We start from the raw sequence: 263,498 nt of genomic DNA on the forward strand, positions 1-263,498 counted from the left end.
CATAGATAATTGGAGCACTTTTGAGGGCAAGGCTGGCCTGTTAAAATATGAAAGCGTCCATAAAACTTGGGAAAGTGCTGTTCTTATTTCTTGCAGAATTGCACATAGTTTAATAACAGTAGATAATATTTCTGTTTTTGATCAGTATTTAGATCATTTTAAACCCCTTCAAGAGACTGAATTATTTTCACTTATCTCTTCTCCAAAATTATCAACCTGCATACCGGATCCTGTACCCACATATTAAACAGATATTACCCGTAGCTATCCAACCCATTTTAAAGAATATAAATTCTTCCCTTAGCACTGTCTATGTCTTCATGCTTTTGTTACCTCTAGGTTGGATTATTGTAATGCTTTACTTTCTGGATGTTCCAGTAGGAGCATAAACATGCTCCATTTAGTCCAGAACACAGCAGCTAGAGTCCTAACAAGAACCAAAAGATATGAACATATATTTACCACCCTCGTAAGTCACTCAGATTTTCAGACTGTGGGGTAGTGGGATGCTTTACATCCCAGGAAGCCCTCATGTCTGTCACAGCTTCTAGCTCTTTTATTCATGCTGTCATAGCTAGTCTTGCCGGAGTCACCTTCTGCACTTTTCACATAATTTACATTGTTTATCACCTGATTAAAATCATACCTAACAATTTTTCTCTCACTTTTTCAAGCTATACTGTATATACCACTCCAGAGCTCCTGGTATTCCGAGTTCCTAGCCTGATCGTTTCTTCTTTCTGAGCTACTTCGTCAATCCTGATGTTCTACCCCTGGTTAGAGTCTCGTCGCTCGGTGGTCACCCTGCTAGGGATTGATCTGCATGGTTAGCCAGTGTCTTATGGTATTGTTGTGGATGGAGCCACCCAGAGACTGTCATGCCTTCTTTGAACCAATGCTGTGTCAGCCAGCTGTATGGTCTGGTCTTAATCAGCAATCAGGTCGGCGCTGAACTCAGAGTTTACAATGACCTATTAGTTCCTCAGGAGCTCTGGGTTGCAATATTATAAACTGTTGTAGAAAGGACATTATTTACATTTACGTTATTTACTGTAGATTGTCACCCAAATGAGGATGGGTCCCTTCTGAGCCTGGTTCCTCTCAAGGTTTCTTCCTCATATCATCTCAGGGAGTCTTTCCTTGCCACTGTCGCCTCTGGCTTGCTCATTAGGGATAGGGATAGATGTATAGCATTTTAAAATTTTAAATAAGTTAATATTCCTTAAATTCATTTTAAACTTTGTGTATATTCATTTATTTATTTTCTTACTATTATTATTACTATTATTATTATTATTATTATTATTATTTATTCTCTCTCTTCTGTTTCAATATTTCTGGAAAGCTGCTTTGAGACTATGGGAATTGTTAAAAGCGCTATACAAATAAATGTGTGTGTGTGTGTGTGTGTGTGTGTGTGTGTGTGTGTGTGTGTGTGTGTGTGTGTGTGTGTGTGTGTGTGTGTGTGTGTGTGTGTGTGTGTGTGTTGAGGTGATACCCCAAGTCTTCTCTCTTCAGCCATCTCTGGCCATCTTCATTATACAATAGCAAACTCCTATGTACCTCCGATATAGACAGGTCAACCAAGTTTGTAGTGTCTGTTAAAATATGTTAAATTGGAGCAAATAAAGTGAGCAATTTATCTCATCTTTATATGAAGAAACTCCACTTTTGGTTTGCACGCTTTTGAAGTACCCTTAATGCCACAATAGTGCGCTTCTAATTGGGATTGGAACGTAGCCTGTGACAGTGCACTTGGATGCGCATGCGCATGACTGAAAACAATGCGGAAACGATTTCGCTACAAATTGCATGTTGTTTCTAATCGTACTCGAGCGAAGATGTTAGTTTAATATAGTCGTAGCAGTCTATGTTGTCTTTAATTTCGTACGTGGTGATTTTGTTAAATTTTATAATTTGAGGTGCATTTTAACAGAACACAGCTAAAGAATTAGCCTGAATGCTAGCTGTTACTCTGTGGGTCTAACTTTAAGATTATTATTTGTATTTAATGTTTTGTAAACGTGTAATAAACTGTAGATATTACTGACAATTACGGGCAGAATGTGAATGTAAATTCTGTTAAAGATTCTGTAGCTTTTAGTCATTATTTTGTTTGTTTTTCTACCTTTGGTGGCATGTTTTTGTCACAGTGAAATTAGTTCATTAAGCTGTCACAAAAAATATATATCTACAACTGCAAGTTAATAAGGTTAATAAGAGATAAAATGCCAGCTCGGAGCAGTGTAACTGGTGGACTGAACAACAGCAATGTGAGATACTCCAAACTACCCAGTGATGATGATGGATACATTGACCTTCAGGTGAGAAATGAGTTTTATTTACTCTTGGTGACATAACACTTGATAAAAACCACAAAAAATCACAGAAAAAAATACTTAAACACAGAAAATCTAAACACATTGCATATGATTATAATATGCATTACATCAGTATTATGAAAATGTTGTCTGTGATTTAACACAATGTGGTACAGAAAAATATTTGTTATGATATGCTCTTCCTTTTTATTTATTTTTTTTAAGTTCAAGAAAAGTCCACCAAAGGTCCCGTACAAGGCAATTGGCCTTGCTGCTGTCCTTTTTCTCATTGGCTCAGTTTTAATCACCATTGGAGCTCTGCTCTTAGCAGGGTACTTCGAAGTTAAAGATGTAAGTATGCAGTTTTTTACAGATTCTACGTCTTTCCAAATGAAAAGCCATATTTCATTAACAATATGCAGATTCACTAGCATTAGTTGTTGTTAGAGGAGGCATTGACTAAGAAAAGTCTTTCTCCTGCATTTATTTTTGTCCTTTAAAGCTATAAAATTGAAATAAGGTCCTAGTGCTGTGGCATAGTGAAGTCCATTGTGACCAGCACCGTGCAAAAGAGTGCATTGAGTGTAGAATTAAAAGAGTGCAGATTGCATGAACCATTCATCGAGTTTTGGCACTGTCAACTAGAATACTAGCTTTTTCAGGTCATACTGAGGTCAGAGCTGAACATGACAGTTAAACTACTAGGTCATTATCAGCTTGGTAGAAAGGAATTCCAAGTCACTGTAGACATCCAAGACACTCTTGATTGATATAAGCTTCCACATTGCACATTTGTGACTCTGGTCTCATTTACAGAATCGGCAATTTTAACTTCCTTATCTGCTTTGTCATCCAAGTGTTGTTTAGGGATTAATTTAGTCATGGGAAATAGAATGTACAATTCTATGTTTTTGTTTATCAGGTTATGAATAATAATTCTCTGGTTCTCACCAACTACTAGAAACAAATCATCTCAGTTGACGACAAAAGAGTAATTAACAACAAGGTGTTACTACTGCCCAACAGCTCAGAGAAGGAGATGTTAAAGAAGAGCTCCATCATATGATCTACAGTCCTCTGTTAGCTTACAACATTTCTATATATACCTAACAGTAAAAAAAAAAAAATAGAACAAGTATAGCTGAACTTAGAAGTCTGGTTAGGAAAAAGCCCCTTCTCTGCAAACAGAATGTGGGCACAGCTTAGGCTTATAAACAAAAATCACTGCCCATTCTTTTATTATATTACGGTCACCTTAAAACATTTGAGCATGCATTTCACATTTTGAAGAGGAGCTTAAAGCGAGAACTCCAACACCCCCAGTATCATGGATGGCTTAGACTATGTCATGTCTGAACACCAGGGGGACATTCTGGCATGCTTTGTTTATGTCTTATTCGTTGTGTCTGTGCCTTTGTTTTGTGCTCACGTTTGTTCCCCCTATTTATACCGCTTGTCTAAACATGCAATGTGCCATGTTGAGAGTTGGTTAACACTTAATCTAAACATAAACATCAGGAAATGAATGATGAAATTTGGTTCTGTTGTGTCATATTCATATTTAGATCTCAAACCAAAATATATTTAGTGTATAGCAAATAATTAATAGATAATATCATTAGTCTAATGCACCTATACTATTTTTTGCTGGAAGAAATGGATGAAGATATTTGTTGATGAATGGAACGCTGTAAACATTTTTCAAGAGAGTGACATTACGTTATAAACTACACAAAAAGCACAAACTAAATTACTAGGTTAGTTAATTTCAAATAGTTTATATAGACAAATCAGGTGTCGTGGAACAGGAAACCCATTTGCAGTTCATTTGTTTGTACTCGTTTGCTGGTGGCACAGAACTCTAACAAGTACTGTACAGATGGTTTAAATAACAAAACATTTTAGATTGTTGTTGCTTTATTGTGCCTCAGAAAGACATACACTTCAAGTATTTAAAATAAAATGTTATATTATTCTGTGAGGGTTTTAGGACGGCACTGTGATGATAGAGCTAGATTATCACATTAACGCTATTAATATTGTATACTGCTTATACAGTATACTTACAATAAAAGCAATAATGGATGTAAAAAAATTTCCAGTTTTAGTTTTCAAGAAAATGCGTATGAAGAAGTGTCTTGTTGAACAGGAGGTAATTAATACATTTTGCCATATACATCAGAATGTCAGCCAAGTGTCTATTAAATGGCAAGTTAAAATTATTTACAGTACTGAATATCTGAATAAAAGCACAGACTTCAAATCTTGAAAAAAATAAAACTTTCATTTTAAATCATTGGATTATAGTTAGAGAAGCTGCATAATAAAAGATTGAGCATCACATCTTTCTAAAAATACACAATTCACATTGAATTTACTGTTCAGAACCTAGTTCTATAATGATCCTTTTGAGGTGCCACTCCTACTAGAATTAATCTGTCATCAATAAGGGTCAAGGGAATAAAACTGAAAATCAGACATTAACTAGTCAGAGCAGACAATTTCAACTGGATATAGTCCTTTAGAAGGTGATCAATAATCATTAATCCCTCTTCCCTTCCAGTGCAGTAGTCAGATATTCAGCTGATTGTCCATCTCATTTGTTATTGTTTCAGGTTGTTTACTGCACTATGAGATGAGATGTGTCCAGAATAAAGTGTTTTCTGAATGTTTTCTATAAATTACAATATGACTTATTTCACTTACAGCACCTCGAGCGCACTACACCAGTCCTCATCATTGGAATTCTGGTCTTCCTTCCAGGATTCTACCACTTAAGGATTGCCTATTATGCCTATAAGGGTTATCGTGGCTACTCTTATGATGATATACCAGATTTTGATGACTAAGTAAGATAGAACAAAGATTTATCAATGTGATCTCTACTCCTGTATCTGTAGATATAGCTTCAGTCTATAGTCTTCAGTCATACTACACCTGGAAAAACATCAGGTAACTCTAAATCCAATTTATGGATTTATACTCCATATTTCAGATATGGGAAAAAATGTTTGTAGCAGTTGGGATGCTATGCTGACGTAGTTATCTTTTGTGCAGATTAAAATTGAGATGAGATGAAGCAAGCTATTTCAAATATTTGTCTGTTTATTTTTTACTATTGTATTTGTGTTTCCACAGTTGAATAGGTTCTTATGGGGAGCAAAATTCTGTCATTATCCATGCCACTATTATGTCTAGACCTTCCTGTGACTGGTTTCCTTCTGAATAATAATACTAATAATAGTACTGCATTCCATGATTTGTATTTATTACCATGTAATAAATATCAGTTTTGATCTATATAAATGTGGATGACTGTTTTATTTATTTAGCATATAAATGTTAGATAAATGTGAACTCTTTAGTTCATTTGTTTCCTCTTAATTGTAAGCATTTAATATCTTTGTTTAATCTTTAGTTGTTTTATAAAACAAATACCTCCCTCTGGAGCACAATTTCCAAGCTTTGATATTTAATTGAATAAAAAGGCATTGACATTAAAATAACAACACTAAATATTGTATAATGCCGGTTCTAAAAAGATATTTCTTATAAACATATATAATGTAAACATGCTAGAGCTCATATAAAATTTTTAATTAACTTGGGAAGTCCAATTTGGAAGCACGTGCTGATAAGAAGCATTTTATGTGGCGCTTGACGCCCTCTAGTGATGTGAAAGAAAATAGGTAGGACATAACAAAAGAAAATGTTTTTCAAGCCTAATCTTATTTGTTTGTTTGTTTTTTATTTATTTATTTGTTTGTTTGTTTATTGTCAATTTTTAAGAAACATTTTAAGAAACAATTTTTACACCCAGAAACGGTGTATATGAGGTAATATTTACTATAAATATAAATGAAACATTTGGCTGCACACTTATGCTGTAACTGCACCACACTTACAGTGTAGATCACTTAAGGCAGCATGAGGTTTGAGCCTTATACATGAATTATAGACGTTATTAGGAATTAATCCTAACATAGTGGGAGACCTAAATTAAGTAGAAACCGAGATAATGGACTTTTCCAACCCTTTTACTGTTTATTTTTGTATGAATTGAACTAAGGTATAAGACATGGACAGTTCCGATTTATATAAGAAGAGCAATTAGGTAACGAGGATAATTGTTGAACAAATGTGTGAGACTGTTAATATGGGGTTTACATCAATGTAACAAATGTGATTGTGATTTTTCACTCTTAGGAGAATAGAAGTCGTGGTGGGGTGAGAGAGGGGGTGAGAGAGGGGGTGAGAGGGAGTGTACGAGTGAAGAATGGAAAGGAGGGAGAGAGGTGAGGAGGAGCAGCACAAAGTAGACGCTGTTCATTTCATTTCACATGGCTTTACATATCAACTCTACTAACTTTTAGGAGTCGATTTTTCCGCTCGTAGACCAGAGGATTTTTCAGTGGTGTTTAAGTGATTTTAGTTACTGTAAACTGACAAGAAAAGAAACAAGGGCAAGTTTGCGCCAGAGTACGCGCTTTTGTAGCCTGCAGCCAAGCTGCGTTTAGCATTGCGCATTTTGGATAACCTGTGGCAACAGGTAATGTCCTGTAAAGGAAGCTCTAACCTGCTCCGGTAAATGGGAGAGGAAAAGCTTTGATTCTGGTTTTTCATATGAAGAAAGCTTGATTTCTTCTAGAAGAAATTCTCAGCGTGCTCTACCTACAGCAGAACATTTTGCATCTCGGCACCTGATATTGGAGAACACAAGCGATAATGTAACATGTTTCAGCTTCAGTTTACACGAGGAGGCTAAAGAAAACACCTCTTTCTACTTTCTGACCAATATTTTTATTGTATAGAAAACTAGACTTACAGGGATAAAGGACCAGGACATATTCGGAAGAAACTTCACTTGAGTATAAGCAAAAGGAAAGCTTTCCAGGAGTGATGTCTCACAGAAGGTACAGAGCTTCAGGTAAAGATGTACATACAAGTTACACACGAGCTATAATGCTACAGTATATGTTGACTATTTGTAATATGTCTGTTAAGTGTCCATTGTTAGCTATATATTAAAATAAGAAATCATCTTCCAGTGCTGCTAACAAAATAATTCATTTCCACACAGTCCCATGTAGTTAGCTAGACCCTGGTTATGTTCTGCCATGTGTGCTGTAGTCATCTAACATATTGGTCCACATTAACACTTATAACAATGTTAATTGCTGGTTTTTCAAATCCCAAGGATTGCAACTGCTGGGCAATAAATATAAATTGCTTTGGATACATGTGCTTAAAATGTAGATCAAATGAAATGCATGTAAATCTTTTCTATTTACAAGTAATGTGTGGAAACAAACGTGTATTTTTTGAGTCTGAGATAACACATTGTATGATCTGGCTCATCTTGTGTTGTGTGACATTTTGCCTTGGTCAAGATTCTGTGACATAACTTAAACAGCTATGCACATATTTTAAAAAGTAGCTCTTTTATAGATCTGCGTTCCTATTCTGTAAGTCTGGTCAATTTGCTGTTTTTATAATAAGATCTTGCTTATTTGCCTGTAGTACACTTTTCTTCAGCACAGTAATTTTCATCACTGTATTATGATCACACTGACCTTGCAATGTTCTCTCTTGAGCTGCATCTTTTTAGTTGTACAAATGTATGTACTATATTCAGAGTTTTGTGTAATCAACAATGCAAGCATACAGTAAATGAAAGTACTGGTTTTGCACAGATTCTGATAGTTCTGTTGAATTCTGAAATTTGAACTGTTTATGCTGTATGAGGATTGCCATTGTAGCCACAGTCAAGACTCAAGACTATTCACCTGTGATACAGGATTTCAGTGGGTGCACCAACTGCACATTTTTCTGTTACTACTCTGTGCCAGGATCTATATAGCTTTTGAGAGGTACTCTAGTAAGTATGACAGTTGCATTACCATAATTCTAAACAATGTCCTGTTTCCTTATTACAGCCAAATATAAACAGGTAATAGGCATGGTTATAGTAGTGTTGAATTCATATAAATGCATATTATATTAATAATAATTATCATCATAATAGCAAATGCTATTTTACTAAAACTTTAGTCTTTGTCATAAGGAAGGACGACAGGTAAATCGTTGACATTGTCACAAGCACTTAAGGCTCATTGATGCATGTGGGGAGCAAAGTCTAGACCAGCTGGTTAAATTCTACAGAAGCGGTTTTGTGGCATAAATACAGCAGTCAAAACACAGTGCGTCACATCTTGCTTAGTATGGGGCTGCATAAGCACAAAACAGTCGGAGTGCACCCAGGCCCTCTGTCCACTGCCAAAAGCACATACAATAAGCACATTAGCATCAGAAATGGACCATGGAGCAATAGAAGAAGATGTCCTTGGCTGATGATTGACATATTCTATTACATTATAAGGGCGGCCAGGTACATGTTTGTTGGGAAAGAGATGGCATCAGGACACAGTGCCCAGCATAAATAAGTAAACCCTGACAGCTTTCTCAAATAAAACCCACCGTAATATTTTCTATGAGATCCTGTAGAATATATATAGAAGATATTTGTGCAAATCTGTTGTTTTTTTTGGTGCAAATCCGGTTGAAAATGAGATTAGTCAGTACCAAGGCAAAATTGGAACTATTCTAATAAAATAATTTATGATCTTGGTGCAAAAATTAGCACACTCCAATGAATGTGTAAGAAGAAATCTTAAAATACATTTATAATTAACAAGAATTCAGTCTAATCAATCAGCACACAGGTGGCCACAGGATAAATGACAATTAAGAGTGGTATTTAAGATAGAGAATCCACTCTCATATAACACTGACAAAATGGCACCACATAGAAAAGAAATGTCACAAGACATGAGAAAGAAAATTATTTATTTTCACTAAAAAAGCTCAAAGTTATAAGAACATTTGTAAAGCATTGCTAATAAGTTTGAATACTGTCATGGACTTCGATATGTTCAGGCCGTCCTCGCAAGTTAAGACCTCGTCAAGAGTATTTTATGTTGAGAGAAGTTGAAGGAAATCGACATCCAAGTTCGGCATGGCTAAAAAATTATAAAGTCAAAAGGGTGAGTGTTTTCCATGACACCATACACTGCCCATACCATACACTATACACTGTTGAAGCCCATGCACAAAAAAGCTTGTCTAGATTTTGCCAGGGCTCATGTTTACAAAGGCAAAGAATATTGGCACCCCATACTTTGGAGCGATGAGACAAAGGTTAATATTTTTAACTCTGATGGGTTCCAAACTGTGTGGTGACTCAAATGTGAGGAGAACAAAGAAAAATGCACGGTACCAACAGTAAAGCATGGTGGTGACAAAGGCAAAATGACAGCGGTCTGGGAAAACTTTGGTTCTGCCATTCATGTGGATGTTGCTTTGACCCCTACCCCTACCTTACAGACTACATAATCCCATTATGGCAGTAGTAATCCTTCATGGCAGTATTTTTTTTGGCAGGATAATGTACCCTGTTACACTGCAAAATGTTTTCATGCACACATTTTTATATTTAGGGCATTTTGCAGACACCCTTTTCCAGAGCAACTTATATTTTATCTCATTGTATGCAACTATGGGTAAGGTCCATGTTCAAGAGCCCAGCAGTAGCAGAGCTGGGATTCAAATCCACAGCCTTCTATTAAGTGGTCCAACACGTTAACCACTGAGCTTCCACAAGTAAGTTATTATAGCTGCTTTCATTCATTCTTTCATTTAGTCATTCATTCACTCATTTAGTGTTGTACATTTTTATGCTACTTAAAAGTATTGCTAAAAAGCTGTAAATAGGGACAAAAGTATTAGGTGGCTTTATTTTATTTTTGTATTTATTGTATTTGATTTTTATAAATTTTTGAGAATTGATTTAATTTACATACATTACATATTGAACATCCTGTTAAAAAGTTGGATGCATGTATGGCATGAGGTTGAGATTACTACCACAGAACTGTTTCTTAGTTAATAAACTGTGAGCCAGTATCAGCCAGTGTTCTTCTAGGTCCTTGTGTAACTTAAGACTTAAGACTTCAACATAAGTGTTATGTAATCAGAAGAAGTCTATACAAGTTACTGTTTGTTCTATATCATTTGAATAGTTCTTTAAAGTAGAGTGTGATTTATTTGACCGATGGAAGTATAAATATCATCGTAGGCACAATATAATCTGTATTAGGTGCAAATATAGTGAACATGTGCAAAAGAAGCACAGTAGCAAATACATATTTCATATTTAGAGCTTCTCTTGTCTTCCTACTCTGTGCCTATCACAAGGCATCCTTGTTCTACAACCAGCCTGCTGAGGGGACACACAAAGCCCTACTGCTCCATTTACTTAGAAATGTGAGAATGCAGTAATCTGCACATCAATGATCATCAGTTAACTGTCAAACCATCAAACTATTTTATTAACTGAAATTAAGAGCTTCTCAGTGTTTCTGTGGACTACAATCAGATCACATCCCTCTGTGGCGTCTATGTGGAGTTTCAAATGCTCTGTCTATCTATGTGGGTTTTCTGCATGATCTCTTGCTAGCTACTCAAAATTGTCACAGAGCATCTATGAATGTGCAGATATCTGTGTGCATAGTGCCCTGAAATGGATTGTTGTACCTTCAAGGGTGTAAATGATGGGATATGCATCCTTTGTTCCTGGAATGGGCTCTGGCAGTGTAGTGTTAAGGTCTGTATCATACCTGTGGTTGTTCAGGATTATATTGCTCAGCCAAGGAATCTGCCTTACCTCCAAGCTGACTACATGCTTTTTCATAGCTGTAAAAGAAGGCTATAGAGATTTGAGTGTGTCCTTTGTTGGTTTGAAAGTTTGGTATTGAGTTATACGTATGAATATACACTTAATATCCAATTTAATAGTTACACAAAAAACGCTGTGGATGGAAAAGCCTTGTTGTTAAGAGAGGTCAAAGGAAAATGGCCAGCTGTCAGGAAGGATAAAGTAACTCAAATAATCACTGTTTACAACCATATTGAGCAAAAAAGCATCTCAGCATTGAATTTTGAGGTGGATGTGTTACAGCAGCAGAAGACTCATGTCAAAGAATCGGAGTCTGAGGCTTTTGTGAGCACATTCTCAACCAAACTGGATAGTTGCAGAATAAAAATCGCCTTGTCTTTTTCCTCAGTCCTAAAATATTGCTCAGTCTTATTTACTGTGGTTCCAACTATATAGTCTGTTTCACTGTTTGAAGGGGGTTTTCCTCTCTGGTGCACCACTATATGGATACTTGCCAAGATATTATTAAATTTACCGTATTTTTATTTTACAGCTGCCGAGAAAACAATTTCTTTTCAGGACTGAGCAGCACACAATTGATTTCTGTAAAGCTCTTTAAGTTCAGACTAAAGTTGCTCAGCTTACCTAGAGAAGCACATGAAATCCATAATTGGATCGATGTGTACACATGGAGTGTACATAAATTGACAATGTTTATTTAACTCACTTGTTCAATTCTTTTTTATCAAACCAACAGCCACTCAGATCACTCTGACTATTGTGTGGTTGTGTGACAGTCTGATGTATTTTTACCTGTGTTAGTTTCACATGATTGCTGTGCAACATTGTGACACCTTGTGAATTTAAGAGTAAAATTATACTAAGGTATCATGTTCTTTAAAGGAATAATTCATCATTGCTCTGTTCCTAACCGCAACTCAGACAGTTCACTGTAATGTTACCATGAAGGCTTAAGAAACACATTCATGAACTTAATATGAATTCAGTGCACTTAAGGTTTTCAGATTGACTCCCAAAGTCTGGTTATGAATGATAATTGACTGCCACTATGTGTTCTTGTGGTTTTAGAATGCTTGTATTTGACCAATATCAGTATTATCTTTTACGTTACAGTTTGAATTACACAATCCACTCACTCAAATAAATGTTTCTTTGTGGTTCCATAAACCTATAGACTATAAATGATATATTTTAATATAGTCATATGTTTCTGTACGATCACTGTTGTAGTGCCAAATAAAGCAGTAATCCATTATTTGTGTGTTTTTCTTTTTTACAGAATTATGTGATGGTGTGTGAGTGTTTGCCATGGGACAGAAGAATCTCTGGCTTCTGTGTGTCACACTTGCTTCCTTCTTGTATCTTATAAGTAAGTACTGTGAAAGTCTAATTTAATATATTCCTCTTTATTGTTCTCTGTGCTATTGTACTGTACTCTTTTTTCTTACTTTGCTATAATCTGCTGTATGTTTTAATCTATATTTACTAAATATTTACTTTATTTTGCTATGCAGTTTTTTTTACTCACATACTTTCTACTGCTCTACTATACTTCTCTATGACATGCAATACTTTTCTCTCCTCACCAATATTTTATTTCACAGTGAATTTATTTCGCACTCATCTTGTTTTCCATTCCCTATATTATATGTGAACTGCTTTGTACAAAAGGTCAGATTTTCCTCATACCTAATCTCTTCTGTAAAATCTTGTTCAGACAACACCCCATGCATTTGATCTAAAATGGTTCATAAGGCATTGCACAAACTTGTAGAATCTGCAGCAGCTATTAAAGCAAAAAAGTGCACACTGCTATTAAATAAGGGGCATAACTACTAAGAAACTCCAAAATTCATCTAAATATTTAAACAATTCAACAAAAGTTGTCGTCAATAATGAAAATTGTTGTATGTGTAATTCGAAAAGAATGCAAAATAGAACCATTTTCATTATTGTTCTCAGTCTTTGGGCTCCATTGTAGTTTCTCCCACTGTCTCGTTCCTCGCCTCATTATTTATTCATGTGTCCCCTTTGTCTAGATGCTGTTTCTATTTTTCTCTTTGTTCTCCTTGATTTCCTCGTTCTCCTAATTTTCAGTTTCAATCATATTTGAATATCAGCATCCACCACAGATGTTTGAATTCAAAGTGCCTGTAATCACAATAAACCAGGGGGGCTGTGGATTAAGCAGAACCTATTAAACATTCTGCCAGAATCATCCCAAACTATAAGAGCATGAATGTATTTGGGGGCAGATCTTGCCTGCAGATGTTCTGCAAATCCAGATTTTGATCAGTCTGGGATTTTCGCTCTCCCACTTTGGTTAAGGCATGGTCTCATTGTCTGTGTCAAGGGGAGGGGGATGCTGTTAGGTCACAGGCCATGTGTTTACAGCAGTCTGAGGAGGGGCAGGTGGTGGGCCATGCTGCTTTCTTGCTTTATCAAAGAGTATCATCTTTGAGAGATTAAACCTAATCTCTGGTCTAGACAAAGTGAAGGATCAGCACTAGCAACAGGGGAAAGATGTCCAGGTTAACAGCTGGCTAAAATGAGATTGCAATTTTTCAACATGAAACATGGCAATCCACAAACCTCCCCTGTGATGGCCTGGTTGTTAAACAAGGCTTTCAACATGTAACACATCTTGCAGTGGATCTAAGGGGAAAATTGTGTATCTTGTTCTCAGGTTTGTATGGATGTTTGAACATGCAAGCTGAGGTCAAATGTATTAAAATAGATTAGCTGACAGCTCTCATGGGCCTTCAATATTTGTCTTTCTGCCTAACTTGTGTATGCATGTGTGTGAATCCACAGAAGTCTTGGAAAAATTCCTAATATCCATAAGGAAATTTAAACAGTTTAAACATTTGACTTTAAAAGTCTCTATTGATCTAATGAGTATCTACTGATCTTATGAGAACTGCAAACGCTTTTCATCTGTGTGCCCATGAAGGTTTAGTAATTCAGATTACTTCTATTAGAAATAAGCCAAGATTATAGGACCTGTGTTGTAATATTAAATAATTTTATATTTATCCCAGAAGTTGTGAAAAGACAAAAGGACAATTAGGATTTCATGGAATGAGGACATGTGGCTGCTTATTTTACCAAAAAAAAAAAACAGCCCCAAATTTTATTTTAGTTACTGATGTTTATGTTCAGTTTCGAGTGTAGGCATATCATTAATGAAATATATAATTATCAGAATCAGCTTTATTGCCAGGCATGTTTACACATGCGAGGAATTTGTTTTAGTGACATAATCTCCACAGTGTAACAGGATGTCATATGCAGTATAGAAGAAATTGTATGTACACATTTACAGGTGTGAAAATGTGCAGTTTAAATAAACATATGAAATATACATATGCAAATAAGTATACAATATATACAATTTGTATGTACACATGCAATTGTAAAGTGTGCAGTTGAAGTAAACAGTACAGACAAATGCAGGAACTCACCTTTATATCTTATCTTATCTTATCTGTCTTATTGTATGAATATGTATGTGTGTGTCTGTGTGTGCTTGTCTTGTCCTAGATCCCTTACTGAGTGCTGAAACGGTGGTGAAAGGAAGAGTAGGGGGTACTGTAGAACTGGGCTGCACCCTCACCTCTACATCGAATGGGGTCATGTCTCCGAATATATTCCCTCTGTACGTGGTTGAGTGGGTGCGGCTGGGCTACAATGTCCCTATTCTTATTAAATTTGGAGACTACACACCACGTGTGCACCCAAATTATAAAGGTGAGTTCCTGCATTTGTTCCAAGTATACCCATTTAGATTATCATCTCTGAAGATGTCTTTAAAGTGTTTGGTTTATTTATATTATGAGCTGAATTTTGATATTCTTGAAATAAACTTAATAAGAGTGCAGATAAGAGATTCACTTCTCTCTATTGTAGACAATGTAAAGATTCTGAGGTAAATTGGGTGAAGGGCACCTTTTGCATCAGCATTAAAGGCCCTTTGGATGCTTCCATTTATTGTTTTGTTTCTTAAGAGAACCGCTTAAATGAAAAGGCAAATATTTTTCTTGATGATAGTGTGTGCATGGGTGTGTGTGTTGGTGAGTTTGAGGGTGTATGTGTAAAAGCATTTAGTCATGGAAAGAATATCATCAAATAGGTGATCTAGCCCAAATAACATGGGCCCTGTAATTACTGTGTGTGTGGTAGAGATGACGCTAGGAGGGAAGGAGGAAGGAGGGAAAAGCTTTTAGGGATGCAGTGCAGGAGGGGTAGGCCATGAGCAGCCTGTGGGGGAGGTGGGTATTCAAAGAGGTCTGGATTAAGGATCCTGGGGTAAGAAGGTTGGGGGATATATATTTAATGACATATGATATTATGACATTTTTTTAAATATCTGCCATCTGATTGAGTATTCTGATCTAATATGTCCTACCCATTAAGTAAAAGATGTGCAACGGGAGAAAATGTAATTAGATAATTTAGATAATTTAGAAATGATCAGACATTATCTCATGAAGAACAAACTTCTATAGATTTTTCTCCCTTATATTAACCCATTTCACTGCTTCTACCTCAGCAAAATCCTGTCCTGAGCCTTGGTTCATCCTGGTTAACGCTGTTTACTTTGATAGGCTCACATTTAATGTAACCAGCTTTTGATCAGTGAGAAAATGATAATTTCCTTGTTTTCCCAATGGGTAAAGGCACAGATGGGGCTCTGCCTGTCCTGCACCCGTGCTCTCTGCTATCACTCACACAAACCCTTCAGGGAGAGCAGCTGATGCAACATCAATTCAGATCTGTCAGCAACACTTAAATAATGAGCAAGGAAATAAGGCACAATGTGGTTATTGTGCAAGTGTTTAAATATCAATACTACATTTGAATTTAGTGAGGAAGGCACATGGTGGGCACTACTGTAGGCAGAATAAAGGCATTAATGTTCTAAAATTCCTCATTTTGGACACATTTGAGCAGTGTCACAAATTCTCATCTGCAAGAAAGTATTGCCATATTTTTTTTTACCATATAAAGATTTTGTGCAAGAAAACATTACAGTATTACCATAATAATACAGAGGTCATTGTGATATGCTCCCATCTACTGTAATCGATTATTTTTAATACAGACAGTTTTAATAAGAAACCTAGTTCAGATTTTGGGGCAAAAAGTTGTTTTAATGTTATATTATCTGCCATAACCCTTTTCTGTAAAACAAAACATAAACATTGAGAACATGCATTTAATTTAGGTTCCTGTTATCCAGGTAAAGAGTGATTTTGATGTCTTTCCTGTGATAGTCAGGAAGCATGTGCCTTGGCTACTGTGATCATGTCATGGTGCTGATGTGATGACTACAGAGACCACAATGAGATGTAGCACAGGGTCCAAAATGTTTAGTATTAGAGAAGCCATGTTTAAAACATTTCTGTGTTAATAAAGCTATATAGAATTGGACTTCTTATGTCTAGTAGTTAAACAGTACCATTCTAGTTCTGATAATAATGCAACTTTGCCTTAATACACCAATTCAGTCATAAGTAGGAATCATAAGATTTTGACGGATGAAAGCATGTGAGTTTCTTCTGTTTGCAATGCTTCCCTGGATGCTTAGTCTGTGCTCCACTGTCAGGGCCTGTTATCCTAAGCAGAGGTAGATCAAATGTCCCCCAGCACAAAGGAAATGAAGGCCAGGCCCCCCGTAAGGGGAGGGGAAAGTGTAATTCTCTCAGGCCAGGCTTGCCAGGTCTCTATCACTTTGTGGTTTTCCGCAGGACCTGGTTTTAACCTTTTTGCACCATTTTCTCATTTTACCTTTCAAAAGGCATGTGTTACTAGGTGTGTAGAGATTTTCACTTCTTTGTTTTAACCCGAGGCAATTGGATCCATTCAAGTCTTGTGTGGCTGACATACCACAGAACATGAAAGACTGTTGTATAAGAAAGACTACTCTTTTATAGAAGGTTTATAGGTTATAAATCATAGAAAGAGTAGCCCTCTCTGTTCCACCCATGCTGCATTTCATTCATGACTAATTTTTCAATTCCGTTTTTCTTTTTTTACTTAAAAAAGTTTGCACATTTCATGACCTCTTTCATTGTCACATACCATTCTTGAACCTTACCTGCTTACAAAACTTTCACAGATTACTTACCATGTGTTTAACCAACACATCATAGACGTGACTGGGACAGTTTGTTTAGACCTGTTACACTGTTAAAACTTCACCACATGGATTGTTTGCCAGAAACCAGTCCAGCCTGCTGTTGTGTTTAAATTCTATTGTGTAGAATCACTGTTTGGTTTTACCTCCATGGGGAGGATCTGTACCTAGGAACACAATCTGAGAGGGCATGGAAGGGTTTCTGTGTGTGAAACTACTCATGGGTGACCAGGAGTCTCACTAAGGTGTTGACTGGGTCACAGGCTTGACTTTCTAAAATTCTTGGCCTCTGTTTAAGCACATACTTGCTTAAGAGCAATGTAAATCTGATTACTAATGTGGTCCAAGTGTAATAGAAAATAGTGAAAAAAATATATGCATAAGGAACTGACTTTTTCTGAATGTAAGTGCAATCTAAGTTGAAACTCATTCTTGGGCACTAAACTTGGCAATCATTTACTACCTTGTAAATGTTCAAGACATTCCAATATTCTGGAGTCACAAAGTCATATCAGATTACTGTTGTACTTTTATTTAAAGCCATTTAAATTGTTTTTAAACTACTAATACAGACAATACCCATTTCATTAATTTTAGTGCAGAAATGTAAAGGATGAAAGTGACAAAGAACAGCATAAAGAAGGATCATTAAGGGCAACACTGATTGACTATACAGTTTTAACCAGGTTTTCTAGACAGTGATACTATTGTTTTGGGACCACATAGCAAAACTCGTGATTTTTTTCAACACTCATTTGTATTTTTCAAGTACAAGACTAACATTATAAGAAACAACTGGAATTAATGATTTTGGTGTGCAAGTAGATTGTGTATGAAGTGTGTTTTTGTTGTTGTTGTTTTTACCATATTTTCATATTCTATTGCTTGTCTTTTTTGGACATGGAAAGCATATGAAAGAAAGCATATGTCTCTGTGTTGTTATGGAAGAGAATCTGACCTCACATCATATTTATATATGGGGGAAAAGCTTCAGTAGTACTTTGCAACTGTCTGATAAAAAATTACAGATTACAGCTAAATGTCTTATTTAATCAAAAGATGGAGAAATAGATAGAAGAATGTAGTATTTCAGTTTGCAGTGGACTTGCCCTGTTTTGCATATTTGTGTGTGTTAATTGTTTTGAAAAATATTGTACAGCTGCTCTTAGTCATGTACTTTCTAGCATAGCCTTTTCACAGGCACAGTGAAACAGCAAGAGAGTTCACTGTAATCTATCTCATGACAAAGAGCCATTCATTGGAGGCTTTAACTGATTAGGAGAGAGCAGTGGAGGATTGGGATTGAGGAACATTTTGAAGCAAACCAGAAAGATGGGGGAATTCTGGGGGGGACCAGTGTGTGTGTGTCTAGATGTGTTATTTTATTCAAATCCAAACCTATCCCAAAATGCAACTGGGCCACGACTCCCGTTAACTCACACAGGGTTGAACAAAGAAAATCTAGGCTGAGGGCCCCCTTTACACAATGATCCATCGTCTTCCATAGATTGCTGCATCCCCCCTAGCACCCCACCTCATGGGTGCCTTAATTTATGAGACAGAAAAAAACACAGATAAAAACACTGAACCACATTTACAGTCCTCTGCCTGCAGAGAAAAATGTGCTAGAAAAGAAAATGATAACAGAACAAAAGGAAGACTTGTTCGATTGATACCATGTCTATTTGAGCAGAGATTCATACATACTGTGTACATATCTACTTCCTTCTGAAATAAATAATTGACAGTTTTCTATGGAAACAGCTTTTGGTACTTTAGATTCAATTTAGATTAGAAAAAGTGCATGTATGCTGTAGCATTTTCGGACAAGAGTTATGCCAGCCCCTAGATTTATGCTGCTATACAAGTATCACTAAGGATCACTACATCCTCTAATCTACATCCTTAACTACATATTATACTGACATTTCATAATAGCTTTGTAGGAGATATGTGGAAAGAACAGAAAATAAGTGAGTGAAAATGAAATAACAGGGAAAGGAAAGAGAAAATACAGAGAAGGATGCAGAAATAAACATGCAAGTGTATACATGCAAAATGTATGAAGATTGCATAAAGAAAAAGGCAGAAAATAACAGAATGGTAAAATGAAGATATTACATAGTATTAGAGCTTGTGAGTAAAAGAAAAAATAAATAAATTTAGGGGAAGATGGGAAATAGGGAAAAGGTAATAAAAAACACCGAATGAAAGAAGATGGAAGAATTGCAATGGAGCAGATATTTGCTGAGAAGGAAGGTAGAACAACATCTCATTGTCTTTGTCTGGGATTCATGTGCTGTGATTGGTCAAGGCTGGATGACCTGGCCATCATGCCAATAAAACAATGCACAGTGTGATGGACGTGTCTGGAGGAAAATTTCGCTAGCAAAGAGGTCAAAGCTCACTGAATACATTGATCTCGGAGGATTTATTGATCCTGAGGTTTCCACTTAAACATCTTAAGGAATTTCATCAGTGCTATTGTAGTTAAATATTGTAATTTTATTTTTATGCACTAATATTTACTTTTTTTAAATTCAAGCATATAATAAAGGTTTTATGATAAAATTCAACTTGGAAATATTAATACATACAAATATTCATTTGTTTTTAATTAGCAGTAGAGCAGTATTACCATAGATTATCCAAATTTTGATCATCTGCTGATTTGAAATTCTTAGCAGATAAATGTGCCCAAAGCAAAAAATACCCAAAACAAACAATGCACTTTCCCTTGTGCACCCTCTTTGCTTTCAGCCTTATTGGCTTGATCCTATGGGCAGTTTAAATCAAAACACACCATTTTCTGCCCTATACGTCATACAAAAGAATACACAAACACTCCCTGCCTTGTGAGTCTTCCTTCGTCAGCCAATAAATTCAAATCCAAAGTCCCACCCCTGGCCCATCACTATGGCAACCTGAGAATTAAGCAGGCTGGTGAGGAGCCTCATTCTCGCTCATTGACAAACAGACACACCACAGCAGGAAAGGGTTAAGTGTCCATAGTAGGCTTATATTCCCACTGCAGCAGTTGGCACATATGCAGCTAGGATTTAGGAATTGCACATTCAGTTAGTTTGCATGTATGTGATTATGTATGCAGATTAATACTCATTTTTGTGTTTAGTGAACCTGAATTAAATTGTTAAATGCAGTAAGAAGCCCTCCTTTCTGTATTATGGAAAAAACTGCATTCATTGCATTTTTGTGTTTATATCTGTATTCAGATTTATACCCATGACTGTTTTCATTTTATTTAATTTTGATTTGTGGGATGTTTTGTGTAAAGTTTTTTTTAGAGATTTTTTACTGTTTTTTAGAGATCAGTTTGGAATACACCTGTAACACATTTTGGTTTCTAATTACAGTCTCATCACAATAACCTTTACTACTGTTTGGAAATTAAACAGAGAGGAAATAGGATGATCCAGGAGGAACTTATAAGAGAGATAAGAGCAAATTCCGCCCATGCTTCAGCACACCTGCTGTCACATCTGTAAATGTTTGCCCCTCTCCCTGCTCTTTTAATAACCACCTTCCCCTTCCTGGTGACCCGTATTTATTAGAACATAAACAGACACTCCTTTTAAGAGATGCCTCTTTTAAACTGCTTTAGGGGGATGGGACTAGGGCTTTCATCAAGCGGCAGCTAACCCCAGTGAGAGCATAAACATTTACATTGAGAAATGGGCCTGGGGCTAATGGTAATTTATAGTTTATGTATATGTATAAAGCCTCAGGTTATAAGATTGCTTGATTGTAAGCCTTTTCTACCTGGGGCAGTCTGTGGAGGATAGTATCACATAGGTCTGTGTATGTTGTGCTTTTATGTTTTTTGAGTGAAAAGAAAGATTGAAACAAATAAATGTATTAGGAAGAATGAATAGTGTAAAGTGTAAACCACTACCTACTTCTGCATAAATAAACTCACAGCTGCCTAGTATTGGTTAATGTCACTCTGATTGACGGTAGAGTAATGTCAAGTCTCCGACCCAGGGTACATTGTCAGTGATATGGCTGTAGCATTGTCTGGAATCAATTTTCCAACAACAGGGTAAATGCTTTTCTGCTGTAATATTTTATTGCAATATTCTTGGTTCATTTTAGTGACTCATGGCTATGAGGGAAACATTTTTACTTTAAGTTCATGTAAAAGTGTACAGTTCAACAAGTGGTTACAAAACGCTTTTGAGTCATCCTTTGAAATCATTTTGAATACAGCTGCTGAATCTACCCAACTAACTCCTGCACTTGTACTGTTCCCGATATGGACTTAATTATTTTCCTGTAGGATGTCAAGAAAGTATTAAGGGGTTTGTGGCATCGCTATGGGCTTTGGGTTGCACTGAAATTTAAACAGGATAAGAGTAAATGTCTCCTGCCAGTGCACAAGCATCAGCTCTAGTGTTGTTCTTTAAAGCCTCAAACAGTTTGAAAAAAGCTGTCAGTGGAGATGGTGAGGAAAAGTGTGTAGATGTGGGGGGGCTGTGAGAGGAAAAGGGACAGTTAGGAACTGAAAAAAGCAGGTTTCAGTAACTAGGCAACTGACAGATCAAGTTTCAGAGAGCCAGGAGATGTCAGAAGCTGAATGACAATAACAGGGGTGGCCAGAATCGGGGAGTTAGCCTTGAGGCTTTGTGTGTGTGTGTGTGTGTGTGTGTGTGTGTGTGTGTGTGTGTGTGTGTGTGTGTGTGTGTGTGTGTGTGTGTGTGTGTGTGTGTGTGTGTGTGTGTGTGTGTGTGTGTGTGTGTGTGTGAACATTAGTTGTTCACTTATTGAACCAAAAACTGCGTTGCCTTCAATAAAATAGTTATATCATGTCCATTAGTTCAAATTACACAGTGGCATGTGAAACTACAGCAGTGTGTTATTCTGTGTTCAGAACAGTAACGGCAATCTACTGCAATTTACTGTCCTTTTTTGTTTGAGTTATTGATTGAAAACTAAAGCACAGTATTCAGTATTCAGATATTTGCTACATGCCTGTCATAGTGGATTAGCTTTTTTGAGAGAGCACAGTTACTTTCAGCTAAAAGTAATAATGTGATAATAGACTTATTATTATTATTATTATTTTAATTAAGTTTGTGGACACCTAACCATCAAACCAACATGTTATACCAGTATGTGTATTTCCCTTCACTAAAACTAAGGGGCCCAAAAAGCTCCAGTATGATAAAGACCCTGTTCATAAAGTGTACCATAAAGGTATGGATGTGTGGGAGAAAAAGAATGACCTGCACTTCTAACTCCCTGAACAACTTTGGGATGCATTGGAAAGGGACTACACCCCAAGCCTTCTCACCCAACACCAGCTTGACTTCACTAATGCTCTTGTGGCTGAATGGGCAAATCCTCACAGCCACACTCCAAATCTCATAAAAAGCCTTCAAGTGAGAGTTGAGGTTATTATAACAGCAAAGGGGAACTAAATCTTTAATCAGATGTTTAAGAACAAAACAACTATAAATGGTCAGGTGTCCCCAAACTATTAGTTATATACTGTATAAAGGAGCACATAATTAAAGGAGAATCAATTACCTCAGTGACTTAATTGTTTTTTAATTCCAATGTATTATGTAGCTATATGCTAACGTATTTATGTACATGGATTGTGTATCTTATAGTTGTTAAAAATATGTTCTTGTGTATTTTGGACATTTTTTAAATATGGGTTATATCATTATTTTCTTTTTTCATTTTGCTGTATCTCTGGCACACTCTCTCCTCAGGCCGTGTGTCTCTGACACGAGGAGCTTCTCTTGTGGTTGATGGCTTGACTCTAGAAGATGAAGGCTGGTTTGAGTGTCGCATACTTTTGTTGGACAGAACTGCTGATGAGTTCAGAAATGGCACATGGACTTTTCTATCAATCACAGGTATGATTCCTCTCAGCTTGAGAAATTGGCTAAACTGATTTAGCCTAGGTTGATTCTGATGCAAACTTTCTGTGTAACAAGACTAAGTAGACTAAGTAACATGACCAAGTGCTTGCTGTAGTCATTCATTCATTTATTCATTCATTCATCTTCAGCAAGTACTTTATCCTGGTCAGTGATTATGTGAATTCAGAGCACATGGGATTAAGCAACACTCAACATGAGGATGCCATTCACATATTCATGCAGGGGCCAATTAAAAGTCAGGAATTCATGTAACAACATGATTTTTTGGGAAATAGGAGGAAAAGCAAATGCAATGCAGAAAACTTCACATAGACAGTAACCTAAGCTCAGGATTATACAAGGTAGCTTACAGCCTACTCATTGTATCTCTGTTCTACCTTGTTCTCCTTGTTCATTTATCAGTGATTGGAGCAAGAAAGATATTTTGAATGTTCCACCTTAGAAGCATTGTGTAAGATTAGAATGAATTAAATTCCAATTTATTTTAAATGATTGAAATATACACACTTTTATGTGCATAAAAAATATGCTGAAAGTATTAAACTGTATATTATTGTTAACACATGTAAAGCTTTTCAGGGGTAGATGATCTATGTGATTGCCTTAATACTACTTTTTCAAACAGGTATTTATAACAGCAAAAGGCTGAACACACAGTACTGCAGTGTACTGAGGGTTTTGCACATTGCTGTGTACTCTAGCACTATGCTAACTAGCTATGTGTTTGAGTTTGCTGCATCATCTGACCTCTTTTGCCCATTTTATGTGTGTTGGTTGAGTGTGAGTTTGTGACTTCACATTTTTTAATCTTTCACATTCGTTCATTTCACATTTGTCTGTTTCTTTCATTGCATTTTACTTAGTCTGTGTGTTTAACAAGTTTTTCACACTTATGACATAAGAATGTCTTTTTCTGGCATTTGGGAAATCTTTGTTTTGTTGTTTTGTGCTTAAAGGTTTGATGGTTGTGATTACGTAATCATTGGGCAAAAGCCAAAAACAATGCTGTTAAATGTTTTTAATACATTTATGTGTTTAGATAAATATTGCAGGTGTGTTTGACTATAAATAGTACCTTTTTCCTGTTTTGTCTCCACTGTAGCTCCTCCAGTGTTTGTAAAGATACCCCCTTCCTTTGTGGAGGTCCTTTTGGGGGAGTCACTCACGCTTAGTTGTAGTGCACTTGGCAACCCAAAGCCAACAGTCACCTGGAGAAAAGAGGACAATACAGTGGAGGAAGAAGATAAGATTCAGGTAGTAAATAAGAAAATGTTTTCATCAGTGTAAACCCAGCAAACTCAAAGAATCATTTGTTCATTAAATATGAAATTTTCAGGTAAAACAAAGCCAACACTCTCGTTGCATAGCTCTCACTATAAGCAAAAATTTAAAAACAGTTTCCTCAATCAGTGTTTTACAGATTTAGAAATATATATTTAGGATATCCTTTTGGGAGTTTCCTATAGATCTGAACAGGCTATTGGCTTCACATGTTGTTTACATTGTTCCAATAATATTTCGTTCCCTTTGAACTATTTTCACATTTTTGTACATTATCCACAACACACACGCCAATCAGCGTATCAGATTGCATACACAAATGCACTCATTGAAGACTAGACTAGATTATTAAATTATTAAATGAAATTATGCTTACAAAAATGTAACATTACAGTAAATGCAGTGAAAGATAAACAAAACTATATGAAACATAAGAGACTAGTCAGTTAAATAAAAATTTACACAAAACTAGTGTAAATAAACAAAATCTACCAAATGTTGCTACTGAAATATATATATATTATATTTTTTGACATTCTTGCTCCCATTAGGTAATCAATGGAACATTATATATGGTTAAAGTTACCAGGGAAACGGCAGGAATGTACAAGTGTCACGTCTCCAACTCTGAGGGAAACTTGACACACATTACCCAGCTCCAGGTTAAAGGTCAGTGACCCTGACTCATTCATGTGAGAGAACAAAGCCAGAGGTACTATTGGGTACAGTGGGGCTTAACCAGGATAGTTTGGTTGTTAGAGGCATTACATATTAACTTTGAGAAACAAGTGTCCTGGACCAGGCATTATGAAACAATTTATGCCATACTTGCCTGGGTAAAATTCAACAAACATAAAAATAAACAAACAATAATTAATTAAACATACAAAGTATAAACCGATCCTTTCTACACCAAATGAAGTCATTTCTACACCAAAAATAATATTCTTTTTAGTCAAAAGATATTGAAATTACAAAATCTTTGGTATCATAAATCATGGTTGATGACATGGTTAACTAGTGTAGCCTCAATTTAATTTGAAAATGTTTGGCTACTCTCATTCTCATTTGCCTTTATTCATCCCTATAAAACAATATATACAGGTGCATCTCAATAAATTAGAATGTCATGGAAAAGTTCATTTATTTCAGTAATTCAACTCATGTGTATAAATTTAGTACACACAAACTGAAGTAGTTTAAGTCTTTGGTCATTTTAATTGTGATGATTTTGGCTCACATTTAACAAAAAAACCACCATTCTGAAAAAAATTTGAATATGGTGACATGCCAATCAGCTAATCAACTCAAAATCCATGCCTTTATGGATGACCTCACAGTGACAGTGGAGTTAGTGCCTGGAGCCAGATGCATCCTTAAGGGGCTGGAGAGGCTGATTGAATGGGCCAGGATGTCATTCAAGCCTGCTAAATCCAGATGCTGAAGTAGGGCAGGGTGGTGGAGAAGTTTCGTTTTACAATATCAGGAACTCAAATCCCAACCCTGTCTGAAAAACCAGTTAAAAGCCTGGGAAAGACTTTTGACAGAAGCCTCAGGGATACAACATCCATCTGAAACACCAGTGAGGAGTTGGAGAGTTGAAGATTGTCGACAAAACTGGGCTCCCTGGAAAGTTTAAGGCATGGGTATACCAACATGGGATTCTACCAAGGATACTGTGGCCTCTGCTCCTGTATGAGTTTCCGATTACCACCATCTCAGAACTGGAAAGGAGAGTCAGCCGCTTCCTAAGGAGATGGCCGGGACTCCCGAGGAGCTTGAGTAGCATCGCCCTTTATGGAAACACCGGCAAGCTGCAGCTCCCTTTAAAATCCATCGAAGAGGAGTTCAAGGTCTTGCGCGTAAGAGAGGTGCTGCAGTACCGTGAGTCTAGGGACACTAAAGTCTCCGGGGCAGGGGTAGTGGTCAAGACTGGCAGGAAATGGAGGGCAGAGGCAGCAGCAGACCAGGCAGAGTCACGGCTGTGCCATGGTGTTCTGGTGGGAGCAGTGGCCAGAGGAAGGGCTGGGCTAGGAACCTTTCATGGGCCCCGGTTCGACAAAGCTCGGGGGAAGGAGCGGAGGCAGCTAGTTCAAGGTGAGGTGAGGGCTGCGGTGGAGGAGGAAAGGTCCAGCAAAGCAGTGGGAATGGAACGTCAGGGTGCCTGGACTAAATGGGAACAAGCTGTGGAGAGGAAGATCACCTGGGCTGACCTTTGGCGGACAGAGCCACATTGCATCAAGTTCCTGGTGCAGGCAGTCTATGACGTCCTCCCCAGCCCATCCAGCCTGTACACCTGGGGTCTGGTCGATACACCAGGATGTGTCTCGTGCCAGAGAAAGGGAACTCTTGAGCATATCTTGAGCTGCTGCCCAAGAGCTTTGGGGGAAAGCCGGGATCGCTGGAGGCATGACCAGGTGCTCAAAACAATTGCAGAGAGCATCCAGACTGCTATAAACAGCTGCTGGAAGTCAAAGCACCTCAAGCAAACCATCAGCTTCATCAGGGATGGAGAGAAACCAGAAAGATCTGCCAGGGCAACATCAGGGCTTCTAAACACCACACAGGATTGGCAGCTGAAAGTGGACTTGTGTAGACAACTTAAGTTCCCCAGCATGTCGTCAATACCACCTTGAGACCTGACATTGTCTTGGTATCTGAGGCAACAAAGAACCTGGTCATGTTGGAGCTCACTGTGCCATTGGAGGATCGAGTGGAGGAAGCTTTTGAGTGAAAGAGGTGAAATATGAAGGCCTAGTTAACGACTGCCATAACCAAGGCTGGAAGGCAAGGTGCTTACCTGTGGAGGTGGAGTGCAGAGGCTTTGCAGGGCAGTCCCTCTACAGGGCCTACACTGCACTCGGCATCACGGGTGAGAGAAGGGCTATCTGCAATAGCACAGAGGCTGCAGAGAAGGCTTCGAGGTGGCTCTGGATCAGGAACATCACTGATGATGTGCTCTAACTTAGCATCAGTGGATGTATCATTACAAAAACACCCGCAAAGCTGAGCCAACAAATTGGTCTCTCAATTTGGTTCACTAGGCTACACAATCATGATCTGACAGTTGTCCAAAAGAGAATCATTGACAGCCATCACAAAGAGAATAAGCCACAAACATTCATTGCCAAAGAAGCTGGCTGTTCAGAGTGCTGTATCCAAGCATGTTAACAGAAAGTTGAGTGAAAGGAAAAAGTGTGGAAGAAAAAGATGCACAACCAACCAAGAGAACTGCAGCATTGAGAGGCTTGTCAAGTAAAATTGATTCAAGAATTTGGGTGAACTTCACAAGGAATAGACTTAGGCTGGGGTCAAGGCATCAAGAGCCACCACACACAGACATGTCAAGGAATTTGGCTACAGTTGTCGTATTCCTTTGTTAAGCCAATCCTGAACCACAGACAATGTCAGAGGAATCTTAGCTGGGCGTCCAATGTCCTCTTTTCAGATGAGAGCAAGTTTTGTATTTTATTTGGAAATCAAGGTCCTAGAGTCTGAATGAAGGGTTGAGAAGCTCATTCTTGCTTGTAGTCCAGTGTTACATTTCCACAATCTGTGATGATTTGGGGTGCAATGTTATCTGCTGGTGTTGGTCCACTGTGGTTTTTGAAAACCAAAGTCACTGCACCCGTTTACCAAGAATTTTTAAAGCCGTCCTTCTGCTGACCAACTTAAAGATTCTGATTTCATTTTCCAGCAGGATTTGGGACCTGCCCACACTGCCAAAAGAACCAAATGTTGGTTAAATGACCATGTTGGTGTGCTTGACTGGCCAGCAAACTCACCAGACATGAACTCTATAGAGAATCTATGCTGTAAAATGCAGATGAGCTGAAGGCCACTGTCAAAGAAACCTGGGCTTCCACCACCTCAGCAGTGCCACAGACCGATCACCTAAATGCCATGCCTAATTGAGGCAGTAATTAAAGCCCCTACCAAGTATTGAGTACATATAATGTAAATAAACATACTTTCCAGAAAGCCAACAATTCACTAAAAATGTTTTTTTATTTAGTCTTATAATGTATTCTAATTTTATGAGATAGTGAATTGGTGGGTTTTTGTTAAATGTCAAAATCGAACCAAAGACTTCAGTCTGTGTATACTGAATTTATATAATACACAAGTTTCACTATTTGAGTTAAATCACTGAAATAAATGAACTTTTTCATGACATTCTAATTTATTGAGATGCACCTATATATAATCTGGATACATGGCAATCCTGATCAGGATAAATGCCTACTGAAGAGGAATGAATAAATGAATGAATATAAAAAAGCATTTAAATGTAATAGAAAGCTATTTAATGTTTGTTTAATTTTTCTTTAAAAGGCCAATGCTTGTGAAAAAAAAATGTTTACAATGATAGTAAAATGTTTACAGGTTTGGGGTAATGCCGCAAGCATTAGACAAGTGAATTTTGGTTATTTAGGAACTGTACATCCTTTATCTTAGAGGAAAGAATATTCAATTCAGTTCAATTAAATTTATATGTGTAGAGCTTTTAACAATTCACAATGTTTCAAAGCAGCTTTACAGAAGTATACATTATAAACAGTGCCACCTGTTGTTTATTTCTAGGCTGGGCAACTTCTAACTGCTATAATTACAAAGGATTAAAGCTGGATTTCTAGCATTTTTCTTAATTTTGTGCAATATTTCTGTTTTTATATAGGTCCTCCAGTTATTGTTATTCCCCCTAAGGACACCACCATGAACATGTCCCAGGATGTAGTTCTGCAGTGCCATGCTGATGCATACCCTTCTAACCTCACGTATGAGTGGCAGAAAGAAGGACAAAATGTCTATAATGTTGAGTGAGTACTAAACACATCTGTATCTCGATGATAGGTTAACATCTCTTTTGATGTAGATCAAGTGTAATTATGTAACTAACCTTTAAACCACATCCTATTATTATGTTATGTATCGTACAGCATATAAAATAGTCCTACACCCTTAAAAAGACTTGATGAAAGATGAAACCCCTATTTCTTTAGGAATCAAAGAGCCCCTGTCATTTAGTAAATATTTTAATGATATAACTGATATGTAATTATAGTTGTAATAAATATGGTAAGATAGATAGATAGATAGATAGATAGATAGATAGATAGATAGATAGATAGATAGATAGATAGATAGATAGATAGATAGATAGATAGATAGATAGATAGATAGATAGATAGATAGATTGATTTAATCCTTTGTTAACACATATGCTGTGTGTATATATTCACAGATCGTTGAGGTCTCGGGTAAAAATCCTGGTTGATGGTACTCTACTCATTCCTGAGCTAATCCCTGAAGACTCAGGAAATTATACCTGTATTCCCTCCAATGAATTACTGACTCCACCATCTGCTTCTGCCTACCTCAAAGTGAACTGTTAGTATTATGCTTATGTTCTAAGTATTACGTATTATACAAGGTCAGCAGCATAATAGTCAAAGAAATTTAACATATGTCAAAATGGATATGCATTGTTTAATGTGTAATATTCAACTAGTTTGTTACTGAAGGATACAATTTGTTATGCTAGTTTGTACCTGCTATCTTCTCATGATGTCTTAGATCCTGCACGAGTGCTGCATATGCCCAGGGAGACTTACCTCCCTGCTGGCATGGGTGGAACAATTGTGTGCCCAGTTCAGTCTGAGCCTCCAATGCTGTTTGTCAGCTGGACCAAAGATGGCGCCTCACTGGACCTAAGCCAGGTATTGACCAAAGTCATAAAAATCGCTCTAGTTAACATAAATACATAAATAAATTCATTTTTAACAATAAAGTTTGTTTTCTGTTTGTTGGTTAGTACCCAGGTTGGACGATAAACTCAGAAGGCTCCCTGTTCATAGCCACAGTCAATGATAATGCGGTGGGCATGTATACCTGCACTGCCTACAACAGTTATGGGACTATGGGTCAGTCTAAACCCACCAAAGTCATTCTGAAGGTACTGGAGTCCACAATTAATTTACAGCTAATTAATAAACCAGTGATTTGTAACTGGCTCTGACTAATATGATATCTGATTATTTTTGGTGCGTGCTTTGTTTGATTAGTTTGAGGTGGGTTTCTTTTTTTGGTACATGCATGCACTCATGTAAAACATTTTACAAATGAAGCCCCAGATTTGGACATTCCTGTATTGGCCATTAACATTCTTTCTCCTACACAGGACCCCCCATCATTTCAGGTGTCCCCCAGGGCTGAGTACCTGCAGGAAGTTGGTAGAGAGCTGATCATTCCCTGCCAAGCATATGGTGATCCAACACCTAATATTACATGGACAAAGGTAAGCATTTGATTTCCCAAGTTAATGATAAGGAAATGGCAACAAATTATATTAAGCCTATATTTTCGAGATGTTTCTGGTCTTATATTCTAGGTTGGAGGTGCGCCTTACTCTCCATTTTCTGTTTTGTCTAATGGTTCTCTGGTTCTACATCCACTCACCAAAAGCCATCAAGGGGCATGGGAGTGTTATGCTACCAACTCTGTGGCAAAAGTCAGTAAAGGCACTGCAGTTCTAGTGTTAGGTGAGATTTAGAGAGAAAATAATTCAACAGTTCAGACCTAGTTTTTATGTATTGTCCATTGTCTTTATCAATACACTAATTGTTCATTTATTTTCAGGCACAAGCCCCCATGCTGTGACTGCTGTATCTATAGATCCAGGCATCAACAATGCCAGTGTATCCTGGGAACCTGGCTTTGATGGAGGATACACCCAGAAGTTCAGCATCTGGTGAGTGGCCTCATTTTAGTCTATATTATCAAGTGTATCATGAAGCTTCTAGGCAGTACTTTTAGGTTCTTGTTTGTTATTTTATTGTTTGTTCCCCTCAGGGTGAAGCCCACTAATAGAGGGAAATATGAGTGGACCACAATCTCTGTTCCTTCATCTGAATCCAGCCTCCTTGTGACAGGTCTCCAGCCTTCGACCAGTTACCAGTTCAGCATCTTACCACAAAACAAGCTTGGCTCTGGTCCATTCAGTGAGATTTTCACCATCATTACACTGGGTCAGTATAGCATTGGCTGTCAGTGAATTTTCTGACCCAGTGCTTTCTACATTCTCATTAATTTAAATTTGTCATATTGTTGCTGCTCTCATTTTCTGATATTTATTTCGTTATATATTTTAAAATGATGATCAATGTATTTTATTTAATCCAATTTTATTTTCTGATATTGCTCTTAATATGTTTGTGATGTTGATCTTCCTATTTTGTTTCCCATATTCAGCTCCTCCAACAGATCCTCCCACTGAAATAACTGATTTAGGAGCACGACTTGCTCCCACCTCACTGTCAGTAAATTACACAGCAGTGGGTGTATTGCTGCAATGGCTGCCACCCCCTGCTCAGTCCCAACTGATCACAGCCTTCATGCTCCAGGCAAGACAGGAGAAGGGTGAATGGGTTACGCTTGATAGTGAAATCAATGTCAACACCACAGAAATACTTGTCCAAGGACTGACAAGGGTATGTTTCCAAATGTTTTGTAAAATTTGCAAAATGTAACTGATACTGTGGCATATAAATTAGTTGTTGCTTTATTTCCCAACCATAGGATTCCTTCTATGAGCTACGGCTGCTTTCACATGGAGCTAGAGTGGTCAGTGGTCCAAGTGAATCAGTCAATATTACTACTAAAGGTACGTAATAAAAAACTGACAATATCTGTGTCTCCAGTACTTCCACTGCAACATCAGATAAGCATTGCCTGGCAACACTATTTTTACAGGTATTAGTGAAGCCATTTTTTGATGCGCAATGCACTTTTGAGAATTTTTTTCATTTGAAAACGCATACTTTTCTATTCGCTTTGACCTTCTGTCCACACTAAGATGGTCAACGAAACCGGAGCTTTTTAAAAATGCTCTCCCAAGTGGATAAATTTGAAATGGCATTTTCGCATTGTAATGTGACCTGAGAAAATGAGAGTTTTTCAGAAACTGCAATTGAAGACGTAGATATGTAACCATTTCAGACAAGATGGCAGGTGACACTGTACAGCATTTGTTTTGTTTACTCTCCATATTGACAGCCTTGTTAAAGATTAATGTCAGTTTGCAAATACTAATAAAAATAATAACAGATTGTTAAAGAAGCAATAAGTAATTATGATTAAATAAACGTTGAAGATTTACGTTTTACACATGCACAGTACAGGGATGTAAGGGTTTTCATACCTTTCAATGTGGATGACAAACTTTTTGAAAACGTAAATCCAATTCCAATTTTACAGTATCTATAGTTATTATTCACTGGCAAAATTAATAATGCTAATGCTACATAATATTTGCATAATTATTGTAAACATTAAGCTTATACTCAAATAAAACAAAAAATACTTGAATACTTTTAACAAATTTATCTTTCAAGTGTTGTTTTGTTTTTGTCCTTTTTACACTAGTGTACTTGCTTCTGATTTGGCAAAAAGAAAGGATGAAACCTAAAAGAACTACTAGTTGTTGGTAACCATAACAAGGAAAGCAGTTTAGTAGTTTATAGACTTTAAATTGGCAATTATTATTTTATTCACGTTCCAATTGATAATTTTTCTTGCAACATGGTCTTGCAGGTATGGAGATATACCCAGCCCCACCCAGCTTGTTGGCTTTTTTTGCTCAGCCCCTGATGGCCGGAGTGATTGCAGGCGGGTGCTTCTTATTCGTGGCTATCGTTTTTTCAGTGGCGACAGCATGTATTATGAATCACAAAAGGGAACATCGCCTTAGAAAGAGACGAGATGGTAAGGGGAAAACAAGAGCAAGGCACAGTAATTTAGATAGAGCAGGGGTGTGTAATCATACTTGCCCAAAAGCTTTGGTGTATTTGAATGGGTTTGTTTCAGCCAAGCAATTGACACACGTGATAGTGAATTGAAGGTAATTAAAGAGTCATTAAAGAGTCAGGTGTGGCTCCTGCTGATTGGTATAAACACCTACAGACACACAGACCCTTTGCAGATATGATTGGATGTGTTCAAAATTATATACAGTAGACAAACCCCATATCTAGAGTTCTAGATAGTTCATTGCTTTTGATTTTTTTATTCTATATGCACACCTGTCTTTTGTTAGATAGCCACAAAAGGTGGGGAAAAAAAGAAATGATTTATCATATCTCACACTTCTCTTATACAAGTGATACATCGAAACATTTCAATGAATTAACAAACTTAATTTTTGTCTAATTTTTTTATTTTATTCATTGATTATTTATTTTGTCTTCTGTGTTGATATATATACGGTTTTCTACTTTCCTATTTTCTTATTTTTTAGTTCTCTCTACTACCTTACAAAAGACTCGATCTCCACAGTAAGTCTCCCTCAGTACTATGCATGTCATCATCATTTGAAAATAACCTCACAAATTTGCAGGAAACAGAAAAATGTAATATTACTTTATTATTACATTTTATTACAATTACAATATTACAGCTAAATTTGTGTGGAGATGTAGATGAGTTTTACACAATGCTTTTTGAAAACACAATACATTATTGCATATGTTGAATTACTACTTTTTAATTTTTTGTCTCGCTTTTTTCTCCACTCAGAGCTAGCTTGCCTGATGCCAGTCCCAACAGCATACTGAAGATGAAGTTGTGTCCCCCACTTAGCTTTTTTTCCAATTCCTCTTTTTCTGACCATTCAGATCAATCATCCTCTGACAAGGGAAGCGAGTGTCATTATCAAAAAAAGCAACTAATCCCCTCATCATCCCCGCCACCATGTTACACTCTATTTGAGAGCCACCTCGGCAGTTCCCCAGCCTCAGTGTCTGCCATTGAGTCTATATCTAGAGGACCAGATGGCCGTTTCATAGCCCAGCCTTATTTAAAGAATTCTATGGAAATTCATGTTAAAGTAAAAAAACAATTCTCTCAGTCCCCTGTACAAGATTATGGTGAAGGGAGCAAGAGTAGCTCTTTTCGAGACTCTAACAAATCCTGTTCCATCAGGTCAGAGAAGAGAGTGATACAAGATGCACCATCAACAGCTCAGGACAGTCATAGAAAATGTCTAACGCTGATAAAAGAGCAAGAGGAGCTGAAAAGCTTCATGACTATCAACAGAGCACAAAAATGTGAGAAGGAGCAGAGACAGACTAAGTCAGCAAGTCCGGTTAGAAGATGGGCAGGGGTTAAGATGGAGGAACCCATTTCAAAACCTCAGGACATTCCTCTCAGGCAAAAAGCCCAGAGAACCAACAGCCTGACCCGCAGAGTTTCAGAAAATCGCAGGGGTTGTTATTTTGGCAGTACCAGCAGTCCCTTGGACAGGCTACTCACCTCCACCTCCCAATGCATTCAATGGGACATTAGCCCTGTGACCTCTTCTAGCAGTCAAGTCCCTGTTCTGAGCCTATCAGAGGGAAATACATCTCACTGCATGCTCACAGACAGACCACATAGAGGTTTGCACGTTGTAGAAGACTCAGCAGCAGAAGTCTTCTCACATTCACCGGATACAGAGTATACCTCCCTCTCAGTCCTTTCCCACAAAAGGGACAGTCCTTGCTGTGAGTCAGATATAAGTAAGACACAGGCTAAATGCCCAGAGAGACCAACAGAAAAGGGGAAAGAATATAACTGGATGCAGGAAAGAAAAATAAAGACCCAAGTAATTGTCCCAATGTCCACAAGCCGGGTTCCTTTTTCAGCTGAGGCATTTGAGAGAGCCAAGTACCCTGCTGCTGAAAGTGGAGATGGATCCAGCCCAGATGGACACTTCCCCAAGCTCACTACTATTTGTTCTACCATTAACTATGATAATCACAAGAGTGATAGTGAAAACATAACTGGAGATAATCCCAGCTCCTTATCTTTGCAGCCTGAAGAAGAGAAGGAGGGTATCAGGGCACGTTCTCGCAAGAGTGACAAGTGTGTCTTTAGTATTAGCCCCAATCACGTTTCTCCTCTGCCCCTTTTTGAAAATGAAGATGAAAGTGATCAGTCTAATTCCTCGATTAGATTATCTGAATTACTGAAAGCCCCAACTGTGCCCCAACCTGAAAGGATGTCTCCTCTGCAACCAAGCACTATTCTGGAGTATTTGAGCCTTCCAGGCTTTGTAGAGATGAGCGTAGATGAACCTATTGAGGAGTGTCAAATGTCAGAATCTACTTCTCTCACCACTAAGCAAGCAGATGGGACTCTCTTAAGAACTAATCCTGATGTGGTTCCTAAAAACTGGGAGAATCAAGATGATTACCACTTAGAAGAGAGTAATGATCATCAAAGCAGACTTTTGGTGGATCTCAAAACACCCATCATTCCTGTAGGTTCTATTCCTGAAAATGTAACTAGTACTATACCCTGCCTAGAACTGGCTAAAGAAAATACAAGTATAAACCCAGGGTCTTCAAAGATCAAATGTCTTTCAACACAGTACACAGCTTATGATGGAAGATGTCCCCAGCCATTTGTCTCTCACAAAAGCCTTGGTTCTGATAAACCCACACAGTTGAGCCAAGCACAGCCTCCAGTGAGTGCCAAAGCAATCTATAATATACGTTATCAAGGTGAAAGTAGGGAAGAATCTTTATCAGAGCACACTCAGTGGTGTCAACATCAGAATAAGCGGACTAACCAAGTAAGTGCACGGATCTCTCAGGCTCCTGTGCCTTTTATGAAGAAATCAGTCAGCATTGGTCCATGTAGGAATTTCTCAGATGTAGGGAAGCCTTGTACATACCTTAGGAAATCTGTTAGTTTAGGGTCTCAGAAGTGGGACCATCGTCAAAGCTCCAGGACATATGTCTCTGATAACTGTTACAGAGGTGAGCTATCCCATCTTAGTGCTAAAGATAAGTCTTACAATTTGGGTTGCACGCCTGCAAATTCTTATTTGAGGTCTGGTCCCTCATGGCAGGTGACAGAGCATGGCAAAACTTACAGCAGCTATGGCCTGGAGAGACCTTGCTACAGCGAGAAGCCATACATGACCCCTAAATCGCTCATGCATGCACATGGCCCATCAGTCCTAGATCCAGCAAAACTTGTAGAACCTTATAGACCAGAGTCAGATCCACGTCGACAAGCCACAGTCTTTCCAGAATCTTTAATGTGCCCAAAGACATATCAAGAGACCCTCAGGTTAGTCCAGCATAGGTATGTCCCCCATTGTCCCCCTAGACCCCTTAGTGCACCTAGATTATTTGCAAGGTGGGACCATCCTTGTCTTGTGGACTCCAGAAAGAGTTTTCAGAGGTCATTCTTGCCCAGGGGTTACAGCTGGCCTTCACCCCACCAAGCAGCTTTTCCTGCATATAAGATGCAGAGAGAACTGTATGGGGTGGTGAATATGGGTGAGGGCAAGGACAGTGCAGGAGATGGTGGTCGAGCCAGTTATGCCAGCCAGAGTAGTGGTAGGGGGAGTGTAGGACCATCTGGGCACCTTCGCCAGTCCCTTTCCATCACCCCTACATTATTGAGCTCGCCTGATACTACAGAGGAGTGTGAGAGGCACAAGAGAGAATCAGACCTGCGAGAAACAAGGGCAAAAAGGTGAATTACCTCTGTAACAACTTTTTCAAAGACCTATATTATTTGGAAGCCTTACTGCATGTTTTATATCTGCCTGTAGTAGGAATACATCAGTAGATGAGTGTTATGAGTTTGATGCTACTGAATGCCGGATAGGCCTTGACCTCTTGGAGGCCATGAAGATGAAGCAGGAAGGCATGAGGCAGGGGAGGGAGCTGAGATGTGATAGGCCAATTACCAGCACTGGCCTCCGGGTCCTGGAGGAGAAAGGTGAGGAGTGTCCCATAAGATATCTACCCACACAAGTACAAATATATGTTCTGCCCACTTGCCCATGCCTTTCTTCCCTCGTTTTCCCAACTACAGGATCAAACTCCTTCGTTAGTTTTCCTTCAGCCTCCCAGCCTCAGCAACATTACAGTCGTTCACTTAGTGAGGCACGTTTCAATGCCCTGATGCAAGAGTTCCAAGAATACCGCAGTGCCAAGGAATCCACCTCCCAAGACCCCTCCCCCATCCCTGACCTCAACCATGATACAGAGTTTGCCCTGCTTTAAGAGACCTACCTTTTAAATCTGAACACCAGTCTGTGATTATACATGTGCCTATTATGAAGCTAATACTTTAGAGATGAGAAATGAGTTTCTAATGATGCTAATGAATGCCAAAACGTCCAATGCCAATGTCAGTATTTATGTTTTAAATGTAATGCGATTTGGCTTATCTGTGAATAGTTCTGTTGACCATGATTTTAGGAATAACCATTACCCAAAAATGAACATAACTTAAACATTTATCCTATACCACCCCAGGGATTTTTTAATGAGAGGCACTATATGTACATCAGTGTTTTCCAAAAGACCTATCTAATAAGATTCATAAGAATTTAAAAAAGTTGTAAAGTGTTCTGCTCAGGTGTTTTATTCTTTTTGTAATATCAGGTGCTTGATATTCAGAAGCCTATTTTGAATTAACTTTGTTTTTGAAATATACCAAGTTTGGAATTCTTAGTGACTGTACAGATTAAGAACCAAAACCATTTATATAATTTTTTCATGCATTTCTTACTGTGAAAATCACTACAGAGACTTGTGTGTATAGACCTTGTTTGTAAGGAGGTATGTGATAAAACTTTCATCATACCCATAAAAACTGTATCACTGTATATGCTTGGACAATCTGTTTCCCCTGCCTAAAAATGGAATTTCCTCCATTGCTCTGAATGTCAGGAATTGTATGTAGAATTACTCTCAATTTTACTATTTTGCATCAACTATGTTTTTGTTCAATTCTCTTTATTCTGTACAAAGCTATATTTGAATTTGCTTGAAATTAATATATGCAACTTTTTGGTACATTATTACATCAGTAAATATGTTACCTAATAAGCATGAGTCATCGTTGACCATACGCCTTTACAACTGAAACCTTTGAAAGGCTTTTTGGAGTAAAGGCTCTTGTATGTTGTGTAATATCTGCACCAGTTCATGAATACTATATATATCTTTGCTTAAATTGTTTATGAAACCAACAGAATATTGAATCATATTACCAAAAGTAATATTTTTAATATTACAAAACTGAAGCTGTAAAATTTATTTAGCATTTCCTGTCTTTACATGCTTTCTAATAACACAATGGTTTCTGTTATGTGCAGCTCCTGATTGGGTATTTAATCCTGCATATTGTAACAGAATATGTGCAGTGCTATAGAATTAAAGCATATATATATATATATATATATATATATATATATATATATATATATATATATATAATGTTTGCGTGTGTTTCACATTAAGACTTTAATTAAAGTTGTGTTTAAATGTGACTGAAGAAGACCCATGCAGCTGTGTTTACATTCAAAGCCTTCATGTCTATGTGTACAAGCTGTTGTAAATGTTTCATGTGTATATATAGTATCTCATTAAGAATTTTTCTGTTTATATATAATAACCATATTTTGCCAATACATGTTTTAAGTAGTTTTTAAATAAATCTATTTTATATTTATGTTTCAAATTTTTTTAGCATTTTGAAAATGATTTTCAAGCTTTGTAAATATATGCATGTGTTTTTTACATATTGTTTTTCATGAACAATTGTTAACAATTTTATTTAAAAAAATAGAGAATCAAAAAGTTGTTCAGTGGTGGATCTGTAAATTGTGTAATAATACACAGCACCCAACAATAGAAATTAAAAAAAATTGTTATATACATAATGTAGAGTCAAGCATGAATTAGTGAGTCATCTTATTTCTGTTTATTTGCAGCAGATACCTGTCAGTCTCAAGTCTCACTGTCTTTTAGGATTTTTTTTGAAAAATGTTGAACAAACCTGCATGATGTGCATATTTCCAATACCTCCAAGAATGCTGTGGAAGTGGTAGTCTGTCTGCCATATGAAGGTCGTTGTTAAGGAATACCAAATATTCAAGGCAGAGAAAAGAAATATCATGTAGCAAACAAATCAACCTTTAGTCATTGTATAACTCAAGGTGTGTGGTTATAAAAATACTGTATCATTCATTTAATATTAGTTTTAAAAAAATACATTCAACATCTCCAAATAATCTTTATTAGGATATTTGCTTATCCTTTTCTTATACCTCCATACCACACCCTGGACGTTGCCAAAGACACACCCCACTTCCTAGAACTGTGGGGGACACCACTCCACCTCCTCCTTCCACAGAGGACGCCGCTCCTCTTTGGTCACTTTTGGGATGCCATTCTGTCCCATGCCCTATTCAGTTTGTTCATCAAGACCTATACCTATCAGCCTTAACATTAAAAACACCAACAGATCTTATACTCTTTGTCATTTTCCTAAAACCATTCCTGAGCAATTTTTGCAGTGTGGCAGGCTGCAATATCCTGCTGAAATTCTGTTGCTATCAAGTAACATGTATTTGGTCTACAATAATGTTTAGGCAGGGGGATAAAAGTCAAAGAATAAATACTAAAGACCCAAGGCTTCCCAGCAGAACATAGGGCCAGTGTATCCCACTGCCTCTGCAAACTTGCCTTCTACCCCTTCTTCCCCAAGCTACACATATTCACATATTCACGCAGCCATCAACATGATAATAAATAAAACATGAATCATCAGACCTGGACACTTACTTCCATTGCTCGATGGTCCAGTTCTGATGCTCATGTCTCTGTTTTAGACACTGAACAGAACACTGCACATTGGTGCAAGAAAATACAAGTCTACGGCTACTCAGCAAGCTCTGATGCAAATTTGTGCTTCAGTAGCTGTTCTGTGGAATCGGACTAGCATTCGCTCCCAACCTGTGTCAATGAGCCTTGGTGGAGGTGTTCTGAATAGCTAAAGAAGAAAAGTAAATCAAGGTGCTGTAGTGACCAAATCAAAGTACATATCTCAACACATGAGATGCTGTGATGACATTTTCATGGAGATGTAAACTGAAGAAATGTTGTAAAAAAGAGTGGGGCAAGAATTCTTCAAAATGAATGATAAACATCTAATATTATTTACTTCTACATGTTACTGAATTATAGGGTTTACATATTTTGAATGTTGGTTTACTTTTCTATCAAAGTACATATTGAAATCTCTTGTGTATTTTTTGTTGTTGCTGTCATCTGAGGTTATTTGTTTGTTCATAGAAATTGTTATTTATACTCTGATAAATAAAATAATTAAATGAGGGGTATTTTTTCTTTTTCCTGACTGTAATTGTCAATTTTTAATTAACTTTCTCTTTCTCCATGTCAGATAGGATATATAAAGCTCGGGGCCAAAGTGATGAGCCACATGCTATTGATGAACTGGATTATGTTGGTTTTGAACTGTAAACAGGCAATCCTCTCAAAAACCATGATGACCTACAAGCTAAGCTGCACCCTACAAGCCATTACAGGAATTATTTTCTTATTTACTCATTTTATACTTTTATTTTTATATTACAATAAATATTGCAGACTTTTCCATTTTTCCAAAGCTGTACCTACTCAAGCAAATAAATAAATAAATAAATACCAAGTAATAAATTCCATCCATAGCTGATGACACATGATTACTCACAAGACTGAAAATCTGAATAAAATGGAATAACACATAAGTTTTAAGCTGATAAAACTACTACAGAAATTACTACCATGTCTATACTGAATACCCTAAACTATAAAAGAATTTTGCTGTTAGGGTTTATCTTTCTTTCTTCTATCAACAAAATCCTAAACCTTTGATCTGTTCATAAGTATCAACTAGATACTAGTTTATGAACAAGACTAAATGTTTTCATTCATTTTTTTTTCCTGTGAGAAATGAGTATGGATCTCATCTGTTACACACCAGAGGAGACAGAAGAAAATTATTTGTTTCATTTAACTCCCACTTCCAGCTACTATTTTAATGAAAACTCTAGTCACACTTTAACATTCACATTCAATTATGAGGTTTACTCAAGTCAAGTTTCAAATCTCAGCTCCACTGACTGGTGGAATTTCCAAGATGGTCAGCTGTGATCAGATGCTAATACTTCTTAGGAAGCCTTTTTTTGTTGTTGTTGTTGTTGTTGAAAATATAAGTGTATTAAATGCAAATAAAAGTCTAACTAGAATAAATGTTTTAAAGACGTCAAAAGGAGTTGTTACTCATGTCATTTAAAAAAAATGTTTGTTTGTTTTGCTTGGGTTTTATTTTTGGTGAAATATACAGTCCAAGACATGTTTTGCATGAGTAACTCTGCAGCAGGCTCACAGGTATAAACACAGGTGATAGTGGTGATATATGCAGAACAGAATCAGTTCACACAATAATACACTGGTATACACGAAAAGTCTTGACCCTCAACACCATTGAACATTTTTTGAATGGATTGAAACACCAAAAGCCAAGCTATCTCACCTGTCTAACCTCTTACACTCTTATGGCTGAATGGGCAAGAAAATGGGGACCAACCCCATATTAATGGCAATGGTTTTGGAATGGGATGTTTAACACTCAGGTATCCACATACTTTTGGTTAAATTGATTAAATTGTAAAAGTGATACTGTTTTAGTGCCTGAATTAATTCCTTTATGACTAGTTGCAATTTATATCATTGAATTCTTCAATTTGACTGGTCAGAAGTTCTGATTCTTGAAATTATGCTGGCTATAATTCCAATTCCAGGCTGATTTAATTCCTCCTTCTAATGTTTTTTACGTCCCTTGTATAGTGGACGTGCCACATATTGTAAGGCTAATAATCAACAGTCTTAGTATTAAACAAAAAGAAATAAAAACATTGATAGGGGATATTTTATGTACGGAGACATTTATTCAACATTAATGTTTTGAGTCCTTGGTGTCACCACATTTAAATGGTCAGAAAGTTTCTGGGTTGCTTCAAAAGATTTTTTTCATGTTAGTAATAAGAAAGAGGTTTAAAAAAGAAAGACTGGTGGGGAATTAACACCGGCATAGGTGCTATAGTATATGTAAGTAATAACAGAACTTCCACAACCTAAATATAACTTCAGTATAAACAACACAACATGCTGTGTTTTCTGTTTTTTAATATTTAAAAATATTGCTGCCAAATTTCTGTTCTGTAAGAACAGAAAATAATCCTGGAAAATAAAAAACCCATTATGGTTTATACCTTACATATCAGTCTTTCCTTATTTAATGATAATAATTGATATTATTTTTACATGTTATAAACTTGTTATTTATAACTCCCTACTGTGTTTTGAACCATAATTAATTGTTTTTTGCAAGAAATATATCAAAGGAACTTAAATCTAATTTACATTGCAAAATAAAACCAAACAGATGTAAACAAGATACCATCAATATCAACATCTCCCAGCTAATATTTCATAGCAGATTATAGCATTTAGGGCACTGACATTCTGATCTAGTCTGTTATTTTCCACAATCTGAGAAGATGCACGTTAGATAAGAAAACCTCTGTAAGATGATACAGAGCCAAGTGGGAGATAAAACATAACAATTCATAAACAATAAAAGCTATTTTTATTTATTAATTGTACTGTTGCATGTAGCTATTATATAGCTAGGGGAAGATTGCTCTCCTTAGGCGCATTTTGTGAACATCCTGAGCACGTTTCTGCCTCTCTGTCAGGTTGCTGCTTAGGGTCTGTCTGATGTCAGGCAGAATAAGCCTTTCTCTCACACTCACCTGGGTCTGATGTCTGCAGAAAAAGAAGTACATTATATATATTCACATACATGAACCTCAGCTTTTATTTCCTTGCATTCCTTTTGCATCTAAATGTAACATGTGACTGACAAGTGTTCCTTGTTCCCAGGCATATGCTGTTGTTTGTTCAAAACAGTTAATAGCTCTAAATGTCAACTACTGGTTTGAGCACTGGGTTTCATAAGTAATTGCATTTGTTGTTACATAGGATAAATCAATCAGAAGACCAAATAGTTGACTATGGGAGAAAAAAGCTGTGACTCATCATCAAGAATCATAGGGCCAGACTGGAACTCACAAAGAAATACAAAGATGAGCCACAAAGGTTCAGGAACAGATATTAACCTCTACCTAAGTGATAAAAAGTGTGGAATAAGAAAATATCTGTTCATGATCCAAAACATATAGCCTCAATGGTCAGTCACACTAAAGGTAGAGGAAATGGCATGGACTTGCATGCCTGCTTCTGGAACAGAATCACTAATATTTATTGATGATGGAATTCATGAAGAATTCAGAGCAGAATGAATTCAGCAGTATACAGAAACAGTCTGTCTGCCAATTTCCACAGAAATGCATTCACTATAATAGTGAGGAAACTTCATCATACAACAAGACCTTGACCCAAAACACACTGCCAACACAACAAAGCACTTCATTAGGGAAAACTGGAGGGCTTTAGACTGGTTTTAACCTAACTAAGCATTTCCCCTACTGAAAAGAAGATTAAAGGAAGAAACCCACCATATGCAAGCAAATGTTATGTATTGACCAAAAAATAATACTAAAATTAAATAAAATATTGTTTTACACACATCCTTCTTAAAGTATGCTAACATTCTATGGAGCACCAGTAAATCTGTTATTAAAATATTGAAAGTATCACAATCAAGACTAGATCAGGCCATCCGCCAAAGTCCAAGAGTAACTATAGACATGGACACTCCACAAAACTAGACTTTCTGTGAGGAAATGGTGTGAAAAAAGCCATTATTGAAAAAAGCCACTGCATACTGTGACACTGTATAATTCTATATCATTTATATCGGATACAGACAAGTCAACCTACGATATTTTTGGCAAGGTCTTAGGAGATAATTTTGGAATGTGTGTCAACTCTTCATTTCTGGAAGCAAGAGATAAAAAACAATATTAGTAAAATATATGTTTTTAGCACAAGAGAGCACTGCTTTGACATAGAGACATAATGACTATAGTACCTCGTATTGTCAGAGAAAATTGTCTTCTTTAGTTTGTAGATCTCTGGTGAAAGTTTCTTTTTGTTTAACAAGTCTCTGAGAACAGCCTTTACCTGCATCAGCTGAGATGTAAGAAAAATATGACCTTGATGTGTTTTGTCTTTTGTGTATTGATGTATTGATGTGTATTGTTATTATGAACCATATAGTCAGTATGCTTGGTATCAGATGCCTAGATATAAGCAGTGTAGCAGGTTCTTTAATTGGATCTTATTGTGTCTAATCCAGACTCACATCTACCATTCTCTCTAGAGTCTAGGGTAACACCATTAAAATTTGTTCACTATCTAAAAGTTCTATTAAAAAAGTTAACAGAACTGACTGTTCAGCTCATTATGTTGACAACTGTAACTTCTGCTGTGCATGGAGGACATTTACAGTTAAGCATTGCATATGTTTTAATATATATATTACATCCAAATGATGCTAATGCTATAGGCAATAATAGTGACATGATAAATTAAAATCAGCATAAGTCTATAGGTCTACCTCCTGAGACTGCAAGGTGTTGGCATTATAGAGCTGTCGAATCATGTCCTCACACTCCTGCAGGGTTGGAGAGCGTGGAGGATGGGATGAATCGTCTAGGATCCTCAAAGGAAGTAGAGACATGATGATGGATGCATTTTGTTCTACACCATAATGTCTTGTCTTTGGCCTCTCTTTAGAGCTTAAGCAGATCAGTGCAAGTAAAGATTAATCCACTGGTACTATTTATTATGTGAATGTTTTCTATGTACAGTAGTGGACTAGGTGCAGTAAATTACCTGATGACTTCAGTCTGGCAATGCTTTTCCTGTGTGCCCCATGGACTAGGCTCTTAAAAAAATTGAGAGGAAATTATCTAACAGATCTTTCACAATTAACAGAAATGTTGCACACAACGTTTTTATGCTACCTCTTGGAGGAAGATATGGTCCCATAATCTGCTGATACTGCAACTCTGAAAAATAATGATACACTACTTGAGCAAGTTTAGACATTTGTGCAGCTGCTTATTTACAACCTGAACAACACTGAATACACAAAATGATTCTTTATACCTTTGTTAGCACGCTTCAGATGTTCAATCTCCTCGTGCAGCTTCTCCAGTGTGGTTTTATGCGTCTGCTGAAGAAACAGGATGTCTTTCTCCAGTGAGGCTACTTTTGCCCCGGTCGTGTCCATCTCTACACTGGTTTGAGTTGTCTTGTGGACGTGTTTATCTGATGGTGCTGCTTTATGCTCACGTTCAAAAGAACATTTAGGAGGGTAACGAGCTCGATCGAGAGTCCCAACCCGGCTCCAGCTGGGCAAATATCGTAGAGGGGGTAAGTTGCTGGTGGACATAACGGTATGCGCCAATTAGCCTATTTTAACCTTTATTCATAATCTTACACTGTCGGCTATTTCAAAAATCTGTTAGGCCGACACGCACGAAGCCGTATTGAGACCAGACCTACTACATCTACTACTACACTGGAGTGCATTTTATACATAAAGAGAACAAAACATTTCATCTAAACCCTGTGTGATCATAGTTTGAGTCAAATAGCTCGTCTGTTGTTTTGACATGGCTAATACTACCTGGATAAACTTATCCTCGAAGCCTTGAGAAGCACATCTCCACAATCGAAAAACCTGAAAACATAAAACAGCTTATTAAATGCATAATGAAAAATCGGACGAAAAAGACTTCCTGTAGTCTTCGGCGAGAATCAAATGTTGTCATGACAACGGCAAACACCGGAAGTGAAATGTACACAGCTTTTTAAATGCTATTATTATTAGTAGTAGTAGTGTTGACAATAACAATGGAATATTTATATCTTGGAAGGTATATTTATCACTTTAACCTTACATAAATGACCGCCACAATTTATAAATCTACAAGTGATAAACAACAATGTGGCAGTCATTTATTTAAGGTTAAAGTAATAAATATTCCTCAGGGATACTGACATCATAAATATAATACAAGTTTAATAAACAGTATTTATAGTATACAGGTTTATATGTTGTAGTGCCTACATGGACTACCTGGTCTTTACCAGACACCTTTGGGTCTTTTGTTTCCACCAACTTAACCCCAGGAACCAAACTGACATACAGCATATTAGGGTGAGCTAATGACCAGGGGTTCATCCTGTCATTAATAACATTGTGTCACTTCCATTTGGTACTCCAGACAATTCAAAGAAGCACAGGAGTATAAAAAAGTATGGATTGTAGATCACAGGAGATGCTTTTATCATCCAGAATCATTTAATGACTTGCATCTAATGCCCATGATTCTGTCCATTTATTCTGTCAATAGTATAGAGCCGCTGCTACTTAATACTCTATATCTACTACTACCGTTAACTTCTTTGGATACTCAGTAGCCCTGTATGAAAGATGGTGCATTACAATGAATAAGCAGCTTCTAACATTTCGAAAATAATCTACAAGTGGCTAATACTTGCAAGGTTAAATTAAACCTCTGACAAGAATAAAAAAAATTATGATGAAAGCATGTGTTGTAGCTGTTTTAGTGTAAATATAATTGGAATACTGATATATTACACTTCTAGTATTAGCTAAAAAATTATTATTATTATTATTATTATTATTATTATTATTTTTATGCATTCAGATAATTCATTATTCCGGAGTCAAATAGTTACATCAAAGTTAAAAAATATTAACCTACATTTATCCTTAGCTATAGGAAAAGAGCAGACTAGATAAAGTTGTTCTATAGTCCTACATATTATTATTATTATTATTATTATTATTATTATTATTATTGCCATCAAACAGGACAATATAAATTCGTAATAAAAAGAAATGCAATTGGTTGTTGTAATTTCCTCTTCTTTTAACAGATTTTTTTAAATCAACACACCTCTGTTATTACTTTAAAGAAAAAAAAATGTTTTGAACAAAGTCACCCAGACAAGCCACAATACCACAAAAATCATCCATGATCCTTTATTTTCCAAGATAAAGCACATAAATGTATACAGAAAGAGGAACATTGTCACAGGAGAATTGTCCCAAATATCTACCCCAATATAAAAGCGAAAACAATGGGTGTGAAATTCAATAGTACATGTTTCCAGTCAGATCTCTAGTGATCACTGAGTAAACACACACACGTTACATTGTCTGGGCATGCTGTGAACCATCAAACAATTACAGAACTATAACAATTTAGATGAACTGTGATCATATATGAATGCACACAAGACTTGTGATTTTCTTAGATGAATTTTGGAGTAGCACTCTGAGCTGGGACATGATCAATTATATAACCTGGGCAAAGCATACAGCAAAAAACACAGATGTTGAAATATTATATAACTATAATCTAACGGTGTACATACTAACACAAGCTGGCAAAATGGACCACTTCAAAATCACAGCCAATTAAACCTGCTAAAATGGCAGTGCCATACATATGCAAGTAGATGTTAACAATATACAAGATCAAATAAATAGTCCATTTGCTGTGGCGAATATGTTCATTTCCTTTTAAAAGCCACAAATCACTAAATAACTATCTAAGGGAAATCATTTCATTAAAAACTTTCACAAGACTTCTGAGAAAATTAAGTTTGACATAATTTTGCAAAAGCTAAATTTAAAATGTATCTACAGAAAGTCAAACTCCGGCATCAAGCTCAATTGTTTTGATCAGCAAAATCATCATTTTACAATACACGAAGTACATAAATATAAAACATATTGGGCATCATCGAAGTGCAGAGTTCAATTAAGTTTCAGTGTTTAGAAAAAGAAACCAACCACCCCCTCAGAAAATATGTGAATGGTGTATATGCATGGAAGTGTGTGTATGTGAGTGCACATACCCAGCTGAACAATCTTACATCCAAACATAATGAAAAGCATTAATCATAGTGGCATTTTAAGATAACTACAATGGGAAGGTTCTTTTTGTTTGTTTTACACATGGAATGTTACAAGAGAACGACAATGTTCATTTAACAAAAGAAGAAAAATTTCTCAAACCCAATTCAATGAGCCCAACAAGCATCTGGATTACTGTGCACCTAATCTCAGTCCATATTTCACATTTGTAAGTAATAAAGCATGCCACTTTTTACCAAATCTAGAAGGAGCTTTGTTTGGGTCTCAAGCCTCTAGAGGCATCTACATGCAAATTATGCTAACAAAAGATGAACATTTCCCAGTCATTTATCAGCCATTCCAGAAGCGTGGTCATAATGAAATACCACAACTGACAGTTTTAAACATGTGGAAGAAGGGGAGACAAGGGGAAACTGGGAATACAGTATTGTAAAGTATGAGGCCTACATGGAGAGGATTTATTATATGGCAAATAGACTTTGCATGTTGCTCTGTCCTTGATTTGTTTGGAAGGCTTAAAAAGTTACCTTAAGTAGGGAGGGGTGGGAGGGCTTTAGGATGCTTTTTCATCAGGGAGTGTATGCAGGTGGTGGTTGGAACTGGTTGGCAATATCATAGTCAACTGGATAAGTCTCACTGCTCTCTTCCATCTCAGAGAGTAGCTCAAGGGCCTGCTCCTCTTCCTCAGTGGGGTAATGGCGGAGTAAATTAGCAGCTGTGGCTAAAATGGAAGCTCCTCCAGCTCCAGCCACCAGGTAAAAACTGATGGCAAATGTGACATAGATGAGCGAGCCATGATACTTCTTGTGTTGCTGCTGCAGTGTGAGGATGAGCTCTGATGCCCAATAGCAGAAGCCAATCACAGTGGCACACTGGAGCACTAGACAGTAAGGGAAAACGGCAGAAACTTTCATATCAGTATTTCTCTTCAGGAGTCCATTCCCCTGTTTTAGTGCATGGTTTCATTAGAAAATAAAATATTATAATGCAACCTGATATGCTGAATTACCTGTAAAAATGTGAGCAAAGGCATATCGACGTGTAATTTTGAGAGCCGGGTGTTTAGGCCCAAAGACGTCCAGGAGAAAAGCTGTCAGACTACACAAGATGCCCAAGAAACAGAAGGCAGCAATGACTCGCAACAGTAGGACTGTCTGGGAATTAATACAGTAGTCTGTTGGGAAAACAGAACAAACATGGATTGCTTATATACATTTTTGAATTTTTTTTAAAAAATGACTATTAAAAACTATAATTTTTGCCTATTTTGTTGCATTGAACACAAGAAGAGCCAGGACTTTACAGTGATAACTGTTAATAGTATGGCTAATGTAGTGTTGAGAATTAGCTACAATGTGGACAGACATGACGGTGCATTAAAGAATACTGTTTATATAAATTGGCTATCAATAAGCATCTTGTCACATGCATTATGCTGCTAGATGGCTATTTGAGTTGATGTGCCTGAACTTGTAGCATATTCTAAAAGACACTTCACAGTTCATGTGAAGGTGTTCGTTAAGTATTTAAGATTGTAACACAAGCTCAACAGTCTTCTCTAATGAGCTCTAGAGTGTTTAGTGCCTGATTAGTGACAGTAAGCTGTGGAATAATTGCCTTCAATGAGTTTCTCGTCAATGTATCCCAACACATCAGCCACCCCGAGCTCCTGTCTAGGGCAGGTTCCTCCGTGCACTCGCAGCCATGCTGGCTCAGCTAGGGCCGTGCACAGGGCTGTGATGGAGAGCGCCCCAGGGAACGCAGACGCCAGACTGCGTTCAGGCTGCTTGGGAATTGCAGGTCCACCTCGTCTCCTGCGAGCTCCAGGAAGAGTGTTTCCAGCGGGGGCATACATCATCCACCAGTCAAATCTCACAACTGCACAGTAAAATATGGCAGGGCCTAACAGGCAGATGACTGTCCTAGAATACTAAAACAGACAAAAGTATACATTAGCATACGAGTACATTTTCAGCAGTACTCAGCAATTTGTATTATGTTTGCAGTCTGAAATACTATAACAGCATCCGCTTGACAAATGACCTAATCCTAATAATTATAGAACAGAAACCATTTTACACTACAATAGATGTGGAATATGCAGATTTGTGTGGTAAATAAACAACTTTATCCTGATGATTAATTATTAGAAACACACCACTACAGTTTTAAAAGCCACAAATCACTAAATAACTAAGGAAAATCATTTCATTAAAAACTTTCACAAGACTTAAGTTTCTGACATAATTTTGCAAAAGCTGAATTTAAAATGTATCTACAGAAAGTCAAACTCCGTCATTAAGGTCAATTGTTTTGAACAGCAAAATCACCATTTTACAATACACAAAGTACATAAATATAAAACATATTGAGCATCATCAAAGTGCAGAGTTCAATTAAGTTTCAGTATTTAGAAAAAGAAACCAACCACCCCCTCAGAAAATACACGAACAGTGTACAGTATATGCATGGAAAATTGAAAGTACACTCTGGACCAAAGTGTGTGTGTGTGTGTGTGTGTGTGTGTGTGTGTGTGTGTGTGTGTGTGTGTGTGTGTGTGTGTGTGTGTGGGTTCACACACCCAGCTGAACAATAGATGTGGAATATGCAGATTTGTGTGGTAAATAAACAACTTTATCCTGATAACTAATTATTAGAAATATACCACTACAGAACACACTTCACAGTAAAACTTTTTCAAACAAAAAGCATATAGGGTAAATATAATAGATATTATAAAGTATAAATACAATAGAATGTATAGAAAATATAAAAAAACATGTTACATCTCCAGTCCCAAAAGTATTTTTTTTTCCAAGTCTATTTCTATGTTTTGCCTTTTGTTACAGGATCCATATACAGTAGCTGATGCATCAGTGCCATCTCTACTTATTATGGACACAAATTGTCAACATGTTTCTCATGAATAATATATTCTAGAATATATGCTTGTGTCTCATTATTTCTCAAATAAGTAAATAACGTCATACACAAATCATCACATGTCACAGGAGTTCAGTTTTAAAAAAAGACTTTAGTTCTATAAAGTATAACAGCAACAACGTAAACACTAATATGATGTTTACTGGTCACTTTAATCATATACATTTTCTTTCCTGGGTTTTTATCATTCAACACCACTAATTCGCCCTTGTCAATAAAATCCCGTTTATGTATTTTTTTTTAATACAACAACAAAATTATTTACACCTGTTATATTTGTGTCAAATTAAAATCTTTGGTTTCTTGTCCTTTATTATTTAACCTTATTGTGAAAATTAAAGACAAAGATCACCGTCAAATGGCAGCTTAGTTATGTGTTTATTATTAAAGACTAATAAAACTTTTTTCTTTTCTTTTTTTTTTTAAAAGGTGGGTTTAAAAATCGGTCACATTATTTTACTTACCCGAATAGAGCAAAGAGTGTTTTTACTCAGAGACAGATCCAGTCATAGCGGAAGATTTACAGTTTTCAGTAAACGCAGAGGCCCAGAACTCAACAGCTACACAAACATATAAATAACTAAGATTCTCACACAAACTAACACATGACGAACTACAAAATATATTATGTCCTCTCTCAAACACAAAACCTTACACGTTTTGTAACTAAAACAGCGCCATAGTCGCGTTTTACATCTAATCACAAAACAAAAACACAAAGGCTGTATATTAAGCAGCAGACTATCCGCTTCCGCGTTTTCGCCCCGTTCTTTTCATTTCCGGTTCCTGTTTTACGGCGTTACCGTAAAAAAAAGGCTGCAGTGTACTGTGAAGTGATCATGTCTGTGCCCTAATCCTTACCGAGGCTCCATCTTTTATTAGTACAACTCTAAAAGGTTTACACCCAATTAAAAACTGCCACGTCAATGTTTTATAGAGTTTTTAAATATTATATACGCTTTTTAAATATTAAACAAGCAAATAAACAAACAAGAAAAAGTTCTCCATGCTGTCTTCAGTTTCGTAGAGTAACAAAAGGTCACAAAGTAGTAACAGAATAAATATCCTCTTATGTCCTAAATAGCATAATATATCATACTATATCTTTAAGAGCGGTTTATCACACCGAGTAGAGAAACTGGTGTCATGAAATCAATCAAATTACAGTGATAGTGAAGCCCAGATCATCTGTTCACACAGACACTAAGGGGCAAATGCTGCCTTAATTAATCTCTGTCTGGACAGACAGACAGACAGACAGATAAACATTTTTTAATTTAGCACACCCTGGACACAACCTTTTTCAGCTCCTCCCTTCTGGGAGACGCTACAGAACTTTGTTTACCAAAACTGCCAGACACAGGAACAGTTTCTTTCCCCAGGGCCTTATCACACTGCTTAACAACTCACCATAATTATATTCCCTGCTTCATATCTATAAGTACTGCATTATCAGTACATTCAATCACCACATAATCCGTATATGTTACACACACTGTTGCTGCTGCATATTGTACAAAAAGCATAATATTGCACAATACTGTTATTTGCACTACCATGCACTCTCACACTTTATGTACATAACTGATTAGTCATATATTCTGTATTCATATTTAACTATCATACTGTATATTGTCTCACATCTGCATTGTCTTGTATAGTCTGTATTGTCTTGCCTTGTATAGTATAGTGTTATTTATGTCTGTATTAGATTTTCTTGTATAGTATAGTGTTATTTATTTCTGTATTGTCTTGTCTTGTATAATATAGTGTTATTTATGTCTGTATTGTCTTGTTTTGTATAGTCTGTATTGTCTTGTCTTGTATATTATAGTGTTATTTATGTCTGTATTATATTATCTTGTATAGTATAGTGTTATTTATGTCTGCATTATTATCTTGTATAGTATAGTGTTATTTATGTCTGTATTGTCTTGTCTTATATAGTGTTACTTTTGTCTGTATTGTCTTGTATAGTATAGTGTTATTATGTATATGTATAAGTATACGTATATGTATATGTATATGTCTGTATTATATTTTCTTGTATAGTATAGTGTTATTTATCTCTGTATTGTCTTGTCATGTATAGTATAGTTTATTTATGTCTGTATTATATTTTCTTGTATAGTATAGTGTTATTTATGTCTGTATTGTCCTGTCTTGTATAGTCTGTATTGTCTTGTCTTGTATATTATAGTGTTATTTATGTCTGTATTATATTATCTTGTATAGTATAGTGTTATTTATGTCTTTATTATTATCTTGTATAGTATAGTGTTATTTATGTCTGTATTATATTGTCTTGTCTTATATAGTGTTACTAGTGTTGTCTGTATTGTCTTGTATAGTCTGTACTGTCTTGTCTTGTATAGTATAGTGTTATTTATGTCTGTACTTTTGAGTCACAAACAGCTGGAACCAAGTTCTACTGTATGTGCGTATCAAACACTTGGCCAATAAACCTGACTCTGATTCTGAGTGTAGGGGGCGCTATAGTTTATGTAGTAGAATTGGACAGGAAGCACCGAAGGCGGAACGAGACGAAGTCGGAAGTATCTGATAAACCATCGTTATAAGTAGCAAGCAGTGTTCTGTTAACGTTAACAGGTGACTTAAGTGTATATCATTAAGGTTCCCGTGTTAGAACAGCATCAAATGAAGGACACTCTGCAGCTGCTGCACAGACTGAGCGCTCACCCAGACTCACGGTGCTGGTATGTGGCGTGGGACCCGACAGGCGCGCTGCTGGCGTCCTGTGGAGGAGACCGAGCTATACGTGTGTGGGGCAAAGAGGGTAGATCTTATTCACACGTCCACACTGGTCACTGGCTCATACTCATGCCTGAAGTGTAAGGCACACTTTATGTAATGGACGTTCTATGGTTTGTGTCCTCACAGGAGACAGTTGGCAGTGTAAAAGTGTGCTGTCAGATGGACACCAGAGGACCGTCAGGAAGATCTCCTGGTCTCCTTGTGGGAATTATCTCGCATCCGCCAGCTTTGATGCCACCACGTGTATCTGGAAAAAAAAGGATAACGATTTTCAGGTGAAACTATATGCTTGTGTATGTCCACAGCATGTATCTGCTCAGTGTTCACACCTATGGTTCTGATGGAGAGTTGCTAATTATACCTCATACTACTTAAAACACAGTGTGTTCATTATACCCCTTAGTTTACAAATGAACTGCTGTTCAGTGGATAATTTGGTTTGTCAGAGGTTTTTTGTTACAGAAGCAGGAATACAGAGTTGAACAATTCTCCTGACCTGCCTTGTACAAGCACAACACATTAAGTTTCAGTTACGTCTTGTTAACAGTGCTGTGCTGAACATTAATACATAGCCAGCGCTGACCTTTTAGTTGACCCGTTCCACCGATGGCAAAGATGAAGAATAGTTAGAAACTGTAATGGGCTACAGCAACATATATTTGTAAAAATAAACACACAACTTGGCACTCAGAGTCTTCGATCTGTTTTTTTCCTCAGTGCCTTACAGTCCTGGAGGGACATGAAAATGAGGTGAAGTGTGTCGCATGGGCCCCATCGGGTAACTTATTGGCCACCTGCAGCAGAGACAAGAGTGTTTGGATATGGGAAGGTGTGTATTTTCTGATTGAATTTACATCAAAAACGACCCTTTTGGTCTTCAGTCAAATGAGTAAAAGTACCAACAATATGACTATCAGTTTATCACAGGTTTTATTCTAGAGATTTTATACACCACCTGACAGCATGAAATCCCTCTCTATTAAGAGGAAGTTTTACTTATTATTATTATTATTATTATTATTATTATTATTATTGTAATTACTTGTAAATTGGCAGCTCAGTTTTTGGAAGTATTCCCTACTAAAGTGGCAGACTTGTCAACGTTAGACAATGTTATGTTTGTTTTTTACTATTTAATCACCATTAATTATAAATTTGATTTTAAACCTAACTAATAATATTAAAAGATGGTTGCACTTTTTTTGGTTCATCATCTTGAACGTGTTCCTTTTCCATTTTAAGGCATCAGTGCAGTTTGGAAAATATTATTGAATCTTAGTTTGCATGCAACTTCAAATTCTTGAGCAGTAATAGCTGTTTCTATCTTACCAGACACAATGATATAATGTGAAGCTTTATATTAGCTGCTTTTTTTTCTTCTCTTCAGTGGATGAAGAGGATGAGTATGAGTGTGTGAGTGTGGTCAATTCTCACACACAGGATGTGAAACATGTTGTTTGGCACCCGACACAAGAGGTATGTATTTTTTTGTTTAAGTTCACTTCTGCCTGTATGACTAATAAAACAGTATTCTGTTACTGAGCATGTCAATGTAATAGTGTTTCTTTATTACAGCTTCTAGCTTCAGCCAGTTATGACAATAAAGTGTGCATTTATAAAGAAGAGGATGATGACTGGGAATGCCGGGCAACCTTAGAAGGACATACATCAACAGTGTGGAGTCTTTCCTTTGACCCTGAGGGACAGCGACTGGCCTCGTGTAGTGATGACCGCACTCTAAAAATATGGAAGGAGTGTGGAGCAGGTGAAAAAGAATTGAAAGACATGAAAATGTATTGAAAGAATGAATTGCAAAGGCTTTGATGTTGAGGATTTTCCAATTTAAAAGGAATTTTAAAATGTGACCTCCCTACAGGTGATGAATCTGTCGATGGTTCATGGAAGTGTGTCTGCACCTTGTCTGGCTTTCACAGCCGTACAGTATATGATGTGGCATGGTAAGTACAAGAATTTGCGTTGACCATTGTCTTTGACTCTGTAATGTTCCTATTACAATGTCTCATTGCCATTTTAAACACACTACATGTTTTGGCTTAACATTTTCACGGTATGTGTATTTGGAATATATAGCGGGTGATTTAAATAAAACCTCCAGTCATTATTATATCTATAAACGTATTCAGGAGAGCTTCACCAAATATTACTGCACTTTCTATTGCGTTTTCATGACATTTTGCACCAAGAAAAAACATTTGCTTTAAATCTAAGATGTGATGTTATACAGATATATCTCAGATACAGATGAAGCTCTCGGCTTTAACACTAAGGAGAGGTAAATAAATCATGTGTGCGTTAGCTAGTCCCAACAGCTAGGTGGAAGCTCCATTGTGCTGTGTTTTAGGTGAGGACGTTCTTGTTAACGTTAATTATAATCTCCCGAGGATATCACTGTATTACTGTACTTCGTAACACTTTGAATTGCTTTATGATTAAACATGCGTACATACAGAATGAAAATGTTTGAGAGAGGACTGGCCATTTTCCTTTAGATGAAAGTGAAAGTGACGTGACATACGGCTAAGTATGGTGACCCATACTCAGAATTTGTTCTCTCTGCGTTTAACCCAACCAAAGTCCGCACACACAGCAGTGAACACACACACACCATGAACACACACCCGGAGCAGTAGTATGGTAGTTTTAGATGGTAGTTGAACAAGCTTTTTCGATGGGCAACTACAAAAGCTTGACAAGAAATCTGCTTGTCTTTTGCCTCAGATGAATAAAAGTAATTGAATACGTTTGATACAATATTTTGCTGAATGTGTTCATTTTTATTTTTGAACCTTTTTAAGGTGTCGTCTGACCGGTGCACTGGCTACAGCTTGTGGAGATGATGGAGTTCGTGTTTTTAAAGAGGAAACAGCCTCTGATCCTGAGCAGCCCATGTTTTATTTATCAGCTCATATGCCCAAAGCCCATAACCAAGATGTTAACTGTGTGGCCTGGAATCCAAAGGAAGCAGGTTTGCTGGCCACATGCAGTGACGATGGTGAAATCGCTATCTGGAACTACCAATCAGATGCTTAATATGGAGAGGGAATGTTCTCTGTGAGGTCTGCACTGAATTCATAAAGCATTCAGGTTTAGCGTGAAGCAACAGAGCTTATTGTTGTTTGTTAGAATTTGTCTCCATTAGTGTCTGCTATTTTTAGGCTTATTTTACAGTGATGCTGATACAGAAACAGCACTGTGACATTCTTCTTCTCAGCTCTGCTGGTTAATGAGACTACTACCATTTTTTGTAAAGGCATCACGGGAACTCGTTTCTCAAAATCGAGAGACAGGTTTTATAAGAAAACATTGTAAAGATAAAGATTATCCCTATATACGAAGTAAATCACCTACATGATTTTTTGTATAAATACCTTCAAAAATGGAAACCCTTCAAAATTGAGCTATGTCATTTGAAATGATCACATAGTATTAAAGAATACACACACATTAATTCAATGTATTTGTATGTTGTTATATATCACGATAAAAAGCTTCAGCTGTGAAAACCTTCTTTTGTGCTGACTTTTGACCAGAAATGTAGCAGGTACAAATGTATTTTATTCAGAGCTCTGTACAAATTTAGTACTTGCATTATATATGCTTAACTGTAAAACATTTCTGCTGGTAAATGTTGTTCAAAGGGACACAGCTTCAACTTTATATGTCAATAAATAGCTGTATAGCAAAATAATTTAAATAATGCAAAGGGATAAGTATCAATTTTCTGGTGAGAGTTTATGATCAATTTTGACAAATTAATATATAACTACTCGGCATAAACATATACAAAATACCACAACACCAAATTTTGCTTTATCATACAAGTTATATTCTGATTATTATGTAACCTTTTCATGAATTAGTATTAAAATCAGTTATTTTCAAGGTGTACACGCCTCATGTTACACATTGTTATTAGAAAATATTTATGAGGGAAGGCACTCCTGTGTTTTGAGCATTTGGATATAGATACAACAATTTTTTTTTAATGTGGTTTGATATAGCATTATTAATATAATTAATACAAGGGGGGGGGACAGAATTCATCCAGCAATAATGGCTCAAAAGTAGCCTCATGGACACTTTATTCAAACGATAACCCTGCATATATAAATTAATTAAAATCATGTATAGTCATTTGGTGTAATGATGTCATATCCTGTGGCAAAAACATGGATTATCGGTAAATTCCTTTCCTTAATGTCCTTATATCTGCCATTTGAACTTTACTTCTAAAAACAGAATAGAACACAAGTAGTTTGTAGATGCTTTTATTGTTTTTTTCTGGTCTACTTGTGGTTTAATCATGGTTTCCTCCCCTTCTTGCGCAATGACTGGCCTTCACCTGAGAATGCAATGAAGCTATTGGGTGTGTCATCCTGCACAAAAAAAAAAAAAGAACAGAATCAGTAAAATCAGTCTCCCTTTTTTTGATGGAAGTGTGTCTGACACTATATTTTTACAGATTTCTTGAACTATTCATTATTTCAGGTTTAGAAATGTTTGTTGTGTTGATAGATGATTAGAGAGATGATTTGACTAGTTATTTGCAGTACCTCTTCTGTTCTCCGAGGCTGTGGTCTGGAGTTTCTGATGAAAGTGATCTTCCCAACTTTGAAGTCGTAGTTCGGAATACCCCTGTAAAAATATCACAAACGTTTTATGTAAAGTCCTAATATACTAGTTAGAGTGGCCGTAGGTAAAAGGTTCCTCCTTACCGTTTGATGTCACCTGGTACCATGGGAGAAGGACTTGGCTCAATGCCTTTCTTCTTTCCATCAAGGCGATTCCCAGAGCCTGTGAAAGCCTAGGTAGGTAGAGAAAAGGAATTCAGTGCTGTTTTAATCGTGATTTCTAATACAACATAATGACTGCTGACTAAATACACTCATCAAGCACTTTATTAGGGACGCCTATTCATTTATGCAATTCTACACCGACTCATTTATGCAATTCTATAATCAGTCAATCATATGGCATCCATGAGTCCATCGACGTAGCCAGGAGGTGGTATAATGGTGTAGAAAATGTTTTCATAATTCTTTATTTAATTCCTATCAATCAACTCTTATAAGTCACAGACAGGTTAAGTATTATTGCTGAACATGTGCTTCCTTTCATGGCCACAATTTACTCATCTTCCAGTGGCTACTTAACGATAATGCACCATGACAGAAAAAATAATCTTAAACTGGCTTCATGAACAACATAAGTTCAATGTTCTTCAGTTAGCTTTCGAGTCACCTGATCTAAAGTCAATAGAACATATTGAGATGTAGTCGAACAGGAGATTCACTGAATGAAGCGCACCTGAAAAACCTGCAATCCTGTTAATATTTGCCATGGATTTCACAAAATGATCTATTCTTGCCAAAGGAATTGAGGCTGCTTTGAGAACAAAGAGAGGCCCTACCCAGTATTAGTGTAGTGTTCCTAATAAAGTGCTCAGTGTGTGTAAATTGTCTTGTAAGGATGTATTGACAGTGTTTTGTTTTACTCACTCTGAATCCAAGATCCATCTCGTAATTACTCGGGTCTGTCTCTTCATCCTAACAAGCAAACAGATTTGATTTAGATTTTTTCGGGATTGTCAATGTTCTTTTCATTAAAGTAATTATGAAAACATACTGCTGGTTCCTCATGATGCTGTGTAGGTCTCTCTGGCTCTTTATATCCAAGTGGAGCATCAAAGTCAACCTAAAGAAGAATGAATGAATACATATATTTGTATAATATTGTGTGTGTCTGCAATTTTCTAATCAGACAACCAAAAATAAAACTGAGTTACTTGAAAGGGAACACTGTTGAAAAAAGTCTACTAAAAATGGCCATATTTGTCTGAGCTAACATGAAGTGTATAGTAACTCTCTTTACAACCATGCTGAGCAGAAAAACACACATAAATTAAATAAATTACTAAATTAGCATATATTCTCTGTAGTAGTATTGTATTCTTCACCTATAAACTACACACAGCAATTCAGAAGCCTTACATTCATATCACATTCAATAATGGACACTGCTTTGTCTGGTTTGGTCTCCATGACACGTAGCTCATAGATCTAAAAGAGATATGAAAAATCACCTTTTCATATTTTGCATCTTATAAAAACAAAAATGTGCATAATGGTCTCAAGCATGCACCCACCTTTTCATTATAGTTGATGGCAATGACATCACCAGTTGTCAAGCAGGCAAAGTTTCTCAAAGCATTTTCTAGTCTACAGAAAAAAGCATAAAATTTCATTATATTTTGCTGGATCAGCAGGGTTTTCTTGACCACAGGGCTGACATTAAATTGTAACAGTGCCAATGCATGCAGCTTACACAGCTTTGGGGTTTGTGATGTCCAAGAAGTCTGGACTCTGAGGCTGAAATTTAGAGTATGTTGCCACCATGAGATTAACACTTTCAACCTGGACCAAACCTCCTTCTTCCAATAAGAGGTTCTGCATCATCTGTGAGAAAACCATACAAAGATCAATGAAATATGAATTTGTTTATTCAAAATCTCATTAGTCTTCACAATAAATATTATATTATTTCAGTTCACTGATACCAATTAATTATTTACATTTCAGACTCTTACCCAGTGGGGCAGGTAACAGATCCCTTCATCAGCAACAAACTCCAAAACACCACAGTGTGTCATTCTGTCTGAGTTTTTATTGGTCAATTTAAACAGCATGGGGTATGTGATATTAAGTCTGCCTGTATTAAGAAAGACCAAAAACAGCTTCTATCAATGATGAATGACATATGATTAACAAGTTAGATGTATCATGACAAACTACATAATATGTTATTTTATCAAGGTCTATGAGCAAAATGTGCGACCAATGAGCATGTCTGTCCTCACTTAGGTTAAACCTAGAAACAAAATCCCATTAATATTAAAAGCAATACTGGATAGCACAAAATGCTCAAGCACCAGAACAATATTTGTGTATGTGTGGTTAACTGTTGAATGATTTGTGGCAGAAATACCACATTTGTATTTCTCCCCTAATAAATAAAACACTACACACCAGCCCTGAATATACATCAGTAACACTTAAGAAAAGCATTTAATATATGTACTCACTTAGCTGGTCTAATGCAGATGGGGGCATGATAACTGAAAAGAGACAGAAGGGAAAACATATGTAGAAACCTGTTCACTACAGTAAACAAAAAACAATCACGCCAAAGTTTTTTAACAACATTTGGTGTGAAATGAAACAGCACAAACTGTATGACAGTGAATAATACAACAGACTGTTCAGACTTATCATGATTCAATAAAAGGAAGTAAGTTGATTAAATAAAAAGTGCAAAATTGTGAGGTTTTCAGATACTTTTTCCGCCTTTCTCGACGTCTGACCGGTCGTTGGGTCCAGCCAACATGGACACAGAGTAGCAGCGGTACTGAGTGGAGAATCGGTTGTGGAAGGCCCGAGGGATCGGGTGATCAAACATGTTAAAGGAAAACTGTAAAAGACAACAGGGACCATCAGTAATCAGTACACCTCGAATCAGTGCGGCTCGGTTTGTGTCAAAATGCTGTAAATACTACAACGTTGCTCCAGTGAAATAATGATAACTATAAAAACTGACTCCACAACATCGAACCAACATCGAACCAACATCGAACCTTCATGGAACCTTCAAAACAAACACAGTGACAGTGCAGCTTTACAGCAGACTGCTGCTATTAGCTGTAGCTTAGCTTAGTTAGCTCGTTCGTTTAAGTGTAGAAATTACTACATTTAAAAGAATCCTAATCTCAGACCCGGTACACTGGTCATTTAGCGTTGATTACCCACCATGGCGTCTTGTTTCCAGTATAAAGCTTCAAATACTATAAAAATATTTCCTGAAATTACGATAATACAAGAGCTTTCCCTTAATAGGGAAGAGACTAGGAGGATGTGACGTAACCCCACAACAAACCCACGATCGAATCAAATTACGCTTATGCCATAAGACCAGCCGATCAAACAGTAAAACCCTTTTCCCGGAACTGCGTCATATTACGTATACAGGAACAGTAAGAATCTAAAGTTTATTTTAATGCATTTTAGTTTTATTACAAGACATATGGGGAAAAACATCATAAAATCTGAATATTCGAAAAAAATATTTAAGGTTTTATTTATAGCTCATTCCATACCACAGATGATTAGCTGTCACTCTGTTGCTATTGGTTATTGCTTTAAGCCCCGCCCACTCGTTCACAAACGAATTTGGCGCCAGAGTTTCAGCACTCAAGAGAGTTTTTATTGAAGATATCATTGTGGTGTTGATATTGTGTGTGGAATATTTTATATTTAAGATGTTTGTAACAGACATTAGAAAGGAGTTTTATGATGTTGTCGTTAATCAGGTGAGTTTAATGCGCCTTTCATTGAGCAGCTACTTGTTAACATCGTTCACATAACAGCTAGCTGTCTGTTAGCAGCTGAGCTACTTATATCTCCAGTAACAGCTGTCTGCTATTGGACTTTATTATTATAGAGATTATATTATATATTCTATTCTTATTCTTTTAGAGAGTGGCTCTGTTCGTGTCCTCAGACATTGATGCTCTGTGTGCGTGTAAAATCCTACAGGTTGGTTGATTTTATAACACTAGTGAGTCTTAAAGAGTCTTAATGCTGTAACATACTGCCCTGTGTTTTAACGCTGTCATTCCTTTCCAGGCTTTGTTCCATTGCGACCAGGTGCAGTATACACTGGTTCCTGTGACAGGATGGCAGGAGCTCAGTACAGCTTTTCTGGAACATAAGGAACAGGTAATGTTTATTTTATTTAATTTTTTTTTGTGGTTATTCTGAGTTGATTATCTTCCCCTATGCATTTGATGAGTTGGGAACAAAAGTTATACGCATGCATGTTTCACTAATTCTCTTTTTAAATTATAGTACCGATATTTTGTCCTGATTAATTGTGGGGCAAATGTAGACCTGTTGGAGACTCTACAGCCTGAGGAAGACTCTGTTTTCTTCATCTGTGATACTCACAGACCTGTTGATGTAGTGAACGTTTACAATGACACACAGGTAAGTGTGCAAACTCGAATCAGTACAGAGTTCCTACAGATCATAAAGATAGAAGACTTGCTGTCTGAAGTGATGTTTTCAAGGTATAGAGTGTGCTTAATATGAAACAAACAGGAAAATGAAGGATTTTTCTATTGTAAGTGGACTAATGACATTCAATAGAACACATTTTATAAAGGCATATCATATTTGACTAGTTAAACTGATCTTGTCACTTGGATGAGTCTATGCTGCCAATTATGTTTTTGGAAGTGCAGTTCACTGTAAGATTAGTAACATTTTAAATCTGAACCTGGCTGTGAATTTTTTAATTTTTGCAGTTAACATGTTTCAAATGGTCCCACAGATTTTACCCAAATTCAGTTAGACAAATTTTTGCTATTGCAGATTAAACTGCTAATAAAACAAGACGATGACCTTGGTGTTCCCTCCTATGATGACATATTTCGTGATGATGAGGATGAAGACAGCGATGGAGGGGATTCTGGGAATGAGAGTGATGGTGGCTCAGAGCCATCTGGGAAACGACGGCGTTTTGATGAGGTTGGATTTCTCGTTTCCTTACCAATGCCTGGGGAAAGTAATTTTTTGTTGATATTGTGCATATTATTGGCTTGATGTTTTAACAATGTTCAGGGGGCATTGGAGAGGAGAATTGAGCGTCAGCGAGCGAGGAGAGAGTGGGAAGCTCGAAGGTCAGTCATACCAGTTTCATCTTAATTTTATTGTTAGTTTCAATTGAATCAATACTTATGAAAATTCCTCCGTTTTCAGGAGGGATATCCTGTTTGATTATGAGCAGTATGAGTACCATGGCACGTCAGTAAGTATGGGGTTCTGTGCTGACTTTTTTTTATTATTTTTATTTTTTTTTCTTGATTTTAGTGTATCCTCCTTCACTGATGTTTTGTTCTGTGCACTGTGTTGTTTTGTGCAGGCAGCAATGGTTATTTTTGAGCTGGCTTGGGTTATGACCAAAGATACCAGAGACATGCTGTGGTAGGGTTTATTTTTAAACAAATAGACTGTATGTACATGCTTGCTCATCATTCGAGATGTATACTTTCAATGTGCTTGACAGGTGGAGCATCATTGGTCTGACTGATCAGTGGGTTCATGAAAAGATCACACAGTAAGTAGATGTCCTTATATCAATAGCTATTCAAAATGCTCATTTAATGTGTGGTGGCTGAACTTGGAATAATATCAAACACAAGAATCTACTTCCTCTTTCAGTATCAAGTATGTAACGGACATCGCTAGTCTGCAAAGGCACGTGTCTCGTCATAACCATCGCAATGAGGATGAAGAGAACTCTGTCTCTATCGATTGCATGAGGATCACTTTTGAATACGAGTATCCTGTCAAAACTGTATTTTTGTAAAAGCAATATTGCATGCTTGTTTTTGTGTCTACACCCCCTTAACTTAGTCTTTTAGTTTGAGATTGGCTTTTTACCAGCACTGGTCACTGTATGAGAGCATCTGCAACTCCTGTTACACCTCATGCAGTTTTAAACTCTGGTCCATCAATGGGCAGAAGAAACTACAGGAGTTCCTGGCAGACATGGGGTGAGTCTCCATTTCTATTATACTTCATTTCTAAATCATATCTGATCCAGAGTAGGACAAATCAGTGGGTGCCTGGAAGTGAGTAGGTTCAGCAACCTGAAAAATTATTTTGAAATGCTTTTCATTTGGTGTGTATGTTTAAACTTAATGTTGCACAGTGTTGTGACACATCAATATTGTCGGTGTAATGTATTCTAAACCTTCTGAATCTTTCAGATTTTCAGAATCAGGAACATGTAAAGAATTTGGTAGTGTGAAAACATTAAACTGAGCAAAATAAACAATCAACTGAGTCAACAAATAAGTTTTATTGATGTAATGAAGTCTTGTAATGAAATCTGGTGGTTGTGTGTGGGGTTTTTTTTTGTTTGGTTGGTTGGGGTTTTTTAATTATTTATTTTTATTTGGTTAAACATTAAATAAAGTGAGGGATGAATGGATTTGTCTCAACCTTCTGATCAGTAAGCCAGAGCCGTTATCCACAGAGCCACTACTCAAATTCAACATTACAAAATCTGTTAGAGAATAATGGCATTTGTTCTTTTCTATGGATTATATAGGCTACCATTACATAGATTTATGCATTAATTAATGTTATTTTTGTTCTTACAATCTGAGCGATTTATTTTAATCTGATTTATTGTTGCTACAATCCTGTTTTAATATATTTATTATAAAATACTTAATATAGCAGGATCATCTTGATTCATTATAGTATACTTTAAACCAGTTTATCTTCATGTCTTCTCAGCCTCCCACTGAAACAGGTGCGACAGAAGTTTAGCTCCATGGACATGTCAATCAAAGAGAACCTGCGTGAGGTCATTGAGGAATCCTCCAACAAATTTGGGTACGATGTTTATAATAAGTAAATGTTCAGAATGTTCCATACTGATTCCCAGACCTTTCTTTGGCTTATATGGAATCTTTATTTATGTGGTTAAAAGAATGAAAGACATCCGTGTCCAGACTTTTGGCGTGCACTTTGGCTTTAAGAATCGTTTCTTGGCGAGTGACGTGGTGCATGCGACTGCAGCTCTACTGGAGAATGTGGAGAAGGATGAGACTGCTACAGACAACTTCATCAAAGCTCTGGATTGCCTCTCAAGGTAAGCTCAAACACAATATTCACACAATAGTTTATTAGATTAGTTTAATGTGTTTAAACCTCTGTGTGTGTGTGTGTGTGTGTGTGTGTGTGTGTGTGTGTGTGTGTGTGTGTGTGTGTGTGTGTGTGTGTGTGTGTGTGTGTGTGTGTAGGAGTAACATAGAAAGGCTGCATTTGGGTATTGATCTTGCCAAGAAAAAGCTGAAGGCAATTCAGCAGACAGTTGCCAGCTGCATCTGTACTAATCTTATTCTCTCACAAGGACCCTTTCTTTACTGTCATTTACTGGAGGTAGGAATGAGTACATTTTCTTTGTAGATACTAGAGGATTATACATGGATGTGTATTTTTAATTTGTCTTTGAAAGTTCAGTTTATGAAGTGTTGTCATTGCTTTCATAGAATTCTCAATTTTTTTTTTAAATTTCAGGGAACTCCAGATGTAAAGCTGTTTTCCAAGCCTTTGGCCTTGACTCTGCTCTGTAAATACCTGCTCAAGGCCTTTGTCTGCTCTGTAAGCACTTTACATGACTGATATCTGGTCAAAAGTGAATACAATTTCTTTTTTCTTTTCTTTTTTTTTGGGGGGGGGGGTGTAAATTCTCAAGATTTTCATTCATGGTTCACAGGCTGATAGGAGCTCATCTGCCCATTTGCACACAAACTTGTACAAGAAATTTCATAGTGTATCATTTTACAAATGTTTCTGTATCCAGACTGGACCAGTTTCTTCTGGACAAAGGTTGTGGTCTAAAAATGATACACTGAATGTCTCAAAAACAAGATTAGATTAAAACAATTACATTTGGTCGGAAAAATAAATCTAACGAGCCATGAAAATTATCACAGGGACTTTGGTTGCTTGTCTGCCTGATTCATGGTAAATATTTCTTACGAGCATTTGTTTAGAATGGTTTTATCTCTTTTTCCACACTTCTCTAAATAAAATATGGAATTTATTCATGCTTAATAGATTCATAAATGCTTTTTTGATTAATGTATTTATTATTCCAACTGATTCATATAAAAAGAACTGTTTCCATCTGTTTGTGTCAGACTCGGAATAAGCGCTGCAAGCTGTTGCCACTCATTATGGCTGCTCCTATGGATGTGGAGAAGGGTACTGTCATTGTTTTAGGCATTCCTCCAGAGTCTGAGACCTCTAATAAGAAAAAGTACGTAAAATTGGTAAATTGATTTTACATAATAACTTTTGATGAATCACAGAATCATATTTTGTAATTTGAAATGTCAGTTCAATCCCGCTACATTTAACTGAAGTGCTAAACTCATAGCACTAGTGTAGGATTTAAACGATTTAAGCCAACAAAATTATATTGTGGGTCAAATCACATACTATTCTAGACAGTTACTGTGTAGAAACATTTGGTTCTTAAAATTCAAATTCACACATGTATCCTACCGAAATGTCTTTTGCACAGCTGTCTTCTTAGGAAATACTATTTAATGTAATTTCAGATCAATTTAATTGACACTTAGCTCATACCACAGCAGAAAGCACACCCAAAAGTATGCATGTGTGTTTGCAAACATTAATAATTGTATTATGGATATTTGTGGTTTTCTTCTCCCCAGTTTCTTTGGCAGGGCCTTTGAGAAAGCTGCTGAAAGTACAAGCTCCAGGACGCTGCATGATCACTTTGACACTTCAAGTAGGTAACTGGTGTAGCCAAAGGGAGATCCTATTTTAGAGACACAAAGTCTGTATGTGCCACCAGGTGGCAGGCCTACATCCCAATTAGACCATTTTTGTTCAGGATAAAGTAAGGTAACTGCAAACAACAGTAAGCCACGGCTGGGCAAAGCAGGTCCAAATTTGTATAACCTGATTTAAGTTGTGGCTTGTGAAAATGATCTGGGAATAGATATTTCATGTAAATATAATCTAAAAATAACTATTTAAAGACAACATGTCAGGCCTCACTGTAAATCTATTCTTAGTGTTCTGTAAAAATCACTTTACACATGTAGTGTGTTGCACAGTGTGGATTTGAGAGGCTGTATTTTGTATGCTTTTTGACAATAATACCTAATTTATATTGGACTGATCTGACTCATGTACCAATCATATAATAATACTTTTTACAACACAGTTACTGATCTCCATGTTTGTTTGCAGCAACAAATATTTTGTAGCTACCACTATTTTCCCCACTATTTTCAGACTTGATTATGCAGACTTATGTAGCAGGCCCACTGATACTGACACTGTGCTACTGTGTTTTATTTCTGTATGTCGACCTTTTATAAACACGTTTGATCGCATGCAGTCTCGTGCACACTAACTTTTTTTTCTTACACAACGTATGAGCTTAATGATTTATTCTCTGTTGTTTCTATAGTTATTGAGTTGAAGATGGAAGACAAAGGAAAATTTCTTGATGCCCTCATTACCCTTCTGTCCTAATGCTTTCCCGAGCGTCCCTTAAACATCACACACCAACAGTACATGATGTCATCTCACCTGACATGGTCTCTTGTGAGGGAAAGATTCTGTCTGTGAATGGAATTTTACATTGCTTGAGAGCAAATATGACATTGAACATGTATCAGTTTGGTGCCAGATTTGTGTGTAAATGCGTGTGGAGCCCTTGTGAAGACTGCAGATGTTTATCATCTGATACAAGTCGTATATATATTTTCTTTTGTGTACTTTAATCTGTGTATTATACTGTATTATCTGTTTGATTTTCTTTTGTTGCTTTTAAAGTGAAACTATAAAAAATAATGTACTTAAGTTAATAAAATGTATTTTATTATTATCAAAATTATATTGTGGTGTGTGTGTATATGTATGTATATAGATATCCTTTTTGTATTAACTGTCAAATATTGTGTAAAATATTTACTCCTTTTTTTAGGAGTGGGAAGTATGCGACTATGAAGACAGGGCCTCACTGTTTACTCTCACAAATGTGAGAGTTAAACTTGCTGAGATTTTGCACATGCCATTCAACACAAGAAAAGCCTAAAGAATGACAATGAAGCATAATTTAGACTTCTTCAGAAGCCACCAACTAATATACAATAATTAATCTGAAAGTATTTTTTCTTTTTCACTTTATATTGAATCATTTCACTTTTGTGTAAGCGGTAAAAAGGAAATTTGAGGTAAAGTCAGACAAGATATGTGCTGTATATATATTCTATAAAATACATCATACAAAATATAACATACAAAATACAGTATGCATCCTACTGAATACATCTCATGACCATTTTTGTTTGGATATGGCACGCAGTTTTCTTTTTCTTCAAAAATGAATATAAACTTGGGCAAAACTCAACCTTATTTGCCATATACCAACCCTGATAAAAACACCCATTCCCACCCTTCTAATGACTGGGTGGAGGTGTGTATTATGGGTTATTATCTTTGTCTGTGCCAAATTACTATTTTCCTTACTTTACAGGTGGGTAGAGTGTGTGGACCTTTTCTTAACACATGCATACAGATCTTATGTGTTTTCTTACAGATTATTAGTCATTTCTCAAAACATACAGTAAATCACTAAATATATTACAAGTATTTACAAATATATAGAGTATAATACATTCTCCCTCTGCTTGTCCTGTAAATATATGTGAGAAACAAGGCTGGTCTTTAGTCCTTTTCTCTCCAACATTCTCAGTGCTGCTCAGGAGTGAGGCTTCCTCAGTGACAGTATATTCAAGATTACTATATCCTTTCCTAACATCGATACTTATGAACAATTCTTCAGCTCATTGTTCACAGTATCATAGTTTTACCCAAAATTGGCTTTAATGTTTTCTACCAGCAAGACAATCTAAAGACCCTAGGGTTTTACCTTATGGATACAGGTGGGCCTACTATTTTGATGGTTGTCATATCTAGGCTAGGCTAGGCTGCTGCCTCCATACCTGCTCCCATTAGCCTCCCTTTGACCTGTCAGTTACCTCTATCTTGTGACCACTTTGCCCCATCCCACTGGCTCTCCATGATGAAGATGCAGAGCTGTGGCAGCTGCTAGATGCTAGTATCAATGAGCAATTGGAGAGCAACATCAAAATCTTAGTCTACAGGCTCAATGCAAGAAATTCACATTCTTTCTCATCTCTATATTTCTGCAGAACAGCTGCCTGAGTTCTCCTGTGTTACACATTTGGCAGATACCCTTACCTAGAGCAAAATATTTCTGCATTTATCATATTTATACAGCATAAGAGCCTTGCTCAAGCACCCAGCAATGGCAGATTAGTGATGATGGGATTTGAACTCTCGGCCTTCAGACCAGTAGTGCAACACCTCAACCACTGAGCTATCACTTACCATTTATCACTGTTAAACAGGAGATTTCCTGTGGAAAAGGGTCCTGTGTTGCATATATTTTTAATATTTTGCATTTTAAAGCTCAGACAGCATTGCCAAATATTAGTCTGCTGGCCAGGGATAGACAGGGACATTAAGGTCATGGTTAAGGACTGTTCCTATTCAGACTATCCCTTTACCACAGCATGGTCAACCACAACTTTGTGTATAGTTCCATTCATATTATTCATCCTAAACTTTGCTTTGTATTTGAATCCAAATGTAAAGAATAACTGGATGATTGACATGATCTGTATGAATAGAGAGTCAAATGTACAAAAATTAAAGTATGATTGTTTTTTTCTTTAATTCTTCATTGGAGCTGACATTTGAGAATGATCATATGATGAAGAAAATGTAGGTACAATTAATCACAAAAAAATCCAAAAACATAAGTAAAATATGTAAATGTTTAAAAAATAACAATACAAAACATTCAGTAACACATCAGAAAATAGTTTCAACCAAAAACAAGTTTTGTCTTTTTGTCTTCTGCTCTAAGGAATTAGCAGTAGAAGGATATAGAAAGAGCAGTCCAAATACACTTGCAGGATATGAAGACTACTAGATCTTGTTATTAAGGATACTATTAGGCAAACAGTGTATTAGACAATATTTATATCTCACTCAGAAATTTTTTTTTTTTTTTTGTCATTGATATGTTTTTCATTAGAATTATCAATGAAACATATAAAATTATTTTGTTACTAGCTGCAATAAAGGAACATTTTGTAAAACTGAACACAAGGGTCCTAAGGGTATACAATGCAAATAAATATTGCAGAACTGTGACCATTTCTGTAAAGCTTCTTATTTTACAGTTTTGAGTCAAATGAAATTATAAGCCCACATGTTTACTCATAGATCGTAAGATAATATTCATATACATTTGTTTGTTAACTTTATCTTCATGTATATTTGGGAATCTGCTCTGCTTTTTGTGATATTGTATTGTCCTAACACATATCTCTCCTTCTACATACACTCATTTATTTTTTTGACCCTCCTCATTGACTTCCTTCCTGTTTCCTGGCCTGATGATCGCTAAGCAGGAAGTCTCATTACTCTCCAACACTGTGACACATCTGTGCAACTCACACATACACAACGGTGACCAGGACCTGTTGGAAATTCATAGTATTTTTCACAAGCATCAGATGAGTCAACCAGTTTTCACACTTCATCTACATTTACACACTATCACACCACATACAGTACTAACTCATTATGGTGTGTAGTTTGTGTAAACTGGCCATTAGGCCAGTTTAAGTCTGAGGGCTTCCACTACAGGAATATTATGTCCTTAAATGTAGAATTGTGTCTAATACAAAAACACCATGAGATTTATCTAGTCAATTTTGTATATATAATACCTCTTGTCTAATAATGAGTACAGTTCATTAAAAGGAGTATTTATAAGTGAAATAGAGAGTCTCAAAGTTTGCATTTGTTTGGGGACAAAGTACAGAAAGTGTCAATGTGTTTTTGGTTTGAACACGGGTGAGAGGTACTTTGTCAGGTCCTACTGCTGTGGCGATGCTCTGTGTGACGAGATAACAAATACTAAGCTGTGGGAAGAAGGAAATGACTTCCAACCCATGAAGGACAAAGACCACAGCAGGTGTTTTGAGAAAGTACCACAAGGAAAACATAGAATCACACAATTGTGTGTGTGTGTGTGTGTGTGTGTGTGTGTGTGTGTGTGTGTGTGTGTGTGTGTGTGTGTGTGTGCGCGTACGTGCATGCGTGTGTGTGTGCGTGTGTGTGTGTGTGTGTGTGTGTGTGTGTGTGTGTGCATGTGTGTGCGTGTGTGTAAGAGAGAAAGAGAATTTTATAATTGTGTGTTTTTATGATGCATCTGTCCATACGTTGTCCATCAGTTAAGCATTCTGAATATCTGATACATTTTTGTTTAAATTTATGCCATACTTATGTGTCTGTGTATGTTCTATGAACATTAATTTATTAGCCTCGGTTAAACACCTTAAGCTGCCCACTTTTAGTCAGTAACTGCTAAGGTTTATTTATTAAGAATTTTGAAACTAATATGAAATATTGTAATTAAAATATGAAGTCCTGTGGATTTTGAGGGGTTAAATTACATCTAAATTTAACACACATCCCTATATTATAACCCTAAATTATTCTGTATTCCCAGTCAGTATGCCATGTCAAAATTTTATATTTTTGATATTTAGATTTGATATTTTTATTCAGGTTCCAAATTTAAATTGAAGTCACACAGAAAAAAAAGGAACTGCAGTAAGTAGATGTTTTGATGTAAAACTACCTCCACTGGTAGACTTTGGCTAGATCTCACTCTTCAGTAAATGCTGAGATGCAAGGCACTCTTGTGGCTGATAAAGGCTTGTTCAAGTTGTGGTTTTAAATATAATAGGCCAGTTTACATAAAAGCTATATATTATATATTGCTATATTTAGACTTTATAGTCCATAAATATTCATTGGTTTTTAATGTTTGATTTAAAGATCAACATTTAAATATTTATATTGTATAGTCTGATTTGCGACAAATGAAGACTTGTAAAGAACCATTAAGGAAATAGATTTCGTTGCTCTTTACTCTGACCCTAACGGACGTACACACATCTCCTCCCAGTGCTTTTCCCTCCCCCACTGTCTGTATCTGTTCTTCACCCTTTCTCTATGTCTCTGTCTCTCTCTCCCTCTGTGTTTTGGAATGTGAGCCGTCGGGGTCCTCATTGTCTTCTTCTGTATGAACACATTACAGGGAACCGTCACCAAGCAACATCTACAGGGTTTTTGTGGTTGCTATGACGAAGATTCTTTAATGATGTTGTGCCTGCCCCTGTGTGCCTCGCTGGAAAGAAAGTCCTTAAAAAACACTCATCCCTTCCCCCCACTTTGCCCAACTTAAAACACACACACACACACACACACACACACACACACACACACACACTCACTCTCTCTCTCTCTCTCTCTCTCTCTCTCTCTCTCTCTCTCTCTCTCCCACACACACACACACACACACACACACACACACACACACACACACACACACACACACACACACACACACACCACACACACACTCACTCACTCCCTCTTTCTTTCTCACACACACCTTACTCTGCCTCATTACCTTGTCTGCTGCAGCAGGGTGACTGGAACTAACAGTTGCACAATGGAGTCTGAAAACCCTCCACCAGGTCTGTAACATTCAGATAGGCTCCATTGTGCTAAAGGCTGCATATGCTTTGACCAAGAGGGAAGCATTCCGTTTTTACTGCATTCCATTTTCAACATTATTATTTTCTATATTTACATTCATGTATTCGCACAGAGCCTGGCTACAGGTTTTAAAAGCATAATGTGTTCACCAGTTAAATATGTTTAAAATTTATTTGCACATATTTTGCCCCAAGACAGGTTATGCTATAACTATTTATTTAAGATGTATTAAAATAATTCAATCAATTATAAATTAGCATAAACTTCATATTTGTTAGTTCTAGGTAAACACTAAAACTTTGCACTTGCTACATAAAAATATTACTCCAGATTAATTGAGGCACTACTGTTTGTCTCCAAGTCTGATTTTATACTATTATGTAATTTCCTACTATTTTGTAAAAACCTGCAACCTTATTTTAATCCAGTGATAAATAATCTATCCAGTGACCATTACTATTACCATAAAATTTGTTATTGCATTTTATGAAAAGTATGAAAACCAGTTAAATGTTATTGGCAACAGCAATCAATTTAATAAATTTTCTCAAGTAAGATTTTCTCAAGTAAGATTTAGAAATGTTGTTCGAGTGATATTTTTCCGTGATTTCACAGTGATTTTTTTTCTGCTATCTTCAAAATATGAGGCACCTTAGAACTTAAAGTGGTTGTGAGAGGACCTTCGAGAAACTCTCTCTCTCTCTTCTCTCTCTCTCTCTCTCTCTCTCTCTGTGTGTGTGTGTGTGTGTGTGTGTGTGTGTGTGTGTGTGTGTGTGTGTGTGTGTGTGTGTGTGGAGGGGGTTCTAAAAACAATAGAATAGTCTAAAGAAGTGAAAGACATTTCCAAAAACAAAAAAACAGCAGGACATAAGTAGGACATTTGTGGAAATGCAGAGGAACATAATAAAACTAGTTTTACAACAAGGTCAACCAAAGCTCTTTCTAGAAAAAAAAGAAACACAAAGTAAAATCCACAAAAAAATCTTGCTTGTTGGCATTTGCTGTTTAAAGGCTAAATAAATTGCCACTGTTCCATTATTATTAAAACTGTTTATTAAAAACATTACAGTTCAAAACTTTTAACACAAAACATTGAAAGGTAAAGAATAATCCAAAAATTGGCTATTGAGGACAAATTTTGGTATTGCCGTTCTTATTAGTTGAAGATGTGAATAAAATAAGCCGCTACATTACTACAAGGCACAAAACTAATCATGTCCAACACATTATTTTCATAGTGCAGGACACAATGGTCTGGCTTGTCCTTCAGAGCACCTGCTACAAACAGCTATTGTAAAAGTCCAAAAATCAGGTTCTCAGTTAGGCAGCTGACATCCCTGTGAGGAAAAGTCACATTATTCAAACCAAAGTACAGTAAGGACCCCCATTTAACCCATAAAAACAATCATCATCATTATCATCCTTATCATCACCATCACATCATGTTTTTGCAATTTTCGTTGAAAGCAAGGCAGTTGTGTCCTTTTTAGCCTTTTAAAATGCATAGTCTATATGTTTAAAACAGAGAATATATAGAGTCCAACCAGTCCGTATAAGACAGTAAGAGTCCATGACCGGGGATAACAAGTCATTTACATAGCTTTAAACAGTATAATCTGCAGGCGCAAATACACAAAGGCTAAAAAAAACTCGACGATTTGTCCGACTTTTCACCATCTTCTCTTTAGTACAGCAGTGAATGAACTCAATACAATTGAACATTACTCTTAGGCCTGAGTTCTGACATTTTTTGGGAACAATGGATGGCTACTTCTCTTTTCTTCTGTCATATTTTATCAATGCAAATAGCCTAATATGCTAAATCACATGCCACTATATTTTGCCAAATGTTGTTACATTTTTAGAAAATAGCTCCTCAATTATTCTTTGGATGGTTAAAGGTTCGAGTTTAATCAACCGATTCTACGCAGAACTGTGGAAGTGAACTCCTCTGTTGCAGGTCTCACAACCTGTACAATTGAAACTTTTTTCATAAACGTGTTATGTGCATATGACATGTCGCACGTGTGGTGGATTACGCAGTTCTCCTGAACCATGTGTTCACGCGTGGTTACAGTTGTAAAGTTAAACGTAGTTTCGCTTGTCGTAGTCTCCGTTGCTCGTGGCTCGTTTTGTTGCAGCGTAGTTGACTGAGTAACCCGCACTGGCCGCTGATGGTGGCGGACACGAGCAACAAAGCACAGAGCCGCCCAGCAGCAGGAGCGCCGCAGCCGCCCAGCCAATGTAGAGCGCGGCGCCCATCTCGCGCTTTTGAGCCGTGGGCACGTTCGGGTTGTAAAAATCAGCAATGATTTTGTTGGCCATCCAGCAGAGAGGCACGAGCACAAGCACGGCGCTGACGATGTACAGCGCTCCCCCGAAATTCACCAATCTCACCTTCACGAGCTCGGCACGGATGCAGTTGGTACACTGCGCCCCGGCGATCACGGCCAGCAGCGCCAGCACACACAGCACGGATGAAACCACAGTGAGCGCGCGCGCCACCTGCAGGTCCCTGCTGAGCGCCAGCATCGAGTCGTGCACCTTGCACTGCATCTGGCCCGTACTCTGCACAGCACAAGACATCCAAAGTCCGTCCCATATGTTCTGCGACACCACGATGTTGGCCTCAATGTGTGCCGCCACCTTCCACGTTGGCAGACCGCATGCGATCATCTCTAACAGCGTCCCGAACACGGCTAACGTCAGGCCGAGCAGCTCCAGACCTGCCGAGACCATCTTTCCTTACAATGTTGTCCTTATTATTACCTTTCGGGTCCGATGAATACCCTTTTTAAAGAGCGAAATAGCTGGTCCACTTTGCAGTTGTTAGTTTCAAATGTGCATATACTCTTCTTAGGTTAACACCATCGCTTAAAGTATTGCGCTCTGAATAACGGTCTTTGCGCTCCAGACGCGTGTGGAGAGAAGAATAGCTGCGAACAGAACAGACGGTACACCAAAAGAAGGGCTGAGTGAGTCTACAAGTGTTCAAGGAGAAAAGCGAAACTTTGGTCCAATCGCGCAGCACCGCATCTGCTGGTGACCAATAGGAAACGGAGGAAGCTGTGCAGTAAAACATTCAGATGGGAGGAAGGAGAGTAAGGCGCCTAGTGTTTGGCAAAACTCTAGAATTTTGCTTTTGGAAATAGAGAAAGAAAAGAAGAGGAGAAAGGAAACTAGTAGAGTAGAGTAGTAGAAACTTAATCACTTAATACGGCGTACTTTACATTGAAGCATTCAAGTATTCATTTACTTCACGTGCATAAAGTAATCCATCTTCTTCAATGTGAACTACACTATTAGAACCACATTACACGCAGGTATAAATGCACAAAACGTGCGTGTAGTAATAACTCCTAATTACATTGACTAATTACAGATTCAGTTATAAACTTATGTATTATTGATTGAAAAAAAAAAAAACACTACCATGCCATTTGAAAGTAAAAATCATAGTTTTAAGCCACGAACACTTTTAAAGAATATTTAAATTTTCTTTTTAAAACAATAAAATACCGTGTACTTTGACCTCTTAAGAAGGTACTGCTCCTATAAATTGATTATTCTAATGAGATCTAGGGAAAAATAAAAACCTGGAGCATATCCCATGGAAGAGCACAAGGCAGGGAACACACCACCATCCCAGGGCACAATCTAGAGAAAAATTAGAGATGCCAATCAGCCTGCAGTACATGTCTTTGGAGTGGAGGAGGATGATGGAGTTCCCTGAGAAAACCCCCAAAGCCTGGGGAGAATATACCTACTCTGAGCACCCCCTGGTGAGAGAGGAATCAAATCCTTAAAGGAAGAGACACCAGGCAAACCTGCTAATCACTAAGCCACTATCCACCCCCTCAGCATGTGCCTTGTCCCATCTAAACCCAAAGAGTTAGTATTTACACCTAGTAAATACATTTACAAATAAATTTACACCTAGGAAATTGGAGGACAAATTATGTTGCCCTCTGTTTACTCTGCCAACTTTCCCAGTAAATGAGGATCCACAGTCATGATGATTAATGATGCGGTTGGCATATTGGGATCATTTAAAATACTAAGGCCCTGTGTAAACGATTTTATGTAGTAAGGCATACTTTAAGGTCTGACAGTGTATGTATGGCATACAGAACCTTTTCTGTCGTAAGATATATTACAAACAGTGAGAGAGTGGATAATGTCTGTGTATCAAAAAATTCACCATGGTGACCATGTTTACAACAGGAAGGCTGATAAAAAAAAGAAAAGAAAAGTGTATCTCCCTTTTTAAATGCCTGACTTCTTAAATGATAGAGTTGAGTGTTTTGTTTGGTTTGTGAGTTATAGTTGAACATAAAACATAACACCTTTTTTTGGATCCCACCCATTATTCAAGTGATCATAATATTGGAACATTTGACTGCAGGTGTTTCTTGTTGCCTGCTAGCTTGATCCTTTTAACAATTAATAACTCACTGTTGTTTTGAGCCTTGGGTTTCACCTGTGAAATCTGCATTTGTTTTCAAAAAGGATGAACTAACGTGAAGTTTAGAGAGCTATCAATGGAAGAAAAGCAAGCCATTTTGAAGCTGTGACAAGAGGAAAAATCGATCAGAGATGTTGCAAAATATTGGGCATTACAACAATAAAAAAAATCAGACCTGAAAAAATTGAATCTCAATAAACAACAACAGCTGATGACAGAAACATTGTGAGAGCTGTGAAGAAAAACCCCAAAGCAACAGTCAGTGACATCACCAACAATCAATGAGCCACAAAGATTCTGGAACCATGATTAACCTCTTCAATGCAAAGCCAAAGCATGGAGAAAGAAAGGATCCAAAAGATACAGGGTTAGCAATCAAGCACGGTGAAGGTAGTGCCATGGGCTTGCATGGCTGGCTTTGCAAGAAACTCACTACTTTTTACTGATCATGTCACTCATGATGGTAGCAGCAAATTGAATTCAGAAGTCTACAGAAACATACCGTATGCCAATTTAAAAAGAGAAAAATCCAATCTAATTGGGTGGATCTTTGTCATGCAGCAAGACAATGACACAAAACACACTGCCAACAAATAAAGGAACTCATCAAGGGAAAAACAATGAAAGGTTTGACTGGCAATCAACAGACCATAACCCAACTGAGCAGCACTGCACGTCCTGAAGAGGAGACTGATGGCAGAACATAAACAACTGAAAGAAGCTGTGGTCCAAGCCTGGAAAATCATCACAAAAGAAGAATGCAACATTTTGGTGATGCCAGTGTGTCACAGGCCTGATGAGTTCTTGCAAGCATACAGTATATGCAACCAATCTGTCTTTTCCAGAACGTTTATTCACCTAAAAGCGATCTGAAGTATATATGTATAATATTCTAAGTTACCGCATTGCGATGTAAATATCAGCCACTAAAAGCAGAAAAATCTGATATATCGTCTCATGTTTATCTTTTCATCTAAACTCCAAATTTCTGGTGTACAGCAGCCTTGGTATTCCAATACTTTTAAAGGGGACTGGATTATTAAATGTTTCTAAGAAGGACTATATTTGCCCTAGTTAAATAAGCATGATATATAAAAAAGTGTTAAATGTGTACTAATAAAATGGTTGATTCATTAAACAGACTTTATGATAAAGACTTCAAGCTAAAGAAAAATCAGTATTGGATCAAAATCTGTACTGTTAAAAACTACAAACATCAATGCTAAATATAATTTATTGGGGATTGTTTGTTTTTATTGTTTTTCCAAGGTGGGGGTATAATCTTTGCATTTATAAAATTATCAAGCAAGTTGTGGTTAAGAGGAAATATTTCACAGAAAATTTCATTAGATATTTTCGAAACACATTTTTACATTTACAGCATTTGGCAGACACCCTTATCCAGAGATTATCTCATTTTTTATACAGCTGAGCAATTGAGGGTTTAAGGGCCTTGCTCAGGTGCTCAACAGTGGCAGCTTGGTGGACCTGGGATCAAACTCACAACCTTCCGATTGGTAGCCAACACCTTAACCACAAGGCTACCACAGGCCCATTTTCATGGTACACTGCAGGGTAGTGGGTACTGTCTGGGCCTTGTCCCCCAGAGTCCCCCCTCCCGTGGAGCCACATGGAGCCAGGCTTGCTTTGGGGGATTTCCTTTGTACTGAGGTTGAAATTTTGTTCAGAATTTGAGGGTGAGAAAATTAAATTCAAACTTCTTTGAGCATGTATGCTGCTCTATATAACCCCCATGCTAAGATTTGCATTGTAGAGTTTTAACAACAGTTTCATTAACATACAATTTATGTGAAAAAAGTGCATCCAAATGGAGGGCTGATATTTATTGTTTCGTTAAGCAGCATGTCAAGTCACGTCCATTAAGCTTGGCAGAGCAGCCGCTACTAGTTCTCGGAAACTGTGCGCGTATTCCACCATCTTGGCTCTACACTACGCTTTTCACTCATCGTATGCGGCACCTATTAGGAGCCGCAATGGCGCCTGTTTCTCTCTACTCCGGTGTCAGAGACTGAACGGCATTGTGGGACGGAGGCGGAATTGCAGAGGTTTCCGGATCCCCTGGACTGTACTGGGAAAAGTGGGAATATAAGGGAGGAGAAGAGAAGTCTATTTTTTGTATTATTGTCAGAGGTTTACACCGAGGTAAGCGCTTCTAAAGGCATTCAAAATGACTCGTTAGCAGAGAGTTGAGACCAGGGAAACATTGTAGCTTGATATGTTGCTTGCGGAAGAAAAAAGTTACTACGAACAACTCAAACAGTGTGCAAATCATCATAATTACACATTGTTCAACTTTTATCAGACACCGATATTCTCTGAGTTTACAAAGTAACCACTCAACACGACACCGCGTTTATTCAACATTCCTCAGCTTCTTTCCCAGTGCTGAGTGTCCGTGAAAACAGGGTGTGGGCGCTTTAGGCGCTTGGGCTGAAGGAACGAAGGCCCAGTGAAATTTACTGTTTACCAGGTTTATCTGCTATCTATACTAGTCTTTCAGACTTAATGTGGATTTTATTATTAATGTTAAATACCACTCGAAGAGGAAGAATTGCCAAGAGTTGTCAGTGTGGCCTGGACGCGTCTTAAAGGAGGGGACACTTTTAAAAGTCTGGTGTAATTTCAGGAGTGAGTTTGGATTCATTTTAATGCTTTGTATATGTGGGACAGCACAGAGTTTGAAGTACCACAAAAAAAAAACACACTTTAGATTTTATCATCCATCCATCCATCTTCAGAAACTGTTTTATCTTGTGTATTTGGAGTCTGTATTGGGAACAGTGGGTGTAGGACCCCAGTCCATTACAGGGCACCGTGTACACCAGCATAGTCAATCTCATCTAATGTGCAAGTGTCAGATATATTACAAACTGCTCAGTTGTGTTCCCAGTTTCTCCTACTTAGATTTTTACATTAAGACATCTTAAAAATTAAGTCACTTTAATAAATCTAATAAAATGTTATAGTATGATAAATTGTCTTTATACCCATTGTGTTATTTTAGTTGTGCTTTAAGATAGAAGAGAACCTTTAGGTCCTCCGCTCACTCAGTTATAGCCACAAACTGTAACGTTAAAATGATTTGTTGTAACATTAAGCTTTGATGCCATGCGGCAGTGTTTCTCGAGTGGTTAAGGCTCTGGGTTGTTGACCGGAAGATCAGGGTTCAATCCCCAACAGAGAAAAGTTGCCACCGCTGGGCCCTTGAGCAAGACCCTTAAAATCCTCCATGCTTCATGAGCACTGTATCATGGCTGACCATGATAACTCTGAAAGAATTTCACTGTGCTGTATGTATATGTGACGAAAGTAAAAGTTTCTTCTTTTTCTTCATGGGAAACCAGGATTCATTTAGTAGGTTCTGTAAACCTGAAATTTTTAATTTCTTAAATCCCCTTCACATTCACATTCCCCTTTAAGAGCAATGTCATAGTTTGTCTGAAGTGATTTTGAAGAATAGTGAAATTATTATAGCATATATAGCATATATGTACACAATACTCATTTTATAGGTTGTTTTCTTAGGAAGATAAGTGGTACTCTTATAAACATGAAGGAGACCTATTACTTTAGGAATAGACTGAGATTATGACTACTGGATAATAAACTTTTACTTCTTAAAATGACAGATGGTGCCAGACAGCAACGATAACTGTTTACTGAGTCATTTGAAAAAATTGCAAAAATTAGTTGTTTCCTCCTAATCCTGATCTAATACTTGACATTGACTTTGTTTGGTTTGAGCAGGGCAAAAAGACAGCAATCATCATTAGCCAAAGCATAAATATTTTGTTATAAAACACTTTATGGTTACTTATTCATATCTGTAATTGTTCATAACCTGGCAGGTTGGGGACCAGTAATGGTCACTTTTAGTTCACATATCCAGTACTCAGCCTGTGACCCTGTATTTTATAGAAGCTTATTACTATAAAATCATGCATCCTTTTCTCTGTTCATGTGTACCACATAATTCCATTTCTAAAAATATTATTTATATATTAATATATTTATTATATTATAACCAAGGCTTGTGGTAAGCAGCCCTAAAGATTTCAAGTGTAGCAATATTTTCTTTGTAAAAATAGAGATAATACTGGTTGTAAACATTGTCGGGCAACATTAAAATTCATGAAACTATACAAAGTGGCATCTCAATATGGCTGAATTTCAAATAGTGTTGTCAGTCTAGTGCACTACTAATAAAAATGTGAACTACAGCAGGAAACTTTACTGTGGGCAAATAATAATAATGGTAATGATAATAATAATAGAATTATATGATAAAATCGTGATATTGTCTCCTGCTCGCAGAGGAAGGATGTTTCTAAAAATAAAATAAGATATATTACCATGGTGTTTGGGATTGTTTGAGATTCTAAGCAATTTGAGCTTATACATCTGTTACTATACCAATTTGTTTTTCATTATTAGTATAAATATGCTACTAGATGGCTTTTTAAGTATTTTGTTTTAGGCTGATGTAGGAAACCAGTCCCTGTCCATTGTGTCCGTGCCTCCAGTCGATCTAATTCCCTTAATGGGCTTACTGTATGTGTGGTTCCCCATCACGTTTCCATGGCTTACTCAGTAGAATGCTTCACCAGGAATTCAGGTAAAAGCTTCACAACCCTTAAAGATTGAAATAGCAAATCCTTTAAGTCGGGTCACCGCTGGAGGTCAACTGTTATTGTGGGGAAAAGTGTAGATTCCCAAAAAATGTAAGGAAAGAATGATTACATTTATTGTGTAGACTTTATTGTTTTTACTCCAGTGCCTAAACCACAGAACCATAAACAGAGGAGCATAGATGTAGATATGCACAAGATTTGTTAGCATAATGAAACAGTCAGTATAATATCTACAGGTTAGTGTAATACAAGAGTGTGTGTAAATCTGTGCTCTCATTCTGTGCCTCATGAGAAGCTGCTCTGTGTGATTACTGTAGTATTAAAAGAGTCATTTCATTAATATAAAGCCACATTATTGTTTTCACTACTGGAAAGTGAGCAGTTACAGTGTGTGCGTCTGTCTGTCTGTCTGTCTGTCTTTGGATAGACACATACAGCATTTAAAAATGTTTTTTACTTTGTTTGTGAAATTGTGATTCGATACCACTTCCCGCTGTTGAAAACATTTCTCTGTGCCTTTTTTATGCATTCTACTGTGCATCTATTGTACATTTTAATAGAAAGAAAGTAGAAAATAAATAACTGAAACTAGAAATAAATTAAACCTCTATTGTCGTTTGATGATAAACTGTTCAAACTGCTCTTTAACTTGAAATGACTCACTTTTATAGCTGTGAAATTCTGCTTGATGCAAACGTATGGATAATTAATGACGGATTTGAAAAGAATTCATGTTTTTAAATTTGGCACATTGTATAGGTTTTAAAAGAGCACATGCTGCAGAAACAGAATTTTGATATCAGATTTACATCAACCATTTCCTTAGAATTTGTTCACTTATCTTAAGTTAAGTTATCTTAAGGAAAGGTAAGGAAAGGTAAGGAAAGGAAAACTAAACAGAATGGTTATTTTTCTCAGTTCATGGACACACTCCCTACATTATCCTTTGGCTTTATTTCACCACTGTGCATGTGTATTGAGGATAATACTTCAATGAGTCAGTGAATGTAATTGTGTCAGATGTGAAAAACAAATGAAAGTAGTTTTCAGGAAAAACCTTTTGTTTTCCATTCTGTGCTTTAATTTCAAAGATGATCTCAAACATTTTGTTTGTGTGTTTCTTCAGGTTTCTTTGCTAAGTAGCTGCAGGCATGTCACAGTCTGGAGAAAAAAGCAAGGTAGAATATTAGAAGCAAGAAGCAATAATACTTTAATAATTTTAGCAGGATTCATAATCTCTGTGTCTGTTGTTTTCCTTGTTTTGTTTGTATATTGAAGTTCCCTGAGGCTGCCGGGTACGTGGGCTTTGCTAACCTCCCAAACCAGGTGCATCGGAAGTCTGTAAAAAAAGGCTTTGAGTTTACACTGATGGTAGTAGGTGAGTTACAGAAACACACACAGTCTCACACATACAATTAAACTGAGTTAATTACTTTGACTGACTAACTTTTGTTTTGTAGGAGAGTCTGGACTGGGTAAATCCACCCTCATCAACAGCCTGTTTCTCACTGATCTCTATCCAGAGCGCTACATACCTGGAGCAGCAGGTACTCTTATGACAACAGCCTAAATGTTCCCAAATGTTAAATTCTCTCTCTCTCTCTCTCTCTCTCTCTCTCTCCCTCTCTCCCTCTCTCTCTCTCTCTCGTCCACTATGTCCTACTACAAATAATGAAATAATGCTGAATAGATGACTTTCTAAAGTTTCTGAAAACAGAAGTGCTTAAGGTGGAATGCAGAAACTTTTTCATTTTGAACTCCTGAATAGGAAAGCCCCCTAAAGTCAGATGTATATTAAAAGTCCAAGTCAATAACTCAGTTTTAATCGGCATAATCCTGCACATGACTTTGTTTTAGCCTGGTCACATAACTCACATACCCCTAACTGACTGAAAATAACAATAAATTACTTTGTCGTTTCAAAAGTGCTAAGAAACCGAGCATTTTACAGCTTTAGCTCCACTGTTGTAATGAAAAGAGGGTTTAAAGTCCAGGGAACTCGTTTATTATTGGGTGTTAACATATACATGTATTTCCACACAAATTCTAAGAGATATACAGTGTAAAAGCAGGTACATGATGCAGTGGTTCTACAGTATATCACATACTGCTTGTCATGTCAGCATAAGTGAGAGCAATTACTGATTTCTTTGCTCACAAGATGCGTATAAATGAAAGATGGAATGAGGAATAAAATGGTATAAAAGGCACATTTAATGCCCGAACTTCTGGCTTGTCAAAGATTCTGCTCATGCAGCTTTAAAAAGGGGAAAATATCTTCTCATCAGTTGAATTTCTGTGCTGAGAGAGAGGAGTGGCCCTTCAGTTGATTTTGTGTGCCAAGGTTTGCTTTATCTCTGTTCTAGGGCTTGTAACTACAGGAAAGAGAGAAATTTTAGATGGTTGTTGCATTTCCACTCACACTGCAATACATTGTACACTGAATTGTATTAGGCAACTGAACAGTCAGTTCTTGAGGTTGATGTATTGGAAGCAGGAAAATGGGTCACCATAAGGGCCTTGGTGATTTTGAAGCAACTTAAACTGTGATGGCTGGAAGTCTTGTTTAGAGCATCTCCGAAATGGCATTCCTTTTGGGTTTTTTTTAGGTATGCGTTAGTGCTTAGTACAAAAACATTTATATAGATGTACATAGAAACATTTTACTTTTCAGTTATTCAGTACCCATGTGATGTAGTCTGGAGATCTAAAATTTTATAATCCAAATTTTATAATGATGAATTTGCTTTTTAATTCTTAAATGGAAATATGACTATTGTTAATTTTTAATTGTTCACCTGTCATTTCTTCATTCCCTTCAGTCCAGCAATGAAAGTTGTCAGAGGGTCACTGTGGGGGTTTGTTTTTTCATGATCATTGTAGAGAAGATTGAGCGCACAGTGCAGATTGAGGCCTCAACGGTGGAGATTGAGGAGAGAGGGGTGAAGCTTCGCCTCACCGTGGTGGACACTCCTGGATATGGGGATGCCATCAACAGTCAAGACTGGTCAGTGAGTCTGGTGTCTGGATGTCTGGTTTGTTTTTGCTTTTGAAACTTTGCTGTCATGTCTGGTTAAGTGTAAACCAGGTAGTGACCTGGCGATAGCATGTTTGAAAGCATTATACTCTACTCACTACTGACACAGGCATGACATGTTTTTGTTTGTTTTATAGTGTTTTATTCAAGTTTTATTCATGTCATTTGAAGTCAAATGAGAGCAGATGTCAAATCCAGCTTTAATTGAAATTCAGTGATCTCTAGTGTATGTGTAATTACTTCAGACGGTTGATGCCTGGCAAACAATCCCTGTAAATGAAAGCCTTTAAATAAATTGTCATAATTTATTTCAAGAATTCCAAGGTCATTTTGAAGTCAAATCTCAAATCAGAAAATGAGAAAATAATGCCATAAGCTACACTTATGTAGTACATGTAATTATATGGTTTAGCCATCAGGTTTCTCAGTTTTCAGACAGTTTCCCAGTTCAAGTGGGTTAAAGACTTTTGTACAATGCAGCATTTGTCTCTAGTGTTTTATATTATGAATTCTTGTTGTTTATCTAATCTTCTCTGAAAAAACAGCCTGGCTACAGATTTTCATTCAAGTTAAACAGCTAATACAACCTGTTTAATCATTTCTTGGCCTCCTTAGTTGGATCAAAAACCTGCACATGAGATTGGACATGTCTGGACATGTTCGACATCACTTATATCACTGTGTCCCCAGCCTCTGTCAGATGATTGAAATGAATGGAAATATTAGAACAAGTTCAGGACTACTATATTATTATGTTTTATTTTATTTGTTTTTATTTTGATCTTCTACAGTTTTAAGACCATCATCCAGTACATTGACAATCAGTTCGAACGCTACCTGCATGATGAAAGTGGCTTGAATCGCAGACACATTGTGGACAACAGAGTTCACTGCTGTTTCTATTTCATATCTCCATTTGGACATGGGTAAAAAAAATCACACACATTTGTCTTACTTCACACCTTGTGAAGACCCTACATTGAAAAAATATTGATCCCGATAATGTATGTAGCCAAATCTTAAATGCAATAACCACATTTCTCTCTCTCACACACACACACACACACACACACACACACACACACACACACACACACACACACCCCTATATATACTGTATGTACATATATACACACATACACAACACATAAAGTAGGAATGCTTTTAAAAAAATGTATTGTTCATTTATTAATTTACAAAGTGAGTGAACAGGAGAAACATCTAAATCAAATCAATATTTGGTGACTGCCCTTGCCTTCACACCAGCATCTTGCTCACTTTTGTAAACTTGCACAATGTTAGGGATTTTGTAGGATCAGAGTCAGGTGTATGATTTAACCACTTATACCAAGCAATTGCTAATAATCATCAATAGGTTGATAAACACAGTTATTAAGTGAAACAGAGTTGTGTAGGAGGCTTAAAATCAGTTAAGGAACAGCCAAAACCTGCTACTAAGGTGACGTTTTGGAAAACAGTTCCATGTCACAGGACATACACATAGTAAGAATCAATAGACACAGTATAGTTATACTGCATCTGCAAGTTCTCCTCAGCCAAAGATTTCAAAGCTGACTGGGGTTTCAAGATGTTCTGTTCAACCGATTCTGAAGAAGCACCAAGACATGGTGGTCAGCCAAGGAAACTTAATGCAGTAGATGAAAGGCACATCATGCTTACTTCCCTTTGACACCAAAAGATGTCTAGTCGTGCTGTCAGCAAAGAACTGGCATAACCAGTGGGACCCAGGTGCACACATCTGGGGTGTACACATAGCAGCTTGGGTACAGGGTTATTCTACAGCAGGACAACAAGCCAAAAGATACATGTCATAAAGAACTGTCTTCAGTGTAGAAAAGAGCAAGAAGTCCTGGAAGTGATGGTTTGGACCCCACAGAGTCCTGATCTCAAAATCATAGAGTCTGTCTAGGATTACATAAATAAACAGAAGGATTTGAGGCAGCCTACATCCACAGAAGATCTGCGGTTACTTGGTCAAGATGTTTGGAACAACCTACATTCCAAGTTCCAAAAACTGTGTTCAAGTGTACCTAAAAGAACTGGTGCTGTTTTGCAGGCAAAGGGGTGATCACACCAAATATTGATTTGAGTAGGGTTTCACTTCTGTTCGTTTATTTTTCATTTTGTTAATTGATAAAAAATAAACTTTTATTGGCTTTATTTTTTAATGCAATCTTACTTTACAGCATTAAAGCCTTTGTATGTGTGTTCCAGACTGAAGCCACTGGATGTTGAATTTATGAAAGCAATCCACAGTAAAGTTAACATCGTCCCTGTAATCGCAAAAGCTGACACTCTGACGCTTCGAGAGAGGGACCGCCTGAAACAGAGGGTGAGTGTGTATCTTACTCCCACAAATACCAGCTGAGAAATTAAACTTGTGTGTGTGTGTGAGATTGTTATTCATGGTCCTGCCACTCTGGAAAACTGTGTCTGTTCTAGAGGTGGCGCCTGCACTTTTCGCCGGATAGCAGTAAAGTTCCTTTAATTTTTGCAGATGCTTCCCTTTGCCCTCTGAACACACAGAAATGGCCGGCACTGTTAATCATTAGCAGTGCTGTGTAGCTGGATGCTGGCCCATAGTCATGTTCCCAACATTCCTGCTGATGTGTTTTTGAGCAGATGGGTTACATACTGTTGATAATGTTTGGCATTACCTAACATACCTTCTTCTCTTATCAGTAATTCCACAAGAAGCTAAAAAGCGTAATCAAGATTGTCTGATTTGCATCATCATTTGGCATTTTATTATTTTTTTTTTCTGAGTAAAGCCATGAGCTAAGGGTACATATGTATGTTGTAGTCAGGGAGTTGGACTGTGTAGCTCAAGAGTTTTTGTGTGTGTGTGCACATGCATGTGTGTGTGTCAGCACCACATGTTCAAAGAAAAATTTAATTAGGATTTTCTCTTAGTCTAATCTCATGTTCCTTCCCTAACCTGCTGTAGTAAGTGGACTCAGATTAAACAGAAACACTATAATCCTTTTGGGGTCTCTTTGTGATTAGGTGTGTTTGTAAACCAGTATTTATAGTGGGTGTATATTATTTTTTGTCAAAAGATTTAGTGTACAGTTTTTGACTTGTATAGCTATAAAGCTTGTAGATTTGATCTAAACTAAGATAGCTAGATAGATAGATATCTCAGTTGGTTGCCCATCATTAGTTGCACTTCATTGCAAAAGGCTCTAATAAGCTTTAGACATTTGAAAAGCAACTAATGGATTAGTCCTTCAAACACTAGCACTCAAAAGCCTGAGGCTATTCACAGTGACCAACCCCCCAGACACCTGTTCTTCACTTTGCACATGTCTGCTACTGGTTTGAACTGTGGGTTCTGGCTTTGGAGACTTCATTGGAAACCATAAGGACTAGAGAGCTGTCTATGAGAGGATTGCAAGACATTAAAGCTGAGAGAATAAGAAAACATGACCAGATATATTGTACAAGCAATGGACAATGGATTATAACAGCCAAAATAACAATATTGATGTCTTACAAAAGAAAGAAACTGCTGATTTACTTACAACCAGACATCAAAAAAAGAACAACTGACATACTGTGAGAGCTGTGAGGAAAAACCCCAAAATAAGAAGTTATAAACCACTCATCAGCAGTAAGAGTCAGAAGGCCAGACTGGAATTCACGAAGAAATACAGAGATGAACCACAAAAGTTCTACAACTAAGATTAACCTTTGCCAAAGTGATGGAAAAACCAGAGTGTCAAGAAAGAAAGTCTCTGCTCATGATCCAAAACAAGCATTGGAGTTAGTCATGGATTTGCATGGCTTCGTCTGGAACAGGATCATTAATCTTTACTGATGATATATATTGTGAAGAATTGAGAAGTCTAAACATTCTGTTATCAACACAACACGACAAAGAATATTATCTGGGAAAAATAGACATATTAGACTTGCCAATCAATCAAGCAATCACCAGACCTTAACCCAGCATTATTGAATTAATTAATAATTAGGCATAATATGTGAGAACAGAATGCCACATCTTGTTTCAAAAACACAGCCAACCCAACATAATTTGCCATATGGTATTACATTACTTCCCATGACCCGAGGTAGTTCGGATAAGCGGTAGAAAATGAGTGAGTGAGTATTACATTGCTTTTTGACCCAGTCAATTAGGTTTCTGGACGAACAAAACCGGGCTGACTAATACATTTTTATTTGTCCACACCTGCATTATAGAGCATTAAGACTCTTTCGAAGGCCATTTGACCTTTGTTGCAGTCATTGGTTTGTAATGTTGTCTGTATTGGGTCATGTTGGTCATAGAGGCCTAGAGGCTTAGACTACACCAGCCTTATCTTATGAGTTGTCTTCCTGTAATCAATCAGTCCATTTCCTTGCATTGAAGTTTCTGGTTGGCTCAGCAACCCTTGTGTTGCTCTTTAACCACAGTAAGACAACGAGCCAAGCATGAGCTCACACCGCATCAATGGCTGTCTTGCTAATGCACACTGTGGGTTAGATGTAATGGAATTAACTTAGTGATTATAAATTATATTATAATAAACTAATTAAATAATTACAAATATTTTTCAATTGGTATACTATGGAAAGTGGATCTGTTCTGTTATATGCATGTGTTTTTCCTACTGTACAAAAAAAAGGTAGAGGTTTGTTGACCTTCCTTCCAGAAGGGAGGACATCCAGCTATTAGATTTAATGTTATTGTTAGAAATGTCTGCTAAGTGCATAGCAGGTACCCTTGTATTATAATTTGACCTCCTGTAAAGGATGTGGAAATTGAAAAAATTTACTACTTTCTGTGTATATGAACAGTGAATGGCTGAATGAGGGGAGTCTTCCTTTGTTTTTGAAAAGGTCAGTGTAGTTACAAGGTTTGCCATAATGTTGACACCCCAAGCCTGGTGTATATGGCCAATGATTTTGATATTTATTCATTTTTATATCTTATTTCAGCTTCCTCACAATACAAAGCAACCCCTCCTTTTACTCGTATACTCCCCTTCATTGTTTTCATTTTTTTTAATTATTCATCTTGATTCATGAACCAGGAAGTAGCCTGTCTATGACAATATGGCATTCTTCATGTATGTCTAAGCAATTGGTGGAGTAGATGTGGGTAGTGCTTCTTATCAGAGTTTGGCCAAACGTAGCAGCAGTTTCCCTGACTGAGGTCACAGCTCATAAAGCACTCTGGGGATGTTTCACTACCACTCGGCATACATTAACATTGAGCATTTGTAATTCCTATATTCTGAAGCAGCATACAGAGTGCACTGTGAAAATCCATTATTAGTTGCCTATACACAGCCGTATTTATTTAAAAAGAAAAAGAAGCTTTGCAACGCATTCATCATTGTTCTATAGCAGAATTAGTTTGCTTCAACAATGTATAACCATGTTGAAGGCCTCTGGGTTTCTGAAGAATGGAGACATGTTGAGTGAAGAGCGTTTGGTGACACTATTACCAGAATTTATTCGGTTGATTTTTGGATTCATACATAAGAGCTTGAAAACAATGCTACATTTCCTTACATATCCTGACTAAACTGTGAGCAGCATTTTCATAGTGTGTGAAATTTTGTTTCTATTGTTGTTGTCCATTGCTGAACCTTTAAAGCTTTCCTCCCTTTGTCCTTTGACTTGAGTACACCAATATATGTCAGTCGTGCAAAATCCCAAAAGGTGTGCGTGTGTTTTTGAGCGTGTTTGTGAACTCTTAAGTACTGTGCTTTGTTTTAAAGGAAGGCTCGAATTGTGTCTATTAGCTCATTGTGGGACAAGCATGAGGAAAAATATTACTGTTATGGCCACTTACATGGGAACCTTTAATAACAGTGTCACACCTATAGCAACATGAGCTTAGTGAGATCATGAGGTCACATCCTGTGTATAGACAGTGCCTCACCCCACACTCACCTTCTTTCATCATCTAACTTTAAAAATGAGGTCTTATTCCTGTGTATGCAGAAGTGTGTCATTGTTTATTTATCTTCTCTTGTAAAGTGATTGCACCTTGGAATGTGGCCACATTCTCACTGTATTTGCTCACAGTAAAACAATAAATAGCCATTGTACACATATACCTAGTGACTTCAGCATACCCTTCAGAACTGTAATTTAAGTTGTCTAGTAATTGGATCTCCAGAGAAAGTTTGTTTACAGAGCAAAGTTTTTAGTTAGTGAAAATATCCTTGCTGAAGATCTGTTTCTTTAATCAGGCTTTGAAATGTTCACTTTTATGATAAAGTGCTGATATTTCTGAAACAGTGTAATCTGTACAAAATACAGTGCGTACACACACACTTTTGATTTTGCCAATGTGAGCGTCTCTTGCACCCTGCTGACTAGAAGGCGCCAGATGAACACATCTCTAATGCAAGCTGTTACATACACACTAATTGGTATTAGCTCGGTGGTTTAGAGTATCTCCTAGGCTTCCATTAAAATCTCTAAATATTTATATATGTATTAAATGTTCTGGAGGGCTGCATTTATTCAGTGATCAAAGGGGGGAAGGACCAGATCTGTTTTTGTCACAGTCGGCCATTGAACAGTGAAGTTTTGGCTCTCACTATTACAGGATACTCTTAGATGCATTTTCACTTTAATTCTAATTGTGCTCGCCAATGTTAACTTATTCTGTGAACTTTCAAGTATTTTTCTAATGGTCGGAAAGCCAACATCATGTGAACACTATACGTCATTTGCCTGATAAATGAAAAAAGATTGTTTTTAAACTTGGTTATTTTGTGATTCCTTGTTTACGTGTGAGTCAGTGAATACTCATATGACTGGGGGGTATGTGTGGGTGTATGTGTGTGGCAGTAAGCTCATGCTGAGTCTTGCTAAAGTGTGAAAAGCCTATTTTGCTTTGCATGGCAAAATCGCTGTTTGTTCAGTAATAATGGGTTGTGGTAAAAACCCTATGTTTATGCTGTGTTTGTGTGTATGGAAGTCAAATATAGCCTGCCAGTCCAAATTCAAAGCTTTTTGGGGGGGAAATGCCTTACACTGAGAATAGAGAATTCTTCATTATCGTTCCTAGTTTTGACAAAGAACTCAGAATACAGCACAACATGATGTGTAGCTACTCAACAAAGGATTATGCTAAACTGTGCATAGTAGTCATTCTGCTTCTCAGTCCTAACGCTGTTCTGCTCTAATTACTGCTCTGACTCAAATACAGTACATACTGTAATGCTGTAATCATTGTTTGCCTTAATACCTGCTTTTAGCAGTAAATCTGGATGACAACCTTTATAGAACTTTTCATATATCTACAACTTTTCAAGTCTCATGACTTTTTTGAAAATGCTTATCTAAGGATCTTTTGACTCCTGTAATCTCTTTCCTCACTACATGCATACAGAGTCTTGCTCCACAAACACAATCGTAAGTCATAATGCATCCTTGAGCAAACAAATCACCAATAGAATTGGTGAGCCTCACTTCCTTTTCCAATTTGTGGAGAGACTGGAAAGACTTCTGCCCCCATTGTCCAGAATCCAGTAACCTTTACCAGCCAACCCAAACAGACTGGATGACTTTGGGCCTTGGCTTAAAGTGGAGTAAAAGCCTTGTTTCGTTGGAAATTCTCATATATCTTATTCTGAAAGTTGAGGTACAAAACCATGCTGAATTTCCTGCTTTAGTTTGGAAAGTGATTTGTACTGGTTTGCACAAGTTGTTGTTTTTGGTAGTTTTATACCTTTAGCAGATGTGTCTGTCAGTGATACAAGATCACACTGGGCTTTTGTCTTTTGTCCCTAGAGGAAGCACACTTTAAGCATCAAGTACTTTGATTCTTTTTATTCTTTCCTTCTTTTCTTTCTTTTTCCTTTGTAGTTTCCTTTCCTTCTGCTTCTATCATATTGTGCTTTGTCTCTTCCGTTCTTTCTCTTTCTCTAGGCTTCTGTACATCTCATTTGATTCGCCATGTACACAGTCACGCTTTCCATCCAGATGACGTGTCATGTTTATTTGGACTTGGACCAGACAACAATGACACCCACATGAGTACTCACACACATGGTCCCGGTGGGTTTATCTTCATGCTATGAAAATAAGCCTTCTCATAACAGGAGGAGATTTGTTGATAGGACAAGGGGAGTGGGGGGCTTCTGCCCTTTTGAAACATTGTCCCTGCTGAGAGAACATGAAAGTGTTCAGAATGTCAGGAAAAGTCTGCTGGTGGTGTTCTTGGCTGCTACTACAAAATAGCATTGTGAACATGGCTCTGCTGTTCTAACTTTGATGTTAGAAAAAAATAAATGATTGTGTCGGATCCCTACAGGTGTATCTGAAGTACTGGAAACGTCTGAATCACAACCAGAGCTTAAGGTGTGTGTGGCTTATAGTAGGAGACATGGTGTGTTCACAGAGATCACTGTTCATGAGGTTTCTGAGCTTTCATGAAGGCTCTTCATATACAACAAATATGATTTATTTCATCTGTGATTGTTCTGAAAATAATTACAATTTTGTTGAGTTACAGAACCATGAGAGCATCACATCATGTTTCTGACATGAAACTGTTTTTATTTTTTGTTTTTTTTAATCTAATAAACTGAGATTAGTTCAGAATTCCCTACTAATGACTGTTATCTGTAAGTGACGGGAAATATGGCTAAGTATGGTGACCCATACTTAGAATTCGTTCTCTGCATTTGACCCATCCAAAGTGCGCACACACACAGCAGGGAACACACACACGGAGCAGTGGGCAGCCATTTATGCTGCAGCGCCCGGGGAGCACTTGGGGAGTTCGGTGCCTTGCTCAAGGGCACCTCAATAGTGAGCCGGCCCGAGACTCGAACCCACAACCTTAGGATTACGAGTCAGACTCTCTAACCATTAGGCCACAACTTGCCCCAATCTAATCTCAGGCCTGGTTATTGATGGAACTATTTGTGGTACTGATCGCATTGATGCATGTTCGCTATTAGAGATTGTTTAAATACATTGTGAAGATTTCTGCAGTGGCCTATTGCTGAAAATGGGATTTAGATCAAATCAGTTGAAAGAATGCAAACATTAAGCCTTCTTTTCTTATCGTCCAGAAGAATCCTGTTGTTAAAACATCTGCTATGTAGCTTTTATTAGCTTTCTTCAATATGGCTAGAGCAGTTTATTCTGGAAAAGAGACAAAGCAATAAATCTGTTGTACCGTGATGTGAAAGTATGGAAACCTCTCAGATGCAGTTATTTTTGTTGTAATATCCTTTGCTGTATGCTATTCCCTGACTAGATCCTGGATGAGATCAGTGAGCATGGCATCCGCATCTACCAGCTCCCTGACGCAGACTCCGATGAGGACGAGGAGTTCAAAGAGCAGACCCGTGTCTTAAAGGTTGGGTGGCTTTCTATTATTACATTAGTCAGTTTGCACTGTAGTGTACCTAAATGTTTGTATGTGATCTATGTCTTCTGTAGGCCAGTATTCCTTTTGCTGTGATTGGCTCAAACCAGCTGATTGAGGTCAAGGGGAAGAAGATACGAGGGCGTCTGTACCCTTGGGGTGTGGTGGAGGTGGAGAACCCTGAACACAACGATTTCCTCAAACTGCGCACCATGTTGGTGTGAGTAGACACAGACTTAATATTCGTTTTCATAGGGACTCTAGTATTATACAGAAGTATACTGTGGCACCCTCTGCTGGACATCCAGCTACATACATTCACTGTACAAGCAAACAGGAGGATGTCTTTATTATATTTTATTATTATAATCTTTAGTAACTCAAAATGGTTAAGATGTAGCTGTGTGTGTGTGTGTGTGTGTGTGTGTGTGTGTGTGTGTGTGTGTGTGTGTGTGTGTGTGTGTGTGTGTGTGTGTAGGACTCATATGCAGGACCTGCAAGAAGTGACTCAGGATCTACACTATGAGAATTTCCGCTCAGAGAGACTAAAGCGAGCCGGCAGGTATGATACAATCACACACAACCGCACTACAAGGTGCAGGTGTAAAAATATTACAGCCTCACAAAGTACATCTTACAAATTCCAAATACACCTTCAACTCATTGCAGGAACCAAAACAGTTACCTTACAAACCTGCACAAATGGCACTAAAATAAACAGTAAACATACTTAGAAAGGTCAGGGATTCAATATTTTTATATGATAACATTTGTGACTAGAGCATAAAGAAGCTTTTTTTTTACAGGTCAGTGGAGGATGAAGTGTTGGACAAAGATCAGATCTTAATGGAAAAAGAGGCTGAGGTAAGACATTCTTTATCATGTTATACAGTTGTTGGTTTTTTATTCCATTGTTTATTAAATTCTGGTCAAGACAGGCACAAATACTGCACTTCATACCATTCAACACAATATATACAGCTACATTTAAAAAATAAAGTAAAAGTAAAGCTTAAAAAGAAAAATAGGTTTTTGTAATAGTTTGATTTGATTATTGATCATATTTGGTGCAGTAATGTTTACTGGATCAGTAACAGGAAATTTATATTTTATTAAATTTATATAATAAATAATAATAATATTATAATAATATAAATTTGTTATTATATAAATGAATATAAATTAACTGGGCTAATAATCACCCAGTCACAATATTTGTGTGTATGTGTGTGTGTGTGTGTGTGTGTGTGTGTGTGTGTGTGTGTGTGTGTACTGCACTGACCAGTGACACAAAATAATTAGAGGAACCTGGTTGCTGGAAAAGTATTTTTTATGATGATAAAAAGGTCTATCACAAAATGATGTCATAAGAACATAACAAGCAATAAGCCACCAAATGCAGAATATATTTAATTTGTAGCAAATAATCTGCCTGCATCCATGCTGTTGTAGGAAATCAACCGCATTAGGCTTTATTAACTATTTTCTAATAACATCATGCCCTTTTGTACTTTATTCCCTTTTAAATGACATTATTAATTGTTATATGAAATATTAAGCTTTACAAATTAATTGAAACTGTTAGGCTGAGGCTCTGGCTCTGTGGGTCATGAATAGCACTGATTCTCTGTGTCTTGATACCATAAATACTATGTTTATGACATGTTTCGGACAATTTTGTAACAAAATAATAGATTTTTTGCAATGGTGATGAATTTAACAATGGTGCCATTGTATGCCATATTGTTGAAGCAGTCACATGCAGGATTAAAGTAAAAAAGAAATTACAATGAACAGTTATAATCTCCTGTTTGAGCTAGCTTTGGAAGGTTTATTAGAAAAACAGCCTTTTCTGGCTTCTGCACTGACTCATGCATGCTCTCACTCCTCCATATATTGAGGCTTGTGATGAAGTTAGGGAGGGATTATATCATGTGGATTAAAGGCTACATTCCTTAAGCATGATCATTGTGTTGCTCTTTGGCCTGGTAAGATATACTGTAAGGATAAGAACATGTAAAACATGCCACAGGACATGACAACAGCTTCCTGTCTGAAAGAACACAGCTTGATTTGTCTTTCTAAAGGCTTTCCTTGTTATATAGTGTGTATTCATGGAAGCCTGTAATAACGTTTTCATCAGAAGCTGTATTTAGGATCACATTGACTGTGTTTGTGTTATGGTCATTAAAGTTTAGACTTCCACTACAGTATAGTTTCATGTCAAAACGTGATTTGCTCATTTGTATCATTTGCTCATAAACTGTATGGTAGATGATATGTTAGTAGAGCATTATAAGCTTCATTTTTGGGTAATATGACACAATCCGGATGCACATGTGGTCTTAAATAGTTGGTGTTGGATTGTACATAGAGTTCCTGACTCATGTTGAGACAGCATGTTACTGTTACACGCTCATTTATCCATCTAAATAATTGTCTTTTTCACTCTGTTTACAGCTGAGACGCATGCAACAGATGATTGCTCAAATGCAGGCTCAAATGAAGATGAAGCCAGGAGATGACTGAAAAAGATAATGTACTTATTTGTTGCAGTAGCAATTGAAAGCCAGAGATACACTATGCTACTGGCTTCATTAGTTCCGTCCCTGTATCTACCATCACTCTGGACACTTAGAAACATGCGGTTAATTTTTCTTTTGCCGTAGATTTGCCTATCACAAATACGATTATTTCAGCGTATCACAGCATGTGCCCAACATTATTCACAAAGACCGATCCCTTAACTAAATCTTATATTAAACCTTATTCAGTAGATCATTAATATACCACCATGGTCATTATTTTTATAGAATGATGTTACATTGCAAATAATCAGTGGAACATATCACTTTAAACAGTTTCAGGTTCAGAAGCTTGTCTTGTTTTTCCACACTGTCTCACTGTCCGTGCTCAATCAAGTCTGCTGATGGCAGGAAGCAGCTCACACTGTACCAGTGACCTCTCACGTTTCTCGTACTTATATATGCCTCGCTTGTGCCTTCTCTAAACATACAGATGTTAATAAGAACTGAGAAAATGTTTGTAGTATTTGAGCTCAAGCTGTTATCTATTTTCAAACACTCTAAAGGAATTTACTAGTCATTCAAACCCAGTATATGAAAATTCCTACCCTTCCTACTGTTCACAACAAAATTTTTCTTCTAAGTGGATTTCTAAATGTAAGTGGATTTCTAAATGAAAGTGCCTTAATTTCTATGCCTTGGATTGTTACTGTATGAGAGAATGCCACAAACTCTTATTGTTTCAGTACGTGCTTCATCAGTTTTATGTTTTAATTGCCACTAGGGGGCAACAGCCACCAATACTAAGCAGGACAATGTTTCAAAGGGAGTCTTTTTTTTTTTTTTTTTTAATTTTATTTAATTTTTTTTCCAGCTTCTTGTACCCCAAAGATTTTGGCAGTTAGTTTGGCCAATATAAAAACTGATTTATTCTCAGCTCAATTGAGCTCTTCATTTAATTATGAGCCTATATTGTTTTTTAAAAATGTTATGTATATATATAAATTGGGGAATTGATCATTAATCATTAATTGTGGAATTTCTAATTATTTGACCTGATTTTATTCAAATTTCTTATTTACTCAGTATTTTAATTGTTTGTTTGTTTTTTGAGAGCATATTAAGATATTAATCCAAAGACAGAGGGAAATGTTACATGCTCCACCATAATTGTTACATGATCCTCCATATTGTCTCCTTGACACCTTAAATCTTTCCTGTGTGTCCTATAATTTTTCTATAAATAACGAGTTATTTCCTTGATCCTCACTGTGCTCATTAGTGATCATATTAACATTCTGCTGATATTTTGTAGATGTTTTGACCCAGCCCTAATTACTCTGTGGCTTAGTCATCTCCTGTTTACAGACTTATGTTTGTTAGATGTTTTTTTGCATATCCACGGTACAAGTTCACTGCCTTGTAAAATGCTGATGTTTTTTGTGTTCACTTTGAGCAATAAACATTCATATGTTCTCAGAGATATAAAGAAATGATGCTCCTTTTACTTGGAGTACACCTACTGAAAAACTGACTTTTATTTTACTGTTTGTTTACACACAAAAATATCACAACATAAACAAATTACGTATGATGTCTAAATTTTGCTTTTTTGTGTATAGACGGTATCGAAGGAAAATCTGTGTATGGTTGAGACATTTAAAAGCAACAACTCCCCTACAGTACATTGTTTCCGCATTGCTATATAGTATGGTATGATATAGTATTACAGTTTTGAACGGATCCTGCAGTAAGGCATAGTCTGTTATGTAAGTTGTCCTTTAGAGAAGGATAATGATAACTTTTGAGGCAGGACAGTACATCTGTTTGTCCAGGTTTTTTTAAATTGTATTATGCAAGCTGTGTACTTTTATTATAAAAAGTGAAAACTCCCTCTCTCTCTCTCTCTCTCTCTCTCTCTCTCTCACACACACACACACACACTCTCACTGTCTCTTTCTCTTGGTCTCTCTCTCTCTCTCTCTCTCTCACACACACATACACTCTCACTGTCTCTCTCTCTGGGTCTCTCTCTCTCTCTCTCTCTCTCTCTCTCTCTGTTGAGCTGTACACACACTCCTGTTACTTGCAGTGATGACTGAGTGCATCTGGCTAAATCTACATCCACAGTTCTCTGTAAACGGTCTCGAAATTTACCACAAAAGCTAATATTGTCACTGAAATGTTTCTCCCTCAGTTCCTCAGTTTGTACAGGTATATTCAAATAAAAGAGATATACAAGATATATACAGATATAGAAGAGATGGCAACTGCTGAAATTCACTGAGATGAGATTTCACTAGTTAAAACGAAAAGGTTTATTAAGCCTTGAGGTCTTCATTAAAGAATAGTGATTTACTGAACACAGGCCATGAGGAACATGCAAGAGACTGAAGAAGGAAATGTGATCTGTGTTAGTAATCAAGTTATTCTGTTAATAAAGCCCTTTTTGTTTAAAAATATATAGATATATTATGTAAATAAATTATATGACCATGAAATTTTGTCAGCTAAGAGCTTAACAAAGAAAACAATAAAAAAAAAAATTAAAAAAATTGGTTTCTGATTATTTTAAACCTGCAGCTGGTCTAAAAGAGACAAAAAGCTCTGGTGACTTTACATCTACTCTAAGATCCAAAACAAACAGGCATGTTGTGTTATTAACACTTCTCCAAACCCTAGAACTTATAACTGTACAGCTCTGTACATTACACAGCAATTTCTATTATTATACTTTGGTATGGAAGACCGCAAACATGCGAAAGCTAACAAACAAGTGAATTGAAAACGAGCTTGACTTCCTGAAGCCCGGTGGCTTTAACAGTGTTTGGCTAAATAATGAGCAGGCGTGGTTTTCTGCGTGACGTCACGGAGCCCCGCCCCCATGTGGGATTCCCAGAGGAGAAGAACAGCCTCGGCGATGAGCATCTGAACCTGGACCGCGGACAGAGAGGAAGATGACAGCCAACACGCGATACAGGAGCCGACTCATTAAAAGCGGTAATGGCTCATATGCGCTTTGTGTTCATCTGTTTCTATATCCTCAATTCGTTTCACTGATTTTTCTGCCGTTTCTGTCTCATTTTTACCACCGCTTGTCGTGGCTGCACCTGATGATGATGATGATGGTACTGATGATGCTGATATAATGGTGGTGCTGTACTGCTGTCTCAGAGGACAGCGAGGTAAGACGATCTGTTCTTTTTCCTTTTCTTTTTTTCGATGCGTTTGATGTCATTTCTTTACTGAAAGACTCTTTGCTTGTTGTAATGATAAATCACAGCTTACCCAAGTCGCCTGTTTCCGTTGCACATCATGTTGCCTTGTATTGGTAGTGTAGTGTAATGGAGCCTGATTAGCCTAGCAGTGAAAGGCTTATACACCACCCAGACTCTTATACACCACCCAGACTAACATATACCACCCAGACTCTTATACACCACCCAGACTAACATATACCACCCAGACTCATATACACCACCCAGACTAATATACACCACCCAGACTCATATACACCACCAAGACTAACATACACCACCAGACTCATATACGCCACCCAGATTCATATACACCACCCAGACTCATATACACCACCCAGACTAACATACACCACCAGACTCATATACGCCACCCAGACTCATATACACCACCCAGACTCATATACACCACCCAGACTAACATACACCACCCAGACTCATATACACCACCCAGACTAACATACCCCACCCAGACTAACATACCCCACCCAGACTAACATACACCACCCAGACTAATATACACCACCCAGACTAACATACCCCACCCAGACTAATATACACCACCCAGACTAACATACACCACCCAGACTAATATACACCACCCAGACTAATATACACCACCCAGACTAACATACACCACCCATACTCATATACGCCACCCAGACTAATATACACCACCCAGACTCATATACACCACCCAGACTCATATACACCACCAAGACTAACATACACCACCAGACTCATATACGCCACCCAGACTCATACACACCACCCAGACTAACATACACCACCCAGACTCAGATACACCACCCAGACTCATATACACCACCAAGACTAACATACACCACCAGACTCATATACGCCACCCAGACTCATATACACCACCCAGACTAACATACACCACCCAGACTCATATACACCACCAAGACTAACATACACCACCAGACTCATATATGCCACCCAGACTCATATACACCACCCAGACTAAAATACCCCACCCAGACTAACATACACCACCCAGACTAATATACACCACCCACACTAACATATACCACCCAGACTCATATACACCACCCAGACTAACATACACCACCCAGACTAACATACACCACCCAGACTAATATACACCACCCAGACTAATATACACCACCCAGACTCATATACGCCACCCAGACTAATATACACCACCCAGACTCATATACACCACCAAGACTAACATACACCACCAGACTCATATACGCCACCCAGACTCATATACACCACCCAGACTCAGATACACCACCCAGACTAAAATACCCCACCCAGACTAACATACACCACCCAGACTAATATACACCACCCAGACTAACATACACCACCCAGACTCATATACACCACCCAGACTAACATACCCCACCCAGACTAACATACTCCACCCAGACTAATATACTCCACCCAGACTAATATACACCACCCAGACTAATATACACCACCCAGACTAACATACACCACCCAGACTAACATACACCACCCATACTCATATACGCCACCCAGACTAATATACACCACCCAGACTCATATACACCACCCAGACTCATATACACCACCAAGACTAACATACACCACCAGACTCATATACGCCACCCAGACTCATATACACCACCCAGACTAACATACACCACCCAGACTCAGATACACCACCCAGACTCATATACACCACCAAGACTAACATACACCACCAGACTCATATACGCCACCCAGACTCATATACACCACCCAGACTAACATACACCACCCAGACTCATATACACCACCAAGACTAACATACACCACCAGACTCATATATGCCACCCAGACTCATATACACCACCCAGACTAAAATACCCCACCCAGACTAACATACACCACCCAGACTAATATACACCACCCACACTAACATACACCACCCAGACTCATATACACCACCCAGACTAACATACACCACCCAGACTAATATACACCACCCAGACTAATATACACCACCCAGACTCATATACGCCACCCAGACTAATATACACCACCCAGACTCATATACACCACCAAGACTAACATACACCACCAGACTCATATACGCCACCCAGACTCATATACACCACCCAGACTCATATACACCACCCAGACTAAAATACCCCACCCAGACTAACATACACCACCCAGACTAATATACACCACCCAGACTAACATACACCACCCAGACTCATATACACCACCCAGACTAACATACCCCACCCAGACTAACATACTCCACCCAGACTAATATACTCCACCCAGACTAATATACACCACCCAGACTAACATACACCACCCAGACTAACATACCCCACCCAGACTAACATACTCCACCCAGACTAATATACACCACCCAGACTCTTATACACCACCCAGACTAACATACACCACCCAGACTAACATACACCACCCAGACTAATATACACCACCCAGACTCATATACACCACCAAGACTAACATACACCACCAGACTCATATACGCCACCCAGACTCATATACACCACCCAGACTAACATACACCACCCAGACTCGTATACACCACCCAGACTCATATACGCCACCCAGACTAACATACCCCACCCAGACTAACATACACCACCCAGACTAATATACACCACCCAGACTAATAATATTCTATTTCTTCATGGATTTAGAGAATTAATCAATGCCATCATTTGATCATCCACACACCACTTCATAGCAGTAGATGGTGTGTGGATCACAAGCCTAGGTCTTTTGGCACAGCTCCTCACTACATCTTGGATCAGAATTGGAGTGTTTTCTCTTCGCACGGTCCCGGATGAAGATGGGCATCTGAGAATCTAATCGTTGTGCCCAAGCTCTCTGTGCACTGTTGCCATAGTAACGGAAGAGAGAAAGCGACTTCCTCTGCTACCATTGTGTTCAAGTGTAAAATGTCAGTATATAAAATTAAGATGCTGTGCTCCAGTTCGTTTCTGCAGCTGCGTGCACTGCAATAATTCTCTATAAAGTCACAGCTGGCACAGGTGTGAGAAAAAGGCTGGATCGGAGTTACGTGGCACAGCGGCTTTCATCAAAACATGGTTGCTTCTCATATGTGGGCATGTGTGTGTGTCCACGTGTTCCCATATGCCATAAAATATGCAGCCTTTGTTGCTTCGAGAATGATTATGTAACTATGTAAGGATTCTTCAGGTCAGATTCAATCAGACTTGAATATGATGTTGCTCTGATCTGTCAGTGTGTACACACAGACACTCAACTCACATGGTCACTGAGCTCTCAGGGTCACACTTCCAACCTACACAAAGTCAGCAATGCAACAGTCCACCCACTCACACTCATGCAGCACTCCGGTACTCTCTGTCTTTTACTATCTACTGTGCTTTATGATTTAGCTTTATTAAACTTTACTATAGACTCATTATCCTCCCTCTGTATTTTACAATACAGAATCATTTTAAAAAACAAGTGAAATACCATACTTAAGTCACTTGGGCTAAGGTGCATACAGCTTACATTTATCATTTTAAGATGTTTCTTCAGCTTGATTAAAGTTAACCTGTTTACCACACATAGACATGATTTGGAAAAGCACAGATCTGTAATCTTAACCTCGCAGCTAAATGTGGATGTCAGATCAGAACAGTGAGCCATTGGTTTAAAGGAATTGTGCATAGACCTTAGAGACAGTATCTTGTCTTTGTGAAATGGCAGTTACACTAAAATTGAAGAAGATAGATAGATAGACAGAAGATGCTATTGATGCTTGATAACATAAGTATTTAGGATGTCCTTCTAAAAAGGTCAGTACACATTTTTAATTTGTGTGCGTGTGTGTGTTTAATTGATTTGCTGAATAATTTTGTCAGTGTAGTTGAAGACTGATGCTTTAACTTGAAAAGATCACATTACTCTTGCCATAGTGCCCTGCAGATTTGTCCAGAGGGTGGGTTAAAAGGGCAGAACTGCCTGAAGACTAGAAGATTGCATGTGAAATGAATACTGAGATACAATTCTGCAATCAGCAGGAAAAATGCACAGTAATGTATTGTGTAGACTTGCTGTCTTCCAGCTCCAGGGTCACCAGTTTGATTTTGATCTTGGGTTACTGTCAATGCTGAATTTCATGTTATTCCCAGGACAGGCTCTGGATCTACCGCAACCTAAAGCAGGTATAAAAAGTCGATGTAGAGCACTAATTTTACTCAGAGCATGCTTTAGCCAGAGAGTGAGGCTATGACAAGTTATAAAAGTGGATATGACATATCCCATACATATTCTCTTGCTAACAGGAAATATTAATTATAAACAAAGACATGACATGACAAATTAGTAAATTGTATAGAAATTAGTTGATATGTCCTGTGACAAGTGTCGCAGGACATATGGATATATGGACATATGGACGTATGGTATATAATATCAATTCTGCACCCAAACAGCAGTTTCTGTAAAAGCTGCACTTTATTTTACTGTACTATAGATGATTCAATGTTCAGTTTGTTATGCTGTCACTTGTACGCTGTCGTTTTCAGTGGCTTTTAAAGTTGTGTGTATAGCACACACAACACAGTGCCTCAGCAAAGGTCTTACAACATACAGTACATGTAAATGCCCCATCCTCTCCCCTCCTCTCCTCTCTTCTCCTCTCCTCACACATGCTTGTAGGCATGTGTGAGTGTGTGTGTGTGTGTGTGTGTGAGGGAGAGAGTGTGTGCGTTTATAATGTAAACAGGCTATGTTTAGACTCATAATGAGGGAGAATGGCAGATGGGTGTAAGTTTTTGTGAGATTTTGTGTCACTATTTGTGTGTGTGGGGGGGGTGTATGTGTGTGTTTGTTTGTTTGTTTGTTTGTTAATCAGCCTGTTAATCAGTTTGGGAAATAGTCACACGTTAGTGTTACGTGGTTATTTAAAATGCAGTCTCTCTACTGAATCTCTGCAGTGGTTTATATTCAGTCCATTAATACTGATTTATCAGTGATGTAAAAGTTCACGCAATACATCCATATACAAACCATAGAGAATAGATTGAGGAAGTATAATTTGCTCAGTGGTACACAGAAAAACCTGTTGCAAGTTTATAATATACATTTTATACTTTCTCATGAATTCTTCCTGCTTTTCTGGATTGTATTTAAAAGGTATCATCTTTTTAGAAAACATTTTAGAAAGTTCAACATCTTGAATATAGTCATCATATTTCTTTTTATAATAATACAAGTCAAATAGATGATTATTAATCATATTTCTGGACATTAGTTTTTTTAATTTGAAATTTGAAAATTAACTGAATATATTCATTTTTATTTCTACTGACAGTTAAATTCACCTACTTTACAGAAATAACTACTTAAAATGAGCAAAAATGATCTGCGAATAGAACATTTATTAGTCTCATTTTGAAACGAATTGACATTATTTTAACCTTATAGACAGAAAAAATAGATACATTTGATTATCTTAAACTTTGATAAAATGTATTTTTTTGAAGCGCATTACTTATTTACACACTAAAATAGCAATCATCGGACACGATTGAGAGAAAAACGAAAAGCAAATGTGATTGTTTGTTAAAGCAGTCCTCTTTATGTAAATGAGTTTAGATTTTTTTTGTTTTGTGTGTTTGTGTATATGATAAACCTCCACCAAACCAAAACTGTGTTTGAGGATGTGCATGAATTTATATGTGAGTGTGAGTGAGAGACCCCAGGTGGTGTATGAGAGTGGCAGCTGGGCAGTGTGTGTTTGGGAGGGACTGACCGAAGGCTATTATGTCACTGTGGGACATCTGTTCCCTTCTTTTCAAGAACTGTGCCTCCTCCTCCCCTACTCAACCATCGTCTCCTTTACTCTGATCTCCTTTAGTGCTAAAATAGCAACAAAAGCATCACACAGCCCTGTAACCCATGCAGGGGAATGGCCACACTTCAGAGATGCTGTTGTGAAGCTGTAGAGACAGTGTTCATGGGACAGAGGGGTAATAGTTACATTAAAAAAAAAATCCAATCAGTAGGTTTGTTTCACAGGCTACCATCACACCCCAACAGCCCCCTGTCATTGCTATAAACTGTTACAGAAACACACACATGCACAGACCCCTATTTTTAAATATATATAAGCAAAATGCTCTAATAAGGTCAAAATAATTCTGTATTCCTATCATTATCAAGACATTTTTACCTTCTAAAACATAAATATATACCCCCACATATTTCAAATATACTTAATATGATTTGTGTGTATATTTCACACAGTTCACTATTTGCTTGAGAGTCTTAAGCTTTTTTCACACACTATTCAGTCATCCAACTCTTTTATAATTTAAGAATCAGACAGGCTTGAAGCAGATTACAGACAGTTTCAGTGCTGCTAACAAAGCTGACATTCATTATTTAACTGTACATCAAAATGAAAAATGTAAAGCAAAATACTGGATCAGTTGTCTTTTACAGCTGTTGTCTTAGTCACATTATGACAATCGATATAGTTGATAAAGCTGTTTTTTTAGACCTCAAATTTACTAGACATCTAAGAGCAGTTTACTAGATGATGCAAATGAAACTGCATTGTTTTGGAGATTAAACTCCTTTTTCATAGGCTAGCGTGTTGTTAAAGTCGAAACCATACTGCAAACCATTGGGAAAATTTTTTACTGTTGTCACGATGTGACATGGTGAGACAAAGGCGAGTGAGGATCCAAATGCAGTTTAAAGTTTTTACTAAACAAAACACGAACAAACAGGCAGGCAACGCGGAACAAACAGGAAACGGGAACATGGACATGCACACACCAACACCAAAAACGACCAACAACATTGAAGTGAACAGACAGAGTATATATGGTGAACGAGAACCAATCCCAAAACAGAGACAGACAAGGACTAAGACAAAACACCTGGGGAAGAGAATGAATGTAATTAGTGTCCATGGTAACAGATAGGTGGGCGGGGTCAACAATTAACATCAGGGAGAGACGGCAGACAGAAACAAGGGGAAAACACAGACAGACACATTACAACTGTATTGCTTCAGTGTTCAAAAATTAGATAAAACACGAGAACAGCTTTAGAGGACTAAAAAGTTGTTTGAGAATATATATAGATTTTGTAGTGCAAACATTTTATAGTGTTTTCATAGATTCTTTGTTCATCTTTAGTAACAGCTTTATCAAGGCCAGGTTGTGGTGGATCCTGAGACTTTCCTGGGAACACTGGCCATGAGGTCTGAATACCAACACACCCTGAATGGGATTAGAGCCTGTTGGAGGTCGTCATATGTATACACATTTACACCTAAAGGAATCCAAATGCTGGCTTGTTTTTGGCCAATGGCCAGATGCAGGAACTTCACACAAACAATAACCTGAGCTCTGTTTGTATAGTGCATAGAAAACATATTGAAATGAATGTCAGTGCAAATTGCATATATGCCACAGATTTGTTTGTTTGTTTGTTTGTTTGTTTATATTTGACAAAAAAAAAAAAAGTTTGACAAAAAAGTGCAGAAACACAATTTTGAAGATTAGACTGCAGTCTGCAGTTTGAGGCACAGCTCAGGACCGGAGTTAAAGGTCATCTACCCTAATGTCTCTAATGACAAAAGTGCCCTCTTTTGGTATAAAAGTGTGCTGCAGTTCTTCATTTACATCCTCCATTCCAAACTGCATCCTGACTAGAGCCGCAGTAGTGTGATGGAGTCAAGCAAACTCTTTAAAGAGAAACAAATCATAGAACTGTTTAAAAGTTTTGACCACCAGTTTTGACTTAGTCCTCACTAGGCTGCTATGTGTGTTCATGTGTGTGAATGTTGTGTGGTACAGAGCAGGACTGACAGGAAGGGCGTGACCAGTTTTACTGAATGTGGTTAGGCACTGCAGCAGGGTTCACTGCACCTCACTTCTACTCTGTTTATCCACTCTGGAAAAAAGAGGGGGAGGAATGAACGAAGGATGAATGAATGTTCTTTATTCTTGTCTTCACCCCTCCCCTTTCCTTTGGTTAAATTGCTTCCTTGCCTTCCATACCTTTCTCTGCCCTTTTTCTCTCTCTTGCTCTCTCCTACTCTCTCGTCTTCTTGTTCATTTGTCCTTGTGCTTTCTCTGAGTTCTTAGTGAGAATTCCTCTGTCCGCCTGTCTGAACAAGCAAAAGGTGCTGCAGGCCAGAGGCCACACACAGATACAGGGAGAAAGAGGAAAGGACGAACGAGAGGAGTTAAAGAGACCAAGTGATATAGAGGTGTTGCAGGTTTGAGAAACAGTTCTGGAGACATTCTGTCTCTGTTTGTTTGGTGCGTGGGTTGAGGGTGTCGGACTGGGATGGATGCCATTATGCTACAGGAGAAGCTGGTGGAAAAACTGCTGTGTGCCCGAAGCAGGACTACTCGCCAAAAGGTTTTGTGTGTGTGTGTGTGTGTGTGTGTGTGTGACTAATGTAATAATATGTATACTATATGTGTGTATGTGTGTACATGTGTGTATCTCTGCATTTAGTGAAAGGATTTCTAAGTCATAATAATACAGTAATAAGGCACAACATTTTACTGTATAGATGTGTTACATTGAGAGAACGCTGAACTGACGGTTTGAAAGTTGAATGAAATGTGAATGAGCTGTATTATTAATACTGTAAGTGTTTATTCTCATCCTTTTCGCATTCAGGGTTGGATAGTGTGTGTAAGAGTGAGTGAGAGAGAGCGTGTGAGAGTGTATGAGTGATGGAGTAGATACAGGGCCACTGTGGGGAACTTTTCAGTAGCCCACAGAGACAGCGGAAATGTTTATTATAAGTTATGAGGCTTGCTGGCAGACTGAGCAGTTTAGCCAGTCTGGGTGTGTTTTATGAAAGAGCTATTCAGCTACATTCAACAAGACATTTTCTGTTTTTCTCTGTGTGTGTTGTTTATGTGTGTGTGTTTCTGTGTGTGTGTGTGTGTGTGTGTGTATGTGTGTGTGTGTTTTGAGACATCCAGAATTTGCATGTCTGCTTCCTACTGTGATGACTATTGGTAAAACTAAGCCTTGATTTTATTTTGACTTCGTAATCATTATCCTTCACATTCTTCATTTGTCTGTATGGACATGTTTGCGCTCTTCTCTGAAAACAGCCATGAACTGAAGGCTTCGGTTTTTCACAGCAGTGTCCAATTTGGTCTCGCACTATTCAGTGCTTTTGAACACAAGACTGTGATATTGAGAAGGCTCAGAATGATAAAGCTGTGTTGTCTGTCAGTTTCACAGTGGCAGATTTTAAAACTGCTGTCTTTGCTGTTTGTGTCTCTCAGGATAAGCAGTATGTCGGTTTTGCGACACTCCCTAACCAGGTCCACAGGAAGTCTGTGAAGAAAGGCTTTGATTTTACACTCATGGTAGCAGGTTAGTAACCGTCCCAACAACTGACACTACTGTCAACTGTCATTTCCCCTGCAGTTAGAAATGACAAGTACATGCATTCTCACAGTTATCAATGACAAGAATTCTGTGTGTGTGTGTGTGTGTGTGTGTGTGTTTCAGGTGAATCTGGTTTAGGCAAGTCTACTCTAGTAAACAGCCTTTTCCTCACAGACCTCTACAAGGACAGAAAACTTCTAAATGCTGAAGGTAAAAACCTCATGCAGCATGTTTGATGTCCATCATTAGCATTTTTATTGGGTAAAGTAATAAAGCAATATAATGTAAGGTGTTTATATTACTCAGTTAGTTTCAAACTTACACCAAAAGCACACTGGTTTCCTGCTTTTTATGATCTGTAATGTAATATATATAATGTAACAAATCATGATATTGTGTTTGTCATTGGGGGAAAAAAATAATCCAGAATGTTGGAAATGATGTGTATTTTTTAAAACTTTTTTGCTCTGATTACATATGTTTAGATTTTAAATATATTTACCTGAAGATATTTATTATTCCAAAATGTGATAAGCTAAACTAAGCTAGCTAAACTAAAAAAGTACAATTTATATATATATATATATATATATATATATATATATATATATATATATATATATATATATATATATATATGAAATATTGTGCAATCAAAGTAGCAGGCTTTCTTGTCTAGTTTAACTGTGATTTACAATACAAGTGTAATTAACACTTCTTGGTTGCACTCTTGACCCACAAAAAATGGAGACACAGGAACTTTTTTCACAGCTATTTATTCAGAGAGCAAGTCTAACATCCTTAAACTTCCTACAGTACAACATCTATGGCTTCTGACTGCTGAGACACTCTGAGTGCTAAAAGTTATTGATTCACATCATTTATTTAAAACTTGTAAACATATCATGTTCCCAGCGGGGCAAGTTGCTTGTGGTGAATGTTTTGTGTGATCGTAGGCTTATCTTTGTGCATTCAATTCTTATAACAATTTCCTTAATATAATACAGTATAAATGTAAATCATTTAAAACAATCAATTAAACATTTACTGCCTCTCCATCATTCCGATTTATGCTACACAATATGTTGGATTTTAATTTTGTTCAAAGATGATTTTCTAGACTACATTTGAGTTTTAGAAGAGGATCGTGGTCTTGGACATTTAAATTACTGTCCTGTATGAATGTTAAAACAAGGTTAAAACAGATAAACATGCTTAAAAAATTTAAAAAGGTGTATCATTGTACCAGACCAAGAAAGAAGATAGTTGCTGACTGAGCAGTTGCTGATTATTTTCCTTCACCCATTTCACTGTTTCAGTACAGTCATATATTTTTCAGTTTCAATTTTTCACTTTTGATATGCTACTGAAGTTTATTGATACATCATACCTACTGTATATTCTCCCTAAGCTTGTTTCCAGGTTCAAAACATCATAAAAATGGTGGATTTAAATTTGTGTAATCATGCAACATTTCTGCCATGGCAGTCATTACACACATTCACCATAATATACTAATTCATTGTATCTGATAATAATTCTGTATCAGATCTTTATACACTGCTCAAAAAAATAAAGGGAACACTTAACCAACACATCCTAGATCTGAATGAATGAAACAGTCTTATTAAATACTTTGTTCTTTACATAGTTGAATGTGCTGACAACAAAATCACACAAAAAGTATCAATGAAAATCAAATTTATTAACCCATGGAGGTCTGGATTTGGAGTCACACTCAAAATTGAAGTGGTAAAACACTTCAAAAACAAGTCAAAGTGAGGTTCAGTAGTGTTTATGGCCTCCACATGCCTGTATGACCTCCCTACAATGCCTGGGCATGCTCCATAACTCCTGGACAGTCTGTGGTGCAACGTGGCGTTGGTGGATGGAGCGAGACATGATGTCCCAGATGTGCTCAATTGTATTCAGGTCTGGGGAACGGGCGGGCCAGTCCATAGCATCAATGCCTTCCTCTTGCAGGAACTGCTGACACACTCCAGCCACATGAGGTCTAGCATTGTCTTGCATTGTCTTGCATTAGGAGGAACCCAGGGCCAAACGCACCGGCATATGGTCTCACAAAGGGGTCTGAGGATCTCATCTCGGTACCTACTGGCAGACAGGCTACCTCTGGCGAGCACATGGAGGGCTGTGCGGCCCTCCAAAGAAATGCCACCCCACACTATTATTGACCCACTGCCAAACTGGTCATGCTGGAGGATGTTGCAGGCAGCAGAACATTCTCCATGGCGTCTCCAGGCCCTGTCACGTCTGTCACATGTGCTCAGTGTGAACCTGCTTTCATCTGTGAAGAGCACAGGGCGCCAGTGGATGGAGCGAGACATGATGTCCCAGATGTGCTCAATTGTATCTTGGTGTTCTCTGGCAAATGCCAAACGTCCTGCCCGGTGTTGGGCTGTAAGCATAACCCCCACCTGTGGATGTCGGGCCCTCATACCACCTTCATGGAATCTGTTTCTGACCATTTGAGCTGAGCAGACACATGCACATTTGTGGCCTGCTGGAGGTAATTTTGCAGGGCTCACATTCAGTGCTCCTCCTGTTCCTCCTTGCACAAAGGCAGAGGTAGCGGTCCTGCTGCTGGGTTGTTGCCCTCCTACAGCCTCCTCCACGTCTCCTGATGTACTGGCCTGTCTCCTGGTAGCATTTTCATGCTCTGTACACTACGCTGACAGACACAGCAAACCTTCTTGCCACAACTCGCATTGATGTGCCATCCTGGATGAGCTGCACTACCTGAACCACTTGTGTGGGTTGTAGACTCCGTCTCATGCTACGACTAGAGTGAAAGCACTGCCAGCATTCAAAAGTGACCAAAACTTCAGCCAGAAAGCATAGGAACTGAGAAGTGGTCTGTGGTCACCACCTGCAGAACCACTCCTTTATTGAGGGTATCTTGCTAATTGCCTATAATTTCCACCTGTTGTCTATTCCATTTGCACAACAGCATGTGAACTTGATTGTCAATCAGTGTTGCTTCCTAAGTGAGCAGTTTGATTTCACAGAAGTGTACTTGACTTGGAGTTACATTGTGTTGTTTAAGTGTTCCCTTTATTTTTTTGAGCATTGTATTTCTAAACATCATTGAATTTACTTTCAGTTTTCCCTCAGTGAGGAATGAAAGTGTTCCTTATGCTGGAAACGTTACAATATATTTTCTGCAGCCTTCAACAACCTGCAATAAGTCTCTTAGTGTAGAGAACCTCACACAGCTTGCTCTCCATGTTACAGAAGGGAAAGTAGTGGTGAACATCGATCTGTAGGTACAGATGTTTAGTACAAATGAAATAAAACTGTATGGATTTGTAGGCTTATTGTAAGGATTGTAACCCAAATGTTTATTGTATATAAATAGAGGAATTAAAGTATGACCAGTACTTTAATAAGAGCCAGGATTTCTACTCTAACATGCACATATTTAGGAAATTAGGCACCACTTTTGAAGATTGGGATATGTTGGTATGATTGGTAAATGCTGTATTTATCATTTGTCTTTCTATTTTCTCCTTTTCTTTCAGAGCGTATTAATCAGACAGTGGAGATCACTAAACACACCGTGGATATCGAGGAGAAGGGCGTCAAGCTCAAACTCACCATTGTAGACACACCAGGATTTGGAGATGCAGTAAACAATAATGAGTGGTAAGAACTTAGCTTGACATATCGAGACAGTGTGCACCACCTCACAGCTCTAAGGTGTGCACTTCAATCCCGAGTTCTGATTACTGTCTCTGTGGAGTTTCATATGTTCTTCTTGTGTTGGTGGTGGTTTCCTCTCATATCTCCAGTCTCTTTTCAACACACAAAAACATGCTATTAGATGAATTGGCAATGCGAAATTGCCCCTTGTTGTCAATGTGTGTGTGTATGGAGCCCTGTGACGGATTGGCGTGTGTCTGTCTTGCAGACAGGATCCACTTTACATTAACCTTGACCAGGATGAAGCTGTTCCTGATGAGGGATAAGTATTTATTACAGTTCTGATAATATATTGTGTATGTGTGTTTTTTCACAGTTGGAAGCCCATCACCGACTACATTGATCAGCAATTTGAGCAATATTTCAGGGATGAAAGTGGACTCAACAGGAAGAACATATTGGATAACCGAGTGCACTGCTGTCTTTATTTCATACCACCATTTGGACATGGGTGTGTAATATGCTCTGTATGCACACACAATTTGGCCGTCTGACCATCACTCCTATATATGAGATATCTGCCCAAATTGTTACTACAAAGTTTTTCATAAAAAAACAACCCAATGCATAATGTGAGGCCTATGAAGACAATGCTGAAGTGAAAGAACTCGAGATCGGTACAGAGCCCTGGCCTCAACCTCACTCAACACCTTTGTGATGAACCGGAATACTGACTCCACACCTGACATCAATGCCTGACCTCATTAATGCTCTTGTGTCTGAATGAGCACAAATCCCCACAGTCATGCTCCAAAATCTAATGAAAGCCTTTACAGTAGTCATTACAACAGCAAAGGGAGGACTATGGATCGAGATGTTCATATATTGCATATGGATGCGAAGGTCAGATGTCCACAGAGTTATCCCTGGAGAATTAAAGGTCTATCTAACATTGTGTGTGTGTGTGTATGTGTGTGTGTGTGTGTGTGTGTGTGTGTGTGTGTGTGTGTGTGTGTGTGTGTGTGTGTGTGTCTATGTATGTTATTTTCAGTTTGAGGCCAGTGGATGTGGAATTCATGAAAGCTCTGCATGAGAAAGTGAACATTATTCCTCTAATAGCCAAAGCGGACTGTCTTACTCCAAGTGAGATAAAGAAGCTAAAGGACAGGGTGAGTACACAACATCTCATTTGGTTCTGTGCTACAATTAAATATTGCTTATTCCCTGCTCTCTTGCATGTGCTGCTAACCTCAGATTATCACTTTATCCTTTCTTTTGCTTAGGTACGAGATGAGATTGAGCGCTTTGGAATTAAAGTATACCAATTTCCAGAATGTGACTCTGATGAGGATGAGGAGTTTAAACAGATGGACAAAGAGCTGAAGGTCAGATACAACGTATAACGCTCCATATAGTCTAACAGCAGTACTTTTTAACATACTTTTTTGTGATTTTTAATCTCAGCTTTTTAGTGTTAAACGCAGCCACTAAAATCTGTATTTACTCGAATCAAATATAACCTAAATAAATTTCCAACAATAAATGACTTTATTGGTTATTTTTATAAGCAGCAGCTTGCAAAACACTCATTTTAAAGAGTACACTCACTTGCATTAACATGTTCATCCCCAAAAAATATTGTGGAACAGATTTTGGCCCAATTCTCACAGCTGAGTCAATTCACAACAGCCTTCACAGCTATATATTTGCTCCGTTTGCTCTATTTATAATCTGTGTCAAACACGCTGATATGAATGACCAACTGTAACCATATTACAGAATTCATTCAAGTCAATTAATGAATATTAATCAGAAGCATGTGTCTGTTTATGTACATTCTTATGTAAATTCTTAGTCTTACAGAAACGGGTGGTATGATGGAGAAGTCATATACAACAACAATTTACTCAATTCTTATCAAATGTTCTGATCATGAACTTGTATGTGTTCATAAAATGTGTTACAGGAGTGTACACCCTTCGCTGTGATTGGCAGTAATACAGTGGTGGAAGCAAGAGGTCAAAGAGTGCGAGGCCGTCTCTACCCCTGGGGCATTGTCGAAGGTGAGGTGTGTATGTGTTTATAATTAGATATGACACATTTTGAGGGTAATCATGGATAAATATTATTATTAAATGAGCTACTTGTGCAGGAATCATGCTGTTAAATTCAGTAAATTTGTGTATATTGTGTCAGATGAAGGCTTTTCCATTTTGATTCATGACGTTCTTGTCTGTTTCCTGCAGTGGAGAACCAGTCCCACTGTGACTTTGTGAAGTTGAGAAACATGCTGATTCGCTCTCACATGCACGACCTGAAGGATGTGACTTGTGATGTACACTATGAGAACTACAGAGCCCAGTGCATTCAGGAGATGACCAGGTTTGTTGTGTTTGTATACTTATGTATCTTCCTCTTTCATTAGTTACACTGTAGTTACTAGTAAATTTAAGTCACTTAGTAGCTTTTGCTTATTTAATCCTTCTTGAAGTCGACTTTTTACTTGACTGTTGGTGCTCTTTTTTTAATTATTATTACAAAACACTGATTTTAAAATTAAATATGTAGCGTCTGCCCTGGAGAGAATCAAGGTCCACGACACTTGTGGACTTCGCCTTCTTTAAGACAGACCCCCAGTCTGAGGCTGCAAAACATTTCATTTGTGTTTGTTTAACCATTGTGTTGAGTTGTTTAGCTCATCATCTTGGAGAAAGTTCTGACAGAACTTTCTGGCAGAGGAAAACATTTTTTAGGCTAAAATATCTTTGTACTTGGTACAGAATTCATGATGTCATCCATCTTCACATGATCACAGTTCCAAACATCACTATTTTTCAGTCTGCTTTTGTCACAATTAACTAATGTGTTTCTCCAGTTCATTGAGCAATAAATGTATTAAAATTATTAAATTAAATTATTACATAATTATATATTTATTAATTAATTGTTAAATTATAATAATTTATGAAATAAAAAAAAGTTGTATTTAATTTAGAAAGTTGCACATTTTTTTTGGGTGTCCAATAATTCTGGCACACACTGTATAAAGCGGTATAACGTGTGTGTTGCAGTAAACTTACACAGGACAACCGTATGGACAGTCCTATTCCCATTCTGCCGCTGCCGACCCCAGACGCAGAAACAGAACGACTCATCAAGATGAAGGACGAGGAGGTGAGGCTAAAATCATAATCACAATAAACATGAACTGAACTGAAGTGTAAACTTATTAAGCAGCACACTAATCCTCTTCTGCTGACCGTGTGTGTTTGTGTGTGTGTGTGTGTGTGTGTGTGTGTGTGTGTGTGTGTGTGTGTGTGTGTGTGTGTGTGTGTGTGTGTGTGTGCAGCTGAAAAGAATGCAGGAGATGCTACAGAAGATGCAGCAGCAGATGCATGAGAAAGACCAGTGAAGATCACACAGAGACACACAAATGCAAACATAGAAAAATTACACAAGTCTCTTCACATCTTATATTATATTCTGTCACTTTGGTGATAATGAAAGTGATCATGTAAACATGCGAATTACAGCGTGACACACTCAATGATAAACTATACTGTATATTTGCAAAACACTTTGCTTGGTGCTTTGGAGCTCTTGCCTACCAAGTACAAATGTGAAGCATCTATTTAATATTTCTTGTGTTTATGAATGTGTGGGTGAAGCTAACATTGGTAATATTGTGTATAATTAATTTAAATGAAACCTACTTTTAAATGTATCTAATTTATATGTACTTGGTTTAAATCTTAGCTAGAATGCGCAAAAATTGTTTTGTAATGGCATTTTAGCCAAAGTGTTGTTTGAATCTGGGCTCTGACTGTGTGTGTGTGTGTGTGTGCATGCATGTGTAAGTGAGAGAGTGTGTGTGTACGTGTGTACGTGTGTGTGTGTGTGTGTGTGTGTGTGTGTGTGTGTGTGTGTGTGTGTGTGTGCACACATGCATGTGTGAGAGTGTGTGTGTGTGTGTGCGCACATACATGTGTAAGAGAGAGTGTGTGTGTGTGTGTATGTGTGTGTGTGCACATGCGTGTGTAAGTGAGAGAGAGAGAGAGAGAGTGCGTGTGTAAGTGTATGTGTGTGCACATGCATGTGTAAGTGAGAGAGTGTGTGTGTGTGTGTGTGTGTGTGTGTGCGCACATACATGTGGAAGAGAGAGTGTGCGTGTGTAAGTGTATGTGTGTGCACATGCATGTGTAAGTGAGAGAGTGTGTGTATGTGTGTGTGCACATGCATGTGTAAGTGAGAGAGTGTGTGTGTGCACATGCGTAAGTGAGAGTGTGTGTGTGTGTGTGTGTGTGTGTGTGTGTGTGTGTGTGTGTGTGTGTGTGTGTGTGCACATGCATGTGTAAGTGAGTGTTTACATGGTGTGTATGTAAAACTTTGTTTCTTTAATGGCAGACTAGGATTTTTACAGTGCTAGTTCTCAGTGAGTGTGGAGTTGCCATGTTTTAAATAAATATGCTTGAAGCAGATTCTTTGCTGTCTGGGTCTTTGTTTATTCGTTTTCTTTTATTACCAGAATTTTCTCTCCAAGCAATAGATTCTAAAATTGTGTAGTTCTCTTTGGATGATGCAGTACTTTAGAGCCTTACTTCCTTTGTGATATTCCTCAGGGGGTGGAGTTAGTATAAGTGTGTGTGTGTGTGTGTGTGTGTGTGTGTGTGTGTATTAAGGCTACTTTATCAGTGCGACCCAGCTGTGTCTCTAAAACACCGCTGTTTTTGAAAGAGCGAACACTGTGCTTCTATTGGGCCCCTTATACACAAGACATTTCTATACTGGTAAGACGCTCTGCTTCTTTTTATATATACTTACACCTGTATATTCTAAATACATTTTCACAAAAATATTTTTGTGTTTAAATAATTATATTGGCATCCTTATCCTATAATATTTATTTTTTTAAAAATGGGACTTTTTTTTCTCTGCTACAGTCCTGAACTGCTATATACAATGCTGAACTAGCTATAGTCCTCACCTTCTACTCCTCATTAGGTTCATTTTTTCAGTTATTTATATTAAATCATATGTGTGGCAGTTTGAGTAAGCATTCTGCAAGGTAGTATTTTGACACTTTCATCTATTAAAAGAAATAGCTTTTCTATAAAGTTTTTCTAAAACAAAATGTGTTTCCCTTCTGCACATCTCAATCAGAAGTACAATTTTAGTATTTTAAACCTTTGAAAAAACTGTTTAAAGTTTTTATTTATTTTATACTAACAGATGCCCGGCCCACCTCTACATTTCTATCAACTATCCATGGAAAAGCAGTGTTACTGGAGAAAAAAAAACTGTACAAAGCAAAAATATTTTATCACTTTATGTGATTATGATCATCACTGAGACAATTCTCTCATTTCACAGCATTAAACCTGAGCCTCATCATTGTCTCTTTACTTGATCATGCTTGAAATGACAATAAAAACTTCCTGACATACAGTAACGTGAAATAATCTTTTTTAAGTCAAAATCTTGATCATGCAATTTCATCAAATTGATGCAATTCATTTGGCGAAGGAAAGAATACAAAAAGCAAAAAAATAATTTAACATCATCCATTCTATTGCTCCTCTCCTGCTTCCGGCTCTTTATCTTTGCTTCTCATGCTTGAATGTCTTTCCTTATTTCCAAGTATTATCTCAGACAACCTTCCTAAATTAGTTTATTGTTCCAGTAACATGTGTTCATATCAGTGAGATGATGAAGTGTTTTGGCTAACTGGTGATGTAGTAACCATCAATTCTCTAATATAAACATATTACTGTGTCATTTATTACATGCCACTTTCCCACTCTGTTTTCTCTCCTCTCCCTCCCATGCAGTGTGTGCTGGTATGAAGTGTGTGTTATTTGCCGTGCTGGTTCTTGTCTGTCTGCTGGGAGTTAATGTAGGAGAAGCTGAGGCTGTATGTCCTCAGGGATGTTTCTGCGCAGCTGCTGTGGTGGACTGTAGCAGGCGTGGACTCACCACTGCCACGCTGCCTTCATCTTTCCCCATGAGCACAACTGAGCTTCAGCTCCATGATAATCACCTCACAGCGCTGCCCGTTGGACTGTTGGACAACATGCAGGCGCTGCAAGTGGTCACGCTGCATGGGAACCCGTGGGAGTGCGATTGTGCTGTGCTCTATCTGAGAGGATGGCTGTTAAAACAGAACAATGCTGCTTTGACAAGGCAAGTGACACAAATGGCTGTAATACATTAAAAAGCTCAGAATGCATACAGTACTTAGCCAAATCATATGCTGAACTAACTCATTTATGTTCAAGCTATCTATTTGGTTTTCTGTATTATTTTATGACCATTTGCTTCAGCTGTAAATATTACAAAATTTTGAAAGTGACTCTCTGAAGCCAGAAGTTGCTGATTCATTATAGAAAAAAAATATTTAGATTAGATTAGATTCAACTTTATTGTCATTGTGCAAGGTACATGTACAGAGCCAATGAAATGCAGTTAGCATCTAATCAGAAGTGCATAGATGGCTTATTTACAAGTGGCAGTTTAATAAATAAGGGTATGAGGTTATACAGAAGGTGTAGTAATATGTACATGTAACTGAATAAGGGTAAATATAGTGTGTAGTAAGTATGTTAAAAAGTAAGTATTATAAAAGTAAGTAAGTATGTTAAAAAAGTAAGTATGTTAAAAAAACATACGTAAGTATGTAAGTAAGTATGTTAAAAAAAAAGCTGTTTACAAGTGTGAAAACGCCATAGAACTGTTATGGTATTTGCTATGTGCTGTGCAACCTGAGCAAACAGTGAAGAGTTGTATGTGCTTTAATTTTTCTTCAGTTATATATAAATCTATCTTTCTTCTTCCAGAAATGTGAGCTGCAATTCTCCTCCTGGTCTGCAGGGGAGACTAGTGGCCTTCCTGTCAGAGGAAGAGGTGCTTAACTCCTGTAAATATTGGCTGTGTGATCTGGCCTTGGCCTCACAGATCAGCCTGTTCATCTTTGTACTGTTGCAAGCAATCCTCCTCGCTGTGGTGGTCTATTTCCTCCGCCGCTTCCACCAGCTGAGCTACGATGCACAACGAGCAGCTGCAGAAAGTTTTCACAGCTGAGACCCAGTCACTCACTGGCTTGAAACACTGGCTTGCTTTCACTATTGTTTAACTTAATCCTCATCAACAGCTTGTCACTATTTCCCTCAGGGATTTTTTGATGCTATCTTATGGCATGTAACTTATATCCTCTCAGGTCTAGGGTTGTTGTATTAGTTGTGAAGAGTTAGAGATGAAGGAGACATAATCTGAGGCTTGATTATGATCTGTCATGACATCTGGAATTAACATGATCCCACAGGAATATAGGTTTTAACGTCTGTAAGATGTGTGCATGCCAAAGTCATCCTGTCTGCTTTTCAGGTTTTCATTCACCCTTTTATGTTAGTACACCAATGCTGTTGAATCCCCAATCGATCAAAATGTGCTGCAGATTCTGACCAATAATACTGGTTACTCCTACCCTAAATTCTCAAAAAAAGAAAGTAATTAAGAGAATCCTCCCACTACCTTTTGCATTACTGCATCTGCACACATTTGCTTTTCAAATAAACAGGTATATTCTTAAATAAAACTGCATTAGTGAATTGATTGTGCCATTGACTGTGAGGCTGCATAGTCACATGAAGTGTACAGGACCAAATTCATTACACCATATTCATTCATCCCAAATTATTCAAATAAAACTTTTGAAGATGTTCGATTGCTAAATAATTCTAAAAGCCGTATTACACATTACATGCAAAATATCAAGTTTATACACTTTGTTAATACTGTCCTTGGCTGCCAATTCAGTGTGACCAATTTCCAGCATATGGGAGCAAAATCCCCAGCACTCAATATAGCTAATGAGTAGAGGAAGTTTATGACAACATGTTAAATACAGTAATAAAATCAACTAGTGAGAGACTTGCAGGAGGAAATCTAAAACAGTGTTTGAAATATTTGTGTCAGTCAGCAAGTTCAGTTCTTGGTGAAAACTATAAATCTCCCTATATGTTAGCTTTCATGCTGCAGTTGTACTGTATGGTCTTCTGAAATATGTTTGACATAGAAGCTCCTTTATTTTATTCTTATTTTTAACAATAAACTTATTTTTTAATTTGGCTCGTCTCTCTCTCTCTCTCTCTCTCTCTCTCTCTCTCTCTCTCTCTCTCCCTCTCTCTCTCTGTGTGTGTGTGTGTGTTAAAAAAACATTGTAAGGCGTTTTATCTGGGAAAAAATGCTTCTTTTTTCTCTTCTGTGTAGTGTCAGCGAGGTGTCAGCAGTCAAATTGTGCACACGGTGTGGTGAGATTTTTAAAGTTTGGGATCTTAAGACGGAGAAGTTGCCCTGTCCAAAGATGGCGGCGTAGTTGACGTACCCGCCTGTTGATAACATTTCGGGCGGGAACAATGTCGGCAACTAGGAGTCGTGAGTCCCATTAAAAGATAGCTACCCTTTTCCTTCTGCTATAATTTCATACAATCTTGGGGAATTCCAGAAAGGCATAGTGTCTTGTTTTAAATACTGGCTAATGACGAAAATTAAAATAAAATTTACACAAGTTTACAGTATAAAAATATTAATACTAACAAGTGGTAACGGTGTCCTCTGTGGAGAAAGGAGAAGCGGAACGCTTTGCCTTCGTGTTTGAGCTGGACGGTTCAATTAAGATGTTGCACAGTGTTCCTGTTGATGCACATGTGAGCTCTGGTGCAGATGTGAATATCGATAGAAGAAACAACATTGTGAACGTAGGAATTACACATTCCCTAAAACCGTAAGATCGGTTTGTGTTAGTTAAAAAGTGCTGGTAAATGTGATTACTGTTAGCTTACAAGTTTGAGGTAATTGGTGTGTCAGGTTATGTGTAAACATTGATATAGTAAAGTAACTGTTTCATGACTGACACAGTACACTGACGATCCATAAACCTTTATAGATTTATTCTGTAGTGGTATAACTTTCTTATTGACTTTTTTTTTTACGAGATTATAGCAGCAAATATTTAAAGCTACAGACAAATAAGTTAGATCTTGGAACTGCGATATGTTAGCTTAGTGATTTAAAATAATGCAAAGTTTTGTTTTTAATTTTCTTGTATTATCAGTGTAATCTGCAATCATGGGGAGGCTGCGAAAAAAACACAACTGGAAGGCGAGGGAACAAAACGCAGCAACTCCCAAACCTACTGAAGACATGAAGAGTGAAGTGATGCTGGAGTTAGACGGTAAAGTTCTCACCAGCTCTTTTTTTATGCAGTGTTCAGTTTTTCACTTGATTTGTAACTGCTTTGTAGATTGATTCTCTTTCCTTATTGAGATGTTATACTTGGCATCCCCCATATTTTAAACATGTGCAATAACAGAAATTTTTAAAAATGTGCAATATTACCTATGTGCAATATGCCTTCAGTGTAACCACTACTATTTTTATACATTTTTGTTTTTGTATGTACTGTATATTATATTATGTCTTTATTCTTTTTATATATATTTTTTGCTGCTGTAACAGAGAAATGTCCTCATTGTGGGATGAATAAAGGAATATATATATATATATTTAAACATGGCATAAAACATATCTCTGATTTGGATTAATACATGCTGAATCCGAGCTGATTGAGGTGATTCAGCAGCTCAGGACTGAATCAAGAACTTGTTTACTACCCATTTTCTTACACTGTTATTGTTGTTACTTTTTGTTCTCTTTAGAGTCCACCAGGCTAAAGGGAGTGGATGAAAGTAACACACTGGTTCTCCCAGGCACCAGAGTTAAGAAGAAGAAGGTAGAACAACCTGTCATGAAGAAGAAACCTCTGACCAAAAAACAGAAAAAAATTCTGCAGAAAGTTCTGGAGCAGAAAGAGAAAAAAGCCCATGTAAGTAAGCAAGATTCTGCAGAAAGGAAGCACGCTTATTGCCTCACGGGTCAATTAACCTTCATTTAAAAGCCGTCTCCACTAATTAAGGTGCCTGATGTATTAGTGGTGAAAATACAAAAATTTAAAGGCCACATGACAAATTAATTGACACAAAAAAGTAAACATCAATATCTATGTGTGATACAGTCTTGTTAAAATGGAAAAATCTGCTGTATAGAAAGACATTCAGCTCTTGCAGATACTTATCTGTTTGGGGACAGAATTTTAAATCATATTTATAGTGTGATTTAAAGTTAAAAAGCAGAAGTATGCAGGTCTGAACAGGAGCATAAATATGAGTATATGAGAGAAGGATTAGGATTCTGGACAGTACTTAAGCTCCCAATATTTTTATACATTTAATGTATACACTTGCAAAAGTATCTAAGTTTAAATGTTTTTTTTTTTTTAAATACCAATAACTTACTTGAATCACAGAAGAAATCTGATATTGTTGCACACTTTTCAGTCTCCATGTGCAAGGTTGTTTCTTTTGTTTTTATTTATTTATTTTTATCCACCAGCAAGAACTTTTCTCCCTCCCTTTGAGATATGTATCTGCTTTAGCAAGGAGAACATGACTTGCTGCTTTATTTGTCATCTAGCAAAACCTTAAAATCAATAACAATAGAGCTTGACAAAGACTAGAATTTAAGGGTTATTCACTGGTTGCAAAATGGAATTTCTATGTAAACTTTCATGCCTGCCCTTTGAGAGCAACTGAGAGGTTTTGTTGTGTTATTACTTTATTATTATTATCAGTTACTCTGACAGTCATGATAATGTACACAATAAAGTTACATAGTCGCATATTGCTTGTACAATACTAAAGTAAGCTGCATCCTAAACCACATACTACTGTGGTACACAGTTTGTCAATACACCATTGGTGTAATATTCTTCCACAAACATCATTTTTCTAATAGAAAACTTTAAAATCTTGTCATTTAGCTGTAATTATTCACATTGAATAAAATGAGCTAATTTGGTGGGAAGCTGCTTAATGGTAGTAATACTGCAATACTGCTAGTTCTTTTTGTTTGCTTTTTAAGGCTATATATAATGTAATATTATTTATGTCTTCATGCAGCGAGCAGAGGTCTTGGATAAATTGGCAGAAGTTCAGCTGCCACAATCTGAACTGAAGTTGCTTTACACAACCGCCAAACTAGGCATCGGAGAAAAACTTTATCAAACTAAAGAGTAAGCCCATGTCATTAAACTATTTCTGTCTATTTTTATATTTAGTCTGGACACATAACACATAACCTCAGATGTAATTTATTACTCTGTCTGTGTGTGTGTGTGTGTGTGTGTGTGTGTGTGTGTGTGTGTGTGTGTGTGTGTGTGTGTGTGTGCACGCATCTGGGAGAAGAGTTAATGTTGAAAGTTTAGATGATGGTTCAGCAACAGTCAAAATCAACAGTCTCAGTGGTGCTAACAGAAAAAGGAAGAGAAAAATGGATGTGGAGGAGGATGATGTCGAAGAACCAGACTCTTCCAAGGAGGAGACAAGCAGCATGTCAGATTCTTCTTCTGAGGAAGAGGGGGATAATGTGATGGAAGAGGTAGAAAATGAGGTATCAGAAAAAGCAGCACCTGCTGTAAAGGAGGAACAGGAGGCAGAAACAAAAGTGGTGGAAGTAAAGGAGGTGGAGAAAAAGAAAGAGGAAAAACCAGTTGCGTTGAAGAAAAAAGACTGTCAGCCAGCCGTGTTCATTCCTGTAGACAGACTGCCAGAGATCCAGGTATGAAAAGCTTTCTTTTTTATTTTGGTTTACAAAAAATATATTTATCACCAGTGCCATTTTTAAGATGAAAAAAACCCTGATACTGTTACCATCAGACAATGTAAAGTTTTACAGTCATTAATTAACTAGTTTTAGTTTAGTTGTTTGGCTTCTATAGACTGAAGACTGCACCTGTTGTAGAATACTAGATTTTGTATTAACTAGACATTGATAGTGTTGATTTTGTGTTACTCCTTTAAGGAGTCCAAAATAACTGATGCTTGTGCACAGGATCATTTTAACACCTGTAGCACTGTATGACACTGGAGTATACAATATATTCATATACTGTACTGTATAATGACCCATAATTCCCATATGGTGTCACCCAGGTTCACTTTTATATCTGATTCCTCTCAAACTTATACATCTGAATCATCAGAGTTTGTGTAAAGCTGATTCATGACTATGTTCATTATTAAATGTGCTTTAAATATAATGAATTAAAATAGAATTTGAAGAGGAGAATTTTTTAACCAATGAAGCATCCAGATTTTGGGAAAAATGCATTAATTCTCCCAAATGCAAAAAAAAAAAAACACAACACAGGACATCACTAAAAGAACACCAACCTGATGGTGAAGCATGAAGGCTGTAGAATAATGCTTTAGGGATGTTTTTCTCCAGCTGGACCTAGGATTTAATCTTCTTAAAGGGAAAATGGTATGGCTCCAAAAACCAGGTTAATTTTGGCACAAAATCTAAGGCTTTTACTTAAAAACCTAAGATGAAGAGGAGTTTGACCTTTCAGCATGACAACAACCTGAAGCACACCATGGCTTCAAACCAGATGAAGGTTTTGAAATGACCCAGACTCCAGTACAGAATCTGTGGGATGACCTTAAGAGTGCTGCACACAGGAGAATGTGGCTAGCCATTGTGACACTGATAAAATGCTTTTGCAAGGACAAATGGCAAAATATTGCTTAGTCATGATGTGCCAAACTGAGTATTATGCACAATTAAGTAAACATGTTATTGTACATTTCTTGGCTTTTAGAAATTTGGAAGATTTGGATTTTTCCCAACTTGATTCTTTTTGTTCTTTACTTTAAAGATTGTGATTTTCTTGCTATTATTCCCAACAGAGTTGTAAGTCAACAGTGGATAAAGGTGTTTGTCCTAAATGTAAATATCGTTTCTGCTCAGAGCAAATCGACTGATTTTTAATACTGTTTCTGAGCCCTGCTTTTTTTTCTCTCCCTGTCTGTCTGTCTGCACATCTTGAAGGAGGCACGGCTCAAGCTGCCAGTGTTGGCAGAGGAGCAGGTGATCATGGAGGCAGTAAAGGAGAATGATTGTGTGGTGTTGTGTGGAGAGACCGGCAGTGGCAAAACCACACAGGTTCCCCAATTCCTCTATGAAGCTGGATATGCAAGGTACATACACAAGCACAAAAACACTTAATATTCATGCAGCCATTACATGTGCATACATGTTAAGATGACATTATGCATCCCAGTTATTTACTCTCTCTCTCTCTCTCTCTCTCTCTCTCTCTCTCTCTCTCTCTCTCTCTCTCTCTCTCTCTCTCTCTCTCTCTCTCTCTCTTTCTCTCTCTCCCCCTCAGTGCTGGTGGTATAATTGGTGTGACTGAGCCCAGAAGAGTGGCAGCAGTCAGCATGTCTCACCGTGTAGCCAAAGAGATGAACCTCTCCACAGGGTGTGTGAATGTGTGTATTTATGCTATTCAGAGTGGAATATCTAATCTTACCCAGCACACCTCAGATGCTGCTCCACAGATGGATATTGTACACTTAACTAAAATAAATTTGATTCTTGTAAATTACAATCTTGGCATGCTATATAAAACTCTGTGTATACACATGTATAGGAAAACTAATGTTCACAACAGTGAGTTTTTGAAGACACACAAGAAAAAATCCTAGTCTATAGTATATTAATATCTACAGAGATCTCTAATGTGGTAGTAACACTTTTATAATCTCCTCCTCCAGTCATATCGTCAAATGGGCTCTCAGTGATTGTCCACATTAAGTGATGAAAACTTCCAGACTCCAGTCACAATCTGAATTGTAGTAAAAGAATGAAACTTGCAGTATTTGATGTGTGTGTGTGTGTGTGTGTTTGTGTGTCTGTCATCAGGGTGGTGTCTTATCAGATCAGATATGAAGGCAATGTGACAAAAGACACGAAGATCAAGTTCATGACAGATGGTGTCTTACTGAAAGAAGTTCAAAAGGTGTATATCAGCAGACAAACTCTCTCTCTCTCTCACACACACACACACACACACACGAAAACATTTGCTGCATATTGTTTATGGCCTAATTACACTTTCTTGTGTACAGGACTTCCTATTGCAGAAATACAGTGTGATTATAATTGATGAGGCTCACGAGCGCAGCGTCTACACTGACATCCTCATTGGCCTGCTCTCACGCATTGTGGCACTCCGCAATAAGGTATCACACACACACACACACACAATTTAGCGAGGAAGCCTACAGAGGAAGAATATTTGATTGACTTTTTATGAATTCTGTGATAAGATTGAAGGCATCTGGTTTACAGTAATGTGTTTATAAACTTACAGAAAGGTTTGCCCATGAAACTGCTGATCATGTCTGCTACACTGCGAGTGGAAGACTTTACTGAAAACAAGAGACTGTTTTGCACACCTCCACCAGTCATAAAGGTTTCAGCCATTTCCACTATTCTGCCTGTTCTGTTGATCTTAGCGTTTCAGTTTTAGTGCATTTTTGAAGGATGCAACGAGCAGGTACTTTATTATTTTTTTATTCAGTAGAGCTCCGCTTTTTAAACAAAACTGGTTTGTTGTTTCTGTGTGTGCACATTCATGCAAACAGGTAGAGACTCGTCAGTTCCCAGTCACAGTTCACTTCAACAAGCACACACCACTGGAGGATTACACAGCAGAAGCCTTTCGCAAGACATGCAAGATTCACCGCATGCTGCCACCAGGTCAGACACGCACACACACCCACACACACGGTATTTGTAATTTCAGTGTGTATTTTCAATAGTTTTACAGTAATTTACATCATATTTATACCATTAACTCACATCCAGTTGTGCCTTTATTTTATGAGATGTTGGCAAAAGCTACATACAAAAGCTACAGTTACATACTTGGTAGATGACAAAGTAAATGTGTGTTTTTGTCAGATATGATACCAAAGTGCATGTCGACATCACACATGGACAGTTACTGACTGCTTCTGTGTTTCGCTGTAGGTGGTATCCTGATGTTTCTGACAGGCCAGGCAGAGGTGCATTCTGTGTGCAGGAGACTGAGAAAAGCATTTCCATACAGACCCAACAACATGGAGCATGCTGGTAGGCATGTGTGCACACACACACACACACACACACACACACAACACACACACAAAAACCTTCGAAAAGCTTCTGCTCTTTTTGTTGGTACAGAAACAGAGGACACATCAGAGGAGCTGAAAACAATTAAGAAGCAGAAACAGAAGAAATCAGTAGTATGAATTGTTTCCATATTTGTCAAGTCTTTACTTATTATATTTTCTGCCATGTGACTCACTAGTCTCATTTTCTCTTCTAGTCTCTTCCTCGCATTGATCTGGACAACTACTCCACTCTACCTGTGGATGACGGGGATGAAGATCGCCAGGCTGGCATTGATGATGATGATAACGACGACGAATGTTCAGATCTGGATTTAGGCGATCAACCAGAAGACACTGGTCAGATTTTACTCACTGTTTATGAATGTGGGATGTATTCAGATGTTGTGTGAAGAAGGACTAAGAAAAGTGTGCAGAAGAAGATGGAAAATGGTAGTCAGCGATAACTTGAAGGTGAAATGGGCGCTATATAAGAGGTTAGATTAGGCAGATGTTTAGGTGTGGTCTTCCTCTTGCAGATTCTGAGAATAACCTGAATGTGTGTTTTTATTTTGGCTCTTAGAGGAGAAGGCAGATCCCTCCATTCCTCTGTACGTGCTGCCACTTTACTCCCTGCTGGCACCTGAGCAGCAAGCTAAAGTAATATATATGTTTTTTTACTTTATTAACAGAATGTTGCATTTTATGTGGAAACATTTTTCGCATGTATTTTAAACAATCTAAAAGCTAAAAATTTCTGAGAAGTGTGTATGGTTGAAACTGTACTTGTAAAATGGTAAGGATAGTTATAAAAAAAAAAATCAACAATCATTTAACATATTCACATTTACATTTACAGCATTTGGCAGACGCCCTTATCCAGAGCGATGTACATAAGTGCTTAAATCTCTAACATTGAATACATTAATGCTGGTTCACTAGGTTACATACTTAAGATACCGTGAGTTTAAAACATTTGTTCAAAGTTACAATGAAAAAAGTGTCAGTTTTTTTTTTTGTTTTTTTTTTTTAAATGCAAAAGATAAGGAAAGAAGTGCTAGTTGAAGTGCTTCCTGAATAAGTAGGTCTTCAACCGCCGCTTGAAAATAGCCTCAGCTGTGACTCAGCTGTCCGGACCTCTATGGGAAGTTCATTCCACCACCTTGGTGCCAGTACAGAGAAGAGTCTTATAATATACTTGCCTCTTACCCTGAGAGATGGTGGAACCAGTCGAGCAGTGCTGGTAGATCGGAGGTTGCGGGGTGCAGTGCGAGGAATGATGAGGGCTTTGAGGTAAGAGGGAGCTGGTCCATTTTTGGCTTTGTAGGCCAGCATCAGTGTTTTGAACCGGATGCGTGCAGCTACCGGAAGCCAGTGGAGGGATCGCAGCAGCGGGGTGGTGAGTGAGAACTTTGGCAGGTTGAAAACAAGCCGGGCAGCTGCATTTTGGATCATTTGCAGAGGACGGATTGCGTTCATAGGTAGACCTGCCAGCAGTGCATTGCAGTAATCCAGTCTAGAAATGACAAGAGACTGAACAAGTACCTGGGCAGTCTGTGTGGACAAAAATGGCCGAATCCTTCTAATGTTGTAGAGAAGAAACCGACATGAGCGAGTCACATTTGCAACATGAGAGGAAAAGGACAGTTGATTGTCCATGGTTACCCCAAGGTTGCGAGCTGTGGCTGAAGGGGAGATCAGATCGTTGTGCAAGGATATAGAAAGATCATGACCTGGGGATGAATCACCTGGGATGAACAGCAGTTCAGTTTTGCTAGGATTGAGCTTTAACTGATGAGCAGTCATCCATGATGAAATTTCTGCCAGACATGCTGAGATTCGACATAGACATCACAAAAATCTCTTGGGACCCCAGAGCTAAACTGCACTGATATGAACCACACCAGAATGACCTCAGCAGTCTCACACCCAAGTGCATTTGCTGTGTTCTCACCTGCCCAAGTGTAACTTAACATGTTGCAAAATGAATAAGGGTTTGATTCAGATTGACTGACTAAATCCTGCTTACGTAAAAGTATTCTTAAAGTACTATCTGTGATTTTTTCATTTAAAAAGGAACAGTTTGGGATTAAACACATTATTATTATTATTATTATTGTTGTTGTTGTTGTGTGTGCAGGTGTTTCGTCCACCTCCTCCAGGTGCCCGCTTGTGTGTGGTGGCCACCAATGTGGCTGAGACGTCTCTCACTATTCCAGGAATTAAGTACGTGGTTGACTGTGGTCGGGTAAAGAAGAGATTTTATGACCGAGTGACTGGTGTCTCTACCTTTAAGGTCACCTGGACTTCTCAGGCCTCAGCCAATCAGAGAGCTGGGAGGGCAGGAAGAACAGAGGCAGGACATTGCTATAGGTTGTCTGTCCTTGACTCTTATCATTTGTTTTGAGAAAAGATGATTTATGCTTGCTTGTGTGTAATTGTATTTTTTGTGTGATGTGTGTAGGCTCTACTCATCTGCAGTGTTCAGTGATTTTAGTCAGTTCTCTGAGGCTGAAATCACTCGTCGCCCTGTTGATGACCTTGTTTTGCAAATGAAAGATCTCAACATTCAAAAGGTTAGAGGAAGAGATAACATGGCCCTTATGTTTTGTGTAACACTCAAACATGTATGGTAACTACTTAATTTCATTCTCACTATTTAAATAGTGTGTGTGTGTCCCATGTGCTTGCAGGTGGTGAATTTTCCGTTCCCTACTCCACCATGCTCAGAAGCACTAGTGTCTGCTGAGCAGCTACTTATCTCTTTGGGTGCTCTAGAGGAACCACCTCGCCAGGGGAGGTTGGTTTCCTTTTTCTTTCCTTGTGTGGTTTATACTCACACCCACAACAACCAGCGACCACCGATGATGTATTAAAAAAAAAATGAGAGTCATTCTGCACATTCCTGAATGAGAATTCTCCACTCTGCCTGTAGAGGGCAGTAGTTTTGGTAATGCAAAAGAAAGGCAGAGTTTTGCAGTCAGTCTATTATATAATATAAAAGTTACTGTTTAGCAATGTAATTTATTTAGTATAAGTGTAACATAAATAAATCTTAAGTAACGAACAAACCAATGATATGAAATAATAATGTAAAATACTTTTCTGCCTATTGTGTATCAGTATCTGTAGTGACATATTATTTTGACCCACTTACTATCATACAGTAGCCCAGCTGACATTTCCGTGCCACTGTGAATATGTTTAATATGTTGAATGTATGTGAGTAGATATCGTAACAGGTCATATCAAAACTAACATTCTTAACGACTGGCTGCAGTATCATTTGTAACCCTTTCATTTCCTTGTTAGTGAGTGGATCACATACCGTACATACATCTTAAGTTTCTTAACTACATCTTAACTATTTTATAATAGTGTTCTGTTGTTTTTACACATTCGGTTGACCTTGACATTTCCCCACAATGTTTTTGTGTGTGATAAATGCATATTATAGAAGTTATTTAATGATAAATAATCTGTGCATGGTTCATGACATGATTGACATCATAAAAGCTAATGGACTTTCCAACAAAGATATGATTTTACTAGCCTCAAAAATATCAGTATATTTTCAGTTTGTACCTTTTATTAGCTATTTATACTTACAATACCTAATTACTAGTTGCTCAGACAATCATGATTTTTTTTACTGACTATGCTTAAATCAATATACTTATGACAATTATACGACAAACATTTTGCATATTAATTCATAATTCTGTTCACGTTTTTTATTTACCCTGTTAACTAGTGCTCTGAATCTCTCTTACAGAATGGTAGACACGAAGCGAGCTAGTTTATCTTGTCCTATAACCCCTTTGGGACGTGCCATGGCAGCATTTCCTGTTGCACCACGCTATGCTAAGATGCTTGCACTGGGCCGGCAGCAGGGCTGCATGCCCTATATCATAACAATAGTGGCAGCTATGACTGTTAGAGAAATCTTTGAGGAACTGGACAGGTAAGACTAAAAAGCATTTCGTGTTCTGCATGTGAAATGGTTACATGAGTTGCATGTTCTAAATTGTTTCATCCTTTTACTGTTTGTTTCTGCCTTTGTCTCAGACCAGCAAGTAATGAGGAGGAGAGCAGTAAGTTGGCTGGAAGAAAAGCACGCTTCAGTCAAATGAGGAGGTTGTGGGCAGGCCAGGGCCAGTCTTTACTGTTGGGGGATCTCATTGTGATGCTGGGTATGCTGCAAATAGTTATACGCTAGCTTACAAACTTAAATATGTCAGTGGAAATGGCTACAAGTGTATGTGTGTGTAGGTGCTGTTGGGGCTTGTGAGTTTGCTGGCTGCACACACAAATTCTGTGAAGAAAACGGCCTTCGCTACAAAGCTATGTTAGAGATACGGAGACTGCGGGGACAACTCACTAATGCAGGTACAGTGCTCTCCAGCCAACCCTCATAAACCAGTACCCAGAGACATTGTATAGAATTATCTCTCCCTTTTTTTTAACACATTTTGTTCTCACCAAAACACCATATTTGAAATGATTGTAATTTTGATATTACTGCCTTGTTTGGGTTGTATGTATGACTCAGCATCTTGTTGTAACTTTTATCTATGATCCAAGTCTAAACCTCCTGACAGAGGCAACCAAATTTTGTGCTGAAACTTCTTGGTACTTTTTGGCAGAATACATGATAACCCCAGTGTCTGTGCAGTAAGACATCCTGAACAACCAGCCAGAAAAGGGCCCCAAATTACTAATAAATGACCTCTGTGTTTTACAGTGGGGTACCATTTGCCACCATAGGTGCTGTTGTTCTACATGACAGAGTTTAATTGTTCATTTCATTTGATTACGAAATATGTCAACAGTGGTTCTAACAACAACTGGATTTTACATGTGTACCAGCTCATATTTATAACCCAGTGAAACAGAACATATTTAAATGTAACAACAGAGCACTCTGGGTTTGAATGAATACTTGAAATTATATAGTGTTCTAAAGAATAAGAAGCATTTATTTAACATAGTCCGCAGTGCTATAAATTAGTAATGTGTGATAGGAGGATTTTAACATTCAGGATTCTCAACAATCTGACAGAGATCATGCATTTTCTTCTTAAAATACTCAGCCGTGGCATTTCATGCTGCTTCATGACCCAGAAATTCCTCACTAGTCCGGCTTGTGCGCACCCTGACAGATACACATACATACAAAGCAGGAATAACCAAGAGTGGGCAGCTCTTTCACTCATGTTTCCTTGTCATTCTGCCTGATGATAAAAAATAAATAAATAAATCAAAATAAATTCCATACATGGAACTGCTGAATCTTACACAAGACACAAAATAAACATTGGTCAATTGGTAAATATGTGCAGGCAGAAAGAACATGTCGAAGAAACATGAGAGATTTGTTTAACCACTAAGACGGTACGGAACATAGTGTTTCAAGATCCATGACATGAACAGCACTGCAGCTAGAAAAACACTGCAATACAACGTATATACATATACACACACACCTGTGTGTGTATATATAAACATTTTTTTAATCAGGACTGTGTGCTTGCTTGTATATTATTTTCTCCTATACAGTGAATGCTGTGTGTTCTGATGCTGGTGTGTGTGTGGACAACAAAATGCCTCCTCCAACTGAATCTCAGGTAGTGTGCCTGAGGCAGATTGTGTTGGCTGGTTTAGGAGATCATCTGGCCAGGCGAGTACAAGCTGAGGAGCTATTGGATTCAAAGTGGAGAAATGGCTACAAGGTAAACATGGAAACACACACACACCTGATATTTGAAAACTGAAAGTATATAAGTAACTGGAAGTTAAAAAATAATACTAGACTGAATAAGAAAATATGTTTTTATTGTCATTTCAACCATAGTTGGTGTCACCATTACTTAGTGAAATGAAACAATGTTCCCATAGGACCATGATGCTACATAAAGCTACATAATACATAATTACGTTCAGAGAACTTTTTATATAGTTAATTATAATGTGACTTATGATATGATGGTTTGATAAATGCATTGTTTAATATCTGTGTAGACTCCTCTGCTGGATGAGCCTGTGTTTATTCATCCGTCCTCAGCACTTCACAAAGAACTGCCTGAGTTTGTCGTCTACCAAGAAATTTTTGAAACTACCAAAATGTACATGCGAGGTATGTGCAAGTCGAGAAATGTTACTTGAAAGTTGTTTTAAATATCTACACCTGGCTCAAGCCCTCAATGTCTAAATTACCCTGATATACAAATGCACATGAGGGCACTGTTTTCTCTGACCAGTATTTATTATTATAGGTCCAGGGTCATCAACTGGCAGACAAAATACTGTAGCTAAACTTAATCACTAGATAAAAATCTGACTAAAGTGACTCTAGTTTTTTAAACACAAAAATGTGTGAATCCTGTATCAGCTCCTCTGTTGCAGACTATCCAGTAAACATGCATTTATGAGTATGAATCGAAGGCAACTCATTTGAGGGCATGAGATATTATGCAAGATGTGGAGGCTCTTGCAGATAGTTAATTTAGCATTTCTGATCAGATCAGACAACCTGACAACGTTTGTTGAAAACCCATTGACAATGATGATAGATTGTAAAAGTCAAATAGATAAAGAGGTATGCTCAAATTCAAAATGCCTCCATCACATGATGAGTGGCTACGCTTAAACAAAACCACTTTGCATTGTCTCTTTTATAGTGAGAAACTAAGGAGTTGAAAGGGAATTGAACCTATTAATATTTCATACACCTGATATTATAATGGTAACGATTTGGAGAGGTTTGGGTGTATTGTGAAGTACACCATACTACAGACTAATTCTTTCATGATAAATGTTACTTCTAGGTGTGTGTGCAGTGCAGCCTGATTGGATCCCAAAACTACTTCCCCAGTATTGTCACTTCAGTGGACCGGAACAAAACCCTGCTCCGTGGTACTGCACCCTCAGTGGCAATGTGAAGTGTCAACAGAAGAGCACATTTTGTAAGACTACACCTTTCTCTCACATTTTCTTAATGCCTGTCTGACCTTCCCTGGAGGTGTTGAATAATGAGGCATGCCATTTTCATCCTAGGTTGTGTGTGAACTGTGTCTGTATCTGTATTTATAGTCAGAGTTGGATGGAAGCTTCCTGCAATTGAGATGGATTATCCCGAAGGCCTTGACCGATACAAACTGTTTGCCAAGATTCTGCTGGAAGGGCAGGTAAACTTGTTTGTGTGGATCTGCGTGTTGTGTGTGTGTATGTTAATGATATAGAGAAATTAGTGATTAACTTCTGTCTTGCATACTATAGGTGTGTCCTAAATTGCAGCGATACAGCACATGTTTACTGTCAAGCGCTGCAACCATGCTAAAGACTTGGGCCAAGTAAGAGCACAATTTAAATAAATAACTTTTTATCCATAGTACATAGTTGTAGTACAAATATAAAATGAGTGTGTATATGTGTGTATATATAAGGCTGCAGCCTCGAACAGAAAACCTTTTGGGAGCATTGGTGTCAGAAAAAGTGGACAACCGAGATGCCTTACAAGCTGCGTGGAAGAAAAATGAAAAATGTGAGTAGTTTCAAACCACAGGCAGTAGCTGGTAGGAAAACATCAGCCTGGTATATACAGTATAAACAGAATATTTTCTCATGAATTTCTCTATTGTCTCAACGTTCTGTTAGTCTCAAACTTCTCTGGAACTGATTTAATCATTATTGTGTGTTATACTATACAATTCGATTTTCTGAACTGATCTCTTTTATTATATAGCAAAAACAAAATAATTACCATAACCCTGCAAATACTTAGAGATTATATATACTCACAGAACACTGTATTAGGAACATTTGTACATTCATGCAATTATTTAATCAGTCAGCCATGTGGCAGCAGTGCAATGCATAAAACCTTGAGGTGGATGGGCTATAAACAGTCAATTAAGAACAGAAAGCTGAGGCTGCAATAGGTCCACACTCCCCAAAAATTGTCCAGCTGAAGAATGGAACAGCATGGCCTGTTGTGGGGGATCTCGGTTTCTGCTGAGGAACACAAATGACATGGTCAACATAAAGCAATGAACCCAAACTTTCTTGTCAACAGTTCAGGTTGGCACACTTTTACTAGCGTCACTCGAATGCCACTGTCTTTTGCCACTGGCACTGTTGTTGACCATGTGTATGCCTTCATGGCAGTAATTTCTAATGGCTACTTCCAGCATGATAATGCACCAAGTTACAAAGTAAAAGTCACCCCAGCCTGGTTTAACAAAAGAACAAGCTCGGTGTTCTTCAGTAGGGTTCCCAGTTTCTGGATCCGAGTTTAATAGAATGCATTTGGGATGTAGTGGAAAAGGAGATTCACTGAATGAAAGTTCACTTGAGTTCCCTCCCGGATGATCAAGCAATCATGTCAACATTGGCAAGAATATCAAAGGGTGGCCCAACCCAGTATTAGTCTTGTGTTTCTAATAAAGTGCTCAGTAAGTGTATATTGTATTGTGCAAGCAATATCCAGTCTGCATTAAACACAAAATCTTAAGTTATTCATTATACTATAAATTATTATAATTTGATTTTTTTTACTTTCATTTGCATATAATGTGTTTGTGTCAGATTTATGACACAGTGTGGTTCATAATTATTTAGACAGTGTCACAAATCTTATGTCCTCTGTACACCACCAGCATGGATTCGAAATAAAGCAACCTAGATCACTCAGTTTACTCAGGCAATGGGACAATTTTGAAAGCGTGCTTCATGGCCTGATGTGACCCGTTTCCTTGTTAATTTATGACAAATGTCAGGAGGAAAAAAAGGATTAGGGTTGATTCTAAGTGTTTATCTCACAGCATAGGATCCAGAGAGGTGTCAAAGTGACAAAGGTCATCATTAGGTTGCTCTACACTCATTGTAGCCAAATAAACAATTTTGGTATATTTGGTAATGCACAGATGAGTTCAGCAACCCCAAAAATTCTGGAAGACGTCAGAAAACAAGTGGGATTCACAGAATTCTTTTCGTGAAGAAAGATTTTCAGATGAATGAAACCAAGATTAACATGATTAATGTGATTTTTCAGTTAGATCTAGATTATTTCTTAGTTAATTTATACTTAATATTACTTGCATATAATTTTACGATTGTGGAGTGTACACTTAACCCTTAGTTGAAGTGTAATCAAATTGAAATTTATTTATACAGGGTTTTCAAAAACGGGCATTGTGTAATGTAAGCCAGATGGGCTTTATATACTGTGACCAGGAGTGTATAAGCATAATTGTACCTGATCTCTGGGTAGGTATTGTGTTGCAAGTAGCTTTTTTTTTTTCAGATTGGATTCACCTGCCCTGTTGTGTAGCATGAGCAGCAGTTTGGAAAAAGATGGCTGGCAAAACATTTCAGAGGAAGTGCTTGTCACCACGCTTTCCATGTGAAAGCTGTCATGTGATTAATAAGAACTCGCTAATGACCGAAACTAGATGAAAATTTAAATGCCTGAATGTGTGAGAATGTTTTTGTTTTTCCCCCTAACAGTTCTCCTGTCTGCATACTGTCAGTGGGTTCCAGAGTCTCTTCATGAAGAAGTCACCAAGAACTGGCCTCCTGTCTGACACTGCCTTATCATCCATCAGTGGAAACACTAACACTGCCCCTTTAAATTTTTAAGAGCTGGCCTTGCGGGATCCACACCTGCATAAGCACATCTCTCAAGGCTGCAGAAGGTTTTCCATTGTCTCTGCAGAGACTGATGGACATTTTTTTACCAGCTTTCTATATTTATTCATGAGCTCACTCTGGGCTAATGGTGGATTAAATCTGTGGGAACATGGAACATCTGTTCATATATTTAATCCTGAACTGAAAAGAATGACCATTAAAAGTATGAATACATTTAAGGTATATTGCATTTGGAAATGTAGTCATTAAGAGACAAAAACAAAACAGAGTTTGTGGGGTTCAAAATGCAAAACTTCTACAAATAAATACTTTTTTTTTTTTTTAAACAAACAAAACATGTCCCATTGCCTGAATGTCTTTTGTACAATACGAGTCGTGTCTTGCATGTCAAAAGTTTGAGTGATATTTCTCTCTGGTTTGGTTAAATACCTTCAAAAAAAATTCAGTTCAATTTAAAAAGGAATGTTGGTTCGAAACCAAAGTAATTGGTTTGTGAAGTGATAATTGGTACTTATTGGTTAAAGTGGCACATAAAGTTTTTTTTATTTCATTTTAAATATAATAATTGTAGTGTTTGCACTATATTAGTTGCCACTTAGTAGAGACATGAGTTTTAAGGAAATTGCCATAATCCATATGTTTTAGGCATTTTCAAAGATGCTTAGCATTTGATTCTAAAAGACAACTTTCACGACTGAATTGGTGTTAAATAAATAATGGAAATAATATTATTTTGATTGTATGATTTCTGGAGTATGATGAAAGCGTTGAGTAAAGATTCTTGGTAGAAGTCATAATACCTGGAACAATGTTAAACTTGTTTGGTGAGTTTCAACATCAACCTCTCCCTAGACCCCCCCTGTTGTTACTTTATACTAACAGATATGATTTACTGCCATGGTTAAATGATCATTATTCACTAGTTAAAAATAATTAAGGACTATTCTTTTTGATTGAGATGACTATATAACTGCAATTATGCACAAGAACCAAACAATGTGGATTAAAAAATTTTCATTTTCTGAAGATGAAGGCTCACCCTTTTGTCAACTGGCTTTTACTGTTTATTTTAAATTATTATTTATTGGCAGAACAGCATACTTAACTCATTTCAGTAACAGGATTAAAATCTTATCCAAATTCATCAGCATGTACTAATACTGTATGAACACAATATACTGAGTAAAAATGACAACGTATTGAGATGTTAGCCAGAGTATTTGATAAATAATTTCTAATCAGGTCTACATTGTTCTCATGGATTCGAAGTGTACGATGACCCACTATTTCCTCAGGATCTCTCGGTTGCACTATTATAAACTGTTGTAGAAAGGACATTATTTACATTTACATGTAGAGTATCACCCAAATGAGGATGGGTTCCCTTCTGAGCCTGGCTCCTTTCAAGGTTTCTTCCTCATATCATCTTAGGGAGTTTTTCCTTGCCGCCATCACCTCCGGCTTGCTCATTAAGGATAGTTTTCTTCTTATATTATTATATATCTATTTCTTTTTCTCTCTCTTCTGTTTCCATACTTCTGTAAAACTGCTTTGAGACAATGGGAAATTGTTAAAAGTGATATACAAATAAATTTAATTGAAATTGAATGAATTTATTTGAAAATAAAAAATAACAGTTCTTTAAAATCAATCATTTCTATGGCACAGAAAGCAGAGACTAAAAACCACCACTAAATGGTAACATTTTATAATTTATTTCTTGTATTAGCCGTAAAACCCAGGACTTTAAAAATCATCAATCTGAACCCTATGGTGCAGTACTACGTGTTAAACTTAAGATGCAGTACCTTATCTGCTCAATTTCGGGGTTGCCACACCAAACAGAGTGTCTGATCCACATATTTGATTTGGTGCAGATTTTTACAGTGGAATTCTCTTCCCGATAAAACCCTCCCATTTTATCTGGGCTTAGAACCAGCACTGAAAGTTAACCCCACAGTGGTTGAGTCGGATCCCTGCCTGGGAATTAAACCCAGACTGCATCACAGATGGACATAAAGTCCATCAGTCATTCGTGGCCTTTATTAGATCCCTTCATGTATTTTCCCTCTACTTCTTGAATTTTAAAACGCAGTTTACCTAAATTGTCTATCCCCGTTTACCTGAATTCACCCTACTACTGTACTGCACGGGTTGCCAACCCTGAACCTGGAATACATTTATGGCATTTGGCAGAGTACCCGAGTTCTGTCATGCACATTGTTTTCTGTCATGTACATTTCAGTGTTTCCTGCTCCCATCTCACCTGAATAAACTAATCAGTTAAATAACAGTTGTTCTAAGCAGTATACAATGTACAGGACATAGGAACTCAAGGACCAGGATTGGCAACATGTGCTGTACTAGATGCAGGAAGTATGCTATCATGCACTGTTTAGTAGAGCACTGCGCGGGACTGTTTTTATAAACCCGCATTCGCGCGCTCCCGCTGAATTTCTGACCAGGACCGCCCGCGCCCGCAAGCTGCGTGTTCCACTCCCGCCCGCACCCACAATGTTTGTGTCCACTCCCGCCCATTTCCGCGGATTTTTTCTTCAGAGTTTGTGAAAATTTTGATTGTATGAAAATGATCAGACTAATTATTAGTTCAGGCTAATGTCCAGAAAAACAGAATTAAACATGATTGCATTTAAATAAGATAAATTAATACTAATGCTAATACTAATAATCTTCTCAACGTCATGTGTTGACTCCATTCTTATTATTAGGCTACACGCCAAACCCCACCGGGTCCCGCGGATCTCCCGCTAAATTTTCTGACCGCCCACTCCCGCCCGGGGCAAAGGTGAAACTGCCCGCTCCCGCGAGATTTGCGTTGGGTCCCGCGGGTCCTGCGGGAGCCCAATCCCAATGCAGCCCTCTACTGTGTAGTGTGAATGACAATTAAGGAGATGTAAACTATTTCTAAACGATAGTGTGACACCAATAGTGGAGTAATATTCTTTAGCAAGGTACTAAAAGGTAAAGTGGTAACTTTACCTGACTGATGACTTATTGGGAACTTAACTACAGTATTAGTTATGACATAAAAATTTATAAAACTCCCATTTTTCATGAATTTATTTTTTTACTTTGAAGAGATTTTTGATGTAGCTACTTGGTGGCCTTATGTTTGGCCTTTAGGAAACATCCATATGGCATCCATTTATGATATGCCTAAATCAAACATGACCAAGCACTTTTTTCTTGAAGAACACTTCAATTTTCTTCACTTTAAGTCAAGATTATTACATTTCTTCAATAAAATTAATAATCCTGACTAAACTGCTCAAACTGGTAGACCATCTTTGCCAGCTGTTAAGTTAATTTCCAGCTTTCTGGACTTGACTAACCTGCTCAAATGTTTCTCATGACCCTACAATTGTTATTTATTTTCTAAAAAATAACGTGACTGTGTTGTAGCATTTGTACTGAAACCAGAAGTGTCGTTAAAACTGTTGCCTTTGTACAAGTCCTTCTACTCGTTTGACCAGCTCAGTTAGGTGGTCAAAAAAATTTACATTTTCAGCAAATGATCTATGTAATAAAGATTCATTTGGAGGTCTGCAGTAAAATGCAAGGTACAAGGCCCTAATCCTGCCCTATTGCTTCTCCACAATTATGGCACATTTTTCTCACCAGAATTCAAAGAATCAATTTCTTATCATGATTAAAGTCTAGTTAGGTGCGAGAAAGACTTGAGTGTTGCAAATGTACACATACCTACAAGTGCATTCTTCACATATACTTGAACATTCATGTTGTGAAGCTTCAGACATAGATCAGTGCTGTGTTCAATACTCATGCAATGCATTTTTTTTATTGATAAAGGTTAAAAAAATAAAGCTGCAATAGTTGTGCAGGGGGAAAAAAAAGCACAGGTTCCCACCTTCCCCTGAGGGTAAGAGAGAGAGGGAGAGAAAGAGAGAGGGAGTGGGGGAGGGGACGCACTCTCTCTGTTTCAGTTCAATTGAATTCTATCATGCAGATGTGTGTGGAAGAGAGAGAGGACACACCCAGTCAAACATGCCTGGCTGAGGCGAGTCCAGTGGCGGAGGGAGGGGAAGAGAGTGAAGGGGGCAGATTGGCCTTAAGCCAGCGAGTAGAAACGAAGGCGTGTCTGACGGAAAAATAAAAAAAAAAGTGAAAAAGTTGAAGCACAGTCACACCTGACAGCTCACGTATCGCCACGCGTTAAAAAGCGAGGAAGAAGAAAGTTCACACTTTCTAAGAGCTCAACAAGTCAAAGATTAAAAAGAGCAAAGGGCAGAATGAGAGACTCCAAAAGAGGAAGCGGGGAGCAGAAGGGTAAGAAGGAGCGGGTTTACTGTCCCTGTTTCTTTCATTTCTATTCGTTTCTTTCTCTTCCGTAATGAAAACGTTTTCCTTTCCCCCATTTCTCCTCCCTATTCCTGGTGCTGTTTGTGAGAAGTAAAAATGGTTGTTTGGACAAACAGATAAGATTGAAAGCTGTGCAGAAATCCGTGCCTTTAATACACAAAACTCCCTTTGTGTTAATGTGAGCCAAGCAGAATGGAGCTCACTGCTGAACATCTACATCTGTCTGGATCCAAACGCTCGTCTGCTCGAGAATGAACAAGATACACAGTTCCATTTCATGGCTTTTCTTTTGCTTTCAGCACACATCTGCTGCAGAGCTTTATCCCCCATTTTGGAGTTCTTCTGCCTTGCACATTTTCCCTGCTTTAACACACCCACTGGGACATGGAGTGGCAAAGGTTACATCATTTATTAATGTTACAGGAAAACAGTGCAATTTACAGAATATCTCATTTGTTCCTTTTGCAAAGTGAATGTCTAGAGGTTATAATATAATATAGTGTCCACATATTTTATCAGTGTTCGCAAGGCTTTTATTGCACTATCAATGCGGCCAACTCATTTAATCTCATTAAGCTTATTAATTATTTAGTTATTAAGCTTATTTTGGTTAAAACAACAAAAATGTGCACGGGAAATCCAGACCATTGGTTGGTCATCACTGCTGTAGAGATAATAAAAGTTTCTGTTATGGAGCAATGGATTCATCTTGTTGTAATTTATTAAGGATTTTTTTGTTTCATGAGGTGACCGTCACTGTAATAAACCTGCCTTCAACCTGAAACTTTTTCTACTACCTTTGTGGAGATCATATTGGCATGGAGCCAAAATGTTTTACACATTCGGATGCATAGCTGTGTTACAAAATGTACTGCAGAGCATTGTAGAGAATGGCCCGTGTTTCTGTGTTCTGTACATTTTAATTATTCTCCCATTCTTGGACCAGTTTCAACATTTTCAGCAACAGTTTCAATCCCATGCCTATAAAAACCACCATGGGGTAAATTCTCCTACACAAGCAAGCTTAGATGCCCCAGGTGTCTATGAATTCAAAGTGACAGCTTCTTCTTTCCTTTAGGCAGATTTGTTGATGGGCAAGCTTATACAAAATCAAGCTGGGTCTTGTTTTTTTAAGAGTTTTAAAATATGCTAAGATAATGTTTAAAGCAGAGACTCACAGGTATGTCACAGACATTGCAATTCCACACACAGTGTTCATAGTACTTCGCACCAAACTTCCATTTTTGTGACATATTTCTAAATGTGTTTGGTTGCAGGTGCATTTGTAATGTGCTCAGTTCATGCATACTAGTTATGCATGCATTTATAGAAATATTTTTAGAGGCATTTATTAAATGACAATAACTCACAGATATTGCCATGTAATGAAATACCTATATATATATTTCCATGTAATGAAAAACCTATATGTATTGATCATAAAATGAGTACATATTCTGCTGTTAGGGAGGTGGTCTTGCCTTTACCTGGCCTTATAGTTGTTATGAATGTTTTCCTGTCCCTTTTCCATCATTTTGTTGCAGAATTTTATAACACCATGTTTTCATCGGTCACTTCAGGAAGGTTGTCCTTTAGTGTGATTTAGTGTAGATGGGGACTTGCCTGTATAGTAGACAGAGAGGCCATTGGACCAGTCCATCCTATGAGAGGGAGGTTTCTAGATTTGAAAGGGAGAGCCAAAGCTGACAAGAAGTTGATATGGAACACCACTTCTGTCTGCAGATGCCACTCTGTTACTGGTATATACATTGTTCCGACAGTGTGTTCACTGCACCATTGTGCAGACTCAGTATGTGAGACTGTCAGGCAGACTAAAAAAAAGTGGGGTGTTGTATCAGAGAAGTTGTTTTGCAAGGCATTGTAAGCTTGCCAACCTTGTGTTGCCTTAGTGCTTGATTTGTACAACTGTCACTACAACATCAACTATGCAGACAAATGTGGCAATGTCTCCAAAAGTTAAATGGTTTGAGAATGAGGTCTCAGGTAGAGCTAGTTGATGTTGTTCGGATTTTACACTTTGGAACTACATAGTACCTGTGCCTCTGTGACATCCAAGCTGGTGAGGGATGAGCCTATAGTATCAATCTCGCTTTATTGGGGCAGCTCTCAAAGCAGAACCACTGTCATGAGAAAAACCTACTTCTAGATCATGTCACTTTTTAAGACAAAGGTGCATCTTTGCCTTAAGTATTTTAGTTCTTACCACAGGCTAATAACCCACTTCTGTAAGTCTCTTAGTTCCAGCACACTCAAGGGAAGTACCAATGCAACTGCAGACAGCAGACTTAACATCCTCAATGGGTGAGGGCATTGTAAATAAAAACCTGCCTGAAATTGTGTGGCGAGCACAATGACATCAGCAACATGTTGAGGCAACAGCATGGCTAGCATTCTTAATGAATCAAGCTTCAAACTGAATTGTAGGAGAGATACAAGAGAAGAGATAGTGGTGAATAGGCATTGTATAACAAGGCATGACTAATAGGCAAGTTGCTAGATGTGGAAAAAACCTCTGAGCTCTAAGGGGAGCTGCACCTAGAGAGGAACTGAGAAGAATAGAATAACAATAGAATAGTCTGTAGCAAACTCAGGGACAGATATAACAAGACTTGCAAGCTAACCCAGGATGAACTCAGCTCAAGCAAGTAGCCTTCATTTTCTGATCAGACTCCAGAAGGTATAATACACTCATTACATGACGATATTGCAGATAATAGAAGTCTGTTACCAGCATTGAAGGACAGAGTACCTGTACCTCTGACTGTTATAACAAATTTTATTATACATAGCTCAGAGACATGAGATGAGAATGAGATGGAAGGGAAATTATGACTGCATGACAATGTTATTTAATATCAAATACTATTTCATACAGTCACTTTGACTATTGTAGAGGCCTCTACATGCATGTATATTCAAGGCATCCCGATGATTCTCACTGGTGGTTAGAAAAGGTGAAGTAGATCTTGAAATCTTCAGGGAAAATGAAATGTATTTTATTATTCATTATATTTCCTTCTTATTGTTCACAGATTTTTCTATCAACATTTGTTTCTTTGGAATGTATATGGGTCATTTAAAAACCTTGGTTCCACTCTTCTGAGACATGTGGTTGGATGGACAGAGTATTGGATGATGACAGTGCTATACCCATCCACAATTAAATGTGAATTCTGGTGTGACCTTTCTCATTACAGCTGCATTTCCACTCAGCAAATATTTATCAGTATATGTGTCAGATATATATGTGTTCCAGCGGGTTGTATTTCAATTGGAAAAGATTGGATTCACACCCAACAATTAAAAACAATTATAATGAAATAAATGAAATTAATATAAGAATATAGCCCAAATGTGACAAGTGAAGTCATGTCCATTATTTTATTTTACAGATAGCTCTACTTCAGCCAATGGAAAACGATCTGGAGGATCGAAAGCGAAAGAAGATGATAGCTCATATACTGTGAAGATCCAAGGGGCAGGAGTGGATCCTTTTGAGCTAACGGTGAGATTTCTCTCACTATGTTAGCGAGACAAAGTGTGATATTCTGAGACAAGCAAGATATTTGATCATTCTTATTAATCATTATTTTCATTTTAATCTATGGTTCCATTACAATACCTAAATCTCAGCTTAGATGCTACTAAATACATTTTTAATTGTTCTAGAAAATCACTGGATAATTTGACATTAAAATTTATTGAAATAGACTTTAAATTTTTTGTTGCTTTTTATATTTAACTGTTACTAATACTGTTACTAATACTGTTTACTTGCTTTCTGTGATTTGTTTACTGGATGTGTATCAGAGAACAGTAATCTTGCTTCAGAAATGTTTACAAATTTATTACTACTAAAAGAAGGCCCTTGTGAAATTTAACACACTATTGCGTGATTGTCGATGCAGGTTCCTAGGTTCTGTCTGGTCCAGGATACATTACTGACAATTCTGAGTAGAGAAGAAGTGGCCCCTCGAACATCTCTTGCTCTCTCCATGTCTGGTGCAAACCTTGACCCCTTTGCGGAGCTCCAGAATGTCAAAGGTTTCAAGACAGGTGTAACGCTCAGATTAATGGAAGGCAAGTAAAAAGTATCCGCATGACACATGTTGGATTATTATTCTGCTGTGAACCATATTCAGTGAAAGTGTCTGTGTTTGGGTTTAGCTCTCACACTAATGCTGAAATAGTTCTGAAATAGTTTTGTGGGTTTGGATTTTGTTGCTTTGTTGTTTTAATGCTGAATAAAAAGTTTTCAGGTTTGCCGCTTTACTCTGGCATGTTGCTTTCAAAGAACTGAATAAAACACCTGCGACATTTAGGTTGAATAACTGCATGTTATGAAGATCTTGACCTGTAAAATCATGCAGTTACAGTTCAAGATTTTCAGTTAAATTCTCATTAAACATCAGAAATGGGAAAATGTGATCTCTTTGACTCTAACCTTGGCATGGTGGTTGATGCCAGATGAGCTGGGCTGTGTATTTTAGAAACAACTGATCTCGTGTGAATTTTTAATTTTTTTTTGGTGTGTAAGTTGTACATTTGAACTGTGCAAGAAATAAAACAAAAAACTTCCAAAGAACAAAACCTTATTCAGAGAGATCAAAGCAGAATGACCATGAGAAGGATCTGTTGAAAACTGTTTTTTTCCCACCCAATCTTTAACTGTCCAGTTTTGGTGAGCCTGTGTGCATGAGAGCCTCAGACTCCTATTCTTGCCTGGCCGAATTGGAAACTGATGTGGGCTTCTACTGTTGTAGCCCTTCCATCTTGAGGTTTCTGTATACTCAAACCAGCCTATCTGGTACCTTCACCAAGGCACAAAGTCAGAAATCATACTTTTTTCATTCTGATGTTTGTTAACAATAACTAAAGCTCTGTATCTGCTTGATTTTTTTTGCATTGCACTGCTGATGATTTGCAAATTAGATAACTACATGAATATGCAGGTGTGTTCTTAATAAATTGGACAGTAAGTGTACAGCATATCTGTGTTACATATTTAAAATAAAGCTTTTCATGTTTTTTTCAGTGTTTATGTAAATATCCATTTAATTACATATTGTCCTAATATGTCCTCAGTGCAGTTCACAAATCATGTTTGTAGCCATCTGTGACTGCATGTAAATGACTGAATTCTAATGAATAGTAACCACACCTGCATCCATGTAACAACCAGTGCTCATTAAGGTGTCATTAAAGTGTGTGTAACTGTTACAACTTGATGGTGCTTGTCCTCACCTAACCTTTCACATCTGTTTTTTTTGTGTTACAGAGCCATACACTCCCCGGTCAGCTCAAGCTCATCTGGCTCGTGTTCAGGAGCTGCTGAGCACTTATAGTCCACAGGATACCTTGATAGAGGGCAGATCTCCAAGTGTGTTAAACGTGTTCACACACACAGCTGGTATGCAGGGTTTAAGATAAGAAAAGTTTATCCTTTATTCGTCCCAAAGTGGCATAGTGGGCAAACACCTTAACCGCTAGGCTACCTCATCCCTTAACCCCAGCTGACTGTATAGAAAGGGCATTATTTATAATCACACTGCAGTTTCTTTGCCACATTTGCCTCAGACTTGATTATTAAAGATAAATATCAATTTAATTTTAAACTTTGAGATTTTTATTCAGCAAGTTTCTGTGAAGCTGCATTAAGACATTGTCTAATAGAAATAAAATTGAATTGATTATTAAATCAGATAGTGAATTATGCTATGCATAACAGTCATTTACAAGTTCTTCTCATAACACCAACTCTGTCTTCACTCTTGTCTGCTATCCTGCATTCTTCAGATTCTACTTCTATTAGTCAGCCCTCAAAGAGCAAAAGATCTAACAATAAGACTGAGCAGACAAATGAAACTCCTTCTCCTCCTGATTACATCCTACCTGGTGCTACAGAGCGCCCCCCTCTGGCCACCTTACTGCCTACCAGCACATACCCTGAGGTACACAGTCTCTCTCTCTCTCTCTCTCTCTCTCTCTCTCTCTCTCTCTCACACACACACTGTCTCTCACTCTTTCTCTCTCTCTCTCTCTCTCTCTCTCTCTCTCTCTCTCTCTCTCTCTCTCACACACACACACACACACACACACAAACACACACACACTTTTACACAGTAGGTTTGAGAATGAAGTGAAGTGATGTATGTTAAACAGAGGACAATTATATTAATTTCCTTCATTATAGGTTCCCAGTTGCCTGCTGGATCTGTCACTTAGCTCTTGGAACCCCCCTCCTGGCTCAAGGAAACTGCAGGGTGACTATCTGTACATTAGTGTTGAAACACTGGAGGGCAAGCACTATGACATTACATCATCTCCTCGAGGGTTTTACGTGAACAGGTGAGGACATGGTTACCCCTAACTTAAATTAAGCCAGTTGTGCTCCCTCTCACTGTTTGTCTATTTGATTTCAGGTCTACTGAGCATGCTTTTGACCCACGTCCTGCCTCATCAACTCTAGTGTGTCACTGCCTGACTGACCTGCTGTCTCATCTCAGTCCACAGTTTAAGCATAATTTTAATACACTCCGACACAGGTAACTCATAACAGTGCTTAGGCCTATTCATGACTTAGCAATTGATGTCCCTTTGGCCACCTGTTCTATATTATACCTATATTATACTTAGGATTTATTTAAAATACCCAAACACTAATTACTGTAAGGTCACATTAATACTGTTGATTACTGTTGATTAAGGAGATGTGCTTAGTATCATTGTCTTGCTGTAAGATCCAGTTGTAAGCAAATAAGTAACCAATCATTTTTTTGGCTGATCTCTTGAGGTGTTGCTTTGGATTTCTAAAAAATTTTCTTTCCTGATTATGTGACCTATTTTCAATTTTCCAGCAAAACACCCCCACAAAATGATGCTTACCCCCCCATACACAGCTGGCAATGACATTACAGAAGCTTGTAAATGTAATTACGTGAATTTCTGGAATTTTCCAGACTTTTAAAGAGTCAGTCAACTTTTATATGTAAAGATTTGACCTAATAGAACACTGATATAGTAAATTAAGGCCAAAATAAATCTGTCTTTATTTTAGAGACCAAAATAAATCTGCTTTATTTTTAGAGACAATTGATCTCTTTGTTAGCCTGGTTACTAGTTTGGTTGGACAGCAAGTTCTGTGTTTTCAGAATTTTTCCATATCACATGTACAATACAATTTTTTTCTCGAAAAATTAGTTTACTGTACATGTGTTCAATTTTATTTGTATAGCACTTTTAACAATGGACATTGTCTTAAAGCAGATTTACAGAACATTATTATATACATTTATTTGCGTTATCCCTACTGATGCCTATTTATGACTGTGGTCAATAACTTACTGTCATTTGGGTGACCCCAGAGAGTTTGATTGTAAATAATGTTCTTTCATTACAGTCATATAGTCAATATGAGCAACTCAAAGATTATCTCATAATTTGAGTTCATCATAGATTCAACACCAACTCCTCTGTGCTGAAGCTTTCAAATGCTTAATGGTGGTGATTCAGCACATGTTATTTTGTGTATTGATTAAGAGGTTGTTGCTATCAAAGTCCTCATTGAATTGGCAACTTCTTTTCAAATGTACAAAACCCTTATGAAGCAGAACCCATCTGGAGCTGGTGCATCTCTAGATGACTCTGGATCCTCATGGGGTTGGCCTCTTCTCTTTGAAGTTCCGAAATTTACATTAAGCACAACACAGCTGGAGCTGGCACAGTCTCTATATGTGTGTGGAGAGGAATTAGCATAAATGCTGTTCATAATTTTATCAAGCTCTAGATGATAATGTGCATTTGATCAGATGTACTGGAGCACTATGATCTATGATTGTGTGTGTATGCACTATGTGTACACACTATCATAGTGTACACACTATGATTGTGTGTGTATGCCTCACTAAGCAGAACTCAAAAACAGTAAATAAGATTAATTGTGTATGTGTATCTTTCCACATCAGGCCTTCTCTGTCAACAGAAGAGTCTATGTCTACCCCTTATCACACTATGAGCTGGTTGGGAGGTTCGGCACTCTATTCTCACAAAACCAACCATGGCTGTAGACTGGGTTTGGAGCAGGGCCTTAATAATCAGGTATTCTTTTTATTTTACCTTCATATTTCCAAAATGTATGATTGCTCTATGCATCAAATTCAGTTACTGTATCTATACTTGTTTCTCACTGTGTGTGTACAGGCTCCAGATTGGAATGAAGAAATACAGACGGCTAGAGATCTACCACAGACCACCTTAGAAGAGAGACTCCAAAGAGAAAAAGCCCTACTACAGGTCCACACCTTAAAAATCAGTGCACACACAAATAACTCAGCACATATAACCATATACTACATTCAACCTCCCTGTCTAACATCTTGCCTTTATTTCAATACAGGTAAATAGTGCCTTTGCATGGGCCGCAGCCCAAGCTGCCGAAAAAGTGATTGATGGCTTTGTTGATCCAATTAACGGTTCTAACGAAGCCCCAGCATTCCTGTGGGGCGGTCTGTTTCTGAGCACTGGTGGACCTGGAGAAGACGGGTTGGGTGGCGATCGAGGTCGAAGGGCAGCACAGCGACTTGAGCTACAAGCTATTCAGGCTTACAGTGATTTAGAGGGAGATCTACAAGCTCTTCACACTCTCCCTACTGCTCTAACAGATTACAGAGGCCTTCGTCTTTGTGTCCAAGGTCTGGCACCTGGCCTCCAGGCCCAGGATCAATCTGGGGTCTCTCCTGGCCTCTTGTATAGCCTCAGTACTGGGCCTTTAGAGAACCCAGCCCGTAGGAAGCTCTTGCAGCTGCTAGCTCAGTCAGCCAAGGCCCTTGGCTTGCAGAGGTATGCAGTAGTGGGCCCCAGTGGCTATCAGGCTGCCCTGTTCACCTCTATGGATGCTCAGGGTCTTTTGGGAGCAGATTGCCGTTATTACATCCTTGATGTATACCGTACAGCTCCGGTTGATGCCAACTTCTGCTTGGCCGAAGGGGTAGAAGAGGCGAAAGACGGCAATGTTCCCAGGCGTTTCCCTCATGGGCTATGTCGCCTACGTCCAGAGCTAGTCAAGGCTTTCGTGGAGCACAAGTAAGCATTGATCGATATTGTGTTTGTGTTAAGTGTAGGTAAAACTCATTTTATGAATTTTTGTTGTTCTATCCTAGACTTGTCATGAATTGTCATGTTTATAGTAATAAAACAGAATTTCTCATTATAGGCACAAAATCTGTGCTTAACAAATTTTCAAATTTTCTTATTTCCATTAATGAATCTCTCATAGCTCCCTCATCTCAGGTTAAGAGTCTTGGTGTCATCTTTGATAGTACCCTTTCTTTTACCTCTAATATAAATAATGTTACTCAGGCTACATACTTTAACCTTTGAAATACCAATAGGCTTTGCTCCTTTCTCACGACTCAATCAACCACCACTCACAGTCTAGTAACCTCCCGGCTAAACTATTGTAATTCCCTTCTTATTGGGCTTCCTCACAAAACCCTTCATAAGCTGCAACTCGTTCAAAATTCTTCTGCCCACATTATTACTCGTACTTTCTCTATCCATCATATTACACCTGTTCTGGAACAGCTACACTGGCTTCCCATTATTTATCGTATTAAGTATAAAATTCTTCTTCTAACATTTAAAGCTATCCACAATCTTGCACCTTCATATCTTCTTGATCTTCTTCATACTCCGAAACCAACTCGCACTCTTAGATCTTCTTCTTCCATTCATTTCATTGTTCCCTCTATCCGTCTTGTAACTATGGGGAATAGAGCTTTCAGTTACTCTGCACCTCAGCTCTGGAACTCACTTCCATCTGAACTCAGTAATATTGATTCCCTTTCATTATTTAAATCTCAGCTTAAAACACATCTGTTTAGTTTAGTTTATTCTACATCATAATTTGTACTGCTGGTCTAATTTGTATCGCTATGTAGCTATTCAATTCTGATTGTCTTTGTTGTTTTTTGTACGGTGACCTTGAGTGTTCAGAAAGGCACCTTTAAATAAAATGTATTATTATTATTATTATTGTTATTATTATTATGAATTCTGTTCCTCTATAAGTTTTATTGTTATTATAATGCCTATTGTCTCTGGTTACTTTAGGCATACTGAGTTTACAAAGCGTGTGAGAGAAAAGATGCAGGAGAATGAAGGCACGGAGGATTGTGGACAATCGGGTAAGAAAGCATACTTGGGTTTAAAATTCGGTACTAGGACAACTTTTACTACTGCTATTGATAAAATTTGTAATATATTAATCTTCCCAGCTTATTCTCAGTTCTGACATGGATTTGTATTTTATAATTTTGTGAATTACAGGTGATTCTCGAGGCACAGAAGCAGTGAGAGCAGCCTGCAAAGATGTCGGTTCTATCAGTGACATTATCTTTGAGATGCGTTTTAACCCTTCTGTCTTCTCTCCAGGCAAGTATATCATTCCACAACAAAACCACTTTCTTTCACATCAAATAGGCACCAAACTTTTTTGTCTCTGCAGGTGTCCAGTTTCCCAAGTCTGAGGGTGCTGCTGTGGCCTTACAGGAGAAATTATTAAAAGAGGCTGCTGCATTCATAATCAATGGTCAAATACCAGCATTTGTGAGTGTCATGATGTTTCACATTACTTTTGCTCATCCATAGTGTGGCTGCAGATGTTCGTTCTAACGAAGCATTCTAGCAGACAACATAAGACACTTTTGCTCAACAGTTGGTATGTTGTACTGATCTGTGCTTTTTATTGAATATTAATACTATTGTTTGGGCTGATGGGTAGATTAACGACTGTCTGCACTGCAATGAGATGCCCATAGATGGAGCTACACTACGACAAGCTCTGCATCAGAAAGGCATAAATCTCCGTTATTTGGGTCTGTTGATATCCGCCATCAATCAGTCAGATAACAAGGAGCAACTAAGGCATATCACTGTAAGAAACTGTCAGTGCTTGTAGAAAAAAAAAAAAACAAAAACAAATTTTGGTCTAATAAATATTTCCTACATTACATTGCTTTTTTGCATTCCTTTTTTGTTCCTGTCTACCAGAGACTGATTTTCGGAGAGATTGTAGTACGCTGTGCTCGAAGGATCTTCAATGGCTATATACAAGTATTGCATTATACCTTAACTTGCATATATGCCACATACAGTGTATTAATTTCAATGTACTATTTTTAAAGGTGTAACTTACTGTCCTCATTTTTTTAAGGGAGTGGAGTTGTCTAACCTGTCAGCGGCTGCAAGTCACTTTTTATGCTGTTTACTGGTGCCTCACTTTAGTCCTACCTCAAATAGTGAGGAGTCTAAAAAACGCTCCAGGAGGCGTGGAAATAAAGGTGGAGGAAGCACTGATAATACGGCATGGAGCTTGCTCAGTGGAAATGAGCTGTGGACCCACATATGCCAAGATGCTCTAGAGACCTATGGTGTTAAACAGGCACTTGGGTGAGCTATTTTTTTTTCTATTTTCTTAAGTTACATATATATTCTGATATGTCCCCAGCGCTCCTTTACAAAGACATGAAATGTTTGCAGGTCAAATATAGACCAGTTGGTTGAGCAGTATGGGCTTCAGAAACTATCATTATTACGAGAGATCTGCTTGAAGACTGGCATACAGGTACAAACCTACATCATATACAAGTATACTAGCCTCAAGATTTTCAGGTTTCAAGAAATTCCCAATTTATTGAGTCAAAGTCAATTTAAGAGCTTGTTTTTGGCTTAGTTCAATCAATCAATCAATCAATCAATCAATCAAATTTTATTTATAGAGCACCTTACAACAGCCAAAAGGAGCACAAGGTGCTTTCCAGTAAAACAACAATAGTTATTTTAGTTTTATCACTAACATTATATACTATCATAAATACCATTGATATACATCACATGTACAAATATTTCAGTGTAAATACAATACATCCATGGTAAATCCAGCCCCTGGTAAAACTGCAGTATAAATATATTTATCAGATTTTCAAACCAAATGAACCATCCAAACACATTTGCCCAGTACCCCACTAGCACTTCCTAATACTACTAATAAAAAAAGACATGAAGCTAAATAACATTTGCTTTTTTTTTAATTTTGTCACATAACTCCCTATGCCATCCATATGTTATTGAATTCCTTGCTCAACAAACATAGAAAATATTTTGACTAGTAGCTTAATGTCATGTTTTTGTATGTTTGCATACAATAGCTCCGTCTTAGAGATTATATCCTGGACAACCGTACCAAAGCCCCAATTTCTCCAGATGATGTGCTAAACCTTCTGCCTGTGGTCAAACACACCAACATGCCAATAACTGATGCAATGCGGTCATTCTGTGCAGCCCAAAATAGCCTTCAGAAAGGTTTGCATTTAACAAGATTTTCTATGTAGTGTAATAGTAAAACTATTCATGTTGTTAAAAGCATTTCTTTTGCAGGGTTGCTAGAGCAGGCATATGAGCAGTTGAAAGAGGCAGCGTACTTGTTTGGCCGTGTTTGTGACAGTTTACACCCTGAGGCCTGCAACTGTCTCAGTTTACTGTCTAAAATAGCTTATGTTCAGGGCCACCCTGCTGAGGTAGACATTTATCTTATTATTCGTTCTATATCATTGCCATGTTTTCCAGCCTGAAGTAACAATAAATAACATCGTTTCTTACTTACCTTTAACAATCTTTTTTAATTTATTGTAAGGCTCGCAGTGTACAAATGAAGGTGGTTGTCATCAGTGAGAGAGTGCTGGGCTTCGACCACCCAAATACCATTCAACAATATGTAAGTTATTTTAAAATGTAAAGAAAAAGCATTGTGCAGTCTCTCTCTCTCATATATATATATATATATATATATATATATATATATATATATATATATATATATATATATATATATATATATATAAAAATTCATGCGATATGAAAATCTATGAAAAGTTAGAAAAGACCCATTTTTGATGTCTCTTTAGGCTTTGTTGGCAGTGTACTTGTTTGCTGGAGGAGAGACTGCTTTGGCCTTGAGGTGTCTGTATCGAGCTAAATTGCTTATGGTAACAGTACATGGGGAGGATCATCCATATACAGCAGTACTGGATGTGAGGATAAAAACATTTACTTTAATACCATAACACTCCTGTCTATTCATCATCACCATAATTTTTAAACCATTTAACACCATCTTTCAGAGTTCTTTGGGATTAATGCTCCAGGGGGATCAGTCCCTGCAATATCTACAGAGTGCACTGAGACTCAATACTTCTTTCCGAGGTGCCATGGATCTTTCAACTGCCCTGAAGTAAGATAAACTATGTTCCCAAGTCAGAGCTAACACACTATACATTTATGATCAGCGGTGACTCAGATTGTCAAGTTGTAAATGTCTCTTTACAGTCACCACCTCTTGGCTCAGAGGATGTGTGTAGCAGGAGATTACAGAGGAGCCATGGCTCAAGAGAAGGAAGCACACAACGTGTTTGAGAAGCAGGTAAGATGCTACAGTTTTCAGCAACTTTGGCTTAAAAATGGGTTTACATTTACATTTACAGCATTTGGCAGACGCCCTTATCCAGAGCGACGTACATATGTGCTTAAATCTCTAACATTGAATACATTAATGCTGGTTCACTAGGTTACATACTTAAGATACCATGAGTTTAAAACATTTGTTCAAAGTTACAATGAAAAAGGTTTAAGTTGTATGGAACCCCTACAGGAACACATTTGTGAACATTTATATTCACGGCAAAAGTGTACATAAGTTTATTTAAATTTACTGTTTATGTATCTAGTATGGTGACAATCATCCGCAGACTAAATGCAGTTCTGACTTCTTGAAAGCCATCACCCAGCATGCAGTGCGTGTGGAACGGTCCATACGACAGGCGGGGGCTGAGCTCACAGACCTGAGCACTCCTGAGGTATGAGCATGATCACATAATAATGCAATTATAATCCTGATTTTTTTTCAGTGCTTTGTAATGAACTACTATCTTTATTCAGAATCTGGTTCCTTCTTTTGAGACTACTTTGGAGCAGTTAGCTCTTGTAAATGGTATCCTGAAGACTTCATACAGGTAAAGTGGACTTTAATGACCTAATGTGAATGGCTGTTACATAGCACAGGGCTGTTACATAGCACAGGTTGGGCTGTCCTTAACTTCGTGTTATTTTTCCAGCATGAGGCTTATGGAATTCAAAGAGAAACTGAAAGAGAGAAGAGCTAATGAGGAATCAGAGAAAATGAAAGCAAACTCATCCAGTGAAGTCAAGGTTGTTGAGGAAGCTGCATCCAGTGAGGAGCAGAGTATAGAGGTGATTGATGGAAATGCTATGAATGAACCAGAAAAAACAGATGCCTTGGAGGACAGACCTGACCATACCCAAGTGAATGGGGAATTTGAGTCTGACATACAAAATGGAGATGTAACAACTGCACCCGATGAAGATGAAGGCAAATCATCAATACTTGCAATAAAGAATCCAACAGAGTCAAAAGAGATAATTACCGCAACCATCTCTGAACCGGCCTTAGTAAATGGAGAATGCAAGTCTAATGATGAAGTAATGCTTGTGGAGAAAGAGACCCCACAGAATTGAGACACCTACCACTGCAGAGATTGCCGACATACAGATCGTTAACTTTGTGGGGGAGGGTCACACACACACACACACACACACACACACACACACACACACATTTGTTCAAGCACAATTATAATTTTTATTTTGGTTTTCTGACTTGCTGGATGATCTCCAGATCTTGGCAGTGTTCATACTGAGGCTCTGAAGGCTCATACCAGATCGATTCCGGGAGTTTATGAAGCTTGTGTGGAGGGAAACGGATTACAGCAGTGTCATTAAACACATCTAAGAAACGCTGTGAGCAGGGCAGGCTTGTCTCCTCACACACATCTGTTACCTTAAACACAACCATGTCAAGGTATACAACTTACAACAGCAAGAACAAACATGTGCCTTCTGTCTAAATATATTACACATTTAAAACAACTAATTACATACTTCCAAAATTTCACAGCTTTTTTCTTTGTTTTGGACATTTATCACATTCCTGATGACAATTGCAAAAACACTATTCTTTAAGACTGTGACTTTTATGAAAAGTGTCTTCATCAGTATAACTCAATATACAACTTTTAAATTAAACAACAGATTAAATCAATTTCTGTCTTAATATCTGTGGTATAATTTGCACATCTACAAAAAAACTTTAAGGATACATCGGAAAGAAAGCTGTAGTCTCTGTCAAGCTCCCTCTGAAGCATCCTAGAAATCATAACAAATATGTTGAAGAATTAAAAACACAGACATAAGTATATAATATTAACAATCTGATGCCATTTTGCAATATATAATTCTACCACACATCACTTTTTAAGAATATTTAGAAATAAATTAAACATGTTTTAATATTTTATTGTTACCATTTTTTGTAACTATTGTATTTGAGTAACAAAACACCTTCTGAAATATGGTGTTTGTCTAAAAATAGAAAAATATTTAATCTACCAGCAATATCTCAGGTTCAAAATGCTGGAGTTGTCTCTTGTCTAGCAGCTAGTAAACAAAATGATTAATTTCTCAGTTTGCTATACATTCAGTCTCTGAATCTGGCTGGTGGGTGAGGCCACATACCGCTCCTGAATGCCAAGAAAACTGTTGCCAATAATGATGACCTTTGGTAGGATCTGAGGACTCCAATTCTTCCACAGCAGATTGTTGTACAGAGCTTTTCCACAATGCAGTAAGTAGAAGAGGGTGGGGTGGCGTACTGCTCGCTTTCCTTCCTGACAAACGAACCATGCCATGTCAGTGTAAGGGACAGTCATTTTTTAAATACAAACAAAGCTTAGAATTGATCCACATAAAGCTGATTTTCCCCTGACTGGATATTAAAAAGCTAGTCCAACAGCACTTACAGCTCTAGTCTATACAATTTTGACAACTTTGTGTTGTCAAAAGGCTATTATTAAGGCTTATTATTATTATTTAGGCTATTATTAAGCCCAACACCATATGAAAAACTTTGGAAAGAAAAAATATTCCTATGTACATATAACCTTTTGGCTAAGCAGCTTACTGGCTGCTTAAATTAGTGCCTGCATCTTTCCACATTTTAAAACAGTAAAAACATTTCTTTCAGTTTTTGTTTTTAAAAATCAGCTGTATTTGCATACATGGTGTTGCATGTATGCATGTGTTCTCAGCATCAGTGCTAGTCCAATCCCAAAGGAATATTAGATCTTGACAGTACCAGTCTGAAGCAGATATCAAAGCAAAAAGCTATGGTTCTGCATGTGTACCTCATTTTCACTCAGCACATTAAAGCCCAACTCTCTGAGAGTTTCACATTCGGACACTGTAAACACAGGGTCATACAGGCTGCACCGGACCACAGCAATCTGAAAAACAGAAAATAATTTTTACCAAAAGCCTTTCAGTTCTACTTAAATAAAAGTGTATTTTAAGTATTAATAGCAGATTCACCTGCAATGCATCCAACAGCAGTAGCAACATGGCAAGCTGATATCTAGCAGACACAGAGGAGGAAAAGTTGCCCAGACCATAACATATACACTCCATGAAGCAATCAGTTCCTTCAACTGTTTTATCTTCAATCTCAGCCAAGCAGCCAGACATGATCTCTGAGACAACACATAAGTGAGACAGAAGACATGTTACATTAGCTGACAAACTCTATGGGACTTGTATGAAATATCAATGTGAAAGTTACCTTTCCATCCTGGCCAGAAGTCTTCACACCTCAGCTCATTGCTGCAAGTGCATGAGAAGTAAATATTAACAGCTTAACATGTATAAGTATGAAGATTCTTCTTACAGACCAATGTTTTGTGTTAACTTTTAAGAACGATATCTGTAAAAGGTGCACAGGGACACCCTGGTAGGGGTAGTGCAAGCTTCCTGAAGCAGCATGCCTTCAAGTAATTCCTATGAGAAAGAGATGCTCCTCATAGTGGCAGGTCAGGAGAGATACATGGCCTGCATCACCAACCTTAGTCACAAGTATGGTAGTTGTGTAGCTAGCTTCAGGGTGGACATGAAGTCCTGCATATGCATTACATTTTAAATCAAGCACATCATCAGCACTTTGTTGAAGGTCTAAGAATGAAATTATCCAGTTCATACTCATTTTCTTCAGTTAGTTACTTGAATGTTTCATATAATTATTTTAAATAAACGGTAATCATCCAAGGATTAATGTTATTGCACATATATCTATGCGTCATTTAAATGTCATTACTATGTATGCTATATCTTCTAATATACTCGAGTATTTACATTACATCTTCAACAAGTAGGCGTGCAGCATAAATTTGCTGTTATGCTGAGCAAGAGATTGTCAAAGGTACATAGTTTTTTGCCAAGTACACAGTATTGTGTCAAGTACAGGGTATTGTCAACGGTGCACAGTATTGTTCCAGGTACACAGTATTGTCAAAGGTGCACAGTATTGTCAAAAGCTGCACAGTATTGTCCGGAATGCACAGTATTGTCAGGTACACAGAGGTGCACAACATTGTGTCAGGTACACAGTATTGTCAAAGGTGCACAACATTGTGTCAGGTACACAGTACTGTCAGAGATGCACAGTATTGTCAAAAGGTGCACAGTATTGTCAGGAATGCACAGTATTGTCAGGTACACAGCACTGTTTCAGGTACACAGCACTGTTTCAGGTACACAGCACTGTTTCAGGTACACAGCATTGTCAAAAGGTGCACAGTATTGTCAAAAGGTGCACAGTATTGTCAAAAGGTGCACAGTATTGTCAAAAGGTGCACAGCATTGTCAGGAATGCACAGTATTGTCAGGTACACAGCACTGTTTCCGGTACACAGCACTGTTTCAGGCACACAGCATTGTCAAAAGGTGCACAGTATTGTCAAAAGGTGCACAGTATTGTCAGGAATGCACAGCACTGTTTCAGGTACACAGCACTGTTTCAGGTACACAGCACTGTTTCAGGTACACAGCACTGTTTCAGGTACACAGCACTGTTTCAGGTACACAGCTCTGTTTCAGGTACACAGCTCTGTTTCAGGTACACAGCACTGTTTCAGGTACACAGCACTGTTTCAGGTACACAGCACTGTTTCAGGTACACAGCACTGTTTCAGGTACACAGCACTGTTTCAGGTACACAGCACTGTTTCAGGTACACAGCACTGTTTCAGGTACACAGCACTGTTTCAGGTACACAGCTCTGTTTCAGGTACACAGCTCTGTTTCAGGTACACAGCTCTGTTTCAGGTACACAGCTCTGTTTCAGGTACACAGCACTGTTTCAGGTACACAGCACTGTTTCAGGTACACAGCATTGTCAAAAGGTGCACAGTATTGTCAAAAGGTGCACAGTATTGTCAAAAGGTGCACAGTATTGTCAAAGGTGCAAAGTACTGTCATAGATACACAGCATTGTGTCAAAGGTGCACAGTATTGTGTCAAAGATACACAGTATTGTCAGAGATACACAGTATTGTCAAAGATACACAGTATTGTCAGAGATACACAGTATTGTCAGAGATACACAGTATTGTCAGAGATACACAGTATTGTGATCCCTTAAGAGGAAGCTTTATTATAAGTGAATGGTCGAGAAAAGGTTTATACTCAAATCGGGATGATACCCCGTGCACAAAAACTAACCGATTACTAACTCGAACTTTTACCAGAATTTTTCTTTTCTTACATCGCTTCTGTGATTCTGCGTTTGTCCCGTTGGCGGTCCACAGCCTCGTCCTGTGCCCTGTGCGGCTGAGAGAGTTTTCCTTTGCGGGTTGTTCCTCTTCCTCTCCGTACAGAATGCCACTCACTGCTGTCAGCCATTAATGTCAGGGAGGACAAATCACTGAACACAACTGTCTGTCACCATTTGGCATCATTTACTCCTGTATGTCTGGACAACGTTATAATAAATGCTTTCAAAACGCATGCACTTTCGTAGAGAACATGACATTGCTGAGTTCAGCTCCCATGCCTTGCCTGGTGTTACACCCTAATCTTTCCGACTCACACTCTTTACAGTTCCTAGCTTACGATTCTTGAACGTTTGTTTCACAGAAAGATTTCAAATTATGAAAGGCATCCTCTGCACTAGGAGCTGCAAATACATAAAGAATAAGCTGATTTAACCGCTTATGCACAGTGTAAACAGAATTTTAAGTGTAATTTTATTACGTTTCATGGCGCCATCTAGAGGAGCAAGGTCGTAAGTCTTTTTCCTTTTAAAGTGGAACGGATAATAGATAATAATAATTAAAAAGCCAACTTTAGCTCGGATGTGAGAGATGAACAGAGTCACAATAGTCCTGCAGGTGGCGCTCTGAACGCGCCGCACGTGCAGCGCTCACGAGCGCCTCTGGGGTTTTTTTTTTAGCAGGTTTGCTGTCAGTCGTTTGGCTCAAGTAAATACGTGGGAATAAATCTCTTCATAGATTTTTAAGTAATTTAAATTCATTTAACATTATCAACTAGTGTAGTGCAAGTCTAAGTAGTAAGCTGACTAATTATCTAATTGTGTAGCTACTATTGACCACAGTGTTGATGAATATTGACGTTACTGAAAAAATGAAGTGTGTAATTGAAGGAAATGGTGTGAAAGGTAAGTCTCTCTCTCTCTCTCTCTCTCTCTCTCTCTCTCTCTCTCTCTCTCTCTCTCTCTCTCAGGTGAGATTTTGCCAGTTATTATGTTCTAAGTCTCTCTGCTTTTTTGTTTGTATTTTTCCCCTCAGTTTTTGGAAAGGCAGTTCATGCTCTGTCACGTATCGGTGATGATATTTGGTTGGACCCACTGGAGAAAGGGGTAATATACCTAATGCCTACCACATCTTGGCTCATGCAGTTCACCATTATTACAGTCAACTTTTCATTGTCATTTCAATCATATATAGCTGGTGCAGTCACACAGTGAAATGAAACAGCGTTCCTCGAGGACCACGATGCTACATAAAGAAATAAAGCTACATAAAACAACACAGAAATAAGTTCACTACACAGTTTAAATGAAGCGCAAACAATACAGGAGAGTTTACAAAAAATTCATTGCTCACTTAGCTAGAATTAGTAGCACTGTTCTTAAAAATAAGCAAAACTAAATATAAAATCTAAAAAATATCTGATTAATGATAGTTAGATATTAAGATCATAGACATACACTATGTAGTTTTATTTAAACTCAATAACTTTTGTCATTTAAATTGTTCTTTGTAACAAAACACTGATTACTGGTACACTTAAATTTAATGTTTGGTGAAGTCTCGCTTGAAAAAAAAGCTTTGTAGATAAGCTTCTTTATACTGGTATATTTTTACGTATCTGTATGTACTGTAGACTACTCACTTCAAGTCTTGACATGTTTTTTTCTGTGGATGTAAATTTGAGATCAAAATTATGTTAAAATATTCTCTAGCTGGTAACTTTTAACCTTCTGGCTTAGAAAACCATATTTTGGTTTAAAATATTTTGTAACTTGAAAGTATTCAGAAAATCACACATACTGCATCTTGTGGGTGATTCTCTACTCAGAGTCCCCATAAACTCTAATCATGTTATTTTATTTACAAGAATTATCTTATTTAATATTCTATAAATAGAATTATTAATTATTAATGCTAATTAACCTCTAATCTTGACAATATATGATTTCAGTTAAGACTTCATTTTTGCAGCCCTTACAAACAGCTTGTCATGGAGCTAATGTTATTGATAATTAATTTTAATACTTCTCATACCATACTGTGTTTAATCACTTAAATTAATATAGGCACATTAAGAGCCTTTTATTTGAAATCTGTTTCTCTTGTTTTATCCATTGTTTTCTATCCACTTTGACTGATAATCACTCATAATTTCAAGGGGTTTTGGAAGGAGTCTTCTGCCCTCTTTTGCTGTGGGCTTGCAGTAGAGTCACATAGAATTTAAGAGCACCCAAAGTACCCTTTAGAATTTATGAATTTATGTGGAGACTCACAATCGTTTAGTCTTCATTTTATGCAAACATCCAGTTATGTGAAACATATAAATCAGTCTGCTACCTGCCTTTTTTTTTAGGTAGAATCGCCATAGCTGAATAACCTATATAATATAATATAATATAATATAATATCTCCAAAAAAAAAAAAAAGTCATTACAACAAATATAAGCTTTTTTCTCCTGTTTCACACTTTAAAGCTGGCTGTGAGGACAGTAAACCAGACCCATTCGGCCTATGCATGTTTCCTCTTCTCTCGCATGTTCTTCCGGAATTATACCTCAGGTTCAGACCAGCGACAGGAATATAAGTCTGCAAAATGCAAAGTATCCTTAAAGGTATGAAAAAGTTCTAACTGTGCACAATTTTTTAAGTATTTCAGTAGAATTGTACATTTTACGCAAATGGACAGATCATCAGTTCATTAGATAGTTCACTAGAGAAATGAAGTGCCAAAGTGATTGCCAAGTCCCATGTTTATCTTTGCCTAGAGGCCCAATTAACTATGTTCACAACCCAGTTCACAATGATGTGCAATTATTTGCATTGTATTAATACATAATATGGACTACATTACATTTTCTTTTCACTGCTGTGATTGCGTTTCTATCTTAAACAGAATTGCACAGTTTAAATGCAATTAAATTGTGTTGATTGCTTTTAAAGGTAGATTGAATTTACAAAGCTAGCATTGATTTTTAAAGAAAAAAAAAAGCTCTTCCCTGCTGAATGTTTTTGTTTTATTATTATTATAAAAGAGATCATGTGACATAAGGGCAATACATTGAAGGGTTTGTTTTCACTGTGGCACTGCATGTCAGATAGTTCATTCATTCATATTGATTTGTACATTCCCATTAATTTGGCATCCCTTCTTCCTTTTCATCTTCAGTTAATGAACATAGGGTAAAAGTTACATTTCTAGACAAAAGTAGTCAAGTAGTCAAGTTGCTATATATTGTGTCACAGGTATCTTTTCCTTTAAGATTTATCATTTGAAACAGTCAGGTTGTTGAACAAGTTGAAAAGATTAAAGAAGAACACACACACACACACACACGCACACACACGCACACACACTTAAATATATTAACATCGTGTTTAACCTGACTGCTGTGAATAATAAGATACTATGAATAAAAAACTTATATCCTCTTGTCCGTCCCGGGCAAATGACCTAGTTGCCCCTGATAATACTGCTACAACTTTTCTACAAGTTAGTAGTCTGCATTATAAAAATTTAGTCCAAGTCAGGGAAATCATAATAGCCTCTATTTTAACATTCAGTTCCTGTAAGAATATTCAGGGTATGGATCTTATTTGTACTGACAGTGAAATTTCCTCATTGTGAGACGAATAAATGTATATCTTACATCATCTTATCTTATCTTATCTTATCTTATCTTAACTTAAATTGTATGTGTTTTATAGTCGGTGCTGCCCCTCTTTCGCAGCATCTCTACATTAGAGCGCAGTGTGTACAGATGTGAGATAACTATCAACATCTTCGACCACAGGGTGGTATTCCAGTTTAAGTGCAGGAATGGTAAGTTGATTGTACAGTTGGGAATGTACAGATGAAATTTAGATTTTTATCTGTAGCACTAGGGGGCAGTGTGCACTAGCTTATAAGCACTGACATTCATCTCTCTCACCATGATTATTTATCTGATACATTATGCTCACATATCTCATATATGATTTTTAGTTGTGTGTTTTTTCATATATAAATGCATTACCTTGTGTTAAAAAATTATAGGAATAACCAAGACGCACAACTTGGGGTACCAAGAATGTGAAGCACTGCAAGCAGTTTTTCCAGCTCACTTGTGTCCCAACATTCTAAAGGCACATCCAAAGTAGGCTTATAACTGTTATGTATACAGTATTTACCTACAAATAATTGTTACTTGTCATTCAGCACATCTTAGTGAATCAAATATGCCAGAGACATTTGTAAAGTATTTATAATGATAATGAAAGCCAGGTCCAGGATGCTTGTAAATTTATTGTAGGAGATTAAAAATCTCTATTAAAAATGTTACAACAGTGCTTTGTGGGTTGCAACTGTCCATATTTTGTGAACCTGCTGCATTCTTAGCTTTCAATTCTTGGCTGAGAGAAGTGGAGCCAAGTGTGATGCACCGTATGGGACAGTTTATGGCATTCCACTGCTGATACACAATTGGCTTTCTAGAAAATATATAATAATAAATTGTTCAGTGAATATAAATGGATATGTGTATGATGCTCACCACACATAGCTTTTAATAGTATTTTGTTTCATAAGAACCTTTGGGGTGCCAATAATTGTGATACAGTTTTGTTTAAAAATTATATTCTTTGATATATTCTGTTTTATATATGGTATGTACTTAAATCAAATTTCTCCTATTTCGCTCATATTTTCAGAGGTATTAAACTAATTGGTCATTGAGGGATCTTTAGATATGTTTCACTCAAACATGAGAGATTTCGATATTTTCTCAGACTTCTCAGTGACATCATGGTGCACTTCCCTGTCTCACAAGAGGAAATAACACTATCCATTTCACCCACAAGAATGATACTGAAGAATTATTTTGATGAGGACAATGGTCAGGAATGTATTTCAGTGATTTTATGATTATATGAACTACTGCATTAAAAACAGAATGAAACAAAAGAATTTTCTACTTTTTAAAATGTCAATGGTTTGCACACAGATCGCATCATGTATACAGAGATGTTTCTACATCCTGATGAGTTTGACTACTTCCATCTCAAAGTGGACTCAGATATAACCTTATGTCTCAAAGAACTGAGGGTATGAACAAAAAAATATTTTTGACAGTCACTTGAGAGAATAAATTTGAGGTTAAATATTGATTTTTGTTTTATTTAGTTTTATATTAGAACAGAATTGCCTTAGACCTGCAATTGTTAGACTAATGCTTAGCTCTGCCCTTACACATATAACCCCTGACTCAGATTTTACTAGTTTGGAGTAATCTGTTACATGTGTCTGGACTGGATGTCCTGGATAGTATCTTTATAGAATAGTGTGTATGTCAAGTGGCTGATACAGAAAGACAGATGTCTGGACTCAGCTGCATTGCTAGGCCACTAAACTGTCACAGTGAGTTACAGAGTTGGATGGAACACAGTGTCCATGGCAGACTCCAAGTAAGTAATGCATTTGAATAGAGTGAGGAGGGGGTCATACAGACCTGTATCAGGTCAGTCTGTTCTAAAAAGATATACTGTATATTGTAGATTGCTGATTTGATGGATGGCAATGTTATTTCACAATGTCCTAGACCTTTATTATGAATGTGGTTGCTGTACACAAGACGCAGCTAGTTAAATATCATGCACTTGTTTATTTTTAGGGCTTGCTGACATTTGCAGAGTCTCACGGCCTACAAGTGTCTGTCCACTTTGGTTCATCTGGAAAGTAAGGATGCATTTACTTAAGTCTTCAAAATGTTTGGTAGACAGTGATTAATACGGAATACTCTCTTTTAGTCCTGTGTCGTTCAGTTTGGAGGATATGTTGCTGGAGGCTGTAGTAGTATTGGCTACACTAGTGGATCCAGGCAATGAGAATCCATCCCAGGTGTCTGTTGCCCAGGAAGTTGCAGCACACAGGTGACAAAATATCTTCCACTTGAAGAATTTAAGATGTCAGACACATCTAGAGATAGTATATAAAATCTCTTGTTTGTAAAAAAAGGACAATGCTGCTGGTGTTTCCTGATGGTAAATTTTAATAAGGTATGTTGTTAGGAGATAAAATACTAAGGACACAATCGAATATTTTGAGGCCACAAACTAAAAGTTATATTGTGGTCACCTACTGAGTCCACAACTTAATATCTTGTGCAAATACCATACTAAATTTTTCAGTTTGCACCTGTGACATACCTGTGTATATTCATATGTGTTATTAAATGATTAAGCTATAATATTATCACTATGCTTAGGTTCATGTGGCTATAATGGTGTATGATGTGGTGTTGTTCAGTTGTAACATTAAACTACTGACAGGTAATGTGTCTAAAATTGGTTATCTTGTTAAAGTAGCATCTGTCAAAGGGTGGGTTATACAGTATCTCACAGAAGTGAGTGCACCCCTCACATTTTTGTAAATATTTGATATCTTTTCATGTGACAAATTACACTTTAATCCTCAAAATAACACACAGCCATTAATGTCTAAACCGCTGGCCACAAAAGTGAGTACACCCCTAAGTGAAAATGTCTAAATTGGGCCCAATTAGCCATTTTCTCTCCCCGGTGTCATGTAACTTGTTAGTGTTACAAGGTCTCAGGTGTGAATGGGAGCAGGTGTGTTAAATTTGGTGTTATCGCTCTCACTCGCTCATACTGGTCACTGGAAGTTCAACATGGCACCTCATAGCAAAGAACTCTCCGAGGATCTGAAAAAAGAAATGTTCTCTACATAAAGATGGTGTCGGCTATAAAAAGATTGCCAAGACCCTGAAACTGAGCTGCAGCACGGTAGACAAGACCATACAGCGGTTTAACATGAGAGGTTCCACTCAGAACAGGCCTCGACCATGGTCGACCACAGAAGTTGAGTGCACGTGGTCAGTGTCATATCCAGAGGTTGTGTTTGGGAAATAGACATATGAATGCTGCCAGCATTTCTGTAGAGGTTGATGGGCTGGGGGGTCAGCATGTCAGTGCTCAGATCATACGGAGCACTCTGCATCAAATTGGTCTGCATGGCCGTCGTCCAAATAAGGAAGCCTCTTCTAAATATGATGCACAAGAAAGCCTGCAAACAGATTACTGAAGACAAGCAGACTAAGGATGAGACCAAGATAAACTTATTTGGTTCAGATGGGGTCAAGCGTGTGTGTGGAGGCAACCAGGTGAGAAGTACAAAGACAAGTGTGTCTTGCCTACAGTCAAGCATGGTGGTGGGAGTGTCATGGTCTTGGGCTGCATGAGTGCTGCCTGCACTGGGGAGCTACAGTTCATTGAGGGAACCATGAATGGCAACATGTACTGTGAGCTACAGAAGTAGGCCATGATCCCCTCCCTTCAGAGACTGGGCTGCAGGGCAGTGTTCTAACATGATCACGTCCCCAAAACACACCTCCAAGACTACCACTGTCTAAAGCTCTGGGTAAAGGTGTTAGACTGGCCAAGCATGTCTTCAGCCAAACTTTTTCACACAGGGCCATGTTGGTTTGGATTTTGTTCTTCCTTAATAATAAGGATCATTTAAAAAATACATGCTGTGTTTGTGTTATCTTTGATTAATATTTAAATTTGTTTGATCTGAAACATTAAAGTGTGACACATGTGCAAAGAAATAAATCAAGAACGGGCAAACACCATTGTATAGATGGTGCTCTTTTATTTAAAAATAAATAAATAAATAAACAAATCACAAAATCTCCTTCACCACCCTGTATGCACTGGGCCCCATAAAACTTTCCTTGCATCTAGTAGAGGGTGCGGAGTTCCTGCCACTGCTGTGATTGGAGACTCATTAATCACCCTGCCCACTTCTCCTGGTGACTCTGCTGTCAGGCCAAAATGCTCCCAGGACATCCCCCAGAGGAATTATGGTCTCCTTTTAATATTTCTAATAAACTGTTAATGTATTAAATCTGTAGTTAAAATTAAATCAGTAGTTCTTAACAGGAATAAGCATTTTATTTCCTGGTTAAGAATTTTTTTCATGATATTTCTTCACATTTCTCCTACTTGAGTATATTATTTTGCACTGACAAATGAAGCTCTATTTCATTTTCTGTTTTACAACCTATTTTAACTGTTTTTTAAAACATAAAGCAGAACTTGATCATGAAATGATCATTACATAAAGAAAAAAGAACTAAATGGCTAATATAATCTAAATGAGATGCTGTAAGAGGTCTGAAACAAATTATGCGCATAATGCTTTAAATATAAACAGCTGTTTTGGTATGACACTATTCCTAATATTTCAACCCTCTCAATTTTTCCCTCTTATGTAAGTGATCTGTGGGGGAGGTAGCATGCATATGTTATAGATGCAAGCTCAATCCCCTTTTTTAGCACATTAACATGGTATGTCTGGGTGCTATTTTTTTTAGTACACAGAAGAGGTGTAATATGGAAAGGTGCAACAGCTAACAATAAGACAACAAGAAAAAAAAACAACAGAAAGAGCTCAACTTAACAGCAGCTCTTAACAACCTTAACAACCCCTTAACAAATCTGCTTTCCCACCCTGTGCACTGGGCCTCAATTAAACTCCCCCTGCATCTAGAGGAAGGTAAGGAGTTTCTTGCCCACCCCCTTGACTCTATTTTCCAACTGGTAAACGAACAACAGGTGTTACAGTCACCCAGTACTCATTAATGGGCATGTCTGTATGTTGCCACAAAATATATATAGCACAAATTGCTTTAAAAGTTAATGCTATTATAGAAAGGCATCATAACTGACTTGTTACTTACTGCAGAAGATGCTCGGATCTGATTAATCACATGTTAATTTGCCTTGAGCAATATACACATATACAGAAAAAGGCATATTGAAAATAGATGTAATAGAGTGAGGAGGGAAAAAGCACTATGGTAAGACACAAAGCATATACCACCCTGTGTTCACTGAGCCACAGTAAACTCTCCCTGCAACTTTGGGTGATGTGATGAAGTTCATGAGTTTTTGACACTGTTTTTCTCTGTCAACCTGAAACACTCCCTGGTCCTACCCTACAACAAGGAGGAGCATTCTAAGAAAGCACTTGAGAAAACTCTAAGGAATGGCTTCATAGAAGTATGGCTTCATAGAAGAGTCCACCAGTCTCTGATCACAGTTGTTTCACAGCTATTCTCTCTCCTGAGTAGACAAACTAATGGAGGGACAAAGTAGAGCTGGGTGATTTATACTCTTAACCTAAGTGGCCCTTGCCTCCAACACCATGCCAAAGACAACTTATTTCTAGCTAACACTGGAACAGAAGAAAAAGAAGCTATTTTATCTAGTACACAGAAGAGGTGGAGTATGGAAAAGTGCAACAGCTAACAAAAAGACAAGGGAAAAAACACAGGAAGAACTTGTCAACAGCTCAAAGAGCTGCATTTCCACCCTGTGGGTACCAATTAAACTCTCCCTGCATCTAGGAGGGTGAGGGGTTTACTATACTTCTCTCTCCAGAACCATGTCTTTGGCATCACTTTAGGCCATGTGTATTCATCTATTTATCTATGTGCCTATGTATTAATGTTTTTAATTAGGTAAATCATACATACCATACGTACATACATACATGTATACATACATACATACATACATACATACATACCTGTACATACATACATGCATACATACATATAATTAATTTCTAGTAATTTACAAATATTTTTCTAATATATTAGTCTGTGCAAAAATCAGGGAATTCTTATAAATCATGATGGAAACTGATGAATAGCAGCAGAGAAGCCTTTTTAAATAACCCAGGAAATGTTTTTTATGAACTGTTTGCTTTTTTAAACAGATAAAGCAGAGCGTCAGTTAGTGTTTTTGCATGAAATGATCATTACATAAAAAAAATCAAAAAAACAAAATGGCTAATATAATCTAAATAAGATGCTAGAAGAAAGGTTTAAAACATTATGCGCATAAAGATGCTTATGTTTTAAATATGAACAGCTGCTTTGGTATGAAAATGCTTATGGCTTAGCTGGTTCAGAGACTATTCCTAACTTTTCTACCCTCTCTCACTATCTTGAAATAGCAAGAAACAGTATGGTTTGTGGGCTTTGGGAGACACAAACAAGCAGAAACTCCACAGCAAATGAAGATATATATATATATATATATATATATATATATATATATATATATATATATATATATATATATATATACACACACACACACATATATAAAATCACTTCCTATAACCACAAAACAACAGGAAAGAACATACAAACTAGAAATACCTAACTTAGTGTGAAAGCTGCACCCGTTTCTACTCTTTCTGCTGCTTAAAGAGGGTAGAGAGTAGCTCTGATTGGCTGCTCCTTTCTGCTTTTTGTCTCTGCCCCGTCTTGCAGCCAGGTGCATGCAGTTAGTTCAGAGTGCATACATTCAGAGATGATATATACAGACAGCAATGGCAGGGTCTATCCTTTTTGTTTAAATGTAGAGACATAAATTAGACCACCTTCACAACAAATATGTACAGGTAATTGGGACAAGAAGCATTAACCATAAACTGGAGTTTTTGGGGGTCATACAAGTTCAACACAAACCGAAGTCTGCACTTCTTACATTACTACGTACCACAAAAAATTTTTTGTGTGCGCGCAGGAGATCTGAACCCATTTCTACTCTCCATGCTATTTGAAGAACGTAGAGAGTAGCTACTGCTGCTCTGATTGGTGCTAAAGTGCAACCCCCCCCCCCACCCTCCCTGTGTTTATATATACCACAATAACGATATATACCACAACAACTATTTATTCATTTTGCAGAAAACACAATTCTTTACTACTTTAATCACAGTAAATGTTTTTTTTTTACTTGACAACAATGTCTGGAACAGAAGGTCCCAGGATATTTTTCCAACACTCATTCTGAGAATAATTAGAAGAAGAGTAAGAGTGAGAAGAGTAAATTTGTGTATTTTTAATACAATAATAAAGCATAACACTTAAAATTCTATTTAGAAACATCTTTATTTATTCTTATTTACAGTTTAGTGGGTGTTTCACTAATTGAAGGTCCAGCAACTGTAGAGGCTACTAATGTAACAGTCAACCATCCAGTCCATTCAGCTGGGGAGCAGGTGGCTTCTAGCCAGGGAAGTCCATTCTTCAGACCAACTTTCCATGTGACGAAGCTTATGCAACTTGTTGGGGGAGGAGAGGATTTCACTAAATCCAGATCTTTGAATGAAATAAGTTCTGGATCTGCTTTGTCCACAGCAGTAACACCAGCCACTTTTAAGGTCTGAAAAGTGTTATATTCAAGAAATAATGACAGTGTAGCAATGCCATAATTTAAATAAACTGTGATACCTTGATCATGACAGAAAAACTGAGGTAGTTTGACATCAAGGAAATGTACATGCATAATAAATTTGTAGTTTTACTTTTATATTCTAGATCTGTTCCCTGCTTTTTGGGGCTGTAACAAATGATCAGGAGGAAACCATTAAATCCAACCTACCCAGTTTGGTGTACGCCAGTGACACTGAGGATGATGCTAGAGACAGTGATGGCAAAAAGGAAGAGTAAATTAGATTTAAACACACCAAGGGACATGTGTAGAGGTGCCAGGGGAGACTACATTTATATGTTTTTGAAAATGATTTGCAGAGTGATAGTTTGTGATATGTAATTGTGTGTTTACTACTTTTAAAGTTTATTTCTATGGAAATATGTATAGATAGTTTATATATTATCTTGGAAAAAAGTCTTATAAATGGAAAACATGAATAAAGTCAGCATTGGAGGTGTGATATTAGCAAGTGTCACATTTTGTCCTAAGAAAGCAGAATCTAAACAGTTATCTCAGTACTAGTTCCAAGCCTGGATAAAATGGGAGGGTTGCGTCAGGAAAGGCATCCAACATAAAACCTGTGCCAAATCATGACATTTGGCTCGGATGATCCACTGTGGTGACCATAACCAGAAGATGAGGGTCAACAACAATAAGAGTGACATCAAGTACATGTAAATACACAGCACAACAGTGGACTTCACCTTAGAGAAATCAAGTGTCTTAGATGGACAAAACCTCACACAGCTAGAAAAATAGATCTTTATTAGCTAATATGACACACCGCTTCCTAATGCATTCATAGGCACTAGCATTTACCCTGTGCATTAACAGTGTACACCTCAAAGAATATTTAAAAATATAATTACAAAAATGCTTAGAAGGAAACATTTTAACACACTACATTTATAAAATATAAGTTACATTCATATACAAGAGTATGTTTCTTAGTGCATACACAGATATACAGCAAGTTTGTATTTACTTTTTACATACAGTATGTCATTGAAGTCCACACACACAAAAGCATGTGAACTTTCATAGTGGTTAACAGAGCATAAAAAGTTCTTTTGCCCACTCATATGATAAGACCTTGCAGTCTCGCACTGTTACAGTTTTTCTCAACTGCTTTCAGTCATTTCTCACAACAGAACTGCATTTCTCAAAACTACTCTATTCCACCGTCAGATCCTGTTGTCAGTTTTTCACATCATATCAGCAATGTCTTGTTGTTTTCATCAAATTGCAATTGCATTTGGACAACATGCAAATGGTTCTGTACATCTGTCAGCCGCTTTTGACAATCTTTGTGCTTTTGTCCTGCTGTGCAAAATAACTTCTCCTGGTTCTCAGCTGAAATGTCACAACCACCAAACCAATTAGTCTTTTTCTCAGGTTGGAAGTCTGTACTATCAAAATGAGTGAACATGTTCTCAGAATTGTATGTCTGTACAGATTTCTACAAATTGTGAGTACATGTTTGTTAAGAAATATGTCCAGAATTGAGAAATTGCTCTCAGGTGAGTCTTCACCTTTGTTAACAAAGAGAAATATGTGCAACTCTAAATTAACCAATGATCAACCAGTTGTGTGAAATAGAGGTGCAACTCATGAAGACTGATTTGGCTGGGTCACATATATATATACAGTGCACAACACAAGTGTTCCCCTTTCTGATAATGGAAGCTGAAGGAAGAAGAGGAGGATTAAGACTGCGTGGTGGAAGAGTACAGAGACACAACAGAGGAAGGGGTATAAGATGCCAAAGATACACAGAGATTCCAGATGAAATCAGGGCCACACTGGTGGATCACGTTATCAATCATGGCCTTACAATGGAAGATGAAGACAAATGTTGGAAGAACTGTGTCATCAATAATTCAATCATTTCATAGAGAGAACAGGTATGTAATGTACTGTAAAGTCTTACATTATAATGTATAATATAGACTTACTGTTACATATATTGTAACACACCTTAGGTTATCCATGCATATAGTATTCTTAGTTATTTACTGTATGATTCAAAATCCTGTGATCCTAATACTACTATAATTTACAATATATTTTGTCATGTAGGACTACAAGACAACCTCACAGGGGTGGCAGAGGGCCTCTTTTCACACCTCAGCAGGAGGAAGCTATTTGCAACATGGTTATGTCTAACAATGCCATAAGAGTGAAGGGAGATACAAAGTGCTATTGTTGAAGACGACGGTATCTTTGAAAATATACAATCTGCTGATTGAATTCCTTCCACCCTACTCCCTGTTCCTGAACCCAATTGAAGAGTTTTTCTCGGCTTGGAGGTGGAAGGTTTATGATCATCAGCCACATATGCTGATGACACTGCTGGCTGCCATGGATGCAGCATGTGAGGACATCTCAGCAGATGCATGCAGAGGCTGGATTAGGCACTCAAGAAGATTCTTTCCACCATGCATAGCAAGGGAAAATATATGTTGTGATGTGAATGAGAATCTGTGGCCCAACACACAGGACCGACATGATGCATAGGAAAACTGCCACATAATTTCACCTTTACCTTCTGTTGTACATGTATTAGTTTTTCCCACTTTGTCTTTTTCAGGTTTCCATTTGTTGGTAAATAGCCTATGTGTAGTTTCCTTTGTTTTCTGTATGCAAGTACCACTATTGACAGTACAGTAAAAATGTGTATACAGTCTGATCTTTTGTTTCGGTTCTTCCATGACGTGGGTCGATGTTGATTGGTTAGATGGAATCAATCAGAAAAATTATCTATTCATACCATGTAAATTACTTTAACACCTGGTTGATGCACAATGGTTTGCAAGAGTAATGCAAATGAGACATGGGATTCTGCTGTCGCTGACACAATGATTGATGAAAAAACACGCTTTTGCACGATAGACAAAGCATTTTGTGCAGGTGACGCGTATTTTCCGGTTATCCACTATGTTGTGCAGTTTGTACGTGTTGCTTTGAGAAATGCACTTGGAGATCTGCAAACTTCAATTCTGATCTGAGAAATGACTGAAAGCAGTTGAAAAAAAAAATGTAATACATATTAACCACACGGAGTGGAAAAATTGAAAAACAAGCAAGCAAATAAACAAACAAAAATAAAAGAACAATAAATACACTGAAATTGACTTCCTTTACTCCTGGTTCCTGAATTTTGGTGTTATACATCAATGCAGTGCAGATTACAACCAGATTGACTAGAGCTATAGAGGAGTTTATTAAAAACTTAGCAATACAATTCCAGATTGACAATTGTCAATTTCATTGTGATTCATTTTGGTTCATCATTGACATCATGACATATTAGAGTCAAAAGACTGTCTCAAGACTCCACATTCATAAAGACCTGTCCTGGCATAATAATGCAATTTTCATTAACATCTCCATTCTAACACATTGTTCTGCTGGAACAATGTTAATTCTTTCACTGGTTAGGATCAGGTTGAATTTTCCTGGCTATACTGTATGCTATGTTTATTAACTATAATAAAAACACTGTACGATGCCATGGCTTGATCTCACCAATCAAAATACATTTTTTTACCTTAAATGCTTATCATTTTCCATATGAAGCTGTAAAAGCCAGCGAGGCAAAATCTAAAATCCAATGGAGAGGATCAGGATTTGGTCCTTGGCAAATCTTTTAGCCCCTCCTGCCAGCAGGAAGCAATGGCTACTCCAGGGGATATGTGGAACACTGCAGTCATATCAGTCTGTATACTCAGCGACGATAGACAGTAGGACAGTAATGTCATCTGGCTTTCCTCCTGCAGAGAAATAATGCATAAGTACTAAAATTACTGTGGTGATACCAAGTGTTTCAGTTTCATTGTCCAACCTCTCTAACATCACAGATATGTAAAAAAAGAAGCACAATGTAGTTGACAATGTTATAGTGTAAACACACATTAGCCTACAATAATCTAATGCCTACCAACAATCTAAGTCAACCAAATGAAAATATCACTATAGTTGTTGTGTGTACTTTTCTGTTGTGTGCTAATTATCAGACATAATTTACACAAAATTACACCATTTCAAAAATGGTGATATCCCCAACATAAATTGCACCTAGGAAGAGACTTCTTTCCCCTTTTTGTGTCTTACATGATGTTTCGATTTCAGGAATTTGGTAAAATCTTGCTTACCTCTTACATTCAGTCCATTGTCACAAGCAAACTGTGCAAAAGGTGACATGTAATTGGGATCATAGGCCAAAACATGGGCCTGTTCTGCAATGCTCTTTGCGGTCTGCTGGATGCTCTCATAATTTGTGTTCTAAAACAGAGTATGTCATATTACTACTTAGATAGACATTGGTTTTACACAGTTGTGATCATCAAATTTCCATGACAGTACCTTGAGCTTTTTGAGCTCTCGTAAGATCATGTAGTCTGGCATGTTGTCAAAGAGCCCATCTGTGGCTGTAAGGATGATGTCTCCTAACTGGACATCGAATGATGTGCTGTCTGCAGCTTCAGGACTGAGAAAGAAACATATATATTACCTTTACCGTACCTTACATAAAAGCCTTTTGAAGATAACTGATGGTGTTAATCATTAGAAAACAGTTGTTGCCATGAAAACATTTACTATTGTTCTTATACTATGCATTGACCAACAAAAGTTGTATATATTATATTCTATGAAGTTGTAATAACTGAGTATATTTGCACTTGCTAAATGAATTGCAATACCACCTGAAACAGCTTATGGACATTATGGCATCAACATTACATCCTAGGGGTTAAGATGTAATGTTGAGTATGTTGCCGTGCCTGGCAAAGTTTTTTTGTTCAAGAATACAGAGCGCTCAGTCTTTTCCATTCACTCAGTGTTGAAGCAAGGATTTCTAATTAACTAGTAAAATTGGAGTCACATTTAGATGCTCAAAATAGAAAAGAAAAAATGTCAGTAATTCACCAAGTACATTTGGATTGACTGTTATTGGGCCTCTAGTCCAACCACGTGCATGATCTGGCTTTGGACAACTCGCTCACTGGCAGCTAACCAACTATCTAATTTCACTACAATTCCTTTGGTGATTAGACATTGCATGGCTCCTTATTCAGTGCAAAAACCCTGTTTGTTACATTTTGCTTTTTCCTGCCTGTTCTAAGACATTTTAGACAGGCTTTCACTACCTTAAATACTCCCTACCTTCATTAAAGGCTTTTAATTTGAATTTATACCCATGTCCTGCATTTGGGTCCACCCCTGCCATCAACCCCACTGAACATCTTTGGGACGGACTGGAACGCTGACAGCACCCCAGTCCTCATTATCAAACATCAGTGCTTAACCGCATTAATTGCTTATTTAAGCAGATTGCTGCTCTTATGCTACCAGAAAGGATTACACACCATTTAAACCCCAGTATAACCTTGACATTTCTAGTTTTATGATACTTATACCCTGTAAAGAAAGGAAGAACAAAAAGATTTCTTTTTACCTGTCACTCAGAACAGAGCCCTCTGCCTCTGGGGGTGCGATTGAAAGCTGGAACGGTGTGTTGAAATAGTGTTGTTGCTCATCAGACCTGTGCACTACCTCCCCCCCTCGCACAACCAGGAAGCCAGAATCTCCCAAGTTTGCTGTGTGAAGCCGATGACTTTGCCTGTCCAGCATCACTATACAGGCTGTGCTGCTACCTGAAAGGGTGAATTAGAACTGTCTGAAATGTAGTCTGCTTTTTGCACACAAAACCCATCAGCAAAACAAACAAACAAATAAATAAAGCAACAAAAAAATGCAAATAAAGCCAACCAAAATGTCTAAAAACATTCCTGTGTGCATCACTTCAATTTATTGAGTCACTTTTAAAATAACTCAGTCTGTACACTGACACAAAATTACTAATTATATATTTAATGCAAATTATGTAATATTCATTTTAAATTTTCATATCTACAACCGGACCATGCAATCTAGACCAACCTTAAAAGAAACATGATCTAACACGACTAGTGGCAAATTTATTTTATTTATGCAAATTAATCAGTAGGCATAATCCTAACACTCACCTAATAGAGGTACTTTGTTCTGAAGGAGCTCGTAATAACTGGTAGTGAGGATTCCCACAGGGTTGCTAGGCACAAAATGGCCCTCCTTGACCAATCTCTCACATGTCCTCATGAGAGTTCCAGAGAACAGAGAAGGATCTACTCCATAATCCCGCCAGCCACCCACTCCATCAGCTACACCTACAAGACAAAGAAAACATCAGTAGACAAATTAGATACTCATCAGGAAACACTTATGACAGGTGGTTGTGTCCTGCACTGCAGAAGAAACAATGGTCACTCTTGGAAAACAAACAGAATTTTGTAGTGATAAAGTTTGGAGTGATAAGAATAAAAACTACTCTGTCATGCAAGATGCTAGAGTACAGTCACATCACTGCTAACTGCTGAAACCCTGCAGGATTTAGCCCTAAATGTGCCTGCCCATTACAAAATATTTATATACACAGATCAATCATAGCATTGATCCATCTGTTTAATAATGTGTAGGTCCCCCTTAAATAGTCAAAATAGCTCTGGCCTTTCAAGGCATGGACTCCTCAAGACCTCTGAAGGTGTGCTGTGGTATCTGGTAAGAAGACATTATCATCAGACTCTTTATACTCTGTAAATAGCAAGGCAGGGTCTTCATGGATTGTATTTGTTTGTCCAATGCAGTTATTTAGATCAAATCCTAGGAAAATTGAAGACTAGTTCAATACCTTGAACTCTTTGACATGTTCCTCAAACCCTTCCTGTACGATGTCTGGTGTGTGTCAGGTTGCATTATCCTGCTGAAAGAGGCCAGTACATTAAGCAATACTGCTGTCATAAAATTATGTATTCGGTCTGCAACGCTGTTTATGTAGTTAGAACATGTCAAAGTAACATTCCTGGCAGTACACATTTTGTCCAAGCAGAAGACTGCCCAGAGCATACACTGCATCTGCGAGCTTGCCTTTTTCCATAGTGCGTTCCTGCTGCCAGGTCTTCCAAAGTAAGTAACGTGCGCATACACAACCATTCACATAATGTAAAAAAAAAAAGAAAAAAAGAAAAAAAAAAGTGATTTGTCGGACCGGGAAACATTACTTTGCTCAATGGTCCAGTGGTGATGCTCATCTGTCCTTTGTATGTGCTTTTGGGACCAAGGAGTCTGAGGCTATGCAGCCCCATTTGCAGAAAGCTGTGGCTATGGCTCTTCTTTGTGATTGGACCAGACACATTGGCATTCACTCCTCAAATGCATCACAAATGCAGCCCCTGATGCTGTTGAAAATGCCACTATTTGTCCTTCTTTGGACCACTTTTATGAGGGACTAACCACTAAACACTGGAACACCCACCAAGGCCTGCAATTTGTACATCCTCTGACAGTTGTCTAGCCATCACAATTTAGCCCTTCTTAAATTCGCACAACCATTTTTTCTGCTTCCAACACATTAACTTTTAGAACTGACTGTTCACATTTTGCCTGTTATATCCCACCCCATGCAAGGTGCCATTGCAACAAGGTAATCAGTGTTCTTCTCATCACCTGCCAGTGGGTTTAATGTTATGGCTAATTGGTGTACAACACTGCATAAGGAATAGTTACGTAAATATTTCTATTCTACTGAAGCAAGGACCCTTGTGTTAAAATGAAATTTGCTGATGACACTTTTACATTTGTCTGACCAATTTTATCCAACACAACTTACAGAAAACAGGACACAACTAAGCACATGTGGGTTAGTAGGATGCTGCCTGCAGAACTACTACTCACTGGTTTTTTTGTTTTGCCATTCAGAGTCTGCTGTTCACAAACAACCTGCCTGGCTCCAATAACCACGTCACGCTCAAAATAATTGCAATTACATTTTTAGCCAAACCCCAAACCCGTGATTGATGTAAACAATATGATAAGCTCTTTGCCTGTTACTGAATAATTTTATGCACAGAATCCTCAAGATTTTAATCCTTGATAACAGTACAAATCAACAGAAGTATAGGTGTTCTTAATAAAGTGACCTGTGAAGCTGGCCTTCAAAACTGGATGCATTGACAATACAGCAGCTGCTGGTAAAGTTCTATGATGACTTTATTGAGTTGGTCATCAGTAGCACAATAAAAGTCTTGTTAACTAGACTGCAACATATCGACGAATAGTCAAAAAGCTCATATGAAGCCGGAAAATCATTGCTGACCCCTAAAACCCCTCTTTTTCCCCTACAGCAGTCTCTTCGGCTCTGTGTGCATCAAATCCACCTGAAACACCCTGATGCAGACTTATAAACATGTCATCCTGTGAATTCTGACCCGATCTGTTGTCTGTGTATTTATCTTACTGTGATGTCTAAAAGCACACTGAGAGAATAATATATAGATCATTATTTATATAGACTAATTTATTTAATAACTGACGCACTTAATAGCCAATAAAGTATCAGTGATTCTATCGAGACTTCAGCTAATGCTGGTTAGCGTAGATTAGCGCCACGGTAACAAGTCACGCATAAGGGCTTTATGAATCCATCTGGTACATAAATAAAATATGACTATTATTTGGTACATAAATACAATATTACCCGTTATACAGACCTAGCTGTCGAATACTATCCCGGTAATCTGGGTTTTGTTGCCCTGTTAGCTGAAGCTTGATGTTGTGTTGCTAATGTAACATCAGACTGAGTTAACGTTAACTTACCTAAAACATCAGCGGATCTGTGTCGAGCAATAAACCAGGCGTCATCACCGTAGCACATGCATTTCTTTAAAATACCCTTTCGGAGATCTTTCCCATACCCAAAGCTAGCCGATATGAGGCTGTAATCGCGGCTGTCTGTCTGAGAAAGGCCGCTGATGACCGCTCGGGCCAGCAATCTACCGCAGGACAGCACGGAAAACATAACGTGAGCTCTAATGTCCGGGGCTTTTAGCCCACACCGAGCTCTAAAGTCCGGGGCTTTTAGCCCACACCGAGCTCTAATGTCCGGGGCTTTTAGCCCACACCGAGCTCTAATGTCCGGGGCTTTTAGCCCACACCGAGCTCTAATGTCCGGGGCGCTCTAATGTCCGGGGCTTTTAGCCCACAGTCACCGACACCATCTCTCGCTCTCGCTCTTCTCTCGCTCACCGGTGATAAAATAAACACTATTTAAATGTATATATCCTCCGCATTTTGCTCCAAACTCTTGTCTTTAACTCACTAAACATTTACAAACACCACAGACTCCATTTCACCGGATATCTTCATCACACAGCTGTTCCATGTGCTCTGTATCCCATTAAGTAGTTACACAACACTACAGAGTTAGCCAGCTAGTGAACTTCCGGTGAACTCGTTAGCGCCTTGTGACTGAGTGACGTCACTTCTGCGCTGCTTTTCCTTTCATGGACAACTCGAATAATAATAATAATAATAAAAAAAAAGGACGACTCGAATAACACAGTCCAGTTTACACCAGGCTTATGCTTTAATTTATTTATTTAAACCTATTTGCCATTATGTGTTTTATACTCATCTGCTCAGCTCGACAGAAGTTGTATTACACTTTGCTCCATAGTTTTCTCCTCCCATGAGTCTGGTACAAATTTGTTTCATCTGTACAGAGAATCTTCTTCTACAATGGGTTCAGGGGTTTTTTGTTTGCTTTCTAGCTAACTAGCTAATCTGGTCTTTCTGTTCTTGAGTATTACTAGTGGATTGCATCTTGAGGGGAAACTCACTGTATTTTCATTAATGAATATTCATATCTTGATGGTACTTGATTGAACTTTGACAAACCTCTTTGACAAACTTCTACACCTTCCTCATCAAGAGTGTTCCTCACCTGGTAGTTTCACTACACAACATCCTTTGTTACAGTAAAGACATTTATTTTGTTTCTGCTGAAGTGTAAATGAACATAAAGAGCAGAGAATTAGCTATGGGAGAAATGACAGTTATTTTGAAGATGAGAAAGGAGGGAAAAATCAATCAGAGCTATTGCACAAGCATTATGCATAACCAATATAACAATTTGGAATGTCATGAAAAAGAAGGAAACCAATTGTGTTATTACAGCCTGGCTTCAAACAGCTTGGCCAATGAAAACAACAGCAGGTGATTGCGAGAGCTGTGAAGATGAAGCCAAAATCATTACCAATTTCAACAAGAAGTCAATCACGAGGCCTTAACCTTGAATGTGCACGTATTCAACCTACTGAAGAGGAGATTGGAAGGAAGAACCTACCAGAACATGCAACCAAATGAAGCTGTGGTAAAATCCTGGAAAAACATCACATTGATGCAGTTCTTGGAAACAAGGGATATGCAAACCAAATATTGAGTATTATTTACTTCAACCCAGCCACTGAGGGCTTCATTCTCAGTGATGGTCGAAAACCCATATAAATAATGCGAGGGTTGCATCCGTCGAAAAACCTGTGCCAAAATATGCGAATTGGATGTGATAAAAATGTAACCCGCTCTGGATAAGGACGTCTGCCAATGATGTAAATGGATGATCTGCTGTGGCAACCCCAAACAGGGAGGAGCTGATGGACAACAACATTTATTAAATGATTACCTGTTCCTGTACATTTGCTTGCCTAAAAAATTGTTGTTCTGCCACAAAAGGTGCCATAATAAGTTCTTTAACACATGTATGCTAAGTTGTTTATTATATCTAGATGTAAATATCTGGAAATGAAAGCTGAAATTCTGAATTCCATGATCTCATGTTCAACTTTTGATCTCAAACGCAAAGGTTCTGGAAAATTGCACTTGTGGAAGTGACTGTATATTACAACATTTGACCATTGAAAGTGTTTTTCAACATCAAAAATGGTAATAACTCTTTTAAACACACAAAAAAAACAACAACTAAAAAAGGTACTAACAGTTAAATGTGAGTGACTGCTCAGAACTCAGGTCAGAACTTTAGCCGATATGATAAACATTGTTTTTTTCTAAATCCAAAACACACGTGACAAAGAATTACAAAATTTTACTAACAAAGAAACAATTGAACATTAAAAATCCTCAAATAACCAAAATACTGCTGAATACTGCTGAAAAGAAGTTTTGCTGGCTTCTCAGAATGAAAAAACTGTTGATAACTGAGGATAAGCTGCATTACTCACCTGTCTGCAGCTGGAGAGGTGTAACTGTTCATTCTCTGTGTAATTAGCCTTAATACAGATACAGTGGTTTTCAGATGCATATCAAAATGTAATATACTACCAATTTATTCTGTCTGTCTTCTAAAAAACAATTTCACAGTCAAACACTGTCAACATCATGAAATATTTCCCAGTAGTTTATTTTATAATAATTACTAGGATTTAAAAATATAATTATTCAAGCTCTTTTTGTTTTACATTTGCATTTGAATATGCTTTGGTGCCATCTGCTGATCATAGAAGCCCAAAACAGTTTGCTATTTAAATATGAAATTGTTGTTGCTAAAAATGTTACAGAATGTAAATTACAGTGTAGAGCCTGCAAGATAAAAATAACATTTGAATACCCATCATCACTAGTTTGTCTTTTCTAAAATGATTATTATTATTATTATTATTATTATTATTATTATTATTATTAGGGCCCAAGCACCGACTGGTGTGAAGACCTATTGTTTTTGCTTGGGTTTTTTATTTTTATTATTATTATTATTATTATTATTATTATTATTATTATTATTATTATTATTATTATTATTATATTTTTATTTATTTATTTATTTTTTGCACACATTGGCCAATTGGGGTCCCTTAACATGCTCGAAAACTCGGCGGGCATGGCAGGGGGGCTCTGTAGCGCCCCCTGTAATGCAAAAACAAACATTTGTGCATAGTTCGAGCAATTATGTACGAACATGTACGAGAGTTGGTATGCATATAGATCTCATCGACCGAACAAATTTCGCGCTCTAAACTATGAGCTCCGCCCAACAGGAAGTCGGCCATTTTGGATTGTTTTTTTTTAAGTGCATGCGGTGAACTTTTAAATAGTCCTCCTAAGGAATTCATGTGATTGACATCAAACGTGGTGAACATGATGCAGAGACGTTGCACTTGCTAAATTCCGAAGGGATTTTTGATATCTCAAACGGTGCTGCCATGGCGAGGCGACTAAGTTATGGCGAATTCGGAGAAACAGGAAATGTCTAATATCTAAAGCAAAAAATGTCAAGGATTCCGATCGCATCTATGTGCCTATTGTGAATCTCGGACATAGCGCCACCAACAGGCGCCAGGAAGTGTGTCAGTCACAACAGTTGCATGTGGTGAACTTTTAAATACTCCTCCTAGGACATTCATGCGATTGACACCAAAAGTGTTCAACATGATGCCGAGACATTGCACTTGCTAAATTGTGAAGCGATTTTTGATATCTCGAACGGCGCTGCCATGGCGAGGCGACTAAGTTATGGCGAATTCGGAGAAACAGGAAATGTCTAATATCTAAAGCATCTTATTGTGATGACACACGGTGTGTATGTTCGGCCAAGGATTCCGATCGCATCGATGTGCTTATTGTGAGTCCCGGGTATAGCGCCACCAACAGGCCCCAGGAAGTGTGTCAGTCACAAAGGTGGATTTTTTCACAGTTGCATGCAATGAACTTTTAAATACTCCTCCTATGGAATTCATGCGATTGAATCTAATGCGAAATGAATTTTTGATATCTCAAACACTGTTGCCATGGCATCCTGTCAAAGTTTAATAACGTGCTTAGATTAACTTGAAATTTGACACACATCACATTTGTCGGCTGTTAAGTGTGGACAAAAAGGTCAGACAAAGCTGTGTCTTTTAAGTGGCTCACTAGTGCCCCATTTGTCTAAAATGTGGGGTTTCATTTACCTACAGTCCCCAAATGGGTCAGTAACAACATAAAATAGTCCACTGATATTTACCCACTTCATGCACTTGCCCACCTTGCATTGTTTTCTGGCATGCAGCGTATAGCGATAAAAAAAACGTGCGAGGGCCCGCCATCGCTGCTTGCAGCTATATTCATTCATTCATTCATTCATTCATTCATTTTCTACCGCTTATCCGAACTACTCGGGTCACGGGCAGCCTGTGCCTCAGGCGTCATCGGCCTACCATGCATGTCTTTGGACTGGGGGAGGAAATCGGAGTACCCGGAGGAAACCCCCGAGGCACGAGGAGAACATGCAAACTCCACACACACAAGGCGGAGGCGGGAATCGAACCCCCAACCTGGAGGTGTGAGCCGAACGTGCTAACCACTAAGCCACCGCCCCCCCCCCCGCTATATTTATTCATTCATTCATTCATTCATTCATTCATTCATTCATTCAATCAATATATTCTTTGAATAAGCAGTGCTTTGAATATGCACTCATGCTCTCATGAACAATTATTTATTTAACACATTTTTAAAACTATTTTAAAGTCAGTATGTTACCTCATAGTATGTTACTTGCAAGCTGTATAAGGTCAAACTCAGGTCTTATTTACTACTTACAGAAAACACACTTCTACTGATAAATATATTTAAGGTTTTTCTCACACCAGTGTAAAGCTGGTGCAAGAGAGATGCTGCAGCAAAGAATGTTAAATACAGGAAGTAAAGTACAATTCACTGGCAGATTTTCTCTCTTCCTCCATGTGGAGCTAATGTTGTTTATATTTCTTTTTCTGCTTCTACAATATTTCTGTCACTAATTTTATTTTTATAGCCGCTTCTGTGTTAGCAGTTAGGTTTTCCTTATAGATGAATGGAGGAAAATAGAAATTGGGGAAGTGTGTGTGCCTGTGTGTACGTGTGTGTTTGTGTGTATGTGTGTGTTTGTGTGTCCGTCATTGCCATTTTGGGTTAGTCTCACATTTATCCTGTCTGTGTTGCTCTTTTCGACTGTCACAATGTTACTGAAGGACTGTCTGTCCTTCCCTATTTTCCACCCAAATCTCAGACAGATGACGTGTGTGTATGTGTGTGTATGTTATCCCTAGTGTAAATAATCTCACTTCTCTAATACCACTTGACAGACTCTGTATTCACTAATAATAAATGTGATGCTTTAACTGCAGTTGTATTTTATTATATATTTAATTCAAATTTATAGGTTTCTAGATGAAGATGAAGAAGAGGGGAAACATATTTAGTGACCCTAATACAGTGTTAATGTTAAACATATATTTGGTCTCTTATAGGTGAAGAGAATTAGTGCTATAATGGATTTTTTTACACAAAGATTTATAATTAGCATAGAGAGGAAGTGCTCCTGTTACCAGCTCCTATTTCCTAGGGATCAGCTGTAGGATTATACCGAGTGCTGGGTGTTGACAGGTCCCTGTTTAAGAACTGTTTGATTGGTAATCCATTGAAGAAGAGGATTATTTTCAGATACTTCCGTTGCTGCTGTAGAGTGAGAAAAACTGCTGCTCATTTTTACTCTTAAATCTGTACAACATGGATGGTTAACAGTTACCATCAGCTGTACAGTGGCAGGAGATATCATAAAATGCTTTTGTATAGTCTTTTATAATATAATGTACAAATGTAGTCCATATAATAAGTTGATAGCATCTGATGTGCCAATGCAATGCAAGATTTTTTAACTACTCCTCCAACAAGGACAAATCTGTGCCAGTGGTGATAGATGCTGTGCATCAATCACCCATTACTATTGCAGAACTTAATGGATTAGCAAGTATGTCCTCAAGATGACAAGACAGATTGGTCTTTTGGGATGAATTGTAGACACACATGTTAGCATGGTCTGAATCCTGATGCATCTAGACAGAACCTTTTCTCCTGGGCCAGGATAGATCAGGTGGTTATGCATCAGAATTCTATTCTCAGTTGAAGTGATTTTTTTGCACACATCTACATACATTTATATCTATAATCATGTCTTTATATCAGTATGGATGATATAAAATCCCTTTGTGCCATAGATATCTTCATGAGTATCATACTGTAGATTACCTGTGCTACAATCATCCATCTAGATACATCTCCATGAATAATTTCAATGAAAACTTTTAAACATGTTTTAACTTTTTACAAATGATTGTGAGGCTAAAATATGAATACACTTATTATTACTGTGAATTTCAGAATTTGTATTTTGGATAAAATTATATGTGAAATACATCTTATTATAAGATTTCACCATCTGTATCCTTCCCACTTTGTAAAATATAATGGTGCATATCCATGTAGGAGGCTCTAGATAAACTGCTCTTGTTATCCTGGAACATCATCTTATAGTCTGGATATTTACATTTGTTTGTCCAGGTGATTAGCCTGTTGACATTATACAATAAGGGGCTGCTATTGTTGAGCATATCTCATTTTTTGCCTGTTCAATTTATGTTCTAACAGTGTTACTATAATTAAAAAAATTAAAAGAATGATAAAATATGATTTGATTTAAAACCATGTATAACAAAACTCAGCACAAAGAAACTTTTTTAAGATGTGCTAATGGAAAATAAAACTCCTTTGCCTGCTTTCTAATGCCGAAAAGGCCCTGATCCTCACTTACCCCAAATTACATAATTACATTCTTACAACTTTAGTCAGCCAATGCTGTCTGTTAAAAAAAAAAAAAACAGGCAGGCTGATAAAATATAATTTGCCCCTCTGGGTAAAAATGACTTTGTAGTAATCTTTTTAGCCCAATTTAAAAAGGACTATTTCCATTTCAATTAACACCATGATACATGAGCTAAACGTTGTCACAGATAATTACAATAACTGCTCATAAATAGTATGACATTTGTAAGATATTTGCTAGTTTGCTGATATTTCCATTGTTTTTTGTTGCAGTCCTAAAAGAAGAAATAAATGTCAAAATATAGCTGCAAGCAGCGATGGCAGGCCCTCGCATGTTTTTTTTATCGCTATACGGTGCCTCCCAGAAAACAATGCACGGTGGGCAAGTGCATGAAGTGGGTAAATATCAGTGGACTATTTTATGTTGTTACTGACCCATTTGGGGACTGTAGGCAAATGAAACCCCACATTTTAGACAAAAGGGGGTGCTAATGAGCCACTTAAGAGACACACCTTTGTCTGACACCTTTGTCTTCCTGGGGCCTGTTGGTGGCGCTATACCCAGGACTCACAATAAGCACATCGATGCGATCGGAATCCTTGGCTGAACATAAACACCGTGTGTCATCACAATAAGACATTTTTTAGCTTAGATAGAAGACACTTCCTGTTTCTCTGAATTCGCCATAACTTAGTCGCCTCGCCATGGCAGCACCGTTCGAGATATCAAAAATCCCTTCGGAATTTAGCAAGTGCAACGTCTCGGCATCATGTTGACCACTTTTGGTGTCAATTGCATGAATGTCCTAGGAGGAGTATTTAAAAGTTCACCACAAGCAACTGTTGTGACTGACACACTTCCTGGGGCCACCAACAGGCAGAAAAAAAGGCAAAAAAAAAGGCAAAAAAAACAAAAAAACAACCACATTAAAAACAAACAAACAAACAAACAAACAAATAAATAAACACGAGCAAAAACAATGGGTTTCGCACCAGTCAGTGCAAAGGCCCTAATAGAAATTAAACATGACCTATCTAATATTTATTTCTGTACTTTATATGGATCTGCTTGATCCATCCTGATACCCTTCTTCTAATTGGAGTCTCATGACTTGGAGGTGCTCAGGATGAGAGGATGGCCCTACATGGACAGCCTGAAGATACATGAGGCTGCTGTAGATAGAACCACTTGAAGACCATGGCAGTGGTTTTTGACAAAGTCGGATTTGCACTTGGGTTTCCAACATTGAACATTTGACGGCTTCATCAGGAAGGAATTTATATTAAACTATAATGAACTCAGATATTATGCTGATGTTCATACTTACCAGTTGCTCATACTGTCTAAGAGAGTTTCCTCATATTGACTCAGAGAGTTTTTTTCTTGCCATATTTGCCCCTGGCTTGCTCATTAGAAATAAATATGAATTTGGAATTTGAACTTTGTAATTTTTATATTTCTGTAAAGCTTCTTTGTGACAATAAATAAATGAATTTTATATATACATCTTCCTAATTGATGCAGTGAGTAGCCTCTCATTTCTTAAACAACTAAGAAATTGGAAGACATATCCTGTGGTTGTGTCACATTGCTGAAATCAAATCTTAAATGAACAACAGTAGCACTCATGGCTATGTTTATAATCAGGGTAAGAAGAGAGGGAGATGAACTGATGTTCCCATCATGCCTGATGCCTACCATACAAGCCCCTGGAGGCAGTGTTATGATCTGAGGTTTCTTCAGTTGGTCAGGTCTCAATTCAGCAACATTATTTGCCCAAAAAATGAGGTTAACTGACTTCCTGAAGATACTGAATGACCATGATTTTCCATCACTTGATTTTTTTTCTTCCCTGACGTCACAGGTGTATTTCAAAATGACAATGGCAGGATTCATTGGGCTCAAATTGTGAAAGAGTGGTTTAGGGAGCATGAGATCTCTATTTTCAATCATGGATTGGCCTCCACACTGTCCAGACCTTAACCCCATTTAGAATCTTTGGGATGTGTTGGAGAAGACTTTATGCAGTGGGCTGATTCTCCCATAAATCATAAATTTTGTGATATTGCATAAGCTCATCGAAACGATGCCATGGAGAATGCTTGCTGTAATCAAAGCAAAAGGCGATTCAACAAACTATGTGACTTATAGACAATGTATCAAATCAAATCAAATCAAATGTAAAATGTATTTTATATGTATATTTCCAGTAGACAATTGTATACATTTAATAACCCCTTCAGTGTGTCTGTAGAAAAAGGGAGAGGGTCAGATAAGAAATCATGACATTAGATGAAATAGATCATACAATTGTGTTTTATATAGTAATTAGCATTTTAATTGATTATATGGCCCAATGACAAATCTGCTTTAGCATTTTTCCCATCACCACACTAAGATCTGAGCTGGATATCTTGTATACTTCAAAATTATGTAAAAATAAAAGTCTTAAGAGTATTTCAATGACTGAATGTTTATTCTGTTTTATTCTGTATGCAGTATGAAAGTATAACTCTAAGAATCTGAGATGTGACTTTTTCTCATGTCATCTAGACACTTGTACACATTCCTGTAATCTTTCTTAAAAAAAACTTAATGTCTATGCTGGTGATTCCCTCTCTCTGAACATTTTCTACCTGCCAAATAAAACTGGGATCTGAGGAAATATGCATGTCATATCACCCAATAGATTAACACACAATAAGTGGTTAGAGTTCTTATGAAATACAAAGCAAGAATACTATCACAGCATTACAGTGAAAAAGATTTCCCCAACATCTTTATCTGTCACATTTAAAATAAGAGAAAGTGTACTGTTATGATGTTCACAACTCAACATACCCCGTGGTCATACAGTTCACCTCACAGCTCATCATAACTCACAGTTCATTTCTGAGCATAGGTTTCTGTCTGGAGTTTCTCTACATGTGCTCTCTATATCTGTGTGGATTTCCTCCAAGTTCTTTAGTTTTCCACCCACTGTTTGAAAAGGAATATGATACAGTTTGATAAGCTAATATGTTATTTAGTCTGTATCCTTGCTCTGTGCTCTTGGAGTTGGAATTGTTCCTTGGACCCACTGTTACCCTGATAAAGTGGGTTTGATGGTTAAGGATTAAATGGTACAGGTTTCGGATAAAACCATAAAATGTACAGAATGTGAAATGTACTCTTTTCAACAGCCATGTAGGTAATGTTTAAGGCTATTCATATAGCAGCCAATGCCTTGTAAATTCTATTGACCTGATAAACTAGCTGAGAAGAGGTTTTTAAAGAGGAAGAGAAAGTATTTAAAGCCTGTTTAAGGCATTTAGTTTTCATTGATCTGTTGTTCTACATTTACAGGAAATCAAGTACAGATTATTATATATCACAGATAACTTGAAGCCTGTAAGAAGTTTTATATAAATGTATGGTTGAGGTGAATGAGCTGACAATGTGATTTACACTGACATCTGTTAGTTTAGCTATCTTCAGATGAATGCAACACACACCTGTTTAATGCCTTTTGGACTCAAGACATAAGCCAAGAATGGGTTGTACAGTTATAGTTTAATGTCCACATATTTTCCTCATTAGAAAAGAAACCGTTCCATTAGAATTGTAAATATTTAATTGGCTTGTCAGTGTAATATGTGACAAAATGGGCAGTAATTAAAATCTATTTAGAATGATCAACTATTTCATATCACCATGAGTCCTTGTTTTCTAAGTAAGCAGGCCGCAACACTTCCCAGAAATCTGTGAAAATTTACAACTCTCATTGTTGTACTGTTCTCCACAAATGATATGGGGGTGGTGGAAAAAGCACCTTCAAAATATTTCCACATTTACATCTGAACAAAAGTAATATGCACGGATGCATCCTGCTTGCATATCAACACTTATTTAAATTTCAAATTTAACAATGAACCCTATGAAAACAGGATACATTATTGCCTTCTTATGAGACTGATGCAGTGTATTCCCCCTGAAGCCATAAATAAAAGGCAATAAAACTGAAACTTTTAATAAGCCCCTATAATATGTCCCTTAGGGGGTTTATAAAGTGTATTTAGCATTTCAAGCTAAAGAAACAGTTGACTCCTCGGCCCAGATTGGCATTAATAACAAAAAGAAAAATGACAGATGTGTTCCCATTGTAATTTCTCACAACCTATGATTTCAAAATGTTTAACTGTAAGAACTGAATATTATCTCAGAATGATTAAATCAATTTGTAACTGCCTTTTTAAAAACAACAACAAAAAAAACAATACAATGCTGTGCATATTTGAGTGAAATCTTTCCTCTAATAATGTGTGCTGAGAATCTGCTAGCTTTTTAAAATCTCTAAAATGTCATATGGGTAGTGACATGCAGTCTCTTCCAGGTCTTTTAGAAAGCTATTTTACTGTCTTGACAGTTCTCATTTTTAGGAAGCAAGATACTGATATATTTTAACAGTCCACAAAAAGGTCTTCCACAAGAGGGAGCAAGTGATGTTGAGAATTTATGAAAAATGCTCTTGCATTTCAAATGATGGAAACGACCGACAATGTGAACATACATATTAATAATAAGTGAAAAATAGCAATAGCAAAAGTGAAATTGCAATAAATATGTAAAAAAGTGATAGACAGTTTTAAAATAGTGAATCATATTCCACAACCAATAATTTATAGATTCATAGTAACAAAGCAGAACTTTTCTTTCTAATAATAACTTCTATTTTAATAAATATAAATATTCTTAATCTGTATACAGTATGTATATGTGAAACAACATAGCTGAATTTTGGATTAAAACTGTTGTTTACTATTATTACTACTATTTATTATTATTATTATTATTATTATTATTATTATTAGTAGTAGTAGTAGTATTAGTATTGTTGTTGTTGTTATTATTATTATCATTGTTATTATTATTATTATTATTATTATTATTATTATTATTATTATTATTATTATCCCCATTTTTTTTTCTTCAAAAGTAAGCTTTTTTCGCACAGCACATACAACGCAAAACGACATACAACGCAAACGACAAAGTGTAAGGCTTGTCTTTACAGTTATTTTTGTTGAAATAAGACTATAGAAGTCATTTAACGTTTTGCTGGTCGCCTTTTCAGTTATGTTTATTCCAATAATTCATTTATGTTTATTCTAATAAACACAGTTTGGTTTCTATTTGAAGTTTGTACTTGTTCATGTTTTAGTTAAACTATGTTGAGATGTTTAAAGATCACCATTAAAACTATTAACAGCACCAATTATGTGACGTGTCTTTTCCTTTTAAGCACAAAATCTAACACGTTCATTATTCCGTTGTCTCCTTTTCGATAGCAGACGATATCGATCAGCGCGTTACGTCATTATCGATAACTTTCCCGAAGCAGAACCAAGTGCACTTGGCCAGTTAATCCCTGGACCGCACCGAATGCGTTTTCTTCTACTTTTCTAAATCCACGATGTGTCGTCCAGTCGCTTTCTCCTTCAGTCAGCAGCGTTAAGTTTTTAGGGGCGCTGCTATTTTCATTACCTTTTTTTTTTACGCGGAGGAGCGTCAACGTTGCTTAACGAGGGGAATCCAGCCCATATATTTATTGTAGCCGGTGCAAAAAAAATCTCCTCAATATACCCCAAGATGGCCGCCGATGTGGGATCGATGTTTCAATATTGGAAGAAATTTGATCTACGGCGGCTGCAGGTAGGTCATGTCTCTCACCTCACTGCAGTAAACAGTTTACTGTATATTACACGATGCAAAGAATTACATTTTGTTTCGTGGAGACTTTTTGCGGCGAAACCAAAGCCGTTGCATTGATAGTTATTAGAAATTGATCGTTCTGCCTTTGTTCGGTTCAATCATTGATCAGTGGCGGAGCGGAGCGGAGCGCAGCGCGGTGTCGCTCTACATCCACCGCTTTTACCTGCATTTCTCGCTTCTTACCTCAACATATCCTCCGCTTATCGTCTGTCGGTCTCCGGCATAGAAACTTTTAATGCTCTCGCGAGTCTTGGTGTGTGCACTTAACTTTTTAAAAGGCGTTTATTCGGATGTTTCCGAGGTGACGTGACAGATCCGCGTGCGTGTGATATGACATGATGTCTGTAACTGTTTCTTGTTCATTGATGTTTATATCATATAGGAGATGTTATTGCATGGTCAGGATCATATAGGAGATGTTATTGCATGGTCAGCATCATATAGGAGATGCTATTGCATGGTTAGGATCATATTGGAGATGTTATTGCATGGTCAGGATCATATATGTTATTGCATTTTCAGGATCATTAAGGAGATGTTATTGCATGGTCAGGATCATATAGGAGATGTTATTGCATGGTCAGGATCATATAGGAGATGTTATTGCATGGTAAAGCAACACGCTCGTGCTTTAATGCTGCATGTTTGTATTTATTTCAGCTTGTGATGTGCAGCCTCACTATGAATGTTAGGAAAAGTTCTTCCATTGAGCTTTTTTTTTGTTTATTTGTTATGCTACCTTATGCATAATATTTTGTTATGTTTGCAAATAGAGTAACTTTGAATATGTTAATTATCATCCAGCTAAAATCCTGTTTTGGGTTATAAGAGACAGAATCCAGTCTATTTTAAAGAACCTCATCCTTATTGTTTTAGATGATAAAAGTGGTTTTCCGCCACGCTGATTATTTTCTTTACCATAATACTGGTTTATAGCTTCTACGCAGTCACTTTAGGTTTTTTCTGCGTAAATAATGCGGTCACCGCTCGACCAGAGACAAAAGGTTTCGTCACGAGTCCCGATGTTGCGTTTTAATGCAATCACGCGGCGCAAACTACTGTGATTTTATCGCCGTGTGGCAGCTTGCAAAACCTAAAACGTGTTTTTATGTCCGCCTGCTTTTCCCCCCGCATTGTGAGCCATGCTCGGCCAAGGACTGTGTAATTGCATTCCCTGCTAATGTTTGTAAATCAGCCTGGGCCGGCGCAAGGGCACCGTCTGAGGCGCGTGATTGATGTCCTGTAACATGAGAAATGACGGGCGCGTGGAGGAAAAAACCGAACCGGAGAGGAATCGCGTTTTGCGCCGCGGTGTGTGGCCGTAGGTGTGTGTGTATGTGTGTGTGTGCGTGTGTATGTGTGTGTGTGTGTGTGTGTGTGTGTCTGTGTGTGTGTGTCTGTGTGTGTGTGTGTGTGTCTGTGTGTGTGTGTGTGTGTGTGTGTGTGTGTGTGTCTGTGTGTGTGTGTGTGTGTGTGTGTGTGTGTGTGTGTGTGTGTCTGTGTGTGTGTGTGTGTGTGTGTGTCTGTGTGTGTGTGTGTGTGTGTGTGTGTGTGTGTGTGTGTTTGTGTGTGTGTGTGTGTGCGCGCGCGCGCGCGTACTCGGAGTCGCTCAGAGACACCGATGGGTTTAAATGTTTTGATGGAAGCAGTGCAGCGGTTTTAGTTTGTTCAGACGTATATACACTGGTGCGACGTTATGTTTTCGTGTCCGACACTGATATTGATTTGTATAAAGAGCGAATGTCTTTTACACGGAGATCCCGTACAGTGAGGAGCACTGATACTGTAACACAACTACAATGGACTGGACACACTGTAACACACTGTAACACACCTAAAAAGGACTGTACACACTGAACACACTTTAACACACTGTAACTCACTGTAACACACCTAAAAAGGACTGTACACACTGAACACACTTTAACACACTGTAACTCACTGTAACACACTAACACACCTAAAATGGACTGTACACACTTTAACACACTGTAACACAACTACAATTGACTGTACACACTGTAACACACTAACACACCTAACATGGACTGGACACACTGTAATACACTGTAACACACCTACAATGGATTGGACACACTGTAACACACTGTAACACACCTAAAAAGGACTGTACACACTGAACACACTTTAACACACTTTAACACACTGTAACACAACCACAATGGACTGGACACACTGTGACACACTGTAACACACTAACACACCTAAAATGGACTGTACACACTTTAACACACTGTAACGCAACTACAATTGACTGTACACACTGTAACACACTAACACACCTAAAATGGACTGGACACACTGTAATACGCTGTAACACACTGTAACACAACTACAACTGACTGTACACACTGTAACATACTGTAACACACTTACAATGGACTGGACACACTGTAACACACTGTAACACACCTACGATGGACTGTACACACTGTAACACACTGAAACACACTAGTATCACAAACTCCAGGTCACTGCAAGACAGTATTTCAAACATGGAATTTGATGTTAGAAAGTTCAATGTGAAGTTTTTGACATTTTTAACTACACAGCAAAGACAAACCTCATTTTTAAATTGAACACACTTGGTGTTGGAAATGTAAGCAGTGGTGGCCAATTTACCACACTGCATGTTTTCACCTGTATGTTACCATAATACTTACTTCCTAATTGTGTGCAAATTCTCTCTCTCTCTTTCTCTCTCTCTCTCTCTCTCTCTCTCTCTCTCTCTCTCTCTCTCTCTCTCTCTCTCTCTCTCTCTCTCTCTGTTAAGAAAGCACATGTGAAACTTAAGGCATTACTTTGTTCTGGGAGTTAGTCTGGGTCACACCTGGTCTGGCTTATTGATGTGTTCACCTGCACTCGATGACAATTCAAGGCAATCTGAATGCATTTACCGAAAGCGCTGTCAGCATCCTTCATTTATCTTTTTATCATATGAGTTTGTATTTACACATACATACAGTCAACACCCCAGCCTATACTGACACAATATATGACTATTCTGAATGAGCTGGTGCATTTTTATATGTAATTCTATATATAACACATTTCTTGGATATCAGACATTTGCTTGGCTCAGATGAGTGTTTAACACACAGCACATCCAGGTGTCATATTTTACTATTCTAATGTGTTTTGACAAAGGATTATGAATATTATATTGTTGTTGTCTTGCATTGGTTCTTATTCTCTTTCATTCATACCCTTTAATACCACACATGCAAGGATAATAGATGTCAAACTGCAGATCTCACACAGCCTGCTGTAGTTGCAGAGTTATCCGAGCGCAAAATTACCCAGTGAATGTGTTTGAGGAATAACCTGGAAAAATAAGTTCAAAATAGAATGAACTTGGCTAAGTTATAGATACATTTTTATTCATTTCGTTGCCTTGTACTTGTACATGTGTAATGACAATAAAGTTGAATCTAATCTAAAAAATTTGTGCTAAATAAATGTGATAAACTTTAAGTCAATTTCAAACCATTGCTGTTAATGTCATAGACTTTCTGCTAAACAAACCAAGTAGAGTTATAACAGGAGGACATTGTTGTGCTTTAACTTTATTATTTTTTATTCATATTTCTCTTGGTGGATGCCATGGCCACTGTGTCTACTTTGAACCCTCACCTGCCTATGAACTTGAACTTCACAGATATCTATGCATGAGCCTTAAATATAGACCATGAAACATTGGAGAGAAAAAACATATCTGAGAGACCTATGAAACAATAGAAGTGAGTCACATTGACAATTTGTTTGCATCAAAAATCTATAGACAAGCTCAGATTACAGTCCTGTCTTCCTCAAAAATCTTATATTGTCTTTCTCGTCAGTTGTTGTGCTTTAACCTTAGACCCCTTGGGTGGAAAAGTCTACTTGCATCGACCAGTAGGGGATATGTGGGGGATCCATGGCTGACAGTTGATTTATTACCCTCTTTTGTCTGTGTTGGTCTGCAGCATTGCATATGGCCATGTCAGATGATATTTGTGTCTGGGATCTATGTGTCCTGGGTGTCGGGATGGTTGCCCTCCAATTATAATAAGTTAAAAGCCAACTGCTGTGTTGCTGTTACATCTCAAGGGTGTTTCCATAATTTGCCCTGTATTACAAGACTTGATCTTTTTGAAAAATATTCTGAATACAAAATGCTCTTTGAGATTTCTAATAAAAAAACAACAGCATGAGCACACAACTAGGCTCTTGTTGCTGGTTAGCAAGGTTTTATTGCCTAAAGTGAGTGTGAAGAAATCTTTTCACTTTTAAGCATATTCTTACTGAGATGTCCTCCTAGGCATAAGCAAGATGACACAGAACGGAAAGTGAGCAGGTTCTGTGACCTTGGTTCCTGCTGGTCTCAGGTCACTTGGCCGTTGCCTTGGTAATCATTCACACCAGCCAGATGGCAATACCATGGGCACCCGTCTAAAAGGGCCAGTCAAGAGGGTCTCGGTCCCAGCTAGTAGGAAAACAGGCTTATTCACGTCTTTCTGCTGTATATTATAATAGTCCAGAATAAAAATCTGCATGATTAAAATGAGTTTGGATGTGTAATGCAAACCTTCCTCACTCTAATATTTGGTGCCTCCTCCAGATACTGATTAAAGACTGTTTCAGGGTAACGTAGGGATGAGTCTATATGTAATGATCTGTCTCAGCTATTGTACTTGATGGTACATGGCAAGTGTCGGTTTTATCAAATATGCTTAATTATTCATTCAAAATAGAATAGAAATAAGAAAATGAACAAAATCAAGATTTTTAATGATCATATAAATATTCATTCGTTAATGATAGGATCTTATTAATGTGATTGCACTGTAATTCTGCATGTGTGGCTGTGTGTGTCTGTGTGTGGATGTCATGCGCTTCACAATGACAGGCTTAAATGTGTGTTTGTGGGAGCGTCAGAGTGGTACATTCATGTTTTAATTGTCCTTGTGCATAAACATACACAAGCATGATTTGATGTGATACACACTGCTTTATTAATTAGAGAATAGTAATAGTACTAGTAATAATAGACATAGTGACCTTGTATAGACTGATAAAGATTTGACATAGTAGTATGACATCCTCGGATAAGCGGTAGAAAATGAGTGAGATGAGTGACTATGACATCCGTAGTATGGCAGCAAAAAGTCTTGTGCCATTATAATATGTTGCTTGTATCCGATGGATCAGTCACTTTCAGGTGTGAATGAGGTCAGAAAAACAAGAGTTGCGATACTCTGCACAACTCAGTCCCTAGCAGGCAGTAACAGTATCATCAAATGGTGCCACCATACTGCTTTCCATGAGCATGTTGTTAGAGCTTTTCCTCAGTTGGAACAAATTGAATGTTAAGACAACTCAATTCTGCACTACACTTGTACACATCATAGTAGATCTGCATTTATTGTCGCCTTTCTTGTTTTTCAAATGTGACCTTATGTAGGGATTTGATAGATTCTGCTGGGCAGTTAATAAAGGATTTACAATGATGGAAGGAACAGTGTTTTTGCTGAGAGAAAACCGTAAGTGGAAAGTGTCTTGAAGGATGAACCAGCTCCATAATAGGACCTCTGAGAATTCACACACTAATGCACAAAAGTCAGGCCCTGCAACCAGTCACAGATTATCCATATATATTATTAATTATAACTGCATAATAGTGAATGGGTTTGCATGGCTGATTGTCAAAATACAGATTAGAGATCCTTATCTGTTGATGCTTTAATCTGCAGATATGTGTTATGGAGGAAAATGTCTTATCCACCATGCTTGTATGATTACAGACTCTCTCACTGGCTCTAAATCCCTTGTGAGGAAGAAAAAAGCCTTGACATTGTGGTGAATTGAGTTGTGAGATCCAGAAGTCACATTCTTCAGCTTTGCTGATAACATTAGGGAAGAAGTGAAACTGACTCCAGCTTTAAGCAGGTTAACTTTCCTTGCTAGGGTTTGGGCTTGAGACTTCAAAACGGATATTCAGCATGAGGTGTGGAGGGATAAACTGTATTTTTTAAAGCTGTGATGGGCAACTATTCATAGAGGAGAGAACAGTTCTGTCATAAAACGTCGACTTAATCACCGTGACCCTCCAGGGGATTGATTTTTTTCATACCTGTCCAGAGTAATTTTCTTCCATTCACACCAAGTGTTCCAGGATAAACACGGCTGCTTTGATACGCCTCTGCTCGTTTTTTTTTATAATGATGGTTTTATGCACCACACAAAGAAATCCACTTTCTAACATGCTTGATGTGATCTGCAGGTGCATTAGCAGACTGTTTGTTTGTGTTAAACTAAAGTAACATGGCCCAGACAAGAAGCACAAGCAGGAAAGTCTGAGCTGATGAAGCATTATGTTGACCTTCATGCTTTAGAACTGACCCTTGCTGTGTTTGTCTGTGTGTTTGTGTATGTATGTGAGTGTGTGAGAGGGAGAACTTTAACACAGCATTGGCTTAACACTGCACTTGATGCATAAGCATGATGCATGCCTACAGCTTAAGTTAGATCCCCATTCGAAAAATCACTAACAACGTCCCATATGGATAGATCCTCAATTTTTCACTATTGATCTGCACTGAAGCACCACAGTCCTTCATGGCAATAACTCTCAGCATTTTCATATTAATACCTTGTTCTCTGACGCTCCTGGGGATGACTATGGGCTCAGTGCAGGAGTAAATAACGAGGCTTTAACAAAACTTTGGGGAAGCATTAGGTTAGAGGAGAAAGAACCTTGGCTTTTCTCATCTTCTTCAACCTAGCAGTGGTCTCTGTAAACCTTTCTTTAAAAAAGAAGAGAGAGAGAGAGAGAGAGAGAGAGAGAGAGAGAGAGAGAGAGAGAGAGAGAGAGAGAGATAGCTAATGGCTCATCTGTATGAGCATTAAGCCATGTCTCCTCTATCCTGTACACATCCAAAGCTTGGCCCGATGTGCCATATTGAGCTGTGTACCAGTATGGCAGTCCTCTTTATTTGTTTTGCCGGTCTGACGGCAGAAAATTTGAGGACCCGTCTTTCTTGTGCTTTTTAGAGAGCTTTTATTGAATCCGTCCATTCTTCTTTCTCTGTCTTCCCCCATTCTCCTGCTCTGCTGTCTGCCCATCTCGTATCAGGCAGTGCTTCTGTTGACGTAATTCAGTTCCCTATTGTCCATTCTGCCCTTCAGGAATAAAAGGAGACCCCTTGATTGTGTGTGTGCACACATAGTGTTTTGTCTGTATCTATGCAGTGAGGATAGTATTTGTATTTGAATGCAAATTCGTGATTTTATGCTTATCGCTCATAAAATAGATCAATGAAGCATTCATTTGAGCACAGCCTAGATTTTTATTATACGGTCATTTTCTTATTGCATTTAAGTTATTAGAGATCCTAATAATATGCTCAGCCTTTTTTTTCTTTTTCTTTATTTGTCCTTTATTCAGTATCATTGTAACATATGAATGCGAACTATTACACATGCGGTATGAGAACATTACCATTTCCCAATTTTAGCTGATAACACCAGATCTGATTATAGACCATATAGATTTATTTGTGAAATTATTTTGTGGTTGTTTTTGTGTCTTATCAACTACCAGCAGCACTATTAATTGTTCGCTAGTTGAGAAACGCAAATATTGCAAATAAATGTTTATTCTTGTACCTATTCACTATTTACTATTCATTTTCAGCTGTATGAAAGCTTGACATTATTTTATTATATTAATTCTAGTGGCTGTTGCGATGACTAGATGCGATGATATAGCATTGATAAATAACACTTGATAAATTACACCAGTCCATTGTTGCTCACAAATTGTACACTGGGTGTTAAAATTCTAATTGTGCTAATAAATTGTGCTAATATTTATACACAATTTCTGCTATAAAATGAGTCTAAGATCTCACATTAGTGTGGAAGATTTGCGATGAAGTTGATTCTACTAAATTATGTGGAGAAAGTTATAATTGCTGCTTAACCATAATTAGAAGACTTCATTTTTAAGTAGTATAAAATACCTTGAAAACATCATAGATTGTAACTGGTTACATGTCATCGTCACTACATTAAGAGGCCTTTTGTTCCCTTTTGTGGCTCTCCAGTGTTTTTTGGTTTAGGGCAACATTTACTTTTTATAAAGGAGAGCACTAATATACCTAGGGGAAAAAATAGAAGTATGTATAAGAAAAAAGTAAACACAGCTATGTAATGCCTCAGGTACTCTAAGTGTTACTCTATCACTTTCCACCATCAAATATTACATTCTCAGTATCATAATCATATTCTTATTAGTCAGTCCGTCTAACTGCAAGGTTGAGTATTGATCACAATGTAGAATTATTAAACAGAGATCTGTGCTTAGGTAAACATGGGATAATCCGAAGCGCTATCTATACCAACTGATATTAACTTGTAAACAAAAGAACAATAGATGTACACTGTCTCTTGGTTAATGTTTGCGTCACTGATCTTCACATGGTATTTGCTTTTTACACAGAGAGTTTAGGGCTAATGCCCCCCTTTCATTCCAGGTCTTGTGGGTTATTTGACAAGTTGTTATTTTGGATAATCATTTAAATCTTGGTTTTGCAATGTGATGTCCTTAACCCACTCCTACAAAAAAAGGATCGTTCAGGCATTTTGGAATTTAAAAAATTAAAGCAGGCTGAAACAGTGAATTGAAATGTTCCCATTCAAATCCTTTTATAGTATAATGCATCCTTCTCTTTTTCTAGATGAATAATTTTTTTTCTTCCTCTGTCTCTCTCCTTCTCTCCTTTGCAGTTTTCCCCAGACAGGTTCCGCAGTGTTTTAGAGGGGATGGATTTAATTGCTCTGTGGGGATTGGTTGGTGGTGCCGGGCTCGGCTGTTTAATTAGTGTACCCTGCCGGGATTGGTTTAATGCTTTGTGATCTTGAAATTGTCTGATTGTTCAGCCCTCTGGGGACCCCCTTGCTTTCTCACTCTTTCTCTCTACCTCTTCCTCTCTGTGCTCTTGCTCTCTTTTGCTCTCTTGCACTCTTTTTCTCTTGCTCTCTCTCTTGTGTGCATGCCACCAAGAGCAGCAGGTTTAGCTAAACAGTGTGGTAGGCCTTGCTGAAGATGGGAAGCACTTTTTCCCCCCTTTCCCCCTGAGGCTTAAGCAGTGGGGTGTAAACATGAGGGTGAGTGTCATCACAGCATCTCACTTGGGGGCTCTGCTCTTCACTCCCTCTGTCGCTCCCTCTTGAGCTGAAGCAGACTCCAAACTGTCTTTCGGGTTACCCATGGCTTCACTGTAGGGACTAGAAAGTCCCTGTTGGGTGAGACTTTTTAAACTAAAACGATTTAGTACAAAATCAGCAGTGAGTGCTGAGCGTTGGAAAATAGAACTAGCATTTAGTCTGAGTACATTTACACATTGGTGTTGGAGATACTGCAGCAGCCAGCATGAGCGCATGATCAAATGACATTTTGTAAGCAGCTTCTTGTACCATACCTTTATAACACTACACATGCCTTTGGATCTGTGCGGCCTTGGTTCCGTCAGCAGCCTTTGATGACTTTTTGAATGAAAAATAAAAAACTTGCTATATGTTAAAATATACATGGTTTAAAACTACTAAACGGCTAGAGAAGAAATATAGACATTGTGTTTTTGTAGTCATTTACATACCCCATGGGAAGAGGCAAGTCTCTTTAACTTGTGGAGTGGCCGCCAGATTGGTGGTACGGATTTACATTTATTCTTTGGCAGTTGTTTTAAAGTAATGCAGAATACAAATCAACCTCAATCTAAGCTGTTAAATGCTCTAAAGGGTCAACAGAGGCTTCCTTTCAGCCCTTTCCTTTCAACTGAATCAAAACACCTGAGTGAACAACCTTAACCACTACTCCTCATTGTGCCCTAATTTTATACTTACTCATTAAAATAAACTGCTTATAACAGAGAGAATATAACTGTACTACATGAGCTGCTGTGTAAAATCAATATGTTTAAACTCAGTTTGATGAAAATGCAGTTTGCCTTCTACTGTAAATCTTAACAGTTTGTAGGCAAAGGTTCTTGTCTTGCCTTTTCCTATAACTCAGTTTTCCTATAACTACAATTTATAATTCTAATAATTTTGTTGTTTACTCAGTTGACACTAAAGATATAATGTGTGAAACCTTCTGGGTTACTTGATGTTATTGATTTCATTTTTCCTGTTTCTCTACAATTTAAGATGGTTGGTTTAAATGTAAATGTTGTCTGTGAGCTTTGATGAAACCGCATGTTCGTGCATCTCCTACAGTGCTCTCTACCCTGTCCTTGAGCTCTGTCATATTAATGATCAAAGTGCCACAAGAGGAGGCTTTATCTGAGCATATACTCATCACCTCTGTATTCATTTCATAACAGCCATCTGAGGAGTTCTGTTCCATTTCTAGGACTGCTAATAGTCTGACCAGGTTGCTCTGAAATACTATCAGCAGCTCCAATTTTCCAATGTTGCAAGAGTCTGCGCTTTCGGCAAGCCTGCTCTTTTTTTTTTCTTCTGAAAGTCTGATCTCTGGTTTAACCTTTGCTTGTGGAAGTGGGTGGAAATTATTTCATATTCTGATATTGTACTAGACCTTTTGTGAATGATGTGTGACTTGACACTCTCTTTTTCTTTGTGTGTTCATAGGACAGTGTGTATTTTGTTTCCTATCCACTTGTCTCTTTAGTGTCAACACTTGTACTGATATTAGTTATGTGCTTACTCAGCTGCCTCACTCTCAAGGACACATGCATACCAGTGCTGGGTGAAATCCCAAACCAGTGTGTTTTATACTGTTTGAAAATATTTTCAAGATTTGAAATGCATTTAAATATATTTGCGTTTTTTAGCTTGAAACTCATGCTGAATCTCATTTTGTTCTCCGCTGGTCACTTACAAAGTTAATTTGATTGGCGTAAGTGCTGGTGTTTGAGATAGATGTCACCTTGTTGGAATTAGATGAGGAAATTACATTGTGCGAATGGGGTAAGGTGGGTTTGTATATCCTCTTCATGACCGGGCCACCTGCCCTTGGTTTTGGCTCAGATGCAGCAAGGAGTGTTGACCTTAACAGTTATAGCACCCGCCATCAGATGCAAATGAAGCATTTCCTCTTGGAACATACACATTTGCCAGAGTGGAGGGAGGGAGTAGGTGCTGGGAGTTAGTGTGCGTGGGTGCAATTTATCTGAGGCCAAAATCAGTGTTATTCATCTGACTCATAAGACGCGCACTATTTTAAAAGGGCAGAAACTTGAGCCTGTATGCTGCTGCATAATTTTTTACTTCAACTGAATTTAATACATTTGCATATATAATACACAATGGCAGCTATCTTTGTTCAAAATGGCTTTCTTATGAGGTTTGAGAGGACTTGATGATATTTCTCCAAACAGAAGTAAATATAGTTTTACAACAATCTCCTAATCACGACTATTGTCAAGAACAGGCTTGTATAGAATCGCTACAACTGCCTAAACCTTTATTTTGATGTATCATGATATTGATGAATTATTATGAATTCTAATAAGGACAGGAAGGAATTTGTGTTGGTCATGGTGAACTCAGAGTGTACGATAACCCATTAGATCCTCAGGATCTCTCGGTTGCACTATTATAAACTGTTGTAGAAAGGACATTATTTACAATTACATTATTTACTGTAGAGTGTCACCCAAATGAGGATGGGTTCCCTTCTGAGCCTGGTTCCTCTCAAGGATTCTTCCTCATATCATCTTAGGGAGTTTTTCCTTGCCGCCATCGCCTCTGGCTTGCTCATTAGGGGTAGGGATAGATGTATAGTATTTTAAATTTTTAAATTAATATTTTTAAATTAATTTTTAAACTTTAAATGTATATATTCATTTATTTATTTTTATTCTTTTTTCTCCTCTTCTGCTTCTATTCTTCTGTAAAGCTGCTTTGAGACAATGTGAAAAGTGCTATACAAATAAATTGAAATAATAATAAAAATACGATTATATATTGGTTACTGGTTCTTCTGCATTTTATTTAAAACTTATTTTGCTTACTATAGGGACACTGTTCAATGTGAACATAACAAGCTGCTTGGAAATGATGACTGAAATGAGACATCTGAACATCACTCAGCATCATTGTAACTACTGTAAGTGTAATATTGTGTAGTGTTGTGTAGTCAGAAAAGAGCAAATCGCAGGAGAATTGAATTTAAAATGGGATGCCAGTCCATCTCAGGACACAAGCATATACACACATTTGTGGAATTAATCCTCATTTAAAATCGTTATCCGATTATTACTAGTACAGTCATTTGCCCAGAAGCCAAAGATGGTCTCCTAATACTTGCAGTGCAATTTGAACTTCTGTGTTTGCAGTATGTCTTCCCCTTGAGCATGGGTTGAAGGTTTTGACCTAAGATCACCAAGGTGAAGGGTCTCATGACAATAAATCTGTTGCCGTCAGCCCCCCCCATATTTCCAGGAAGAATGCCATGATTACTAAACGCACTGGGGTGGTAGCAGTGGCCCTGTTGGAGCAGTAATTGTCTGTGTAATGATAATGGGTTGAGTGTTGAGTGCTGGATGAAGAGGCTCTAATCACAGGCTGTCGTGTGGGCGAAGCTTTTGACTCTTTTGGTTTTTAACATATTAAAGGCAACCCTGCAAGTAGTAATTTATTTTGTGCTTAAATATGAACCTTGGACGGTGTCGGGACCCAGAGAGGTGAGTGTGAGGGCTGGATTGGGCCTGTGAATGGAGGTCATGTGAGTGGAGTGTGGGCTGGTATTGGTCCTGACAAAAAAATGTGTTAATTATTGTTCCTCTGTACTCAAATTATAGACTTAAAGTTTGAAGATAAGGATTTTTTTTAGTGTTCATATATTTTTTATCTTAGAAGATTTAAAGCTTCCACATTCACCAAATTCATATTTGTGTATCTATCACTTGTATGTATCTAGTCAGGAGGCCTTTACAAGTAAAAAGATACAAAGGCTGACCATTGGCTGAAAAAAACTGTTATGGCACGTAAGGTGTTAGGAGTATCTGACTACGGTCAATAGCCCCAGCATTTATGTTTCATCCTCAACTGGCTGTCCAGTGGGTAAGCGGAGAATCCGTCTAGACATGTGACATCATTAACCTGCCGTGACCCTGACTACACTACTGATGAATTCAGCCTCACATCTCCTCAGTCCACTAGCCTGGTGTGAATAACCAACTCTACTTCTGCCTCTGCTCCACCACCATCTAACCTAACCACAAATGCTCTTCCCCCACTCCCTATGGTCACTCTTTAGGGTCACCTGACTCCAAGGGTCTGGATGGTCCAGTACGGTTAGTGGCCCCTGCCTCCTTCATGCATAAACCAACAACATGGTAGCTGTAGCTTTCTCCCAGACTGCTGAATAATTCAGGGTGTCTGGGCTTGCGTCTGGCCCTGGGCCATGAGGCGGCACACGCATGTATGTTTGCGCGACTGTGTGTACAGGCTTTGCAAGGATGCACACAGAAGGGTAGGGGTTAATAACAGGTCTGCTCCCCCCTGTGTCAGCAGCTGTGCCCTCCACATATGAAAGAATCCTGTTCTGTTGATTAGATTTTTTTTCAAAAGGAATCAATTTTTAATCAGCAGAGCATCTGACTACGGTCAATAAGCACGTCGTAGACAAGACAGTTTCTGGACATGAGTCTTTATTTACAGGACTGTTTGTCTTTCTACTGTATGCAGAGTTCCAGACAGGAAATGGCCATGGCATTCCTCTTGTTCCGCTTTAGTGCTGAGGACACAACATTGCTTTCTAGAAAGTACTAAATTAAGCCTAGGAGAAATTACTGTTCAATGCATGTTTGTGTTTGGGTGTTCTGTCTTTATTGGACATGGGTACCAGAGAATTCCAAATATATAGGCTTATGTTTCCCTTGTGTTTTGTTAGTATTTGTATTATTATATTTTTTGTAAATTATATATTTAGCTATTTTCCCATTAACTCATGTATATGTTGCATGTACATAGCCATGAGGAGCTATTGAGCAGGCATTTTAATGCTGGCATCAAATTTTCACTGGACCAGTGGGATACAGTATCTTTTAATTATAGATATAGTTATATCTTATAACTATAGATCCTGTGTTAGTTATGAGAGCACTGTGTAAATACACCTATTCATATTGGAATGATTTGAACATGTGTGCCTCAGTACTGCTGATGCTGAACTATAGTTACTAATTACTACAGTAATTGTGTGAAATTGTGTGGTCTCTTTGCATACGTACAGATCTGTCATCTAAAAATGTTTCCAATTCACTGCCAGTTAATTAGGGAATCTGCTAATAAACTGTTATTAACCAAGAAACCTCACCATGAATCCTCGGAATAAAAATCAATGGGGTGGACTTTTACTAAAAACTGATCATTGACAAGGTGGTGTGAGAACAACCTGAAGTGTTTCGTCGCTCTTATAATTATAGATGGCAATTGAAGATGATGCCATTTTTATTAATTAAAGATTTACACATCACTTCAGTTTATTCATTTGTTCATTTGTTCTGGTCAGGGTTGTGGTGGAGCCCAGGCTCGGGAGTTCTGTGAGCTCTGGCTTTCTCTCCTTCCATTTCTTTACCTCTAACTCTCTTTTTCTTTGACCCACTTAGTGAAAACTTGAAAATGTATCTGTTGGATTAGTGGGACAATTGCCAGACCATCATGAGTAGTTTGTGTCTATGCATCATGTAGTTCATTTGGATGTCTTTCTCCTTGCTCATTTTTGCCTGTAAATAAATAAGCCCTTCTCGCTTCTTTCTCAGAACTTTGTCATTTTGTTAAAGTGCCCTACTTTTAACAAAGTGCTGTAATAAATCAGAACACCACTTTCCCCATGCATGCAGAAATAATAAATATGTACAGTGTGCTGCACACTTATTTCAAAGTTGTTTGAAACTCACTTTGGGTAATTAACCAGGATTGTCAGTGACATTAGGCAGAAAAGCTATTTAAGTCATTTTGTAGAGAAAATATAACAAAAATAAAAATACAGCTACTTGCATTGGGCTGTGTTGATTGACTTAATCAACTGGCAAGGTTATAAATCATAGCTAGTGAATTTCTCATGTTCACCTCCTTGTACGTTTAAAAATAGCAGAACCTATGAAGTAGAATGGGTTTCATTCTACCAACTCTGTGGCCATAATGACAATGCAGTGCAGGTTTGTGGAGATGGTGCCCCCCTCTGGTTTTTCAGTTGATTATATGCTTACTCAAGTTTTTTTTTGTTTTTCCCAAGACAAACCTCCAAGGTGACACTGTTTCTCAAGTGTGTTCTTTCCACTAAAATCTTTTTTTTTATTATTTAAAAAATTTGAATGTGTCAGATGTACTACATACGCACCGTTTTATTTATTTTTTTAATGCAATGTTGGGTGCATACAGAGTTAGTTCTGTTAGCATCTTACCCAGAACTAAGTAGAAGAACCGTTAGACACAGGAGTGTTGACTTGGGCCTCTTTGATATGCTCTTTAGTACTTCAGGGAGTCATTTTGGACCAGTGCAAACAAAACATTCACAGTTATTAGCTTGTATTAGGAGTTATGGACATGCAGAAGAAGTTCACTTTGAGAACCTCGTAGCTGTTCATGGCACGACTGCCAGGGGCCTGTGGCCTACAGCAGGGAGATAACCTCAGGCAGTCTCATGCTTCAGGGCCAAAACAACTCCTCTTCTGATTGACTCCCAGTTCCTTAGGATTGCATCATGTAATAAAGTTAGGGAAAGTAGAAAAAGGACTGTGGTTCATTATACTTAATGCATGGGCAAATTACATTGCAGCAGCATATGAGTCACAGAAACACATAAAACTGTAAGAATATTACATCTTCATTTTTGCTTCCTATAAGGTAATAAAGAGATGCAAATGCTGGGAAATTTGCATGTAAAGGATGCAGTGTGGTCTGTTTAAGAGTGGCTGATAAAAACTATCCATAAACCAAACGCATTTCTCAATATATTGGTTCATTACTATTGTTCATTACTATTGCTACTATTACTATTACTATTGCAAAAGTTTGTAATGTCAAAATAAGCATGATAATTATAAGAATTACTGACATACTGATATGTTTAGTATCTTTGTCTGTTTTTTCGGACAGATTTTTAAATCTTTCTTCACTGCAGGTGGTATGTGTCCATTCCACATAAATGGGACAAAAATGGTATTTTAGTCCAAATTAGTGAAAGACTTTTGTAATCAGATGTTTGTAACAAGAATAGATACAGCATTCTAAACTGTTTTCAACAGTTGAAATGAATCATGTCATCATTTATAATGTGTTATAGTAACAACGAAATTCAAGTGAAAAACAAATATAAATGTTTTATATAAAACAAACAGTTACAATAAATTGGTTGCATAATTGTGAAGAATTGACCGATCACATTCAAGCTCATGTTCAAAAGAAATGATCATACAGCTGTTGCCGGTGAGGTGATTCTGATTAACCCCGAATTATAATCAAGTGTTTCTGAAGGATGCTCTTGACAAGCCATGGTTTGCAAAGACCATCCAATTTTTCAATAAACAGAGGGGTGCAAAAGAATCTCCAAAACATTAAGTTTTTATTTTATATATAGAATTTTTTAAACATTCTATTTACCATAGAACGCTGTGAAGACCATCAGTAAGTGGAGACCATTGGGCAGCAGTGACATTATCAAGAACAGGACATCCCTTCAAATTTAACAAAAGCACAAGAAGAAACCTTGTCAGGCAGTCTGCAAAGAGACCTACAGCAACATTAAATGAGCTACAGAAATATCTGGCAAGTCCTGGTTATTCCCTGCATGTGTCCTTGCATTCTTCATATGTCTCAGATATGGGGTAGGGTGAGAAAATCCAACCTCAAAATATATAGTCAGTCACCCCAAACCATGTGGCAAAATGTCTTATTGTCTGGAGAGACCAGAACATGAAACCTTTTGTGTATAGTTTTAAAAGATATGTTTGGCAAGAAAAGAAGATATTTTATCATGCAAAAAAGGCTTGGACTACTGATCGGACGGTTGAGAGTTCCCAGGTCCACTAAGCTGCTGCTGCAAGGTCCCTGAGCAAGACCCTCGATTGCTCAGTTGTATAAAATGAGATTAAATGTCAGTTGCTTTGGATAAGGGTGTCTGCCGAATGCTGGAAATGTAAGAAAACCCTACCATACCTCTCAACAGCTTCTGATGGGACTGGGATCCAGTCAAGATAGAGGGAGTCATAGATAGCCAAACACAGCCAAGCCAGTGTTAGCCATCTGAAGATGAGGAGTGATTGCATAGGCCTGTTGTGTGTATTTTTATATAGATGTTCCAGAAGCTTTCAGAAGGATGTATTATGCACTTTTTTTTATCATAAGCCTTTTAGCTCTGTTTCAATAGACTTGGAGCCTGTTGAGAGTATATCCAAAGAGAAAGTGCTGTGATCCGGGCTTGGCATAATGCCACTGACAACGTCTTATTTACTGTCCAGATGGATGACTCATTTTATACACCTTATCGTAAAGCATTTGGATTTATGGTAGGTAATGGGACAGGGGGGAATACCCCAGGAGAGATTCTAATTGAAGCCAAGTACTGTTCTTCTTGTGGACAGCAGAATTTAACTCTCCTAGAGAATCTTCATTCAGAGAACGTAGACGTGAACTTGAAGAGGAAGAGTGAATATCTCTGGTTGACTATCACCTCAAAGATGGGAGACAGTCAAATAAAAGCATAGGTCAGTAAACGGGTGGTGTGTAGCTGTTTGGTGGTAAAGAGCAGTTTATGGCTGAGACATTGTGATCCAGGCAGCAATAATAAGTCTGAGTTTTTTCAGTGCAGGATGATGTGGTAACTCTACATTAGCTTTAATGTTCACATGTTTAAAATAAAAAAATTCCGGTTCCTTATCACTTGAAAACAGACAGGATGTTGGGAAACATTTTACTTTTTAATCTTAAATTGCTATCTCTTCATTCCTTCGCTGTCCTTTTATGATAGAATTTGTTTGGAATTATTGTAACTAGTCTAAGAATGAATGTCTTAGTGAGTGCGGTAGTGCAACTATTCTGATGGATACATTTTCAGCATATGATTATGGTCTCTAAAAAGTGAACTAGTGGTGTACATTTGGCCTTAGCAGTCTGATTTTGTGACTAAATAATCAGTCTTTAATGAAGATCTTGTATTCATTTTTCATTTCATAGCTGTTTATATGTGCATATAAACAGAGTAGGCAGTAAGCAACATATCAAACTCAACAGCCATGCTTTAGCTATGTTTGTTTATTTATTTATTTATCTATCTATTTATTTATTTATCTATTTATTTGTTTGTTTGTTTGTTTGTTTATTTATTTATTTACCATTTTCATATTTTAACTTCTAAAAAGTTTCTGATTTGCCTTAATGAGGACCAATATTTATTTTTTCTCATACAGCAAAGAAATGAAAAACAAAATCCATTGCTTCTTGTGACATGTGTACAGACTGAAGGAGACGTGAGAGAGAAGGAGGAGAGAATGATGTGCTTATTATAATACCTTTTTTCTGACAAGTGTACTCCCAAAACTAGCGCTGGTGTAAATGGAAAATGAAAATTTCATTTTAATGTGTGTGCTGTTTAATCCAATAATGATCTGATGTAACAAAATGCTCTAATATCTCTCAGCTTTCTTAATCAGAGTAAACTTAGCCCTGTCGCTTTTTATTAACCTCTGCTGAAATGGGAAAAGGGCTTCACTAATCTGTAATTGTTGTGTCTGGCAGTCTACTGCAAGCAAAAATTCAGACTTGGTGGTTGGTGAGAAAGTAAAACCTTTATAGTAGCATGAGGACATCGGTACTATTTGAGCCTGTTGAATCCAATAATGTGTAGTTCTCTTTCTGGGCAATGCTGCTTGATTGACTGGTGCATAGCAGTTCACTGAGATCCCCATTCTCCCTTTTCGCACCCTTTCCACCAATCTCCAAAGCCCCTTAAAGGCCCCCCTGCCTAACCCCAGCTACCCCCAAAACTCACTGCCCCATGCCCCATCCTACTGTTTAACTCCTTATCCCCAAAGGGAACTAGCAATGCAATTAAAACTAATGACCTTTAAATCAAGGTGAATGTCTTTCATTGTCTCTGTGCATGTGTCCGTGTGTGTTTGTATGCAAAATCAGTGGAAGGAGTGTTTCTGCATATCCAACTTCTGAGTAAATGTGGTGCTTCAGCTTGAGCTCCTGTTGACACCGGGTGTGTTCTCTTTTATTCAGTCACATGTCTGTATTAGGTTACTGTTGATCAGTTTATGTGATTTTGTGAAAATATTTGAATTTGTTTAATTTGTTTCTAACTTGTGTTTTTTGTCTGAGTGCTTCCACTATGCTATGTTCTACAATTTCCCAACCTTGTGTAACATTCACTGTGCAAACTGTGATCTTATTTAAACATCTTCTCCAGTAGCACTCCAATCCCATAATCATGTTCACACTGTATTATTTTCTTTCTGTAAACTCACTTTCTCTCTTGTTGAATTAATACAGTACTACACACTGAGCTCTTGATTTGTCTCATCTTTCAGGTGGAATTGCATTGAATTGCTGTTGTACAGACAGCTTCTGTTCTCCCAATCCTACAGCCCTGTAAACAGGGAAAACATGACTGTTCTCAGATCAGCAACAGTAGGTCTCTTGCTCACGATCCCGCTTGCCCTTAGCTGTACAAAAGCAGGCACAATGCAAATGACAAATTAAATAGCATTTAGTCCTTTGTGAGAATTCTGTCTATGGCAGCTGATCAGAATTGTGTTATTAAATTAGACAACGTTAAGGGGGATCGGGATACTTGGCAAAACAGTCGGCTTTCCAACTGCTGAGACAGAGACACCGCCACATTAATGTAAAAGCTGCTGCTGCATGGTTTGACAAGTAGGTTATAGATGTTAAGGTGTTACTTCTGAAGCTTCCACACCAGGCTCCTAAAATGATTTTCACTAAACTGAAATCTTGTACATCCTATCTTCTCCTAGTTTTTCCACTCAATGCCAGTTTTTCCCTGTCTCACACATCCTTAGTAATGTTATTATTAGAAGATTTTTGGTGGTCATATTTAAGAATAGTTTCAGCAAAGAATAGTTAAGAACGCAATACATGAATTTTTATCTGTATTGTATCTGTAGTCCTTATTTACGCTAGCGCTACCTAGTCACAACCTGGTCCCTTCCAGTAATCCTGGTCATCTCCATCGGCTTTAAAAATATAGACACCCTTGTTGTGTCTTCTTTTGTTATTATTTTTCATAAACCAGGCTGTTCACTTTGATGTAATATGTCTAGATTCAGTGAGCTTTAAATCAAACCTCGCAATTCTTTTTATTATTATCTATTTCTACTGCCAGCTTTCGTTTTTTAAGCCCCAACCCCTTTATTAAAGCTCTGTAATCCATTCCACCAGTGAGGACTCAGAAGTCCCAAGCAATTTGGTTCCTTCTCAATACCCCAGAGTTCCCTGTTTCAATAATCCAAAAGGTGAAGTATAATGAACAACTGCAGGTCTGGATGCAAAACAAATACATTCCTGGTATTTAATATAGAGTGCAAGAAAAAGCACAATAAAATGTCAGTCTAGTTTCCTGAAGATGTGTGGACATGGCTCTTTTCCAAGGGAATCCGCAGTAGTACTATCACGTTAGAGTTGATGCTAATAGGTTATAAGCAGTTGCCATCGGCTATCTTGCTCTCACGTTTGGTCATGCTCTAATTCCTCAGATAAGGTCGGCAGGAGATCTTTGCCGTTCCAGGAGTCATGTGCTTCTTTCATTGTATAGCATGGAAAATCAGGGCAAGGGTGTGCACAGCACTGTGAATGGTTTGTGTGTGCTTGGAAGGGATGGACTAAATGGAGGAGAGTGTCAAAGGCTAATTTCCAGAGCTGCTCCTGGGTTGCCAGCTCTCATTGCAGGGTGAGCGGCTTGCATGTTGTCATGGATACTGAAGCATGGCACCCCAGAGAAGGCAAGCAGGGGGACAAATGGCCGCCTTCCTTATAGGATTCCTGTCGGCCAGCCTCTGATAGATGGCCTTGATGGGCCATTTGTCATACTGTAATTGTTCCAGCAAACACGGAATACCCACTAGTATAAACAGTGGTGTGCAGCGTCGCTAATAAAGTGGAGTACCAGTGGAAGGAAATGGTGATACACTGCTGCCCTTGGTTAAAGAGACAATGCCTCTTTTGTTCCAGCCCTTGTGCTGATTGGACCACAGGAGGAGTGTAAAAGAAAACATGAAGTGAGAGAAAAAAGGCAATCATATAGAATACTGCTATTACTCCTCAGTATTGACTTTGTCAGGTGATGGTCTTTGAAACAGCAGTAGCAGTTTTGGGAGTGATTTATTTTGTTTCTTTGTCAGTTTGCCAGCAAAATATCATAGAAGAGACCTGTTATCAAGATGCAGGGAAGCAACCTAAACCCAAGTGTGTGGTTCATTTTTACTATACTACAGTTCTCTCTGGTAGCACTTTGCATAAAGTACAAATTACACTTGCTACACAGTTACCGTCTATTTACACTTGCATTAGCATTAGTTGCATGTCCTCTGAGGTGTTATTGAAAGTAATTTAAACAAACACACTCTAGGGTGCACACGCAAGCTTTGCCAAGGCTTGACTTGGTTCTCCCCATATGAATATAGTGATCAAGTAGGGGAAAAACATGAATTTATACACGTGAACATTGTTTCTTTTAGTCCACAGAAACGGAATAAGGTAATTGGATCCCAAAACCTTTACCATGTGAACAAAATAGCACAGATGTACATGATCAACTGTTCAGAAAGTAACTCATTCAGAAATAATTTTTTTCAGTCTTATTCCAAGATACACTTGTAACACTGAAATGTTTGAATGAAAACGACATTAAATAAAGTTAAGTAAACAATAAATCCACATTTCATATCTTTTTTGTATGTTATCCTTATAATATAAACATTCAAAAGGTCTGTAAGAAATTCATATCATTTGTCATACTTGTAAAACCCTCGTAAATAAAATTTATATTGTTTTTTGTTTTGAGGACAGTGTTTTTAATTAGATTTTTAGACACAACATAGATGTTTTTGTAGTTAAATTAATAAGATATCAATGTTGTTACAGTTCTCTGTATATAATCAGCTGTAATATTTTGGTATTAAAGTCTTTATATATTCTTATCAGACACCATCATACTGATAAAAATTCAATCTATATATTTTACACCTGCACCTTTTACATTTTAAATTAGTTGGTGCAAATGTACAGTCTCTACTTTGATAGAGCACTATACACGCTTCTCATTTGTGCCCTTGTATCTCAATTATTTCTCTCTTCCAGTATGCTGAGAATGTTGAAATAATGGTGTGTGTGTGTGTGTGTGTGTGTGTGTGTGTGTGTGTATACCTTGTGTCCCATGACTCTTATTTTCTAGAAAAATGTTTGTGTGATGAACTGGCCACCTCTGTAGTGCAGCCTTTTGCGTTTGTCCTGACATACTGCGGCCCTGGAACACTTTACAGTGACCCCTCCTCTCACCTTCCCACTGATGGACAGTTTAAAGCATCATTAAGTGTAATTACTATTTCAGCAGATGAGTCAAGAGAAACTCGCTTTGGAAGAAATTATTCTAAATTACTCAATCGCACATCCTACCCTCAAAACACATTTAAATTTTACCCTTTTGGAATGGTAGCACTTGAGTTACACACAAGGTGTGCTTGTTGGTTATCTGATGTCTGTAGTTTTTGCATATGCTTTTATTGATTATATTGGATATATATACACAGAGTGGCCACTTCATCAGATACTATATATAGGTTGTATTTATACCACAGCGCTATTAAGTTCTCGAATCAGAGACTGTGGATAAATTGTCTATAACAGCTCTGAGAGCAGTTTTGGCTGTATCATAAACGATTAATATAAAGGTTAATATTAATACACTCATTGTAATACATAATCATTTCTACAGTAAGTCATACACATGGTCCTGTCCTGGTGTATGAGCCAGCAAGCTAGTAATAATTCGATTTATTAAAAAACACATTTTCTTTTGAGAAAGGAACATATACTGTATAATCATTGTGGTGAAGTTTTCTGTTAGGAGATGTTTATGGATGGAATCTCATGTGTAGGTGCTTTGTAACTGTCAATAAGTTTTCCACCACAGGAGAGTTTTCAGAACAGAAGAGGTTCAAGTTTCTGGTTCCATGATGGCAAGCTGCAGTTATAGCTTCTATAAAGTAAGCAGTAACATTACCTGTAAACAGTTAAACAGCATGCTGTGTTCATTAGTAAATTTAAAATTGTAAACATTAGGTTAACAGGACTAACACACTTTGGGTGTGCTGTTATATGAAAATAATCCATTTCCGATCGCATTGGGTTGCATCACTTCTATTCTGTATGGATTATTTAGTATTATTCCTTATAAAATGACTAACTTTAAGCCACATTTTTCTGTAGACATTTTGTCCATGCTTCCATTGAAAATAACTTCTATATTCCAGATCACGCATGACTTGGGTGGTGGATTCTCAAAACATGGGCATCAGAACAATGATACCGAGAGTTGCTGTGGCTCTGTCTGTACAACTACACTGCACAATTTATCTGTCTGGTGCCAGATTGAACAATTTCTTTTCTTCTGTAGCTACCTAGCTGATTTGTTAATCCATGTGGCGTAGAAATACTGTGAAAATGTTTTGAATTAGCATGATAGGTAGGTAGTTTATTAAAAATGTGATTCAATGTCTATTGAGCGTGTTTGCTTAACCATCTCTTGTAAATGTGTTAATCCTTAGTGGTTCCTAAAAAACACCATCAGATTGTACTAGTTCATGTGACCTGCCCCTTAAGATTCCCTAAAAATGTTACTGGACTATCCACAAGGGTTTCAGTTCATGGTTATTGATTTGCTGAATTTGACACTCGTTTCGCAGCTGTCTTTTACCTTCAGATAACTTGCTCTTGCACTTTTTTCACATGTTCCTGCAGCAGATTATCTGCTCTTCCCCTCACTAGATGAGAGCAACACAAACAGGAAGGTGAACAATCAAACGTGTTTACATAGTCTGCAAGGTACAGTTCATGCATCACTAATGGCATTATGCTGCATTTCTGCCACTATTTAAATAACTACTGTTTGAAAAGTTGAGGTTCCAAACTATTTGGCCAGCTTCTCTGTCCTGTTCTAAAATACACAACAGGTTGAAAAAAATGTATATTTATATATCCAATATTTAAGAAAACAACCCTGAAAGGACATGATACATTTCATAAAACCCTAAGCCCAACTTTATATTTTTAATAAAGGACTACTGTATAATTAAAACTTTTATTGGAAGGTACAGAATGCAGAACAGGTTCCAATGTATATTTGTTGTTTTTCCTAAAGAAAAACAACATTACTAAAGCAATTCCAAAGCCAGGTTTTATTAATGAAATTCACAAGATTAGTTAAATCACTCTTTAAAAATTACTTTTTTTTAATTTGGTATTTCTTGTGCATCTCTCATGAACCCTCAAGAAGCAATTGTTATCTCACATCAATCTGAGCAGGGTTATAAGGACATCTCCAAAAAAAAAAAAAAATCACAATTTTTAATTGGATAGCTTTCAGATATTGGATATTCCAGAAAATTCAGTCCAATGTCCAAGATATAAACACCTAAGAGCTACAATGTGTGACCCGAGTTTTGTAAGCACATTAAATGTTAATGTTCAACGCAATCAAAAAATACTGAACAAGTATCGTGGAAGGGGAGTTAGGAAACTAAGCCCCATTGAGATGTTATTTGGGGATTGTGTAGCTGTGCATAAACAAATAGCCTAGTGAGAATTGGTGTGTTATAGAAAAATCCAATATGGGGTGGTGTGATATGTGATACAATGTGATGCGATGCAGAGGGGTCTTGTTTCTCCTTGATATCCTTGGTAGCATAATCAGCATTGTTTATACACTAGCTGCATATTTTGCATACATCCAGAAGATTTAAAAGTGACATTCATTAGACAGCATGTCAGGTCAAAACATTATTTTCCATCAAGTTGAACTGAAAACGTGTAGTGATATCACACATAGAGATGCTTAAACACACTGCTAAACTCTGACGTACATAGAATCCAGCATTAATATGTGTAATATTCATTCAAAATATATGAAAGAAACAAACGAGGAGATTGTGAGTCTTGCACTTGTAAATCAGGTGACCCAATGTGGGATTGTGTTGCCTATTTTTGGAACCTCCATGTAAAGCTTTCATAGAAGAATGGAGGTTATTATGCAAACAAAAGAGGACTAGATCAGGAATAAAATGTCCAAAATGCACATATGGGTGGTGTTGAATCTCTTCCATTGTATATGGATTTCTATTACTCCTTTAACTCGTACCCCAAGGGGTTCACATTACTTTTTAAAAGATATATAAGGATGTATAAGTTTCCTCAATAAACCAATAAATGTGGAAAGTATGTTTTTGTGTAATTTGTTTAGTTGGATTGTCTTGATCAACTTTTAGGACTTAGATTAAGAGCTTATCACATTTCAAGTCAAATCTATGCAGAAATACATAAAGCACTGTATGAAGAGTCACACACATCTATAAATTAAATTGTGCTTCTTGCTTTTCAGCGTTTTGAGGTAAATTAAAAAATACAAGATTGCAATACTACTAGTATTAAGATGTTTTTTGGCATTTTGATAAAATTGCAGTGAATAGTATGCCACACAAGGTTTTGTGTATTTTATAAATATTTTGCACAATAAATGGCATGGAATTATGAAATAGTTTATCCAGGATCATACAAATACAACTTGGTTTAGCTGAGTAATTTACTCATAGTAGAAACCATAAGAAAACCCCCATTTCCTCCCGTTGGGAAATGGTCGATGCCATCATCTCAGCAGGCAACCGAGGCTGCAGACTAGCTTCTCCTTGACTCTACATCAATGGCAGTATTTATTATAAAACATTCCCAGTGCACTTCTCTCTCTCTTATTCTCCTTTCCCCATTTGGGTGATTATTATACTCTGGATGAGAACAAACAGTATCTCTACTTAATAATTCACATCACTTTCATCTGATATTCAGTTACCATGGGCAATTTAGTAGTTGAATAATTTTGTGAAAAATTCATTTATTATGGCTGCGTGTTATGAGGCGGGGGTGATGGCAGCCAAGAGTGTTAGTGGAGGGGTTTAAATTGCGTCTGTGGAGGGGATCCAGGGGAAGGTAATGTGTTCTAATGTTCTCAGCCATATGCATTGTTTTCAGGGCTCATCAGTTTTACATTGATTCCCACTGAAGTGTTTAATTGCATCATGAATATGATCTAATTCTGTCCTTTTTGCTGAAACCGGCGCACTCGCTGAAAATGATGTACTGCCATGACAGCGCCATATCGGGACATATTTTATATGGAATGTAAATTATAGTGTTAAATTAGCCTGGAAAGATAACTAGCTGGCACAGGGAATGGACCCAACAGTTTAATTTAGTGTCAAAAGACCGTGAAGGGATAAATCTCTCCTCTCTCTCACGCTCTGCCATCATGTCTGTGATTTTACTGGAATAGTTTGAATTTCTTTTTCTTATTACCTGAAGTTTCTCTCGGTGTCACACTTTCTTGTGGGATTTAAGTCAGCGGACACAGAAGAAACAAGTGCAGTCTTTTCATACTACAGTATATGTGAGATGTGCATACTATAAATAGACTACACAACCTTTTCTTTCCTGTATTGACACTGACTTTTTTATCCAGAATTTATTACTAGCATTACAGTTCTTTTTGATGAGTGAGGTCTCTTTTTCACTCATAACAATACTAAGTTAAGTGGATAGGGGTGATACATGTCCTTATTCCTCATATTTTCTATTCACTAGAAAAGTGTGAGAGCAGGTAAATGAGCACTGCTTTGAGATGGTTCCTTCAAGCTGGTTTATTCACTGGAATGATGAAAGGCACTGAGTGTGCAGACCCATATTTTTATTTTGCTTCAGGATGAAGCAGCTTGTTCTATTGAGTGGCTGCCAAGAGTTAAGTTTGCTTTTGCTAGCTGGTTTTGTAAGCAGCCACTGCCTGGCTCCTGTGCCTTCTCTTATCTTCCATACCTACTTCCATACTGCAAAAATGACCTGAATTTTTTGTCCCAATCACTGAATATAATGTGTAAACAGTCAGTCATATGGTTTCCCAGAATTTGTAAAGGACCTCTAACTTTTGACCGAGGACATATTTTTTGTAACATTTTTTCCCCAACTGTTTTACTTTTAATAAAACTTTTGATCCTCTTGTACAGAGGTGACACAGAGACTCCTGTGCATACACAGCATACACAGATTGAGCACACTACCTGCATCAGGAAATCTCTTTGTTCTGTTTTTGCTCTTTTCTTGTTTGATGTGATGTAGAACATGCAGGTTCTGCCACAATGAATACAAAATACTTTGTTTTACTCCCTTGTTTTTTTTTTTTTTTTTTTGGACAGTCACATACCAACCATGGGTCTATCATCTGTTTTCAAAGAATATCACACCCACATTACAAAAGTTTTAGTGCAGAAGCACTTAACACCTTGTGTGCTTTAAAATCTATCCATATTAGTGTGGGTTTGGCTGCTTTGTCTACTTATAATGAGGTTGACTTCACTAGGGTTATAGTGTGGCTGCACAAGCAGAATGAACAGTGTGTTATCATTACTTCTACTCTTGGTGATCGAATAAAAATAAAAAAAACTCAGTAATAGTTTGGCAGTGATGTTGTCTAGGTGCCCACCAAGTACTAGAAAGCAATACTTGAGTAAAAGTACAAGTATCGTACTAGAAAAAGACTTTGGTAAAAGTTAAAGTTACTTTTTAGAATCTTACTCAAGTAAAAGTCTTAAATTATCTGATATATACTGTACTTAAGTATCAAAAGTAATTTTCTGATATTTAATGTACTTAAGTATTTTAAGTAAAAGTAGAAATTAAAATTTCAGTGATTTTCGGTAGGCATAAGAGGCACTTCATCCGGTAGGAAGAATCTTTCATTCCAATGTACAGAAGCATTTCTTGCAAATACGGCCACGGGTGTATAACTTTATCTTCTTCACCCTGTTCACCACTATCGTTGGGGTGGTCGTCTACGACAGGGGCCAACCCCATGGCTCCCGATCCGCATGCGGCTCTTTGTCCGGTTTCATGCGGCTCTTACATTCATATCGAAGTTTGTATTTGTGTCTTTTTTTAGCTTGAGTTCAATAAGATATTTTCGTCAAGCGCGCATGTGAGTGGGATGAAAATACCTCAAAGTTTCCCAGTAGGAGCAAGATCATTTGAGTAAACAATTTGTGTCAGTTTTGCTCTCAAAATGGCAGGGGAAAAAATGTGATGATCAGGTGTATGATGTGGCTCTTTCTTGGTCTCTGACTGGTTGACCACCCCTGGTCTACGATAACGGGAGGTCCTCCAGTAGGTGCTTCCATGGCGGTTTCAGTTCTGCTTCCGCCTAATTTTTGGCAACATTATGCTGAAATAGAGCGTGCGGAGCGTAATGCAATCTAGGGGCAGTGATTCGGAAACCTCCCTTATTGCAGTCGCACACATTTCTTTTGATTTTATTTTGTAGTAACGAGTAACGAAGATGCTTAGTGGAAATATAGCGGAGTAAAAGTATACATTTTATCTAGGAAATGTGTTGGAGCAAAAGTGAAAGTTGACATAAATTTAAATAGCGAAGTAAAGTCCAGATACGTGAAATTTCTACTTAAGTACAGTAACAAAGTATTTTTACTGGTGCCCACCATGTTGTCCAGCTAGGCACAGCTGAATCTTACTGAAGATGCAACTTCAGGAGCAGGACAGGTTTATGCCTCTGATTAGCTAGCAGGTTAATTAAACATCACCTCTTTGATTTTTCCATTGAATGGGACCATTTCATGAGAAAAATTCATGCCAGGCCTTCTGGAAGGCCAAGATGCTTCACTCAGATGGTACAGTTGACCATTAGCAGACCTTGAAAGCATTAACTGTGGATTCAGGATCTAGGTAAAAAAATTGTAAACGGCCAAAGAAAACATTTACCTGGACTGTGCTCATTAACACAGAAAATATATCAAAGGGAACAAAGGGAATTCATATGGATTTGCTACTGGTGAATGTGTGTGCATTTCAGAGGAGACTCCACCTATAGCAGCCTTGATGCTGCTTTACTGGAGCAGGAGAGATGTAAAGATTAGCCATTTCCTTTGAGCCAGAACATACCTGTCAAGGAACTAGTGAAGGCTATACACCATGGATCTAATTTCCTTCTTTCTTTCCTTCTTTACTCTTTCCTGAACCATTCATTCCTCATTCTTTCTCTGGCTCTTCACAGTAGACAGCTGAAATACATTTACATGCCATTTGGATTAGGCTGATTTTGCAGCCCACAGTGGGCTGAAATGATCTGACAGGTATTTTCATGGGTAACACCTTCTCAGGCATTTGCTCAAGTAGACTTTTGTCTGACCACCACAAACTGCTTTCTCTGCTGCCCCATTACATTGACCAGTCACTTATCATTACCATTGAAATGTACAAACACACACACACACACACACACACACACACACACACACACACACACACACACACACACACACACACACACACACACAAACCTGGTCTAATTTTTCCAAAAGAGCCATTCCTCCACATATGGAGGGGGGAAATGAATGCCTTTAGACCCCATCACCTGTGTGTTTGTCTTCCTCCCTCTACAAGTTCATATTGGGTATTGTGCTCCAGAACAGTACATGAAGTGAGCAAGCGCAGGGGTGGCCCTGTGTGGTTTTGTCCAACTAGGTCACTTCCACATTAAAAAATAAGCACCACAAAAAAAGGTACACATTTAATAAACCCTGAAGTCTCACACTCCCTGTCTGAGCCCTTGGGGGTATTGATTGGGCCAACCCAAATTAATTTTGCCACCCACCCCACTATGCTTTCATTGGAATGCTCCAGTCCTGTCATCAGGGCTAATGGCTTAATGTCAGTGAATTTTGGTAGAGGGAGCAGGGAAAAATAAGGTCTTGCTATACTTCTTGTGAAGACATGTGTGATTTCAGTGAACAATACGATGTAACTGCATGGAAAACTAACAACCAGGCATGAACTCCAGCCTGTTCTGACTTTCACTAAAGTACAAAAAGGCCTATGTTTCTTCCCACCTCTTTAAATGAAGCACATCTGTTTGGATCACTTAAATATCAAGGTTCAGATATAGATGTGTAGAGCCTAGAAATTTATTTTGTGCATAATGGGTAGATACTAAAAGAGGTATAGAGTAGACCTACATGCTGAAAGTATACAGTTAGACATTTTGAATACTAGTTTAATGGAGTGCTGGGTCATGTCTCTGTTTTGTAGGTCAATGTTCACAAGACTTTCTCGTTTTAAAGCCTTTTCCTTTGCTCTACTGAGGCTGAATCACTTATGTACGTTCTCTACTTCTTATCCTCTCTATGCTTTACTGATCTGAAGCAGTGTTAACTTGCTTGATGAGAAGTGTGTCTAAAGATGATGCCCAACAGGTAAAAGTGTGTGTATGGGAGAGAGAGAAAGAGACCATTCATATAAATATTTTAAGTGTTAATGTGTGCCATGGTTTATGTGTGTACTGTATGTGTTATTCTAAAGACTCTGTGCATTTGACAGTAAGAGAGAAGAACATAAGGAGTGGGTGAAAGAGAATGTGTAGGAGAGAGAGTGAGAGAGTGTGTGTGTGTGTGTGTGTGTGAGAGAGAGAGAGAGAGAGAGAGAGAGAGAGAGAGAGAGAGAGAGAGAGAGAGAGAGAGAGAAGAAAAGGATCCTCAGGAGGTTCCATTGATGTGCTATTATTCGGTTTACTTACTGCGCCTGCCAAATGATATATCAATGAAAATCTGTTCTCTGAATTATGGCCATCTGATGATGGAGAGACTGAGTGCCGTGTCCTGGAACGCCTCTTATTGTGCCCCATTACTTAGCCTCTCTGAGTACCACTAAGTGATTTTTAGAATGCATTGCCACAGGCTCTGTTCTTCCTAATTCACTGTATTTTTTCACCCCTTAAATGGCACTGAACTACATTTGCACTTAAAACATATTCTTTAATATTCTGTTATTTTACATACAAATTGCATCCTGGGCAATGCATTCATCATTGCTCATCCCCTCCACTCTTCTCCTAAATGAAAAATGTATCTTAAATGAATAATGGATCGCACTGTAGAATAATTTTCTTTGTGGCGTGTTTACCGTTTTGGATGCTTTTCTTTGTCTCAGCTCGGAAAATGAGGCCAATATCCTTGTGCATGCCTCACTTTGGATCTGCCTTAAGAGCTGCTCAGTGATCAAAGTATATTGATTCATATCATAGCAATAAGATAACTGAACGCTAGGAGAATATTCCTGCTTTGATTACATAGGACTTCAGCAGATCTGCATGAGAAGGAAAGCATGGCTAAAGGAGAACTTGGGCTCCTGAGATGCTTCAGATCAATTAACTTGTGATATGTGTGGAAAGTCTCAGATAACGCTGCTAAAAGCCTCCTGATTTAGTTTGAATTTAATTTCTTTTTTTAGCTTATGACCCCTCGTTATCGCTCACTGTGGCGCTGTCACTTCAGTTGAGGCAAAAGAGGGCCAAATCCCTAATGTCCTTCATACACAGGTGAGAGAAGTAGATAGATATGAGCATGACAAGAGCTCCGTTGGTGGTCAGACTGGGTGGCCATGCAAAGACATATTTAAAGTACAACCTCTGTCATCAAATTGTACTAGAGTTCTTTCCTGTGCTGTCACGGTGCCTTCTTCTTGTGCCCAAGGTGCTGTTGCTATCTCAATTTGGCTTCAGCATTGGACTTTCATCTGTGCGTGTAACGGCTCTAATGATGGATTTAGTTGTCTGGAGGACTGGTAATGATGACGGGGTTTCACACTTCACAGAACCCCACTTGGGTGCTCTTCCCTGGCTGTGGGATTGACAGTGTAAACTCTCTCCCAGTATTCTTCCTGCTTTTTTTTCTCTGCCATCCAAAATATTTGGTTGAGCCCAGGAGAGAAGCGCATGGCTGGGCTGAATGGAGACAGCTCGCTGCTGTCGTTACGCTGCTGGTACACCTTTTTTTTGTTTTCCCTCTGAGATGGCATAGTACAGATGGGAGTCGCTGGACTGCGGCAGCTCATGTCACGATATGCTGACGATTTTACGGCTGAGCAAAAAGCAGCTTCTACCGTGTTCTTCTGTTGAGAAGCTCTGAACAAATTACAACAGTTTACATTGTTGCATTTCATATACACATGTGTTGTTTGCCTCATAGTGTGACCGATACAGACCTAGTTAATTTTACAGCTTGATAAATTGCACCCCAAAACTAATTAAGTTATCAAGACTCATGATCTTCTGATTGTTCTAAAGGTCACATTCAGTCCATTAGGAAGGCTAGATAGTGTAGTCTAAAGATCACACACTAGATGTTATAGGAATGATTTTATACAGAACATATAAACATATAAGGGAATCCCCCAAAAGCCCCCAACAGTTAAACAGTGACCAGAAATATTGTCCTTCTGCATGTGATTAATCGCCCACATATGACAGGATGATCCAAACAGCTTTGATACATGGGAGATAAATGGATTGATTAATATGGAGGATGGAGAGGGAGCTTCGTAATCAGTGTAGAAGCCCTCCTTAGGTCACCCATCTATCATGGTTTCTCTGGCCATGTTGGTTTGCTTTGGTAATGAGTGAGCTGACATTTACACAGAGCTCACTAACAGTCTGACCCACTGATTACCTCGGAATCTTTATTCTAGCAACTATTGACCAAAAAAAAGTGACTTCTTAAATGCCTTTAAACGCTCTTAAACAGGACAATACATAAAGCAATTGAATATCCTGGAGTAAATATAAATAAATGTGTTTCAACACAACACGGAGTGGGCCATGTGTTTTTTTTTAGGTTGATTTCTTTTTGTCGCCAGTTTAAAGAGTGATTTATGAGAAGAGGGAGGGTGCTGCCACCACTTGCCCACTTTCCCCTGCCTGCTCAGAATATGAGATGGAAGTTAACAGCATGAAGCTCCAGCACTGAGGGAAGGGTTTTGGACATGTGTGCAGTCTAGCATCAAATAGATTGCGTTTCCTCCCATGTATTCATCTAATGTGTAGTGAGCACCCTGATGCAGATGAATGTAAGGAATTTTCTGTAATGTAAAGACTTTACAGCTCATCTGAGAGATGATGCTGGAAACTGACTGTATGGTAACCCTCCTTTACACGGTTAGCACAACAGGTACACACAAGTGCACTCACATTATTTCTCTTTACTCCACTGTTTTTCTCTTACAAAGCCACCTGTACTCTAGCTATGGGCAACAGCTGTTGACTAGCAGTGTTTAGATTGGTGTGGACACTCGGGATAACTTTTTTATTGGCTGTGGAATAGGAGATGGCTGCTCAAATGGTGAAGTGCCTCCACACACACACACACACACACACACACACACACACACAAACACACACACATATAGAAACACACACTCTGCATCAGATCCCAGATGGAACATTTTGCAATTTTTTTTTGTCAAAACCGTCTATGCAGTGAGGGAAATATTTGCACGTATATACGACTGCAAGTTGTGTGAACTAAACAAAATACTGAAATATTAACAGCTTTTTAAAGTGACCATGACTCATATGAACATGCTCCTTCATATATAATGCATTTGAAGATGTTCAGTAAACCAAAATAAATCCATGATTTTATTCTGTCAGACTGTACCTCTGTGAGTTCTGTAACCTTGCTAGTGAGTCCATCATCTCCATTTTAAACTGTACATACTCAATGTAGGTTACGTTCCCAGTCTCACCGCTCTAGATACATTTATTTTTACCTCAAATGAGTAAAATTACAATGCACACATGCACATTCTTTTTCACACATATCAGTAAGAAAAAATCAGCCTGCGTCTGACAGGTGGTCTAGGTTTGTGTCACTGGGCCCTCAGGGGCCTGCTGGAGCTCAGGTTGTGAATGTGAGGGGCTGGTCCCGGTTCAGAATGACACAGGTGGTGTGGAACTTGGCTCTCTCCCATCACCTGAAATATTCACATTCTTCTGGCAAGCAAGCTTTGATCTCCTCTTGCAATCAGCAAGGGAGCAGTGGAGGGGAAATGAAACCGTGTAAACAACAGGAAAAAAGGAGCACACCTGAGAACACATTGATATTTCTTAAGAGAGAATAAACAATGGCAGTTTATCAGTGTTATCCATCGCTCAGTGTTTTGTTTTTTCTCCCCTCTGTTGATAGCCCTGCAAAACTGGGCCAACGTCAACATCGAAGTTGCACCTTTGCAGAGGTAAGCTCTTGATTTGGCACCGTTTGTTATGGATTGTCATGTCAGTGGCCCCAATTTATATACCTCTCCTTACCCTGGTTATATTTACACTGTAATAAATTTTGAGAAGACATTTATTAATTTCTTTGTTTTAGCTTTGTGCGGTTGGACTCATTGTGGCAAACTGAAGTACTGTTCTTGGCTGCTGTGTGAAACACTGTGCCATATCATTCTCATCTAATGTGAATTTACTCTGTTGTTTAAACTTTTGCCAGGAAATCAGCGATCAATAACTCACCAAGCATTAAAAGTAATTAGAAGTTCTAAGAGTAATCACAGAACATGAAAGTAACACTGCATTTTAATGGTGATGAGAAGAAATGGACATTTATGTGAAATAAATGTTAGTGAGAGTCATTTGTGATAAATTCAAATTAAAGAAAGGTGACAGAAGATTGAACTGAGGATGAGGAAGTGGTGGCAAGGTTAGGTGATGATTTATTGTTTTACTAAAGTTTTTTTTGTTATTTACTTTAATTTCAGAATGTTGAGCAGGATGAGCAGGTTGACTTTTGCAGTTTTTATGCATCTATAAATTGAACAGAAAGGTTTATTACCACTCAGTACCACATCAACTAGAAATTAGTCTGATTGATTATAAATGTTTCAATGGAGAGCAGTTTTTTAGTCAAGACTTTCTGAAGGATTTTTATATTAGATCTATTGATATTAACCCCTCTTATATGTAAGAATGCAATGCTCAATTTGTGTATTTTAATTGACATGTAAGTGTAGAGGACCACAAGTAATTGAACGATTCGCTGCTTTATTTATTGGCCAGCTTTGTGTCTTTGCATTGATAGATCCAGCACAAGAGAACTAACAAAAGGCCTGTAGTTGTTTTCAAATGTTTATTGGACTCCAAAAAAAAAAAAAATAGTGTTGATACCAGAAAAGCTGGTTATGATGTATGGAAAAAGGGTCAGTATCAGACCTGAGAAGACAATACGTTTATCCATGACATGAAGAAAACACTGTAAATGTCGTGTTACAGTGATGGGAAAACTTCAGGTACCCTGCTGAATTTACCCAAATAGCAATAAAGCTGGAGAACAGAAAAGCCTGGTTTACAAAAGACATTTAAAAAATCCTAGACAAATGAGGACAATGTAGGGAGGAATTAGAGTTTTTTGGGGGGGAATGATACATGGCATGGACATATCTTGCCAGTAGATAAGATTCACTCGTTTCTCTTGATGTTATGGCTACTGACAGCAGCAGGATGAATTTGGAAGTGTACAGAAAGCATCTTAACTACTTATATCCAAAAAATGCTTCAAAATGCAAGCATCTACAGTGCCAAAATGTTATTGACTGCACAAGTCCATCAACCAGCCTGAACACAGAGTAATATTTCAAATAGCAAACAGCCTCCAAAACAGCCAGACTACATTACAGACCTAGTGGATCATCGCCAGAGTATATATCCAGTATCATATCTATGAAGTCTTGCTTTAGTAGTGCTGGTTTTAGCCTCTCTCATGCTGCAACATTAAGTGCAACCACTGAGTTTTCAAGCATTTGGGAATCACCTTCCATAAATACACTTCCAAACTCATGCTGAATTTTTCCCTCTCCTTTTCTCCCTCTGTATTATTTTGGTTATTAAGGCAGCCATAACCATAAAATATATATATATATTTTTTTGTGAATTATTTTTGTAGGATACTCGGCTGAATTTGTTTACGACCATGCACCTTATGCAAGAATGTTAAGAAACATTTTATGTTTACAATTATTAACTAGATTTGTAAAGTTCGTCACGACAAACTTTGATGTTGGCTTTGACGGTGCAAGTATTCGCAAAGGCCGGTGCATTTTGGAGGCGAGTGGACAGAAAGATTGTGAAAGCTACTGGACCGCTAGGGTGCCAATAATTTTGGAGGTGATTGGCCATGAGCATGTGACGTGATCCGAATACCCGTGAGGCAGTTCCCTTCATTGTGCTGAGTGTTTTGATATGTCACATGTCCATGTTGTGCAAATTTTTGATTTCGCTTGTTTTGGGGGCGGGGCTACATGTGACGTCACGTGACGTGACCAGAATACCCGTGGGGCAGTTCCCCTCATTGTGCTGAGTGTTTTGATATGTCACATGTCCATGTTGTGCAAATTTTTAATTTAGCTTGTTTTGGGGGCAGGGCGACACGTGACCTCACGTGGCGTCACGTGACATGACCAGAATACCCGTGAGGCAGTTCCCCTCATTGTGCTGAGTCTTTTGATATGTCACATGTCCATGTTGTGCAAATTTTTGATTTCGCTTGTTTTGGGGGCGGGGCTACACGGGACCTCACGTGACGTCACGTGACGTGACCAGAATACCCGTGGGGCAGTTCCCCTCAATGTGCTGAGTGTTTTGATGTGTCACATGTCCATGATGTGCAAATTTTTGATTTCGCTTGTTTTGGGGGCGGGGCTACACGTGACGTCACGTGACGTGACCAGAATACCCGTGGGGCAGTTCCCCTCATTGTGCTGAGTGTTTTGATATGTCACATGTCCATGTTGTGCAAATTTTTAATTTTGCTTGTTTTTGGGGGCGGGGCTACACGTGACCTCACGTGACGTCACGTGACGTGACCAGAATACCCGTGGGGCAGTTCCCCTCAATGTGCTGAGTGTTTTGATATGTCACATGTCCATGTTGCGCACATGCTGTGTGTGTAAGAGCTTAGAGGAATTTTCGGAATTCCCCATTCAAGTCTATGGGATGTTCGATCGTCGACTACCGGAAAACCGAAAATTCCGTCAGAAGTCCGAAATAAAAACTTTGTCCGGAGTAAGGTCCTAAAGAACCTGTCCGAGTTCCGTGTAAATCGCTCGAAAACTTGCCGAGTTATAAACCTCAAAAGTTTATAATGGAAGTCTATGGGAAAAAAGGCCACTTTGAGCTTCCGTACCGGGAATGCCGGAATTCCGATCTCTTAGAAAAATAGAAGCAACAAACTACAGACCAGGGTCTACAACATATCCAAATTTGGTGCATGTTGCTCGAACGCCCTAGGCCGCATTTTTTTTAAATAAATTTTTGTCTAAGAATAATAATAATAATAATAATAATAATAATAATAATAATAATAATAATAATAATAATAAGCTTATAACGGAAATCAGAATGTTTTCTACAAGGCCAACATAATAAATACTTTTATACTTCATTTTGCTTTCTAGTTCCATTAAATACAGGTTACTGATTACAGTAAAGACTTTTATGTAATATAATGTTGGTAACGTAGTCATTCCTTTTGATAATGTAATCATTTACAATAAAATATTAACTGTTTCCTGAGAGTCTGTTACTGGTATTATTATGTTTCTCAGCTGTTTTTGCAAAGTAACCTGTTTTTTTCATACAGTCATTTTTTTTAGCAGAGGCACGCCAAAGTCATTATACAAAGTGATGCACATGTCTTAATGCCAGACATTATCATATATTTTGAATAGTTTTCAACACAAGTAGCATCTATACAATACATACACAGTTTTATTTTTTATTAATTCCACATTTTTTTTTTAAACTTGATTGTATTGGTATACTTTTAACACATTTACCCCCTTTGTTTTCTTAGAGAATTTTACATGTGGTTTTTGTCTGTGGCGAGAAAAAATGGTGTTTTTTCCATCTGTTTCTAAAACACTTCTTAATGAAACCATGAGAAAAAGAGGGCTATGTGTTTTAGATGGGGTGTTGATGGATTGCAGTATGCAAGGTGCTAAAACTCCTAAAAGAAGTGCAGCATGACGGCTAATGCGTGACAACGCTAGTCACACCTCTACCGATGATTGTAACGCTCATGTGCTGCTCCTCCTCTTTAAGATCCTCTGTGCTGTCTGTGGAGAGGCTGACTGACTGACTGGGGATTAATTATTGGGGATCATTTCCCAGGCTCTGGCGGCAGCTTTAGAAAGGGTGTCAAAATGAGATTTTCAGAGACAGTACCTGCTACATCTACACACTATAGCAGCATTAGCGTATTATGTGCACCCTTCAGTGCATTTTGTTTAACAGGTAATTGTGCATTTGTGGGAACAGTTGAATTCTTTGCCGTACCACCCACTTTACTTTATTGCAGTAGTGGGTTATAAATATATAGCGTTTTTTAATGCACTTTTGCTCACCATTGTTTCTGTTTTTATTGTAAGGCTACACTGATATTTAAGGCCTCTGTGTTATCACTGCACTCCACAGCAGTTGTTTATGTGGCATAGTCACACACATACAGTTTTCATGCTTGATTTGTCACACATACACACCTATGTCAGGCACGGAAGATATCTTACCACTGACCACTAGCTAACCTATCTTGCAGCATCCAAAAATTGTATGTTTCTTTTTTGTAGACACACTGAAAGGTCTGGCTGGGGGTGGTGCCAGCAATAACATGTGGACCAGACTAGTCTGTGGCAATTGGGATTTGTATTGATTGTGTGGATTTGATTTATTGATCGATCTCCCTCGTAAATGTGGCATCTGAGGAGCTAATCTGAAATGGCTAAGGACAATCTTCTGCCTTACAGAAAAATGGTAGAGATAAGGAACGTTTGAAAAGCAACTGCACTTATCTTCATCACACACTTGTCCATCTGCTTTACTTCACTGTGTTTGGTTGTGTTAGTGACTATTTTTTTCTTTGTTGCTCTTCCTTTTTGTATCAGCAATATGCTCTACAAATGAGATTACGCATCTCTGTGTATAAGTGTACATACACAGATTGTGTGTATACATATATGTGTGTGTATGTGTGTGTGACAGAGATAAACATTTAGGTTTTTACTTGGTTACATACATGGATGCTGATGACCCTGTTTGTGTGAATTTGAATTCTTTGTTTGTGTGTGTGTGTGTGTGTGTGTGTGTGTGTGTGTGTATGTGTGTGTGTTTGTGTTTGTGCAGCAGGGGTTGGAGGCAGTGCAGTCACTAGGCAGAACAGAGTGGATCTATAAATTGATGGAATTCAAAGCCTCCAGCATCGATTACCATTATAACAAACAGCAGAGCCCCGAATGTCTGATTATTTTTAGACAAAGATTCTGTTCTCTCAGCAGTAATTCTGCTGATGCTGTCACACTTTCAGACATCTGCCTATGATTGCAATTAGATGGGATACTAAAATAATACCTCCATCTAAATTTTTCCCTTTTTTGTTGCTGCCACCCACTCTGTCTTTCCCCCTCCCCCATTTATTTGTGCTGGTGTGACTACCCCTGTTCATGGACTGGAACTAGATCTGCTTTTCCAGATGTCAACATCCCTTGTTCTGTGTTGTCATCAGCTTTTAATGCCACATATTTTAGAGGCAATCAATATTAAATATTATCAGGCTTGAATACATCTGATATTGCAAATACGCTAGCAGAGTCGAAATAACCTTCAGATGCACTCACCTGAAGGTTATTTTGACTCTGCTGGCATTTTTGCAATATCAGATGTATTCTTTAAAACTAGAAGTTATTAAAGGTGTAATAGACTTATTTTTTGTTTCTCCAAATGCACAAACCTTATTCGCTGCTAGAGGTATTTTGTGGTATCTATTCCGTGTTCAGCATCACTTAACATCCTCTGCCCCGGTGGTGTTTTGTTCTCTCTCGTTTCCTGATTTGCATATTTGGAGTGGTTGCTCTGTGGAGGTGGTCAGTCATGGTAGAACGTAACTACCTCTTCCAGTCAGTTCCCACTATTACGCTGTCTATCAGACAGGACGACACATGCTGGCCTCAGTAGAATGTGCTAGCCTCCGCCTCTCAAGTGGCTCCTCCTACCCCCATGGTGCTTTCCAGGGGGAGATTCATCAATTACCACCGGATGTTTGACTGGCACAGGCTTAATGACAGGGCCTTGCTATTGACCTGCCTGCCTGCCATGTACTGAAAACACAGTTCCTGATTGCCTTTTTACAAATGTTGAACAACATTGACTGCAGTTATCTGCATTTTTCCATTTTCAATTTCATTGCTTTATTTTGCTACATTCAAAGTTAACTTTGTGTCTGTGTTCTATGTGGCGGTATAGAGGTTCAGGTAAATCTTCAGAAAAACAAATGTTCTATTTATATTAGATTGAGAAGGTTTCTGTGAGAGAAACAAATCCAATGAAATCAAAAAAGATTGCTGTAGACATGATTGAGGAACTGAAATTGCTCTAAGATATTTGGACTTTGAGCAGTTCATTGATTAGCATTCATTAGTATTTCAGCTTAAAAGGAAGGCAGGAGTGTGCTGCTGGGATTCCTGCATGTGGGGATTGTCTAAGCTGGGAAAACTTTAGTTTGGCAGTAATAGGCAGCTTTGTCCCCAGCCCTAAATGTAACAGCAAGCATTAGGGTCTGACATCCGCCTAAGAAACCCACCAAGAAGGGATTAGGATTTTTTTCTGTAGAGGCCTTAGAAAAAAAAATGTTCTGCATGTTGATGTTCTGCAACAAAATTATTATTGTTGGAATATTTCTGTAAAATAAGATAAAATTAATAAACCACTTTGAAACAATTAACTCTGCTTTGTGTTCACCCTGACACTGATTATTAGTTCTTCTTCATTCTGATTACATTTAATATAGATTAAAATCAATCAAGATGCAAAATTCTTCATTAAGACCCATGATACAAAAAAAAGAAAAAAGAAAAGAAAAAAGTTCATCAAATGGCTTAAATCAAATCTGCTTCAGTTTATTTTTTCAGTTTAATAATTTCCAGCAAATCTTTAGCAAGGTTTTGCTTTCTGTATTTATGTTTAGCGAAGTGTTTGTCATACAGTAGAAAGGTATTTACTGTATAAATGCTTGTATTGGTGTGGTCAGAATTGGTTTCATCTTGTTTTTATCTTGTGTCATCTGTTTTAAATGTTATGTCTGTATTTCATGTTTTATTCAGGATCAAGTTATCAACTATTTCTTTTTTTCTTTTTGCATTGAGGAAGACTCTTTATTACAAGGATTATAGAGCATTATGAAGTTAGTAGGTGTGTAAATATGTATGCATGAGTCCCATTCACAGTTTGTAGGTTCCATTCACAACCTGACCAAGATAAAATTGTTAACGAATGTACAGGAATTATTAGTTAGAAAGGATTAGCAGTTAGAAAATATGCATCCGGCTTCAAACTCCAATGACGTCGTAGACCTTTTGATAAATAAAATCACGTGTCATATTCATTGACAAAACAGAAAAAAAAGAATTTCTCAAATGTTGTTGGACAAAAATTGACCAAAAAAATGGACAGAAATTGACCCTCTTTAATGCTAGTAACAAAATCTAATTTAATCGAGTGTGGAAAGAATTAGAGATTTTTTGGAATGTCCTTAAGCACATTATCTCAAATCTAGAGCTGCTATCTATTTTTTGTCCTCAGGATTTTTCTCCCCTTAGATAATTTTCTAAATTGCTTTTAAGTAAGACTGCAGATTAATTAAAACCTAGTGAATTTAATTTTCATGTCATGTATGATTTTGCTATGGTAATTGAAATGCTTCCCTCTTTCTTTTCAGACTGTTTTTCTCATTCTTCACCAGGGGTTGAGCAAAGGGCCTTTGACAATATGAGTGGAAACAGCTGATAGAGAGAGAGAGAGAGAGAGAGAGAGAGAGAGAGATCGAGCGCACAAAGTGGTCTGCTGGCTTGCAGAGAACAGATGGAGAAATTGGATGATTGATCATGGCTGCTTGATTTGGTGGATGCCATAAGGAATTGTCTCCATAAACTTCAATTAGATGCGCAGAGTTTGGACAGGGTAGAAGGAAAGAGGATTACTGCTTGATTCCTTAAATATGATATTTGCACGTGTGTTTAGTTTACTGTGCATATACAGTACAAGGCTAATATTTTTGGATGGCATTGTATGAGTCAGATCATATTGACATGAGGTCAATGCGTGTGGTAGCTATGCCCCCTCCTCTTACTTTTTCTCTCTCCTGTGTTCCCTGTGCTGTAGTCCTATGACTGTTGCAGAGGTATTGATTACTTCTGATACTGATTATCTAAAAGGCCCTCTGCTACTGTAGGCATTGGATTTATTTTGCTTTAATTATTTATGGGCCTGGGTCTTATGGTAAGCAGTTGCTTTCTATCAGATCATGAAGGATTACACTGTTAATATTCAGCAGTGTATATTTATTTATGTACGCACTAAGCTGTGTTTATAACTGTTGGCAACGCTTTCTAATGTGCACCTCTCTCTCTCTCTCTCTCTCTCTCTCTCTCTCTCTCTCTCTCTCTCTCTCTCTCTCTCTCTCTCTCTCTATCTCTGTCTCTGTAGAGGGAACTAAATTCAGTGGCAGCACAACTGGCTGGGCGACAGGAAGAGAGCGAGCACTCCCATAAGCACGTACTTGAGTTGAGTCGAGAGTTCAAGAAAAATGTCCCTGAGGTGAGTTAGAGGCCATATGTCTGTCTTTTTTTTTTGTGGTAGCATTTGGTCTCCTCTGTATTAAATGACCATTTTCAGATTCTTAATTCATTTTAATGCATAACATCATAAACTGCACATTTCCCCACACTTGTTCACTGCCTGTGGTAATCGATGGGGAAGGTGTATGAAGTTTATGCATACTCTGTAAGATGGGAAAGTGCGCATTTATCTGAAAAAACCATCCATAAATAAACTCCTAGAACAATACATGAACTAGGTGTTCACTTCTCAAAGTAGACAAAGCACAACTTTTTAAATACAACTAGACAGACATTTAAATGGTACAAAATTTCCCATTTTCCATTATAGTTTTTCAGCCTTTGGCCTCTCTCCTTTGAGTCCCCATTTCCTCTAATTTTAATCTTTACTGAAGACACTGATTCCTCTCAGGTAAAGGTGAGGAAGAAAAAAAATACATGTCGCGCACCTCTCATTATATAAGCACTGACATTTTACATTTTTCCTTGTTAACAGACCTTTTCCCCCTGACTGTGCTTAAAGACGTTTAAAGCTTCAACATTAACCTCCATCAAATTCTCCAGACTTGAAACGGCAAAGCCTAATTTGCACACCACTTGACACAAATGTCATCAGTGACAATCAGGATTTACAGGATTGGCATTCTTTTGAGTGTAATGCTTGTATAGTACTGATTCTATTTTTTCTCTAATGGCGATTACAACAGCCTTTAGTGATAAAAAACCTTATATACCCCATTTTACACCACTATTTCTTAAACAATTGTTTCAATATATCTAAAATGATTATAGAGCCAAACCTCTTGAGATATACCAAGGTCATATAATGATGGATTTTTTTTGCCATTAAAATCAATCAATGCCTATAGAATTTACCTACAGCAAAAGTGATCAAGTGATTTGACATTGTAGCTTATTGATTGTCTATCTGCATGTATGTGATATCTTTCCAATATCTCTAAAGCAGGTTTTAATCAAAAGGCTCTTAAAATAATTTATACCATGTACACTTCTGAACAAAATCAAAATCAAAGACTGGGGGAAACATTCCAAGTATTTCACGCTCGTAACCAGGTTGTAAGGAAAAAGGAGCAAGAGGCAAAAAAACAGAGATTGTCAATTTATTGAAAACAAACAGGTATTAAATTCAAACAGGCTGATCATCAGCTGATCAAAAGTTTAAGAACATATCTCAAAAATACCCACAACAGAACTGATAGTGTCAAAAATGGACTCAGTAGTGAGTAGCCCCACCGTTCTTGTTAATTCTTCAAACACGTTTCTGCATGCTTGATGCAACTGTTTCCAGGAGGCTGGTGGGAATGTTGCTCCATGTGGTGGAGACGGCTTCATGAAGGGCATCCACAGTCTGAAAAACTGATGGCAGTTTTTGTAAACTTCCCTTGCCAATCATCCCCAAACATTCTCAAGGGGATTTAGATCAGGGGAACACGCAGGATGGCCCAGAAGTGCAAAATGATTGTCCAGCAAGAAGTAAGGTAGGCATTGTGAACTGTAGCCTTGTCCTGTTGAAAGACTCAGTCATTACCACACAGACAAGCGCCCTCAGTCAAGAGGGATGCCTGCTGAAACATGACGCTCTTGCACAATCTGAAGCTCCATTTTCACATTGAAAATGGAGCACCCCAGATACAGTAATAACCCCAGATCTCCTCCACTGTTCGAGTAGAAAACATCTCCAGTCTGATCTCATTGCCAGTATCGTTGGAAGACATCAGGACCATCCAGGATACATTATTTCTGGTCAGAGAACAAAACCTTCCTCCATCTTTCAGTGTCCCATGTTTGGTGCTCCCTTGCAGATTCCAAAAGGGCAAGTTTGTGGTGTGGGAGGAGACGTGGCTTTTGAAGACGTTTTTTTTCTTTAAGCCCTTCTCTCGCAGATGCCATCTTGTAGTTATTGGGCTTCACGGACAGCCCTTCGGATCAAGGTGAAATTCTTTTGGTCTAGCACTTGATTTTTTTGTCCCGTAACTCTCAACATCTTTTAAGAAATTTAAAATGACTGTCTTACTGCGTCCAACCTTGGCAGCAATGACAAGTTGTGAGTGCCCTTGCTTCTGCAGCTGAACAATCCAGCCATGTTCAAAAACACAAAACCTTTTTTGCTTTTGCCATCAAGAGATCATGACTGTCTAAAGGAGAATGAAATTAAAGCCATATTTTTGCACAGATTTAAATGCTTTGGTCTTAAACTTTTGATAAGCTGATCACCAGACTGTTAGAGTTTAAATGCAGCTTTCAATAAATTGCCTACTCTCTTTTTTTTGTTTCTTTTTCTTTTTTGGTATTTTGAAAGTACTTACAACCTTGTTAAGATCCACCAGTGAGAATACTTGTAATATTTCCCTTGGTCTTAAGATTTTGTTCAGGAGTTTATATATATAAGCATGCAGAAACACTTACACACATGTATATACCTTTTTATAGACTGGTTTTCATCATTGCAAAACTAGTTTACATAAGCAGAGATGAAAAAAGCATTTTTCAATGTCACTCAGGAAAATTCAAAACTCTTTTATATAAAATGTTTTTACACAACCACAACATATTTTCCCAAGAATGTTAGAAATAATAATTTCTTTTGTGAATGTTTTCACAATATTTGTGGAATGCATTTTCCCATTTTTTTCCATGGACATGCGTTTCTTTCAATCTATTGATGCATTTTGCACATGTACATAGGCAAGAAATGAAATACAATCACACAGTTTAGTGAATATCATTTTACAAGCTCAAAATGTGTTTGCGTTATAGTTACACTCCTTAGAAGGAACATTAAAATGCAAGAAAACATCTTTTTTTGTTTATTATTATATTATTAAATTGTGATTTAACTGAAATACCCTTGTGTGCATCAATTTTACATTGAGATAATATTGCTGATTTTTGTGAAAAAAATTCTTCTTTTGTTTCATTTTTTAAAACAATCCTTTTTTTCGAATGTGTTGTTTTTATAGGAAGTGCGAGAGATGGTTGCTCCTGTCCTCAAGAGTTTCCAAGCCCAGGTCAGTCAGTCTAATGCACACTTTACCACAGTGCACTTTACAGGACATGATAACACTGTGGCTCTGCACAAAACTGTACAAAAAACAGAGTGCAAATCTGAATGAAGCGTTGCTCTAAAATAAGTTCCCATGGTGTTAACCAAATGATCCTCAGAGTTCATTTGATCCCACTCAAAATAAACTCTGTAGGAGTGAATTCAACACCGTAGGTTTAACAGCAGTTTTTTTGAAACAGCAATGATAATGAGAATTAGCAGCAGTTGCCATTTAGCAAACCTCTCGCCGGGAGCATAACGTCATCCACATCCGCATTCCACCTCCTTATTGACTGGTATCATTTTACCGGCAGACTTGAGCAGCATCTCCTCTCCATTAACATACTGAAGTATCAGGCCTCTGTCTGCTTGCAAATACCTCTGATCACTAGGGCCAACCCAACTGCACTCCCCATCTCTCTCTCTCTCTCTCTCTCTCTCTCTCTCTCTCTCTCTCTCTCTCTCTCTCTCTCTCTCTCTCTCTCTCTCTCTCTTTCTCTCTCTCACTACCTCATTTAATATCTCTCTATCTTCCTGTTATGTGATGGTATGCTTTGTGCCGCTCCTCCGACATGCTCCCTGTTGAGACAGTCATCTGATCTCTGCTGAAAAGCGGCTGCTCCAACCATTACATGAAGATCATAAATCACATTTGTGAGCCTGCTCCATGGTCCACAAAGCACAGGCGTATTGAAACGATACTCCAAATATGTTTCCAGCCCTCTCAGCTCACTCATAGGTGTGATTCAGTACCACGCCAAACAGAGTTGGAGCTAAATATAGCAATGGTGTGTAGGGCGAACATGGGATAGCAATTCTATGCCTGATTACAGAGGTGCACAGCTGGTTCTAAAAACCTTTGGTCATAAAAGGGCATCTGAAAAGTCTCCATAAACTGTTTTAAAGATTTGATACAAAGCTTCATTTTAAATTAAATAAAGGTGGTTAATGAGAACCACAAAACTCCATGTTTAAATAGGTTTTTATGTGTGCTTATTGATAATCATCAGTTATGATTATAGACAAGCATCATCTTCATGCAGGTGGTTGTGTATGTGCAAACAGTGAACATGCCTGGATGTATGCCCATGGCTCCTTCATAAGTTTGTGTGTACTTTGGGTTCCGTTCTGCCTTTTTCTGCTGCCTCCACCCAGGCTCTGTACTTTCACCAAGTCCCTGGTGATCCCTGGACCCTTGCTGTGCCACTTTTTAAAAGAGAAAGTATGCTCCTTTTGAAGTGTTTGCAACATGACAGGTTCTTCTTTTCTTTTTCTGTTTCATTTCACCGCATCCCTCCCCTCGTTTCATGCACTGCTTCGCCTGCTAATTATCACTAACCAGCCAGCTGATTAGGAACACGCCGTTGACCTAGATTCCCGAAGTGTTCGCTCGCACCAAGGGTTAATCCCAGAGCTGGCGGATGTCATTGGTCGCTTCAGTTCCTTTCTCCCCTCCTTCTTCCACTTTTTCCTTATTCTTTCTCTGTTCCTTCTCTTTCTGGGTGGAAGCAAGCTAACGAGGTCCCATCAGAGCCAGAGAGAGGTGTTAATTTGGCCTGTGAAGTGGAAAGGAGATTAAGGACCGTGAGGAACCGAGTTTACGTCTTAAAATACATCTCTGTCCTTATTAATCCAACAGTCCTGGGAGACCAGCAGAGCCTTTTGGTTTTATAATGAAGAGTGTTTTCTAATATAGGTAATTTTACTAAAAAAATTTACAGAGAACAAGCTGAAGAGAGGTAGTAGAAGGCATACTGTACCTTCTGGCTTTTATGGTTGCTCAAATTGTCCTTGTTCATCATAAGAACTTTGTGCACTTGCTACTTTTGATGGTATTCTTTTCTTTACTTTGAGTGCAGTGAGCAAATTGCACCCAGCACTCACCTTTCAGAATAGCACAGAATTTGCGAAGTACATGTTGCCAAGAGGAGGCCCAGAGAAGTGTGCGAGGTGCCTTTGTGTCGCTGGTTTGAAATGTCAGGCCCAAATTAACCAGTCAGCTAATTTTTCTCACTGTCTTTCTCACTGCCTCTCTCCCTCGTTGTCTGTTGGTGTTCAAAAAGAGAAAACATCAGTGCAGGGCCCTAATTATGGAAACTTGCTTTACAAAGATAATCCAAGGAGTAATTTAGCGTGCACAATGAGAGTTGTGGCGCAGCGCAGATGGAGATTCTGATAAATAGTTCGTAATATGTAATTAGCGGCTCTGTTCGGTTTCGTGCCATTAACCCCTGCAGCCCAGAAATCATCATCTCCGCTCATTATCAGGCAAAGAGGTCTGAAATCCAGCTGTCTTTGCATGCAGACTCAGCCCTGCCATTTATCTCGTCCAGCCAAACCTGCCTGCTTACGGCGATTCTGCAGAAGACACCTGTTTTCTAGGTCACAAAGGCCCCAGCCAGTGTTTTTTTTTTCAAGGTGTAACTCTTCCAAAACTGCTTTCTGTGGTAATTTTTATTATGTGTGTGGAGATATTTCCTTCACATTTATGCAGACATCAGTAAAATAAAGTGTTCTTTCTTGTGTTAAAAATAAAATGATGGTGAATCACAAGTGCTATGTACAATACTAGTACAGACAGAGAGTTAGGGCCTTTTTACACCTGGTCACCTCATGTGTTTTCTCTGATCCGATAGCTATCTGATTTGTTAAAACTGTTCCATTTACATTAGGCCACATAAATGTGTCTTGGCGAATCGGATATCAATCCGATTTTTCTACTCCCGCCCAAAATGCAAATATATTTTAGCTCATTTCCGGGGTAATTGAAATGGAACACTCTTTGGTGTATATACTTAAATATATTTTTGTTTCTACATGTTTTACAAAAGCTTTTGTTGGACGCTTTCATCGCCCCAAAGAGCAATAAGTACCTGCGTGTCGTCCATGTTATTTGTTTCTGGTGCGATGCACGAGTCACCTGCGAGTGACGTACTTCCATTTGGGAGGAGTATAGCTCTGACGTATGTGGCTTGAACAACCACATGCATTTACACCTGTCCAGTTTCATCTGAAATGCGTCCCAGACCACCTCCTGAGAAGAGGTTTGAACCATCGGATTTATATCCATCTCTCGAAACCGTTTCAGAGGGCATTTAGACCTGGTCTTTTTACGATCGGATAGCTATCGGATAACAGAAAACGCATGAAGTGACCAGGTGTAAAAACCCCCTTAGCTATTCTCACCAGTTCACACTGTTCTTATACACTGAGGAAGAAAATACACACTAACAGCCTGGATAACAAGCATTCATTCAATAAACAGCATTTGACATATGTATATATTTAATTGTTTTCAAGTTAAATCAAACTTTGGTTTGGAAAAAACTGAAATGGTACAATGAATATATTGGCCATTTAAGCCAAATAGTGGTGTGGTAATTTAGTCCTGTACATAATGCTGCTAGCACCTATCACTGTCGTCTGCACAGTCCTTGCTCTAGGTGAAGTCTCTCTGTCTTTGATCATTCCGTGACAAGAGCGGGCCGCTTCTTCCTGCCTTCTTTTTGATTAATTCCTGAAGGAAATGATAATTCATCTTGAATGTATAAATATGTTATGAATCGAGGAATAAATCAGAGAGTAAAGGGATGGTAATTAATTATAGCTGGGCTACGTGTGAGGAGAAGAGGGGGAAAAAGAGCGCATTGTCACTAGCTTCCTCAGTTTTTATGATGAGAGGTGTAATTACATATCTGTTCTAGCAACTGCTTTTGGCTGGGCTGATTTGTACAGGCTCATGGTTCCGACAGTCATAAACCTGAGGCTAATTTTCCTAAAGGGTGTGTAGAAGTGTTATAGCTCAGTGCCTGTTAGAGTCTGGTACACTTTCATTCACATGCCTTTAACACGCTTATTTGAGAGTTGAACCATAGCCTGGCTTACATGAGGAGGAAAAGCTGCTAGATGAGTCCTAAAGAATAGGAGGGTGTGCAGTTGAATGCAGGAACTTTACAGATAAACAAAACAGTTCTATTAATGGGCTGAAAATAATGTTAAATGATGGCAAAAATGCATATACTGTGTATAGACATAATGCTGTGATACCACCTATAACAATCTGTCTGGTAATGGTATATTAACAAAAAGACTCCTGAAAAACTCTTTTGTTGCTGATCCCCTTTGTACTTGTAACAAATTGCTTAAAAAAAAAACCCAAAACAAAACAGAAAGCCACATTAAGCCACCACGATTTACTAGAAGCTGAATGTCATACTTGTGATTGGTAGTTAAAGTTGTTGTTGGCTGTGTCTGAGACAATGTTGTGTGTGCTTGTAAGTTTTTGTACAGTTTTTTCATCACAGAGCTACACATCCTGTCTATGTGACATTTAATGCCACAAGCAAACATCAGCTCTAAAGCAGTAACATCTGCTCTTTATAACATTATGCCCCTGTGCAGCAATTTTATAGCGTATAACAATAGTCTGCTTTTAGTTTTCTTCAACTAAGAAGCAGTAGCTGAAAACATTTCTGCTGGTATGCAATTCTAATTACCAGTATATCTCCCAGCATTACCATTACAAGTCATTGTGTTCCTAATCTTTCTTTCTTTTATTTTGAATCTTACCACAAGTGTGGAGACTTTTTAATCAGACACCTCATATAGGTGTGGTATGAAAATGATATCTTCAGCCACCTTTTTCTCTGCCAGTCATAGTGTGGATGTTAATTTGGTGTGTGCTCTCTGTCCCTAATACATTAGAATTAGCATTAGTATATGACTGCAAGCAGGTGGGCCATTAAGTATTCCTGTCACAGTGGTTAGTACTACCACCGAGCCGATATAAATAACGAGGACTCTCCTCTCTCCTCTCTGACTTTATTACTTGTGTCCTGCACGTGTGAACGGGGCCAGATTTCCTCATCTGCATGGAATACTTTACCTAGTGAGAGTAAGATGTGATTTCTTCCTGTCACTCTGTGTTCACGCTACCTCTTTTTACAAACACACTTGTTCTCAGACACACACAGACTTTTGTCCTCTCTCTTGCTCATCCTCTCACTCATCCTGCCCTTGTGGGAGAGGGTTCACACGTGTACTTTCTTGGGCCAGGAGCTACAATACAGTGCCATCTGTTATATTGCTTTAAATAAAACCTCCCATCCAGAGTTATGGTAGGGGCTGAAGATGTGTGCTCATAAGGCAAACATCCTTTATTTTATTTCCAAGTAATTTTAATAGATACGAACACTATTTCTAAATTGTAGTAAAATTGCAAAACTAGTTTGTTGATGTGCTTAGCTAAAGAAGTATATGAAGTACATAGAAGTAAACAGAGCTTTCACATCTCAGCATATGGCTCAGATATAGTGTGTGAGTGTGAGGAAGTTGTAGCAGACAGAAAAACTCATGACTCAAATGCAGTTTTCTCATTTTCTTTTAAAACACTCACTTCTTTCCATCTTCTCCCAACAATATGTTTTACCAGTCCACCTGTCAGTACACCCGCACGAGGCTGCAACTACTTATCAACAAACATATATATGCTTTAATTGTTCACTAATTTTGATCTCTGCTGTAGTATGTGGATTTTTTAGATTTGATGCTTTTATCTAAAATATTTCAAATTCAAAATTATACATGTTTTACAAAATAACCAATGCACATTAATTAAAACCATTACGCTGTGGAAAACAGTGATTAAAATTCGAGAAGAATAACCACTGTAGAATGAAAGTAGGAAGCATAGAGGCTCTTGTTTTAAATGACTACAGCACATTTGCAGTCGAAGTACGTCACTAGTTTCTCACACTACTCTGGTGTTAACTTGGTTCATTCTTCTTCTAGTGTCTACCACATCTCAGAAACTCTAGTGGGTTTCTTAGCAATAACTTTATTGCCAAGGATTTTCCAGAGATTTTCAGTGGTGTTTGGGCTGACAGTCCAATTTGTACGCTTCCTTGGGGGTTCTCCATACATTAACTCAACCTACAGTAAATGATGATTCATCAGACCATATTACTCATTTCTAGTATTCAGCTGTCTAGGTTTTATGATCATGACACCATCATTTTCACATTTCTGCATTGGTGTCTGTGATTAATGGTTTAGCAATTGCAACTCTTCCATGGATGTTGGCTTTGTGACATTCTGTGTGCACTGTGTTTGTGGTCTTTAAGGTGGATATTAAGTTTTGCTGTCACTTTTGCTTTAGTAGTTCTGTGTTGTTTGGACACGATCCCACCTAGCGTTTGAAGGTCCCTATCATTAAGTATTAATGTTTAGTGGTAAACTAAATGTAAGTGTTTAATTAATGTTTAGTTAAGTTTTAAGTTCAATTTAAGTGGTTTAGACTAACCACTTGTTTTATTCTGTCATGCAACCTAGACAATATATAGCAACAAAAAATAAATAAATGATAAACACTACATTTTCAGTGCACTACATTCGCAGTAACCTACACAAATAATATTAACTAAATATATATACTATATATACATAGTATTTATTGTATGTATTTATTATTTAGCATATTTATTAAATAATAAAAAGAATCAAATAATTGTACAACAAAACAAAAAACCCAACATAACTGATTACCAAATTTATTCATAGCCTACTGATTTTGCACTCATAACTTACTATCTTTTACATGTGTTTGTTTGCACTGCTAGAGCAGTTAGTCCCATTCTGCATGGGATATGTGATGTGGGTCTGACACTGAGACAAGTACAGTAGGCTTAAGACAAGTAGTAGATTAGACTGTGTGTGTCTCTGCATGTGTGTCTCTGTGTGCACCTTATTTTTTAGCCAGGTCAAATTGATGTGTCTCAGTGTCTTTTGCCGGCATTGTTGACAAAGGTTTACTTTTTAGCATCCTGACAGTCCTGAGCTCAGGAGTCACTGTGCCTGAGTGACACTGCTGCTGTGCAAATGTTACATGTGTTTGTGCACACAGCTTATGCAAAGCACATGGGACAACCCCCCCCCCCCCCCACACACACACACACACACAATGCCACACAGCCACCCACACACAATGCCACACACCCGCAAACACACACAAAATAGGCTTATAAAATAGGCACTGAATTTATGGACAATTACAAACACTTTTTTAAGTGAAGCAATGCGTAAGCAGGACAAGCACTGAAAAATTGAAAAATATAAGTTCTTTGACTAAAAGAGGCAACTGGCATCCTGTACCTGTCTGAGAAGTACTGAAAATGGAAGGATGGATGGATGGCTGAATGGAGGAGCTAGTGAATGAGATTTTGTTGAATTTTATGAATGAATGCCATCACAGTGTCAGTGTATGAGCCAGTGTACACCAATACTCAGCAGTACACAGCTTGTTTGGCACATCTGACCTAACTGATTTTACAGAACAGATGCTGTCTATATGGAGAGGCAAACGAATCGCATTGCTTTCCATGATGAAGGGTAAGTGCCTTTGGTTATGTTTGCTTGAAGGCGGTGAAACAGATGACATGATGAAACCTAGCCAATATTCTTTCAATCTGAACGATGGACTGATCCATCCATGGCTTTTAGCGGGAGGATGTGCAGCAGGGAGGAGGACCGACAGCCATTGCCGCTTTTGGCTCATATGCAGCTGCTGGCAAGAATGCAGTCAAATTCGCCAATAAAAATGTGCGAAATATGTGGCAGTGTGCTGGCGAAGATGTGCCAAGAGAAATAAACTTCACCACTTGACTGCACAAGGCAGGGAATTAAAAAAGTCATGTAAGCATGAAACACACTATGTGTTCCTTCTAAAAGAAGGAGCGGAGTTTAAATTTGACTTTAGATCAGACATTCAGGGGAGTAGGAAATAAAAGGCTTATTTTTGGATGATTATATAGAATGAGCTCATAGTGAAAGACCCAGATTGGATTTTGAGAGTGAGACAGAGCCTTTTGCAAGCAGATTCAAGGTAAAGACTCCAGACTGCCAAATTTTGTAAATTCAAATGTAAATTACAACCCATAAAGATCTTATAGAAACTATGCTAGTGTGGAAGTAGCTATGTAACCTTACAGACATTATAGAATGTGTTCATCTAATTCACTCTTGACCAACAGTTAACTGTGAGTTAAGTGATGTGTGTATTGTAATATTATCATGGTTAATTATAAATAACGTAAAAACAATAAGTTTAGTATGGTGATAATTGACCTGATCGAATCATTTTCCTTCCACTGATTCCAAGTTTCCATGTGCAGTGAAGTCCTGCTGTCTGAGACAGCAGAAGTCTGAATCCTCCAGAGTTTTCATTTAACATCATGTTGGCCTGTGAAGTGTAATTTCAGTGGAATCTAAACACACTAATTAAATATTGCAACTTTCTGAAGCAGGCTTTCCTAAAGGTACCTGAAATTTTAATTTAGACTTCAAAAGAGACTCGACTTTAAAGTAAATCTATTGTTTTTCATTTAGACTTGCAATTTTCTCCTCTCTCACAAAAGCAGTGCTGTACGTACTTATGATTGATCTGGTAATTAAAATATGCAGAGAGGCAAAATATTAACCGCTTCTTTTTGTTTTAGAAAACAGTCGACACTTTTTTCCTCTGCAGATAATTAAATTTTGCACATTGATGTTCTTTACACAGCATTCATCGGACTCATTATTTTTCCATTTTCATCTTTCTGCTGAGAGATCGATAGATTGATAAAATGATGGAGCTAATCTTAAATAATGCACAAGGAGAAAAGTTACACTTACTTTGCTGCTGGCAAAGTGTTTGAACTTTCATTCTCCTTTCAAATTACAAGCAATACTTCATTTTAGCAGACCTGACCATACCCGCTGAAAAAGCCCTTAGTCTTCATCATGTCAACTGCACCTGGAAGGGAAAGAGTTAACCTATTCACTTCACATTTCCTTTCCCTTTTCTTGAAAAAATATAGAATGCCACATGTTACAGATCAATGGATGTCAAGACTAATACCCCAAACTAAAAAGAACCGGCAATTCAGACAGAGAACATAAAGTAGGCCAATTAGTACCTTGGGAACATTTTGCGGTGAGAGATAGCAGCACAAAATGTCATTTGCGTGAGTGTTAGGCCGATTGTTTATAATATGACCTGACAGTTTTGGGCTCTTCAATATTGGATTAAGCACAATACTAATTAACATGAAGCTGTGGGTAAGAAAGAGAGAACATCTTTACAGTATGAAACAGGAGCCGAGATTTCTCTGCATTACTGTATTTCTTTGAGAAATGGAAAAGAGCACTCCAAAAAATAAATAAGGCATCTAAGAAATGGTATTTTGTTCTGGGTACCTTTTATTATTACTGTTGTGGCGTGCCTTGATGCTCATTTAATTTGATCCCAGTATTCAGCAATCTAACTAGTCGTTCTCAATGTTAAATACAGACAGACTGATTTTAAGCTTCAGTGTTCAAGCTGTTCAGTGTTCACTGATTTAGCTGTTAAAGTATGTGCTTTCATTAATGGTCCATGACCAATATTCAAGTATATCTACCCAGCGTTGTTATATTGTTAATCTCCTCACTGGGTTTTCAGGAAATGATCATATATGCATGCTAAAGCATGGATTAAAATAAAGTGGAAGGCCTAGGATTGAATTGTTTTCCTAAAAACAGTGATTGTGACTTTTTTAATTGTGTCAGAGAGACATTAGTAGGGCTGGACAAGGTGTGTACGCAGTGCTTGTGTATATGTATGTATGTGTGTGTGTGTGCGTGTGTGTGTGTGTGTTTATCCCTTCTGCATCTGTGTCGTGAGATGCGAAGTATGACTGAAGGTGCACAGAGAGTCAGCAATGTAGCCGTTTTATTACATTTCATACTGAGAGCAATTTTTGCCAGTGGTTTGAAGGGTAGGCCCTATTTCCCAAGTAAGTGTCTAGGGAATCTCAGCAAAAGCATATTTATTCACACACATCCCCTATTTTGACTTTTCGTGCCTCACCAAATCCAGCTTTGCTTGGAACTGCACTGTGTAAAACTGCCAAGTTCAGAATTGCAAGACATGAAAATGCTCTTTGTGTAGCTGTTAGAATATCAAACACCTGCATCTCATGTCACCGTTATCAGCATTCTGCAACCCACACAAATTCGCTCTCCTTGTCTATTTCTTTTTTGCTGTCACAGGCTTCATGACTTGCATCAGTCTGTGTTGTCCCATGGGCCAGGCTCAATCATAAGAATATCATAAATTATTCATGATTGCACACAGTCTTGTACTTAAGGGAACTAGCAGGGCCAGTTACCATAGAACCAAGGCTCAAAGGCCACTCACAGTCAGATCAGACCCACTGGGGTTTATGAAGAATGATTTTTTACAGATTACAAAATATCTATGCAGTTTAGGCAGTTTTTAATTTATTTTTTTAACCAAAGTAGCTGGAGTTTTCTTAAGCTTGTGTTTGTTTCAGGTCAAAAAATTGCATATATTCACACATTACTGTGTGTGTGTGTGTGTGTGTGTGTGTGTGTGTGTGTGTGTGTGTGTGTGTGTGTGTGTGTGTGTGTGTGTGTGCGTGTGTGTAAATAAAATTGGCCACTTTTCCTAATAGGACCTGTGTGTAAATAAAATTGGCCACTTTTCCTAATAGGACCTGCTCATTTATGCAGCCATAAATTGGTGAAAAAGCAGAAAATCTTGAATTAACAGTCACATCAATCATCAGTGGGGTTGTTGGTGCTGGGCTGGTATAAAAATCACAGGTACTGCTGATCTTCTAGGAATTTCACACGACGGTCTACAGTTTGCACAGAATGGTGTGAAAACAAGAAACGTCCAGTGAGCAGCAGTCGGTCAAAATTCCTTGTTGTATTCAGAGGTCAGAGGTCAGAAAAGAATGAACATACTGGCAAGCTGACAGGAAGGCTATGATAACTCAAATAACAAGTATTTACAATTGTGGTGGACAGAAAAACATCTCAGAACAGACAGCTGAACAGATTGAATCTTGAGGCAGATGTGTTACAATGGCAGAAGACCACAATGGGTTTAACTCATATGGAGGTTGCAGTGGATACAGGCTCATTGTATAGGTTTCTTTTTCCCTAATTTTTTTCTTACTGTTGCTTTCCTCTGACCTGTAACAAATGCTTATTTATATAAAAAATCATCACAACTGGTATTCAGCAGGTTCTATTAAATTTATTTCATAGCTTTATCCAAATAATAAAATCAGTGTAATCAACAGTGATGATATTATCCCCATAATAGAGTGATTCTATTACGCTATGGAAATGTGACAACAAGCAAAAATGAGAAAATAGAATAAATAAAAAAAATTTTTGTTAATAAAATAAGAATTAAAAAATAATAATTAACACATTTAACAAGCATGGTATTTATGGTGCATAAATATTTTGCAGTATGAACAGTAAACAACAACCATAGCACAAGACAATGCTAAGCTGTGTGTCCCTCTCTGAGCATGGACTGAGTAAACGTAGTCATAGTTGTCAGCCCTTACGAAATGTAAGTTATATATAATACAAAAAACGCGATCCACACATGGAAGCAACAGGGATATTGTTACAGCAGTCAGGCAATAGCACCATTGTAATATTCAATATTGCAGTATCCTTGGTTGTACATCCATATTTCCCAAATTCTACATGCTTTTCCAGTATCTGACATCCAATGACTTTGGTATTGAGAAATAAATTTTGGTATGGAGAAAAATGGATCAACGCATCCTTGTATACAATGGCAATCTGTCTCAATTTTGGCATAATAGTTTTTGCCCCATTTTTAAAACATGTAGTCTTCTGCATTAATGCTGAGGCTAGGATTAATGTCAGTTTTTGTTCTTACCTGAAGCTAATTATAGACACCACCAGTGATTTGTCTTTTGACAGTTTTGAGACCTACATGAGAGCTGAAAAGGGAACGATATCTCTCGGTAAAATATGTATGACATCAAAAAGCCTTAAAGGTTATTAGAAATTAATGAGTGGTGGGGATAGAGTTATAAAAAATAGCCTTCTCTGGCTGCCTGGCATTTTTTAAATGTTTAATTCCTGATACCTTAATATGAAGGCATGACTGAATTTCACAGACGCAGCCATACATGAAGTTTTGCATGCATTAATGGTTACATGATGGTAACAGTTGCTCTTGTTATCTGTGACTTCCTTTTCAACACCACCAGCACAGAGCCATTAGTCAACATTTTGGGGTTCACTGAAGCTTCACTAAACTAGGAGTTTAACACTCTGTAGGTTTACCGGTATGAAAAGTGCCCCACTTGTGCTCTTTTTCCTTTAACTTCTTCACTTTTTGTTTTTTTGCTCATCACCGAATTGACACGAACTGTCGCCCCTGAACACTTCACGGTAATGACGGAAGACACTGTACAAAATTGCCTTATTTATGGTGGTAATGTTAGCTGTCTGTTCCGGTGTCGCTCTTGCTGGAGACGGCCCGATTGTGGCAGCCGCTCTGAAGTGAATTTGCTGAGCGACTACCTGGAAACATCAACAGTCATTAATTATGCAAAACTCGCCTCACCGCAGGAGCCGGCGAGCTGCTCGCTACGGCTGCGCCGGCTCCTATTAGAGTCAATGCGCTCTACAATGAGCCCCTGCTGCCTCCCTTCAAGGATTACACATACAGACACATATGCCCTCAGACACAGAACCACACACACAAAGACACAAGCATGAAATTTGGCTCAGCTAAGTACAGCATCCTATGCATATATTCACCTCTCAAGCTCACACACTCCCATTTGGCCTTTCAAGAAGGTTTTTTTAAGTAGCCTGGTGTTTTAGCTAAAAATGAGAATAAGCACGTGCACCATCTCTGCCTCAGCACCTTCATCAGTCATAGTGCAATTCCCCCTCTCCCCTGCCACTGCCACGCTTTATTTCACTTCTTTTTCTGGCCTCAGATTGTCTGTGTACTGCTATTTTTTGCTAAGATGTAAAAGGGAAGAGAATGTGACAGACCTGACACATAATATTTCACACGCAGAGGACCAGGGCGGGAGGGATAGAAAGTGTTTGTCATCTAGGCCCTTTTATTTGGGGCGGGAGTTGGGGGATACGAGATAGAAATGTGTCTGTCACACATTTTTGCTTGGACAGCCATGTTAAAAGATTTTGTAGCATTTTTAAAATATTGTTATGCAACTATAATTAATCAATTCTAATTGATCATAGAACAGTAGAAAGAATGGGAGGGAGAAAGAGAGAGAGAGCGAGAGAGAGAGAGAGAGAGAGAGAGAGAGAGAGAGAGAGAGAGAGAGAGAGAGAGAGAGAGAGTTTCTGTGTGTGTTTCTGTGTGTGTGTTCATGTACCACCAAGGCACATGTTGTCCTCTCTCCCTTCTGTCTATTGTGTTCTGGGAGACACTTGTGAGTTTTTTCCCTTTTTTAAGCGGATGCTCTGTTGGCATGATGTCCCGTTACATTGAAACAAAGGCAACGTTGACACTGGTAATTAATTAGGCTATTATGCCTTCTGCAATGATAATTGCTTGGCTGGAAAGTCACCAGCTCTGTAAGGGAGAGAGGCGAACCATGCCAAGCAAGATCTATCCATCACAGTACAAGCCCCTGTCCCTGTCTTTTTTCCCCTCTTTCACTTTCTCTCTCTCATACCTCAGACCTGGACTGCCACTGACATTCTTAGAATGGATGAGGACTGTAGTGTGATACACAGAGAGAACGTCTGTGCATGTAGTGATGGTACATTTTCCGCATGTCATCTTGAACGATAGCAAACAGGCTTGTGGAGGCTACTTGCTCATGCCCTTGTGTCCCTCAGAGGGTAGATAAAGGTGAATGATTTCCTGTAGTGCCCAGCTCTCTGTCATCATCACTGGGTACACAAAATGTATTTTAAGCATCCTAAACCTTCTTTCTTTTTCTCGCTTCCTTTCAAATTCACATCACTGATGAAGACACATCACCAAAAATCCCCCCCCCCCACCATTCTGAATAGAAGTCACTCTGAAGACAGCTTCTCACATTTTTACAACCTGCACAGACCTACATTGCCTCCACCTCAAAGTTCACATTCTACTTACAGGCAAAAAGCTCATTGTCTTTTGAACTGCAAAGCCTACAAATAAAGGCTCTAGATACTAGTCTTTTGTCTGTTTTGTGCTACCTCTTGCTTCTCTAACCCTTTCTTCTCTCACATCTTGGATTTTTTTTGTGGTGACTTTAAGGGCATGAGGATAGAGGATCAGAATGAAGTTTTGTGGGGGTTCAGGAAAGATCCAGTATCTGGGGTTAGAGGCTTTGAGCAGTATTTTGAACAATGTTACTGCAAGGAGGGTGGATCAGGGAGACATTTTGATCTGGGTTTAATGTCTTACTCTCCTATGGATTTGTGTCTGTACCTGCACCTGTAGACGACCTGCTGGATGATAATGAAGGTTGAAAATGGGTCTGAGTGCACATTTAACCTGCCAGGAACTTCATTCTAGTCATTCTGTGATTGAGGACTCCAATAAAACAATTCTAAATTTGTTTAAAGTGACAAAGGTCTTTCATTTATTTTACTGGATAGGTCTGTTTTTGTTTGTTTGTTTGTTTTTTACAGAATTTTATAAATGTACCATAAAAATGTTTTATCCAGCAAAAGTCACACATATATTTCTTAAATGGTTGCAATTTAGAACAAAATATATAATTCCTGATACATTTAAATAGAAAATTTATAAGTAGAGCATTTCTAATTCCTAATTATATGCCAAAAGTCATGTAAGGGAACGGTACACATATTCAGAGCTCAGCTGCTCTGATGCATGAGTAAATTTTCAGCACTTTTCTTTTGTTTCTATTTTTTTTGTTATTTGGAGCCCAAGAGAGGGTTTTTAAGCATAAAAAAAATCAGGGATATAAAATGTGAGCTGAAAAAGGGAATAGCATTTTAATGACTGAAAGGTCTAAAAGGTGTCTAATACTGTACATTGCTTATATACAGTGGTGTGAAAAAGTGTTTGAACCTTCCTGATTTTTTTGGCATGTTTGTCACACTAATGTTTCAGATCATCAAACGATTTTAAATATTAGTCAAAGATAACACGAGTAAACACAACATGCAGTTCTTAAATGAAGGTTTTTATTATTAAGGGAAAACAAAATCCAAACCTACATGGCCCTATGTGAAAAAGTGCTTGCCCCTAAACCTAATGCATGATTGGTCCACCCTTAGCAGCAAGAACTGCAATCAAGCGTTTGTGATAACTTGCAACGAGTCTGTTACAGCCTTGTGGAGGAATTTTGTTCCACTCATCTTTGCAGAATTGTTGTAATTCAGCCACACTGAAGGGTTTTCAAGCATGAACCGCCTTTTTAAGGTCATGCCACAGCATCTCATTAGGATTCAGCTCAGGACTTTCACTAGGCCACTACAAAGTCTTCATTTTGTTTTTCTTCAGCCATTCAGAGGCGGACTTGCTGTGTGTTATGGATCATTGTCATATGGATCATATGGATCATTGCAGAACCCAAGTTCGCTTCAGCTTGAGGTCATGAACAGATGGCCGCATATTGTTCTTCAGGATTTTTTGATAGACAGAATTCATGGTTCCATTTATCACAGCAAGTCTTCCAGGACCTGAAGCAGCAAAACAGGCCCAGACCACCACACTACCACCACCATACTTTACTGTTGGTATGAACTCTTTTTCTGAAATGCAGTGTTACTTTTACACCAGATGTAATGGAACACACACCTTCCAAAAAGTTCAACTTTTGTCTCGTCAGTCCACAGAATATTTTCCCAAAAGTTTTGGGGATCATCAAGATGAAAACACTTTTTCACACAGCACTATGTGGGCTTGGATTTTGTTTTCCTACAGTATAATAATAAAACCCTACATTTATAAACTGGATGTTGTTTTTACTAGTGTTATCTTTGACTAATATTTACATTTGTTTGATGATCTGAAACCTTAAAGTGTGACAAATGTGCAAAAAAAATTAAAAATAAGGAAGAGGCAAACACTTTTTCATACCACTGTGGTTCCAGCATGAGCACTACTGATTGTAATTTGAAATTATAATTGAAATCACGAATAACTAATTAATTGAAAAAAAATTGTAATTAAATTAATGACTTCGGATAAGCATCTTATAAAATAGCATTGATCCCTTCCACATCCTATTATTTTACAGTTTATTTATATGTTGCACCATCAGATTTTTTTTAAAGTGCTCTCTCGTAAGGAAAATGTGCCTGATTTACTATGTATTGAATGAATAAAAAAGATTCCCATTTAAACTATTTAATCTGTAGAAATATATTTTTATTTACTATTAAACAGACAAGATCACCCTCACATAACTTTCAGAAACAGTGGAAAACAGGAACATTTAGGACAGATCAGCCTACCTTTAGCCAACTCTTAGATTTATTGCAGTACCTCATTTTCTGATCTGGTTATTACCATAGAACATACTCAACCAGTCTGAAGTAGTAAATGAAACCCTGTACACATCAGGCAATTCCAGATATATATACCACTGCAAAGTACCATTGCAGATTACTGAAAAAGAAAGAGCAAGATATGAACACAAGAAGATAAAGTTGACACCCTGTTGCATGTGCAAACTGCACACCGTGTAGCAATTCGCTCCATCCAGAAGCAGCATGCTGGTGTAGTCAGAGCATCCCCCAGGTACAGTATTTTTAGATGTTAGTTTCTGTATGATCTTAGTTTCTGCATATTGTTTTTAGACTGTTGTTTTGAGCCAATGTTTGTATACAGTTGGGTGAAATGTTGTGCCTTCAGGTCCATGATGCAACATACAAGACAATACAGACACTCTGTACACAGGGAGTCATAAGTATGAATAGTTAATGGTAGCAAATATTACATAGTGCACACAACACATCAGAATAAATATACAAGCTCTGACCGATTTCACAGTACACAATAACTAACCAGTTATTCTTTGGAGTCTTATTGGTGTACATATTACAGCATGATACAAAGATTACTTTCAACCAACTTCTAACTGTACAGTATCACTAGACAGTCTGGGATTCAGGACTATCAGGTAAATTCATACATAGTAGGCTTTCTATATATAGTCTTCTATCTGTAGATTTGATCTGTAATAGATCTGAGTTTTGAGACATTGCATAGGTGTGTATACATACAAAATAGAATTTATTCACAGCATGTGTGAGTGTTTACAGGGGAATTACATTTCAGAAGCTCAGCTCATGGCTTGAGGGCAGAGTGTGTGGCCCCCAAGTGCACAAGTGCTGAGAGAACCCTGCTGGATTACACACTGTAGTTTGTGTGTGTGTGTGTGTGTGTGTGTGTGTGTGTGTGTGTGTGTGTGAGACAGAGTTGCTGATTGGAATTGACGTAGGGACTAGATGCGTGTCAGCTCTCTGACTGCTCATTTCACCCAATGCCACAGAGACAGTAGCCACCCTTTAGTCTTGGCACGGCGACTGAAAGAACACCTCAAAACATTAATGAAAATAGTTTAGCAGCCACTACATATCCAGGAAGTACTTATTACCATAAATTAAAGCATACCTGTAGGTCTTTCTTCTCCTGTGTTTAGTCACTCGATTCACATGTTTTCATCATCCTTGTCCCTGTGTTACTTTCCACACATACAGTATAGCAAACTGCACTTTTTTCTCTGCAGCACTTTGGTGTTAAGTAAGGCTTTTATAATGCTGATGTCAGAGATTCATATGGATTATGACTTCAAGTGTTTTGGAGGCTTTGAATAAACAGAAGTGTCAGGTTGCTATAAAACAATATTCGAGGGGATGCATGCACATGTACTGTACATGTCCATGGCTAGAACACCAAAAGATTTGCTGGTTTGTCTTTCTTAGGAAGCATTTAAAGGTACTGTGTTTAGGGTCTCAGTTAAGGGGATTCCAAATAGAGCCCTTTAGAAGGCTAAGATCCAATAAGTATCCAAATCCCTCAAGGAATTATTTGGCTTTGAAGCTAAATAATACTGACCTCGCTTAACATCACTACTGTTAAATATGAAATGTTAAACTTCCTTTATGACTTCATGTGGTCTGAAACCAGACTCTTCCTGCAGATCCGACATAACACACCTCAGTGTGAGCGCTACTGCTAAAAACTGATGATTCACTATGATAATTGCATAATCACCAGTTGTAGTAATTATAATTGATGAGTGCATAATTGCTAATTGCTAGTCTTTTTGGGAGCCTTTCTAACTCTGCTTCTCACTCCCCACTCTCTGACTCTATGTTCTTTGAGTTTTTCACTCTCTCTTGTGGTATTATTACTTAATCATGCTTTCCCTGTTTTTAACCTGCCTCCTTATTTAGATGCCAAATTTTATTTTATTTATTTATTATTGTGCCATAACCTGGCTATAATTCTCTCTCTCTCTCTCTCTCTCTCTCTCTCTCTCTCTCTCTCACACACACACACACACACACACACACACACACACACACACACACACACACACACACACACAGTTTCTCTTTCACATACAGACACAGATTATACTTGTTAACAGAATCGAATGAAGAATGGGATCAGATTTTTAGCGCTTTTCATTGTCACTCATTTGATTTCTCCACTAATTGGAAATTAGAGGAAATGACTGCTGTGTGTGTTTTATGTAAATCTAATTATTCTTTTTCACCTCTTTGAAACTTGGCATGTGCTAGTTTTTGCCACTGTCAGGAGCCACAAGTGTTAAAAAGTCATCTGTCTCTGTGTGTTTGTGTGCATGTCTGTGACTACTGATAGCTGGTCTGCCGTGCTCAAACAGGTTAATGATGTGATTGTTGAGGAAATCTTTGTTCTCCTGTTAATAGTTGGTGAAAAACTGAACGGTGGGTGTCGGTCTAAAATTTGCAGCATGTAGTAACACTTGTGCAAACACACAGGCAAATACACACATGCACACACGCACATTAAAAAATTATTTGTCCCCTTTTCATGACCTTTATTTTTGTATATTAGTCATACTGCATGATAACAATAAATGTAAAATAACACAAGGAGATCATGAGGAAACACTGAACAGTATTTAAAATATCATTTCATTTATTGATGGAAAAAGGTTTTGCACCACGCATATATCACCCATGTGGAAAAGTAATTGCCCCTTAATAAAAGATTTCGTCACCTTTAGCAGCAACAACTGCCACCATATGCTTTTGGTAAGTAGAGCTCAGTTTTTACATAGCTGAGGAGGAAGTCTGATTCTTTAAAGAATTCCTTCAGACACTTAATGCAATGCCAATTTAGATTCTTTGACCCATTAAGAGGTTGATTTGCTCTTGCAATTTATTTCATTGTATTGCTGCATAAACCACTGGTGTCCTCATCTACTGTATGGTTTTCTGGTTGAGAGCAGAATTTATGGTTCTGCCAATTACAGCAAGTTGCCCAGACCATCGCACTCCCACAACTGATTGTACTTATGGCAGAAGACTGCATTAGCTACAACAGTGCACAGAAAACATAAATGTTGGAGTCACCAAGATGTTTATTTTAGTTTTTTATGTATTTCTTTTTGACAAATGAGATGAACCTTAATTTTCTTCTTGGTTTTTGCCTCAAAACTTTCCCATAGATTACCATTTTTCCAGGTCTTTCTAATTGTGTAATCATGAATGCTGACTTGATCCAAGGCAAGTGAGACCTGCAGTTCCATAGATGATTACTGGGCTCTTTTGTGGCTTCCTGGATGAGTTGTTCACTCTTGGAAGAATTTTGCAAAGCAGTCCACAAATGTGAAGATTCATCACTGTTCAACTGTTGTCTCTGTTTGATGATACTGGCTGTCAGTTTGTTTTGCTAGAATTCCAGAACCTATGTATTTGCTTTGCAACCATCTCCAGAATAAATACTTCAAAGAAATTTCTTTCTACTCTCTTACAGAATTTCTTTTGCTTGCAGCAGTGTGTGCTGTTTGTGAAGAGTGTTTAGCCTTCTCTATGAGCTTTTTCTGACATGATCATTTAAAATCTGTATTTTTGTTTACTCTGGTTGTCTTTGACACATGTTAAGTTTAGTTTGAAGAGCTAAAAGAAATATACAGCAATAGAAGGAATCAGGATAGATGGTTATACAGCAAGTTGTGGAAGTGTGCTGATTTTACTGTAGTTTCTTTTTGAGAGTCAGCATTCTATTAAATATACATCTTATGTAGGTGCAGAAATATCTGAGGTCCCAATATATTTAACCCATAAAGTTAAAATAGATTTGTATATAAATTGAGCACCCGTTGGACTGAATACTGTAGCTCAGGATCACAACAAATGATATGTTATCTGCTTAATGACCACATTATAATAGTTAAAAAGAGCTATTTAGTAGCTTTAACACAGTACCAGCCCTGCATCGCTGCGCTACGGTGCACAAGAATGAGGTCACAGAATTTTTGCATTTTAGCCAACTTTGGAGCTCTATATCTGGTAATGTCTGATACCAAAGTGATGCTCTGCCACACAGCTCATTATGTTTTGGTCAATTCCCCAGGGGAGAGTCTTTGTTTATTTAATCAAACAAATTAGAATTTCTCTAAGCGTATGTTTTTCTTTACAGTTTACTTTTTGGCTTAGAATTTTTAACTCTGTGTTAATAGCAATTTTTGATTATCTTTTTACTGCACAGATTTTTGCTTCGTTTATGATTCAGAAAAGTGAATGATTCAGAAAATAGTTATTTTTAGTCATTATTTTATTTATGTAAATTTTGTTCAATATATTCTGCGAATTGTTTTTATAATAGAATTTATAAAGGATTTAATAGAATCGTGACTGGCCACAAATTGTGACCAAAGTGTACTGTTACACCCCTGGATTGAAATTCTTTTAGAAAATGTCAGATATCTCTGAATGAGCAAACACTTTGCATCCTGGGCAGTGCTTTATACTGTATAGCCTTTTTCTTTTTTATAACTATGCCTATTACTCAACTTAAGGACTAATGAGCTAAAGAGACTCATCTGCACCTCTGATTCACATTTCTAAGAGCAAGCCTCCCTAAAGAAATCATTTTATATTTTATTTTATATTGCTGTGTAGCATTTAATATTCTCATACTATTGCAACCTAAATGGGAAAATATGAACAATGAGTAATGTTTAAACAATATTGTAATATTATTGTATTTATGACATAAAACCAGAAAAGGGATTGTTTAGGGATTGTTTGAAATAAGGTGTTTTATGCATGACATGTTCTGTAATAAAGGATGCAAATTAAATGAGAATTTTGTTGAAAATGTACATTTATTAGTAATGTTATTGTCACTGTGGATAAATAAGTGTTCTCAGTTATGCTGCTCACTATGTTGTGGATAGAATCGCTAATTAGACTGATCAGGTGCTGACTCTCTATAACGCCTTGTCTGTCGCTGTCGAAATCACACACTCTTGCTCACATGTGTTTTATAGGTTCTTGTTTTGTTATCTCTGTGTGTGGTGGCTCATTGCTGATGTAGCAACCAAATGCGATGTCCTGGAAATGGAGGAAAAGTGAGAGACAGAGAGAGCAAAGATGAAAAAAAAACACAGAGAAACACTATTGCTTTCAGACAGGGAAAGCAGGAGACTATTGTATCTGTATCGATTGGTCTAGTGCCTCTCCATTTTAACATGAACTCCATGAAGCAGCAGTGAGCTAGAGTATTGGCAGGCTCTTATCTTTAAAATATTTTAGTGAGCATGATGCTGGCATTATGGAACTCCAGGGACAACAGCTCTTTACTGTAAATCTAAATCCCCCCACTCTCTCACTATCACTCTCTCTCCCATATAGTTCTAATCATATTGAATTTCTCCTTTAAGCCAATAACATTCATTAGAAGCTTACAGCATTCATTTTTGTATCTTAAGGCTTGTTTTAATTTGATTATTTTTCGTTTATTTTTAATTGTAACATAAATAATTTTTTTCTTGGTCAAACATATATCACTTTTTAGCATTTACACAAGTACAATAAGGAAATCTATGAAAGATTTGGTATAATTTATTTATTTTATTTTTTAAAATGGCACATGAAAAAAAAAAGGTTATGGAAAGTTTGCAGTGCTGGGGCTTGAACCCTGACCTTCTGATCAACAACTCAGAGCCTATTTGAACTAAATATATTCTAAAAAAATGAATGTATCAGAATGATTTGCACCCATAAAGATTTACCTTCTTTAATCATCTTCTTTGATGATGATCACATAATGGACCCATGTGATTATTCATTACATCACTGGAATATAAATATGAGGTGACACAAAGGCCTCATTTACTTATTGATTTATCAACATGAGGAAGATGACACAAGAGACGAAGTATGTTGACCCTTGCTTTCATCTAACCGCAAAGTTTAACATTTGGAGTTTGCTACCCATTACAGGGAATTTGAACTGGGTTCAAGGTCAGATGAGACAAAAATAGTGCTTTTTTGATAACTGACACCCAAGGTGGGTTTGGAATAAAAGGAAGAATGGTAAAGCGTTTATTTTATTTAATTTTTTTTATTTTTCAAAAGCCCTGGATCCCTCTATGGACTTTATCTGTGGAGATTATTATAGGAGATATATGAAATAAATGTAAATAAAAAGATGCCTCCCTCATGCCAAAAAACTACAACTGGTTCATATTTGTATCTTCCAGCAGGGATGTGATGCAATACATGCATCCAGTTCTACACATAAATTGTTCAATGACCACAGAATCAAGTTTGTTGTGGCAATCCCCATTTCGTGACTAAACCTTACTGAAAACATGTGGGGAGATCTGAAGAGAACAATCCACAAGAGAGGACCTTCGGGCTCTAGAGAATCTGGAGAAATGTATTTCACTCCAATCTCCTCAGACATTACAGAATATTCAGTGCTGCTATGGTGAAGGGAAGTTGCATAAAATACTAAATGTCTTGCATATTTCTAGTGTGAGATTAAGACAACCATTTCAAGATAGTCTTTAGTATAACTATACCTAGGGGGTCGAAAATTCAGAGCCTGGATTTGCATCTGTACATAATATTATTGTGTAACCTGCACAACTGGCTAATGTTCTATACATTTCCCCTCTGACATGAATCAGGATGTTGGCCCAGTGTCTCTGCCCCTCCTGTGAGTCAGAAGAGAGATCTTTTAGTTGTGTGAAAAGAGTGATGGAGCCACATTTTATGGTCTCGGGCACTCTCTCGCCTACGTCTCTGCAGGCACAGGTGCCCTCTCCATGGGGCCAGGTGGTAGTGCATTCTGCTCACCCGCTCTCCCCTAACGAAGCTGTAATTGGTTTGAGGCCCCTGTCGAGCATTGGATAGCAGGGTTGAAGGAATGGAGGGAAAAACTGCATACATGCTGACCTCGGCACACTGAGCTTTAAGCCCCAGCACTATGCCTCTGACCAGATTTTGAATCACAATATGTTGCTTTAATATAGTGTCATAGTTTTGTTCTTTAATTGAGAAGTGTTTTCAGGTAGTCCTGATATTCATAACTTAACATAAATATACATTAAAATGAAATAAATATGTGCTTGTGGTGGACAAAATAGCTAAGGGTGTTTATGTAGTGAACATACAAGAGAATTTGATCTATATGTATGTTACTTGCAGATTGTTGCCTTGATCCAGCGCAGTAAGGAGGCAGAGTCTGCATTTCTGGGAGTTTACAAACAGCTGATAGAAGCCCCAGGTGAGTGTTCAAATATACAAACCAATATTTGCATTACACAAGATAGGCATAAAGTTCATACTTATTATACTACCATGCTGGAGATGAGGTAGAAATATGCCAAAGCATAATCGTCACGTGCTGTACTGAAT

The 263,498-nt window shown here is 37.8% G+C and overlaps 17 protein-coding genes across 36 annotated transcripts in view; 11 read left to right on the forward strand and 6 right to left on the reverse strand.

The window, feature by feature from the left end:
- The first annotated feature begins 1,746 nt into the window (after positions 1–1,746).
- Positions 1,747–5,623, forward strand: tmem230b (transmembrane protein 230b). Of its 2 annotated transcripts, XR_003443876.2 has the most exons (4): positions 1,747–2,324; positions 2,547–2,672; positions 5,030–5,273; positions 5,460–5,623. XR_003443876.2 is itself a non-coding variant. In XM_027167331.2 (3 exons), the coding sequence occupies exons 1-3, from the start codon at positions 2,229–2,231 to the stop codon at positions 5,168–5,170; spliced, it is 363 nt and encodes a 120-aa protein (XP_027023132.1). In that variant the 5' UTR covers positions 1,747–2,228; the 3' UTR covers positions 5,171–5,623. The 2 variants fall into 2 exon arrangements, 1 of the variants encoding a protein (XP_027023132.1); XM_027167331.2 differs by having other exon boundaries at positions 5,030–5,623.
- Positions 5,624–6,598: 975 nt separating this feature from the next.
- On the forward strand, positions 6,599–38,623 carry igsf9b (immunoglobulin superfamily, member 9b). Of its 4 annotated transcripts, XM_047800274.1 has the most exons (22): positions 6,599–7,048; positions 7,133–7,248; positions 12,335–12,424; positions 14,599–14,805; positions 22,933–23,079; positions 24,209–24,360; positions 24,939–25,056; positions 29,066–29,207; positions 29,633–29,778; positions 29,965–30,107; positions 30,203–30,343; positions 30,569–30,685; positions 30,779–30,929; positions 31,027–31,138; positions 31,240–31,415; positions 31,639–31,877; positions 31,966–32,050; positions 32,980–33,150; positions 33,683–33,719; positions 33,961–36,912; positions 36,992–37,161; positions 37,258–38,623. In XM_047800274.1, the coding sequence occupies exons 3-22, from the start codon at positions 12,364–12,366 to the stop codon at positions 37,446–37,448; spliced, it is 5,658 nt and encodes a 1,885-aa protein (XP_047656230.1). In that variant the 5' UTR covers positions 6,599–7,048; positions 7,133–7,248; positions 12,335–12,363; the 3' UTR covers positions 37,449–38,623. The 4 variants fall into 4 exon arrangements, with proteins under 4 accessions (XP_047656230.1, XP_027023130.2, XP_027023131.2 ...); XM_027167329.2 differs by having other exon boundaries at positions 6,599–7,248; XM_027167330.2 differs by having other exon boundaries at positions 6,599–7,248; positions 36,995–37,161.
- A 4,248-nt stretch (positions 38,624–42,871) lies between these two features.
- Positions 42,872–46,060, reverse strand: LOC113655949 (coiled-coil domain-containing protein 74A). Of its 4 annotated transcripts, none has more exons than XM_027166828.2 (8): positions 45,901–46,060; positions 45,378–45,652; positions 45,233–45,277; positions 45,102–45,153; positions 44,824–45,004; positions 44,296–44,396; positions 44,145–44,201; positions 42,872–43,067 (listed from the first exon to the last, which is right to left on the reverse strand). In XM_027166828.2, the coding sequence occupies exons 2-8, from the start codon at positions 45,499–45,501 to the stop codon at positions 42,929–42,931; spliced, it is 699 nt and encodes a 232-aa protein (XP_027022629.1). In that variant the 5' UTR covers positions 45,502–45,652; positions 45,901–46,060; the 3' UTR covers positions 42,872–42,928. The 4 variants fall into 4 exon arrangements, with proteins under 4 accessions (XP_027022629.1, XP_027022630.1, XP_027022628.1 ...); XM_027166829.2 differs by having other exon boundaries at positions 45,378–45,622; positions 45,901–46,059; XM_027166827.2 differs by lacking the exon at positions 45,901–46,060 and having other exon boundaries at positions 44,824–44,926; positions 45,378–45,894.
- Positions 46,061–47,261: 1,201 nt separating this feature from the next.
- Positions 47,262–51,914, reverse strand: tmem127 (transmembrane protein 127). The gene is made up of 4 exons (XM_027167415.2): positions 51,594–51,914; positions 49,804–50,116; positions 49,196–49,360; positions 47,262–49,066 (listed from the first exon to the last, which is right to left on the reverse strand). The coding sequence occupies exons 2-4, from the start codon at positions 50,042–50,044 to the stop codon at positions 48,756–48,758; spliced, it is 717 nt and encodes a 238-aa protein (XP_027023216.1). The 5' UTR covers positions 50,045–50,116; positions 51,594–51,914; the 3' UTR covers positions 47,262–48,755.
- Positions 51,915–53,641: 1,727 nt separating this feature from the next.
- On the forward strand, positions 53,642–57,811 carry ciao1 (cytosolic iron-sulfur assembly component 1). Its single transcript, XM_027167224.2, has 7 exons — positions 53,642–53,926; positions 54,031–54,179; positions 54,622–54,733; positions 55,292–55,380; positions 55,480–55,669; positions 55,781–55,862; positions 56,721–57,811. Exons 1-7 carry the CDS (start codon positions 53,788–53,790, stop codon positions 56,953–56,955), a joined length of 996 nt encoding a protein of 331 aa, XP_027023025.1. The 5' UTR covers positions 53,642–53,787; the 3' UTR covers positions 56,956–57,811.
- Positions 57,812–58,177: 366 nt separating this feature from the next.
- Positions 58,178–61,901, reverse strand: ufd1l (ubiquitin recognition factor in ER associated degradation 1). Its single transcript, XM_027167225.2, has 12 exons — positions 61,728–61,901; positions 61,260–61,392; positions 61,007–61,039; positions 60,512–60,633; positions 60,250–60,380; positions 60,071–60,143; positions 59,916–59,984; positions 59,551–59,619; positions 59,424–59,471; positions 58,641–58,729; positions 58,479–58,560; positions 58,178–58,301 (listed from the first exon to the last, which is right to left on the reverse strand). The coding sequence occupies exons 1-12, from the start codon at positions 61,728–61,730 to the stop codon at positions 58,227–58,229; spliced, it is 927 nt and encodes a 308-aa protein (XP_027023026.1). The 5' UTR covers positions 61,731–61,901; the 3' UTR covers positions 58,178–58,226.
- Positions 61,902–62,119: 218 nt separating this feature from the next.
- Positions 62,120–68,418, forward strand: cdc45 (CDC45 cell division cycle 45 homolog (S. cerevisiae)). Of its 2 annotated transcripts, none has more exons than XR_007137689.1 (18): positions 62,120–62,287; positions 62,454–62,513; positions 62,604–62,696; positions 62,826–62,963; positions 63,351–63,506; positions 63,600–63,658; positions 63,738–63,786; positions 63,901–63,962; positions 64,045–64,095; positions 64,200–64,319; positions 64,403–64,534; positions 65,286–65,384; positions 65,482–65,643; positions 65,795–65,933; positions 66,072–66,155; positions 66,698–66,829; positions 67,238–67,314; positions 68,005–68,400. XR_007137689.1 is itself a non-coding variant. In XM_027167223.2 (18 exons), the coding sequence occupies exons 1-18, from the start codon at positions 62,237–62,239 to the stop codon at positions 68,067–68,069; spliced, it is 1,716 nt and encodes a 571-aa protein (XP_027023024.2). In that variant the 5' UTR covers positions 62,121–62,236; the 3' UTR covers positions 68,070–68,418. The 2 variants fall into 2 exon arrangements, 1 of the variants encoding a protein (XP_027023024.2); XM_027167223.2 differs by having other exon boundaries at positions 62,121–62,287; positions 66,698–66,816; positions 68,005–68,418.
- A 5,825-nt stretch (positions 68,419–74,243) lies between these two features.
- On the reverse strand, positions 74,244–76,194 carry cldn5a (claudin 5a). The gene has a single exon (XM_027166733.2). It carries the CDS (start codon positions 75,945–75,947, stop codon positions 75,294–75,296), a length of 654 nt encoding a protein of 217 aa, XP_027022534.1. The 5' UTR covers positions 75,948–76,194; the 3' UTR covers positions 74,244–75,293.
- A 3,371-nt stretch (positions 76,195–79,565) lies between these two features.
- zgc:63587 (uncharacterized protein LOC393431 homolog) lies at positions 79,566–98,750 on the forward strand. Its single transcript, XM_027167237.2, has 12 exons — positions 79,566–79,836; positions 83,452–83,503; positions 83,604–83,703; positions 83,786–83,872; positions 85,209–85,332; positions 86,154–86,288; positions 87,598–87,715; positions 94,622–94,723; positions 94,807–94,952; positions 95,211–95,294; positions 95,539–95,596; positions 97,193–98,750. The coding sequence occupies exons 2-12, from the start codon at positions 83,477–83,479 to the stop codon at positions 97,259–97,261; spliced, it is 1,050 nt and encodes a 349-aa protein (XP_027023038.1). The 5' UTR covers positions 79,566–79,836; positions 83,452–83,476; the 3' UTR covers positions 97,262–98,750.
- Positions 98,751–100,108: 1,358 nt separating this feature from the next.
- Positions 100,109–117,526, forward strand: septin5a (septin 5a). Of its 3 annotated transcripts, XM_027166971.2 has the most exons (12): positions 100,109–100,257; positions 100,432–100,442; positions 109,811–109,901; positions 110,040–110,126; positions 113,459–113,582; positions 113,956–114,090; positions 114,631–114,748; positions 114,863–114,964; positions 115,546–115,642; positions 115,826–115,961; positions 116,651–116,753; positions 116,929–117,526. In XM_027166971.2, exons 1-12 carry the CDS (start codon positions 100,215–100,217, stop codon positions 116,989–116,991), a joined length of 1,110 nt encoding a protein of 369 aa, XP_027022772.1. In that variant the 5' UTR covers positions 100,109–100,214; the 3' UTR covers positions 116,992–117,526. The 3 variants fall into 3 exon arrangements, with proteins under 3 accessions (XP_027022772.1, XP_027022773.1, XP_027022771.1); XM_027166972.2 differs by lacking the exons at positions 100,109–100,257; positions 100,432–100,442 and adding an exon at positions 107,529–107,751 and having other exon boundaries at positions 116,929–117,525; XM_027166970.2 differs by lacking the exons at positions 100,109–100,257; positions 100,432–100,442 and adding an exon at positions 108,415–108,920.
- Positions 117,527–118,236: 710 nt separating this feature from the next.
- On the forward strand, positions 118,237–121,702 carry gp1bb (glycoprotein Ib platelet subunit beta). The gene is made up of 3 exons (XM_027166973.2): positions 118,237–118,366; positions 119,408–119,759; positions 120,413–121,702. Exons 2-3 carry the CDS (start codon positions 119,419–119,421, stop codon positions 120,654–120,656), a joined length of 585 nt encoding a protein of 194 aa, XP_027022774.1. The 5' UTR covers positions 118,237–118,366; positions 119,408–119,418; the 3' UTR covers positions 120,657–121,702.
- A 130-nt stretch (positions 121,703–121,832) lies between these two features.
- Positions 121,833–139,309, forward strand: dhx37 (DEAH (Asp-Glu-Ala-His) box polypeptide 37). Of its 4 annotated transcripts, none has more exons than XM_027166967.2 (28): positions 121,833–122,009; positions 122,689–122,808; positions 123,293–123,459; positions 124,592–124,704; positions 124,877–125,249; positions 126,522–126,670; positions 126,862–126,954; positions 127,398–127,494; positions 127,604–127,717; positions 127,849–127,950; positions 128,123–128,237; positions 128,511–128,612; positions 128,682–128,767; positions 128,851–128,992; positions 129,216–129,292; positions 130,773–131,005; positions 131,097–131,208; positions 131,326–131,432; positions 132,408–132,596; positions 132,701–132,825; positions 132,905–133,021; positions 134,192–134,364; positions 134,654–134,768; positions 135,460–135,597; positions 135,725–135,819; positions 135,911–135,984; positions 136,078–136,175; positions 138,140–139,309. In XM_027166967.2, exons 2-28 carry the CDS (start codon positions 122,703–122,705, stop codon positions 138,214–138,216), a joined length of 3,489 nt encoding a protein of 1,162 aa, XP_027022768.2. In that variant the 5' UTR covers positions 121,833–122,009; positions 122,689–122,702; the 3' UTR covers positions 138,217–139,309. The 4 variants fall into 4 exon arrangements, with proteins under 4 accessions (XP_027022768.2, XP_027022765.2, XP_027022764.2 ...); XM_027166964.2 differs by lacking the exon at positions 121,833–122,009 and adding an exon at positions 122,175–122,332; XM_027166963.2 differs by lacking the exon at positions 121,833–122,009 and adding an exon at positions 122,201–122,358.
- A 3,060-nt stretch (positions 139,310–142,369) lies between these two features.
- si:ch211-166a6.5 (clustered mitochondria protein homolog) lies at positions 142,370–157,817 on the forward strand. The gene is made up of 26 exons (XM_027166841.2): positions 142,370–142,591; positions 146,038–146,150; positions 146,554–146,725; positions 147,924–148,055; positions 148,442–148,596; positions 148,839–148,993; positions 149,068–149,190; positions 150,610–150,742; positions 150,845–150,937; positions 151,041–151,726; positions 152,756–152,829; positions 152,972–153,076; positions 153,150–153,250; positions 153,426–153,578; positions 153,695–153,757; positions 153,858–154,093; positions 154,184–154,268; positions 154,852–155,005; positions 155,081–155,220; positions 155,337–155,417; positions 155,608–155,733; positions 155,824–155,933; positions 156,029–156,122; positions 156,427–156,555; positions 156,638–156,711; positions 156,814–157,817. Exons 1-26 carry the CDS (start codon positions 142,555–142,557, stop codon positions 157,232–157,234), a joined length of 3,945 nt encoding a protein of 1,314 aa, XP_027022642.2. The 5' UTR covers positions 142,370–142,554; the 3' UTR covers positions 157,235–157,817.
- On the reverse strand, positions 157,339–161,673 carry srrd (SRR1 domain containing). The gene is made up of 7 exons (XM_027166847.2): positions 161,367–161,673; positions 159,390–159,430; positions 159,143–159,300; positions 158,959–159,057; positions 158,291–158,442; positions 157,876–157,921; positions 157,339–157,556 (listed from the first exon to the last, which is right to left on the reverse strand). Exons 1-7 carry the CDS (start codon positions 161,501–161,503, stop codon positions 157,359–157,361), a joined length of 831 nt encoding a protein of 276 aa, XP_027022648.1. The 5' UTR covers positions 161,504–161,673; the 3' UTR covers positions 157,339–157,358.
- Positions 161,674–161,889: 216 nt separating this feature from the next.
- On the forward strand, positions 161,890–175,772 carry rad9b (RAD9 checkpoint clamp component B). Of its 3 annotated transcripts, XR_007144790.1 has the most exons (12): positions 161,890–162,278; positions 162,409–162,479; positions 163,848–163,985; positions 165,079–165,193; positions 165,407–165,506; positions 166,138–166,244; positions 166,353–166,453; positions 167,019–167,083; positions 167,155–167,277; positions 172,357–172,609; positions 172,767–174,566; positions 174,742–175,772. XR_007144790.1 is itself a non-coding variant. In XM_027166844.2 (11 exons), exons 1-11 carry the CDS (start codon positions 162,221–162,223, stop codon positions 172,896–172,898), a joined length of 1,263 nt encoding a protein of 420 aa, XP_027022645.1. In that variant the 5' UTR covers positions 161,890–162,220; the 3' UTR covers positions 172,899–175,772. The 3 variants fall into 3 exon arrangements, 2 of the variants coding, with proteins under 2 accessions (XP_027022645.1, XP_027022646.1); XM_027166844.2 differs by having other exon boundaries at positions 172,767–175,772; XM_027166845.2 differs by lacking the exon at positions 163,848–163,985 and having other exon boundaries at positions 172,767–175,772.
- pptc7a (protein phosphatase targeting COQ7 a) lies at positions 173,411–181,983 on the reverse strand. 2 transcript variants are annotated; one of them, XR_003443838.2, is made up of 7 exons: positions 181,357–181,983; positions 178,692–178,871; positions 178,121–178,319; positions 177,028–177,151; positions 176,817–176,946; positions 176,213–176,435; positions 173,411–175,677 (listed from the first exon to the last, which is right to left on the reverse strand). XR_003443838.2 is itself a non-coding variant. In XM_027166846.2 (6 exons), exons 1-6 carry the CDS (start codon positions 181,556–181,558, stop codon positions 176,377–176,379), a joined length of 894 nt encoding a protein of 297 aa, XP_027022647.1. In that variant the 5' UTR covers positions 181,559–181,983; the 3' UTR covers positions 173,411–176,376. The 2 variants fall into 2 exon arrangements, 1 of the variants encoding a protein (XP_027022647.1); XM_027166846.2 differs by having other exon boundaries at positions 173,411–176,435.
- Positions 181,984–193,462: 11,479 nt separating this feature from the next.
- Positions 193,463–263,498, forward strand: part of cux2b (cut-like homeobox 2b) — a 106,377-nt gene continuing 36,341 nt past the window's right edge. For 2 of the 4 annotated variants that reach the window (XM_027167465.2, XM_027167468.2), the window contains exons 1-5: positions 193,463–193,864; positions 228,265–228,313; positions 236,604–236,714; positions 239,716–239,763; positions 263,289–263,367. In XM_027167465.2, the coding sequence (XP_027023266.1) occupies positions 193,812–193,864; positions 228,265–228,313; positions 236,604–236,714; positions 239,716–239,763; positions 263,289–263,367 (340 nt within the window). In that variant the 5' untranslated portion in view covers positions 193,463–193,811. Of the gene's footprint in view, positions 193,865–202,856; positions 203,096–228,264; positions 228,314–236,603; positions 236,715–239,715; positions 239,764–263,288; positions 263,368–263,498 lie in introns of those variants that run through there. The other 2 variants (XM_027167466.2, XM_027167467.2) reach the window with 2 other exon arrangements.

The sequence above is a fragment of the Tachysurus fulvidraco genome, chromosome 14 (assembly GCF_022655615.1).
Source record: "Tachysurus fulvidraco isolate hzauxx_2018 chromosome 14, HZAU_PFXX_2.0, whole genome shotgun sequence".
Classification (NCBI taxonomy): domain Eukaryota; kingdom Metazoa; phylum Chordata; class Actinopteri; order Siluriformes; family Bagridae; genus Tachysurus; species Tachysurus fulvidraco.

Coding starts and splice junctions, on each gene's coding strand:
- tmem230b (XM_027167331.2), top strand. CDS start 2,229: ATGCCAGCTCGGAGCAGTGTAACTGGTGGACTGAACAACAGCAATGTG. Junction 2,325..2,546: donor ATGGATACATTGACCTTCAG/GTGAGAAATGAG, acceptor ATTTTTTTTAAG/TTCAAGAAAAGTCCACCAAA. Junction 2,673..5,029: donor GGTACTTCGAAGTTAAAGAT/GTAAGTATGCAG, acceptor TTTCACTTACAG/CACCTCGAGCGCACTACACC.
- igsf9b (XM_027167329.2), top strand. CDS start 12,364: ATGGGACAGAAGAATCTCTGGCTTCTGTGTGTCACACTTGCTTCCTTC. Junction 29,208..29,632: donor CAAAATGTCTATAATGTTGA/GTGAGTACTAAA, acceptor ATATATTCACAG/ATCGTTGAGGTCTCGGGTAA. Junction 33,151..33,682: donor CCTTAGAAAGAGACGAGATG/GTAAGGGGAAAA, acceptor CTTATTTTTTAG/TTCTCTCTACTACCTTACAA.
- LOC113655949 (XM_027166826.2), bottom strand. CDS start 45,663: ATGTCCACCAGCAACTTACCCCCTCTACGATATTTGCCCAGCTGGAGC. Junction 45,154..45,232: donor ACCATATCTTCCTCCAAGAG/GTAGCATAAAAA, acceptor AATTTTTTTAAG/AGCCTAGTCCATGGGGCACA. Junction 44,202..44,295: donor ATTTTCTCTGACAATACGAG/GTACTATAGTCA, acceptor TCTTGCTTCCAG/AAATGAAGAGTTGACACACA.
- tmem127 (XM_027167415.2), bottom strand. CDS start 50,044: ATGATGTATGCCCCCGCTGGAAACACTCTTCCTGGAGCTCGCAGGAGA. Junction 49,361..49,803: donor TGACGAGAAACTCATTGAAG/GCAATTATTCCA, acceptor TTTTCCCAACAG/ACTACTGTATTAATTCCCAG. Junction 49,067..49,195: donor CTTTGCTCACATTTTTACAG/GTAATTCAGCAT, acceptor CTTACTGTCTAG/TGCTCCAGTGTGCCACTGTG.
- ciao1 (XM_027167224.2), top strand. CDS start 53,788: ATGAAGGACACTCTGCAGCTGCTGCACAGACTGAGCGCTCACCCAGAC. Junction 55,381..55,479: donor TTTGGCACCCGACACAAGAG/GTATGTATTTTT, acceptor TCTTTATTACAG/CTTCTAGCTTCAGCCAGTTA. Junction 55,670..55,780: donor ATGGAAGGAGTGTGGAGCAG/GTGAAAAAGAAT, acceptor ACCTCCCTACAG/GTGATGAATCTGTCGATGGT.
- ufd1l (XM_027167225.2), bottom strand. Junction 58,561..58,640: donor GTACCAGGTGACATCAAACG/GTAAGGAGGAAC, acceptor ATATTTTTACAG/GGGTATTCCGAACTACGACT. Junction 58,302..58,478: donor AGCCTCGGAGAACAGAAGAG/GTACTGCAAATA, acceptor TTTTTTGTGCAG/GATGACACACCCAATAGCTT.
- cdc45 (XM_027167223.2), top strand. CDS start 62,237: ATGTTTGTAACAGACATTAGAAAGGAGTTTTATGATGTTGTCGTTAAT. Junction 65,934..66,071: donor TTTACTGTCATTTACTGGAG/GTAGGAATGAGT, acceptor TTTAAATTTCAG/GGAACTCCAGATGTAAAGCT. Junction 66,156..66,697: donor TCAAGGCCTTTGTCTGCTCT/GTAAGCACTTTA, acceptor TGTTTGTGTCAG/ACTCGGAATAAGCGCTGCAA.
- cldn5a (XM_027166733.2), bottom strand. CDS start 75,947: ATGGTCTCGGCAGGTCTGGAGCTGCTCGGCCTGACGTTAGCCGTGTTC.
- zgc:63587 (XM_027167237.2), top strand. CDS start 83,477: ATGTCACAGTCTGGAGAAAAAAGCAAG. Junction 87,716..94,621: donor GGGACCGCCTGAAACAGAGG/GTGAGTGTGTAT, acceptor TTCCCTGACTAG/ATCCTGGATGAGATCAGTGA. Junction 94,724..94,806: donor AGCAGACCCGTGTCTTAAAG/GTTGGGTGGCTT, acceptor TGTCTTCTGTAG/GCCAGTATTCCTTTTGCTGT.
- septin5a (XM_027166970.2), top strand. CDS start 108,846: ATGGATGCCATTATGCTACAGGAGAAGCTGGTGGAAAAACTGCTGTGT. Junction 109,902..110,039: donor TTTTACACTCATGGTAGCAG/GTTAGTAACCGT, acceptor TGTGTGTTTCAG/GTGAATCTGGTTTAGGCAAG. Junction 114,749..114,862: donor TAAAGAAGCTAAAGGACAGG/GTGAGTACACAA, acceptor TCTTTTGCTTAG/GTACGAGATGAGATTGAGCG.
- gp1bb (XM_027166973.2), top strand. CDS start 119,419: ATGAAGTGTGTGTTATTTGCCGTGCTGGTTCTTGTCTGTCTGCTGGGA. Junction 119,760..120,412: donor AACAATGCTGCTTTGACAAG/GCAAGTGACACA, acceptor TTCTTCTTCCAG/AAATGTGAGCTGCAATTCTC.
- dhx37 (XM_027166967.2), top strand. CDS start 122,703: ATGGGGAGGCTGCGAAAAAAACACAACTGGAAGGCGAGGGAACAAAAC. Junction 126,955..127,397: donor GAGATGAACCTCTCCACAGG/GTGTGTGAATGT, acceptor GTCTGTCATCAG/GGTGGTGTCTTATCAGATCA. Junction 127,495..127,603: donor TACTGAAAGAAGTTCAAAAG/GTGTATATCAGC, acceptor TCTTGTGTACAG/GACTTCCTATTGCAGAAATA.
- si:ch211-166a6.5 (XM_027166841.2), top strand. CDS start 142,555: ATGAGAGACTCCAAAAGAGGAAGCGGGGAGCAGAAGG. Junction 146,726..147,923: donor AACGCTCAGATTAATGGAAG/GCAAGTAAAAAG, acceptor TTTGTGTTACAG/AGCCATACACTCCCCGGTCA. Junction 149,191..150,609: donor TTTAATACACTCCGACACAG/GTAACTCATAAC, acceptor TTTCCACATCAG/GCCTTCTCTGTCAACAGAAG.
- srrd (XM_027166847.2), bottom strand. CDS start 161,503: ATGGCTGACAGCAGTGAGTGGCATTCTGTACGGAGAGGAAGAGGAACA. Junction 159,431..161,366: donor CGCAGAATCACAGAAGCGAT/GTAAGAAAAGAA, acceptor ATGCACTTGCAG/CAATGAGCTGAGGTGTGAAG. Junction 159,058..159,142: donor TGCTGTTGGATGCATTGCAG/GTGAATCTGCTA, acceptor TCTGTTTTTCAG/ATTGCTGTGGTCCGGTGCAG.
- rad9b (XM_027166844.2), top strand. CDS start 162,221: ATGAATATTGACGTTACTGAAAAAATGAAGTGTGTAATTGAAGGAAAT. Junction 165,194..165,406: donor CCAGTTTAAGTGCAGGAATG/GTAAGTTGATTG, acceptor AAAAAATTATAG/GAATAACCAAGACGCACAAC. Junction 166,245..166,352: donor TTATTTTGATGAGGACAATG/GTCAGGAATGTA, acceptor GTTTGCACACAG/ATCGCATCATGTATACAGAG.
- pptc7a (XM_027166846.2), bottom strand. CDS start 181,558: ATGTTTTCCGTGCTGTCCTGCGGTAGATTGCTGGCCCGAGCGGTCATC. Junction 178,320..178,691: donor GAACAAAGTACCTCTATTAG/GTGAGTGTTAGG, acceptor TCACCCTTTCAG/GTAGCAGCACAGCCTGTATA. Junction 176,436..176,816: donor CAATGGACTGAATGTAAGAG/GTAAGCAAGATT, acceptor ATTTCTCTGCAG/GAGGAAAGCCAGATGACATT.